This window comes from Natrix helvetica, assembly GCF_964273705.1.
Source record: "Natrix helvetica genome assembly, chromosome: 3".
Lineage (NCBI taxonomy): Eukaryota > Metazoa > Chordata > Lepidosauria > Squamata > Natricidae > Natrix > Natrix helvetica.
The window spans coordinates 126402585-126690942 of NC_138549.1; the positions used below are offsets into that span (position 1 = coordinate 126402585).

The window sequence follows — 288358 nt, forward strand, 5'->3', positions numbered from 1 at the left end:
GTGTAACTTTTGCAAAAGTGAAAGAATGATAACAAAAGATGGATCTAACCTTATTGTTCTTAGATACATTTCTGTCAATTAAATTTACATGAAAATATATTTTCCATCTTTTAAATTTTGAACTGGCCCCTTTTTATATTCCACACAGGAACCTGTAACCTTCAATAGGCGAACTCTGCTACTTTCACAACAGTTTTAGAACTAATAAGTGATTATATATTTGCCAAGTCAACCAAAAGATAATATTGATGATACTTATTTATCAGAACAAAAGAGACTATGAAGTAGAAACAACAGTTCGTTGCTTTAGCATTTATGGATAGCCAAATATTACAGCTTATTACTTAATCCCCATTTCCACAGGACACTAAAACCCAGGTACAAACCAGATATCCAGCTTCAAATCCTTCCAACTGCATTATGTATAGAATTCAAAATAAATTATCGGAGTATCGGAGTAGTTCCACCTATTCTTGTTACAGCTGATTATAGTTGGCCAACATCAGAATCTAATATATGATTAGAACTATGTAGAATTCTTTCAAATCTTGGGCTGCAAACCTACTACAAATCATGGATATGAATCATGGTTTGAGGGGCATTCTTAGTTATCAGTAATCTTTCTTGGCTCAAGATGGCTATAAGCAGTGGTGGGATTCAGCCAGTTTGCACCACTTCGGGAGAATCGGTTGTTAAGTTTCTGAGCAGTTTGGGGAACTGGTTGTTGGAAGAAATCATTAGGGCAGAGAAACAGTTGTTAAATTATTTGAATCCCACCACTGGATAATGAGAAGTTACAGCTAAGAAAAACAAAAATGAATGAAGAAAATTGTTTAGTGAGAGAGAAAGAGAAACTGAGAGAAGGCACTCTATAACCATGTTTCATCTTGAGCATTGTTCTTTCATCTAAATTAAGCCATTTGGTCTTTTTCAAATACTCTTTTAGGAATATAATTATTCTAACTGCAAATCTTTCAAAAGTTTATTGTGTGAAGATAGGTCATGCCCTTTAGATTACAGATATGCTATAGATATCCAGGTCCTTATACTACACTGAGGACACTGTTCTTTCAGCAGGTTGTTCTAGTTTCCATCTAGGTCAGGGCTGTCAAACTCATGGCCCACGGGCCGGATGCATCACGCACTGGCCACACCCATGCCCGGTTTAGCGAAGGGGGGGGAAAGTTGCAATACATCACGTGACAACAGCATAACGATGCGAGTTTGATACCCTTGATGTAGGCCTTTTAGAGAACTTGTCAGGCTGTTTTAGGGGGGGGCGGGGGGAATGCATCTTCTTTGGCATGTAATCCATTACATAGAATGCAGAGTAATTTTGTTTTTCTCTCTGTAAAATGCAGAGTGACTAAAAGTCTGAGACATTTCTACTGGCATTATATTCCTTGAGTAAAAAAATAGTTCTTTGCTATGCTTCATCCTATCACAGGTAGGATATGTCTTATTGTCTTTCTCATTCCCAAATATAATTTGGTAAATAGTTGCCTTTACTGAAAATCTTCAAGCCCTCAAGATTCTTAGATTTTCTTTGGAAAAAAAATACTTGAAATTTAAGAATGGCACTTTCTCACTGATAGAAGTCAGTTGAACATTCCCATTATCTCTTTGCCTATAAATATGGAAGTTGCAATACCAAACTGAAATCTGAAGGAAATTCACTCACACAGGTGGTGGTCTCCTATGCGAAAGCAACCCTCTTCCTTTCCCTACAACCCTCAAAAGTGGTCAGATGCATCATTAGATGGAACAGGGTAGTTACCTGGAGCAGATACTGACCCAAGGACTAGTAGCTAAATGTTGGAAGGTGCAGAGCTATGGGAATCATACAGCTCATCCTACATCCTCAAAATTGGTTGTGCACCTTGGCTGCAATAAAGGATGCTCTCCCAGGTCAATAATGAAGTAAATTGTATGTTGGGTTGAATCTACTTTTTGTTACACATCCAAGCTTTCATGTCAGTAAATCTGTCTCAATTCATTAAGTAAGCAAGTGCAAAATTCTGGCTGTTTTTTCCTGACCTACTTTTTAAAATTATTAATCATTCACATTTTGTAATTGAAATTCATATAATTAAGAACCATGTCCAGATTGCCACTAATGCAAATCCACTAAATCTGTCAGATACAAATGTCTCTGCAACCATTCAGTTCAGCTGTGATAGCAGTTACTTAGTTAAGAATCAATCATGACACTGTGTCTCCTGACTTTATTTTTCTAGTAACTATCTGGCTCTCTCTTGTGGCCATGGAAGTTCCATACAAGCTTCCCCTTCAACATCAACTTTCATTGGGAGTCAGGGGTAGGATGAGTAGAATAAGGAGGGGAAAGTCCAATCTATTTTTAAAATCAATTTACTACTATGTTCCTATGTATAACTGTGGGAACCAATCCTCCCAGAAAAGAAGCAATCCTATTTGGGACTATGATCATAATAAAATGACTTTGGTTAAGTTAATCACTTTTTTCACAAGTTTTGCTTGAATCACAGCTGGTTGATATGGTCATCTCCCCTGTTAACTTCACCTAGTCATGCTAATTGAGCTTATCTCAATGAGTATTAAGCTATTACAACCAAACTACTTGCTACATACAAAATGTGGAAAAGTAATCTGCAGAACATTTTAGAACTGAAAAAGCTAATTTGGAATGGGGCGGTTGGAAGTAGAAAACTCACATAGAAAAGTAATATTATTTTTTCTGTTTGTTAATTATATTAAATCTTTCTCTTCTTTGTGTGCAGCCATTTTAAATAATGGGCTTTAATTTGTAATTGATACATCATGCAGCTGACAAGGCACTTAAATTTATATTGTGTGATGTCATTAGTGTCAATGTAAATCATTTACATAATGATGTAATTACACCAGTGATGTGATGCAAACGACATACTTTGCATCATTTGTATAACATTGCACAAATATCATCAATCGATACAAATGATGCATTTTTAGATTTAATGGAGATTGAGAAGTAAATCCAATTCCCATAGTTAATCTACTAAATAGTTTACAGTAAATCATTCTGAGGGCAACATTTAGGAACAAATCATTTTAAGATTTGTTGTCAGAAGGGCAGTCTTCAGAAAAATTATGCATAGCTACATTCATAAGTCATATACATTTAATATGAAAATTCAACAGGATATACCTCTCAATAAGATTTGCAAATGGACCTTTCTCTCTTCCCTATAAAATGACAAAAAAAGAGAATTTGATTTATGGGGAAATATCTATAATTCAACTAAAATGTTTTGGATAAATCCATCCAGCACTATTGTTTGAATAGTATCCAATATAATGTGGCTATTAATTTTAATTTAGTCAACTTCGTGGTTTTCATATATATACCGGGGGATGAAAAATCCCATGTAGTAATTCTTAGTGTCATAGGTTGTTGGCTTATTCTGCAGAGTTAATAATGAACTCAACCCCAGGTAATATTACCTGGCTTTTTATATCTTGCTTAGAGCTTTGACACAAATTTCCCCCTCTTGGGTGACTTGTATTCTGTAATCAACGGCCCTTCCAAACCTCATCCTTTGTGACCACTGTTGAACTGAAGGAAACCCCCTTTCGTCCTCTGTTTCTCCCTTCTGATCGCAAAGGAACGTTAGACTGGTCTTTTGCATTTCTGAGTTGGTTCTATTAATTGGAAGGAGGGTTAAGAATTTGCAAGGTCGTTTCAATCTACATCTGACCTTCAGAGTAATCCTTTATACCCACACCAGAGCATGTCATTAAAATGAGGCCCTCTACCATCTCCCAGCATTCTTTTATTCTCTCCTTGTGCACATTAATTGCTCATAAGTTGATTTGATCTCCCTATTCTGCAAGAAGTAAATTGGCCTCTTATTTCACCATTTTCATCCTGTTTTCTTAATTAGGCCCTTAAAAATCTCTAGGGCCTCAGCCAGGCCGCAGGCCTCATCCTGGGAATAAATTTTGATCTCTGCCTGATAAAGAGTGAGCAAACCCTGAGATTGAACAATGTCATTCTTTCCCTCCTCCCCTTCTTACTATTCTCCTGACATGAAAAGGCTATCAGTTTTTCCTCTGTGTTAATATAGGAAATAATTCACACTTCAGGCGTTGTTCTCTATTTAGTGTTCACACTCCCCAGATAAATCAAATCAGGATGAGGTTTTTTTTTAAGTGTCTGAACACACACGCTCTCCCTCTTTCACTCTCTTTTTCTATAATAAAGTTTCCAAGATAGTCTGGGTATTTTTTTTACCCTCATCCTAGCAAATCTGTTTTGGAAGCTTGTGACTTTTTATAAGAATAAGACACAGTTCACTGAACATTTTCTGCTTTTCCCAAATGTTTATATATATGGTGTAGGAATAGCCCATAGTGACAATTCTGTGAAAACAAAAACAGAGTAATAAAAAGAGAGAGAGAATAAGTTTTAGCCTATGGATTTCAACAACTTGTCATTGTATCCCCATTAAAATAGCAATCTAGGGTAATCAATTTAATATCATACACTTCCCATATATAATTTTTTCCCAAGGAAATCTTCAATAAATAGGAAACTTAGCCCATGGTATCTTCAATTAAAAAACAAACAAACAAGGAGCCTTTCATCTCAATAGTATTCCATCAAATTAAAACTACTGAAACAATTTACGTCTTAAAACCTGATGTCTTGATTATACCTCCTATTGTCCCCAAATTAAAAAGGTGGAGTAGCAAATATTGACTGCTTCATAGATCAATGGCGGTGACATCACAGTTCTGATGAAAAGCTACTACAGCAAAAACAAAAATGTTGGGAAAATAAAGTGCAGTCATAGCACATATACCAGCCATTCTTGAATGCTTTAATCCCAATTGGAATAATTGGCCATAGGATTCCTGTTCTTCGTCTTCCCTGTTAAGAAATATTGTGATGGTGTGAGATCCATACATGGCTTCTCTGCTATGTCTCTGAACTGTTAGTGTCAGACATAAACCCAGTACATTCCCTCAGGGTTTAATTACAATACTGAGCAATTAATTAGAGGATTGTTACTGGGGGGAAAAAGTTGTTGTCATGGCTACAGCACCCAGGGCACTTCCACACCACCAGCATTTTCATTTCCCAATTTATCAGAATCACTTTGAAGGCGATCTGTTACAGTCTTCACTTAGGTGGCCTTGAAAAGCTGAGAACAAGGAGCGAGAAATCACTGTTCTGCCCTGAGTTGCTGTAGGTCCTGCAGTTACAAAGATCTCCCCAGCTCTACACAAAAGGCAAAGAGAAAGAGGAGGGAACCATATGGCACTCTGGAGAGTGGTTGCTCTTCCAGGAAAGAGAAGGGAGAAACTAACAAAACACTTGTCAATTTCATCCCTGCTCTTTTGGTCCAAAATAAGGAGAGTTGCAAAGCTGCCAATGTCAAGCCAGCATTTCCCTTCTAGGAGTCAAAGCTATAGGAGAAGGAAGAGGAGCAAGAGTTCCCTCCAGTGGGAAAACTGAAACACAATGTTTCCAAAACAAACAAACAGCCCCAAATCTAACATTGCGACAGCTACAGTTATATTGTAGTGTAGCTGTTAAGTCCTTGGAGATATATCCGCCGGCTGCAGGGTTTTGCGGAAGTAGTTCCTATTGGCTGCGACACGCCTGCCATCTGACGGGAAAATCACAGCTATCCGATTGGCTGCCTGTCTGACAGCTATGGTATAAATAGCTGTCAGACAAGCCCCCACCAGTTCTCATTGTATTGTTGTTGTTGCTTGGCTAAATAAAGAGTTGTTAAGTTCCAACCACATCGTTTCGATTATTGGCTCCAGGCTCACAACAGAGCAGTAGCTGATTCAGAAATAAATCTTATATTACTGATGAGGGTTGGCTTTCAGACTGGTGCTGATCTATCTAAAGTTTAAAAAGCCATTTGAAATTAGCCCTCTCTGCCACTCTGCTAAAAAGGCGGGAACCAAGGCCAAGAGATAACAGGACGACTAACCATATTCGGTTAACCCCCCGAGCGATAAGAGGCTGAATTGGAGCTCTGTGAATTGGCTTGTAGGACACAGAATGCCGTGATCATAGGATTTATTGGGCACTGGTTTTAGTTCATAGAATATACCTACGAATATAATTGGAAGGGATGTAAGAGAGAGGGGGAGGGGGAGAGGGAGAAAGAAAGAAAGAAAGAAAGAAAGGGAGGGAGGGAGGGAGGGAGGGAGGGAGGAAGGAAGGAAGGAAGGAAGGAAGGAAGGAAGGAAGGAAGGAAGGAAGGAAGGGGGAGAGATACACACAAGAAAGGAAGGAAGGAAGGAATGGAGGGAGAGGGAGAAAAAAAAGAGAGAGAAAGATATAAAGAGAAAGAGAAAGAAAGAAACAAAAAGAAGGAAAGGAAAAAAGAAAGAAAGAAAGAAAGAAAAAAGGAAGAAAAAAAGAAAGATAAGAAAGAAAGAAAAGAAAGAAAAGAAAGAAAAGAAAGAAAAAGGAAGTGGGAGAGAGAGATGAAAGAAAGAAAGAAAGAAAGAAAGAAAGAAAGAAAGAAAGAAAGAAAAAGGGGCAGAGGGACAAAAGGAAGGAAGGAAGGAAGGAAGGAAAGAAAGAAAGAAAGAAAGAAAGAAAGAAAGAAAGAAAGAAAGAAAGAAAGAAAGAGAAACAGGACTTATGACCACAATTGAGTCCACCCGGTCACACAACCACCAAGCCACTCCCACCCAGTCACATGACCGCTGAGCCACTCCCACAAAACAGGCCACACCTACAGAATAGGTTCTAAAAATTTTTGAAACCCACCACTGCCATTACCCAACAACAAAAATTATAAACTAAAATAAAAATAAATAAAAAGTAAATAATTATAAATATATAAATTAAAAAACAAAAAACCCTCAAAGGATAGAATTGATGGACCACAAAATCTTTTTCTGATATCAGTTTTCTGTGTTTCTAAAATCCTGAGTGATTTCCTATACCTCTGGGGAAGGTTTGTCAGCTAAATTGCATCCTTTGACCCTTAAGCGCTGGATAGCTCTGAAAAAGTAGATGTCAAGTAGAGAACTAGCTACTTGATATGCAGAAGAAAATTTCACAAAATCAAGAATTATAAAGTAGAAAGTATGAAACTGTCCTTTAACAGCAGACATTAATGGCAGATAGAATAAGTATATTAATCATCTTCCCTGCACTGATTATTGTATTGCTAAGTAAATTACAGTAATTATTTCTAAGTTGACATACTACAATAAACTAGCATTTGCAAATATTATGCCAAGCAGTTGTCTTTTTTTCTGTTGTTTGTCAATGTATACATGATCAACTTACATAGCTGTCAAACTATCCTTCATAGTAACTTTCCTAATGTCTATTGTCAAATCTCACTTACAAAGAGGATAATCAAGGTGTGTTTAATCAGTTCTATCCAGCCTTAAGAAGTGTCCTTACTCTATTCCTCATTCAATAGATACTTGAGATGTCAGTCCTGATGTACATGGAGTGTGATGTGATTACCTTCTATTCTAATAATTTTGGTGATCAGGCAAGTACATCAACTAAGGACATGAAAAGTATGTCCCATATGCAGAGGGGAGTTGATGAGAATATCCCAATGTCTTTTGCAGATAGTGGCCTCAGATGCTTTGCTCAAGTGAAAGCAAAAAATTCTTCTCCAAAAGCTCCGTATAATGTGTCTGAAGTAGGATAATTTAAACCTGAATTTGTTCAAAAATCCATGTGTTTGTTTTCTTGGCTATCCATAGTATTTGCAGGAGTCTTCTATGGCAGCGATGGCGAAACTTTTTTGGCTTGTGTGCCACAAGTGGGGGGAGCGCGGGAGAGTGGTGTGCAGGCGTGCCGCACCCATAATGCAACGCGCGATCCCCCAGTGCGCATGCGCGCACAACGCGTGCCCCCCCATTTTTACATGCTTTTTTCGCCCTCCCGAGGCTCCAGAGGCTTTATAGGAGCCTGGGGAGGGCGAAAAGAGCCTCCCCCCCGAGGCCCTCTGGAGGCTTCAGAGACTGTCTGGAGGCTTCCCTGAAGCCTTCGGAACACTTAAAACCACCCTCCGAGCAAACCGGAAGTGATTTCCGGGTTGCTCAGAGTGTGGTTTTAAGCGCTCCAAAGGCGTCAGGGAAGCCTCCGGACGGTCCCTGAAGCCTTTGGAGGGCCTCGGGGGGTCAGGGGAGGCTCTTTTCGCCCTCCCCAGGCTCCTATAAAGCCTCTGGAGCCTGGGGAAGATGAAACATAGCTTTTAAAAAGATGAACTCAGCTAGCCAGCACGCACATGCGCGCTGGCCAGCTGACAGGGCAACGCCTCGCGTGCCCTGACAAATGGGTCCATAGGTTTGCCATAGGTTTGCCATAGGTTCGCCATCACTGTTCTATGGCATCAAGTTCAAATACATCAATTCTCTTCCTATCCTCTTTCTTTAAAGTCTGCATAGCAAGGTGGTGCCGATATTTTAAATCCCAAGTCAAACAGTGTAATCTAATAGGTAATATGTTGGACCTGGATCCAGAAGATTTCAGAATCAAATCCAGCCTCAACAACAAAAGCTCACTGGATAACTTTGGGACATTCAGTCCAACCTACCTCACATTGTTATAGGTAAAAACTGGAGGAATGTGCTATAGGTGGTGCCATAAGTTCCTGAAGGAAAAGCAGCATATAAATATAATACATAATAAAGAGATAAAACTATACCAGGGAAACTTCAGGAACAGCCCTAATATCATTGCTATTTCAATGTTGTTTTTCAACCCATGGCTCACCTATTGTCTTCTAATTATGAGTTTTCCATTAGCGCCTTTCCCCTAATCTAATACACAGTCCTTTTGATATTATCAAATCAGGTGTGTATTTAAGTTATATAAAATGAACAATATTCAATGCATACCATCTTCCCTTTTTTAGGGTTAGTGTATGAAAATGATGTTTTCCTCTCGTTACAGAACTTAAAATTTAAAAAGGAATTTCTAAGTCCCACTTTTTTATTAGAGCATGGCATCAGCCAGTGTTACAATATTACAATCCAGTTATTTCTTATTTATAGGGACTCTCATTTGCCATCCAAAGCTAAGAAAGATTGATTCATGTTCTAAAAGTAGTTCTGTCCTTTCCATAATATATTTCTATATATTTCTCCAGTCTCTCAGAACTCAAAAAGGTATTAATCACATTCTTTATAGTAAATTTATATAGTAAATTGCAAAACATATGAAGCAAGTAATGACTGATCAGGTGGAATATCATTAATTTCAAAATGGAAAATGACAATGAATTCTAGAGATATTAAGAACTACTGTTTTAAATCTAAATAACTCTACTGATGTCTGTTTTTAAAGTTAGCACCAAATAATGTTATTTATGGAGAATATACTTTCTCAAGCTGTAGCTAGAGATAGCTATGTGAAGCTACAGTCATTGGTGCTTCAACTTTAACTTTTTATTCACCTTCCATATGCATTGAAAGGGTACAGTTAGTCCAGACATCATCATGATCTTATGCTGATGTTACTTTTTTTTACTTGAATACATTTCAAGGAAACCCCATATATAGTATTACAGTAATCAAGATGCAAAGTGACTAAAGCATAAATAGATCCTCTTAGAACTTCACAGACTCCCAGATCACTTCCAGGTTTTGAGTTCCTCTGCCATGTCTATTAAAAGAAATGGTCTCACACAGAACAAAATAAGAAATCAGAAAGAGGAAATGTCTAATCTGAGACCCACCTGAGTTTGAAGTCCAGGACAAACCATCCTCCTGGCCTTCTTTCTCACTGGCTCTCAGTATGAATTTCTGGACAAAATCTTGTTTCTCCAGGCAAGGGTGCATTGGTGAGCCCAAGACAATGAAAAAAACATCCATGTATAGCCTCTTGGTTTAGGCTGAAGGAAGAGTGATTATAGAGCAGAAGGTGTTTTTTTTTTTGAATAGTTCCCTCCTTAGCTATCAAACCCTTCCCCGTTTTGGTATCCTATGCATGGCAACATACTGAATATCCCCTTAATTAGAAAAGGAAGAATTGTAATATTCATCCTGTCTCAGCAGAAATCTGTATGATTTGAAAGACTTCCTACAATATTCAGAAGGTTTTGGCAAGAAGGAATGCCTAGCGGGGCCATTTAGAGCTCTAAATAGTCAAAGCTTCTGTTGCATTTAAAATAATTTATAATTATTCCTCAGGAACACCTGTATCTGTGATTATTGTAAGATAGTATAAAGTAATGCTCTTAATACACACTTTCAATCCCCACCCCCGTAATTTAACTGTCAGTATATCCAGAAGAATGCATTGTATCTTTCATGAGAATCTTCTCTTCCTCCCTCTCTCTCTCCCACAGTTAAATCACCTTACCTTTTTTAAAAAGGGTAAAATTATATCCTTGGAAATATTTGGAAGAATCTGATATGTTCAACCTGAAGAGGAAAATTAAGGGAGACATCATAGCAGTCTTCAAGTACGTATCTGAAACCTGTCTTCAGAAGATGGAACAGACTCATTCCCTATTTCTCCAGAGAGTTTGACTAGAACTAAATTTCAACTAATCATTAGTCTTATTCAGATATTACAAGTATTAATCACTGTAAGTATGTGAAAATTAAGCATTGCCCCTGCTGACATCATTCCAGCAATATTAGACACATGTACACATCCATATGTGCAATCCAGATGACAAGAATAAAACCTTTTTGTGCAGTTTGCATGTATCTTGGCTTCCACTTGAGTCAGAATAGAAGAACTTTGAACTCATACTATGCACCTAATAGGTTCACTCTTTATAAAGCCACAGAGATGGTAAAGCAATCTCAACTAATCAAAGCAAAATAGAACAATCATACAGGTGAAAAGTTTGCTCTAGCAGACAAATGTTCGAAATATGGAGTTACTCAAAAGAAGCTGATTGGCTATATATCCTCAGAGACAAGTGACCAATTCTTTCCCATTTTGTGCGAATGTGAGTGCTCATTAGTATTTAAGTAACATTTCCCCATAATATATTATTTGTCCTGAGTAGTAATACTAGTAATTTTGTTTTTTAAAAATCATTCCCCAAGTTAGTAAAAAGGGACGTGGTGGCTCAGTGGCTAAGATGCTGAGCTTGTCGATCAGAAAGGGCAGCAGTTTGGCAGTTCAAATCCCTAGCGCCGCATAATGGAGTGAGCTCCCGTTACTTGTTCCGGCTTCTGCCAACCTAGCAGTTCAAAAGCATGTAAAAATGCAAGTAGAAAAATAGGAACCATATTTGGTGGGAAGGTAACAGCATTCCATGCGTCTTCGGCATTTAGTCATGCTGGCCACATGATCACAGAGACGTCTTTGGACAGCGTTCGCTCTTCAGCTTTGTAACAGAGATGAGTACTGCCCCCTAGAGTCTGGAATGAGTAACACATATGTGCGAAGGGAACCTTTACCTTTAAGTTAGTGAAGCATTCACATATAAATCTACTAGGTGGGAGTTCATTTTTACAGAGATAACCAGATTAAATTGACCCTTTTCAAATATTTGCAATAATAGCAGCTAGAGTTTATAAAAATTAATAAATGTTCTCCACCATATTCTGAAACTATTTTGCTTTAAACAGTTCAGATTGCCTTACCATCTCTGCAGCTTTGTAAAGAGTGAACTTGTATTAGCTGCATACTTTCAGCAAACACTCTGACTTTTAATGAACACATTACCCTAACAGAGAACTCAACAGCTTTTCTGGGATTCTGAATCCTTTGCTAGAACTATTAATTGTTTAATAATTAATGCCATCAATTTGGTATCAACTCCTAGTGAATATATAGATTTTCTCATAATGATCTGCCCCTAACCTGGTCCTTCCAATGTGCACCCTTCACCAGTGTAAGTAACCTTGCTATATAGTCGTCCACTTCTGCTCTTTCATTCCACTTTTCCCAGCATTAGTTCCCCCTCCAGAGAGGTAGATCTTCATTTAATATTTTATTTTTATTGATTAAATTTATTCACTGCCCATCTCGTTTTGAAGCAATTGTGGTCTAATATGTCCAAAATAGTAAAGAAGTATACACATGCATAATATATAATTTGAGCTACATAAATCACATTTCTTTGACATATTTGGTTTCTTTCCTTATGATTATTATATAATCATATAATTATTTGCTCTTCTCCTTTCTCTTTGTGGTCATATAAAAGCAAGCAAAGAGTCTCTTCTTCGTACCATACTATAATATTACTAACGTTTAAAATATATAGTACAAGAAAACAGTTTTTTTTATTTTTCTTACTGAAAATTAGAATTTTATTTTATCTTTATCTTTATAGAACGGACTAACTTTTTCTTAGAGTTAGCCTATGACAGTTTGGATGTGATGAGTCTGCCATAAGAATTTGCTCATTTGTGTGAGTCTGGTGGGAAGAGATGGCTTGTTGAAACTCAAAATGATGCATTTAACATTTCTTGAGCTGGGTAAGTAGTGAAAATCTTTCAAATCAATTTTTCTGCTTTTGTGGTTTGGGAGATAAGATAGGGAGATCATAATAAGTTTGCAGTTGTTCCATCTATGGACATTCTGATGGATTTCTAGGAGTACTTTTTTCTATAGCACACAGAAGTAGTTGTCTCTCCAGGTGCCCTATTGACATCATGGGATCAGTGACGTGCGGTGAGGTTTATGGCTGGTGAGGCTGGTGACGTCATCAGGAAGGCGGGAATGGGACCACGTGTTCTGGAGGCTCAGGCTGCCTCAGCCTCCAGCACACGTGATCCCATTCCCCGCCTTCCTGAGCGTGCTCCACCGGCTCGCGCTCCGCAGTCCTCGAAAGCGACTGGGGAACGACGAGAACCTTCCTGCCTCTGCTGGACTTTGTGCGCTCCTCGCGACTGCATATTGCAGTCCCAGTCGCTTTCGTGGCTTCGTCATCCGGGAGCGCCGACAACATTTCTGCCTCCGCAGCTCCCGGGCGCGGCCGGGCAGATGTATATAATATTATAATATTATATAGTATATTATATACTATACTATTATTTCATGAAGAGAGGTGAGGCTCTGCCTCCCCTGCCTCCCCTAACCGCACGTCCCTGCATGGGACAGGTTACCAGAATTCCAACATGGCCAGCTTCTTTTCTAGCCTCTTGTGGCATTTTGGGGCCATGGGATTAAACCAGAAGAGTTAAGGCCTATCACAAGATCAGAGCTTATTTGAGAAGTTGCTACATCTTCACCATCTTAGTTCCCCACCTCCATGAGTACCTCTTTGTTTGGCATCTTGCTTTGCCTTTTGGGCTTTCCAGCTTTTCTTCTTTATTACTCAATATTTATCTTTTCTTTCTATGCTTGCCTCTGTCTCTGCTATTAACAACGGCTTTACATAATTAGCTAAGTCAGCAGCTCTGATGCTTGTCCTCTGCCGAACAGTTCACTAAATTGCATCCTTATTTTCCATCAGGTTCAGAGATTATAGACATAATCAATGGCTACTGGTTTGGAAAGCTATATATTACTGCCAATATCCAAGGTATTATTTCTCTAGATGTAAGGTACTAGGAGTGGGACACGGTGACTCAGTGGGTAAGACGCTGAGCTTGTCGATCAGAAAGGTCAGCAGTTTGGCAATTCAAATCCCTAGCACTGCGTAATGGGGTGAGCTCCCGTTACTTTTCCCAGCTTCTGCCAACCTTGCAGTTCAAAAGCATGTAAAAATGCAAGTAGAAAAATAGGAAACACCTATGGTGGGAAGGTTTCCGTGCACCTTTGACATTTAGTCATGCTGGCCACATGACCATGGAGATGTCTTTGGACAGCGCTGGCTCTTCGGCTTTGAAACGGAGATGAGCACCGCCCCCTAGAGTTGGGAACGACTCGCACATATGTGCGAGGGGAACCTTTACCTTTTAAGGTACCGGGGAACACAACAAATGGGACACTAAAGTAATTACATCCTTGTGAACTTCTTCACAAGTGTTTGAAACACAATGAGGGATATTAATCTAATTTAATGCAATTAGAATGTTTGTTTTACCATAATTGGAGGAAAATTGTAAATATTTGGTCTTATTTACCAGAGCTTTTTTAATATACTTATGTTAGCTGGAGAAAGATGTGGATTGTATGATGACATCATAGCCCATGTACTAAATTACCTGCAAGAGGTATAGCTTACATGACCCCATCATCATCCTTACCGCGGGATGTTGACACTAGCTATCCTTTAGTGGCATTGTATTTTAATTTGCTCCTAAAATAGATTAATCACTCATTGGAATGGGCAATTACTGAATGCTTCTCTCTGTCCCGATTTCCTGCTGCTGAAGTTGTAGTGCTTGTATTAATGGGGAACTTCTATCTACAAGCAGTGAGTGTCATTGTAGTTGCATGTTGCAGTATCCGGTTTTATGAGTAATGTGGCTACTTGTAGAGATGTCACACATTGTCTTGCAGTTCCTGCTATTCTAATGTGACAGACTGAATGCACCGTTGAACAAAAGCAATGAGGTACAGAAGCTTAACACTAGGAGCAGACAGAAAAATGCTTGAAATGTAGTTTCTTTTAGCTTTCTTTGAGGAGGGAGATTTGCATAACAATTGAAGCTTGTTGGACACAGTGATGCATCCTAGTTTTTCACCAATTGCCGAGCAATAAATAGCATTAGGCATTTCTGGGCTAATTTGTTGACCAATAGCTAGAAATTATGATTGACTATTAGTTTTCAGCCTGCACTGCAGACTTGAAGAATTAAACAAGGTCATTCCCATAGCATTCTCATTATTTAAGGAATCAAGACTTCAAGCCTGATTTCATTTTAATTGTAGGATCACAAGACTTCATTCCATTTGTCTGGAATGCCCCAGAGTTTCTATTATATTCTGTAATTGTTTTTATTTGTTGTGGTCTCTAGTCTTTGATTGAATTAAAATTCATTTGATTTTGAATTCATCCTTAAACTGATCCTTAAAATGTATTACTTAACTTTGGTATGATGCTTTCAAAAACTCCTCACAATCAATGATGCCAATAAGTGCTTCCTAAACTGGTCTGCATTTTAGATTATACTCAACTGAAAAGCTCTAGACCAAGGGTATCAAACTCATGATGTAACGGCGTCGTCACATGACAAATCGGGACTTTCCCCCCCTTCGCTAAACCCGGGATGGGCGTGGCTAGCGCATGATGCATCTGGCGCACGGCTCTAGATGGAAACATGGTAAAGAACACTTTTATAAGGCAATTAGCATTAATTAGCTTATTCCAAAAAAGTACCTATAGGCTGGCAGCCACAGCTTGATCATTTGTTTGTTTGTTTTGTTTGTTTTTATTGGATTTATATGCCGCCCTTCTCCCAAAGGACTCAGGGTGGCGTACAACATTAAAAAGCACACATCCCGAAAGTTAAAAAGAAATTAAATATATATCCAAAAAAACAAATCGAATTTATAGAACAATACATTTAAAAATGAGTTAAAATTAACAAGCCAGGCCGGCTTGCTGGAAAAGCCAACTTTTTAGGGCGCGTCGGAAGGACCGGAGGTCAAGGATTATGCAAAGCTCCGGGGGCAGCTCATTCCAGAGGGAAGGCGCTCCCAGGCTCTCCCCCTGGGGGTCTCCAGCCGACACTGTCTGGCCGACGGCACCCTGAGGAGGCCAACTCTGTGGGATTGTATTGGACGGTGGGAGGCTACTGGTGGCAGTAGGTGGTCTCGCAGGTACCCTGGGCCTAAGCCATGGAGCGCTTTAAAGGTCATAATTAATACCTTGAATCGCACCCGGAAAACAACCGGCAACCAGTGCAGGCCGCCTAAAAGGGGTGTAACATGGGATCACCTAGGTACCCCCATGACAACCCGCGCGGCCGCATTCTGGACCAGCTGAAGCCTCTGGGTGCTCCTCAAGGGCAGCCCCATGTAGAGAGCATTGCAGTAGTCCAGGCGAGAAAGGATGAGGGCATGAGTGACTGTGCACAGAGCATCCCGATCCAGGAAGGGGTGCAACTGACGTACCAGGCGAACCTGGTAAAAGCCCCCCCTGGTCACGGCTGTCAGGTGTTCTTCTAAACTAAGCCGTGTATCCAGGAGGACTCCCAGATTGCGAGCCTTCTCTGAGGGGGCTAAAATTTCTCCCCCTAACACCAAAGATGGAACAAGGTGTACAAATCGGGATGACAGAAACCACAGCCACTCAGTCTTGGAGGGATTGAGCTTGAGCCTGTTCCTCCCCATCCAGATCCGCACAGCCTCCAGGCATTGGGACATCACATCGAGGGCATCGTTTAGGTGGTTTGGGGTAGAGATGAAAAGTTGGGTATCATCAGCATATTGATGATACCATACCCCAAAACCATGGATGATCTCGCCCAGTGGTTTCACATATATGTTGAACAGGAGGGGTGAGAGAACTGACCCCTGGGGCACCCACAAGTGACGCACCCGTGGGTCGATCTCTGCCCTCCAGTCAACACAAACTGTGACCGATCCGACAGGTAGGAGGAGAACCACCGTAAAACGGTGCCCCCCACTCCCAACCCCCCGAGTCGTCGCAGTAGGATACCATGGTCGATGGTATCGAAAGCTGCTGAGAGGTCTAATAGGACCAGGACAGAGGAGCAGCCCCTGTCCCGGGTCCACCAGAGATCATCTACCAACGCGACCAATGCTGTCTCCATGCTGTACCCGGGCCTGAAACCCGACTGAAATGGAATCAGGTAGACAGCTTCATCCAGGTACTGGGGAAGTTGACGTGCTACCACACTCTCGACAAACTTTGCTACAAAGCGAAGGTTGGAGACCGGACGATAGTTGGCTAAAGAAGCTGGGTCCAGGGAAGGCTTCTTAAGGAGGGGCCTCACCACCGCCTCGTTCAAGACGGTGGGAAAGAACCCCTCTCTCAATGAAGCGTTGGTAATCGCCTGGAGCCAGCCTCGTGTCACCTCCCGGGAAGCCGAAACTAACCAAGAGGGACACGGGTCCAGCACACAAGTGGCAGCACTGAGTCTCCCCATAATCCTGTCCATGCCTTTGGGAGTCACAGGGTCAAACTCATCGCAGATTGTCTCCTCAAGATTCATCCCCGTCGGCTCGCCCGAATCTACCTAGTCAGAGTCCAAGCCTGTCCGGATCTGAGCGATTTTATCCTGCAGATACTGAACAAATACTTCAGCCCTACCCTGCAAGGGGTCTTCCCCAGTTCCTTGGTTAAGTAAGGAGCGGGTCACCCTAAACAGGGCGGCTGGGTGGTTATCATGTTTCATGTGAAATATGATATTTAGATCCATTTATTTACTCTGAGGTGGGATAACTTATAAATTAAATTAGTCAATCAATATAATATTGCAAAAGACCAAAAGACAAAAGTTTGGCCTCAAGCCTATACATTTTCCCTAGAAACAATCTGATTAAACCCAGTAGGATTTAGGTAAAGTTAAAGGTAAAGGTAAAGATTCCCCTTGCACATATGTTTTAGTCATTCCTGACTCGGGGGGAGGGGGGCTGTTCATCTCCGTTTCAAAGCCGAAGAGCCAGCGCTGTCTAAAGACATCTCTGTGGTCATATGGCCAGCATGACTAAATGCTGAAGGCGCCCTGAATGCTGTTACCTTCCCACCAAAGGTGGTTCCTATTTTTCTACTTGCATTTTTAGATGCTTTTGAATTGCTAGATTGGCAGAAGCTGGGACAAGTAACGGGAGCTCACTCAGTTACGCGGTACTAGGGATTCGAACTCCCGAACTCCCAACCTTTCTGATTTGACAAGCTCAGAGTCTTAGCCGCTGAGCCACCGCGTCCAGTAGGACTTACTTTTAAGTAAGCATAAAGTATATGGAATTACTAACCTAAATCAGTCTTCAGCTATTTTTCTTAAGATTGTATTTGGTTAATTATTGATCATTCTGATAGTTGCTTCCCCATCCCTTATATTAACTTCTGTGGGATTTGGATTAATCTTTTAAAATGTTAAAAGGGGAGAAATAGAAACTCGTATGCTAAATAACCAACCTATAATAAAGCAGTTTCAATACTTGTTTGCACGTCTTTCTTTTTGAAAGTGCAAGGAATGGCAACTACTAGTATGTCAATTTGATATGCTGTGCAGAAATTTCAGTACAGCAAAATTATACTGAAATGTGGATAAAGGAAAATTCTGAGCTTAAAACCAGATGGCAGTTAAAAACTCCTGGATGCCATGCCAACAGCACCATCTTGTGCTTTTAGTCCATAAGCACAGTTTGCTGCAAATTGTGATATTTTCATTAAACTATTTACAATGACCATAAGCTTCCTTTTCTGATGGTCACTACCGGTTCCGATTCCATTTAAAGTGCATGATGCCTGGAATTTTGTGTGTGCATGCACAAATGAGCATTTGTTTGTATTTGCTTACGCTGAACTGTATTTTCCATTTTAAGGCACATTCACACAATTTAACGTCTTTTGGGAGCTTTTAATCATAGAATTAAATAAGATTTGTGGTTCAGAAATACAGGTGTGACAGAGGGAAGCTGGACACACCTGTCCCTATTCATATACTGCACCGTCAGATACCCCTCCCTCCCCTTTCCCCTCCTCTTTCTTGAGGAGGACCTTTAATCAATTGCTGGCTTTCTGCTATTCCATCAATTATAAGGGAGGGAAACAGCAAGCATTTTGCTCAATATTGTAGGCTAGACCGAAATAAGAAAATCTGGAGGTTCTTCTTCTCCCTGAATGCTCATTTCAGGTCATTGGTTTCCAGCTGCTATTAACAGTGAGCTGAGTCAGTCTGATCAGTTGGTGGTCCTGGAAAATGGAAAGAAGGGAACTCCCAGCAAAGGTACCATTTGGAAGGTGACTGAAGATAGATTTACCAAGTTGGTTTTTTTCATTTGTTAGATTTGAAGTTTTTATCTCTGCAGCACCCACCCTGTGAGATTGGGCTAAGAGAGTGATTAGTTCAAAGTCATCTACCTTCCATGATTATGGCTGTATTTGAATTAGGATTCCCCTAAACCAGGGGTCTCAAACGGAATTTCTTCAAGGGCTGGATCAGCATGGTAGTTGTCCTCTGGGGAGTGGCGTGATGGGACAAATGGCCTCCTGCAGCATTCTGCTGGCCAAAAGGGGGGCCAGGGTGGGTGGGCAGGGGCTCCCATGCCTTAGTTTAGCCTGTAGAGGTACCATGGGTCAGTTCTTTGCTATTTCCAGGCCGGCCATGAGGGCCAGATCTAAGCATCCTGTGGGCCGGATTCGGCCTGTGGGCCTTGAGTTTGACATCCCTGCCCTAAACCAAGCCCAATTTGTAATCACTGTAACAGTTACAGGTATGAAGGACTTTCCCCCCCTTGCTTTAGTTTTTAAAATGATTCTCACTTTGCCACTTAATGTAAGAAGACCATCTTAATTATTGTCTCCTTGACTTTGACTTTGAGGAGACAAAGAAATACACATGCACAGCAATAGGATGTGATTAAATCTAAAATTGAAAATGATACATTTATCCTAAATCTGTGAACCACAATCTAATCTACCCTTCCCCTTAGGGTTTATATAATATTTAATATATAATATTAAAAATATAATATTTTTCCAATTGAAAAATACTGAAAGTAGGCTTCCGGTTCCGGCTGCTGATCGCGACAGGCAGGCTCTGCTCGCCCCGCACTCTTCTGGGGGGCTCCTCATCATCTGGGGGGCACAGGACGCCCTGTAGAGGCTCCTGCCGAAGGGGCGGCGTAGCGGGGGATCCCCTGAGTCGGTGGCGGCCGGGGGGGCCCGCATCGCCCTACGCACTGGGAGGCATGATGGGGAGACGCTGCGGCGTCTTCGTGAGGAGGCAGCTGGAAGAGCACAGGAGGGCGCGGTTGCTGTGTGGTGAGGTGGAAACTTCCCCCCGTTCCCTTGCTTGCTCGAAAAGGAAAAAAAATTGCCAGCCGTTTCTAGAGTTACTTTCAACTTGGCTTGGAGAAGCGTGACTGGAGGGAGGGGGATTCCCCCCCTCGGACAGGCGGCTTTAAACAGTTTTACTCTCTGCCCTAGAGGAGGAGGGAGGGAGCCATGCAATGAAATCACGCTCATGACAAAGGCATATTTTGGACTGTAACTTTGTAAATGAGGGGATGATCTGAAAACTTTGAAAACTTTATGTTATGCCCTTCGACTCCGGAGCTGGCAGGGCAAGATGGCATACTTCCGTCATCCCTACAGACACTGAAATTTGACTCCACCCATAGGAGCTTCAGGCATCTTGTCTTTGTCTCCGTGCCACTTAGATAAATCTCTTGTCTTATTGGACTCCGCTTCGAACAAAGGATTTTATTACTCTATTGCCAGAAGTTGAAACCAGAAAAAGCTCCCTTCTGCTTGGACTCCTTGCCTCCTATTCCTCTTGGCGGTCTTCCTTCCCAATTGTTTCCTCTCTGTATTGACTTTCTACTTTTACTCTCACCATAATGTCACCTAAAAGACCACCCCTGGGGAAGCCGGGCTTTGCTGTCTCCGCCCCGACATCCTCAGCGTCCAGTCCCAGTGGACAACAGACCTTAACTTCTTTGTTGCAGCCTAAGCCTTCTGAGACGGACTTTCAGCAGATGTTTCAACAAATCTTAAAGGGACAGGAGGACTTAAAAAGTCAACTAAAAGAGATGAATGAGCAGCTTAAGGAGAACCAAGACCGGGCGATTAAAAATTCACAGAGATTGGATCTTTTGGAGGAGGGGACAGCCGAGATGAGGGGGGAGTTGAAAGGGGTGCAGAAGGGGAACCAAGAGCTTGAGAACCACCAGATAAAAACGGAATTTGAAAGAATGTCCTTTTTCCTTAGGTTTCAAAATGTGGTTGAGGCGGATGATGAAGATTTAAGGGACATCATGACAAACCTTTTGGCTGAATATATGCAAAAAGAAAAACAACAGATGGGGTGGGACTTGGACCTGGTTTATAGAGTAAACTCAGCATATGCTAGAACACATAATGTCCCAAGGGAGGTACACATTACATTTCTTAGAAAGACCACAAGAGATGAGATTCTGAGTGCACAAAGGGGGCAAGCTTTGAAATATCAGGATAGAGAAATAACCATCTTGAAACAGATCCCTAAGAAAGTGAGAGAGAAAAGAAAAAACTATTCGCAATTAGCAAAGAAGTTATACCAGAAAGGGGTCTGGTTCAGATGGTTGATGCCTGAAGGTATGTTAATATTCTAGGAGGATACAAGAATTAGAATCAACACAACCGCAGAGGCTCAGGCCTTTATGGAAAAAAATTAAGTACTCCTAGATAAATCCGATGACCCTATACCAGACTTACAGGACACGGGAGGGGCCAGAGCCCTGCTGGCGGGGGGAGAAGGGGCAATACCAAGAAAACTCAGATCACAAAAATGAGAAAGAAAATATGCTTGATATAAATTGATTGAAATTATTATTTGAATTCATATGCTGACAAAATATTACTATTTAGCATTAAACTAACTTATGTATAAATGAAAATCATGAGCACGGGGGGACGGGACACCTCCTACATATTGTGACTGCCAAAATTTCTAACCTATTCCACTACCCCTTTCCTTTTTATTTTTTTAAAAACCAATAAAATTTTGTTTGAAAAAAATAATAATACTGAAAGTAGATCAGGATATTTGTATGGCCTTTTTCATTAGGCAAAATATGTTTTTTTCCCCAATTAGGCAGAAAGTATGTAGTTGATAAGTGTCAAAAAAATCAGAAGTACAGTATTTTTAAGCAAAAGATCCTTGCTGTAATTGGAACATTCTTCACTCAGTTTTCCAACAATAGAATGGTTCTCATATCTTTTCTCTGACCAAAATGAGCTCATTGTTCAAGTATTGCTTTTTCCTAAAATAGCAGCATTTAGGCATAACAATATACTTCTTTTCAGGGTTTATTACAAATAATACCATTTTTCTCTTCCACGTTATTTTTGTGACAACTAAAGAAAACCGAAATCATTGGAAAGTTATGTTTATGAAAGGTACCATTTTCCTGACACCATATGGGGCATTATCTTTCAGTGGTAAGAAGCAAATTTATAATAGAAGTGGTGTTAATGCATTAATAAACTCTTCCAACTCCAAAACAGGCAAATAATATATCAACTGATATTAAATAAATAAATTTAATGATTGTTTCCCCTCTGTTCCAGTCCATTACTTTAAACATTTATTTATAAAACAGTAGTAACATTTCAGAATCAGAGCACAGTGCATTTTTCTTTTCCTTTTTCTTAAAGTAATTTTTTTAACAACAACAAAAAGTATGATTAATTCTCATATAAGGATTCCCCCCTCCCAGTTCTCAAAGTGAAAAAAATATTCTCTCTGCTCCAGTTAGGATCTACACACAATATGCATGTCATCCATTTATATTAAACCCTTGTGATTTCTAACACAACAACAGTATATACTCAAAGTATATACTTCCTTATGGTGGATGCTAGCCTAGTGCTATTGAAAGAGAACATACAAATCTTTGACCTAGGTTTCAGTGTTTTGTTTCACAAATTATATCATTTATATGACTTGTACAAGGAGGAGTTACAAACAGTTTTTAATCCTGAGGAAAACAAGTGCTTTAAGGCTTTCTGAGCAACGAATCTTGGAAATCAGTGATACACACTGCACAATACATGTCTACATAATTACATAATGTATCTGCAGAAGCACCTCATAACTTCTATGTACTACTAAAGCTGTTGCGTCTGTTTGTATGTAACTTCCAATAGGGCAAAATTGGGAAATATAGGACCACAATTATTTAACCAAGGTAATTCAAATGGGTTAACTTACAGAATGCCAGGACTCATGACTACTGTTGGAATGAAATTTGGGGAACTTGTGGCTGCTTCAGTGACACTATCCTTCTGACCAGACTTGGCAGAAACTTGTAAATTGTATGGCACAAGGGAAGATGAGAGGGCTGGATCCCCACCTTCTTTCCCACTTCCCTCTAATCTCTGCACCCAATTAGCTGGTGGCAAGGACCAACAAGCAAGTGGCAATTGGCTGCTTTGGAACCCAGGCTAACCTTTGAACTTTCTTAATAGGAGTTGGCAGCAAAGGAAAGAGGAGGGAGTGATTTGGATGATGTTGGCAAGGTAAGGCTGACTGGGAGGCACTGGCAATCAACAAGGGAGCCCTCTTCCTCCCTGGAAGGAGGGGACCCTTGGGGATGTGCTGGGATGGGGATCAGAGGTGCAGGTTTCCTCTTGGTCTGCAACTCCTTTTGTTATCCCTCACCCCCAGCAAAGTGGCAGGCAATTCTGAGGGTCAGCCAAGGAGGAGGAGGAGTGATTTCCAGCTTCCCACAACAGCAGTGGAGAAACTGGCAGGAAGTTGGAAATCTCTCCTGTTTCCTCTGCTTTTCTGCCCATACTGGTCATATTGTTTCTCTGTTTAGGTAAGCAAGTAACTCTGAAAGGATGACTCAATGCATCATGAAATAGTAAAATGGAATATTTGCAGAAATCCCAAACTACTTTCAATGAGTTATTCATTTTTCTTATTCAGTTTTTTTAAAATACTGTTTGATATGAATTAGAAGTACAACAATATATCTTTTAGTACATTCCTTGTTTGAAAAAATATTCCACTACAAATTCACACACTCAGTGTTGTTTATGATGATTGAAGTGACTGAAATAGGCATTAGGTTATTACATAACACTAATTCTAATCTTCTGTTATACTGCGTAAATTAATTTACTTTCATAGGCAGTGGGTACAAGGCTCCAAGGATGTCCTACACTGTACATAAGCATGAAACGGATCCATCCAATTTGCCATGCATGTTGTAATAAAAATGGCACCGTCTATTTCCTCTCTAGCTCAAGATTACACACAAACACAGCCTCTCAGAGGATCTACAGTGAATTTATAGAATAACCATAATCCTTCCATGGGCACTTCATATAAATGTATAGCAGAATTTCTATGAGATATATTTTTAAATTCCTGATTCTGTGAGCGCACAATGGAACACAGAGATCCTGCTACTGAAAGTCTAGAATGGCATCTAGTTATCCTTTTTTAATGATTCCATGAATGATAAAATACATATATAAATGTAATACTCTACCACTGGAAGTTTTCAAGAAGAGACTGAAATGGTATAGAGTCTCCTGCTTAAACAGTGGGTTGGGCTAGAAAATCTCAACTGTCCCTTCCAACTCTGTTATTCTGATTCTGATATTTCCTTATACAATAATGAACTTCCAATTGTGCCACCGATATCATGTTGCAAAACAATCTAAAATTAAATTGGATTTAGTGACACAGGACTGAATAAGTATCTTCATATATGACTAACATCATTACTAGTCCAACCTCTGAATTGCTTCCTAAAGTCTTCCTTAATAGAAAGGTGAAGTAGTAGTCCTGTGCAGCCCTTTGTGCTATACTACAATGTTTTCATTTCTTTGGAGGCTATATAATTTTTCTGCTGCACTTATGTACTAAGCTAACTATCTAGCTCTCCATCCATCCCTAAAAGACTAAAGATATATATTTAGATGATAATGCACATGTTGGAGATACAGAGCAGGGAGTGTACAAATTCCAGAGAATAAAATAATAATAAACTGAATAGTTGGATAAAAATGCCAAATCCAGTGGATATATTTGGCTGTGTGATCAATCATCATCATCATAATAAAAAAGGCTTTTTCTTTTTAAAAAAAAAAAACACCTTGGTTTTCCTAGTATACTGTTCCATCTTGAATCAAATTATCCACTCTCTTTATTTCTATTAAATGCAGATCAACACATCCTCACTATTATGAAAGAAAAGAATTGCAACAGTTGCAATAATGACAAAAAAAAAAGTCAGTGAGAAATTTTTAACTGGAAAAAAGTATACTAAAAAGCTACAAATACCACATTCTAGGAGACAGAATACACTGAGATTGTTAGACTAGGGGTTTTTCTAGGAACAAATCCATACAGTATCTTGTTTGGGTGCAAGGATAGCATTAGCCCAATAAGGGACACCAGTGTAAGAAACCAAAAAAATATAGATCAGGATTATTTTTATTGCCAGCCAGACCTTTTATAGCTGAATCTTGCAAGTCTGAATGTGTTTCCTCTCCCTCACTTTATCTTCAGGTGAACTAATGAGGATCTTGTCTGAGATACTTTCTCAAGTTATTTTCTTGGCCCGAGCTCAAGTCCCTCTTTGTAGCAGTTCTTCCCCCCTCCTTCTCTCCAACACCTCTACATTCCTTATGGCCTCTACTAATCATTAATAATTCCAACAGTGCTAGCTCAAAGTTATATAGTAGCCCAAGATTGCATTGATGGATGGTATCTCCTGCTATTAACGTAAAGATTTGCATTTTCAAGGTAACTGGGAAGGAGGAATAATATTGGTGACTCCTAAGCTTTGGCATCCTTGGGTAGTACCTACTTTGCCTTAACCTAAAGCCATTCCTGTTCCTATAGAACACGTCCATATGTCACTTTCTGGGTTTCACTGTTCACCTGAAGGTGAAGCAACATGAAGATGATTTTAGCTACTCCATTCGGAAGATGATGTTTTCCATTCTATTTTGCTTCTGGATACTATGTGCAAGTTATATAAGATACATGATGCACACAACATCTTAGAAGTGCAACTGAAATGATCCTCCACTTGTATTTCTGTAGTCTGCCTGCCTGGGAAGGAATTCTGTTTCCAGTGACTTTTGGTCTTAAGAGACCTGGCTTCTAACATACTGTTAGTTGGATAATATGCAGCTCCTATACCAATTCCTACAACAAAATACCTTTCTCAAAGTTTAAGGTTTCAACAGCACAGGCCCAGTAGTTGCGTACTCTGGGCAATCACTCGATGTTAGCCAAGCACTACAAAAATTATTTACTATTGTCATCTAGTGGTTGATAGTTGAACCATCCATCCATAATTGCAAGAATTACAGAAATGTTCATTCAGTCAAGAGTGTGCTGAAAAAGAGGGGGGAAAGGGGGAAAATCAGCACATGGAGTAATCAGAATATCATGCATGCCAAGTGGAGGATGTTTCTCATTTGATGAAAATGGTCAGGGCTGGAATATCAGAGCCATCAATCACAGCCTTTAGAACAAACTGATGTATTTCAGCATGTATTGCTACAAATGAAAGGGCAAAGCAGCGGTATGGATGTGGCCTAGATCTCACCTGCTTTGATTTATACTGGATCTCCAGTCCTACTATCTGCTACAAGAGAAATTTATTTGAAAACAGTGGTAATCTGGGTTCTTATGCATGTATCCTTTATGTTTTACTACTGAGCTATGACTGCTCTACTTTAATTCTTTCAATAATCATATTAAGTGGACTTTAGACTTAAAGTATACATTCATCTATGTTTCTCCACAGCCCTAAATTTAGAAACAAAGTAATAGGACTTTAAATCATACAAGCTGGAAGCTTGTATGGAACAGAATAGACTAACAAACTTAATATAAATCAAATAATATCACTTGATACTTCTCAAACACAAAAATACTACCAAACTATCAGACCACCCACTCCTTCCACTGAAAAGCAAAAACCAACAAAAAGAGAAGTAAAATCTAGTTCAAATTAGGAAAACAATTTGCCCAGTCTCTTGGATGACTGGTGGCAGTAAAAGCTGTTCAAATGCCTCCAGATGCTCATACATTTCTATTCCTGTATGGCCATTAAGTTGTCAAGGATTGATAACCAAAAAAGATTCAGAAAAAGCAGTGGAGAGGCCCAAGCCAAATTTTAGGTAAAAGCTATCAAGGTCTAACAAAGTGCAAGTCATTAATTAAGGCTGTTGTATCCCAGCCTTAATTGAAACTGAAAACATTAAATAGGTTTTGTGAACGTTATTACAATCTCTTCCTTTCTCAAAGGATTAAAAATCACCATCCATCATTACTCAGAGTTAACTACTGACACCCCCCACTCCATTAAAGAGCATATTGAGTGTTCCTGTTCAATAAAAAAAGAACTCCAGTATGAAAGCACACCTGAAGAAGACATTCAGGCTGGCCTGTTGATAATAGATCAAAAGGTGGGAACAGACGCAGTCGACCTTAAGTTATTTATTAGACATTCAAATGCCAAATCTTGATTAAAGCTGCTTGTCAAAAAGGGCACAGCGCTACCTGGATGTCCAGGGTGGTTCATAATCATATTGTTTGGAAAATATTCTAACTGGCTTTGTGGGGCTGGAGTATGAAGAGCACAGGGCACAGGAGAAGTCTGCAGGAATCAGACTGACCATATTCATCGTTCAGTCATAGAAGATGAGGACAGATTGTGTTCACTTTTGGCAAATCAAGGCAGAGGAAAAAGTGAGGGATTAACGTTTCAAGAACTATGGACAAACCTTTGTGCTAAGGGTTCTCCCATTCCCACCAGAACACAAACCGTCTCTGATTCAGGATCCATTTCTTATTAGCCTCATAAGTCTTTGAGGAATTCTAAACAGATAAGTCAAATGAAGAATTTTCACTTCACAAATAAACAATATTGAATTCCTAATCTGCTTGGAGGGCTTCTGTTCACAGCATATCAGTGTCTTCCACGCTGAAGCTGCTTCTCCGACTGCTGGCCTTTGAAGCCTCTGGGGACACCGTGGAAAACAGGGGGTCAGAAGCCACAGGAAGCATAGTATCCTCCATTAGCATCAAGTCTAACTCCTTCTTGGACAAGGAGGGGAAAGAGACATTTTGGCTAGGATCCAGCGGGTCATGGAAACCTCTACAAGTGTCGTCAAAGCTCAGGCTGTGGGTAAAGTCCAGCTGATGATAAGGAGACTGAGGAGGAGGAGGAGGAGCAAAGTGAGACAGGTGCTGAGCTTCCTGTTCAGCTTGCAGTTGTGATTGTTGTAAGAGCTCTGCTGTCCCCTCCTCTCCAGAAGTTTCTTGCTTCACCATATGCTGAGCTAGTTCAGCCATGTTCGTGCCAGAAGGTGAAGCGGTTGGTAACCCATGGACTCGAGCTTGCATCTCCAGTTCCTTGAGAACAAAACACCAAAACAAAGAATTCTTACAAAAGAAAAGCATAGAATATATCATCACAGCCACCCCGACACTCTGCTCTGTTCTACTATGAATATACAACAGTGTGCAATAAATAATAACACTTATGATTCATGCTTGGGGATCTTCTACACTGGGTAGGTATAGTATGATCAATAAATAACAGTCTTTACTTCCGTATGGCAAATGCAAATTTTACAATATATACAGCTACATTATTTTCCCCATTTCTTTTTATTTTTCCAATCTAACAAAAAATTGAAAATAATTTATGTCAAGCGTCCAAGACTCAGTCTGTCAGCAGGGTAACTCTCCAAAACCAGAATGGGACACGGTCAAATTCAGTACAGAGAGTGAAGCGGAAAGATGAAAGACTTACGTTCAAAATGTCAAATCTAGGTTATGGCTGTGGAGGGAAGTCCAAAGAAAAACCCTAATGCTTCCTTATGGAAGAGACAGTTGGGCAGTAATCAAGAACGTTGCCAATTTTTCCATTTTTAAGTCTCCCTCCCTTCTGATCACATGAACTAGAGTGGAGGTGCTGGGAAGGAGCTGGGAAGAAAATTCAGAAGCCATGCTTTGTATCTCTTCCTTACTGGTTTCATTTTGCATTTGGATTTATAAATGCTCTAAGTAATCATTTAAATGTTTTCCTACACCAAGTAGAGTAAAACAAGGATAGGCAACTTCCTAAATTCAGAAACCATAACTAACTTCCCAACAAGTGAAAGCACCAAAAGTGGAATAGCTGGTATATTTATCAGCCATTTTTGGGTGTTTTTCTTAATTTTTAATGTTAACTCTAAGTGGCAAATTGTCCCATTTCCAGTCTTCCATTCAGTTTTGCAGTCTTCCACACAATCTCCACCTACTTGATGATTCAAGAGGCACAGTTTAATCGTGCAATTTCAAACTATTTGGGGTGGGTGTGGTGAAAGTAATTTGTCTTCCAGAGCATCTCAATTCTATTTCCACTGTTATTTTTGAAAACAAAGCAAAAGTGCTCCTACTTTTTAGCAGCAAAATCAGATGCTAGGGAACTGAAAATAGGGCACTTGGAACCATGGCCAAGGACTTGAAGTTCAGGATAGAAAAAGAAAATGAAAATGAAGCATTTCTATAAACTGTTTTCCCACATCTTGGATGCCACATCACCATGTGAGAACAATGTTGTATTGAAAAAAAAGCATGGTATGACTTTCACACAATCACTGAATTCCATCAGTGAACACACAGAAATGACTATTACTGTAAGAATTGGGTTTGTAGCCCATGTTTTGAATCTCTTCTATGTTTTTCCCTAGCATGACAACACGAAGCAAGATTTTCAAATAGTAAAGGTAAAGGTTCCCCTTGCACATACGTGCTAGTTGTTCCCAACTCTAGGGGGTGGTGCTCATCTCAGTTTCAAAGTCGAAGAGACAGCGCTGTCCAAAAAAGTCTCCGTGGTCATGTGGCCGGCAGGACTAAACACCAAAGGTGCACGGAACGCTGTTACCTTCCCACCAAAGGTGGTCCCTATTTTTCTACTTGCATTTTTTACATGCTTTCGAACTGCTAGGTTGGCAGAAGCTGGGACAAGTAATGGGAGCTCACTCCGCTACACGGCACTAGGGATTCGAACCGCTGAACTGCCAACCTTCTGATCAACAATCTCACCATCTTAGCCACTGAGCCACCTTGTCCCTTGATTCAAATAGTAGAATTAAGCTAATCTATTTTCAGTGAGATAATTAAAGAAAGCAGTTTCTATAAGCACATAAAAATGCCACAGGCAGTAAAAAGTACAAGATATGGGGGTTTACCTGTATACGAAGCCAAAGCTGCTTGTTAGCCATTTCCAGACGCCGAGAATGATTCTCAAGATCTCGTGATCTCTGCAAATCTTTCTGCATCCTTCTGATATAATCAACAGAGGCTTTCAGGATTGTCCCTTTGTTCCAGCGCACATCTCTGGAACAAAGCATAGGGAAAAAAAACTGTTGCCATTCCAAAAGATTACTTCCAGAGTTAGAAAAACTCTTGCTCATTATCTGTTTAATTTTTTTCGTTGAGATTTTCAAACAAATGGACATAGCGGCCAGTAATTCAAGACACTATATAGAATTTATTACACTTTCTATGGCCAAACGACTTGACTTCTCTAGATCAGATGTGCCACCTCCGCAATTGCTGGACTTTTAAGCTGCTTTATCAGCTTGGGTGGATGAAGCAATCTCTCAGAAAACAAAGCAAGACTGGTACCAAAAAATGTATCCAATTGTAATACAGTTTGTAGACGTCATATGGAACTCATAGGAACCAATAAACAATGTCATAGCATTAACATTCCCAGGAGAAATTAAGCTGTGCCAATAACCAGCCATATTGCATGTTTATATGAGTTACAGAACATATTTTTTCTCCATCAGAAGGGATGAAGCATCTACGTCTTGCATGATATGCACAAAGCAACTAGATAGCACTCATGGAAGCTAAATATATATATTTTAAAAATTGCCTGTTGCAGCTGGATATTTTGTAAAAATAATCAGTGGTGTGTACCACCTGCAAGTTTTGCCATAGCATTATTGACTACATTATTTTTCTATTTCAACATGGCTTTCTTTTTCTAGAGTGCCAGATAATTTTTAAATGTCTTTTCCAACATTACCAATTAGTACAGATTCAACTCTTCTCTGGCTATCAGGTTTTTGCTCAAAAACACTCTTTCCTCACCCAGCCTCTCCAGATGTGTTGGGATTACAACTCCAGGGTTTCCACCCGGTGTGCATTTTTGCAATCACAGTTCCTCTTTCTGGCTACAAACACTAGGGGTTGGCAAATGGCACAATCCATCCTGACCAAAGCAGGGTCATGTCACATAAATTGTGAAAAACTAATTGGTTTACTTCACTGCAGCAATCAGTTCTTTTGTTTTATACATATTTTAAAAATCTAAAAATAGCCACTGCAACTGCCTACCAAAGCTTGATGGTCTGTTTTCAAAAGTCAGTCCTGACACATAAACAAATCCCATTCAGCGGAGCACATAAAGATTATATTCAAAATTTTGAGTATAATATTACAGTGAAGAAATTAAACAAAGTTGTTTCATTCAGCTAATACATGATAGGACTTATGTATGTGCAGGACTAATGTTCTTCTAATGTAAAATTCATATGAGGTGTCATCTTGATCACATGCTATCTTTAACCAAACCCTCTTGTTGAAATCTGAATGTAGCCTGTTGTGTTAGTTTGTTTATAAGCTTTCCATAGCAAAGAGCTCTGGTGTGTGAAATATAAAGGAGCAGCTTTCACTCCTCACTCAGCCAATGGCTATTTAAGGGAGCATAACACTGGTGCTCCTTTCTGATGCTATTCTTATACCGCCTTGCTCCCTTGGTGCTATTTTGGCATTTTACAGCATTGTTACTCAGAATTCATTCTATCTAGGCTCAGTGCAAAGGCTTATACCTCACTACAAAATGGGGGCGGGGGGATTCAAATCACAGGGTGTGTAGGCATGAGGGAAAAACAAATTAGCCATATCTGTGGTTTCCTTTAAAATGGCTTTTCTGTTGCATTTTGTTTCTCTCCAACGGCAGCTATTCAGTACAGAGCTAACTGGAGTAAAACAGATTTAGAAACAGAGTATTTCAGGGATGTTTTTTTCCTGGAAGAAAGAGTAGATGCAAGGTAGAAGGTCAGCCTTCCCACTTATATTATCTCCCAGAGGTATTGACAGGGACAATAAAAAGGCAATGATTTGATTTGGATAATTTTTCATTTGAAATTTAAAGAAGTTTGGTGTGCTTTTTAAGAGGCAGAAATAAAATATAGTTTTCAACACGGCAGATATGGGAAAATAATTTCTTATCTAACTTTTCTCAAGGCAACCAGAGTTTGACTCTTGTCTCTCTTTAAGGGGGAACAGGAAAATACGAACCATTGACTAGAACTTACAGATCACTAGCTTTTGGAATCAGCATCCCTAATTCCTTAATACGATCATTAATGTTGAATCTTCGTCTTCTTTCAACTTAGAACAGAAAGAGAGAGGAAAAAAATCCTGTATGAGATATTAAACATTATAAAAAATATCAGCTTTGTTAATCAAAAAACAAGTATAAAGAGGGTAAAGTAAATAGCGAGATATTGCTTATTTTAAGAAAAATACAAAATATTTGAGCAATGGGCAACCAATGACAGAAGGAGAATAACTCTGGTTTGAAGGGCCAGGCCTATACTGATGAATATCCTTAGAAAATATTAAATTCCTCCTTTTGCATTACTCCAATTACTCCTAAATTTCTCCCTTTGCATTAACCCAATACAGGAACAACAGTTAATCCATCTGGATGCTCACACAACAAAGCAGTTCCAATACAACCTACCATTTCTGCCTTTGTTGGACAGATCTTATCTGACTATTATAATCCATTTCCTGTAGATTACCGCATTGAGCTTCCTATGAAAATACAAGGCAATACAGAAATTGCAATGGGTCCGAACCATGGTGGCTAGGCTTATATCAAATACCTCCTGATGGGACCATGAAACAGCCAATTCTGACAGGTTCTGGAGAACCCATAGTAGAAATTTTGAGAGTGGGATGGGAATGGGAATTTTGTAGTATCCTTCCCCTGCCACGCCCACAGAACCAATAGTAAAAAAAATTAAATCCCACCACTGTTTAAGATTTAGGGGTGGTAATAATAATTTGTAGTAAGAAAATTCCTACAATAGCACTAATTTCCATCAGACTTCCTAATAAAATCATGTTGTTTGTTATACATTTATTTCTTTAATTCATCCTTTCTTTTAATCTCTTATAAAATCACCTATATTTTCTTTTGTCCCGTCCCCCTCACCAATAAAATAGTCTGTAATAATGGGTTTTCTTGTATCCCAAGTTGTTCTTAAGTCTGTGCTTTTAAGTTATTCTCAAAAAAACCCTTCATTTTCTTTTTAGTCTTTGATTGTCCAGTTCTTCTGTAACAATATCTCATTAATATCCATCTAAAAATTGCATGTTTCCTTTTGAGAATAATATTCACTGGGTTGTGATTAGAAAAAGTATTTAATAGAATAGGTGGCCAGATTTTTCAAAATCCATATCATATCTATTCTTGAAAACAATAATAGTGGTACCTTTTTGAAAAATAAGTGTACAGTAATTGCATTTTTTTCTCCATATGTCAGCCAAAGTTAAATTGTCCATCAAATTGAAAGTCTTTGGTAATTTTGAGTATTTGTCTTTGTTTCTAATGTGGATTTCTAATAAGCAAATTATGGCTTATTTTAACTTTTTTCAAGTAATTAAATTTTAGCTTGGGGGAGCATTTATATTCAATGTTAAACATCTATATTCCATGATCAATCAAATAACTTAGAAAAGTCTGTGCTTGTAGCAACCACTTTTTCAACATCTGTCACATCTGTGATTTTTAATCATTTTTTTTCAGTGTTCTCCATAATTTTATTTTGAACCTCTTTGCTTTAAATTTCTTCCAAAATTCTCTTCCTCTTTGAGCAACATAGAATCAAAAGTTGAAGATCCCACTCCATTCCAACAGTCTGCTTCCTTTCTGCCTTGATTCAAGAAGTATTTAAAAATTAATATGCACACTGCATTCTGTTGTCCATCTCTATTTTCAGTCTCTTTTCTGGGTTTTATGATACAACACATTGATACGTTTTTTGATAAGCCATTGTGTTTAATGATTTATGCTGTTTCATGTATTTTCCTTTGTATTTCAGTTATCAGAGTTGATTGAACTTCTGAGTAGAATACATGTATATATGATGTTTTATGATAGACATCATTCCAAATGAGGCATTTTCTGCATATTCTAATACTGGATTCTCTTTTTAAATGATTCATGTGTAAAAACGTAGCATTAAGAATAACTTACACACTGAGATAAAAAACATTAAGTATATCCTTTTAACAATATGCAAAAATAACTGTATATTTTTATGATTAAATCATAAAAGCTAAATTACCATTTACAAACAACTTAGATTTTTGATACTACATTTAAATATAATGACAGCTTCTGAGTGATGCCAGCATTGTGCTCTTCAAGACATGTTTAACATTAAGGATCAACTCAAATCTTTAAGAAGATGTTGGATAGCTATTTGTCGGAAACGGTATAGGGTTTCCTGCCTAGGCAGGGGGTTGGACTAGAAGACCTCCAAGGTCCCTTCCAACTCTACTATTGTATTGTATTGTATTAAATCTATCTTTCAACTAATCTTCAACTATCTTTCTAATAAAAGTCATGCTTAAGGGAGGTCATTTCCACCATGTTCCCACAACATAGCATTAAATCTCAGTAATGTCAACCTCACAAAATTTTGGGATAGTCAGGCTCTGCAAATATGTATGCAAACATCTGCAAAAGATGTATCAACACCTTGTGCTAACTGATTTCTAGCTATCTATCCTGAACTCTCTGAGTTTTGAAAACAAAAATGTTTGCTAACAAAAGCCTTAACATCCTTTTAATCAAAATGTTTCATGTGTTAATCTAATTAAAGAGAAAACAAACCAAACCTTAAAAAGAAGCAAGCAGCATACTGAATCATCTGAATAACAGAACTGCAGTGCTTTTTGGTTCTAATACTCATTAGGGTGCACCCTATGTGCTCATTTGGATGCACATGAACAGATAAGGTGAAGTCCGCAGGTTCGTGTGTTTAAGTATAACAAGGATGCAGTACATGAACTCCGGTATAAAAAGAAAGAGTTTTGATATAATAGGGAGAGCGGAAGTGAATGGGGTAGGGGGAGGCCAAGTATTAGCAAAAGGAACGGAAGTACCTTGAGATATGTAATTTCTGGATATGTGCATTAAATAGTTTATCTGAATCCTGTCTATGCCAGTGTTCGGCACCAAGTGCCGAAACCGGAGCCTGTGCACATTCACACACATGCCGGAAACCAGAAGAGCAGCCGCCTAGTCCACATGTGCATCCCGGGAAGATGAGGCACAAATGAGCAACGTGTGGCTGTTCTTCCAGTTTCTGGTGCTCCCACGCACGTAACCAGCTGGCCAGCGCACCGGAACCCGGAAGAGCAATGGGCAACGGCTCACGTGCCCAGAGAGTTGGCTCTGCATGCCACTTCCGGCATGTGTGCCATAGGTTTGCCATCACAGGTCTATGCTAATTGTGCTCCTTTTTGGTCTGCTGGAAACTTTGTAAATACCAAATATTACAATCTTCTAAAGAAAAACCAAGTAGGGTTTTTGCTATAATCTTTTATTACTGGCTGGTAATATAATAAGGAACCATATCAGAGGTTAGATCACTTCCCCACATATGACCAGAAAAGAAAGAAAGGGTTCTTCATTTAATTCATGGGTAGCAATATACTACAGGGTTTTGTTTTGTTTTTACTATTTTCAACAATTTGTAATCATCTTATCCTCAAACAAGAGGGTGGTTTTTAAATCTTAATTTAATAAAACTACGTGTGACTGCATTTTTCCTGAACAAGGCAGCTATTACATGAATGTATGTATCACGTAAAAACCCCTCCCCTCCCTTGAAGGAAAACAAAACCAAAAAGGACATTTTAAGTGGGGGGAGGGGGGGAAATCTATGAATCAATCAGATAGTGAAGTAAATCAAATGATAAAATTAGTTATACGAAAGCATGGCTTTGCACGGGGTAGTAAATCAGCTCCACGTGCATTCAATGACCATTGAGTGTAGCTGATCTCTTTACATTCTCTGCATCAGAATAATAAATGGTTGATGCTTGTGCATAAAAATACTGTTTCTAAATTATTGACCACAAATTAGATCCACAAAAGGGCTACTGAGATAGAGCAGAATGCATTTCAGCCACATGGTTTTAACCAGCCTCCACTTACTTAGATTATGATTGTCCTTCTTCTGGCGTTCCTTAGCCAAAGCACGGCTCTCAGCATCTAAAGATATCACAACAAGCTGTTACGAAAAGCAGTGGGCCAACCAGGACAAGTTTCATTTTATAAACACATGCATACATGTGTATAAATAGTTTCACTGCTGACCTACAGTCTGAGGCAAAGCAAGCACTAAAAATTGCCCTGGCCATTTAGGCATATACACATTGGCCACACAACCTGCCATGTTACCTGTAAGCTCTCTCTTTTGAGCGAGATCAGCAGGGCAAGAGCTGCTGGTAATGCCCACCACGGAAGGCGTCATCTGGAGGTCACTGTTATAGACATTCATATGGCTGCTGGACAGAGGCAGCTGGAAAACAAAGGAAGGGGGCCAATTGCACATTTATTCTAAGGCAGAAAATAGAGGATAAGAAAGTATCGGCCAATAGAGGACAGGAATATCCTTTTAACACTTCACCACTCTTCCCAACCAGGCATCTCCCATTCATAATATGCAGGTGGCTCAAATATTTACAATGCATGTGTGTCATCTAACAAATGTTATGAAAATAGGTTTTATTATTTTAAAATGTTTGCATTCATAAATATTACTATTGGTCTCCTATAAAACAGTGACACCAAATTAATTATTTGGAAAGAAAGAAAGGAAGGATAGATGCAACTTTATTTCAGTTGCTCTATTCCTTCTCCAATGATCACTTCTTTGCTTAGGAATAAGGGTTTTTTTAAAGGCATACTCACAGTATTGGGCATATGAATTTCTGGATTAAGACACCCCACAGTAGTTGTCAGCTGCATGATATCTTCAATGACATCATCTATCTAAAATAGGGACAAAAAGGCTATCAGACATAATTTTTTTAAATGCATTTTGATGGCGGTTTCAAAAATGTATATAAATTTACAGACATGGAAAATGTAAGATTGATTGATTGATTTGAATAGATGACATTTGATTCCAACTGTCTCAGGGCTGCTCACCCCTAAGAACAGACCCCAAGCATATCTGATGGACTTGCTAAGTCAGGGTCCAAATCAGAGTAGATTTGTTATTGTTTGACCAACTTTATCTGACTGAGGCTTCAGCGGAATCACCCAAACTCCAAGTTCCCTCTGATAGTTTCCTGCAACAGAAGTGTGATGCAAAACACCACCTTTCATTGTGTAACCCCCCACCCATGTTACATAGAGAATCATGTGATTGAATTACAGCTGGACTTTTCCACTGCAGACTACAGGACGAGGGTAAAGAACCTGAGTGCTTCCTAACCACAGCTTTAACCCAGCCTCTTCAACAATTCCTGTATCCCCAAAGAACTTACAAACCTCTCTCTCTGGATTGGAGCTGATATTAAGCATTGCCATTGGACTGTTTGGAGTGCTGTTGCCTGCAGAAGAGGGCATGGCATGGCATGGTCTCACCCCAGGGGAGGCTGAAGGAGGCGGCTTGGGAGAAGGAGCACCAAGTAGCGGTGCAAACTTGTTCCCGTAAGTTTCAGACAGATATTCTTGGACCTTCTTGTCTCTTGACCTTTGGATATGGTATGTGGTAGGATTCTCTAAGAAGGATTGAACCTAAAAAGTATTGGAGAAATAGAAGAGCAATTACATAATTTTCAAATATATATGTCTTCAGAAAGAAACAGGCTGTGTTCATACAAAAACACCCCTCCATAAAATGAGTTATCTATAATATCAGAGCCCCAGACAAATCTGGCAGCGCCAGATTTTCATTTCTTCAAAAATTTGATTTCTGGATTGGAGTGGTTCCAAGGCAGGTGCTATGACACAAAAGGTCACTCTCTCACAGGAGACCCAGAACATGCCTCTGCTGTTGGAGCTAACAGGATGGCTAGGCACAATTGGGAACAGGTGGCCCCATAAATAGCCATGAAGAACTTTCAAGGTAACCATCAGCACCTTGAATTGCACCTGGAAGCATTTAAACATACGCAAATGCTTAATTCAAATGAAGGAACTTGCTCATTTTCCAATCTATTTTTCCAATTGATATAGCAGATATATTGGTAAGCCGTTAAGACTCACTCAATAGTGAAATGGGAGGCATATAAATTTAATAAATAAATAATAAACAGGCAAGCCAGCCAGCCATTCATTTCTTGCAACATAAACAGTTTTAACAGATATTCTATTTGCCTCCCTCATTCTCACGTAACCAAAATTTTATTCATGCGACTGTACCTTTAAGACTTCTCCTGGCACAGATGGTGGTGATTGGAAATGAACTGGTGTGTTGATGGCTGGGGTTGGAGCCATGGGCATTTGTTGCTGCTGTTGCATGTAATGCATCATTGTCTGCTGCTGCATGCGCTCCCGTTGTTCCTCCTGTTGTACTTGCTCTCGCATAAGCTGCATCCGTAAACCAATGCGAGATGCCATGGCTGATATTTGGGATGTGTCAAAGTTTGTTAGGGATACCTAAAGCCCTAAGAAGAAAACAGAAGGGTTGAGGCTCATGGATTTAGCATTAAATTCTAGCTTTCGATCACTTGCATAAGGGATTAAAACTGATCTAACAGCAGCAAACCTCTCAACATTAAGAACCTTCTATAATCAGTCTAGTAGAATAAGTGACTTACAACCTGTTATTTTGCATATCTTTATTTACATCTAGTTCAGCCTTCCCAGCTCTGGATGTGTTAGATCTCAAATTCCCAGAACTCTCAATTAGCAAGCTGAAGGACGCTATTGCTTTTGAAATTGATATAAACTACCCACAACAAATTACAATTTGTTTTCACCAATATTTCCCAAATGTTAAAATACAAAAACACTTGTTCCTTTTCTCACTTTCCTGAGCCTTCGTTGTGTCAGTTTTCAAATTAAGGAGAAAAAGGGAAAACAAAAATATGTACCGTACATATGCTTGATCATATGTATTTTGCATTCATTTGCAAGCTTGTAAACCCTCCTTAATTACTTGCTTTCATTTTAAAAGGAAAGGAGAGGGGGAAGAATTTCAGATTAAAATCAAGTAACAATCTTACTTCCCTCTATAGTAATATCTGTCATGTAGGGATTTTTTTTTAAAAAACCCTATTCATTTCTTCTTTCTGTATCATCTCTGGGCAGGTTACCAAAAGCCCTGGCATGTGACATAAGTAGAATTCAAGAGGCCCATGATAAAAGAATAAGAATATTTGGAAATTCTTTTTAAAAAGTCAAGAAAGAGAGATGACACAGAACAAGTTGCTGATTATCTCCTCCCTAATAATTTGCTTCATATTGCAGTCAGTATTTGCCTATCACAGAATAGTTAAATTTAACATTTAAAAAGTCTAGATTACTATGCTCATGTGATAAATGAGTGATAGAGGATGAGACTCAGTGGCTTAGAAAGTTCACAGAAGAGATGGTGTTTGAGATAGAAACCATTCTTTCTCATGCTTTTCTATGCATATAATGTCTATTCTATGAATATAGTTCAAACATTCATTTCTAATATTCTGGGTAAGCAGTTGGATTTCTTGCCATTCAGTATACATCTCGTGAGTTTTCTATTCATACTAACTCTTATACCTTGCACCAAGCTTTCCTGCACCAATGCTCACTAATGTTATAAGTCTCCCTTACTCTCAAACTCCATAGCCGTTCCTTGTACTGACCTGAGAAAGTGTTTGGAGAATGTCAAGTCAGGGAAGTCTGATTTAAGGTTTAGGCAATCATAATTTGTAGTAAGAAAATTCCTACAATGAATAAGCTTCCTCATGGATTTTTCAGACCTGTTCAACACTTCTAAGAATGAATGCAGCTGCTTATTTGGATTCCTAAATATGCATCCAAGAGTTTACACCCTGCTGGTGAAGCTGATGTCCTTAAAGTGCCTCAACTCTTTCACAAGCTGCCTTCTTCAGTCATGGAGTGTGAAGAGCTTACAAACCCTATCAGGGCAGATTAAGCTGTCATATTTCTTGCTGTCATAACACAGGCAATACATAGCAACTACCATGCAGATGGACAAAGGGTTTATTCACAGGCCAAACACCCTTGTTCAGAAATTGGGAGAAAAAGAAAATGGGCTTTAAACTAAATAAAACTCTCTAGAAAACTATCCCACATCACCAGGGATAGGTTCTCGCTTCTTCTACTGCCGGTTCGCTCAGGGATGTGCTTCAGGTGTGCGCATGCCCAGTAGTAAAAAAAATTGCTTCTGCACATGCGCAGAAGCAAAAAACAAGATGGCCGGACCTACGGCACCGCTGATAGAACCGGTTCAGGGGCGTGGCCGGCCGAGTTACTACCTACTCAGCCAAACCGGTCCAAACTGGTAGGAACCCACCTCTGCACGTCATTTATATAATACCTTTCAATCTTTTCCATTAACTTCTTTCTACAGCCCAATGTCTCTCAAAATAATTAAGACATGTAAAAGACCAGAATAAATACTACCTTAACCAGAGCATCTCAAGATTCTAAACCAGTCCTCAATCTTTTGTGTTGACAGATTTCAAGGGGTATAAAATGGCCAATGTTTAATCTCCTATAGTATAAATAACTCTTTGAATTCTATACTGCATACAGTATTAATCATTGTCATTAAATGGTGTTATATACATAATTGGAAAAGATGGAGAAAAGGGGCTACGCAAATAATCAAAGCAAGAGTAGCACCCGTTAAGAAAAGGCTGACGGAGATATTTTTCAGCTTAAAAAAACAATTAAGATGAGAGACGTGATAGAATGCATAACATTTTGTGTGGTATGGAAGAAAAAGCGTTTTTCTTCTCACTCATGATAACTTAATCCAGGAATGGCTCTAATTGATAGGAGATTCAGAATACTTCATTATTATGTATTTATTTATTTATTTTTACTTCATTTGATTTGAAGTCCATCCAACACCTTAACAACTCTGGATAGCTTACAATTAAAAGAGAAGGAAAAAAATAGAAGAAACCACAACCAACCAGGAAGTTAGCTCAATACCAAAAGAATCAAAATCATAGCAATTCCACAACCATCCTATCCCAAGGCTGGGAGAACAACCAAATGTTTAATAGTTTCTTGATTGTCATTGGGGTGGGAATTATATGGCTCTCCTGGAGCAATGTCATTCTAGAGGGCATCCCATCAAAAAAGGCATGCTTTCTGGGTTCTAGAAAATGTCGTTGTTTAATCAATGGGACCCAAAGCATGCCAACTCAACCGTACCTTACCTGATAAGTGGAAACATTCGGAAACAAGCAGTCCCCCAAGCAGCCAAGCCCTATGCTATGAAGCCCTTAATACCATCTTGAATTATACTCAGAAATCATCCAGTTTGGCTAATGAAATGGTAGCATAAAACAGTGCACTTCATTGCACTGAAAGGAAAGAAAAATTAATGTGCCTTCATTTTTGATGCAACACAAACTTTCATGGCTTACTGTGGTGTTCATTAGATATATATATTTACCTGGAGAAATATCTGGACCTAAAGACATCCAAAAATTCCAAGGGAGTGAAAAAAAGTAAACACCACAGCCAAAAGAACATGAAATGTAAAAATAAATCTTATTTATTTATTTATTTATTATTCATATTTATAGACCACCCCCTCTCCCAAAAGGGACTCGGGGCGGTGTACAGTCACTAAAATGTGTTGTAAAATACATACATAAAACAGTTAAATAATTAAATACGTAGGTGGAGGAGGTTGCAAGACTGTATATAGAATAATAAATATAGTACATTAAAAACTCTAATAACCCAGGAGTTAAAATATTACCCAAAATTACCCATTAAAATATATCCACCGGGAGGTAAAAACTAAGAATGTGCCAGGCCAGCTAATCGAAACAGGTGAGTCTTTAATTTTTGACGGAAGGAACAGAAGTCAGTGGTAGTTCTAATGTCGGGGGGAGGTCATTCCAGAGGGTTGGGCCCATCACAGAGAAGGTCCTACCCCTAGGCGTCGCCCGCCGGCACTGCCTAGTGGACAGCACCAGTAGTAGTCCCTCCCTGTGAGAGCGGATTGGTCGTAGGGATGTGTGCGGGAGGATACGATCCTGCAGGTAACTGGGTCCTGTGCCATGGAGCCAGATATCTACGCATACTTTACAGATATTTTTACTGGTACATAAAAAAACCCGTTTCCCTTTATTTTTATATAAAATAAAATCTCTGCAGGAGATATACAAACTGGAAATATCTTTCTTGTAAAAAATTCTGCTTGTTGCTCACACTACTATTCTTAGAATTTGTCATTCGTTTTTGTTTCAGTCTGTAAAACTATATTGTGAATCAAAATTAGCTATCAGCCATAAAAGAATAATGCTTCAATTGCTAACAGAATGAACAGTGCTTCATTCCTAAATCCAGAGTTTGGCTGAATCCCTATTGACAGATTTGTCTTTAAAATGATCAGAATTAACAATCCAGTAAATTTTCAGGAAAAATATTTGTTCCTTCCAGTAAATTTTCAGGAAAAATATTTTTTTTCCTTCCACTGCTACAATCACAATTGTTCTTTTATTGTTGTATGGTTTGTAATGGAGAGGCGTATGCAGCAACAGCCAAAAAAGCTAATACAATCTTTGGTTGTATAAACAGAGGCGAAGAATCAACATCACATGAAGTATTAGTACCACTTTATAAATTCTTAGTAAGATCTCACCTGGAATTCTACATCCAGTTTTGGTAACCACGTTACAAAAAGATGTTGAGATTTTGGAAAAAGTGCAGAGAAGAGCAACTAAGATGATTAAAGGCGTGGAGACTAAAACATATGAAGAACGGTTGTAGGAACTGGGTATGACTAGTCTAGAGAGGACTAGGGGTGACGTAATAGCAGTATTCCAATGTTTGAGGGCTGCCACAAAGAAGATGGGCGTCAACTTATTTTCTAAAGCACCAGAAAGCAAGACAAGAAACAATGGATGGAAACTAATCAAGGAGAGAAGCAACCTGGAATTAGGATAAACCTCCTAACACTGAGAACAATTAGCAAGTGGAACAGCTTGCCTTCAGAAGTTGTGTATGCTTCATCACTGGAGGTTTTTAAGAGGTTGGACTAGAAGACCTCCAAGGTCCCTTCCAGCACTATTCTAACTGACACTTCCCATGTTATTTATTATAAAAATTACAATCATCAATATTACAGATCAACAATTTACCAGGTTTTTCCCTTTAGGAAATTCCTTTATATCACAAGATCTTGATCAGAGCAAAGGGGGCTGTTTAAAAGACAAGGAGAACTGCAAAACCAAGATAAGTTTTAAATAGCTCTTCTGGCTCTGCTTGGCTTCACCCTATGTAATATTCACCAACTTCTGCTTTCACTCTGACTCACAGGATGGACAGGGAGGGGAGGGGTGGAGAAGATAGGATAGGCGGTCTGAAAACCAGTGTGGTTCAGTCATTAAGGTATGACCCAAGTCTCCCCTTAACCAAGGAAGTCACGGGGTGACTTTTGGTCAATCACCCCAATCTACCACACAGGGCTGCTATTGTGTGAATAAAATGAAGAGTCTTGTGTAAATTGTTCTTGGATTTCTTTTGGAGGAAAGGCAAGAAATAAACAAAATAAATGAATGAATAAACTAGTAGAAACAGAGAAAACAGAAGAAGTCTATGCATGATTACTCAGAAATGTTTTCAGTATTATCAAAACTTTGGTACAGAAATAAAAGAAGGAATTTTAAGATTCAACCAAAATGTAGATGGATAGATTTTAAAAGCTAGAAATTGTCATTGAAATTACAATACAATAGCAGTGTTGGAAGGGACCTTGGAGGTCTTCTAGTCCTGCCTAGGCAGGAAACCCCATACCATTTCAGACAAATGGCTATCCAACATCTTCTTAAAGACTTGCAGTGTTGGGGCATTCACAACTTCTGGAGGCAAGCTGTTCCACTGATTAATTGTTCTGTCAGGAAATTTCTCCTCAGTTCTAAGTTGCTTCTCTCCTTGATTAGTTTCTACCCATTGCTTCTTGTTCTGCTCTCAGGTGCTTTGGAGAATAATTTGACTCCCTCTTCTTTGTGGCAACCCCTGAGATATTGGAACACTGCTATCATGTCTCCCCTAGTCCTTCTAAATTGGCCTTTAAGAAGCTGTACTTTCTTTCACATAATGTTAATACTCTGAATAGGAATATTCTTGATTTCTCCTTATTCCATTGTGAATTCCTGTGAGATTCTGACATCGGTGGAAAGTTTACGTTGGGAAATTGGGAAAATTTGGCTCTTTTTTACAATTATTTTCTTGACTCTTACAATAAAAAACATGGATTTTAAAACAAAAATGGAGTAAACCAGAGAAAGTGAATAAAATATGCTTTTAGTATTTAGTATTTTGGATTCTAAGCACTGGGATGCTTATGTAGCATCTATAAACAATTCCTCAAAACAATTACAGGCAATCCTTGTTTAACAACTGCCTTGTTTAGTGTTACCAGATATAACAGTGATGAAAAAGTAACTTTGCAATCAATGCTCAGATTTACTGTTATGTCTCAGCTGTCGATCAGCACAGTTCTGGACTCGCATTGGCTGAAACACGGGGGCCGTTCTGGCGGGAGAAGCCCGCGTTCTAATTGGTTGCTGGGTTGACAGCTGCGATATAAAAGCTGCCAACCCAGAGTTATCATTGTTCTCTGTTCTGTAGTCGTCTTGTTAATAAACGCTCCTGGTTAACTCGCCTCTCGCCTCAGATCGTGATTCCTTGTTCAGGAATACACAAAACTGGCGACGAGGGTGGGATTTTAAGTTCCCATCAGTACCCTTGATAACGATTGAAATTACTGCCTCAGAATGGCGACTATGCCTACGTTCGCGCCATTCAACACAGAAAGAGAATCGTGGGAGGCATTCGTGGAGCGATTTGAGTGCTTCTTGATGGCTAACGACCTGGCTGAAGTTTCGGGAGACAGGAAAAAAGGTTATTTCCTGAGTGCCTGCGGGCCAGAAATGTTTGGGACAGCCAGAGCCCTGTCAGCCCCAATGTCGTCAATACAGTGCTGTGGGAGCTTCTTTTGACTAAATTAAAAGGCCATTACACTCCAGCCCCGTCAAAGATCACCCGAAGACATGCTTTCCTGCAATGTCTCCAAAAAGAGAGAGAATCCATTAGCCAGTATATGGCTACGCTGTGCAGAGAGGCGATTAGCTGCGGATTTCCTGTATTGGAAGACGCGCTGCTGGAGCAGTTTGTGTGTGGAATTAGGGATTTGCGCCTGCAGCGACGGTAATTAGCTCGTTCCAAAATCAACCTCCAAATAGCCGTTGATGAGGCCAAGGCTGCCGAAATGGCTGAGAAGTTGACAGTCCAGATTCAACATTACTGGCTGCTGCCTCCTCAGGACTGAAATCGGCTGCTGTCAACCAGCAAGAAAGCCCTGAGGGAGAAATAGACATGGACCCTGAAGAAATTGACCGCCTCAAAACCAGATGGCCTCAGGAGGGTTGCCTCAGCTGCGGAGGCAATCATTACCGGTCAAATTGCCAATTCAAAGATGCTGTATGCAGACGCTGTAGCAAGAAGCGTCATTTAGCCAAAGTTTGCCGCGCTTCCACGCCCACCCCAATGCCGCAGGGGACAGCTATGGAGAAAGGAAGACCGCTAGACAGACGGGAAGGCACAAGGCATCCCCCGCTGTTTCTGTGGACGACCCGCTACCAGATGCTTGGGATGTGCAATCCGCAGGAGGGGGTGCCGCAAGAGGGAAAAAAAATTTCCTTACACTTCTACTGGAAGGGTCTCCATGCAAAATGGAGATAGATACTGGTTCTGCCAAAACGACCGTCTCCTGGCACACTCTGAAACATATCTTACCTAATCTCTCTAAAGACTCGTTTTCTCATTGCAGTTGCCGATTACGAGATTACCAAGGGAACTTCATTCCCGTGCTGGGAAAGATGTTGGTGCTGGTCGAGCACAAGAAGTTTAAAGGCCGTTTATCACTCATCGTCGTTGCCAATCCCTTGGCTAGCCTGCTGAGTATTGAGTGGTTTGAGCCCTTGGGCCTGAATGTTACCGGCATTCACACTTCTACTGTCGATTATGACTTTGACAAGCTCGCAAGTGAATATGCTGATGTGTTTGATGGGACATTGGGTAATTATAAGGGCACCCCTATTACACTTAATTTAGATCCCCAGGTTTCCCTGATTAGATTGAAGGCTAGGAGGGTGCCGTTCGCTCTTAAGTCTAAAGTAGAAGCTGAATTGGATAAATTGATCCACCAAGGGATCCTGGAACCTGTCGATTATTCACAATGGGAGACCCCTATTGTCACCCCTGTGAAAGCAGACGGGTCTATTAGGATCTAGGGCTACTCAACTTTTACGCAGTTTTCCTGCCGCATAAAGCTTCTGTAGCTGAGCCCCTACACCGTCTGCTGGACGGTGCTGCGGTCTGGGGCGATAAGGAAGCTGCAGCTTTTGCTAAAGTTAAGGCTTTCCTCACGTCGTCGGCGGTCGTCGTTCAGTATAACGAGCGACTGCCCTTGACCCTCACTTGTGACGCTTCGCCCTATGGCATTGGCGCTGTTTTAGCTCACAGGTTACCAAACGGGACCGAGGCACCTATTGCCTACTTTTTGCGCACCCTATCGACTACTGAACGTAATTATGGTCAAATCGATAAGGAGGTGCTGGCGGCCGTGGCAGGAGTCAAAAGATTCCATGATTATTTGTACAGCCGCCGGTTCTTGTTGGTCACCAACCATAAACCCCTCCTGGGCATTCTGGCAAGTGAACAACAAACGCCCCAGATACTCTCACCGAGTATGTTACGCTGGTCAGAATTCCTGGCTTCCTATTCCTACCGACTAGAACACCGGCCGAGTAAAAGCCTGGGGCATGCCGACACATTAAGTTGCTGCCCCTTACCCATACCGCTCCAGGACCCTGCTCCTACAGGTCCACAGTCCTAGCCGTGGAGGACATTAACTTACCACTCAGTTCTGTAAAGCTAAAGAAAGCTGGAGTAAAATCATAAACACAGTTGCAATTTTACTTAGTGACCATTTAGCTTAACAACCAAGTTGCCAATCCCAATAGTGGTTGCTAAACGAGGACAACCTTCCTCAGCTGCAGCATAATCCCAGGAAAGGATGCGTTGCTGACAGAAGCTGCATGCACACAGCCTCTCTCTTCAGAGTATATTTTTTCCTTTGGAATCCAAAATGTTTCACAACCTTATTATGCCTCTCTGTTAATCACTACTCCAGCCACTCAAGCAATTCTTATCCAAACACACAAGAGGAATCTCCGTAGAAGAATTCTAGCTAAGTTGAAGAATAGAATTCCTATAACCTCAGTGGTTGGAGAACTAAGCTGACCTATTATCAGCTCAGCTTCAGAATATTCGAAACTACTACAAAATTAGCTTTCATTTTTGAGATGATCATAATGCTCTTTCTCCAATGGAGGAAACTGTTTTCCCCACTCTTTGTCCTGGCTCCTAGGCTTCAGGTCCTATAAAGCATTCCTATAAAATGCTGCTCGACAACTTTGCAACTCCACCTCAGTAGAACAAACTTTATCAGGAGGGATGACACTGACAAGACTTTTATCAGTTCCCCTTTTTCTTCTGCACAGGATGCAGGCTACTGGTTCTTTCTTTCATTCTGTCCTTCCTTTTGTTTAGAGTATGACCGTGGGGATTTTTGTTGATGCCAGACAAAAAAAATTGTTCCTTGTTTTTAGCATTTCAAGCCAACTGATGTGATAATAATCTCAATTACTTTCAAACTGCTTTGGCAGTTTGGGGAGGGAAAATGGTGGCAGTGTGAAAGTCTCAAAATTGCTGGTTTTGGTCTTAATCTATTACTTTCTGATTTAAAAATATCTACTAAAAATTGCCTCACTTTTGATGTGTGCCTTGAAAAATTAAACTGAACTATCAGAGAGGGAGGGAGGGAGGGAGAGAGGGAGGAAACACAAAATAAAGGGTAACCCAAAATATATCAATGCAGTGGAAAAAAGGGAAAAGATTGCCAGAAGTGGAGACTCTAGAAAGAGTGCAGAGAAGAGCAACAAAGATGATTAGGGGACTGGAGACTAAAACATATGAAGAACGGTTGCAGGAACTAGGTATGTCTAGTTTAATAGAAAGAAGGACTAGGGGAGACATGGTAGCAGTGTTCCAATATCTCAGGGGTTGCCACAAAGAAGAGGGAGTCAAACTATTCTCCAAAGCACCTGAGGGCAGAACAAGAAGCAATGGGTGGAAACTAATCAAGGAGAGAAGCAACTTAGAACTAGGGAGAAATTTTCTGACAGTTAGAACAATTAATCAGTGGAACAGCTTGTCTCCAGAAGTTGTGAATGCCCCAACACTGGAAGTCTTTAAGAAGAGATTGGATAGCCATTTGTCTGAAATGGTATAGGGTTTCCTGCCTAGGTAGGGGGTTGGACTAGAAGACCTCCAAGGTCCCTTCCAACTCTGCTATTGTATTATTGAATGTAGTGGTAAAGCTTCACATTCTTTGAAGCAGGAATATTTGCAAGGAGAGGTTTAAAATTAAGCCACCATCATGTACCTTGTCCCCGCCACCATGGTCACTCTTATTTTTACATACAAATTAATGAAATGCATCTGGAAGCCAAACCTTCTAACTTCTAACATGCATTTAAGAATGTACTAAGAACAGTAACATGGAGAATACTATTCGAAATTCATCAAATCATCCTATAGCACTATTGCAGAGCAGAACAAACTGTTAAAAGAGGTTGAAAAGATTCATTCAAGAAATAGAACATGAACGTTATTGGCAAAATTCAAGATTCTGGGCCTTTCCCACTAGAATTGTAAATATGATAAATATTGTATCGCTCATGGGGTAAGAGGGATCATGTTTATTCAGGACAAGCAAGGCCTGTTTCTTCAACTTCAGGTTCTCGGAGGCAAATTCTTCTCATTTTTTTGTCTCCTGCTCCAGCTATTAGTTGGTAGTTTTTACCTTTTACTTAGCTCTAACAGGTGGCCTATTTATTGATTTACTGATCAGAAAGCCCTGCTTGTACTTGTTCAATAGCAGAATATAGTTGCTTTATCTTCTAGTATTGCTCTCTATACACTGGGCTGAACAGGCACTTCTTGGTAAGGTGTTTCTTTAAAATTAGAAACTATTTCTGAATGTGTATTTATACATATAAATTTGCATGTGCAAGTTGCATGAAAATATTTCCTTGATTAGCAATGCAATTCCTCTTTTTTTGACACTGTATAAAAAGATGCCCTTTAAGAACATCACTTTGAGTGATTCTCAAAGTTGGCAATTCTAATCTTGAATGGAAGCTCTCTGGTGTCCAAAGAAATGCTCCATCTTTTCAGCATTTCATTACATGTAAATTCAGGCAAAATGGTCAGTGCACAGCTCCATCCCTACTCGGGTACCCTCTGGATATGTTGGGGCTGCAACTGTCATAATTTCCAAACATTACAGTATGGGTGAAAACTGTCACAACTGCCAGAGTTTTCGGGACGACTTTGATTATCTCCTTCCTCCCCCTCCCCCCTCAAAAAATAAACAAAGCAGAGTTGAACCTGAATAGCACTTGGTGGGAAATTACCCAGGAAATTCCAGAGTTATAGACCAGACTAGGAAGCAAAAAAAAAAAAAATTTCCAGAAGTGGCCAATGGCGTATAATATCCAGAATTGTACAGAACTAAATGTTTATTTTTATGAGTGAAGGCAGGTGGCTGGAAGTTATGAGAGACGCTTTCCCAACTTTTTTGCAGGTTAGACAATGGTAATATAGAACTGTTTTGGGAGGGGAAGCTGAATTTTATATTTTTAGTGCTTTCATATAAAAACAATTTCAGTGCATCCATGCAACATTTCTTTAGCAACATTACAGACATGATTTGCCACGGTCTTCTGGGTTTCTTCAACTTGCCACTGTAACCCATAAGTCTGGAATTCTCACATAGTACCCACCCAAATGCTAAACAGATCCCACTTGACTTCCTAGATCATACAGGTTTGGCTAAAAGCTTTTACCTGATGAGGCCACCATTATTTATACCAAGTTTACTCACTTGCTTTCAAAAGCCTCTTGTTCTGTTCTTCAGCGCATGAGAAACAACCCCTTTCATTCACAAATTATTATTGTGAATTCTTTCCCTTTAAACTTTAAATGTAACATTTATTTTAGGTGACCCAAGAAAATAATTCATTAAGAAAAGATATGTTCACAAGCCAGTGGATGCTGCCATGGGCTGTACAAAAAAGATAGCTCCACATAACTAGCTAATCATGGGTTGAGGCCAGGAATCTTAATAGTACTGTACATTGCTCTTCCTCAGATCATAACTATGCCAATATAGAGAGGAGATTGCATTATCCTGTTTTTTGCCATCCAGAATTCTAAACAGCTAACAGAGTAGCTGCTGTAAATAGCTACATAAAGATTATATCAACCAATGTGCAAAAATATTGCTCTGCCTATATACCACAGTTATCTACAAAATCTTTGCTTTGGACTTTCCCTTCACTAGTTGGGAAGGAAAAATGAGCCAACTCTGTTCCAGATGCTTCATTGAGTGGACTCCATAATATTAGCAGCTGTGAAGTGCATGTTGTCACTTTTTAGAATGAAAGCTGGAAATTAGATTTAAAGTGATCTTGTAGAGTCATCTTGACCAAACTGAAAACCATAAAAATATAACAATGAAGTATTTGGTAATAGAATGATTATTTCCTCTTCTTTAACGAACCAAGAGACTTAGTGACAGGGCATAAATGCAGAGTGTTCACATCATGTTGAAAAGATCCTGGCTTCTGGCACTCCAGGTGTGCTTCCTCTAGTTGGTATTCCAAACCAGAATCGCATGTTGAACAAGGAGTGTGCAAGATAGCAGTAAGAGAGGAGATAGTAGTTTATAAAGTGTCCATAGTCACCATTTAGACCAGTGTTTTTCAAACTTACAACTTTAGGACATGAACATTTCAACTCCCAGAATTCTCCAGCCAGCATGCCCACATCTTAAAGTTGCCAAGTTTGAAAAACATTGATTTATACTTTTCAAGGTAGCAATGATTTGAGTGAAATGTCAAGCAAATGATGATCAGTGCAATCTATGAACTCTATATGCCTTATATCTCAAAGCAGCTAACAAAGTAAAGATTTTGTAAAACCTTATAAATAAAAACTATGCATTAACATATCATTTATAAAGGGGAGCAGACTCATAGTCATAATATAGACTATTTATGAAATAGTACAGGTAGTCCTTGACTTATGACCACAATTAAGCCCAAAAGTTATATTGTTAAGTAAGAAATTTGTTGCGTGCTGCCTCGTTTTATGACTTTTCTTGTCACATTTGTTAACTGAATTGTTGCAGCTGTTAAGTGAGTAACACATTTGTTAAGTGAATCTGGCTTCCCCATTGATTTTGCTTGTCAGAAGGTTGCAAAAGGGGATTACGTGACTCTGGGACACTGCAACTGTCATAAATGTGAACCAATTGTCAAGCATCCGAATGCAAATCACATGACCGTGGCAATGGTCATAAGTGTGGAAAAATGTCACTTTTTTCAATGCCGTTGTAACTTCAAATGGTCACCAAAAGAACGTAGGTAGAGGACTATCTGTAACTGAATTTATTGTTCCTCCCTTCCTTCTGATTTTTTTTCTCCCATTCCCTTTTCTTTCTTTTTTTATTAGGTTCTGTTTCACCAGGTCTTTCTGGATGAAAAAGATAAACTGCTTTTGATAAATGAATAAATATGCATTTAAAAGCAATTAAATATTATTGAGAACTTCATAACCTTCTCCGAGGGTTGTAAACACAATAACCTAGATATCAGTGAAGAAGGAAATTCGGTGCCATGCTACAAATATCTTCTCCACTGAACCTGCCTAAGGCTAGGAATGGAGCAGATATCTGATTAAGATATTATTTAATAAGCAGGTTTGTTTGAAAAAACCAGTCATTCAATGTCCAGATCTGTCCACCTACCCATAGCCTTAAAAGGCAATGCTTGTGTTTTTAAATTAACTACAGAAATGAATCAATAACCAGTGTGACTCTTTTATAACTAGCATGCTCACAACAGTCATTTATAGATTACTAACTTTTATGCCAGTTGTAGTTTCTGAAAAATTTTCAGGAGGCCATATCTCTTACAGTACATTACAATTTATCAATGTTCTGCAGCTATGAAATTTATTTTTTATGTTCTTTCAAAGTACTTTACTTTACTTTATTTCGTATTTCTAGACCGCCCCCTCTCCCAAAAGGGACTCGGGGCGGTGTACAGTCAGGCTAAAACACAAATAGGATGCATATCAATAAATACATAAATACATAAATACATAAATGGAGGAGGCTATATAAAACTGTACCATCAAGTAAAGCATTAAAAGCAGTATTTAAAAACAACCCCTAAAAATACCCCAAAAAATTGAATTTAAAATAATTACCCATGAAATTCCCCAATTAAAATATCTGCCAGGAGGTAAGATAAAACTATGAGTGGGCCAGGCCGGCTAATCGAAACAGGTGAGTCTTTAGTTTTTGTCGGAAGGAGCGGAAGTCGGTGGTAGTTCTGATGTCGGGGGGAGGTCATTCCAGAGGGTTGGGCCCACCACAGAGAAGGCTCTACTCCTAGGCGCCGCCCGTTGGCATTGCTTGGTGGACGGCACCCGGAGGAATCCTTCCCTGTGAAAGCGAATTGGTCTCAGGGATGTGTGCGGTAGGATGCGATCCCGTAAATCACAACAGAAGCAGAAATGTATAAAGAAAAAAAAACGGTCCTGGAAAAGTTTTATTTAGGAAAGAGACTACATTAGTGTGTGTGCCTGTGTGTGTTTGTGTGTTGTGATATTAAATTTCACAATTTTTTTTTTGTTCTTGCCTGACATCTGAGGTCAGATTATTAAATAATGACAGAGTTTGGCAATCCCTTTGAGATTTCTGTTATTTTTATGCTTGGATAAAAATGGGACCAAGTCAGGGGTGGGTTCCTGCCAGCATTACTGCTGGTTCGGCGTGCAAAAAATTATTGCGTCTAAAAAGGCCTGTGCCTGCGCACACCGTTAGAAAAGGGGAAAAAAATTAAATTTTGCAATGAAGATTGTTCTGCACATCCGCAGAACCAAAAACCAAGATGGCGCCGTTAGAACCCGTTCGGGGGCGTGGCAGGCCAAGTTACTACCTACTTGGCTGAACCGGTCCGAACCAGTAGGAACCCACCTCTGGACCAAATGAATTATGTTAAGAATCTGTCAATACATGACAATTTACCAATTCTTGTCATAAAGTAACATATAACAGTAACATAGGAATTATAGTAACACATAAATAGTAATAGCAAGAAAAGCTTTATCATTCTTTAACAAAATCCTTGAAAATGATTCTCCTCTTTGGTAAGACTTTGGTAAGAATTGTTAGAATTAGTGGTTGTCCAGATTTGGGGAGCTCAAACATGATTGAGCTCCCCAAATCTGGACAACCACTAGTTCCTACAATCAATGATTTCACTGCAGAGAAAGATGCTAGAACTAATAGATACTCACCAATTTCAGTTGGAAGGGGCACCTGTAATAGGGCCTCTTCTGATGTCCTCAAGGATTGGGGAGGTACATATGGGATGTTGTTATCTTTCCTTCAAATCTCTCTTCAATATGGCTTCCTACAGTCACACAGGGAGAAAATCAAAGTCACTCATCTGACCATACTGAAGCATGTTTTTAAAGACATATGTCTTGTATAAAAACCTGCACGTTATATTGCTATGTATTATTATAGGGAAATTATAGTATGAATCCTTATATTGGAAGGTTCATTCTTCCTACTACAAAGCATGATAATTTAATTAATTAAATTTAATTTATTAAATTTATAGACCGCCCCCTCTCTCCAAAGGGACTGCATAATCATGGAAGTCAGCAGCATTTGACACAAGCATTAAAAAAAGTTAAAATCAATGAATACTACCATGTAGCATTAAATATTAAGAAGCAATAAACTTTGCAAGAAGACAATGAGAATGAATTTATGGGATAGACAGGACATGTAAGAAAAGATTGGGAGAGGATTTTTGTGGTTAGGGAAATCCACTGAGAAAATTCTATCTATGCTATGTATTAAAAACCTATGTCAGAATAACAGTGGTAATTCCAGGATGAATGAATCTGTAATATCTGACTTGAAAATTCATCTTTGCCAACATAATCAAAGCTAATCAAACAAGGATTAGGTAATGTTTTTCAGAGCCATCGGATGTTTGTTCCCCATATTTATTTGCTGGTAGGTTTTATTTACATAAATGCATTTCAAATTTCAAAACTTCAGTTCCTGAGTTTAACGAAACAAAAAGTAAAGGTTCCTTCAAGTTGAGCTTAATTCCTACTGACAGCATAGAAACATCCATTCAATCTTATCACCTTTGTTTTTGTTTCTACTTCTTATCTAATAGAAATAGCTCAAATGTATTGATTTGTTTTATATACCATTTCAAAACAATCCAGTTCAAACAAACAGAAACAAAACTGGGAAGTAATATTGAAGAAAACAAACAAGCTTTAGGAACTTTACCTAAAGAATTTATAGAATATAGAATATTTATGTCTGAAAAAGAAAGGATGTAGTACTAACCTATTTTCATAACTGACTGGATGTGATCTTAAGACAAAGTGCAAGTTCATTTAAGCAGTCTTTCCAATAGACATTATTTTAAATTGGACCTGAAACCATATCAGTAATTATCTATTCAGTAGGGTTGCATCATGAATCATCAATCTGGCTTCAACAAGGAGTTGAGTAGTTTCCTTCTCAAGCATATAAAATTACACGGCCATTTTAAAATAAATTTTCTCGCCACCCACAGACATACATGTGCATGCGCGCGCACACGCACACCAATATTGACCTTGTTCCCTAAATTCAACCCACAGAGACGTCTACAAAGTGTCCTGGCAAATGATATCAGAAGTCAGTATAAGAAAGTTGAATTTGCCAGTGACAGTCATCCCCAAGGTGGCCTGTGCAATTTGCATCCACAAACTGGGTCTAAAACAGAATAGCACAGAGTAAACTATTCAAAATCCAACAAGAATGCCAGAATTGGATGTTGGTACTGCCTCCAGCATCTTTCTTACATTTGGCAGTCATGATCATATCTTGAGCAGTGTAAACGTTTTAAGACAGGCTTAACTCTTGCATTTTTAATTCCCTTTTCTATTAGCATAGCAAAAAAGCCCTTTTTATTTCTTCCAACTTTGAGCAACATTTCCTTTTTTGTGCTTTAGCGTTTATAACCTTCAAGTGAATTACTTGAAAATTTTGGCCACTGCCCGTATCCTATAAATGTCTCTTAAAACTTTTATCTCAGTTGAAAGTTTCTGTTGCATTCACAAAGGTTCCCGAAGTTTGTGTGTTTGTTCATTAAATTTGTATGTTGCCAAATTGAGAAGTATAAATAACATCCTGCACGAATTGGATGGCACTAGTTGGGGTTTGGCAATGGACGCACTACAGGTATCTGCATTCAGTTGATTTGTTCAGAAGCAAAGTATTGGCCCCAGTATGCTTAATAGTTTGTACACAAACAGGATTGATACACACTTGCATGAGTCAATGCAGATCGTTTGTGGGACGATCCAAACTACTCCCACATACTGGTTGCCTTTTCTGAACTATGTACCACCCCCAGAAGTAATACAAAATAACGGCCTGTTCCAAGAATACCTGAAGATTATTAACAACTCCCAACTACTAATATTGAACGATGTAGCATGCCTGGAGCAAAACAGGTTCAGATTCAAATATCCAGCTATTTCTATTGCTAAAGTACTTGTAGAAGATGATATGACATACACAGTATGTGGAAACAGCATGGAATAGAAAATTGCCCCCCACGCAATGTCAAAGTTTGCCTTGCATCTTGAAAAAAACAGTGGGATTTGACCAGCCCCATGAGAGATGGACTACACTGAACTGAATTCACACTGGCCATGGAAGATGTGCTGATTACCTTCTATAAGTGAAGTAAAATAGCATCATCGAATTGTGACTGTGGGACCAAAAATTTCAAACTATCCAACGTATAGTGACAGAGTGCCAAAACAGAGCCTATAATGGAGACTTTACTGATTTCCTGGCCATGACCAATGAAGCAAAATTATATCTGTAATCTAGATATATGTTTATAATATTTTAGATTTTAGATTTCATATTTTATAATTTTATCTCTTGTGCTTTTTAATTGAAATGTGATGTGAATGTGCCATACAATAAATAATATGCTGCCCATCTCATTGTATAAGCGACTCTGGGCACATTCATACATACATACATACATACATACATACATACATACATACACACACACACACACACACACACACACACACACACTTCCGTCTTCTCACTGGAATGGTGTCCAGAGGAACTTCCAGTATTTTATTTTCTGGAAGTCACTAAGCCTCCACTGCTCCTTTTAACTTAATACAATAATACAATAATACAATAATACAATAGTAGAGTTGGAAGGGACCTTGGAGGTCTTCTAGTCCAACCCCCTGCCTAGGCAGGAAATCCTATACCGTTTCAGACAACTTGAGAATTTCTATCCATGAAATCTCTTCTATTATTCTCTTGCCTCCTCTTTAAGAGTTTCTTCAAGAAACTGATCAGGGTTTTTTTTCCCCCCAAAAGATAAAACAGCAAGATCACTGTGGAATTTTGGGGATCTTGCAGTCTTGGCTGAGATTATTTTCCAACATATGTTTGGATAATTTATTTTTTTATGACCCTATAATCCCTTGCTTCAGGATATGGTCGGGGACTGAATGGAGCTAAGTGTTTACTAGCCGGATGCCCTTCCTAATGTCTCCATGGAGTTTGCAGCAGATATTTTCTCTTTGCACCATGATAGAGATATATCTGTCACTGCCTAGGATTGAACTCTCAACCTTCTGAGTGGGAAGAGAGCATTTTCAGCCCTAGGCCACCATGCTGCTTATATGTCTGAATAGTTTAAAAACCCCATTATTAATATGTTTCTTTTCCCTGAAAATTCTGTAATAAGCTCCAAGGGGCATCATTTTACAACATTGTAAACTGCTGCAAGCTGACTTCATTAGGGTGGGCAGGAACAAATCTGAAAAATAAATCTTCTACCTGGCTTGGTTGTCTGTTGTATACAATCTTTAATGTTTCCCTTTGCCTGTATTCTTATGCAAGAAAACAATGGTATATCACAAAGATGCAGATGCCACCACTATTTGCTGAACATTTTCATCTATGATGCATAATTCTTGCAGTAAGAGTTAAGTTAGTAAGTTAATTCTTGCAATAAGTGCTATCTGCTATTGCTTTAAGTTGACTGCATGGTAAAGTTGCAGTTTAGCAACTAATATCCTTTATTATAAGGTTGATTTGTTGGTAGGAATTGTTGTGCTTGTTCAAGAATTAATGATTATTGATTTCAAGAAGCATCTTTGCTCAATATCATGTAATACATACAACTTACTTATACAGAACAACAAATGTACATATTACTCTTTTCAATACAGGAAGAACAATTAACTTAGCCTGTTTCAAATTAAATCAATTTTGAACTTTCTACTCTCCAAACATTGATGTGAGGAGGGGGGAAAGAAGTGACTAATGACAATACAAATATATTTATGAAGACAGACGAAAATAAACTTCTAAGAGGACTGCAACTATATATAGCATGTTCAAAATGCCTAGGGATGGGTTAGATTACAGAGCTTTTACTCTACTCAAGAAGGCAACATGGCTTATGATATTAAATCATTCTTCTGTGGGAGCTGAGAGAAAAAAAGCACAATTTCTAGTTGTTGATCTGATTGCACTTTTTATTGTTAAAGCACAATGTGACATATCTATTTCAAATAAAGAAGCATGTAGATTTTAATTCTTTGAGAAATTCAATTCAGAATTGTACATTGCTACCCTCAATAATAGTGTTACAAACTTTGTGGATGCAAAATTAGGGGTTCTGAGGGTGGGTTTTTTTTTTTTTTTGCAGGAAATAGTGGAGAAGCTCAAAAAGACTACTGCCTTCCACAAATTTCATAAATTATGACTATTTGCAAATGGCAAATACATCCTTCTCAGCAACTGTTGGAGATCCCAGATATAGATGGTAGCTTACAAAATTAGTTCAGGATTCTTGGAGGAAAAGAGTGATGCCTCACTGTTCTGAACTTAGGCAGAGCAGGAGAACCACCATTGCTCTCTTACTTGGCCTTCAAGAATGTCCATTATACTGGTTAGCTCAGATGTTCAATTAAACTAAATCTACAAGATTAACAAAATGTGGATCAACTACTTTGAGAAGCTTTTGTATTAGTTCCAGAGATTATTAATGTGTAGCTCCACTTCTTAGATCTGCTTGATCATAGCAGGGATAGGAATGATTGCCTCAAGATGAGATGATGATTATCTGTACAAGGAGTGATCCCGCAAGCAATCAGATAAGGGTAAAGAATGGGATGAGATGCCTACTCTAAGTGAGAACATATGCTTAGAGTTCTCTTCAATACACTCTTACTGTTCTAATATTCCCAGGATTCATACTAAAATTTTATCCGAGCTGCAGAGAAGCTCTTCAATTTCTAGTTGCTAATGTTGCAGTTTGTCCAAGACAAAACAGATGTTGCAGAATATCAACTCTCACCCCCGCATTTCTGATTCTGGAAGAATATTTACTTTGAGGCTGACAAGAAATGTTTTATGAATGATAAAAATCAACTTTACCATCAGATCTATTTCAAAATTCTTTGCCAGCACAAAGGTCCCAGCAGGGGTCTAGTAATTACAAAATGCTGAAGAGAAAGAAAGAAGGAAAGAAAGAAAGAAAGAAAGAAAGAAAGAAAGAAAGAAAGAAAGAAAGAAAGAAAGAAAGAAAATAAATTTTAGGGGGGAGGCAGAGAATCTTATTGTCATTGCTTTCTCTTTTTTGTTCTATATTTCCTTCTCTGAGTGCCACTAAGAAACAAGCAGAGAAAAAGCATACTGGAGGGCAGCATTCTCAAATGTATGCCAAAACCAACACACACAACACTGCTGTGGAAACCCATTGATTAAATAAATAAATGCTCTAGCTTCTCAAAGCAAGAAATGCAGTGTGAAGAAACACTAGAAAAGCCAACTACGGTACCCAGATCCCAGAATATCCAAAGAGAAACCCATTATTCTAAGCAGAGAAATGCACATTACTGGAGAAATTAACTTTCTCTTATAAGTGATCCAACTGTATAATCTCTGGTTGAATTAGAGCACTTTCAACCTTTTCTTCACCACAACCCCCTTTAAATACCTTTTGTGCCAAGGACCATGAACGCAGACTACCAAGACTTAATTCAAGATTTAAATCATAACATTTCTTCAAGCTATTACAGACCCCCTGTAATGACACCGCAGCCCCCCAGGGGTCCATGGACCACAGTTGAAATAAGAGAGTTCCAGTTCATAAAAACTTATAAAGATAAACACATACACATACACACACACACCATTAAAAGGTTATTAATATTTGGGTGGAGTCTCCTTACAGATAAAATTTGGTATTTTTTTATCTTGAAAAATCTAGGTTGGATTACTAGGAGAAATTCCCCTGTTCAGTAGGCCATCAGTCAACGAATCCTATTGGCAGTCTAAACGTCATACACAGTCAGTGAGAAGTAAGCTTCACTATGGGCCAGCAGAATGCATTCCAAACAGACAGACATAGGATTTTAGCCACATTGCATGCTTCACAGCCAATAAAACATGTGCTAAAGGTGTTTCCACAACCTTGGCTAAATTATTGAATTAAAAAGTTATTCTGCATCAATCAATCACATGGTTCTTTACCTTTAAGCAAAAGCCTGATGGTAGAACTTCACATGGAAGAAGAAGGCTATCCTGACCAATCCTTTTAAAATTCTAATAACTTCAAATATGAATTCCTAATAATTAGACTCATCAGGTTATCACTCAACTTTGAATCATTTATCTAGGAAACAACAGCAAAGAGGTTGTCTTAGCAATGGATAACGTACATTTTTGCTTCTAAACACAGCAAAAGAGACTAAAGCTTTGCAGTAGGAATATTGTGAATTATTATCAGTTTTCTAATTCTAATTCTCTAATTCAGGACAAAAAGAAAGTCGCTACAACATTGACTTAAACCAGTGGTTCTCAACCTTTTCAATGCCGCAATCCTGTAATACAGTTCCTCATGTTGTCGTGACCCCCAACCATAAAATTGGTGTCTCGGTTCCTAAGAGCATTGAAAATATGTGTTTTCCAATGGTCTTAGGTGACCCCTGTGAAAGGGTTGTTCGACCCCCAAAGGGGTCCCAAGCCACAGGTTGATAACCACTGCCTTAAACAGACTTCCTGCTTTTAACACCTGTCAGAAAATGTTCCACATTAAATAATATCTCAATAGAAAAATAAGACAAAGTTCTTGTTTCATTGAAAATATTGCTCTCCATATATTGTTAATTCATACAATCATACGAGTACTATGAATTCAGGACTCGATTAGTGATATACAGATTCTTGGTTAGCTGACTAATTCAAATGCACCACAATTTGTGATAGCAAAATAGAAGAGTTTAATTGGTTTGAAGTTCCTGACCCATACAAGTTATAGAAGACTTCAGATTTGAATGTCAACATTGACCAAATTAAATTAACCTCTAAATTTGATATTATGTTTTGGAAAAGGTATTCATATAGTCAAATGTGACCCACATGCAGTAACCAATGCTTTGGTTGTATAGCTTATTCCTGTCTGCTACTTTCCAAAATGAAGAAAACTGCTCCTATGACGAAACATTAGAATTTCACGAGTCTTGAGAGCAGTCACACGACTATCTCCTCAAGTTCATCAATAAGCAGCAAAAGGACATCTCCCAAGCTGATCTCAAACTCAATTATCATATTCATTTGACACTCATTTATCTTATTAATCAGAAGCATAGGAAGAAGAGGTGACAAAATTAAAGAAAATGAGCCTTTCCTTATTTATTTCTTCGTCAAGTAAACTTTTTAATCTGAAATTCTCAACTAGAACCCTTAATTTCCTCATTTTAGGACTTTTGTTAAAATAATTGTTTAGCAACCACAGAGACAGGAAGTTGCAACACAGCATAGCTATTTAGCTCATTATCTTGATGTGACCTAAACTTACCAATGAGCTATAAAACCACCATCTACGAATTGTGTTAGGAGTCACCAGCAAGTCTCCATAACTCCTCCTCCAAAATATCTAGCTACTTGCTAAATTTGTGCTTATAGACACACTGGATTTGATATGTCTGTGGGGAATAAAGCCAAAATAGGAAATAAAAAGGAATGAAATGAAATAAAGCCCAAAAAATGCTACCTTCATTCTCAAATGCTGCCGTACAGAAGTAGAAATAAACATTTATATTTCCCTAATGAAGATAGTAACTGTGTATTTGCTCTGTTACAGCAAGTCAGTGCAACAAAAATACCCAATTTTTTTTTATCTCGGTGGTTCCCCACATACTTTCATAGCTGCAGTTGTATTGCATTCATCATACTGAAATCAGATTTTCAAGTTTGCCTCTGTGGAATGCGAGAAACTTCCCATTTTAGAGTACAAACTCAGATTCTCACAATTCTATTAAAATTCTTTCTCCCACTTACATTCTGCCAAAGAAACATGACTCAGGTATTCAATTATATCCCTTTAATACAGGGGTGTCCAAACTTGAGAACTTTAAGACTTGTGGACTTTAATTCCCAGAATTCCCCAGCCAGCATGGCTGGCTGGGGAATTCTGGGAGTTGAAGTCCACAAGTCTTAAAGTTCTCAAGTTTGGACACCCCTGCTTTAATATTTTCTGTTTTAACAATTAAGAGCACTATACTAAATGCAAACTAATTTCACTCCTGGGGAACAATGTCCTATCCATTAGCATTGTCATACATCCCATTCCACAGGTTGGCAAAACTCCTCTAACCATGTAAAGTACAAGGATTTAAATGTAACATAAAGCAAGTCCAAAATCCTAAAGAGGTTTAGCAACATACCAGTATCAATCTGAGACAACTACTGAAAAGATGTAGAATGAGTTAATGAATACTGAATTACGAAATCATTTTGAGTTCATTTGTGCAAAAGAAGTTATTCTTTGGGACTAAACTATACAACTTTGGTTTAATTAGAGGGCTAAGTTTAAATAAGAGCATAATTTACTTTCTTTAATCCTTACTTTAATTGGCACCATTTTAAAATACATACAAGTCAGAGTCCACTTATTTCCTAATGACAGCTCAAATGCATACAATAAGTGGACAGTTACTTAGAAACTTCCTTAACAACAGGAGAAATTGTTACTTTGGGAATTTTTTGCTTCTGGGAATGAATTAAGACCCCTACTCCTGTCCATTTTTTCTTCATAGAATTCCACCTCCCTTGTTCACATTTTCCTCCCGCACCTCCAACTATGAACATCTTCTGATGTTGAAAAAACAGGGTTCTTATATTTTTAAAATCTCTACTGAATATTAATAGTCTACCCTCACCTGGATGGAATTATTTTCATTTCAGATTTTCAAAATAAAATTTGGAAACCTGGCAAAGGCACTTCAATTTAATATAGGTAGAATTCCTCTTAGCCTAATAATGTTATACATTTCATATAAAAGCAATTTAGCAAATGTGGTCAAGCTTTTAGTACCACAGATGTCCTCAGCCTATGACTGGAATTGAACCTGGAATTATCGTCATATGTCATGGTAGTTGTTAAGCAGGTCACTATGTGACTGTGCCCTATTTAATTACTTTTTTTGTGACAATCATTAACCAAATGTGGTTATTAACTGAAGCCATAGTAGTTACATAAACCCATTTTCTTCAATGGACAAAAAATAATCCATGCTGGAAACCAGAAGTAAATAGTAAAAACTGACCAAAAATGCCAAAAAAAATCACAGTCACATGACCATGGGACCCTACAAACAACCTTAAATGTGAACTGGTTGCCAAAATGAAATCACCTGAATGAAGGAAGAAGTTGCTGTTGTTGTAGCTTGTTGTGGCCCGCCAGCGGGCAGTGGGTGGGGCAGAAGAACAGCTGGAGCCTGTTCCCGATGTGTGCATGCGCAGAACTGCCAGGAGAAGGGAACAGTTATGGAACAAGGGCTAACTCAGGAGTAAAGACACAGGTGGACGGTGAATGGTCCCTCCCATAGGGAATAAAGAGGAGTGAACGGGGAGTGGAGTTTGCAGGAGACAAGTAGTTCATTTAATTAGTGTGAAGATTTGTTCGAGACCCTCAGAGACTCCTTGCCAAGTATTTTCTTGTGTAGCATTGCCTGGCAGCTGTCCAAGCCTGATAAGGTCTGTGGTTGACCCTTGAAAGACCGTCGGGACTTTGCTGGATGTGAATGAGAGGAATTCACATTAGTTTAACAAAAAGGGGTTTTGTCGGGGCAAGGATTTTGGGAAGCCTAAGTCAGAACAGAGCTCTGGAACCAGGTGATAAATAACTCTGTGGAAGTCTGTCCTAACTTTGAACGGTCACTAAGCAAACACTACCTGCATTCCAATTCATACTATCTAAAGCTCCACTGAGTTCAATGAGTCATACCGCCAGGTAAATATGTGTAGCACTGCAACATAAATATGAATGGCTTGATGTTTGATGGTATTTATACGTAAGTACCATTGTTGGAATTTGACCATTTCCTGACATATTTTCATGTGATCTTTAGTAGCTGACGAGCATTTGGAACCTTGACTGAAAAGGTCATCTCCATTTACAAACAGGCCCCTGAAAATTCAACAACTGAATTCTACTTCAAAAGGTTGCACATTTTTTTATCCAGAGAGGAAAGCAGAGTTGAGTTTAACAAGCTCAGTGGTAATATTTGCCAATCACATGACTTTGAATGATACAAAAGTGATCTCTCCTCCTATGAATGAACAAATCCCTTACACTGAACACAATAAATAATTCTGTATGGCAATACCTTGCCCTGCCTACATTTTCAGCACCCTCTGAATATCCTATTACATTCTGAAAGTGGAAAAGCAGAATAATACTAGCTGGTCAGGACATAGTGGCATGACCAAAAGAGATCCAGCAAACTGTATATTGTTATATTAATTCAAACAAACAAACACAGATCTCTCTTCCTCTGTCTTCCTAGACCTAGGAAGACTTGGATTATTATCATCTGTGAAGAACATAACCATGTGACTCTTACTTTGTAGGATTCTTCTTTGAATACTGCAAGGCTCCTTTATACAGAATGAATGTCTTTTTCACTTCCTTTGTTGAAAGGTATGCTTAACCTTAATGCCAAAGAATCATCATGATTGCAAATAATCATGTGGTTTAGGAAACTAATATATAGTGTTTAAAATAATTCACTCTTTCTAACATTTATTCCAAGTGATTTCCAACACAACTATAATAAAAATAATTGTGCAGCACATTATAAGTAAGACCCTTTCTTATAGTACCATATGTCTCGCACACATCCTCTCAAGGGCAAAGGACCACATGAGCATAATTATCCGTGACCTTCCCAAAGTTCTGATGATGGGCACCCATACAAATCTTTTAAATAAATCATTAAGAATATATAAAGAGAAGAACAGAAACAATAACTTGCTCCAGATATGGTAGAATGGCAATTCCAGAAGTCAGAACAACCATGCAGTCAAACCCCATCTGGAGGGTGGAACATTATTAAAATACATACAAATCAAACCAAAACAATCCAAGACCAAATATAATAATAACAGCACATTGGCTTGCATAAGATAGCTATTTGGCCACCATTTGTGAATAGTAATATTCTAGAAGAATTTTTACATGGGAGATAATTATTTTCCCATAAGTTGTACAAAACATCTCACATTCAGAAAGCCACTGAAGACCTCTCATAAACTGGAATCACAATCAAAGGCATATGGAAGGCTTCGTCAGGAAAGGCATTTAGTAAGGTCCCAAGCAGTACCAAAACACATTCAATTCAATTTCAATTTATTTGTGCTTCTAGACCGCCCCCTCTCCCAGAAGGGACTCGGGGCAAGTACAGATGTGGGTTTCTGTTGCTGCTACTCAAAAGATGTTTTCCTGAGAAAACCAGAAAATGTTGAAGTTCAGTTCATTCAACTAAAGAGATTGTAGGTGCCTAAAATATCAACTGCATGAAGATTTCTCAACATGGCAAGTCAATCACGTGTAAAAAATACAGCCACATAGATATTTCTCCTTTACCACATTACACTTAATCCTTTGGGGCAGTTAATTGTGTAAGATGTGCTGCTTGTCATTCAGATGCAGATATCTGCACAAAGAAACACACATGATTCCATTTAGCCACATGATTATTCACCCATAACTATGTTTGTAAGAAGTGAGTATAGGCTGCAATGGAGGCTCATCTTTTTTCCAAAGAACTTTATTATTATTTTTGTTTTAAATAGTGTTGTAAGTCATATAAAGAAAATGGGGTACCAGCCATATCTTCAAAGCTTGAAATAATTATGTACTAAACAAATTCAGACCAGAAATACAGATTTCTTTGTAAAAAGAAATCATCACTATATAGTTGATGTACATGGCTCACAAATATACTGAATCACCGATAGCAAATATTTTGGCATGCCAAGTATGTAGGAGATGAGATAGGATTGTTTTGGCACTAGCCAGAAGCCTCGTGCTCATAACCAGAAATGTTAAGAAATCTGTAAAACAGCCAGCTTAGTTTTACAAAAAATGGCGCCAAAGAGAAGTACATTTTACTAGTTATCAGATACATCTCACATTTTCTCCTTTGAGTATGAGATTCAGAGGACACTCAAGGCATGCCACTCACTGTACATATTCCAAGGACCAGCTGAAGAGACTATTTTTAGCTCTTCCCTTATTGGAAGCTTTAAATAACCGTGGAAAATACAGAAGGCTTCAGTTACTAAACTCAGAGAGCTCAGTCCTAATCAAGAAGGCATCCCCTGAAATGCCAACTTTCAGCAGATTGGAACTGGCTTCCATTAGTATCAACCACAGACAGACCAAACCCAAATTTCCCACATGGAATCAATTGTTTACTCATTCAAAGAAGGAATTGTTCATACTGCAAATGCAGGAAAACTACTAGTAATAGTAGTATGCCACAATTACAAGCTCACACTCATGAGGGTTGTGTTTGCATATACCCTGTATTATGCAGAAATCTGCAATACTTCTTAATTACACAGTGTACCAGATTGCAACAATCACTTTTTTTCCAAAGGTGAGAAAACTTGAGTTAAAACTGCATTAAAACCCCCAAAAAAGTTCAGATCAACATCTACAATTATCCTCAGAAAGCAACACTCCAGCTTTTGCATAATCCTACTTAGGGGAACAAACAGAAAACAATATCCCATAAGCACTTGCTGAGAGGCAAGACACCAAGTTGATTTCTGATGACGTTTAGGCTATTCTCAGATGCTGACAGATCTTGCTGAAGCCGCATCACAAGAAAAGAATTCCAAGACTCAGGATTTAGTCGCAGCAGGCTGGTTTCTCTGATGTGCTTAGCCAGGCTAAGCAGCTCTAAGTAGTCTCTTTTCTCCATACCACCGTGTCATTGGGACAAGCATACTTTTATGGAAAAGAAACTCTACATACTGTAGTGCAATATATTACTACATATTACTACGGAGGTATGGAGTCTTTGTCCTCAGTTTTCTTCAGAAAAATGTACTGTACTTTCCTAATGGAAAGTAGCTATTTTATAAGATCACTAGTACCTGGAAGAGGATATCTGAGCATATAGGTAGAAGCATATAGCGTTCTACCAAAAATTTGCCTCCCCAAAAAAGTTCCTGCTGTAGTGGTATGGAATTGAGCCTGTGGACTCCAACTATAGCTCAGTATACACTGGAATTTTCTCCAAACAGAAGAATTACAGACTTGTTTCAGGCTTGTAGCTAGTTTCATTTTCTCATGAGGAATATATAAGAGACTATGCCAATCCATCAATACAACAAATCTTTTATTAAAACCAAACCAATGCAATCTGTTTGCTACTTTGTTTTTAACAATTAAGCAGCTTTCCCTTTAACAGCACACGGGTTTATTTATCATTTACTTTCATTCTACTTAAAGTATTTATTGCACACCATTGAAGGGCTATTTGTAGTTCTTTACAAATACTTAAGTGAAGTAATTATTTAGCTCTTTGTTAGAGATACAAAGCTACCTAATTAAGAACGATACAGGTATAGCAGTTAAGGTATCAGCTTTAGATCATGATGAACCTCTCAGATTAATTTAGTTAACTTTCTCTTAGTCTACAACCATTACTCTGCAGGCAAATTAGGGGACAGCCATCTGTAAACCTGGAGCTGTCAGATGTAAATGTAATAAATGAACAAATTAACAAATACGGCAAGATGAATTAAAATACACTATTAACAACACAGTAGTTTTAACAGATCTGGAGGAGAGGTTGTTTGGGTTTTGTTTTACTGTTTGGCTATATTTCATTTGTAATGCTTAGTTTAAAATGCATTTTATGAATCTTCTCAGTAAAATAAATTAAAATGATAGCAATGAAAATGGGCTCACCGTAGGTGAAGTAGTCTATGTTTCTGAAACAGTACAGCTTTCAGAGCACTTTAAGTTAAAAAGAATGTTATGATTTGATCTCCAGTCTCCCTATAAAATAGCAAAACAGACAACAGTGAAATCTTAGTAGAACAGCTACTGAGCTATGGGATCAGATTAAGTGAGTGGTTTTAAACTTTCTGCCTTTCACTTGCCTGCAGCATCAAGGATATGGGGGATGATTTAGAACCAACACTAAAATTCATGTGATTGCTGGACAAGCCTGTTGAGCTTCATTGTTACCTGACATGAAAGGAGAATATGCAGTGCATTCTCACTCTCTTGCCATTAGGCTTTGCAGGACAGAGTGACAGTGGTATACTAATTCTTGGTCATGGACATTTTTTTAACTGTACCTGATTCTTCCCCCCATGAGATCATTCTAAAAGTAACTATGGAGCAACTGAGGTTATTGGAATCTTATTAAGCCCAAGAGTACACAATAGAATCCTTCCATGATGGTTCAGTCAGGTTGAGATATACAATAACTAGACATGATGACTGGTAGAAAATGACTCCCTTGGCTCAAAGAGGAGAAGAAACCTATTAATAACCTCTGCAGCAGTTCTGTAGTTTTACAGACCAGAGGATAGCTGCAAATAATAGCAAGAGTTGTACAGCTCTGCCCATAAGCAACTCAACTGTGAGAATGTTTTAGCCCAGGCATTCCAGCGATGTAGGCTGTTGTGTTGTTAACAAGTAATTGGGTCAGAGGCCAAATGTTTTCCCTTCCATGTTTCAAATACCACAGTTTGAAGAAGCTGAGATATTTAGTACAGTGAAAACATTACCACTCTGGGTAGGTGGCAGATCCTGAATGATATCTCCAAATAAAGTGGACGGGCTCATTTGAGAACATGATTTTCCACAGAAAACAATTGATGCATTGGTTAATCCTATGACGTTCTTCACATTCCTGATTACTACCTACATAGCATATGCTTATAGATTTTCATTCATTCAATGTTAATGTTTTCAGTGACAATTTTTTATTTTAAGAAACTTTAAAAAGTTTAAGAGCTTTTCAACAACAATCACAATGTATAATACAAGTTACATGAATGTTTTTAACTGAAATACTAGGGAATACTTGGGAATTGGGGTGTGTGTGTGGAGTTGGGAAGAATACTAGGAAGGGACAAAGGAATTGAAACAAAAACATTTTACATTACTGATTATAAGCCCAAACTCTGTCCCTCTATCTTTTTTTACAGTTCAAACAATCATCTTTGACTACACTGCCTGATTTTATTCTCCTACCTTTAACCGCCCAGCCGCCCTGTTTAGGGTGACCCGCTCCTTACTTAACCAAGGAACTGGGGAAGACCCCTTGCAGGGTAGGGCTGAAGAATTTGTTCAGTATCTGCAGGATAAAATCGCTCAGATCCGGACAGGCTTGGACTCTGACTGGGTAGATTTGGGTGAGCCGACGGGGATGAATCTTGAGGAAACAATCTGGGATGGGTTTGACCCCGTGACCCCCGAAGGCATGGACAGGATTATGGGGAGACTCAGTGCTGCCACTTGTGTGCTGGACCCATGTCCCTCTTGGTTAGTTTCGGCTTCCCGGGAGGTGACACGAAGCTGGCTCCAGGCGATTACCAATGCTTCATTGAGAGAGGGGTTCTTTCCCACCGCCTTGAAGGAGGAGGTGGTGAGGCCCCTCCTTAAGAAGCCTTCCCTGGACCCAGCCTCTTTAGCCAACTACCGTCCGGTCTCCAACCTTCGCTTTGTAGCGAAGGCTGTCGAGAGTGTGGTAGCACGTCAGCTTCCCCAGTACCTGGATGAAGCTGTCTACCTGGATCCGTTTCAGTCGGGTTTCAGGCCCGGGTACAGCACGGAGACGGCAGTGGTCGCGTTGGTCGATGATCTCTGGCGGGCCCGGGACAGGGGCTGCTCCTCTGTCCTGGTCCTATTAGACCTCTCGGCGGCTTTCGATACCATTGACCATGGTATCCTACTGTGACGACTCGGGGGGTTGGGAGTGCGGGGCACCGTTTTACGGTGGTTCTCCTCCTACCTATCGGATCGGTCGCAGTTTGTGTTGACTGGAGGGCACAGATCGACCCCCAGGTGCGTCACTTGTGGGGTACCCCAGGAGTTGGTTCTCTCACCCCTACTGTTCAACATATATATGAAACCGCTGGGCGAGATCATCCGTGGTTTTGGGGTACGGTATCATAAATATGCTGATGATACCCAACTTTTCATCTCTACCCCAAACCACCCAAACGATGCCCTCGACATGATGTCCCGATGCCTGGAGGCTGTGCGGATCTGGATGGGGAGGAACAGGCTCAAGCTCAATCCCTCCAAGACTGAGTGCCTATGGTTTCCGTCATCCCGATTTGTGCATCTTGTTCCATCTTTGAGGATAGGGGGAGAAATTTTAGCCCCCTCAGAGAAGGCTCGCAATCTGGGAGTCCTCCTGGATACACGGCTTAGTTTAGAAGAACATCTGACGGCAGTGACCAGGGGGGCCTTTTACCAGGTTTGCCTGGTACGTCAGTTACGCCCCTTCCTGGATCGGGATGCTCTGTGCACAATCACTCATGCCCTCGTCCTTTCTCGCCTGGACTACTGCAACGCTCTCTACATGGGGCTGCCCTTGAAGAGCACCCGGAGGCTTCAGCTGGTCCAGAATGCGGCCGCGCGGGTTATCATGGGGGTACCTAGGTGCTCCCATGTTACACCCCTTTTAGGCAGCCTGCATTGCTTACCGGTTGTCTTCCAGGTGCGATTCAATGTACTAATTATGACCTTTAAAGCGCTCCATGGCTTAGGTCCAGGGTACCTGCGAGACCACCTACTGCCACCAATAGCCTCCCACCGTCCAGTACGATCCCACAGAGTTGGCCTCCTCAGGGTGCCGTCGGCCAGACAGTGTCGGCTGGTGACCCCCAGGGGGAGAGCCTTCTCTGTGGGAGCGCCTTCCCTCTGGAATGAGCTGCCCCCGGAGCTTCACATAACCCCTGACCTCCGGTCCTTCCGACGTGCCCTAAAAAGTTGGCTTTTCCAGCAAGCCGGCCTGGCCTGTTAATTTTATTTAATTTTTAAAATGTGAGTGTTATATAAATTGGATTTGTTTTTTGGACTGTTTCTAATTTCCTTTTAACTTTTGTACTATGTGTTTTTTAATGCTGTACGCCGCCCTGAGTCCTTGGGAGAAGGGCGGCATATAAATCTAATAAATCCAATCCAATCCAATCCTTTTAAGGTGGAAATAGATGAAAATTGAAAAGTAATCCTAAAATAGATGTAACAGAGTTTAAAATTCCTGTTCCAAAATCAAAACAAAGTCCTGAGTTCATCCACTTGTGACACAGCTGTAGTCATTTCACACCATCATCTGAGCCTCTCCAGACTTTGGTTTCCTGGCAGCACCAACATGCTAACTATTCCAACTGTACATGCTGAGCAATGTTGCCAAGTGTATCATGGCACAAAAGGATTTTACAAAATATTCTTGAAATAAAAAAAAAACCAATGCCAACCTAGTTCATAGTTTTGGTCTCTCAAACATGTCATAATTTACTTATTTATATTTATATGCTATTCCAATCTGAAGACTCTAGATATTGTAGTGCAATATATTACTACATATTACTACTCTGTAGCAACAGAGTTAAAAACTGCTATAGAATCTTGAACGGCACTTAGAAAATCTGTGCATTGATAAAATCAATTACAAAAGGCCACGGGAATGATATATACTAGGCCAATACATTATAACTCCCTAGGTTTATTGAGAAATACTTGATGTATATGAAGACCAATACTTTTGAGTTATTTGTAAAAATAATAAAGACAGGATACAAAAAAATAAAATACCAGTTAAAGAACAGCCATCTGTGAATTCACATTGTTATGTATATAATAATAAGCCACAAAATAGAACACAAAGAACTAAGGGAAAAATCACAAAATACAAACATTTGCAAACAGAAGAACAATTGTGGTAAAGGAAAGCAAATTTTATGCAACCCAAAAACATCTGGAGCACACCTGAAAATCATCAGCATTGACAAAATCATTATCAGTCAATTGCAAAAGGCAGCTTTACTTGAAACAGCTTATCTCCTGCAACACCTTTAACAGTATCAAACAACTTCTGCTTATCCCAGTTCTTTGGAAAGGACTTGATAGATGGATAAACATACTATATTCTATCTAAATACTGGCTGACTATGTGATCAACTATAATAATAATAATAAATTATGCAGTGGACCAAAACACACCGGACAATATAGGTAATTCTTGATTACTGACTACCTCATTTAGCAACCATTTGCATTTATGGTGATGACAAAGTAATTTTACAAGCAGTCCTCACATTTATTACCTTCACAAGTCTCTAAAGCAGAAGGAAAGCTGAAGTAAGATCATAAATACTTAGCAACCACTTTGTTTAACAACTGAGTTACCGGTCTGAAGTGGGGCTGCTAAATGAGGAGTATCTGTACAATCAAAAGAAGTATAAAAGGAAGCAATGTAGTTAATCACCAATGATATATTAGCCTATTATTATATAAAACGAACAAAAAATTTAAAGACTTCGATTTATAGTACAAGACTAAACAATCTTATAACTAATTGCTATATCAACTGCATTGAATTGTGCAAGTTTGCTAGATGTGATTACAGTATTCACATATTCAAGGAGAAGAATGGGATATTTGTCATGCAGCTTTCCATGATAATTGGATAAAAGACAGTGTAAATAAATTCTTAGACTAAGATGAATAGAAAGGACAATGCAGAAGAATAAGGCCAACAAATTCTTTTTTTAGGGCATGTATAAGGCAGCTATTGCAGCACCTCATGGTAACATATTATATTTGGTGAAGATAAAGACTCATCTATATTTGAGATATTAGATGCTGGCATAAGTAGAAAATTAGAGACATGGTTGAAAACATTTCCCTAACTCTAACCCTAACCCTAACCCAAGCTATCTTCATATCCCTGTTTGATTCTTTTGCCCATAGTCAAAAATGTTTTTATAGAGAAAAGCTTTTGACATTTGTTATCTTGTCGAAATAAACTTAAATATGTTAATGTAACTGTTTTTTTAATATATTTAGTTTATGTTTCTTAATCATTTAACTTCATTATTTTATCCATATTTCATTGTTAGCCACTTTTGATATTTCTAATTTAGACAAAACTCTGATTCAAAGAACAATAAATAAAATAATAGATTATCCAAGATGCAATTAAAAACAAAATATAATGAGCTTTCTAGCACCAGAAGTTAAAACTATTCTACTGATACAAAAAAAAACACAATTTGTCTGCAGAAATATATGTGTTAATTGCAAACCCAGAAAATTGAATGGCAGCATCCTTAACAAAGAGATGACCTGAGACTTCACAAAGCACATGAGAATGTATGAAAGTTTTATTAGCTTCCTCTTTGGCAAAGGCTGGCACAAGTAGCAAAAGCCTTTCTATTTAATATTAAAACTACTGTAACTAAAAAAAAAATGAGGGACAGAGTGGCTCAGTGGCTAAGACGCTTAGCTTGCCAATCAGAAAGGTCAACAGTTCGAATCCCTAGTGCCGCATAATGGAGTGATCCCCCGTTACTTGTCTCAGTTTCTGCCAACCTAGCAGTTCAAAAGCATGTAAAAATGAAAATAGAAAAATAGGAACCATCTTTGGTGGGAAGATAACAGTGTTCCTTTCACCTTTGGCGTTTAGTCATGCCGGCCACATGACCATGGAGACGTCTTCAGACATCTGGCTCTTTGGCTTTGAAATGGAGATGAGCACCGCCCCCTAGAGTTGGGGACTAGCACACATGTGAGGGGAATCTTTATCTTTACCTAGATAAATAAATCAAGTCTAACAGACTAGACTACAAAGGAATGGAATGGAATGGAATGGAATGGAATAGTATAGAATAGAATAGAATAGAATAGAATAGAATAGAATAGGAGTTGGAAAGGACCTCACAGGTCTTTTAGTTCAACCCCTTGTTTAGGCAGGAAACCCTACACCATTTCAGACAAAAGGTTTAATCACTTCTTTAAAACGTCCAGTGTTGGAGCATTCACAACTTCTGGAGGCAAGTTGTTCCACTGATTAATTGTTCTAATTGTCAGGAAATTTCTCCTCAGTTCTAAGTTGCTTCTCTCCTTGATTAGTTTCCACCCATTGCTTCTTGTTCTGCCCTCAGGTGCTTTGGAGAATAGCTTGACTCCCTCTTCTTTGTGGCAACCCCTGAGATATTGGAAGACTGCTAGCATGTCACCCCTAGTCCTTCTTTTCATTAAACTAGACATACCCAGTTCCTGCAAGCGTTCTTCGTATGTTTTGGCCTCTGATTCCCTAATCATCTATGTTGCTCTTTTCTGCACTATTTCTAAAGTCTCAACATCTTTTTTACCTCCTGGCGACCAAAACTGGATGCAGTTTTTAAGCATGCGTTTATTCAGAAGTTCAACTAAAGTGACACTTTGTGCCAGCTCTTGAATAATCCTGTGTTTGGATTTTTGCATGAATGTCCATAATTTTCCTGTCTTTCTCAAATTAGGACAAAATATTTTCTGTATATAGAAGTGACTTACCCAAGTTACTCTGCTTTATCAAAAGTCACTTGTGGACTCCAATAACAGTAGTGTTAATCAGGTTGAGCACCGCATATAACTTAATATCTCTTTACTTTCTAATCAATGTGCTGTACCAATTAAGTACATGACTCCCCCTTCCACACTGAAGACTACATTTTACTACTACCTCCTTCCTTCCTTCCTTCCTTCCTTCCTTCCTTCCTTCCTTCCTTCCTTCCTTCCTTCCTTCCTTCCTTCCTGAATGCATGCATGCATGCTTTCTCTGGGGCAAATTCATCAAAGATTGCTTTAATTGTAGAAATTACAATTAAATTAGGGGGGAAAATCAGTAAAGCACAAGAACATTGATTTCAACGTACAACAGAAGCCTGCCAGATTTAATCTGTTTTTTCAAGCAACTTTTTGTACTCCTGATCACACACAAAAAAAATGTTGCTTAGTGTTTATGTGCACAGAACCTCTGATTTGCATACAGTAACGGCAGTGGTTGACCATTCCAATCATCCAACTGTAATATATCATTACTATATGTCAGAAACCTTGCAGCTAGCCTAGCCTGTAGCCTCAGGAATAGTGCTGGACTCAGAGAGTTAAATGATGGAGCCAGCTTTACTTGTTATCACTTATTGGGGGAGGTAGCATCTTGAGTGGGGAAACAGTTTCTTTTACTGTGGAGTTCTTGGTGCTCTCTGAGTTTGGTTGTTTTCCTGCAGATGTTTCATTACCCAACTAGGTAACATATTTAGTACTAGAAGGCAGTAGATATATGCACAGGCTCTTTGTTTATATTGGCTTGTCCTGTCAGTATTGGTGGGGGTGCTTTTCTCCTAGATAATTCCTTGTAATTTACTGCTTGATTGTCTGAGTTGATAGTTCCTTGATTAGAGCATTATTTCCTAATTTTTTTTCTAGTGTTAATTCCTGCTTGCCTGGGTGTCGATAGTTGGTGAGGAAGTGTTCTGGTCTTTTTGTTTCCTTTTTAGCTTTTTTATTGTCTCTCTTGAATGGTGTGCAAATGTTGCTTATCTCTAGAGACCTGTTAATGGCTGCTTTATCTGAGTGCCAAGTTTCCAGGATTTCTCTAGTATTTTTGGATTTACCTTGATCTCAGATACCTACAGTTTTGTATTTGAAGCTATATTGGATTCTGTCCATGGGATGTAAGATAAGTGAGTTTCATCATGTCTTCTGACTGCTAGTTGATGGATGTACTCTCTAGAGTTCTGCCCAGTGGTGGGTTACGACCGGTACGCCCCGGTAAAGGTGTACCAGTGCCTGACGGGAGCACCGGGTACCGTTCCGGTACGGTGCTCCGGAGGGCCCACCCGCCATCTTTACTTGTATTTGAGCTCTTCAGGGCTTCCGCGCATGGAGCAGACATTGCCTGCGTGACACTCCGCCAAGCAGCTGGAGCGTTGTGGAGGCGTCACGGAGCGTTGCAGACAATAAGAATGCATGCGCGCAAAGCGTGCATTCATGTGGTGAACGCCGGGCCCTGTTGCACCGTACCGGTTGCACGGGGATCCAGAACCCACCACTGGTTCTGCCTCTTCCAATCCTTACAGTCTACATGGGCAATTGGTACTCCTCTTTTTGCAGGTTCAGTGTTGACTTTAAGGCAGCTTCAAATATAAATCCAACTCCTTTATTATAATTCTCTTTTAAATTTACAAATACCACAAAAGTGCACAATTGAATTTTGTTACATATACAACACTGCAAGAGAAAATAATATTCCCGCTTGCATATGCCATGAAATGTATGTCCACTCATCAGATATAGCTTAGAAAATAAGGTGTTATAAGCAGCATCAGAATTTAAAAATGATTCCAGGTTTCAACCACATCCCAAGGCCAGGAAAATGAGCTGAAAATATAAGAATCTTTTATCACATAATTATAATAATCAGAAATGAATTGAAATTATCATTTCTTATAAAGTACTACTAAGTAAACTTCCTTAACATTTGCAGTGTAACATATTCCTCAACTTATAGTACTATTTTGTCTTGCATTCAGTTTCTTGAAAGACCATTCATACTAGTTCTATACCAATAATAAATTCACAAGGATACAAACCATTTTAAAAACTTACTTGGGAGAAATTAGACTCTCTGAAATTATAGACTGTCTCTTTGTTTCTCCTGGTTTATTTGGCTAGTATGCCACACCGTTCTAGGCAGAATATTTATAAATATGCAGTTCTCTACTGGGAGGGCTACCATTATATAGTTATTTCAGTGGCTGTATTAATCTCTCTTGTGTTCAGGGGCTGCAGCTGTCCTTCATTCCCAATAATAAACAAGTGAAAAGAACAGACTGTGACTTAACTTCCGAATAAGACCTCGACTGTTGTTCAAATCAAACTCACAAGCACTTCTCCTTTGCTCTTCATGACCTCTTCTCATAACTATACATTTACAAGTAACAACTGCCAATAGGTTTCTTAAAAAATAATATAAGAAGAATTATATTGACCATTACTTTAATATATTTACATCTTCTAAAAAATTTCATGAGGTTTACAGATAAATTACTATCGTGTTTCAGAGCAACTAAAGTTCATTCTCAGCTTTCTCTCCTAATATTTACATTACAATCCTTTATCAAGGAAAAGAAAGAGGGTCTTACATAGGTCAAACACTAAAATAACATTTTACTTTAATCCAGCAAATCAAGGAAAGCTTTATTTCACATAACATTCAGCTCCATAAAGTCTATGACATAATAAATTTATAGGTGCATGTCAGAGAGTGAATAAAGATAGGAACTGATCCAGACATATCTGGAGCACAGAGGTTAGTCAAAGTGACATTTATTACTATTTACAAAGGATTACAATAAAGAATCAGTGCAGTTTGTGCATATGTGAGTACAGAAGTGAAGTTCTGAGTGAAGATTATTTTTGTTGAAAAGGACTATAACTAAGCTATAATCAATTCTAAATGTATCTGGATTTAAATCTTTGTAAGACATATAACCAGATTGGCTGGCTTCATACAACAAGGTAGATTAAAAACCAATCAATGCAATGTGTGAATCCTGTCTTGTGTTAATGCCACAGCGGGGATTTATTCATTTTAATTGGGTTTGGGGTTTTAAAAGTTTTTAATACACTATATACTATATTTAATATTTATTATTCTATGTACAGTCTTGCAACCTCCTCCACCTACGTATTTAATTATTTAACTGTTTTGTATGTATTTTATAACGTATTTTAGTGACTGTACACCGCCCCGAGTCCCTTTCGGGAGAGGGGGCGGTCTATAAATATGAATAATAAATAAATAAATAAATAAGAAGCTTTCCCCAACCTTGTGCCGCTCTGAAGTACTGGACTACCATTCCCATAATCCTCTAGGACAGAGCTGCAAAACTCCTGGCCCGCGGGGCTGGATGCGTCAGTTGCTGGCCACGCCACGCCCAGTTTAGTGAAGGGGGGGGAAAAGTCCTGATATGTCACATGATGCTGCCGTGACGTGAATTTGACACCTCTGCTCTAGGAAGCCAATGGTCAGTGTAGCTGAGAATTATAGGCATATTAAAAAGTCTTTAGGTTATTACACAGAATGCGAGCACTGGAGGGATCCATTTTATTCATTGAACTGGTTTGTGCACCACACAAAGTCATAGTTTACCTAACAATGCCTTATTGAGTATGCCATAAAAAGCAGCTCAAAGAAAAACTGCCACAATGTAGTGGCTTTACAAGCACCACTTGCTCTTCTTTGCCTAGACATGCATTTGCCAAGTGCAACTGCCTTTTTTTCCTTAATTTCTGTGTTTATTAGTGATACCATAATATTCAATCAGCAATCACCATTTTCACTGGAAAACCAGCACAGCTGCAAAAGGGATGGGCTTTTTTTCAGCAACCACAGTATGAAAAACGATCCCGGGTCAAACATTTTCCTGAACCAGACAGTTAAGCAACATTGTAGTAGAGGAAGATTGATTATGATTTTTTAATTGATTTAGGAAGCTGTGCAATTCTCTAACCCAATGACTCAATCACTAGATTTTTTTTAATTAATGTGAAAAAACAAAAGTACATGGATGCACACAAGGTACATGTTTACTCTACATAATTCACAAAACTCACTTTTAGACAGAAAGTTTATTTATATGTCCTTTTCAAAATTTCGGTGGGCTTCAACTTTGCTAACCTCTGCTACCATCATCTGGTTCTTTCCTATCGATAACCTAGGCTCATTTAATAGCCTCTTTGCTCTAAGATGGCCCCTGACTTTTAAAGAATATGGAAAGAAACGTTTTCCATCAGAAAACAAAAGTCAGTATGCTGCATAAACCTTTTGTGCTGCACAAAGGAGTCATCTCAGGGAGGCCAATGACCTGTAGTTGACTCACTAAAGAAATGTTGCCCTCTCTTCCTTGTTGGAAGAAATGTCCATCCGGGTTCAGTTCCAAGTGGGAAGAAAGACACTGGAAACATGGAGGCTGCTTGGAAAGGTAGTTTAATGGTGGACAAGACCACATGGTTTGAGGTCCTGGGCAAAAAGAGCACATGATTGAGAGAGGGAGATAGATTTATACCCTCTCTTGGGCCCCACTTTGGAGCTTCCTCTTCTTGTGTAAGAAATGCATTCTGATTGTTTGTCAAACTCCCACGCCTGTTTGAATCTTGCTGGGTGATGATGTAATGAAGAGGCTTTGGGCAATTCCTATTATAGCTTAATGGCTTTGTCCTGGTTTGGATCTTGAGTGAGGGCTAATCCTATCATGTCCTGAGGACCATGTCTTTTGTGTCATAGATATGCTGGCCCAGCCTTTGTTTTGTAGATAGGTTGGCACCAAAATATCTGCTGGTGGGGGCCAGACAGCTGGGTTTGTCTTTAGAAACATGTTTCTCCTTAGGGAAAATATAATATTCTGCCTTTTTAATATTTCGTAGAATATTTCATTTTCCCAGGAGAGGGGCAGGTGCTAATTTCCTACATCCTGCTATGTCTATACCTCCATGACCACTTTTGGCTGGGCTGCCAAAGAGTCAATACCCTTTGACAAATTATTCTTTTCTTTTTCATTTGTTCAGTAACCATCCTCATGGAATACCTTCCACAAACCGTAACTTCTGCACAATCCACACCTTCCATCACACCAATCTCAGCCTCCTTCCTATCCCACATCTTCCTTCTCCCATTTGGGTATCTGTCTGTACTCCATAGCCAAGTGCCCAGGCCAAGCTGCAATTCTGTCAGCGGAATGAAGATCAGGGAAGGAGGTCTTCTCAGTTTCTTCTATCTCTCACAGCACAGTGTTGAATCCATTGCTTTTCCTCTATTACTCACGGCACCTTCTCTTACCCTCTGCACTTGCTGGAGAACAGTATCACGCCTCTCAACCACAACAGCCATTAGGCCTGGAGGGATCTGTATTTAGTTCCCATGTGGTGATAAGCTGCTGCTGCTACTGATGAGGGCCACAGTCCTGCTTTCTAGCCAGTGCAGGGGCAAAGGAAAAGCTAGGGGAAGCAAATGATCCATGCTCAGCCCATGGATGAAGAGGGACAGGCAGCAGAGAAGAGTGTCTTTCCGTGCTTTTCACTCCTCCTCTGACAGCAGCAGTGTAGAGAAATGTCATTATTGTGAGGACAGCAATCCTGCTGCTCTTGTTCCTGAGTCACAGCAAGAGGAAAGCCATGGAGACAGTGGTTCTCAAATTAAGGCTCTTGTCTCAATGATGGGAGGAAATTAAATCCACAGAGATTTGTGGTTGAGATTTTACAACATTTCCTTGCCTTTAGATGTGTATAACATGCCCTATAAGCACTTGACCCTTCTGTCTCCCCCAAATCACAGACATTCAATTTAAAGACTGTGAAAAGAATGAAGCAACAATAGGTTCAGTTGCTGATGGTGCCATGAAAGCTGTCTTCTAAGAGTATGGAGGCAGAAGAAGAGAAGGTGTGTATTCCTGCAGCTGGATAATGTAGTAGAAAATATCTCCTTCTCAATGTCTTTTCTTCAACTTATAAAATAAATTCTGTGATTCTGATGTTGGGTATAAATGAATTAAGTATTATGGAAAATATCTTAAGGCTTCTGTGTAACTTTAAACAGTCTACTATTTAACAGATACACAACAGCAGTTTAATCAGCTGAATAGAATTTGCTTGTATTCTATTGGTTGTTAGATCATAAAAAATCTGCAGTGATTCTGCAATCTAACTGACATATTAAAAATAAAATTGCTGAAAAGGTTTGTGCCCCAATTTAGTTTCTTATTAATAATGATTGCCTAACAGAAGAGGAAGGCCAAAGAAAACCTAGAGCCAATCTTAAATGGAAAGATGTAGAGATTGTGGATCAGGAACTGTGGAGTATGCTAAACCCAATGTGATTAGCACAAAACATGGGGGGGACGGACGACACAGAATATATGTATCTCGGGCGTTGAACGTGGAGTCTTCTCTGAGCTTGGTTGTTTGCTTGCAGATGTTTACATCAGGGCAAACTATTGTATATCAACAGGGATCAAACCCATACTCACCAGAACTGATGATGCTACCTAGTGAGGTAATGAATGACTGCAAGGGGGGAAAACAAGCTCAGAGAGCATCAAGGACTCTGTAATGATTTCCTAACTCCACCATTTCCAGAATATTTCTTTCTACAACAGTATTCAGCAAAAAGTGTACAAATATTTCATATATGCAAATATACATCAGAAGAACTTAGACCAAATCCCAAACACTGCAGAAATGGACATTTCCTAGAGTTTATATTCACAATGAAAAGTTGTGGTGAATACAGGAACATTTAAGAATGCACCAAAATTTAAATTAATGTGATTTATCCTAAATTTCTGGCCTTGGGATTGTAAGAAAGGGGTTGTCAAAACACAAAGGGCTGAAAACCAATGAATTTTGAGTTTCTTTCCAGAACACTGGAATAACTAGTTCCCAGAAAATAATTGCTAGAGCCATGTGTTCATTTTAGACTTATAGTTTCGTTCAGTATCATTATTTTTCTGATATAACAACAACAACAATATGAGATTTATATAACTTCATTGACTAAGTGATGCTGGAATATGTTGCAAGTGACTGGGATGAATAGCCGCAGATTTACAAAGTTTAATATAAACTGTTTTAGAATAGTGGGATGATGAGAGAAATTTGAACTAAAATTAATGGAAAGAAAATAGAGGGAAGACGTTTGAAGTAGTATAGCAATTCTGTGGTAATGTTTGGAAAAGAATACAACTTTCCTCTATCTTTGGCCATGTTTGCTACACATATTTTTTACTTAGCAGCATTAATTGCGATTCACTTCACAGACATGACTGGATTGAGTTTTGCATAGTTTGTAGGCAAGGAAAGTGCAACCAAACTGGCTGATTTTTTTTTCCTTAGTGTAATTCTCATTGCATTTTGCGGAGGTTGCATCTAGATGAGTCCCAGAACTCTGCTGTTTGAGGTTAGGAAATTTGTGGGTTACCTTACAAATGCAGAATATTTCATGTTCACAATGAGACAGCATAATATTCCCACTTAGGGATCAAGGACAGACCAAATTAGTGACCTCCTGTAACTCAGATATAGAGTCTGGCAAAAATTAAAAAGGAAACATGATTATTTGTAGGTCCAAATAGCTAGTGGCCTTGACTTTTTAAATTCCATACATTACTCTATCTTCATTTCACTCTTAACCTACCATTAATCCATAGTATAACTATAATTATATTATGATAATTTGAAATAATTAAACTCTGTAATGCATAAATGCATAGCATGTAGCTCTTTTGTTGCTTTTTTGCATGCAAGTAGTAACATATGTTGTAATCCTCCAAATGACAGGAAGGAAGGAAGGAAGGAAGGAAGGAAGGAAGGAAGGAAGGAAGGAAGGAAGGAAGGAAGGAAGGAAGGAAGGAAGGAAGGAAGGAAGGAAGGAAGGAAGGGCATAAGCGGTGCCCTGCTGGATCAGAGCCTTGGCCTATCTATTCCAGCAGTCTGTTCTCACAGAGGCCAACCAATTGCATAAAGAAGCCCATTAGTCTCTCAGCAGATGGCCTTCAGATGCAGCCATGCTGTCATCTAGGCTAATAGCTGTTAATCCACATGACTTCCATACATTTGTCCTATTCTTTTTTTAAAGAAAGCCAAGTTGGTAACCAACACCGCATCTCATGGTAGTCCATCTATTGGTGCTAGGAATGTTGAAGAATTTCCTCTTATGGACACATAGCACACTTACCCATGTCAACTCAATACCCAGCAGATGTATTTGCACAGCATGCCACACTTCATTTGTGTTAAACTTTATTAGGGCTCTTTTTGTGTGTGATTTAGCAGGTAGTATATGAAACCAGCTTGTTTGTTATGACTCAAAATAGTGTCAACCAGGTTAAGTATGCTTGTAAACATAACAAATGTATAAACAAAAAATAGCCACTTGCTTTGTGTTTTCGTGTAACATGAAGTTTAGTGTAGGAGAAATTATATATGTGAAACAGACTGATTTAGGATGAGGAAAATGTTTTCAAGCTGACAATATATTTTTCCTTTTCTACCCACTCCTCTTCTCCTGATGCTTTGAATATGATGCCTGCTTGCTTGAAGCTTGAGTATGAGACAATTTTCTTCTTTTTGCATGGGTGTTCCCAGGAAGAAATGCAAAACTGCTTTTTGTAAATACCATAGCTACTTCTATTCTTTCATTTTTGGAAGTACTTAAAGAGCATAGAATTATTGGATTGCAGTTAGATTGGTAGGTATACTGGGCTACTTGGCTGCAAGTTTCAATAATGTATGCTGAGAATCTCTGTTTTCAAATCAATTTCAGGACATATGAAAAGTCCAATTCTGTAAATTGTATAATTGTAATTGCCAATTTTACTCTTAGTAAAACTGCTTAATTTTTCCTTGATTTGATTTGAACTGTATAAGCTTGAGTCTTCTTTGGCTGTGTTAATGGTTGACCAAAGTGGGAACTAAATTCCCCCAAAATCATGCTGGTTCTTTTTGGTCTCTCAATACCTTTCAATATTATCAATCACAGGATCTTTCTGACTGAGGATAAGAGGCACTGTTTTTAGGGGTTGCCGTCCTTCCTATCAGACTGTTTTCAGTTACTTATTTACTTATTAGTGCATTATTTTGTTTAATTAATTTGTATCCTACCTTTATTTTTTTTATAAATAACTCAAGGCGAGGAACATATCCATCTTTCTCCTCCTATTTTCTTCACAAAACAACCTGAGAGTTGGATTGGATTGAGAGAGAGTAACTGGCCTAAAGTCACCCAGCTTTGCTTTCATGGCTAAGGCAGGACTTGAACTCATGATCTCCTGCATTCTAGGCTGGTGCCTTAACCACTGGACCAAACTGGCTAATGTTTATGTAATGTTTAATATTTAAGCCATTCACCTATGGTATCTCAGAAGGTAACATCTTATCTCCTATGACAGAGAGTTAGGGGAATGACTCCCTGATTACTCCCTTGAGGAAAATAGATGATTTTACACTAGAAAGAAGGGCTGAAACGTTCCCTAAGTCTTGGAAAAGAAGATGGTAAAAACCTTTGAAGAGGATTTAGGTTGTCTTCTGTAGCTATATGAAACAGTTGTGAGAATCATCTAGCTGTTGAGTGAGGGGTGAAGAGCCTGTGGATGACTTATAGCATTACTGTTTTTTTGCATGTATCTCCAAGAATGTAGGCATTTCCCTTGAACAATAGTTAAGATGAACAAACTGATGTTAAATTAAAACAAATAAATCTACTATTGGTAGGGAAGCAAAGTTCTGGCATGACTTTCAGAATTGCATTGAGAGAGAAATTATGGGAACTATCTTTGGCTTGTATTTGTGCATGGTTTCCCAAACAATAAGAATGGCAAGTAGTTCATTTGCTCAGTTATGTCTGGAGCACCAGATGTGGCTGCCCCTAAGCCAGTTATCCATGCTAAATTGCCAGAAAAGGCATAGATTTCCAGAAACCACAATGTTTGAGGGAAGTTCTAGGACATGAGCTTCCGATAAGGCTGCAGTTGAAGAATGTTCAGAAACTTAGCAAAATGATAGCAGCCAAGCTGTTAACTGATATAGAATACTGAGAGTACATTACACTGATAATAAAGTGCTCCCAGTCATTTAATAGTGAAATAAGATATGTTTTCAAAGAAGACATTCTGTAAATATGACAGCAGAGAAACATCAAAGTAGGATGTTGGTGGCTTATTCTCTATCTCACTATCTGCTGGCCTGTTACACAGGGGATTTCCCTTTTCAGTCCATCTGTTTCCCCTTCAATCATCTGAGTTGAATGTAAAAGCATACATGTAATGAGAAAATGCTTCCGCTCAGGGCCTAACCTTGTACTGTGAGATATAATATACAAATAAAAAGATTTATTGCTATCATTCTGTCCTTTTCATCACTTCCTTCTGTGACCCACAAAAATTGCAATATCTAAGGAGTTGGTTTCCATTTTTTATTCTTCACAATATGCCAGTGAGTTTTCTGTTGCTGCCATTTGCAATAGTGACAGAATAAATAAAAAATATATGTTAAGTTAAATAAGGACACATATGAACAAAACCTGTTTACTGATTGGCCAATGAATTGTTGAACAGTTCATCCTACCACTGGAGAATTTAGGGAAATGGTTCTTTTGATTTTTCCCTGCACAAAATTAGGGTAGAACAATGTAGTACATTAAACAAATCCTTACTTTTTCAACAATGTCTATGGAAATAGCATACTTTCCATACATATCAGGCATCATATAAAATATGAATTATGCTTAAGCCCTAGCTTAAATATACAGAATCATAGCTTGAAGCTCTGTCATCTGAAATCACAGAATCATAGTGTTGGAACAAACTTTCAGGACTTCCGCAAATCTCAAGTAATGGATCACCCATATCTCTAGGAAACAGAAAGTTTTCACAAATTGTTCAAACAGCCAAAAACTTCTTCCTTATTTTGAGTTTGGTAAAGCTTCCACTCATTGATTCGGAAGGCCACTATCATGTCTCTCCTTTTATTTTATTTTTTTAAGTTATGTGTGCCCTGTTCCTTTAACTGTTCTTCCGAGATTCTCATGATCTTTGCTGCTATTTTCTGCACTCTTTCTCCACTCTTCTTCAGCATTCTTCTTGAACTATGGCAACTGGAATTGGATGAACCTGTGCAACATAGAATTATCACTTCTCAATATCTCTCTATTGATAAAGCTTAAGCTTGCATTGCCTGGGAACACAGCAAGATTACACCTGCAGTATGGTGTAGTTCCTGCTTAATCTGTGTTCCATCAGGACACTAAATCCTTATCATAAGTACTGTTGCTAAGCCAAGTGTGCCATATTTCATGCATGTGCATCTGATTTTCCTTACTTTTACATTTTTCATTACTGACCTGCATATTGTAGAATAGGGCCAAATGTTAAAGTCTATCAAGATTCTTTTGAATCTTGAGTCTATCTTCTGAAGTTTTAGAACCCCCCAGGTTTTGTGTTGCCTGCAAATTCAATGAGCATCCTCTCATCCAAGACATTTATGAAAATCTTGGCATACTGGGCCCAAGACAAAAACTCAAGAACCCCACCATAGAACTCCTTCCTTCTAGATATTAAGGACCAAGTGCTGGCTACAGATGTTCAACTAACTGCATTTGTCCCATTTTACCCAGAAGGAGGTTATGGCCAGTTTTATCAAATGTCTTACCAAAGTCAAAGCTCACTGTACCTACAGAATTCCCTTGGGCTTCTAAATTACTAAATGTCCTCCCCAAAAGCAGTAAAATTTGTCTGGCATAACCTATTTGTGATTATTCTATGCTGGTTTTTATTAATCACCTTGTTCCTTAAGTGCTTACAGTTTCCGGACCAATGTCTTTCATTATTACACCAAACTGTCTCTCAATTAAAAACATGATGTATGGAAAATATAGCCATCATCTTCCTCTTTAAAATACAATACACTTGCCATTTAAAATGGTATACCTCTACAATACAGCATCATAAGGAAATGAGATGATATTTCCTCAATGGGGCAAACCAAAGGCTCTCTTGGGTTTGCCTCATTGTCCCAATTTTGATTCTACAGGTTACCTCACATGTAAGAGTTCCATAAGTTTTCCTTTTGCATATTAGCAGGAAGGTAAGTGATCTACTTTCCCATCTTCTTTCATTCTATTATAAGGAGAAGTAACCCATTTGTTAAAATCTATTGGCAGCAGTTTGTTAGTTTGACAGTTCATCAGAAATGGGCTCCCGAAATGCACTGGAAGCATTCTGTTTTATATCAATATAAATTAAAATAGGGACAGCTTTAAATGAAATGAAAAGAATTTTGAGCCTCAGGCCTGTGAGTGGTCCTCGACTTATAACAATTGCAATTGGAATTTCCGTCTGTCAGTGTAATGGAATGGGTGGATGACCTTGGGGAATGAGGAGAAGAGATGCTGCCTAGGAAACAATCAGACAAGAGTGGGGGGGGGGATTCCCAGTGGTTTAATGGCCAGAGAAAGAAACTTAGGAATGTTCTGCTCTAATTGATCAAGCAATTAAAAGTAAGGTTGGGAAATTCGTACCTTCAGACTTGCAAGATTCTGTTAATGTAGGCTTACAATAAAGTGAAATCAGCTCATCTAGCGGGGTTTCTGTCTGGTTTACCTGGGAGGACTGACCTTAAGCAAGAGAGTCATTAAGTCAGTTGCAACCAATTTTATGGCTTATGGCATACGTGTTATCTTGTTTCCCCCTTTGACTTTACTTGTCTAAAGCCAGCTGGGAAAGTTGCAAATGACAATCACATCACCACCACCACCACCACCACCACCACCACTCCAGATGATACAACTGTTGCACACACATGCCGGTTGCCAAGTGCCTGAATTTTGATCTCTTGACTGCAAGGATGTTGTGACAGGTGTAAGTGCAAAGACCAGTTGCAAGTTGCTTTTTTCAGTGCGGTCATAACTTCAAGCCATCACTAAATGAATCTACTTCTCTTCTTGCATTTTGTTCAGATTAGAAACCAAGCATGCTATTAGCCAGAAAGGTTTATCTATTTTTCATATATACATGCTTTTTATATACATGCTATTAGAATACTTCATTTGACCAAGAGTGATGAGATACACAAGGAATTTGTCTTCAGTGCAGAAGCTCTCAGTATGCATGCAAAGCAACAGGATGATGATGATGATGATGATGATGATGATGATGATGATGATGATGATGATCTGGAGGAGGGAACTGTCCTGTGTCTAGTTGTTTTGGCCCACAAAGGCTTATAGCATTGTCCCGAGAGGAGGAGTTGAAATAGTTTATTCCCAGGACTTGAGGGGTCTGCAGATATCTTATCAGTCCTCCTTCAATAGTGCAATATACAGATCTTCTACGGAAGGAGGCTTTTCATAGACAATTTCATAGACGAGCCCTGTAGGATCTAAGAAAGTATATCCTTTTGCTAATTAAAACACCCTAAAATAACTTGCTCGAAGAGAAAGCATATGTCAATTTCTCAAGATAAATATCTGCAAAACCTCCCTTGTTATCCTTAATTCTGTAAACAAGACTTTTGATAGTTTATTCAATAAACAGATGGAAAATCTGCTGAGAAACCTGAATCTTAAGAAATCGCTACTATAATATCCTGGATTTTGAACCACCTACATACACACAGAGGAGATACACTTTGAGCCATTCAAAGTCAATTTCGAAAGGCGCAGTGTCAAATTGCATAAAATCAATAAATACACACCTAATGTCAGGGGAACCTCATTACCATGTCCATTAAACAGTTCAAGGCTTTGCCTGAGAAAAAGCTTGTCTATCCAATCTAAAAAAGAGCTTAAAGTCAATTACTCTAAAACACGATGTCCATGTCTCGGTCAGCCGTTCACCTAGTAGGCTTTATGCCAAATGCACTATACAGCTGCTAGGCAACTCTGGAAAACTCAGCTAATGCCATTAAAACAACGAACAAAAATCATTAGGCTTCACCAAAGCCTGCTCAGCACTACAGATTTCCAAAGTTTTTACAATCTGGGTAGTGAGAGAAGATTGCCATTCTAGTCCTTGACCAGATATTGTACTTTAAAAGGATTCTGTAGAAAGAAATCCTGCTACAATATCAACGTTACAGGATTACAACAATCCTGGACCGCATTTTCCTTAAATTGTGCATCCTTAAATTGATTTGCTCCACTTGTGAACACAGTGATGCAATTTGTAAACCTGATTTATGGTTTAGTGAGTTGTGTGAATCTAGACAATGGAAGCATATTTTCACATGGCATATAGACCAGTTGGTTTGTACATATACTGTACATCTTCACAAAGTTCAAAAGTGAGATCAAAACCACATAGAGTCAGAAGTCTGAAGGAAATTGCTAGTTGTCAAGTACTAAAATAATAATTATCAACACTTGGTAATTTTGTTGATAGCAGAGAAATTATGGCAAGAGGGAGAATTGATTAGAAAATCAAGTTTTCCCCCCCCCCTTGAAATCATCTCATGTGTCCCACTTTGATACTAATTTATATTACAACTGATCATTAAAAATTGGATTTTTTAAAAAGAAAGTTTTAGTAAATGTAGCCAGGAATATTGTTCACATATAAATACTAATCATTCTGGGTTCTGGGAAGGAAATCAAAACATTTGAGTATCCTTTTTATTTCCAAAGAACAATTTATTTAACAAATCTACACTGCAGAATGAAACCAGTCTGGTTTTTAAGTATCGTATAACACATTAAGATAGAACTATGGACGCATGGAAAGAAAGGGGAAAATAAAATTACATTTGCACCCTCCTACAGCTTCCTGCAGATAAGAATTCCTGGATTTGGGCCATCCAGTGTCATTCGGAAAGTATCTCAATATCCATATATTGAAAGTGGAAGGCAAATATTTGCACGTACCAGGAACACACAACAGATTTTTTTTAAAACAACATCTACAGTGAAACAATGGAAAGAGTCTCACAAAATAGAAAGGATATTCTGCAATGATTATGGCACTGTGAATTTATGGAATGAAAGATACAAGTGAGGCTGCAGCAAAATATCCCAGTGTGGATACTTGATACTTTGTGGTCTTCTTTCTCTTCAGTCTATGATCCCCTGATATTACCACATCAATGATCTAGACTTTATTCTTTTCAGTTAAATCTAGTAGGTCTTACTTATCAGCTTGTATTTGGAAATCCCACAATTTATTATTTATTGTTTAGATTGTTCTTCTGTCTTTTAATGTTTGTAACCAATTTTTCATTTACTGACACATTGTAATTTTTACAGATGTTCCAGTGAATCATTTTGGTGACTGTGTTATGGTATTGTTTATAATCAGTTTGTGCAATCTTCTTACACAAGCTGAGAGTGTGATCTATTGTTTCTTCTGCCTCTTTGTACAATCTGCATTTTGAATCATTTTATTTTTCAATTCTGCCCTTGATTGCATTAGTTTGAATAGCTTGCTCTTGCGCAGCCAAAAACTGAGCCTTCCATTTCTTTTTTTAATGTTCCAAATAGTATGCCAAATGTTATTTTTATCTCTTTATTCACTTTTCCCTCAAATTGACTGTGTAATGTTTTCCTTACCACAAGGAATTTATTATTACTACTATTATTCCTTCTGGATTGTCTACTAGTCTGACAAGAGTATTCTGCCCTGTTCTTTTCTCCTCCTTTGTTTTTGCAGTCAGTACTGACAAGAAGGAAAGGTCAAACCCAAAGCCCCTGATCTATAAGGTACCAGAATGTTTAATGTTCTTAAACCTCCTTTTAACGTCTACATGAGATCACTGGGTGAGGTCATCTGTCAACTGGGGTCAAGTATCATCAGTACTGTGATGATAGCTAGCTACTGTATATATTTCAATCCCAAATTGACCAAGTGATGCTGTCGAAGTCTTGTCCCAATGCCTGGAGATTGCTGAAGTGTAAATGGGAGGAGGGGGCAGACTCAGGCTCAACCTTAGCAAGACTGCTGCTGTGTCCTGGATGAGATTGAATTTCTCCACTTGGAAATGGTGCATAATCTGGGGGTCCTCCTGAACTTTCAGCTCCTGCTCAAAAAATAATGGAAATTGTGGCCAAGAGGGGCTTTGCACAAATTCATCTTGTGTACCTTTTGAACCTATTCCTGGGATCACTCGTGGTCACTCATACTTTGTGCATGGACTTTATAATGTAGTCTCCATGATACTGCCCTAAAGACTACTTAGAAATTGCAACTGGTTCAGAATACCACAGTACAGCAATAAACAATATTCCTTTTTATATCTGTTTTGTTATGACACCTCCCCTCTGGAACAATATCCCCTCCCCAAAGGTCTGGATGGTCTCCATCCTTTGTCCTATAGATATGCCCTTAGGAACTGGCTCTTTTCCTAAACTTTAGACTTAGATGGGGAGGAGGAGGAGATCAAGGATATGATAGTGTTAAAAGAATATGGGGTTTTCCCCTCTGGGCTGATCATTTTTTGCTGATTGGGTTGTTTTCTTTCCTGTTTTTATTCTTGCACACTACACTAAATTGTTTGGAGTTGAGAAGCCTCATAAATGTATTTTAAAATGACGTAAAGTCTAATAAACACATAAAATCAACCAAATATTTTCTTCCAAAATATTCAATTCTGTTTCCCATTTTCCGCTCTCCTAGCAGACAGTCAGTATTCCTTGTCCATGGGCAAAATTCACTTCTTATTGGGCAGGCTTGCCCCTCAACCTCACTTACTGCTTAAATATTTATTTTTTTACTTCTTGAGAGCATCTGCTTCTGAAAATATGCCAATGTTTTTCTCTAGTCAGGGGGTGATATTTTGGTTATATAAAAAGCAAGGCTCACCACCAAATTCTGAAAATAGAATGTAACATTAAATTTAATATAAGTGCACATCTACAATAATTTCTTTTAAAACTATTTTAGTCCATGGCAGAGAATGTTAATCAAGATGAAAAAACTGATGCACCAAAGAAAGAGGGATTCACAAGACATAATAGTATAAGGCACAGAATGAGTCAAACTTCCAGCATGTGGTGACAACATTGTGCTGTATTTGAATAATCGTTGCATAAAATTATATTGGTGGCGCAGCGAATACTTCTGGGATGGATAATATACCCCTGGGCTTATTGCAGTAGCGCTTTAACACAAGTAATAGCAAGTTTTATTTTGGGACATCAAATTAACTCTGCCAATTACCTATCATTTAGTGAGTCAACATTTAAAGTCATCTCCTCTTGTTCTCCTTGTAATAATTAGACACTTCTTCTTTGATACCAAGATAGCATGAATAGTTGCTTTGGTCACATAAAATGTGGCTCATGAATTATGTAACCTTTATAGATTACATATAAATAAATATGCATTAAGTCAACAAAAAAGAATAGCAAGGTTGTTCAATAATATGTATTTTTAAAAAAGTCTCTATATGTTTAATATCAAGTTCTGAAATAACACCAAATAATAAATAATGAATATATTCATGCATCCATTCAAAATTCCACCAGCTGTCCCATTTTATTTCAGTTATGTAAGAAATACTATTTCTATTGGTGACAAAGAGGAAAATATCTTAATTCTAAACATTTTTTCAATACTATAATTAAATCACACTCTATCCTTAGAGTTGTTTAGCAACTCAACATTTTGTTGGTCATACCACAATATATGTATATTAAGAGAGCCACTGTGGTGTAGTGAATACAGTGCTGGATTAGGAGTGGAGATCCAGGCTCAAGTCTGTCTCATCAATGGAAATTCATTGGGTTACTTTGAGCCAATCAATCTCTCTCAGCCCAGCCTTTTACTGCTGTGGGAATAATAATTCAGGATGACTCCTATATAAGCTAGCTTGAACTCATAAAAAATATGATGTAAATCTAGCAAAGAAATACACGACAAATCAGGCTTTTCAAACCTCTGCAACTGGCCCATACCTAACTGTAATCAAAATCCCATCCCCATAAAACTCCAACCCCACATTTTTTTCAAATATTTGAAGATGTCTATCAAATTCCCTCTCATGGGTCTTCTCAAAGCTAAGAATTTTCAGTTCTTTCAATGTCTCTTCATGGGATTTGGTTCCTGTCTCCTAATCATTCTTACTGCTTGTTTCTGAACTTGTTCCAGTCTGAACATTTTTTAAAGTATGTGGTCCAGAGATGCCCAGAATACTCAAGATGGGATCTCACCAAAGTAAAATAAAATCATGGGATTATGTTCTGTAATTTGGAGACTATACTTCCCCTGATGCAACCTAAAATGTTATTTGTCCCTTCCATAATCATATTATATTGCTGGCTTATATTCAGTTTGTAAATAAATTATTCTAATATTTTTTTCCCAAAGGACTACTGTATTATCAAGCAAGATACCATGCACCATATTCTGGTAAACCTGTTTCCTAAGTGAAAAAAATGAATTTCTCCCTGTTACATTTAATTCTGCTCTTTTCTAGTTAATTGAGATTTATTTCTCACTGTTTAACTGTTGACTCTTTCTCTCAATGTTGTGCCATATGCAAAACCGACAGCTCCTTCCAGTTTGATGAGCAACCAAGAACTGATGATGAGCTATCTATAATACTTGTTATACCATATCAGTTCATGCTTCACTTGAATACACTTCCTAGCTACCTATGGGGATCTAAGTAGCACCTAAATGCAAAGCTGATGAAAGGTGTTCACTCTAGCATTTTTTCATACTATATGATTCCAAAGGTCACAAAGAAAAGGTCATATTTTTTTCACCACTTACCGTATTTTTCAGAATATAAGACGTACCTTTTTCAACCAAAAAAGTGGGTGAAAATCTGGGTTCGTCTTATACACTGAATACAGCATTTTTAGCCAACCAAAACCCCGCCCCCCTTTGCAAAAATGGCCATGCATAGCCTTTAGGAGGCTTCCAGAGTGCTCCTGAGGGCTGGGGAGGGCAAAAAATGGGCCATTTTTTGTTCGTTTCTGCACACACACACACAGCCCCAGAAGCACACTATAAGCATGCCATTTTGTTTGACAAAAAAGGAGCCATTTTCGCAAAAAAAAAAGGGCCATTTATGGGAGGCCTACAGTGTGCAATAACTTCTTTTTAATTTGCCTCTTCAAAATCTTGGTGTGTTTTATACTCCTGTGCGTCTTATATTCCAAAAAATACAGTAATCTAGACACTGTGAGTAAGAGGAAAAATAAGTCATCTTTTAGTTTTAAACCATTCAGCTTTTTCTGTAATGTGGAAAAATAACAGGGGCATCAGATGGATTTCTCTTTGGTACAACAATTGGGCAGTGTTAGCTTCATGCCAAGCTACAATTTGTTTAAACAGAGTTTACTAAAGAAACACAATGTTAAATCATGATTAAAATATTAATAATTTATGTAGTAATATAGCTTGGCTGCTTTTTGCTTAATACATTGAACAAAAATTTAAAAATACAAGAGCCATTCTCAGACTTGGCAGTTCCACCTCTCAGTTCCTGGCAAATAGATGGGGAAGAAATGAACTCCAAGATCACCACAGATAAAGACTGCAGCCAAGTGAACAGACTTCAGAAAATCCCATTCCTTAGTGAACCTTTGTTGTTGTTAGTTGCGAAGTCGTGTCCGACCCATCTGACCCCTTGGACAATGTTCCTCTAGGCCTTCCTGTCCTCTACCATCCTCTGGAGCTAAGCTCACACCTACTACTTCGGTGACTCCATCCAGCTACCTCATTCTCTGTCATCCCTTTCTTCTTTTGTCCTCAATCTTTCCCAGCATTAGGCTCTTCTCCAGTGAATCCTTCCTTCTCATTAGGTGGCAAAGTATTTGAGTTTTTCAACATACTGCAAAATGGCAGCCACTATGATAGATTCAGTAAACCATAGTTAAACCATGACTTAATTAAATGTGTGGCCCAAATTTAAAATCATTGAATTTGCATATTCCTGCCAATTATTTTCTAACACTACTGAATGTAAACTTAACTTTTCAAAATTAGTTTTATAATTGCTTTTTTTTAAACTGCCTTTGAAAAAAACTTCATCCTTGGCAAACATTTATCACTTCTAATATACACAGAGAAGCCAACACTAGAAAATTTCCCAGAACACAATGGACAAAACAGGCTGTAGGTCTTAGCTCTTAAGAGAGCTTGTTTTCATTCCCTGTTTGTAAAAGATGAAAAATATATCTAGCGAGAATAGGAACTGGAGAGATACACCTCCAGTTCCAAAAATCTATGCCATCCAGATTGAAACAGGTATATTTCCTAGATGTAAGTCTTGCCAGCTACTCAGAAAACTCTACATGGACACTCCCAAGCAGCTTTATTTTCTGAATGAAGATGCTCCAACAAGGGACAGACCAAAACAATCAAATCCCAGCTTTGCAGAGGTTTTACATCCAAGCTAGTCAGTGATGGCCATAAAGACTACTCAACTCTCTCACTTGTAAGTCACATTTCTCACAAAAGTACAGAAACTAGACCCACTATATTTCCTGTTGCATGTGTTGAGACAGATACAATTTGAGATTAGCCTCTACTAGCCATAAAATCCAAACTACTCCTCAGCAGGTGATTTTATGGCCATGGAGGTTTTATATGTGGTATATCTTGGTACCAAGCCCTAGGAATCCTCAGAACTCCGTGTTTTGTTTTAATTCTTCTCCAAAGGACATGTTACTTGCATCTGCTTATCCAGTACTGTGTGACCTGCATATATAGCATCCGTAAACAGAAAAGGAAAGCAATAGACTCAAGAAAAATCAGGCAGAGACCTGTCTTTCCAGCCCCCATACGGGTGGTGGAAGTAGCCATGCATGAAGTTAAACAAATATGGTAGAGGAAATTAAAAGCACAACCAACAGTAAAATGCGTCCACAGAGCTACCATCTGTTCAGGGGTTTTTTTCCCCCCTTATGTTCATTAAGAAAAAATGTGCAAGCCTCAAAGCAACAGGCATTAACAAAATATTCTGAGTACAGTACTTCTCAGAAATCTAAGGATTATGCAGAGCATTAAAGCACTGTAGCAGCAATAAATTACAATTTATATTAACACCAAAGCTATAAATACATTCGCACCTTCATTAAATTTACTGCCATAAGAAAGTTCATGGAAACGCTTTTAATAAATATATTGTATCAGAGCTGCATAAATACAGTAAACTAGTAGATGCCAATAAAGTTTTAAGATATTTTTTTGGTTTTTGCTACCAATGATGATGATCATATCTTTTTTGCAGCCCAGGTATGTGATTCCTAGATCTAACCTTTGATCTGCCAGGATATTTTTGATACAAGAAAGTTCTGATAGAAGTTTGCCACCCAGTCATTTTTTTTCCTCCTTTGTGACAAATTTGTAAACTCCCTTGTAAAACAAGGAGCTACATTTCCAGTACAACCACCATTGCTAGAAAGCACTAAAGCAGGAGTCTAAGAGAGAAACTTCCTTCCCACACTAGGAAAGGCTTATATTCTGTTTAATCATCGGCAGATGTGGGGAGCAGGACACATGGTAGAGCTTCTCCAGCACGAGGCAATTACACCTAAAGCAGCCCTAACTACCCAAGAGCGCCTGAGGCAGGCCGGGCGCTGGATGACGAGGCCGGCCTTTTTTTTCACACCTCTAAAGCACGTGGGAACTCCCCGAGACTTTGTCCGGACAATAATAAACGTCAATTATCGCTAACGAGGAGCCTTCCAGCACTTCTCCTCGGAAACTTCCGTTTCACAAGCCGAAGGAAATAAATTCGCCTCTTTTCGGGATTCGTCTCTTGAAGGCAGCGAACGGGACGAAGCCCAGGGGCGAACCGAGGCAGGAATCCTCCTATTCCTGCCGGCTAGAGCGAAACTACCGGAACTTGGGTAGCCCCCGCCGAAATTCCCCTCTTTCTGAAGTAACAGTTATGTAAAGCTTCCTTGGATCCCCGTAATCTCCTGGCGGCGCTGCGGAGAAGGCGAGGCGGGCCAGCCCCACCTCCAAGCCCCGCTTCCTCCTTTCTCCTATTTGAGCGCCCACCCGCCTCCGCCTCCGCCTCCTCCGCCTGGCAGCGGCTGAAGTCAACCGCTCTCGGCTTTTCCCTCCTCCTCAATTGCTCTGCGGCTCTGCCACCGGCTCGGAAGTGCAACTCTCGCCGCCTGGAGGAAGGGGGGAGGAGAACGGAGAGTGGGGGGAGGTCCAAGGAACTTTCTTGCCCGGGTTTCCTTCCCACCCATCCACCCCGACTCCCTGTCGCCACGCGTGACCCCAAGCGCTGAGTGGTAGGACTCCAAGCTCCGGCTCCACCGGCCCTCCCTGAAGTTGCTCGGGAGCCGCTCACCGGAGACGAAGCAGGGGACGCCCCGCCGAGTCCGAGGCTTTCCGCTTAGTGCGCCGGTTCGCCCGCCGTCCCCCCACTCCCCGCCGTTTCCCCCCGATTCTCGGGAACCGCTTGAGGTTATGCCCCCTACGCGGCATCCTCTTTCCCTTCGCCCTCTTGCACCTGCTGGCTTAGGAATCCCGAATGTCTTTCGGGTGAAACCAGGCGCCGGACCCACCGCTGCCGCCCCAACCAGCGGATGTGGGTGCGGGGGGGGGGGGAGGAGAGACAGCGGCGGCAAGGGTTACTGTTACTTTTGCCGGCCCCGGTTAACACCGGCTGGAGGCACTGCAAAGTGTTCAGCCTTTCTGCCCGGCCCATCTGAAATGTTTCCCACCCTTTCCTTACTCACCCTGCCGTGAAGGTCAGGAAACCGCTGAAATCTCTTAAGGGAGAAAAAGTAAGCCCGCCGCTACCGCCAAGCCGCTTCGCCAATTCACTTAAGTTTTGGTCTCGTCTGCTGGTCGGCTCCTCTTGGGCCGCTCCTCTTGGCAGCAAGTAGTCCACCTGTTGCAGAAGTTTCCTTCTACAACTTTCGCCGCCGTCCCGGGACCCCTAATAGTCAGCTCTCTGTCCCCCTCATTTACTGTCACCTTCTCGTTTCTCAACTTCCTAGGCATACCCAAAAGAGGGCAGCACTCAACCATTTCTGGCTCCGCCCCTCTTGCGTGGATCGCTGGGAATTGTAGTTCAAAGAGTTCCCGCCTTAAATTTGAGCTGTCATCGGAAAAATTCAGAGCTTTTGGAGTTCTTTTTTATTTTTATTATTATTATTGTTATTCGCCTATTCCGTTTTCTAAGCATCATCCAGGATTTCTGCTATTGGTTCTTTTCTGCATATAATGTAACACTTTTAACAATAGCATCTTGTTCGAGTTTACAAACAATGACATTGAATGGTTCCAACACTGGACTAAAATGTTGTTATGCCTTCAACCTCTTAAAATACATAATATAATTATTTAATAGGAATAACTCGCATTCTTAAAATGAGAGGGAAGATGCAGTGATTGTTTTAAAAACACAATTGTTTTTTATATTGTTTTTATTTGTTTCCTAGTACAATTTGATAGCTTATTAGTAACCTTGACTATCACTAAATGTTGTATTTTTTTTATTCTTGATGAATGTATTTTATTCTCCTTATGTACACTGAGAGCATATGCACCAAAGACAAATTTTATGTCCAATTACACTTGGCCAATGAAGAATAAAGAATTCAATTCTTTGGTCTAGTGTTGACAGATCACTGAGCTAATGGGGGGAGGCATGGCTGAGAAGCAAGAAAAAGTGTTATAAAGCTTAAAGGGGACTTCAGATTTAGGCCTTTGATTTTAGTTGAGAAGGACAGTCAGTTTACTTAGGTTTTATAAGTTACACTTATATTATTTTTTATTGTGGACAAAACTGGAAAACTGGAAATGGATTTTTGGAGGGATGGGAGAATGGAGAGTGTAAGAAAGAGAACATGAGCTACTGAAAGAAAGTTGATATTCTGAATATTAATACATAAAATGGCCAAATGTAAGAATAACTATACATATAAGTTGAATCCACAGTTATTAAAAGATTATTAATTTAAAAATGCAAACCTATACTTGTATGCTCAGAGGAATGCCCATTGATTTCAGCTGGATTACTCCCAACAAAATTAACATAAAGCTCTTAAGGGTTGGATAGTTTCAAGAAAGAGAGATTCTGAACAAATAAGGGAGGGTTGTTCTCATGATTTGCCTTTTATTAGCTTTGAACAAAACAAAAATATGAATACGGCTGTCTTAACCCAATGGATGTTATGCATTAGAGTTTATACTGTAGCATGCAAAAGTTACTATTGTGACCAGTGATGGGATTCAATTTTTTTTACTACTGGTTCTGTGGACGGACGTGGTGTGGCTTGGTGGGCGTGGCAGGGGAAGGATACTGCAAAATCCCCATTCCCTCCCCACTTCTGGGGGAATGATACTGCAAAATCCCCATTCCCTCCCCACCCCACTAACCTGCTTTCCAGCTCCGTTCTCTTGTTCAGGGCAACAAAAGAAGACCCAGCCGATCAGCTCTGCCTCAGGAGGCAGCCAATAGATAGGGACGGAGCCAGCCAGAGGTGGCATTTGCTGGTTCTCTGAACTACTCAAAATTTCCGCTACTGGTTCGCCAGAACCGGTCAGAACTGGCTGAATGCCACTTCTGATTGTGACTTGGATTGTAGAAACAGAAATCTCTACTCATTAGGGGTTGGTCCTTTATTTAATCTGAGGAATCTGGTGAAATCAATGGGGTATTAATTATGGCAAGCCTTTTATATAATGCACTCTGCTATGCTCACAGGGGAAGTTTGGTTAGTTACTTGTATACTATAAGTATAATATATAGTGCTTATGAATAGTGTCTGATACTTATCAACATCTGTTTATAGTGACATGCCATGTACTTTAATCCACATAAATAGTATTGAATCTGCAGGTGACTCATGAATTTCTTGTAAATCAGTTGCATCTTTCCTTAAAGCACTTGAATCATCCTTCCTTTACTCCAAAGGTTTGGGATTTAACATGTCTAGGTACAGATGGGTGGTCATATACTGACCTCCTTGTGAATCATGAGCCCCTTCCTCTAAGTACCTGATGATCTTGCTGTGAGCCCCTTCCACATGCAAAGGGAGAAGACAAATCAGATTTGCAAAACCCCTTTTAGCCCCATGATGTTATGAAACTTTCAGGGAACTTGGGAAACTGAGCTGATTAACTACTGGTTCATCTCCTGCTCCAACAAAAGAAAACAATAATGACTATTTTGCAGCAATTCCTTTGAATGTGTTTTGTCAAGGTTCCTAGGATTTCCCCCTTTGCAGTAGATGGAAAGGCCACATGGTGCCATGCTACGATCTGAATCCTCCTTAATGTTTGTATGGGGGAGGGGATAGTTTTATCATTACCCTTTGCCATGACCAATTCGTTTCTTTTAACAATAAATATTGCAAGGAGGAGGAGGAGGAATAATAAGGCTGGGGTGTGGCCAACAATATGGGAAGATAGAATTCAGCAAAGATGTTCGTCCAGTTGTGTGAAGATACTGTAGAGGATAAGAAGAAGGGGGCTGGTGGCTAGGCAGAAGTGTCTTTCCCTTAAGACATATCTATACATCTAGAACACGGATGTCAAACTCATTGTGTCACGTTGCCATCATTTAACATAACGTGATATTTTTTCCCTTCATGGAGCTCAGATGGGTGTGGCCCGCACATGAAGCATTCAGTCCATGGGCCGTCAGTTTGACACCCCTGATCTAGAAGAACACATGGGTGGTACACTAACTTTACTGTAAATCCATAACACTTTCCATTAACTACATGGGTGATCCTGCTTCAATCTCAACTATTAAGATTTACTCATGCAAGTCTAAACCACTAAGCCAGTGTTTATGGTATGAAATCAGAAGACTGTATCTATGAAAACCAGTGTTTCCCATATGAAATAAGTCTCCCCCACTTAACCTTAAGTGTAAATAATCTCCTTTCAACAAATGTTACTCTTAAAAGGAAACAATATCAAGAAGCCCTAGACCAAACAAATAAAATTATATCTTTTAGCGCTTCCTGATTACCAGCTTCTCTATCTGATTATTCCCTCTCTCTTTTATGTATAAGGCAGAGAAAACAGGACTGATGCTGTTTCCCAGGAACAGAAGTTTCCCAACATTACTTCCATTTCTCCCCTGATGTTGCAAATGCTGTTCATTACTCCCCTTTATTTGAAGGCTCCAGTCCCAGACATTTCAGAATAATTTTCTTCCTGGCTTCATGTATTACAGCTTGGGTAAATTTAGACCATATTCAGGGAAATATAGAGGCATAGTAATCTTATGTTCTTTTCATTTCAATAATCCAATCATCAGTTCCTCTGCATCGAGCCCAATGTTATATGGTATACAGCAATAAAATGAGGTTTCTAACAAGAATTTAGGCTGCAGCAGATAAGCAGTTATTTTTAAAATCTTTCAACAGTAAATGTGCCCATCTAACAATTAGGCAGCAAAATTAAAAATAAATGTTTTAAATAATTATTGTGTGTGTTTTTAACAAATATACTGATATTTTTCTTCATTGGACATTTCACACTTAGAGACTTGTACTCTTTTTATAGGATCATCCAGCTGTTTTGAAATGATAGAAAGTCTTTCCTCATTACTGTATTTTGATGTAACAACGGTTGGTGACCTTAGAAGATATTTTAAGTTGCTAGTGAGAAAATGCTAATGAGATAGCACTTCCTATATCATATGAGTATGCCCTATAAGAAAGGGGAAGTATATTTTTCATTTCACTAAAGTTTTTAATCTACAGATTTCCAACCCAAAATACACTGATTGACCAATTACAATTTGATTGAAAATATTTGTTCATCCATCAGCATGCTGGTATATAATTCACCCTTAAGGCCTCAATAAAGTAATAGAATAAACAAACTGATGATGTCCTGAAAAGAAAGATCTCAATTAAGCAGTCGGTTGAGTGTATGAAAATACATTTCAGTACTGCAGCTGTTCTAATAGACTCCCTATATTCTATGTGTTACAATAGAGTTTTGGACGCCATTTACAAAAATATGTCTCAATGAAATAAAAGATTAATGAATAGGTGTGGTAATGTTGTTTCTAATAAAATGTCTAAGGTACATAAAGATATCAAGGTGCCAATTACTGAAGCTTAGGAGAAATGTGCCATGTCTGCTGTACTTTGCAAGCATTGTTTAACAACATACAGAAATATACAAGGGAGGTGTCAGGCTCAAATTGGAAACCAAACTGGAACAACTTAAATAAGCTAATAAGAAAATCACAGAACTGAGAATAAGTAATATCAATTAAAGAATGCAGAAAATATTACCAAAATAATGTAATCAATTGCAAATATTCCAGAAGTATGCCTCTTTATTTTTAAAAAACCCTTTCTACTTTTGTTTCTGTTCTATTAGGTTATGTAGCACCTCTTTTGAACAAGCTATGGGATATATAGGGTAGCAATAGCAATAACATTTAGTCTTACAGTATATATCACTTATACTGTATATGCATTACAATGCAGTGAGACATGCATTACAATGCAGTGAGACAATGTACAGATCTGTAATCTTAACATTGGAGAAACAAAACAATCACTTCATAAACACATGGCACAACACAGGAGAACAACCCATCAAGACAAGATTCAGCAGTCCACCTGCATTTGAAAGACAAAAGGGCATTCTTTTGAAGACAGCACAGTCCAAATTCTGGATAGAGAGGCCACTGGTTTGAAAGAGAGGTCAAAGAGACCATCTACATTAAGATTGAACAGCCCTGTCTCAACAGGGGAGGAGGGATATGACACCACCTATCTCCTGATTACAATACAGTCCTTTCAGCAGTTCAAGAAGGATCTATGACAACTCACTACAGCTAACTCGCCATGACCAATTCGCCATGGCCATCTCATCATAGCCAACTTGCTATGACCAATTCACCTTGGGGCAACTTACCATGGCCAACTCGCCATAGAACATCTTGCTACGGGACAAGAATTACACTACTATCGAATGTCCAATAGAATGATTAAAGAAAAGATGCCAAAGGAGGGACAAAGTGAATGACAAAAATTAAAATAACTTTTAAAATTATTTTAAATAAGTAAATGGAATTGTGGAATTGTTTCACAGCGAGCTGTCCCACAGCATGGCAAGTTGGCCGAGGCAAGTTGTCCCACTCTGCCCAATTCTGCCCATTTGCACTATTCAGGTGATCCTGAGGGCACAGATAAACAAACCTTCAAGTGGCCTCAACAGTCTCAGATGGAGTGCTAATGACCAGATGATTACAAGGAGTATAAATCCTTCCATCCTCTACCATTCAGTCAAAACTGAAGAAGCTTCTTGGATGAAAAGCGAATGTCTTCAATGAAAAACAAAGTCCAGTTGCCTTTTGAAAAAGCACGTTTGGGACAAGGAAGAAAAGGTTTATATCTGAAATATTCAAACTTCTGATCCAATAAATGGGCCAAAGTCCATTAGGTGGCAGTGTTGCAAAACTTGTTTCATACTGGTAAAAAATACTTCTAGAAAAAACTTTCATTACCAAAATGCTTTATCTCAATTATTACATTTTGCAGTTAGGACATATTATTTTCCATTTTCACTTTCCCATATTTTGAACCAGCTTTTCCCATTTTTTTTCTTACTACAAAAAACAACTGTGAAAAGGATGAAATTTCATTGTGGACAAAAAACAATATAGTGTGGAAGGAAATCCAAAATATATACATTGTTAAAGAATGAATATTACAAACACAAGTTTGTCTTGGTAGAATTTATTTCTTTGTAGCAATGGATCTTACGTGAACAAACTTTATGTAAAGGGGCTAAGATTGGGTGTCAGTTGAGAAACATACAATTTGCTGTACAAATTTAGTTTGAAATATTTTGTTGGAAGCCAGAAATCAGTTCCATTAATCCAGAAAGAAAATTCGAATTCATTTAGGCTGATGGTGCCAAACCAACCCTGTTGTTTCCCATGTCAAAAATAGAATAATACTCTTTAAGGAAGACATCACCCAGGATCCATAGAGGCTGCCCAGTTGAGGAAGGCACATATGTTGGCTCAATTGCAAGTGAACAGTGGCCATTTTTCTGTAAAAGAAACAAATTGCTTTAGATTGTGCCCTTTTTGCAGAAAAGAAGGAACATCAATCATATTTTACTGCAACCTGGATTTGGATTGTGATTAAATTACACGACATAAAAACATTGTCTAACTCAAATTCTCTGTGTTATTATGCAATTGCGTAGGAGTATAATTTTCTATGGTTTGCTTGAAAGGACATGGTACAAAATCCATATTATATGTGCTTCAATATGCAGCGAATTCTTCAAGAGCAACCATCTGTATCATCTGCAAGTATTCTGACTGAATTATAGAAGGAGTAATACAGATCTGATAGCTCCAAATTAAGGGACATATTTTCATTATAAATAAAGTAGCATCAGCATAATGCTATTTCTACATGACATTACTATTGAGGTATGGAACATCAATTCATCTTAAAATGAATTGGTTTCCTATGCACATAGAATTTAGAAAAGCATACTTACATTGGAGACATAAGCAGAAGGAGGAAGTGGGAACTGGGAACCATTAATGAAAAAGGTAATGGTAGGCATATTCCAGACATTGTTGCAGTCCACGATATACTGTGAAAAAACAAATGTAAGGGAAGGTTAAATTGAGGCAATAAAGGAGGTTGGCCAGGTTACAGCAGCATTATAAGCCTTTATCTCTTTTCTTTAGTCTGTCAAACTTGCCGTTCAGCTGTGCAAAATGTCTTTGGGTCAATAAAATGATATTCAGATTATTTATGGCCACTAGAGTGACAGAAAAAAATTATTATTTTTGCATTCTTTTGAGTAGGCTTAAATTTTATACTTCTGAGCTTACTTACAAACTGCTAGCAAAACTTTTTTTTTTTGCAATTTAAAAAATTGTATTCTATATTGTTGTAGCTCAACCATGTTCAAGTGTGCACAAAAAGGTATGTTGTAAGGAATAGAATGCAACACCCCAACCCCCTATTATTTTGGAGTAAATACCCCAAAATGCATATAAATGTTCACGTAGATGTTTTAAATGAACCTAAAACAAGTTCATATCCTGTTGTGGAAATCAGCCAAAACAAACATAAGAATAAGAAAATGAGGAACTGCATGAAATCAAAATTAATAGATTTCTCTATTCGTAATAGTAACAGTTCCCTGAACGATCACAAAATTTGTTCAAGATTCTTTCCTCTACTTACTGAACCATCGTTAGCAGCATTTACAGCCTGAAGGAAATCCGTTAAATATTGTTGTGGGATAGTTAGCAAAAATGTTCCCGTGTCTACAATGCCCTGGCAGCCTTCACTGCACCAGCCAGTAGCCTTGTTGCCAATAGAAAATCTATAGAAACAATAAGAAGACAGAATATTACTAAAACTGTTGCAAACAACTAAAGCAGACTACAATTGGTAAAATAAATAAAAGCCTATGGATTCTTAATCTACACATAGCTCAGGTGGGTCAGGAAGAAAAAATATCACTTACTCTTCTATACCGATCTGCCACTGAACCTGTTCAGTCACAGGGGCCCAGGTAATTTTCCCAGTGTACATTTGGGGGTCAATGCCTCCCAATATAAGTTCTCCTCCATACTGAACAGTTGGTTGGCTGAGAGGAAAGAGAAAAAATGGGCAAAAGAAAGAGTTTTAGATATAGCTTCTCATCTGCTTGTGGTCTTTTTGTATAGAGTAAATAACCCTAGGACAGTGGTGAAATTTAAATTTTTTTACTACCGGTTCTGTGGGCATGGCTTGGTAGCGGGGTCCAGTGACTGTGTGGGCATGGTCAATTCAATGTCACTCATTAGTAAATGCTGCATTTAACATTGAATGTAAAATAGAGACAATCTGAATGTTTCTCCCTCCATTCGTAGCAGAGCTGCTGCATAATATAATATATAATTAGAGGTGCAAATGAGGGTACAAGTCTTCTTCTTATACTCATAGTGCGACTAAAGTAATCCTTACTACATGTGGTGGAATCAACAGCTGAAATGAGGGAGGTCCCAATAGGAGGAGTTAAGAGATACACTCTACACCTTCGACTCTAAGGGGGGGGGGAGTGTATGAGATTAAACATGTAGGATTAAATCAGGCTTTCCCAAGAAAAGGTGGGGATCTCTGTAGAACTGGTGAATCAACAATAAACAAACTTCTTGACTTAAACCTTAGAACCTGTTCTGGTTGCTTGCACTTAACAACATAAGTTTTTAAATCAGCAATGATTTAATTCAAAAATAATTTTAGACCTCTTTCTTATCCTGATGCTTCCCCTCTCTTTCAATATCATTCATTGCTGGAATGTTGAACTTGATTATATTTGTGATGATGGGATTGAGCCATGGAATACAAGCAAATTGCTGTATTCCAGGTAACTCATTCTGGAAGAAAACCATAATTATACTTACTGGTACATGCTATGGCACAAATATAATGCGGTTAATCTTACCGTGAGAAGTAAAAGCTAAAAATGGGTTCAGAAATCTGGTTTTGACTCATCATCTGGCGCAAGAGTGTGTATGATCCCACGGTATTTGGAGTAGGATTGGTCAAACCCAAAATCCCATCAAAGTCACTATAGTAGAAGGGATAGTTGGGTTCCTCCACACTCAATCCAAACTGTTGGTTTTGAACTACAATATTCTGGATCTGAGAGAGAAGATTGAAAAATGGATTTCACTTGTAGTTCATAGCATTGAAACAACTCTGAACTTTCTCTTGAAATTTGCATATCTTTATCATAAAGATAATGATTCTGTGATTCTATAATAAAGATATACAGTATGGTGAGCATAATGTCTTAGTCAAGCTCGATTTCTGGTGACTTCAATATCATTTTCTTTGCAATAGCATGGGAATAGCTTGCCACTGTCCAGCAAGGGCAGTGGTGGCTTGCTAAAAGTTGAGGTTATCCATATGTGAAAACAGAATTGTCTGTGGGAAGTGATAAAAGAATCAAGATGTTGTGTTTTTGTTGCTGATCACAAATACGAATGGAGCAGGGCTTTGCTTGCTGCAGTTCTGTTATATCGCCTTTTTTTCTTACTCCCCTGCAGATGCTGATAAGAGATACCCTGATTATATGATAAAGATGTGGTAGAATCTCATTAATATTCTACCACATAATTAGTCATTGTCCCAAATGCATTCTATCATCTTTAGCAAATATGCTAGCTATGCCCACCAATGGTGTCAGGTATCTGATTGCCATAATTCATCCCTACAAGATTTCAAGGTTATTTTATTTTATTGACATTATACCCAAAAAAACATAGAGCTGGTGAGAACTACAAGACCAGACTTTTTGTAATAGCACCCTCTCCCTGGAAACTTTGCTAGTCCCTTCCTTGCATCCATTTTAGAAATAGTGATGGTTAATCTAATGTTGGACCCTCAGTGTTAGATTAATATGTTATTTTAATCAGAACACTGTTTCTATAGCTTTTATTATGATACCAATTTACTTCCATTATGTTTATTCTCTTTAGACATGGTCATTTTAATGCTTATTTTATGCATTGGCCCCCTAAATAAATGTAAATGTAAATAATAAGAGCTAATTCTAATGAATTAATCAGTGTTGCATAGTTAAGGAATCAATTACTAACAACTTGGTTAAAATCCACTCACCCGCACAGTATCATAACCTAGCATTATACTCAAGTTACCAGATCCATATCTCAGGATGTAAGTTTGTTCATTATTGCTGTAATAAGTAGATGACAGTCTTGGGTTAAAGGCATTGTGGTTTTCTACAAAAAAACCAAGAACAAATAGAGTAGAAGCTTTGCTCTATGTGTAGTGAAAAATCTTTTTCTTTATACTTAAATCACAACAGATCTACACTCTACTTCACTACTAGCCCACACTTTTTCATTCTCTCATGTTGTAGGAAAAGTCCACATCAAAAAAATTGCCCACACTGAAATGGTAGGGTGGTAGAAAGAGTTTGAAAGAGGCATTTTTCCAAAAAGACATGGTTAAGAAACAACCTTATTAGTACAGGTCAAGATGTCCTCTTTTGTAGACCCAAATCAAAGCAAAACTATGGGCAACATGACAACGTTCAGCATTTTAAAATAATCCCCCAAGGTATTAGGAAGTGCACTTCCAGTGAAAAACCTTTATGTGTGGAGCTGATCATGGCTCTGGTCATTTTGGGCCAATCACACACTTAGAATTTTGATTGTTTTTCCCTCATAATCTTGTCATTTTTGCCCTGGCAAATGAAATATGCAGTTATGAAATGGAAAATCCAATACTGTACTGTAGCTACCAACTATTTTTTTTAAAAGATAAGGGTGCAGGTAAGACCATAATCAGGTAAACTTGTTTAATTCCTACCGCCTCAAATCACCTAAAATGGTGGGGGGAAAGAGCCTAAATTTTCAGCTCCGGTCCCTTCAGTGAGCCACTTACTGACTAGAAGGCTGAGTTGGGGTCTGCAACAGAGGTGGTATTCAGCCAATTCTGGCATGGTTTGGAGAACCAGTGGTGGAAATTTTGAGTAGTTCGGAGAACCGGCAAATAGGCTAGCCCCACTCCCATTGCCTTCCAGACGATCTTCTTTTGTTGCCCTGAACAGGAGAACAGAGCTGGAAAGCAGGTTAGTGGGGTGGGGAGGGAAAGGGGATTTTGCAGTAACCTTCCCCTGCCATGCCCACAAATTCACACCCACAAAGCTACACCCACAGAACTGGTAGTAAAAAATTTTGAATCCCACCACTGATCTGCAACCCAGAAAGGGTTCCTTAACCAATCGACAAGGTATAAATGGTTTAAAATAAGGGGAAATATATTTGGTTTTTGATAAAAAATAAATATTTTCTCTAGAAGCAGACATTCAAAACATTCAGCAAGGGAGTGGACTACTCACCACAGGCCTTTGTTGTGCAATATGTAGAAGGTACCCACAGAACACCAGAGCCAGTATCCAAAAGAACAAGAAAATCTTGTGGTGGAGTCCCAATGGTTATTTTTCCAAAGTAAAAAGACTGTCAAACGAAAATATTTGTGAGACAGGTTTCACAAAAACTTTGGAATACTGGTAACTACCATAAATAAGTAAGGGACTACTGCTCCCTGGCAGTACCTGCCGGTCTTTGAGATCAAATAGGAGAGACATCCTCCAGTCCCTTCTCTGAAATGTTCCCATCTAGTGGGACCTCAAAAGTACCTCTGTGACTACAATAACCTGTTTTGGGCTACAAACATTCAGATGACTACAAAATGACAGCAAAAAGGCACAGTGCAGTGTTTTTGGTTGTCTAACAGTCTCCGGATCTTGGCAGCCCTAGGAAACAGGGTTCTTTTTCCTATTCTCACATTGCCCATTCTCCATGAAAAAGAGAAAAAACATTTTAAAATCTGAAGGGTTGTTTATCTTTTTAGTGAGTATGAAATGGACAAATAAACCAAATTTTGGTTATGTCTTCATTGAAGAGTGTACACTGTACTGTATGATGCTTTAAACCAAGTTTTCTTGTTACTATCAAACATAGTGTTTGGATCCAACGTGAGGTAAAGGTAAAGATTTTCCCTACACATATGTTTTAGTCCAGTGGTTCTCAACCTTCCCAATGCCGCAACCCTTAATTCAGTTCTTCATGTTGTGGTGACCCCCAACTATAAAATTGGTGTCTCGGTTCCTAAGACCATCGAAAATATGTGTTTTCTGATGGTCTTAGGCAACCCCTGTTTTTAGGGTCGTTCGACCCCCAAAGGGGTCCCGACCCACAGATTGAGAACCACTGTGCTAGTCATTCCCGACTCTAGGCAGTGGTGCTCATCTCCATTTCAAAGCCAAAGAGCCATCTTCGTGGTCATGTGGCCGGCATGACTAAACGCTGAAGTCGCATGGAACACTGTTACCTTCCCACCAAAGGTGGTTCCTATTTTTCTACTTGCATTTTTATGTGCTTTCGAATTGCTAGGTTGGCAGAAGCTGGGACAAGTGATGGGAGCTCACTCAATTCTGCGGCACTAGGGATTCAAACCACCAAACTGCCGACCTTTCCGATCAACAAGCTCAGCATCTTAACCGCTGAGCCACCGTGTCCCTAATGTGACTTACTCAAAAGTAAATAGTTTTATTTTTCCAGTTGTAGACTTATCACACTTCTTTCAGAGTAAGTTATGCACGTACTGCTTGCCTGGTTGCTGTCTTTTATTCAATTGGAGTAAAACAATAAAGAGAAATTGCAACCCTAACCCAGAATGCTCATCAGTCATAGTAAAAAAAACTATCCCAAATACATATTACATTAAGTTACTCTTTAACACGACAGGCATATCTGGGTATTATTGTCAGAAACAGTGGTACAATCACATGTTTGTGATTGGCATGTGTCACATAAAAATGCAGAGAATTATTTTTGCTGAATAATAATCAGAAAAAATAATGTCCAGCAAAAAAATATTAATCTGAAAAATATGTTGCTGAATAATCAGGTAACATAAAAAAATGACTTAAATAAATAAATGGATTGAGTTCTTTCCTGAACTCAGGCATTAGCAATCAATTTATAATTTCTCATAGGAGAAAGGAAAGATGAAATAATTAAGTGATACTTCATTATACATAAATAACATCCTATTGATTGGTTCTGAGAAGAGCTATCACAATGTGCCAATAATAAATTTGAATGCTAGAGTTACAAAGTCAGATGAAGGAAAGGAAAATACAGATTTCTGTGGTTTAAATACTCACGTCCAAATAATTGGTCATTGGTTCATATGTAGCACTGAATTTATTAAACTGATATTTTAATCCAGGATCAATGTGGTATTTTTCCAAAAATTCTTCCAACACTCCCTTCTCTCTCATATTTTCACGAATGGATTTTCCTTTCTTCAGAATGATTCTACATACCAAGAAAGATAGCCAGAATATTCGTCACTATCACAACTATCTACTTTTAATATTTTTGTTACAATAATATCCCATCAAACAAGTACTACACAAACAAGTGATTAAGTGAAGAAGCAGGAATACTAAACCTTGCCATGGAATGATAAAAACATAATTTTGCCATTATTTTTTGACTAAAAGCGATGTGCTTTAGATTGTTTCAATTCTATTCTCATTTAATGTATGGTCTTAGCTGAGAGACTCACCTATGAAAACCTTCTGACAGGTGGACATAAACTAATGCCAGGATCAACCACTTCATGATACTTTGCTTCTTGGGGAATTATCTCAGGGAATCCAAAAATTTTGCCAACAGCTAGGCTACTGAGACTCCACTTTTATATCCAAGGCAACTGTTCTCGGCTATTTAATCTCTTTGTTCTTATGCCCCTTATCTCTCTCTTTAATCTTACTAAGCCAATGCCAACATACCTTTTCTTACGGATAATAGGAATTAATTTTCCACTGTTTGAATTACTTTCAATTGAATTTTTGCCCTTGATGTTAAATAAAAGACAAATAGAATTTGGCTTCACAAAGCATTACCTACTAGCAAAAATAATACATGGTAATCAGTGGTGGGTTTCAAAATTTTTTAGAACCTCTTCCTGTAGGTGTAGCCTGCTTTGTGGTAGTGGCTTGCCGGCCATGTGACTGGATGGGTGTGGCCAACTTGTAAAATGTGGTGAAACTCACTTAACAACGCTCTTGCTCAGCAACCAAAATGTTGGCTCAGGAACTCTGGCATTGAAGTGTGCAAGTCTTAAGCTGTCAAATTACAAGACCCTTGCACCCCTAATACTTTAGAAAAAAAACCCAGGGGTGTTCAAACTTGACAGCTTTAAGACTTGTGGACTTCAACTCCCAGAATTCCTTCTCTTGCTCTTTATCTTGATGATGTGCGGATGGGCAGGGGGAGGGCGCTGGAACCGGTTCTAACTGGCACTGTAGATTTGTGGAACATCTTCTATAGAAGAGGTTAGAACTGGCAGGAACCCACCCCTGATGGTAATATATCAAAATGGAAAAACTATAATCATTTCCTTGGAAGCTACTCCCATTGTTTTAAGAACTAATGGAAAATGAATGAATAATCCCAGTTGCTCTAGTAAGGTTGGATAATATTACTTTTGATTGAATTATGTTTTAGAATTCTCAGCTTATGTTTGCTAATTTTTTTGTTGAACCTTGGAAAACTGCATGGTGGTTCTGTCCTGCATGAAAGTTGATATTCCAGAACATGACTGTGTCAATTCATCCTTCCATTCCCAGTTGTGAACATAAAAGAACCCCAGATTCTTAACTGGAGCAATGTGCCAGAAATGTTTCCAATTCACATTTTCTGCTAGTCCTTCATATACTTTATAAAAACATTTTTCACATTTCATTTATCTGTGAGAAACATAAGCTGAACTACTATTCTAGATTTCCACATTTTTCTTTAGCAATCATAGATTAGTATACTACACAATGACTTCCACTGAGCCCATGGTGAGCTGACATCCCACTGAATTACAAGATTGTATTTGCAAGGACATCATTCCTGGGTGCAGGATCCAGTCCAGGAAAAGCTCTCCAAAGGAAGGAGAGATTGTTGAGATGATTCACATTTCCAGATAACCAATTTTCTTGAGTAGACTACAAAAATTGTCATTCTGTGGCAGGGGTGGGTTCCTACCAGTGTTGCTACCGGTTTTGCTTCGCATGTGCACAGACCAGATGTGCACTTGGCGTGCATGCACACTTCACCGTAAATTGTTCTGCACATGCGCAAAGAACATGAAAAACTACTAAAAAACATGCCAGCAATGGTGCCTGGGGAACTGGTTCAGGGGCGTGGCCAGCCTGGGTTGCTGCAGGTTCTGCGACCGAGGCCAAATTACCACTACCGGTTCACCCAAACTGATGTGAACCGATAGAAACCCACCTCTATTCTGTGGGTAGCTTATGAGCAGTTGGGAGATAGGATGCTACCAAACTCATCCCTGCAACACAGCCTTTGACGGACATACAATACAATACAATACAATACAATACAATACAATACAATACAATACAATACAATACAATACAATACAATACAATAGCAGAGTTGGAAGGGACCTTGGAAGTCTTCTAGTCCAACCCCCTGCCTAAGCAGGAAACCCTATACCATTCCAGAAAAATGGCTATCAAACATCTTCTTAAAGACTTCCAGTGTTGGGGCATTCACAACTTCTGGAGGCAAGCTGTTCCACTGATTAATTGTTCTAACTGTCAGGAAATTTATCCTCAGTTCTAAGTTGCTTCTCTTCTTGATTTGTTTACACCCATTGCTTCTTGTTCTACCCTCAGGTGCCTTGGAGAATAGTTTGACTCTCTCTTCTTTGTGGCAACCCCTGAGATATTGGAACACTGCTATCATGCCTCCCCTAGTCCTTCTTTCTCTTAAGCTAAACATACCCAGTTCCTGCAACCGTTCTTCATATGTTTTAGTCTCCAGTCCCCTAATCATCTTTGTTGCTCTTCTCTGCACTCTTTCTAGAGTCTCCACATCTTTTCTACATCATGGTGACCACTCTACCAAGCCTCATTTCCTAATCACTCTTTGGATTTCTTTTTATTATTGTTGTTGTTGTTGTTCTATTGGAGAGACAAAGACTTTCAGATCAGCAAGATTTTTCTGTATTCATTGGATGAGTCCCCTTCGCCCTTAGAAGAAGATGGTACAAATTTGATTTTAAGAATCTTTGAAACAGATACATTTTTCGATTAAACAGCAAAAGAATGCCCAGAATATGGATTTCAGAAAGTTAATTAAAAATTAAATGTTAATAAGGTAATAAAAGCAGGATACAAATCTAATGAATGTGATAAAATAAATATGGGTTTAAGGATCCAGACTGATTTGGAATTACAGTTTGATACGGTAGAATAAGAAAATAGTGTTTGTTTTTGACATTTTCTGATAAGAAAAAAATGGAGCAGAATTCCATAACAGAAATTACTGTGCTTTCTATTGCCTATCTTTTTGGAGGGGGAAAATAGATAAACTGCTTTATAAAATGGACCGATCCTGTTGTAAGTAATCAATTTATACATCAAGGACAAGCTGGGTAAATGTGTTATTTACTTTTGTTGTTGTGCAATTGCTAAGTCATGTCTGATTCTTCACAATTCCATGGGTCACTGTCTCCCGAAATTTGCCAAAATTCATGTTCATTGAGCCAATGACACTCTCATGCCATCTAATCCTTTGCCGTCCCCTTTTCCTTTTGTCTTAAATCTTTGCCAACGTCAGTGTCTTTTCCAATGAGATTTCCATTCTCATTAGGTGGCCAAAGTATTTGAGCTTCAGTCCTTCTAAAGAACAGTGAAGCTATGCTAAAGTTTTCAATTACAGAAACAGATGAACAGAAAACTAGTTCTGGAGTTCCCAAAGGTGCTTTTTCAGGAGGCAACTGGACTTTCTTGTTTTTCTTTGAAGACATTTCGCTTCTCATCCAAGAAACTTCTTCAGCTCTCACAGCAGCTTCTTGGACGAGAAGCAAAACGTCTTCAGAGAAAAACAAGAAAGTCCAGTTGCCTCCTGAAAAAGCACCTTTGGGACAACCATGACCTGGATGACTGAGAATCTCTACAGACTTTTAGCTCTGGAGTTCTTTCTGAAGGGATTAAAAAGTAAGAGCCTTAAACATTCAGGGAAGATTTATAAAGTCAGTTTATTTACATAATTATATGATTTCTATTTTTTTAATATTCTGGGGAAATTATTTTCTTACCACCTTTCTTTATGAGCATGGTCTCACTCTCAGTTCTACAATAGCTGTTGTTCAAAAAGATCTACTGGGAAAATAATTCAATGCGTATCAAGAATATCCAGGAACACATCATTTTTAAATAGAACAAATTGTAATATGGAAATTAAATCCATCTTTGATATTCTCTGTTACCAGTCTGTCAATCTGACTATTCATATAATATCAGAGATAGAAACAATAGTTCAATTGGAGTGTCATAGGGGGGAAAACCCATCACTGATATAATGAAAAGGAAAAGGATGTTCCAGTGACATCAATCTCTGAATGCATGCAATGGTTATTCAATTCATTTTTCTGAAAGCTAACAACCAGTGGCTGATTAGGAAATATGGGAACTGTTGTTTAACACATCTGGACAGTGTCAGCTTGGAGAATCTTACCTCATGAATGAGATGTTAAATTATACCTTATATTTGTTGAGTTCAACAACTAATTAATGAGTTCATTGATTTCCTAAATCACAAAAATCATCTTTTTTTAAAAGGTTATGAATCTGTATTTTTTAATCTTCACAAACATTTGTTATTAGTTAATAAGAAATGCCAGTTCGGATTCAGTAGCATTTCAGAGCAGGATGAACCATTTATTTCTTCAGGAATTACTCCAACATGCCTTTTCTCTTCACATTTTCTTGAAAGGTTCCTCCTTCCTCCTTCCTTCCCTCCTTCCTCCAGCATCTCTTTTTCTTTCTGGGGGTGGGGGAGTATCCTAGAGGGATTTTCTTTCTTTTGCACAGAATACAAAAAAACCCCTTCAGGATCAGCTAGAAGCATATATTCCTTATCCTTTCTGTGCTACTCTTGCCTCCTTTTTGATCACCTCTACATTGTCACTGAAAATTGCTAATGTCAAAACTTGCTAGTTGCTATTAAAACAAGGAACTGTATGAAATAGAAAAAAATACATTCACAAAGCCTTATGCTTTAATTTTGACATAAGATTAAAAAAATAAGATTATAACTTTGCCATGAAATTATCCTCAGTTGGCCAACCTTGATAGATCCTTAGTCCTATCGCAATTGATAGAAACACACACACCCTCCACTTCCTCTGATAGATGGAGATAAATCAATGTCAGAATCACCCACTTCATGATGTACAGGGTCTTCATCAATATGATCCAGAAATTGCATGCAGAGTTATTACTGTTGTGTCCCTAGCTTTCTCTTCCCAATAGCTGCCCTCTCTTGAATTTTTTTGTTTACTTTTGGTTACCTATATGATTATTCATACCAAAAATCTACATTTGTTTTGTTGTGTTGGATAGAAGGGCAATTTTTAAATTAGATTCAAATGTATGTGCCCTAAGCTTTTAAAAAAACAAAACAAAAGAAGTTGAGTGATTTTAAAAGTTTTGTTAAGAAAATAACAAAGAAAATCTGTGATAAGTTATCAATTAGCCATAATATAATCAGCTCCCTTGAAAGCTGTTCTCAAATGTTTCAGAAGTAATAAAGGACAAATTAGCTGCTGTGACAAGTACTTAGCAAGTTCAGTTTCTGTTTGAGTTCAACAATTATCAAAAATAAGTAAGTCAAAGCCAGATAACCTTGGGAACTATGCTAATTGATAAAGAGTTGGATCCAAGCATAAGTAGAACTATTGAAATCTTAATTTACTAAATCCCATTAATTTGAGATCATTAATTCATTCACTAATGCACTGTTTATAAATAACCTTTTCATTAAAACAAATTTCAAGGCATTTTATTGTAAATGTTTGATATTAAATTGTGTTAAGTTCAACCCTAGTCTTTCTGGTTGATCCATGTTTGAAAGACGAGATATCTTATTCATACAGACAGGAGGTTGAACAACTAGCCTTGTGGTGCAACCAGAATAGAGGTGGTATTCAGCCAGTTCTGACCGGTTCTGGAGAATTAGTAGCGGAAATTTTGAGTAGTTCAGAGAACTGGCAAATAGGCTGGCCCCGCCCCCACTGCCTCCCAGTCTCCCAGCTGACCTTCTTTTGTTACCTTGAACAGGAGAATGGAGCTGTAAAGCAGGTTAGTGGGGTGGGGAGGGAATGGGGATTTTGCAGTATCCTTCACCTGCCACGCCCACAAAGCCACACCATGCCCACAAAGCCCACTCACAGAACCGATAGTAAAAAAAAATTGAACCCCACCACTGAACCAGAACAATCTTGAACTAAATACACACAAAACTGTAGAAATGGTGGTGGATTTCAGAAGAAAATCTCCTATGCTACCACCTCTTAGATAACACAGTGTCAACAGTAGAGTCCTTCAAGTTACTAGGTTCTATCATATCTCAAGACTTAAAATGGACACCTAACATCAAAAACATCATCAAAAAAGCACAACAGAGAATGTTTTTTCTGCGCCAACTCAGAAAGTTCAAACTGCCCAAAGAGCTGCTGATTCAGTTCTACAGAGGAATTATTGAGTCTGTCATCTGCACGTCTACAGCTGTCTAGTTTGACTCTGCAACCAAACAAGACAAACACAGACTTCAATAGATAATTAGAACTGCGGAAAAAACAATTGCTACCAACCTGCCTTCCATTGAGATATAATGTACGAGTCAAAAAGAGGGCTGTGAAAATATCCAAAGACCCCTCACATCCTGGACATAAATTGTTTCAATTTCTACCCTTAAAACGACGCTATAGGGCACTGCACACCAGAACAACTAAACACAAGGACAGTTTTTCCCCCGAATGCCATTACTCTACTTAACAACTAATTCCCACGACACTGTCAAATAATTTACTAAGACTGTATTACTATTATTTTTGTCTTCCTTACTATATCTATCTCTTCCAACTTATGACTATAACCATATTGCTTGTATCTTTCAATTTATATTGTTTTTAATTGTTTCCTAATACAATGTGATCGCTTATTAGTAACCTTGACTATCACTAAGTGTTGTATCTTTTTATTCTTGATGAATGTATTGCAGTGACGTGCGGTGAAGTTTATGGCTAGTGAGGCAGCAATTTTTTTAGACTTGTGGACTTCAACTCCCAGAATTCCACAGCCAGGCATGCTCAGTTCCGATTTAAAGCAACAGCTTTAAACTTATTTAAATAGGTTTTCTTCCTTCTTTTTCTTTTTCTTTTACCTTCCCCTCCTTCCTCCCACTCTCCCCCCTCCCCCCTCTCAAACACACAAACACACACACACACACACACACACACACACAGAAGTTAGATTATAGTGTTTAATTCCATGTAGCTGATTTCTAGGGCAAAGGAGGAGTTATTTTTGCCCTGTCCAATGACATTTTCTTTGATAAAAGGGACGGAAAGATGGTCTTTGGGTTCCCTCCTTGAATGAGAGAATCCGTTTTAGTCAAAACGTTCAAATGTAATAAAATGATCTTCCTGTCTCGATCTATTTCATTGGAAAAGATGCCCGCCTGAGGAAAGAGCCTTTCACGTCTCTGAAAGCCAGCCCAGGGTGGGATCTCTCCAGGATGGGCGCAAGACCGATCCATGTTCACCAGCAAAGGGCAAAACTCTCTTCCATGGCCTCATTTCCCACCCGAAGCTTCCCTGTTTCTTCTCCATTCTTTTGCTTTCCGCAAAAACAGGGACGCGCTTTGGGAAGGTGGGAGCCCAGAGGAGCCCACCGGAGCCCGCACCGCCCGCTCTGGAAGCCAAACTGCCGGCCAGGACTTCCCAGCTCAGCTGCTTCCCGGGCAGGTGGCGCCTGCCAGACGGGATGACAGGAGCTGTGAGGGATGCACGGGCTCCAGGGGCTCTGAGCGTCCACCTGCCTGAGCTGTGCCAGGGGTGAAAGAAAGCGCTTTAGGCAGTGGGGTGTCAGGGGAGAGGATAGAATCTCTCCTCCTCTCGCCCGACACCTCACTGACTAAAGTGCTTTCTTTCGCCCGTGGAAGAGCTCAGGCGGGCGAAAGGAAGCGCTTTAGTCAGCGGGGTGTGGGCGAGAGGAGGAGAGAATGCCTGAGCATTCTCTCCTCTCCCCGGACACCCGATTAAAACGCTTTCTTTCACCCGCGGAAGAGTTCAGGCGTGCGAAAGAAAGCGCTTTAGACAGCGGGGTGTGGGCGAGAGGAGGAGAGAATGCCTGAGCATTCTCTCCTCTCTCCGGACACCCGACTAAAACGCTTTCTTTTGCCCGCGGAAGAGCTAAGGCGGGCAAAAGAAAGCGCTTTAGTCAGCGGGGTGTGGGGGAGAGGAGGAGAGAATGCCTGAGCATTCTATCCTCTCCCCTGACACCCCACTGACTAAAGCGCTTTCTTTCCCTCGCGGCAGAGCTCAGAGCTTTAGAGGCTTTTTTAAACAGGCAGTCATTCACGGTGAGCTAGCTAACCTCACTTCAGCACTCGCCTTTTCCCGTTTACATTTTTTTTCCTTTTCATGATTGACAGTGGTGAGGCTCTGCCTCCCCTGCCTCCCCTGACTGCATGTCACTGAATTATATTGTATTCTCCTTATGTACATTGAGAGTATATACACCAAAGACAAATTCCTTGTGTGTCCAATCACACTTCGCCAATAAAGAATTCTATCTTTTATTTAATGTGTTCATTAGTACATGATGAGAAAGAGAGAGGGAAATTATAAAGTCACACTTTAATTCTTTAAGTATTTTTAATATGTATTTATGTATTTTAAATACTTCTAACTTTAGAACCTGTTCAGTGTTGATTTCAATGTACAAGTTTAAGAAACTGTTAGAAGATACCTGTCCAATTGCCATATATTTCATTTAGAGATCTGTGAAAGCATGCTGTCATATTTGCTGCAATGTGCATACTGTAAACTTTATTCTGTGAATTGGAATCCTGCTTTATTAAGGTCTTTAATTGTATGAGAAAGTTTTGGGATACTGTACTCATAATTAAATAATGTAATAAATATTACTTTAAATAATAGCGCTACAAATAATAAGATAGTTCCACTGAGCCATTGGGAGTTAATATTGACCACTTTGAGGAACTCTATCTACACTTTACAACATAGTTCTCTATTACTATCTAATATACATTGACGTTTTCTTCTTAAACATCATGTTCTTCTACTTATCTATTTTTTCTTCTCTGTTGTTACATTTAACAGCCATCAGGTGGCGATCTTGCTCCTTTTGAAGTAGTTCTTTTCCCCATTCCTTTCTCTGGAGGTCCATTCCTTCTGCTGTCTTTTTTTTCTCCCTTTGCTTCTGAACTTCTCTGTTTGCCTCTCCTTCTATATTTATAGCTGGGTCAAGGTTGTTGTTTATTGGCAATTCTGACCTGCAAACCCTGGGGGAAAGGCTCAAATGGGAGGGAAAGAAAGAAAGTGCTTGCAATGTCTACAATAGACTGTCTCTGAGTTGTGGGTGCTCTGTCACCAGATGGGCCATTGAACTAAAAAAAATCTCTAGGTCCCCTTTAAATGTGAATATGTTCAAAATCCAAATGTCAAAATATTGAATTTGCTCCTTAAAATGCTGAAATGTCAAAGTTCTGCATCTGAGGCTGTTTTTAAATTAAAAAATGTTTGTTCAAATACTGTTGTTAATGTGCAATAAAGCAAGAAAGACTAATTTGAATTGGAAATCTTTTCCCGATTTCTTCTTCTGACGTTTCTGTTCAGTCCAGCCCTGCTAGAGTGGAGCAGTCGATTTCATATGCTCCGCCGCTGGAAGGAAACATGCAGACAACTGGAGAAGAGACTTCATCAAGTATACCAGTGGCAGGAAAAGATTCAAACTTCCCCAAATAAAAAGGCAACTCCCTTTTTAGAGAAACAGAATCAGCAATTTGTAGATCAAACAATCTACCAAGGGAGGTATATTGTCTCCAACATGCAAAGATGAAAGAGGTGACAGAGAGGCTTACCAAAATAAGCAAACCCACAGATTATAATCCCTTTCCCCTCTTTCACATTAGGACAAACACCCTGAAAATAATAGCAAGGGAGTATGAAGCAGCTAAACAGGAAAGCTATACTCGTAGATTATTCAAGCCCTTAACCACCAGTGTGCATCTCTACATCATATGGCCTGCTATGGATCCTGTCAGTCAAAGAACTCTGATTGTTGGGATCCAGAAGAGACTTCTGTGCCCTAAAACCCACTTCCTGGAACATGGTACCTCCCAGGGTGAGATTTGTCCCCACCTCCTATCCTTCAGCAAGAGGTTGAAGACCTGACTCTGTCAAATGGCCTGGGGATCCAATGAAGGAATACTGTTATGTCCACGCAGGCACGAGCAGAGGCTTTTCCTACTGCCATGCAATTGCAGGATGTATTTTAAAGTTATTGGTTAATTGGCTGAAAGCTTCCCTTAAAAGGAGCTGTCGGTCATAAACTGGATGTTGGTTTATAATCTGCTCCTATCTTGAATAAACAGCATTGTTGGAATGTGGCTCCTCGTCTGTTCCCCACGCACAACATTGCATTGGCGACGAAGGTGGGGATTCCTGGGCTCAGAGCCAATACTGAGAACGGCTAATTGAGAGGCCACAGAAATTAAGAGGCACATGTGAATGGTGACTGTTTCATTTTGGAAAGATAATAGCTAACCCACCACAGTTTGCACCATTTGATCCTGAAACACAGACGTGGGATCCTTACTTAATGCTTTTTGACTGTATATTAGAAGATAATGACTATACAAATATCACAGATAATTGCAAATGAGCACTTTTTTTGAGCATCTGTGGAAAAGAAATGTTTGAGACAGCAAGGGCCCTCATTGCGCCCCAACACCTTCAGACGGTTCCTTGGAACATATTATAGGGTAAACTGCAGGAACATTATGCCTCCTGACCATCTTGAATTGTTAGGAGACATGCTTTTTACCATAGGGACCAGGTGGAGGGTGAGTCTATCAGCTGTTATATGGTGGCCCTCCAGAAGGCAACTATCTACTGCAAATTTAGCAACTTACACGATGCCCTTCAAGACAGATTGGTCTGTGGGGTTCGGGATGTTCGGTTACAGAGACGATTACTGGCAAAACGAACATTAACACTACAAACAGCAGTAGAGGAGGTGGAAGCCACTGAATCATTGAATAGATTGACCAAAGAGATACAGAAGTCAGGCAGCCCCCAGGCGGCTAGAAGGAAGGCAACTGTCCATCGGGGAGAGACAGAATTGCAGGGGGACACTGAGGATGAGGAAGATAATCACACTGACATCCATCAGTTGAGGGCAGCCAACAAGGATCACAGAGTGACCGAGGATCGGAGGCTGTCCTCCTCATGCATAGGTTGTGGCAGAAACCATTCGAGAGCTACATGTCGCCATAAAAATACCAATAGCAATCAAACCGGGTTTCTGGGAAGTAGTAAAATTACATTACCATCCGTATTGCAGGATCACCCTGCCAGATGGAAGTGGATACAGGGTCGGCAACAAAAATTGTATCCTGGCAGACCCCACAAAGATTGTTGCCACACAGAGCTGAGCGGAAGCTTACGCAAAGCTTTATCCGTTTGAGAAATTATCAGGGAAATAGCATCCTTATCAAAGGAAGTGGAACATTCCACGTAGAATATAAAGATTTCTCTGTGCCACTTAAATTGGTTGTCGTAGAAGGCTCACTGCCTAACCTCCTGGGACTGGATTGGTTTGTGGCCTTGGGGTTAGGCATTACTGGGGTTCACAAAATCCTGGGAGAGACCATCAGAGAGTTGAGTAACGAGTTTGCCGATGTGTTTGATGGGAAGTTGGGAGAATATAGGGGTACCCTAAAGTGGCACCAATAAGAATGAAACCAAGAAGGGTGCCATTTGCATTAAAGCCAAGGTTGACGAACAACTGAATAAATTGATTCAACAAGGCATACTGGAGCTGGTAGACCACGCCAAGTGGGAAACTCTGATCGTGACGCTAGTGAAACCAGATGGGTCGGTCCGGATTTTTGCTGATTATAAATGTACTTTGAAAAGGGCTCTTCAACAGAATGCATATCCGCTACCAGTGGTGCAGCATTTGTTACATTCGTTGGGGGAAGGTAAGATTTTTGCAAAGTTAAATCTGGCCCAAGCTAACCAACAGCTCCCTGTGGACGATGCCACTGCAGAAGCCCAAACTATTATAACGCATCGGGCGCATTCTGTTGTCATTGCCTTCAGTTTGGGGTAAGTGTGGCCCCAGGTTTGTTCCAAAGCCTGATGGAACAGTTGTTACACGGCATCCCTGGGGTTTCCCCTACTTTGATGATGTGCTCATATCTGCTGCCAGTAAACCTGAACTATTTGAATGACTGCAACTAGTGTTACAAAGATTCCAAGAGGCTGGGCTAAAGGTAGAGGAAGAAAAGTGTAAAGTAGCATTAAATCAAATCGAGTTTCTGGGTTACTTGGTTGATGTGTCTGGATTGCACCCTACCAAAGAGAAAGTACAAGCAATACATTCTGCGCCAACACCAAAGAATAAGATGGAACTCCAGGCCTTCTTGGGACTTCTCAATTTCTATAATGTGTTTTTGCGACAGAAGGCATCTGTGGCCAAGCCACTACACCAGCTGTTAGGAAAAAAGGCTCTGTGGGTTTGGGGACACAGAGAAGCGGCCACATTTGTGGGGGTGAAAAAATTAATTTCCTCGAACAGTGTCCTAGTCCAATATAATGAACACCTGCCATTAGTCCTGATGTGCGATGCATCCCCATTTGGAGTTGCGGGAATTTTAAGTCATCGCCTTCCAGACAATCATGAACCTCCAATAGCATTCTTTTCTAGGACGCTATCATCAGCTGAGAGGAACTATAACCAACTTGTTAAAGAGGCATTGGCTGCAGTTGCAGGTATTAAGAGATTCCATGAATATGTTTATGGAAGGAAATTTGATTTAGTACCAGATCATAAACCACCGCTGGGACTAATTGCAGGGGACCGGCAAACATCACAGGTCCTGTCCCCAAGGATGACGCACTGGACAGAGTTTTTAGCAGCATATAAGTATAGACTTATACATCAACATGGCACGGAACTGGGCCATGCTGATGGCCTAAGCCATTGTCCGCTACCAAATCTAGTGGAGGATCCAGCTCCAGGAGCATCGGTATTGCTGATAGAGACTATGCCATCAAAACTGGTTACAGCTGCGGAAGTAGCAAACCAGTCAAGAAAAATCAAATGGTAATGCAAGTGTTAAACTGGGTGTGGAGGGGATGGCCTAAAGAGACAGAAAGTGTAGAGTTTAAGCCATTCCGTGCAAGGCAGTATGAACTTTCTGTGCAAAAGGGTTGTCAGTTCTGGGGGGACCGGGTAGTGATGCCTTCAAGGCTAAGGAAATCACTGCTCATGAAGGCCACCCTGGGATCGTAAGGATGAAGGCATTGGCTCATAGCTATCTGTAGTGGCCAAATATAGATAGATACATCACGGAGTAGGTAGCATTGTGCCAAACATGCCAGGAATTGACCGGCATCTCCTGCAGCACCACCACGGGACTTGGAAACACTGAAAGGCCCCTGGTCTCCTCACATTGATTTTGCAGGGCCAATAAATGGAATGTCTTTTCTAATTTCTAAGTCGATGCCTATTCCAAATGGCTGGAGGTGGCCATGTTGAGGTCAGCTACGATGGATGCTGTTATCAGAGTATTAAACAAAATGTTTGCAACAAAGGGGTTGCCGGACATGTTGGTATTGGACAATGGGCCTCAATTTATGGCAACTGCATTCAAGGTATTCCTAGCAAATCAAGGAATACGTCATGCCTTTGTTGCGCCATTTCACCGTGCAAGTAGTGGACTGGCGGAACGAATGGTGTGAACGACAAAAGAGGCGTTGACTCGGATGGGCCTCGGGGATTATCAGGAGAAACTTAATAAGTATTTGTTCAACCAACACATCACTCCCTGTAGGAGCCCAGCCAAATTACTTATGGGTCGCCGCCAGTGATCAAACATAGAATACATCCAGATCATTCGATAGAAACCCTTTCAGACTGGGAAAATATAATCAGAACATTTGGGCAAGGTGACCGAGTATATGCCTGAAATAATACCAGTCAACCTCTATGGGTGCCGGTACATATCACAGAAGTCATGGGTCCCTCTTCATATTGGGTGGAGCTCGAGGATGGATGACAGTGGCGCTGATATATTGACCAGCTTCGGAGTCGTGCAGTGGGGACAGTTGCTAAGGAACTGGGGAGGGGATCCAGAAGAGCAAGAGGGACGACAATGCAGGGAAATGGTATTGGAAGGGCTGAGTCCAGTGCAGAATGAAGCACCTGTTATTGAGGGTCCACTGCCATGGACTCCACCTTGCTCTTCTTCATCTCCAGCTGAGGGATATGCCCAGTGCCGGATGTATTTTAAAGTTATTGGTTAATTCGCTGAGATTAAAAGGAGCTGTCAGCCGGAAACTGGATGTTGGTTTATAGTCTGCTCTTATCTTGAATAAACAACATTTTTGGAATGTGGCTCCTTGTCTGTTCCCCACACACAACATTGCATACTGAAAGTGGCTACTAGATTGATAGCAAACCCACCTCTCCTCCCCAGTATTCCCTGCTTTCTCCCTCCCATTTTTTAAATCTTATATTACTGTGTTTTCATTGTTTATTTGATTGTTTCACTTTTTTGCTACCGTTAGGCTTACACTTCTTTTCATTTTTTTTTGTTTTTACTGTTGTAAGCTACCTAGCATAGCCCTGCAGCAAGATAGGCAGCAAATAAATTTATCAAATAAATAAATATGCCCAAAGATAGCTTCAAATAGAAGAGAAAAGGCAACTCCAAGTCAGCATCTTTTAAAAGTTTAGAAGACACCTCCACTCATGGTTTTCATTTTTATAAAGTTAGGCTTAAAAGTCTTTTCATTCTTCCATTTGTTTTCTTCCCACCACACTTTGAGTAATAAGTCATATGGAGTTTATCAGCCATACATCTATATATTCAGACGCATTGCTCACTGTTTTTCTTCTAACTCTCGGTGAACTGCATTAAGTGGAGGGAAAACTAAATTACGTTTATGGAGGTTTCTGCAAAAAATGAGATATTCCTTCTCATTGTGTACATTTTAGAGATGATCCCACTTACGTTAGTACTCATGAAAAGGTGTTGATGTGGAATATTCTCCACACTGTAGACTCTTCAGTATTATAATCTATCATTGCATAATTTCATAGCAGCAATCAGTGCTCTAATGTGACATATAAAAGGATGTGAAAAGGGTTGCATGAAAACCACAATGTACAGCCATTTTCTTAAAATCATAGATCAATAAAGGAAGCTGTAATTTTCTAGCAAAATTGATGACATGCTGTTGCTTGTCTTGGTGTATGCTCAGTATGTACTCTCCTGATTTGATCCCCACAAAAAACTAGCCTATAGGTTTTCCTTCTTTCTTATTGAATTTAAAGGAATTATTAGGACCAATATTTAATTTTATTTCTATATTTAAAAAGGAACTCTTTGGTTGCAGTTTTGTCTATTCAAGGCAACTACACAAAGAATGTAATTATAAGATGATGTAAGAATATTAAAAATATTAATAAGATATTATATAGTCTTTCTTTAGCTCCTGGAATAGGGATAGATTTAAAAAATAATAAATATAAGAATTCTGTTGTTCAAAGAAAACATTGAGATGCCATATTTCTTCCAACTATCTCTCCTGTACCATGTTGTCAAGTTGGCCAAGTAAAAATTCACTCATAAGACTGTCCTTTGCATCATCATTCTTTATTTGCTTCCAGTTAATTTGGGAAGGAAACCAATTTTGACTTATAATCACTTTTAGTGGAAGATTTTTGCATATGTAAAGCCCTGGAAAAGACTCTTGGATATGTTTATGCTGCTGTTGCAAAGCCAACTCGGTTGTTGCCAAAGTCGTACACAGAGTAGTAGGACATGAGGAAGACATCACCAAGAATCCACAGAGGCTGCCCATTCTGGGATGGCAAGTAAGTAGGCATGATGCCAATCTGGCAATAGTCACTAGAACGCTGTTGAGAAAAAGACATATACTGCATTAAAACATTTGGGCTAAGACAAAATATCAGAAATAACCCAAAGCAGTTAACTTGAGAAAGCAAAGTTTAACTCTCAGTATTCCAACTCTCTATAGTTGTAATCACCTATAACTGCCAAGATTTTTAATCCTTTACCTTTACCTTTATTTCGATTTTTATACCGCCCCCTCTCCCCAAAGGGACTCGGGGCGGTGTACAGTCAAATGAAATAGATAAAATGGACTATCCACTATTCTGCAAACTTCATTTTAAAGAATATGTTTTTAGGCCTGCTCAGTTCTTTATTACTCAATTCCCTACAAGAAAAGTATGATCTAAAGTTCAATATATGGACCACCAGGAGACAAACTGTTGGCCTCAATTACCCAAACCTCCCAAATATTTATTTTTAAATGCCCCAATGCTTTACACCATTCTACACCTTCTGGTGCCCCATATCTTTTTTATATACCATAGTATCTTGCCAACTTTTTTAGCTCCTTTCTTCAGCTTTCCCATGAAGGCTTCTCAAAGTCATGTTCTCTGCTTTTCCATAGGACAGCAAGGAGAATAAAATGTCATGAAGAGATTCAACTGTGCTATGCCTTTCTCTAGAGCAGTTGTAAATGACTGATACATGGTAATTTCAGATACCTAAGACCAACATGGAAACAGCTATTGAAAAGAATGACCTACCTGAAGGACATAGGCAGATGGGCTCAGGGGGAAATAAACTCCATTGATGACAAATGTGATGGTCGGCAAGTTCTGAATGTTATTGCAGCTAACCACAAACTATAGAATAGGAAAGAAAATATAGAGAAAATGTACAAAAACCATAATTTCAATATTCTAAGGGATAAACTAGACAGTAAATAAGTAAGTAGATTACACAACATCCTGATCCCCTTCTGATTTTGATTTAGCCTTAAGAAAAAAACCAACTCTTCCCTATACTGGCAGATGGATGGGAGCTGAACCTCCCCTAGCATCTTCTTTGGTTTGGTTTGACAAAAGCTAAACTAAGAACTAGTAACCATATATGGTAGGTCTTGCCAGATAGCTGTACAGTTTCCTTCCTCCCATCCCACCTCACAATTCTCATTGCCTAGATAAATGAAATGAGTATTAAGGGAGTCTGTTTTTGCATCATCATATATTGGATTCATTTGGGAAATATTTTCATACCCACAATAAGAATATCCCAGGCCTCTTGCTGATATTTAGGATTGCCAGTTGCACTCAATATTCCCTGTCCCTGCATATAGCAGCTTTCCCCTACCTGGCCATAGTTGTTTTGCTGGGCTCCAATGTGCTGCATCAGGGAGTCAAAGAACTGCCCAGGAACAGTGAGGAAGGATGTTCCGGTATCCACAATCGCCTGGCACCCCTGGCTGCACCAGTTGGTGACCTGGTTGTCGACCATGAATCTAGAGAAAGAAAGTCCAGAAATATTTGCTGTCATATTGTTCTTCCACAATTGTTCAACAGATATTAAGTGGCATCACCAAAACAGGAGCAGCTGTGGTTATTTTTGTATAAACTCAGATTGTTCTTTTACCCTGGTTTTTTTCTTGCCCTGAGTCATGGGGGGAAGGGGGTTGCTTCCAAAGAGGAAAAAAAAGATTACCCTGTTTTCCCAAAAATAAGACCTGGCCAGATAATAAGTCCAATCTAGCTTTTGAGCACATTTGCTAAAATAAGCCCTCCTCTGAAAATAAGTCCTTCTCGAAAATATTGCAACACAACATCAGCCATGAAGTGACCATGCTTTTTGCCTCCTCCACCTCAAAAATAATAAGAGTTACCCATAAATAAGCCCAAGTGTTTATTTGAGGGGTCAGAAGAAAATAAGTCCCTGTCTTATTTTCGGGAAAACAAAGTAGTGTCCCAGAAATAAAAGCAAGCTGGAAAGGCGTATTTTTAGAATACAAAATTAATGACTGCTGACCAGCAGCTACTAGTAGAATCAGAGATGCATTGGTGTAGGAAGCCAGAGGTTCTTCTGCTGACTGCCAGCAGACTGCAATTTGAAAGTTCAAATCTCACCAGGCTCAAGGTTGACTCAGTCTTCCATCCTTCCAAGGTTGGTAAAATGAGGACCCAGATTATTGGGGGCAATATGCTGACTCTGTAAACTGCTTAGAGAGAGCTGTATAGCGCTGTGAAGCAATATATAAGCCTAAGTACTATTGCTATTACGTTCAATTGGATACCTCTCTATTTAATACTTTCGCCTTCTGTCATATCAAAAACTACCAATTGCAACATTCTGAGTGGTTCTGGGGCCCCACTGGTGTCCTTTGACATAGCGATTTCAAAATCCCATCTCCAAGGAATTATTCCTCATATAAGACTTAAGATTCTGTTGGTTTTCCATCAGGCTCTTCGATAAACATTACTTCTAAAAACAACCTTACCTATCAACTGCAATTTGCCAGTACATGGCTTGGGTGACTGGACTCCAGTTAATATGACCAGTGTAGAGACTGGAATCAGTTCCTCCGAATATAAGTGAACCACCGTCCTCCGTGCTTGGCTTCCTAATAAGATCAATGGAGAAAGTCAGAAAGACAGTCTTATTGAGATATATTGCTGGTTCATACCAAAGTTTCCTTTTTTAGCTGACTAACGGACCTGCGTGTGAGGGGCTTTTCACTGCGACATCGATCTGGCCATGCCCACCTCATCCACGCTCACCCTGCCCCCCCCAGGTCAAATACAACCCTGATGTGGCCGTCAATGATATTGAGTTTGACACCCCTGGCTTTGTGCCAAGAAACAGTATCATGCAACCCCAGAAACAGAAGTGTCTGTTTAGATAATCCATTCTCACTATCTGGAGTAGAATTCAGTTTAAATCAGGTTTACATTGGTTTAAACCAGTCATGAATGGTCGCTCACTATGATCTCCTTTAACAAATCTGTTGTAGAGGAGCCCAGCACCTCTCTGGGTATTTGGTTAACTATCAAACTGCTCTTATAGTTAAGAAATGTTTCAAAATACTAATCTGGAATCTGACTCTGATATCTTAAAACTATTGTCCAGGATGACAGTTAATAGGTCTTTTCATTTCTCTGTATCCACCCTGAAAAGTGCTAAAGAGAAATGTGAGATCATCCGGCAAATCAGGAGCTACACAGAGTAAAGGACAAGTATGATAAGGTAAAAAATAATACTTTCTGTCTTATATCAGTAATTTCAAGAACCATTTTTAAAACTCTAAAGCAGGGGTCTCCAATCTTGGCAACATTAAGACTTGTAGACTTCAACTCTGGAACTTGAAGTCCACAAGTCTTAAAGTTGCCAAAGTTGGAGACCCCTGTTCTAAAGAACTCCTAAATCACCCTGAGAATAATGTAGACAAAGTAGACTCTATTTTAATCGGGGGGGGGGGAATTATCAAGCAACTGGAGGAGCATTTTTTTCATAATTTTAAAAGAAAGGCTTGAGCAGCATTTCAAGGCTAGGACTCAGTAATTCTTTAGAGCGGCTGAGACTTTAATGATCACTACCAAAAGTTTCTGTGTTCAAATCTCTATCCTGCCATAAACTGATAGGACGTTTTTTAGAATAACCATTCTTCCTCAGTGCTACCTAGTATTGGTACTACATAGCAATGTAAAGTTGATATATTCAAAAACTTCCCTCTCTCTGTCTACCTTTTAAATTAATATGAAGAAGTGCTTTTGTGGATCTGAAATGTGTAATCCAAAGAGAATCTACTATAAATATCTTACAGAAACCTCCACTGGATAGCTTTCTAAAACAGATATGTAATGTGAGAAACCAAAGGTCAAAAAGACCCTGTGATCTTAAGTTGTCCATCTCCCCATAGAAAGGTATAGACGACAATTGAGAAACAATCATTGTAGTAAACCGAAACAGCCACATTAAAACAAGAAAGGTAGAAAAGACTTCATACTCACCGACTCAGGTAAAAGCTGAAAAGAGGAGAATCAAGTAGATTCTCCTGCATCATTCTTTGTATTACAGTAGTGGCACCACCAGAAGAAAGGTCAGGATAGGCCAAGCCCAGGATGCCATCATATTTCGAATAGAGGAAAGCAGTGCCAGGCTCAGTTTCACTTAGGCCAAATTCTTGATTGGTAATAGAAATGCCTTGGATCTACAAAGGAACAGGATGAGTCAAAAGATAGGAAAAGTATACAGCACAATAGCCTAACCGAAGTCCAGAAAATTGAAATTATTGATAGCTAAGCTATTTTGTTGTAATAGAGGAATAATTCACTGGGCAGAGTATTAGAGGATGGGAAACCTGTCTAACATCGTGGTCAATTGATCATGAAATATATTAAAAAGATTTTCAAAATGTTAGCCTTTTTGATATAAATGGATAGATTCAACAAGAGAACCCTCATTCAAGTTTTCTTATATTTTCAAATGTTCAACACATAAATATGCAATCAACTGGAAGAGCTAATGTCATGAGAAGGGTGTTCGCAATGAACCAAAATAGATACTTGGATGTAGAAAAGAGAGAAGACAAGTTATTTGGGGCTCTCAGAGCAAGAGGCTAACACTGGTTGAATTCCTATTCTGTACCAGCTCCTAGTATTTTCCCCTCTCACAACAGTGAAGGTGTTGTGTTGCCCAGTCCTCTATCCAATGATCTTTGGAAAAGATTGGAAGGTGCTTTTGATATTCCCTTTGTGCCATCCACATCAACCAGCTAGCAGCTCTCCCTTCTTCGCCCATCAAAGTCTCGGCAGCAATATAAGGAAATTATCTAAACCCCATGATACTTCAGCAGAAGGTAAGACCAGTGGAAATGCCCCAATCTCTCTCTACATCTATGACATTTAAGTATTTGCAGGCTTGAATGTTTTCAAGATTCAGTTCATTACTAACTATCATTATCATTTTGATTTCAGTCACTGACCAATAATGTCCTTGTGCTAGGAATATAAAGTCAAACAAATACTTTACCGTTACAGTATCATAGCCAAGGACCCCAGTGAGACTACCACTTCCATACTGTATAGCAAAAGTTTGTCCTTTGCTGGAATAAGTAGAAGACTGACTGGGATTAAATAATGGATGGTTTCCTGGTAATGGAAATGAGAGTGGGGAGAGAAAATTTTACTTTTGAATCCACAACAAAACCAGGTTTAAATAACAGCATAATAGGTGTGGAGGACAAAAAGAATGCATATTTTTATTCTTAAATGAATGAGAAAGAATACTCACTGCAAGGGTCGCTCTGGCAATAGACGGATGGCACCCAGAGATTGGATGACCCAGTGTCAAAGAGAACCATGAATTTCTGGGGTGGAGTTCCAATAGTGATCTCTCCATAATAGAACATCTAGAAAAAGGAAACATGGTCATCATTCAGGGCTTCCACACTTGAATGTTGATAATGTAAGGACTTAGCACATCCAACAGAACATTCTGTACACACTTAAAACATATTGTTCAATATGTTTTAGGAATATTGATAGCTAAAAATGTAGAAGAAATAAAGATTTCAGAAACATGGCTTTAGAATTCCAACTGATTCTTAATAGGTTTTTTTTTAAGTAGATACTGTATAGCCACATAAGTACACTTGCAATTTAATTAGGGTTTCATACCTGCTTCATGGTTAATTGGGTACATGTAAGTGTGTTTGATGTTAGTTACCCCGATTTCCAAATTATAACACAATTGCAATTGGAACCAGGCCTATGATTTTCTCAACTAATGTAAACTCTTCCTGTCTAGTTTTCATCTTGACATAATTAGAATAGAATAATAGAGTTGGAAGGGACCTTGGAGGCCTTCTAGTCCAACCCCCTGCCCAGACAGGAAACCCTATACCATTTCAGACAAATGGTTATCCAACATCTTCTTAAAGACTTCCAGTATTGGAGCATTCACAACTTCTGGAAGCAAGTTGTTCCACTGATTAATTGTTCTAACTGTCAGAAAATTTCCCCTCGGTTCAAAGTTGCTTCTCTCCTTGATTAGTTTCCACCCATTGCATCTTGTTCTACCCTCAGGTTCTTTGGAAAATAGTTTGACTCCCTCTTCTTTGTGGCAACCCCTGAGATATTGGAACACTGCTATCATGTCTCCCTTAATCCATCTTTTCATTAAACTAGACATACCAAGTTCCTGCAACCATTCTTCATATGTTTTAGCCTACAGTCCCCTAATCTGCTCTTCTCTGCACTCTTTCTAGAGTCTCCACATCTTTTTTACATCGTGGCGACCAGAACTGAATGCAGTATTCCAAGTGTGGCCTTACCAAGGCATTATAAAGTGGTATTAACACTTCACGTGATCTTGATTTTATCCCTCTGTTTATGCAGCCTAGAACTGTGTTGGCTTTTTTGGCAGCTGCTGCACACTGCTGGCTCATATTTAAATGGTTGTCCACTAGGATTCCAAGATCCCTCTCACAGATACTACTATTGAGCAATGTACCACATATACTGTACTTGTGCATTTTGTTTTTCTTGCCTAAATGTAGAGCCTTACTCTTTTCACCATTGAATTTCATTTTGTTAGATAGTGCCCAATGTTCAGGTTTGTCAAGATCCTTCTGTATCTTAAGTCTATCTTCTGGAGTGTTGGCTATTCCTGCCAGGTTGATGTCATCTGCAAATTTAATGAGTTCCCCCTTTATCCCCTCATCCAGCTCATTGATGAAGATGTTGAAGAGTACTGGACCTAAAACAGAGCCTTGGGGTACTCCACTGCATACTTCCCTCCATGTAGATGCAGTTCCATTGAGGACTACACGTTGAGTGCAGTTGGTCAGCTAGTTACGAATCCATTTGGTGGTGATACAGTCTAACCCACATTTTTCTACTTTATCTAGTAGTAGGTTATGGTCTACTTTATCAAATGAAATTGTGATAATTTGCCTTTAATTAACCAGATACTCACATCTATGAAGTTAGCAAGGGGCTCATCAACAACATCAAAGCTATTGAAATATTTTCTGGCTGGATCATAATACTTGTGTAGAAGTGGTCCATTGACACCTTTTTCCTGCATCACTTCCCGCATGGACTTGAATTTTTTTAAGGGGACTCTGTGTGAGATAAGCAATTATGCAGAGAATCAAACTGGCAGCTCTAGACACTTCTCATATTGAGTTTTTTTCATTGAGATTTTGTAGGTGATCTAAGAGTTTACCTGGACAGAACTCAGTATCATTTAATTAGTAATGTTAACTTCTGTTTGATTCTGTCAGGGGTTAAATCTTTTCTTCATTGAGCAGGAAATCAAACTGAAGAACTCAAATGCCCCCCTTTCAACTCTATTGTTCTACAATAGGATTACAAATTTGAATAATAACACAATGTTATCTAATGTTGTCTATTCTATCAAGGAGCTGCAGTGGCACAGTGGTTTGAATGCAGTACTGCAAGCTACTTCTGCTGACTGCCAGCTGATTGCATTTTGGCAGTCTCAGCCTTCCATCTCTCTGAAGAAAAATGAGGACCCAGATTGTTGGAGGCAATATACTCTCTGTAAAACGCTTAGAGAGGGCTGTAAAGCACTGTGAAGCAGTATATAAGTCTAAGTGCTATTGCTATCAAGTGCTGGAAGCCAAGGCTGTATCTGCATAATTCCAGTTGACTAAATGCCTCCCTCCCAAAAAGGAATCTGATTCAATATTTTTGCAGAGAGAAGATGGAATGGGATGAATTATCTGCATAATGCAACACAAAAATGTATTACATCATTTCCACATAGGAAACAGAGGTGTTATTTATCATAAAAACTACGCAGGATGATTGTTACTCCTAATTTTAACAATGCATCTGGGGGTCTCCTAGGAGTTGTAATGACTTATCCTAGTGTATACATCTTTAACTGTAGTCCTACATCCCTAGGAAAAGGCTACCTAATGTCTACTTTTGAGCCAAAGCATAAAGTGAATCCAGTTAATCTTCAGCACATAAGAATAGTTTCTGAATTTGGGGATGCAATTCTTCTGCAAAAATCCTATGAAAAAATAAACGCACTGTACAGCAAGATAGCATACAAAGTGTAAATGCATACATTGTTCTAGAAACTATGCCCAAAAGCATTATGATTTCTGAATATTTTAGGAAAATGACATCCATCTGATACAGAAATGCAGTGAGCATAAAAGCATAAACATAATATATACTGGATCAGACCCCTGACTCATTTAGTCCAGCAGTAGCCAATCAACTGCTGAAGAAAGTCCATGAGTTTCCCACCAGATGGTCTCCAAAGGCAGGTACATCAAGTGCAATGTCTACTGTCCCCATGACTTCCACAAATCAATCCAAACCTTTTTTGGAGCTAGGTATGCAGACATCATTTAAGAAAGAAAACAATTAGGAGAGACAGAGAGAGAGAGAAACAAACAGATTTTTTTGAATTAAGAGAGCAACTGAAGCTGAAAGGCAATTGAAGCTATTATATAATTATGCTATACTCACTTGAAAATAGCCTCACTGAGGTGAAGGCACACTAAAGCAAGAATTAGCCACTTCATGGCCCTCTTTTCCTAAAAGCAGTTGCAAACTTGATTTTTTTTAGCTCCTGCAAGGACTTGGAACACTGGGTAAGAATGGCTATGTGAGGTTCCTTTCTTTTATACCCTGAGTTGAGGCATATTTTCATGAACATAATCCACAAAGTCATATGGGAGTCCTTATCAATGGATCATAATACTTCATACCAAGATTCTTCTCAAAAGCATGTAGAAATTTATCTTATGTAAACCTATTTAATCAGCAAAATAAATACTGTTTTCATAATATTCTAAAGGCAGAGATTGGTACTACTTCTTATCATCATATCTTCAGTTCTCTTAATTAAAATATTTCGACTTGTGACAACAATTTTGATGTGTGTTTTGAAAGATAGGCTGAAGGAAACTTTTTGTTTATAGGTCTGAATTTAAAATGGAAAAGTACATGGTCACACTGAAGTCAGATATGTAATCTATATTGTTTCCATCCAAGGCTTATCTACATCATATCAGCAGCCCAACAATTCCATGTTGTAATATTCTAAATGGAAAGGTTACATTTATTTCAGAGAAGATCCATTCTGAAATGCAACTGGAATAAGCAAGCAGAATTCGTACTCTATTTTCGGGAAATCCCGAATAATCTAAAACCCAGCATCACAATGGCAATTATCCATGGTACAGTAATTTTTACAAATGAAGAAAATATAGTAATTTTTACTATTTACTAAAAATATTAATGGTATTTTTATCATTTAAAAAAGCATTCACATTCCTTTAAATGTGAAACCTTCAAACCACACACACTAGTGAACTCACTGTGTTAGTAGCATCCCTTCCTTGTCATCCTTGGCAGCTGAAATACGGAAATGCTAAATATATTAGTTGGTCATCCCTGGATTCAGTCTCCCATAACAAAGCAAAAGGAGTGTGAGTAGAACATTATACTATAATGCAGTTGATAGTGGGGGAGGGGAGAAGACACCCAGGAAGTTTTCCTCTTCTAAATCAGATTATGTAAACATCTAATTGATAACATAATGTTGTTTATATGGATTGTCAACACTTCTTCTCATCTCAGGAAGAGATCATCCATTGTCTGTTATTACCTGAAGCCTTTAACTCCTGATGAAAGCCAGTGAGTTTAGGATCATTTGACTACAGATTCATCCATTTCTCAACTTTGCCCTTCTCTTATCTCTGACCATACTATCTCATTTTCTGCAATAAGGATGCCATGTCAATCATGTCATGCAGGGGAGTTCACTGGAGAAAGCAATTATGTTTGAAAGAGTTAGTGGTAAAACCAGGCAATCAAAGAAGACAGTGGCTGGACACTATCAAAGTGACACCAATCAGAGCATAGAAAAACTCAAAGAAATTGTGCAAGATCAGAGGATGTGGGGAGGCCAGGCCAGTTGGTGGCCCACCAAAAGAAATAACATGAATCCTAAGAACCTTCACTTAAGCAGTGGTGTGAAACAAGAGCTATTTTTTTGGCTGTCACCTCTGTTCTAACTTCTGATTTCAGACCTAAGAAAGCTTGTTTTCTGTAACTTGTGACAGACCCAGTCGGATTACATCAGTGCCTCCAGACCCAAAGGTGCTTTTTCAAAAGACAACTGGACTTTCAAGGACTTTCAAGAAAGTCCAGTTGCCTCTTGAAGAAGCATCTTCAGTACAACCTTTGGGACAACCATGACCTGGATGACTGGGAATCTCCATAGACAGTGCCTCCAGAGAACAGAGAGTTGAGGACTGGATTAATGACTTCAAGTTCAGATGGTTTGGGAAGTGAACCTAGGGGGTGCAGCAATTGCTTTCATTCTTAGGTGAAAAACTGGGGTGTGGTGAATCTGTCTTATCCTGCACATTGAAAGTAGAACTTGTCTTCTTTTGGCTATCCAGGTGAGAGTGGAATGTCCAGGGGACGATGTTGAGTGGGTTCCTTATATCACAGCTGCTAAATGCTAGGTAGAAGCACTCAAGTTCTGGAGTTTGTTAGCCAAAGGGTCCTTAGTGAAATTGTTGTTAATCCCTTTGACATGGGCAGAAAGGAAAACAAGTGACTGGACACTGCTAGGGGGAAGAGAGCAGCAGGAACACCAGGGCAAAGGGAGATACATCAAGAATGAGAATTCATGAGAATTCTGGAGGGAAATTGGTATCATTCCTGAAGTGTTTCCTGGCCCAGTTGAAAACTTAATTTCAGCTTCATTTGAGTATGTCACGATGTTAAAAAGTTTGCTAGGCCTGAACTGCCTAAACTGACACTCAAGAGTTAAACTAAGAAAGCTTTATTGCGCAGGTCATAAAACAAAATGTTATCTGAAAGTGATTTATTGCGCACGCGTTACACATTCCAAAAAAAATTTCTTCTTTGTTCGGCTGCCAGCTTGGCAGACGTAGCTTTTCATTATCAAAATGTAACCATTAGTTATTTCTGTTTTATTTTATTATTAAAGTTTGTTTATTAATTAGAATATACTTGTCAAAGACTTTTATTTTATTTTTTAATATCTCAAAAGATATGCGGAAGGGAATCAGCCACGGTCCATTGATCTCAGATTTCCCCAGGGCATTTTTCCCCTGACAACTTGGTAGCAGAGGATGGTTTCGATCCATCGACCTCCCCCACTCCCAAAATGTCTGAGGACGCCATCTTGTCTTCAAAACAACAGCCTAAGACACACCCCACAGAGTTCATTGGTCAATTAGAACAAAGAGACATGTACACGTCACCGAGGTCACGTGGTCCCTTTGAGTCAACTGAACTTCCGCATACGTATAGAAAGGTGAGGCAGCCAAAAAGTGAAGCTGCACTGCCATCTGCTGGCGGAGAAAAATTATTACAGCAAAAGATGAAGCAGTTGGACCAGATTTTTAGAGATCTGTCTATGAGTTTTACAGAAGCCCAAACTTTGCCCCCAAAGGTTAAGTCTTCAACACCCCCTGGCGGTGTTGAATCCTCCCTAGATGGAAAAAGGCAAAGTCAAAGGCGAATTCGAGGAAGCCAATTTGATGTTGCCACGCAAAGGCCAATGATGCAACCCCAGCATCCCCTGGTTCAACAACCAGATTTGCAACCAGAGCAACAAATTGTTCTTCAGCAGGTATTCACAGTCACCCCCTTGACTGGTGAGTCCAAATTAAAGGAGTCAGGAGAGAATTATAAAGCCTGGGTCAGTGAAATTGCGCTCTTGCTTCGAAGAGAAGGCACACATTCCATGGTTTTTAATCCTCCCCCTCAGCCCTGGACGCCTGCAATGAGAGACCTCAAAAACAGAGCAATCACGACTTTACTCATGTCAATGGAAATTGAGATCCAAGGTATCTTTCCACCTGATGCAACTGCCCAAGAAATATGGGCTATTTTGGAAGATTGCTACAGGCCCATTTCAATTGAATCTTCATGTTTGCTCATGTCTGAGTTCCATGGTTCGAAGTTGAAACCTGGTGAACGAATTGGTGGACATTTGACCAAACTGAAAAGAATGAGAAGTGAATTGAGACAAAATGGCCATGTAATCGATGATATCCAAATGATTAGCATCATCATTAACTCATTGAATTATGAATGGAAAGATGCTGTTGCAAAGATTAACTACGTGCCTATTGCTCAACGCACAGTTAACCACGTTTGCAGACTTTTAGTGGAAGACGAAGCTATCAGGTTAGCTACACCACATCTGCAACGGCCTCCAGCATCAAAGGCTCCAGCCAGACGTCCCTTCCGAGGAAGAGGCTACGCTCCAAGGATGCCAAAATGCTACACCTGCAACCGTGTGGGACATGACACCCGGGATTGTCCCCAACGAGTTCCAGCTCCCGCCACGTACCAGCCCAGAGGAACAGATTCCAGAGGCAGAGGTAGAGGCGGAAGACAAGGCCGTCGTGGTCCAAGGCGTGATTCACAAGCTCCACTTCTGACACTGGCCATAACCAACGTTCCACAACCTGATCCAAAGTTCCACAGACGTCTTTTGTGGACTTTAGATAGTGGAGCAGCTGTGCACGTTACCCACAGAAGGGAACTTTTCACAGAGATGGGCAAACCAGAGCCCGAGTATCGAGAACTGTATTCCTTCACCAACCACACTTGCAAGGTCATGGGAAAAGGAACTGTTTACATTGAAGAGCTCGATACACACATCCCTGATGTTTATTACATACCTTCAGCAACCAGTAATTTGCTTAGTCAAAGTCACTTGTCTAGAGATTTAAAGTTCCAGGTTCACCACCTCGAAAAAGCAAGTTACTTAGTTAAAGATGGTGATATTATTGCTGAAACTATGCTGATTGGTGGTGTTTATTACTTAAAGCCAAAGCCTAAAGGGCAAGCACAGGCAAGTATGCAAACTCCAAAAAGGCACAACGCAGACCCAGAGAGAGTTGTCCCAGAGAGAGAAAACGTTACTGTGCCAAAGGCTCCTAAAGCCAACAAACAAAGAAAACAGAAACAGATTGCTCAGAGCAAGCCTGAGGGTCCTCATGAAACTGTTAATGTTGAGAATTCACTAACTGGTAAACCTTTACATTCCAGGTGTATTCACAAGTGGCACAGAAGATTGGGGCATGCCAGTTTCCGTGTTCTTAGAAAGATGCCAGAGTTCGCAAAAGGTTTGGATCTAAAGGGGTGTAAGGTGTTTTTGGATTGTGCGGTTTGCAAAAAGGCTAAATCCAAGGCGGCTCCAATTCCAAAACACGCTACACGCCAGTCAACACGCATTTTTGATTTGGTACACACTGACATAGTGGGTCCTTTCCCACCAACACTTGGTGGCAGAAAGTATTTTTTAACAATTGTAGATAATCATTCTAGATATGGATTTGTATATCCTATGAGAGAGAAATCTGAGACCTTTCAGATCTTTAAAGACTTTGCAGCGTTTGTTTCTACACAATACCAAGTTCTCATCGCCAGAATCCAGAGTGACCGTGGTGCAGAATTCATGTCTCAGCGTTTCCAGGACTGGATGCATAAGAATGGAATTCTTCATCAGACATCTGCTCCATATACACCGGCTCATAACGGAGTCGTAGAAAGAAGACAAGGGGTTCTACAAACCATGATGCGTTGTCTTCTAGAAGATGCCAATCTCAGTAATGCATACTGGGGTGAAGCAATCAAATATGCAAATTACATTGTCAACCGTACTTGGAGCAGTGTAATCAATCAAACTCCTTTCTACATGCTGTATGGCTACAAGCCTGATCTCAAGAACCTCCACATTTTTGGTTCATATGCTATGGTGAACACTCCCTTAAGTCAAAGAAGAAAGGGAGGTACAGTAGCAAAGAGACTGAGATTTATGGGTATTGATGATAATTCAAAATGGTACAAATTCATTGATACTAAACATGTGATTGTCATTTCACAATCTGCTAATTTTGAGGAAGACATTGACTGGTCCAGGATTCATTCCAATGATCCTGAAGTTTATTTTCCTAGAGATGGTGTTCCAGATGCCACGCAGCCTGATGACAATTCGCAGGCAGATATTCCTTCTACCAGCTCTTCACAACCTGATGTTCTGTCTTCGCAAGCCGCGGATGCTGATGCTAGCGATGAACGTGAGGACGAGGATGATGATGATAAAGAAGAAGAAGACTGGTCTGTTGCTCCTAGACGCTCCAAGAGGGCCACAAAAGGAATCCCTCCACAACGTTATTCATGGCAACTGACAAAGTCACCATTACCTTTGATTTGCAACGTTACTCTTCCTCCAGAGACATTCACACAAATCAAACAGCTTCCTGATTCAGAACAAGACAAGTGGTATGATGCAATGCAGGATGAAATGGACAGTTTAAAGAAACTTAATGTATTCACACCTGAAAAACCTCCAGCAAACAAGAAAGTCATTGGCACCCGATGGGTCTACAGAATCAAGAAGAAACCAAATGGTGAGTCTTTATACAAAGCCAGACTTGTAGCTCAGGGTTTCGCTCAACGTTATCCTGAGGACTACACAAACACTTACTCACCAACAGTCAGAACTGAAAGTGTAAAAATTGCTTTAACCACTGCAACTATTCTTGGTTTAGAAGTTTTCCAATTTGATGTGGACACAGCTTATCTACATGCAGACCTAGATGAAGAGATCTACGTGAGAAGCCCTCCAGGATTCCGAAAGCAAGAAGGGGATACCTGGTTCCTGAACAAAAGTCTTTATGGTCTGAAACAGTCAGGTTTAATGTGGTATTTATGTCTTACTGACAAACTAAATTCAATGGGCTTTATTAAGTCCGAAACTGATGAATGCGTGTTCACAAAAAGATCTAACAATGCATATGAGATAATTCTTGTTTATGTTGATGATATTGTTTATATTGGTCCAAATAAGAAAATGAGTGAGATTTTTGCCAAAAGTTTGCAGAGATACTTCACACTAAAATCTTTAGGACACATTAGCACTTATTTAGGTGTTCAAATTGAAAAGACACAGAAGGGGTTTAGTCTTTCACAAGAAGAGAAAATTGACCACATTCTACATCATTGCAACATGAAAGATGCTAGCACAACAAAGACACCCATGCAAACAGATTTTCACAACTTAACACATGAACCAAGTCCTGAGTTCGAGGATCAAACACTTTATCGTTCAGTCATTGGTTCACTATTATACATTAGTAGTTGGACCAGACCTGACATCGCACTTAGTGTTAATCTTTTATCACGACACGTAGGTAAGGCAACACAATTTCATTGGTCATGCATTAAGAAGTTATTGAAATACCTAAAACACACTAAACACATGAAGTTATTGCTAGAACCAACACACGCTGATCAACCAAAGTTGATTTGTTTTTCTGATTCCGACTGGGCGAGCGACAAGAAGTCACGCAAAAGCACTTCTGGTTACATGATGTTCCTAAATGGTTGTCCTGTTTACTGGCAAGTGAGAAAACAGAGTTTTGTTTCATGTTCATCTACTGAAGCTGAATATGCTTGTGTTTCAGATGCTTGTAATTCTCTAACGTGGTTTGATGCTTTGATCACAGATATCTGGACACGTCCGATTCGACCAATCACCGTGATGGAAGATAATGTATCTGTTGTCTATATTTCTGAGTCACATTTCACAGGTTCTAGGTCCAGACACATTGACATTCGTTATCAAAACACAAAGCAATTAGTTAAGCAAGGTTTTGTTAAATTGCAATATGTTTCTACACATGATCAGATCGCAGACATGCTTAACAAACCACTTGCCGCAAATCAACACGAGTATCTGCGAAAGAAGATATGCCTTAATTGATGATTTGATGACGTCAGCCCAGACTAGCAAAAGAAGGGGTGTCACGATGTTAAAAAGTTTGCTAGGCCTGAACTGCCTAAACTGACACTCAAGAGTTAAACTAAGAAAGCTTTATTGCGCAGGTCATAAAACAAAATGTTATCTGAAAGTGATTTATTGCGCACGCGTTACACATTCCAAAATTTTTTTCTTCTTTGTTCGGCTGCCAGCTTGGCAGACGTAGCTTTTCATTATCAAAATGTAACCATTAGTTATTTCTGTTTTATTTTATTATTAAAGTTTGTTTATTAATTAGAATATACTTGTCAAAGACTTTTATTTTATTTTTTAATATCTCAAAAGATATGCGGAAGGGAATCAGCCACGGTCCATTGATCTCAGATTTCCCCAGGGCATTTTTCCCCTGACAGAGTAGGTGACGATGGCCTTGGATCAAATTGTTCCTATGCAGATTCTGTTTGTGAATCCCAGGTAACTCCCTGGTTTTCTTCTTAGGATTTGTCTTGTGGCAAAAACAGGTTTTTGGCTCCATTTTTATCACATCCATATATAGCAAGCTAGCAATCATATTTTGGGAGACCATGTCCCTTTTTTGGTGGGGTTCTTTGAGTTCCTTCTATCCCCAGACTATTTAATCTTTTCTGCATGCAATCCCCCCCCACTCCCCACTTTTATGGCTTTCTCATATTTCCCCAAGGTCAGTTCTACATTCCTTTATACCAGTGGTTCTCAACCTCTCAGACCCTTTTGGGAGTCGAACTACCCTTTCACAGGGGTCGCCTAAGACCATGGGAAAACACATATTTTCAAAAAAAAATACGGAAAACATAAAAGAATTTTATGCTTGGGGGTCACCACAACATGAGGAACTGTATTAAAGGGTCACGGCATTAGGAAGGTTGAGACCCACTGCTTTATACTATATTCATGTTTAAATGTAAATAAATGGTCATGACAAACTGCCTTTGAAAGGAAAGGCTTCAAGGAATAATTTTTGGTTGCCAAATAGGTGGGACAATGTAATATAAATTTAGGAATGGTTGGTGAACCTGGAAATCCCAAAACATTTCAATGGAAAAGAGTGACAGCCTACTTCCATAATGCTGATCAAAAAATTGCAATTGGTGAGAGGACTTCTGGTCTCCGAAGGTGACGGACGTTGGTCCACTGTTCGCTTCTCCAGTGGGCTCCTTTCAGGAGCACAGGGGGTCTTGGAGGGATCACCTGCCGTAGGGCAGCTTGCTGGAACCCCCTGGATAGGTGGCAGCCACGGGGGGGGGGTCTCCAGTTTTGCCTTAGGAGCCAGGGAGCGTAGGTGGTGCATAACAGCATCTTCGCTGAATGGATTCCGGAAGGAAAGAGTTAACTACATGCAGCGGCTGAAGTGCTAGAGGTGAGAAATTCGCTCCAATCTCCTTAATTGCTTTCAACTGACGAGTAGCGGTTTTTTTTACAAGTTGTGGATTCAATCTGTTTGAAGTAGGAAGATTGGAGGGGGGTTGTTTTTTTTCTTCTTCTACCCCTCTCAGGCAAAGCGGCATTTGGACTGTCTCTCAATCTCGGAATGGAGATAGAGAGCAAAAATTGAATTAGCCACTTGAACTAACTATGTGAAAAGATTTATATCATAATTGCAAGAGCTGATTGCTGAGTTATTTTGAAAGTTTTATGGAAGTTTTTAATGTTCTGCTCCTGGGGAGGAGGCAAGATGACCTTCTTCCTCCTTCTTCTTCGCACTTATAAATGAAGTCTGCCTTTTGAAACTACCTTTGAAGAAAGTCTGGCTTTATATTATCCCCCCTGAAGGACTCTTGGAGCCTCTCCTATTACGTGGTCTTTCTCGATTTGGACTATTTGATTTCCTTTTTTTTTTTCTGAGTGACTTCCTGGCTTGGAACTGTGACAGAGGGTTAATCTTCACTTTTGGATTTACCTGTCTTCTCGGACTCATTCGGCTGTGCGCTTCACAGACGCCATTTCTTTTGCAAAAGATCTTTACTCTTTCTGAATTTAGACAATGGGGCCCAAAAAACCACCTACAGGCAAAGCAGCCTCAGCACCAACTTCTACTGTATACAGTCCAACGATTCAACAGACAAAAATTTCATCATTTTTACAAGAAAAGACTGGAGAAAGTTCAAAGGATTTATCTATTACTCAAATGTTTCAAGCTATTATGCAGGGTCAAAATGAGTTGAAAAAGGAGGTAGCAGATTTTAGAGATGAGCTTAAAAATGTGCAGCAACAAATAACAGAAAATAAACAGAGAATTTGGGTGCTAGAGGAGGGCGCGGCTGGGTTGGGGGAGGAGGTTAAGGCAGTCCAGAAAGGGAATATAGAATTGGAAAATTTTATGGTAAAGATAGAACTTGAAAGAATGTCCTTCTTTCTCAGATTCCAGAACCTACCGGAGACAGAAGATGAAGATCTTAAGGATATTATGAGTACAATTTTAGCAGAATATATTAAAAGAGATAAAGAACAGTTGTGGTGGGATATGGATCTGGTTTATAGGATTAATTCAGCATATGCCAGAACACATAATGTTCCAAGGGAAGTACATGTTAAATTTCTTAGGAAGACCACGAGGGATGAGATTCTGGGGGCTCAGAGGGGGGGGGAACCACTAAAATATAAAGATAAAGAAATTGCCATTCTTAAGCAAATTCCAAAAAAAATAAGAGATAAGAGGAGGAAGTATTCCTCCTTATCAAAGAAATTATATAATAAGGGAATTTGGTTTAGATGGTTATTGCCAGAAGGAATGCTGATCTTCTGGGAGGGAAACAGAATTAGAATTAATACAGTCATGGAGGCAGAGGCCTTCATTAAAAAACATAGTGCCTCCTAGAGGACGGAAATATATGAAGTAGTGAAAAAGGCGACAAAACACAAGACATGAAGGAGGAAGGGGCTGCGGCTCCTCCTGGGGACAAGGGGAAGGGAACAATAACGGAAAGACTCAGGTCACAAAAATAAATATATCTGGAATATCATTTTAATTGTTGATTTATTAGAAAGTGGCAAAAGAGATGATTGAACACATGGTTGATACAATGTATAGTAAGATGCTGTTTCTGCTTATCTTTTATCTTTTTTGTTTCTTCTGTAAAAAGTTGTGAGAATTGGAGAGATTCCTATCTCTGGTACGATGGAGCTGCCCTCCCCCCCCCAAAAAAAAATTTTTTTTGTATATCCACCTACCCTTTTCCCCTAAAAACTTTAAAAACCAATAAAATTATTTTGGGGAAAAAATTGCAATGGGTGAAGACACTAGGAATAATTGACTTAAGTGTATATTTGCATATTGTAGCGCTTCTAAGAAGGTTTTCATTTGTTTGTCATCTCCAAACAAAAGAAATATTGGCCCACCTTTTCAGCAGACTGGAGCTCTGAAAACCTGAAACAGGACACTAAGGCCTAAAGATTATCCACTTCTGAATAAAGTGAATGTGCAATCATACCACTTTTCTAGAAAGTAGTCATGCTCCTAATTATACTATATTACCTCAAGAGATCTTTTGCTCTCTAAACCACTTTCTCTTTGGAAACTATATGTTCCCCACTTCTGTAGGTAGGACAAAAGCTGTTTGTGTCCCAGTTAAGCTCTGCCTTATTTCTGAAAATTTTCACAATAGACTGTGTCTTGGAGTTGTGGGTGCTCTATCACGGGATGGGCCATTGAACTAAAAAAAGTCTCTAAGATCCCATTTAAATGTGAATATGTTTAAAATTCAAATATCAAAGTATTGAATTTGCTCCTTAAAATGCTGAAATGTCAAAGGTTTTTTTGTAAAAAGATGGTTGTTCAGATACTGTTGTTAATGTGTACTAAAGCAAGAAAGACGAATTGGAATTGGAAATCTTTTCCCGATTTCTGTTCTGATGTTTCTTGAATAACAAGTTCTGCATTTTTTCCATGCTATGTTTTTAGCTGATCTGAAATCCGACTGCAGTTATAATCAGTGGAGCCTCCTGAAATGTCATGAATAACCTGTACTGAATATCAAATTTACTGTGTTATTTTTTTAATCTAAAACCTTTTGGGTGACTAAGTTGTCAGCTAGGCGTGTCAGGATATCCCAGTATCCCAGTTTGATATCCCAGTAATCTTGGGAATCGGGTACTAATAGATCCTTCAATGTTATACTTTACTAATTGCCTTTCAGCTTCCCTTATCAATTGCAATAAGATGCATTAGTATCCAGGAAATCTTTTGTATACTACCATCTGTATATTTTTAACTCACTAAATTAAGCAACTTTACTGTGAATATGTTTTTAATCTTAGTTTTTAATAGGTTGCAACTGCAATCTTTTCAATTTGCAATGTGCCATATATGTTCATAGAGGACCCAAAATACCTGTACCAAATGTAAACTAATTAGAATAATGGAAGAAAAAATGAAGGATCTAGTCTCCAGAGGAAAGTCTAACTACACTGAGACTCAACAGAGAAAATGAAGAACTCCCAGTAAAGACAGAAGTCTAGGTCCAAACTGAATGCAGTAAACAGTGATGGGGAACCTTTTAGACACTGAGTGCCCAAACTGTGCATGTGTGCATGCCCAAACTGAAAGGTGCACGAGCCTGCATGCACCAACATGCCGCACACATTTATCAACATGCATGCATGCACTGACATGCACACACATGTGTGAACATGCACATGTGCTGGCATGCATGCTGACATGTGCTGACATGTTCATGCACAGACATGCATACATTTGCAGCAGAGACCCAAAGACCAGCTGGCCAGTGGGAGGCAGACATCCCAATACCAGTAGCGCAGCAAGAGGTAAGATCTTTTCCTTTCGTGAGCTTCTGTTTCGTCATTTGCAGGGAAACAGAAGCTCATGAAAGAAATGCCATGGAGATCTGATTGGGGGCGACGCGTGCCAGCACAGAGGGGAACGTGTGCCACCTCTGGCATGCATGCTATAGATTTTCCATCATGAATAGTAATGAAGAAACAACTATCAGGAAAAATAAACTCCCTAATGATAGTCCAATGGCAGCATGTCACTCACAGGATGAAAAAAGAATCAAGAAGGCTGTCCTTGCTGTCCAGTCCAGCCCTGCTGTAATGGAGCAGTTGATTTTGTATGCTCCCTCGCCCCCTGAAGAAAAAATGCAGACAACCGGAAAAGAGACTTCATCAAATATTCCAGTGATAGGTAATAAAAAAGGTGTGTGTTGGTAATAGGTGACTCACTTCTTAGAGGAACAGAATCAGCAACTCTACATCAGCAACAGAATCAGCAACTCTACATCAGCATCTTTTTAACATTTAGAAGACCCCTCCAGTAATGGTAAGGCAGGACATAAAGTGAGATTTGGACATAAGAGTGAGATGGGTCAGGGTCAGGTTAGATGATCTTTAGTCATTTTTATCTTTGCGCTTTGCAAGGTGCAAAAAAGCATCTTTGAGACAGGAAGCTTGAACTCAGGAAACTTAAATGTCAAACCACAACACCTGCTGTAAGTAGGTCGAGTCAGTTGGAGGTCTCGCTTAAGAGTCAGACATAGGGCTTAACCACCAGTGACGTGTGGTGAGGTTTATGGCTGGTGAGGCTGGTGACGTCATCAGGAAGGTGGGGAATGGGACCACGTGTGCTGGAGGCTGAGGCTGCCTCAGCCTCCAGCACACGTGATCCCATTCCCCGCCTTCCTGAGCGCGCTCCGCCAGCTCGTGCTCCGCGATCTCCAACAGCAGCTGCTTTTCAGTGCTTTTCTGTGCGTCTGGCGTTTAGGACATCTACCTAAACACCAGACGCACTGAAAAGCAGCTGCTGTTGGGGATCACGGAGCGCGAGCTGGCGGAGCGCGCTCAGGAAGGTGATCCCATTCCCCGCCTTCCTGAGCGTGCTCCGCTGGCTCACGCTCCGCGATCTCCAACAGCAGCTGCTTTTCAGTGCTTTTCTGTGAGTCTGGCGTTTAAGACATCTACCTAAACGCCAGACGCACAGAAAAGCAGCTGCTGTTGTTGGGGATCGCTGAGCGCGAGCGGACGGACGGAGGTAACCAGAGTGGCGCCGAGGGGTCCGGGCGGACGAAAGAGTGAGCGAGCGAGCGATGGAGGATCAGGCAGCCTGATCCTTGGTCGCTCGTCCGCCGGACTGCCTTGGCGCCACTCTGGCTACCTCTGTCCATCCGAGCATGGCAGCCGCGGCAACGTCATCAAGCCCCTGCCACTTCTGGACGTCGATTGCAGTCGCGAGGAGCGCGCAAAGTACAGCGGAGGCAGGAAGGTTATTGGAGCTTCAGAGAACCCTCCTGCCTCCGCCAGTTGCCCAGCTGGCACTGCCCCGCGCGCGCTCCTCCTCCTCCCTCCTCTTCCTCTTATATATATGAAACTCCCTCGTGGACACTCGTGGATATTATTATTTTATATATTATTATTTCATGATGAGAGGTGAGGCTCTGCCTCCCCTGCCTCCCCTGACCGCACGTCCCTGTTAACCACATATGTCAGAATGAAACTAGTATTTCCTGCATGTTTCTCTGCCTAGCAATAAGGAGCCCAGCCAATAGAAGTGATTTAGCACATTTCCTTGTTAGCTGATTTGAGGAAGTTATAAGAATATGCTTCTCCCTAAGAACCTTGCTCAGACATCAAATGTGGGTTTACACTGTCTGAGCCTTTTGGCCAAAATAAAGCTTTTCTTGATCTCGCAGTCCAAATCTCCTGATTTTCTGCAACATTTATGGCGAACCTTAGCCAGGAGATTGAGGAGCGATATTTCGTTGAGGACGGCGTGGACCAACCAATGCCCAATTGAGGCCGTCTAGTCCTACCTTCAGGTGCCAACAGAGAGTTTCTCTGGGAGGAGACTCACGACCCCCCTGGGCACTTGGTGGAGACCGACCGATCTAAGAAATACCACGAGATCAAGACAAGCTCATAAATAACGCCAGCTGAGAAAAGGAGACACCTGCAGGCAAGTATTGTGGGAATTGTAGACCCACTCATTTGAGCGTGGAAGAGGGGGCCCAATCACCCCCCTGAGCCCAGGATAGTGTCCCTTCCTAATGGAACCAGAACCGGCTCTAAAATTGTGTGGGTGTTTAAGTCATCGCAGTTCCTGAAGGCGACCATGATACTCCGGCACCCCAGGTCGGTGACAGTGTCTTAGAAATAGAACATGGGTGGTGAAGGATGTATGATGTATAAAAGGATGGGAAAAGGGTTGCATGAAAACCACAATGTACAGCCATTTTCTTTAAATGATAGATCAATAAAGGAAGCTATAATTTTCCAGCAAAATTGATGACATGCTGATGCTTGTCTTGGTATATGCTCAGTATGTACTCTCCTGATTTGATCCCCACAAAAATCTAGCCTATAGGTTTTCCTTCTTTCTTATTGAATTTAAAGGAATTATTAGGACCAATATTTAATTTTATTTCTATATTTAAAAAGGAACTCTTTGGTTGCAGTTATGTCTTTTCAAGGCAACTACACAAAGAATGTTATTATAAGATGATGTAAGAATATTAAAAGTATTTAGAGTTTTATATAATAGGGATAGATTTAAAAAATAATAAATAGAAGAATTCTGTTGTTCAAAGAAAACATTGAGATGCCATATTTCTTCCAACTATCTCTCCTGTACCATGCTGTCAAGTTGGCCAAGTAAAAAATTCACTCATAAGACTGTCCTTTGCATCATCATTCTTTATTTGCTTCCAGTTAATTTGGGAAGGAAACCAGTTTTGACTTATAATCACTTTTAGTGGAAGATTTTTGCATATGTAAAGCCCTGGAAAAGACTCTTGGATATGTTTATGCTGCTGTTGCAAAGCCAACCCGGTTGTTGCCCAAGTCGTACACAGAGTAGTAGGACCTGAGGAAGACATCACCAAGAATCCACAGAGGCTGCCCATTCTGGGATGGCAAGTAAGTAGGCATCATGCCAATCTGGCAATAGTCACTAGAACGCTGTTGAGGAAAAGACATAGACTGAATTAAAACATTTGGGCTAAGACAAAATATCAGAAATAACCCAAGGCAGTTAACTTGAGAAAGCAAAGTTTAACTTTCAGTATTCCAACTCTCTACAGTTGTAATCACAAAACTATCCACTATTCTGCAAACTTCATTTTAAAAAATATGTTTTTAGGCCTGCTCAGTTCATTATTACTCAATTCCCAAAAGAAAAGTATGATCTAAAGTTCAATATATGGACCACCAGGAGACAAACTGTTGGCCTCAATTACCCAAGCCTCCCAAATATTTATTTTTAAATGCCCCAATGCTTTACACCATTCTACACCTTCTGGTGCCCCATATCTTTTTTATATACCATAGTATCTTGCCAACTTTTTAGCTCCACTCTTCAGCTTTCCCATGAAGGCTTCTCAAAGTCATGTTCTCTGCTTTTCCATAGGACAGCAAGGAGAATAAAATGTCATGAAGAGATCCAGCTGTGCTATGCCTTTCTCTAGAGCAGTTGTAAATGATTGATACACAGTAATTTCAGATACCTAAGACCAACATGAAAACAGCTATTGAAAAGAATGACCTACCTGAAGGATATAGGCAGATGGACTCAGGGGGAAATAAGCTCCATTGATGACAAATGTGATGGTCGGCAAGTTCTGAATGTTATTGCAGCTAACCACAAACTATGGAATTGGAAAGAAAATATAGATAAAATGCACAAAAGCCATAATTTCAATATTCTGAGGGATAAACAAGAGAGTAAATAAGTAAGTAGATTACACAACATCCTGATCCCCTTATTTTGATTTACTTTCTTATACAAGCACACTGGCTTAATTCAATATCGAGATGCATTAGAAGGGAAAACACTATTTCTTGCTTTAGCCTTCTTAAGAAAAAGCCAACTCTTCCCTATACTGGCAGATGGATGGGAGTTGAACCTCCACTAGCATCTTCTTTGGTTTGGTTTGACAAAAGCTAAACTAAGAACTAGCAACCATATATGGTAGGTTTTGCCAAATAGCTGTACATTTTCTGGCAACCTCCTTCCTCCCATCCCACCTCATAATTCCCATTGCCTGGATAAATGAAATGAGTATTAAGGGAGTCCGTTTTTGCATCATCATATATTGGATTCATTTGGGAAATATTTTCATACCCACAATAAGAGTATCCCAGGCCTCTTGCTGATATTCCCTGTCCCTGCATATAGCAGCTTTCCCCTACCTGGCCATAGTTGTTTTGCTGGGCTCCAATGTGCTGCATCAGGGAGTCAAAGAACTGCCCAGGAACAGTGAGTAGGGATGTTCCGGTATCCACAATCGCCTGGCACCCCTGGCTGCACCAGTTGGTGACCTGGTTGTCAACCATGAATCTAGAGAAAGAAAGTCCAGAGATATTTGCTGTCAAATTGTTCTTCCACACTTAGTCAACAGTGACATCACCTAAACAGGAGCAGCTGTGGTTATTTTTGTATAAACTCAGATTGTTTTCTTGCCCTGGTTTTTTTCTTGCCATGAGTCATGGTTTTTTTATTATTATTTTTGTTTCCAAAGAAGGAAAAAAGGATTACCCTATTTCCCTGAAAATAAGACCTCCCCAGATAATAAGCCCAATCGGGCTTTTGAGTGCAAATGCTAAAATATACCCTCCCAAAAATAAGCCCTCCCTGAAAAAATTGCAATATAGCAGCAGCCATGAGGTGACTTTGCTTGCCACCTCCTGCAGCTCAAAAATAATAAGACCTCCCCAAAAATAAGGCCAAGTGCTTATTTGGGGGGTCAGAAGAAAATAAAATCCTGTCTAATTTTCGGGGAAACACGGTATTGTCCCAGAAATAAAAGCAAGCAGGAAAGGCGTATTTGTAGAGTACAAAATTAATAACTTCTGACCAGCTGCTACTAGTACAATCAGAGATGCATTGGTATAGGAAGACAGAGACTATTCTGCTGACTGCCAGAAGACTGCAATTTGACAGTTCAAATCTCAGCAGGTTCAAGGTTGACTCAGCCTTCCATCCTTCCAAGGTGGGTAAAGTGAGGACCCAGATTGTTGGGGGCAATATGCTGACTCTGCAAAAGGCTTAGAGAAGGCTGTAAAGTACTGTGAAGCAATATATAAGCCTAAGTGCTATTGCTATTACGTTTAATTCGATACCTCTCCATTTAATACTTTCGCCTTCTGTCATATCAAAAACTACCAATTGCAACATTCTGAGTGGTTCTGGGGCCCCACTGGTGTCCTTTGATGTAGAGATTTCAAAATCCCATCTCCAATGAATTATTCCTCATATAAGACTTAAGATTCTGTTGGTTTCCCATCAGGCTCTTCGGCAAATATGAAAACAGCCTTACCCATCAACTGCAATTTGCCAGTACATGGCTTGGGTGACTGGACTCCAGTTAATCTGACCAGTGTAGAGACTGGAATCAATTCCTCCGAATATAAGTGAACCACCTTCCTGTACACTTGGCTGCCTAATGAAATCAATGGAGAAAGTCACAAGGATAATCTTATTGAGATATATTGCTAGTTCATACCAATGTTTCCTTTTTAGCTGATTGAAGGACCTATGTGTGAGGGGCTTTTCACTGTGAAATAATATTCTCCTTGAAGAGCTGCCTTGTTCAAGGGTGTCAAACTCAAGGCCCATGCGACAGATCCAGCCCATGGGACACTTAGATCTGGCCTGCGGGGCTATCCTGGAAACAGCGAAAGACTGCCCCACAGTGCCACTGCCAGCCAGAACAGGCTCCTGAACTCCATTTTGGCTGGCAGAGTGTTGCAGGAGGCCATCACATATGAAAACAAAGCTCAAGAGGCCATTTTGATTGGCAGGGCGCTCAAGCCACCACAGGCACTCCCAACACAAGTGACATCAACCTAGCCACACCCACCTCATTCAAGCTCACCCCGGCCACCCAAGGTCAAATACAACCCTGATGTGGCCTTCAATGAAATCTAGTTTGACACCCCTGGCCTAGTGCCAAGGGACAGTATCATGCAACACCAGAAGCAGAAGTAGCCATTTAGGTAACCCATTCTCACTATCTGGAGTGGAATTCAGTTTAAACTAAGTTTTTTCAAACTTGGCCATTTTTGTGGGGTAGACTTCCCAGAATTCCTCAGCTAGCATGCTGGAAACTAAAGTCACCCACCTTACAGTTGCCAAGTGTTGAAAAACATTGTTTTAAACCATTCATGAATTGTCTCCTTTAACAAATCTGTTGTAGAGAAGCCCAGCACCTCTCTGGGTATTTGGTTAACTATCAAACTGCTCTTATAGTTAGGAAATGTTTCAAAATACTAATCTGGAATCTGGTTCTGATATCTTAAAACTATTGTCCAGGATGACAGTTAATAGGTCTTTTCATTTCTCTGTATCCACCCTGAAAGGTGCAATCCAAAGAGAATCTACTATAAATATCTTACAGAAACCTCCACTGGATAGCTTTCTAAAACAAATATGTAATGTGAGAAACCAAAGGTCAAAAAGACCCTGTGATCTTAAGTTGTCCATCTCCCCATAGAAAGGTATAGACGACAATTGAGAAACAATCATTGTAGTAAACTGAAACAGCCAAATTAAAACAAGAAAGGTAGAAAAGACTTCATACTCACTGACTCAGGTAAAAGCTGAAAACAGGAGCATCAAGTAGATTCTCCTGCATCATTCCCTGCATTACAGTAGTGGCACCACCAGAAGAAAGGTCAGGATAGGCCAATCCCAGGATGCCATCAAATTTTGCATAGAGGAAAGCAGTGCCAGGCTCAGTTTCACTCAGGGCAAATTCTTGATTGGTAATAGAAATGCCTTGGATCTACAAAGGAACAGGATGAGTCAAAAGATAGGAAAAGTATACAGCACAATAGCCTAACCGAAGTCCAGAAAATTGAAATTATGGATAGCTAAGCTATTTTGTTGTAATAGAGGAATAATTCACTGGGCAGAGTATTAGAGAATGGGGAACCTGTCTAACATCGTGGTCAATTGATCATGAAATATATTAAAAAGATTTTCAAAATGTTAGCCTTTTTGATATAAATGGATAGATTCAACAAGAGAACCCTCATTCATGTTTTCTTATATTTTCAAATGTTCAACACATAAATATGCAATCAACTGGAAGAGCTAATGTCATGAGAAGGGTGTTTGCAATGAATAGGAGCACCAAAATAGAGATTTGGATGTGGAAAAGAGAGAAGGCAAGTTATTTGGGGGTCTCAGAGCAGGGGGCTGGTTGAACTCCTATTCTGTATCAGCTCCTAGTATTTTCCCCTCTCACAACAGTGAAGGTGTTGTGTTGCCCAGTCCTCTATCCAATGATCTTTGGAAAAGATTGGAAGGTGCTTTTGATACTCCCTTTGTGCCATCCACATCAACCAGCTAATAACTCTCCCTTCTTCGCCCATCAAAGCCTTGGCAGCAATATAAGGACATTAGCTAAACCCCATGATCCTTCAGCAGAAGGTAAGGCCAGTGGAAATGCCCCAATCTCTCTCTACATCTATGAGATTTAGGTATTTACAGGCTTGAATGTTTTCAAGATTCAGTTCATTACTAAATATCATCATCATTTTGATTTCAGTCACTGACCAATAATGTCCATTGTATAATATCAATAATATTGCCTTGTGCTAGGAATATAAAGTCAAACAAATACTTTCCACTTGGAGATAACTGCTACTTACCGTTACAGTATCATAGCCAAAGAACCCAGTGAGACTACCACTTCCATACTGTATAGCAAAAGTTTGTCCTTTGCTGGAATAAGTAGAAGACTGACTGGGATTAAATAATGGATGATTTCCTGGTAATGGAAATGAGAGTGTGGGAGAGAAAGTTTTACTTTGGAATCCATAACAAAACCAGGTTTAAATAACAGCATAATAGGTGTGGAGGACAAAAAGAATGCATATTTTTATTCTTAAATGAATGAGAAAGAATACTCACTGCAAGGGTCGCTTTGGCAATAGACGGATGGCACCCAGAGATTGGATGACCCAGTGTCAAAGAGAACCATGAATTTCTGGGGTGGAGTTCCAATAGTGATCTCTCCATAATAGGACATCTAGAAAAAGGAAACATGGTCATTATTCAGGGCTTCCACACTTGAATGTTGATAATGTAAGGACTTAGCACATCCAACAGAACATTCAGTACACACTTAAAACATATTGTTCCAATATGTTTTAGGAATATCGATAGGTAAAAATGTAGAAGAAATAAAGATTTCAGAAACATGGCCTTAGAATTCCAACTGATTCTTAATAGGTTTTTTTTAAGTAGGTACTGTATATCCACATAAGTACACTTGCAATTTAATTAGGGTTTCATACCTGCTTCATTGTTAGTTGGGTACATGTAAGTGTATTTGATATTAGTTACCCAGATTTCCAAATTATAACACAATTGCAATTGGAACCAGGCCTATGATTTTCTCAACTAATGTAAACTCTTCCTGACTAGTTTTCAACTTATTTATTTATTTTATTTATTTCTTGGATTTCTAAACCACCCCCTCTCCCAAAAAGGGACTCGGGGTGGTGTACAGTCAGATAAAATGCAGATAAAATACATGAATAACAATATAAATAGTATAAAAACAATTAAATACTAAACATTTAGATGGAGGAGAAGAGACTGTACAAGAAATAAATATGCTATGGAAACCCTAAAAAACATCCCCAATTAAAATACCCAAACCCAGTTAAAATATATCCCCGGGAGACAAAACTAAGAGGGTGCCAGGCCAGCTGATTGAAACAGGTGAGTTTTTAATTTTTGACGGAAGGAGCGGAGGTCGGTGGTGGTTCTGATGTCGGGGGGGAGGTCATTCCAGAGGGTTGGGCCCATCACAGAGAAGGACCTACTCCTAGGTGTCGCCCGCTGGCATTGCCTAGCGGACGGCACCAGGAGGAGTCCCTCCCTGTGTGAGCGGATTGGTCGTAGGGACGTGTGTGGTAGGATGCGATCCTGCAGATAACTAGGTCCTATGCCATGGAGCGCTTTAAAGATGGTAATCAATACCTTGAAACGCACCCGAAAGGCCACAGGGAGCCAGTGCAGCTCGCGCAGGAGGGGTGTTATGTGGGAGTATCGTGTACTCCCCATGATGACCCGCGCGGCTGCGTTCTGAACTAGCTGCAGTCTCCGGATGCGTCCCAAGGGAAGCCCCATGTAGAGGGCATTGCAGTAGTCCAGGCGAGACGTCACCAGCGCATGAGTGACCGTGCGCAGGGCACTCCGGTCCAGTAGGGGGCGCAATTGGCGCACCAGGCGGACCTGGTGGAACGCCCCCCTTGCCACGGCTGCCACATGGTCCTCCATTGACAGCCGGGCATCAAGGAGGACGCCCAAATTGCACCCCCGTTCCACAGGGGACAGTTGTTCGCCCCCTATGGCCTGCGAAGGTGTCAGCTGGCTGAACCGAGGTGCCGGTAGCCACAGCCACAGCCACTCAGTCTTGGAGGGGTTGAGTTTAAGCCTGTTGACTTGACATAATTGTGATAGTTTGCCTTTAACTAACCAGATACTCACATCCATGAAGTTAGCAAGGGGCTCTTCATCAATGGCAAAGCTATTGAAATATTTTCTGGCTGGATCATAATACTTGTGTAGAAGTGGTCCATCGACACCTTTTTCCTGCATCACTTCCCGCATGGACTTGAATTTTTTTAAGGGGACTCTGTGTGAGATAAGCAATTAAGCAGAGAATCAAACTGGCAGCTCTAGACACTTCTCATATTGAGTTTTTTTCATTGAGATTTTGTAGGTAATCTAAGAGTTTACCTGGACAGAACTCAGTATCATTTAATTAGTAATGTTAACTTCTGTTTGATTCTGTCAGGGGTTAAATCTTTTCTTCATTGAGCAGGAAATCAAACTGAAGAACTCCAATGTCCCCCTTTCAACTCTATTGTTCTACAATAGGATTACAAATTTGAATAATAACACAATGTTATCTAATGTTGTCTATTCTATCAAGGAGCTGCAGTGGCGCAGTGGTTTGAATGCAGTACTGCAAGCTACTTCTGCTGACTGCCAGCTGACTGCATTTTGGCAGTCTCAGCCTTCCATCTCTCCGAAGTAAAATGAGGACCCAGACTGTTGGAGGCAATATACTGACTCTATAAAACATTTAGAGAGTGCTGTAAAGCACTGTGAAGCAGTATAGAGATTGCTTCCGGTTTCCGAAGGCGACCGACACTGGGCATCTGCTGTTCACTTCTCTGGTAGGCTCCTTTTAAGAGCACAGGCGGTCTCAGAGGGACCACCTGCTGTAGGGCTGCTTGCTGGAACCCCCAGAACCCACAGCTTCCCTGTGAAAGGGGGAGCCAAGATGGCCTGCTTCCATCTTCTTCTTCGCACTTATAAATGAAATTTGCCTTTTGAAACCACCTTTGAAGAAATTCCTGGCTTTATATTACTACTCCCCCCTGAAGGGCTCCTGGAGCTCCTCCTGTTATGTGGTCGTTCTGGATTTGGATTATTTGATTTTCTTTTTTTTTTTTTTTTGGCTTGGAACTGTGATTGAGGATTAACTTTCACTCTTTGAACTTGCCTGTCTTCTCGGACTCACCCAGCTGCATGCCATTTCTTCTGCAAAAGACTCACAGTCATCTCTGAACTCAGATAAATGGGGCCCAGAAAACCACCTTCAGGCAAGGCAGCCTCAGCACCTACCTCCTCTACATCCAGCCCAATGACTCACAGGCAAAAATTCCATCATTTTTACAACAAGAAGGGACTGGAGAGAGTTCAAAAGATTTATCTGTTATCCAAATGTTCCAGGCTCTTATGAAGGGACAAAATGAATTGAAAAAAGAGGTGGCAGATTTTAAAGAAGAGCTCAGAGGTGTACAGCAGCAAACAACAGAAAATAAACAAAGAATCAGTGTGTGGGAGGGTGCGGTCGGGCTGGGGGAGGAGGTTAAGGCAGTTCAGAAGGGGAATAGAAAATTGGAAAATTTTATGGTAAAGATAGAACTTGAAAGAATGTCCTTCTTTCTCAGATTCCAGAACCTACCAGAGACAGAAGTTGAAGATCTTAAGGATATTATGAATACAATCTTAGCAGAATATATTAAGAGAGATAAAGAACAGTTGTGGTGGGATATGGATCTGGTTTACAGGATCAACTCAGCATATGCCAGAACACATAATGTTCCAAGGGAAGTACATGTTAAAATTCTTAGGAACCATGAGGGATGAGGTGCTAGGGGCCCAAAGGGGGGGGGGACCACTAGAATACAAAGACAAAGAAATTACCATTCTTAAGCAAATTCCGGGTGGAAAAAGAGATAGAAGGAAGTATTCCTCCTTATCAAAGAAATTATATAATAAAGGAATTTGGTTTAGATGGTTATTGCCAGAAGGAATGTTGATCTTCTGGGAGGGAAACAGAATTAGAATTAATACAGTTGTGGAGGTAGAGGCCTTCATTAAAAAACATAGTGCCCTCCTAGAAGATGAAAATATAAAAGGTAGTGAAAAAGGTGACAATACACAAGATATGAAGGAGGTAGGGGATGCGGCTCCGCCTGAAGACAGGGTGTGAGGGAGCAATATCGAAAAGACTCAGGTCACAAAAATAAATGTATTTGAAATGTCATTGTAATTGTTGATATATTAGAAAGTGGCAAAAGAGATGATTGAACACATGGTTGATACAATGTATAACAAGACGCTGTTTCTGCTTATCTTTTATCTTTTGTTTTTTCTTTTCTGTAAAAGTTGTTAGATTTGGAGAGATTTCTACCTCTAGCACGATGGAGCTGCCAACATTTTTGTATATCCACTTACCCTTTCCCATAAATGTTTAAAAATCAATAAAATTCTTTTGTAAAAAAAGCACTGTGAAGCAGTATATACGTCTAAGTACTATTGCTATCAAGTGCTGTAAGCCAAGGCTGTACCTGCATAAATCCATTTGACTAAATGCCCCCCCTCCCAAAAAGGAATCTGATTCAATATTTTTGCAGAGAGAAGATGGAATGGGATGAATTATCTGCATAATGCAACATAAAAAATGTATTACATCATTCTGAAAATATCCCCATAGGGAACAGAGGTGTTATCTATCATAAAAGCTACGCAGAACAGTTGTTATTCCTAATTTTAACAATGCATCTGAGGGTCTGCTAGGAGTTGTAATGACTTATCCTATTATATACATCTTTAACTGTAGTCCTACATCCCTAAGAAAATGCTACCTAATCGTCTACTTTTGAGCCAAAACATAAAGTGAATCCAGTTAATCTTTAGCACAGAAGAGCGGTTTTGGAATTTGGGGATGCAGTTCTTCTGCAAAAATCCTATGAAAAATAAAAGTACTGTATAGCAAGATAGTAGTGTGCATTTACAAAAGTGTAAATGCACACATTGTTCTAGAAACTATGCCCAAAAGGCATTGTAATTTCTGAATACTTTAGGAAAAGGACATCCATCTGATACAGAAATGCAGTGAGCTTAAAAGCATAAACATAATATATACTGGATCAAACCCCTGACTCATTTAATCCAGCAGTGGCCAATCAAGAAAGTCTATGAGTTTCCCATCAGATGGTTTCCAAAGGCAGGTACATCAAGTGCAATGTCTACTGTCCCCAGGAGTTCCACAGATCAATCCAAACCATTTTTGGAGCTAGGTATACAGACGTCATTTAAGAAAGAAAACAATTAGGAGAGACAGAGAGGGAGAAACAAACAGATTTTTTGAATTAAGAGAGCAACTGAAGCTGAAAGGTAATTGAAGCTATTATATAACTTTGCTATACTCACTTGAAAATAGCCTCACTGAGGTGAAGGCACACTAAAGCAAGAATTAGCCACTTCATGGCCCTCTTTTCCTAAAAGCAGTTGCAAACTTGATTTTTTTTAGCTCCTGCAAGGACTTGGAACACTGGGTAAGAATGGCTATGCGAGGTTCCTTTCTTTTATACCCTGAGTTGGGGCATTTTTTTCATGAACATAATCCACAAAGTCATATGGGAGTCCTTATCAATGGATCGTAATACTTCACACCAAGATTCTTCTCAAAAACATGTAGAAATTTATCTCATATTTTATCAGTAAAGTAAATACTGTTTACATAATGTTCTAAAGGCAGAGATTGGTACTACTTCTTATCCTCATGTCTTTAGTTCTCATAATTAAAATATTTCCACTTGTACTTGTGACAACAATTTTGATGTGTGTTTGGAAAGATAGAGAGAAGAAAGCTTTTTGCTTATAGGTCTGAATTTAAAATGGAAAAGTACATGGTCACACTGAAGTCAGATATGTAATCTATATTATTTCCATCCAAGACTTATCTACATCATATCAGCAGCCCAACAATTCCATGTTGTAATATTCTAAATGGAAAAGTTACATTTATTTCAGGGAAGATCCATTCTGAAATGCAACTGGAATAAGCAAGCAGAATTCATACTCTATTTTGGGGAATTCCTGAATAATCTAAAACCCAGCATCACAATGGCAATTATCCATGGTACAGTAATTTTTTACAAATAAAGAAAATATAGTAATTTTTACTATTTATTAAAATATTAGTGGTATTTTTATCATTAAAAAAGCATTCACATTCCTTTAAATGTGAAACCTTCAAACCACACACACTAGTGAACTCACTGTGTTAGTAGCATCCCTTCCTTGTCATCCTTGGCAGTTGAAATAAGGAAATGCAAAATATGTTGGTTGGTCATCCCTGGATTCAGTCTCCCATAACAAAGCCATAGGAGTGTGAGTAGAACATTCTACTATAATGCAGTTGATAGTGGGGGTGGTGAGAAGACACCCAGGAAGTTTTCCTCTTCTAAATCAGATTATGTAAACATCTAATTTATAACATAATGTTGTTTATATGGATTGTCAACACTTCTTCTCATCTCAGGAAGAGATCATCCATTGTCTGTTATTACCTGAAGCCTTTAACTACTGATGAAAGCCACTGAGTTTAGGATCATTTGACTACAGATTCATCCATTTCTCAGCTTTGCCCTTCTCTTATCTCTGACCATACTATCTCATTTTCTGCAATAAGGATGTCATGTCAATCATGTCATGCAGGGGAGTTCACTGGAGAAAGCAATTATGTTTGGAAGAGTTAGTGGTAAAAGGAAACCAGGCAATCAAAGAAGACAGTGGCTGGACACTATCAAAGTGACACCAACCAGAGCATAGAAAAACTCAAAGAAATTGTGCAAGATCAGAGGATGTGGGGAGGCCAGGCCATTTGGTGGCCCACCAAAAGAAATAACATGAATCCTAAGAACCTTCACTTAAGCAGTGGTATGGAACAGGAGCTATTTTTTTGGCTGTCACCTCTGTTCTAACTTCTGATTTCAGACCTAAGAAAGCTTGTTTTCTGTAACTTGTGACAGACTCAGTCGGATTACATCAGTGCCTCCAGACCCAAAGGTGCTTTTTCAAAAGACAACTGGATTTTCAAGGACTTTCGAGTAAGTCCAGTTGCCTCTTGAAGAAGCATCTTCAGTGCAACCTTTGGGACCTTTCAGTACAACCTAGGACTATTAATGACTTCAAGTTCAGATGGTTTGGGAAGTGAACCTAGGGGGAGCAGCAATTGCTTTCATTCTTGGGTGAAAAACTGGGGTGAGGTGAATCTGTCTTATCCTGCACATTGAAAGTGGAACTTGTTTTCCTTTGGCTATCCAGGTGAGAGTGGGATGTCCAGGGGACGATGTTGAGTAGGTTCCTTAAATCACAGCTGCTAAATGCTAGGTAGAAGCACTCAAGTTCTAGAGTTTGTTAGCCAAAGCGTCCTTAGTGAAATTGTTGTTAATCCCTTTGACATGGGCAGAAAGGAAAACAAGTGACTGGACACTGCTAGGGAGAAAAGAGCAGAAGGAACACCAGGGCTAAGGGAGATATGAATGAGAATTCAGTAGAATTCTGGAGGGAACTTGATATCATTCCTGAAGTGTTTCCTGGCCCAACTGAAAACTTAATTTCAGCTTCATTTGAGTAGGTGACAATGGCCTTGGATCAAATTGTTCATATGCAGATTCTCTGTTTGTGAATCCCAGGTACCTCCCTAATTTTCTTCTTAGGATTGTGGCAAAAACATGTTTGTGTCTCCACGCTTATCAAATCCATAAATAGCCAGATAGCAACTACATTTTTGATGTGGGTTCTTTGAGTTTCTTTCTCACACTTCCTTCTATCCCCAGATATTTAATCTTTTCTGCAAGCAATCCCCCCCCACTCCCCTCTTTTATGGCTTTCTCATATTTCCCCAAGGTCAGTTCTACATTCCTTTATACTTTGTTCAGGTTTAAATGTAAATAAATGGTCCTGACAAACTGCCTTTGAAAGGAAAGGCTTCAAGTAATATTTTTGGATGCCAAATAGGTGGGGCAATGGAACATGAATTTAGGAATGGTTGGTGAACCTGGGAAGTCCCAAAACATTTCAAGTGAAGACAATGACAGCCTACTTCCATAATGCTGATCAAAAAATTGCAGTGGGTGAAGACACTAGAACAGTGTTTCTCAAACTTGGCGACTTTAAGTCCTGTGGACTTCAACTCCCAGAATTCCCCAGCCAGCTATGCTGGCTGGGGGATTCTGGGAGTTGAAGTCCACAGGACTTAAAGTCGCCAAGTTTGAGAAACACTGCACTAGAATAATTGACTTAAGTGTATATTTACATATTGTAGCGCTTCTAAGAAGCTTTTCATTTGTTTCTCACCTCCAAATGAAGGCAATCTCAGCCTGTCTTTTCAGCGGTTGATGACTGAAGCCCTGAAAACCTGAAACAGGACACTAAGGCCTAAAGATTATCTACCTCTGAATAAAGTGAATGTGTAGAAAATTCTAGAAAGTAGTCATGCTCCTAATTGTACTATATTACCTTGAGAGACCTTTTGTTCTTTAAACCTCTTTTTCAGGAAACTATATGTTCGCCTCTTCTGTAGATAAGACAAAAGCTGTTTGTGGCCCAGTTAAGTTCTGCCTTATTTCTGAAAATTTACTTGTCAGTTTTAGTACATGATTAGTTTTTAATTCAGCTACTTGATAAAAAAAAGTCGGTTCCCATCGTATACTTAAGTTTTATTAACCTTCATGAAAATTAAAATCTTATCGTGGTGGATAACCAATCACATTTTGACCATGTAAAGTCAGCCAAAAGCAGGGACCAAGTGATCCGCCAAAAGCAGTGACTGATAAGCAACTAGAAGTACCCAATTCATCTCGATAGAATGTGGCCTTCAATTCACCAATAAATGTCATGTAGCAAATCAAATGCCCTTTACAATTTTAATTATATAAAAGAAGGCATTGAACAACTTTTTGCTTAGCAGAGATTTGTTACACTGGACAAACAGTGGGAAGAGGCCCTACAAAGTTCTTAGTTATGGAATATAAAATAGAACTTAAATGGGAAAGCTGTCATGTATGCTTTGATTTTATTGACACTTGCAAGATTTTCAGTATAACCAATGGAACAGTCACTATTTTCTTAAACTTATAAATTGGAATAGGCTATTTAGGCCATCTGGTCTAATCCCCTTCAGATTAAAGTATCCCTGTTTAGCCTTAAATGCATTCAGTGAAGAGGAACTCATTATAATACAATACAATAGTAGAGTTGGAAGGGACCTTGGAGGTCTTCTAGTCCAACCCCCTGCCTAGGCAGGAAACCCTATACCGTTCCAGACAAATGGCTATCCAACATCTTCTTAAAGACTTCCAGTGTTGGGGCATTCACAACTTCTGGAGGCAGGCTGTTCCACTGATTAATTGTTCTAACTGTCAGGAAGTTTCTCCTCAGTTCTAAGTTGCTTCTCTCCTTGATTAGTTTACACCCATTGCTTCTTGTTCTGTCCTCAGGTGCCTTGGAGAATAGCTTGACTCCCTCTTCTTTGTGGCAACCCCTGAGATATTGGAACACTGCTATCATGTCTCCCCTAGTCCTTTTTTCTCTTAAGCTAGACATACCTAGTTCCTGCAACCGTTCTTCATATGTTTTAGTCTCCAGTCCCCTAATCATCTTTGTTGCTCTTTTCTGCACTCTTTCTAGAGTCTCCACATCTTTTTTACATCGTGGCGACCAGAACTGAATGCAGTATTCCAAGTGTGGCCTTACCAAGGCATTATAAAGTGGTATTAACACTTCACGTGATCTTGATTCTATCTCTCTGTTGATGCAGCCTAGAACTGTGTTGGCTTTTTTGGCAGCTGCTGCACACTGCTGGCTCATATTTAAATGGTTGTCCACTAGAACTCCAAGATCCCTCTCACAGTTACTACTATTGAGCACGGTACCACCTATACTGTACCTTATCTTTCACAACTTTTACTACTGAGGAGTGTTCTTTTTCTAGCAAATGAAATTTGTCTTCCTGTGTTTTAAAACTTGCCTTCTTGTGTCTTAAATCATATATTATGTGGAATCTGAAACAATACAGAATAAATTTAAATCGTCTTCTGGCTAACATCATTTCAAGAATGCCTTAGTATCCTCTTTCAGTCTTCTTTCCCAAGGCCAAACATTCTCAACTCCTTCAGTCTCTCTATTTACGACCTAAAGGTTTATCCAAAATGCCCTGTTGCTTTGCCACCAAAAGGGCTAGGCATTCATTTCTGGAGGGCTCAAACAGATGGCACATTTTTCTGCTCTGCTTTAAAAGCATACCTTTCCCCGTTATGTCATTCCGAGTGCTCTTATTCATCTCAGGTAGCACACTTGTTGCAAATTCACCCAGCAATTCCTTTGCTACTTTGAAGAAGTCGTCAAAGGTTACTATATAGTCGGTGACAGGCTTTTAAAACTGCCTTTTACCCTCAATGCTATAACACTACAATAAGTAGAGTTCTTGCTTTCAAAATAGGAGGTTGTTGGTTTGAATCCTGGCAGAAATGTAGATTGAAAAACAAAATCTCCTGTTGCTCCTTTAACACCTCTCCCCCACCCTCCAAAAAATCCCTCCAAACTCTAGCAGTGTATTTTGTTTCTTTTATTTTTCTTTCACCCGAGACATATCTTTTCGTCAGAGAAAAAAACGTGTTAGTCTATGGTCACAAGAATCAGAAATCTAGTAACACCTTTTCTGACTAACAGATTTTATTAAAAGATTTCATGAGCTTTGGTTTATTTCATCAAAGCGGCAGAGTGGCTAGGCTGATGGAGGATTTAAATTGGAGTGACATGGAAAGAAAAGAGGGTGGAAGGAAGGGAAAGATAGATTGGTTATGCACATGCAGTTTGCACATGTCACAGATTACCAGTCGCTTACTAATTAATAATATATTAAATATCCATCGTATTTCTCGAAACCTGCCTGAAATGTTTTGATATATGTTCAACAATTTTTTTTTCTGTAATGATGCTGTTAAAGTCATGCTCTTTCGAAACATTCACTCTGAAGTCTGCTATGAAGTATTCAGAAGGATGAAATGCTCTGATATTACTTTCTCCTTGATTTGAGTCATGATATTAAACTTATGTTCATTCGTTCTTTTGTGCAAAGTTTGTCCCATGTGTCCTATATAGAATCCAGTAGGGCACTGATGACTGATGACAGCATAGATCACGTGAAGGTGCATCTAATATGTGTCACTGTCTATAATTGTTGGACCCATAATGATTTCACCCTCAGCTTCCAAACAATTGAAAAACGAAGGGCTATTTTGGAACTTGGGGAAAAAATATTTAGGCGCTAGAGGAGATGAGAAGTGGTGCACCACTATTGAAGTTTTGTTTTGCTTTTGTGTTTTTAACACACAAAGAAAATAATGAAAAAAATAGTAATATTTTATTATTGGGTTTCTAACCTTCCATTTACAAGGCAGCAGTTATGCTTTATGGTAAGGATAAATCTCAAAGGCATTTGAAAGAAAAAGTGCAATGAGGTAAATTTTTTAAAAGCAAGATGGGCCTACATATTTGTGCATTTTGACAGTTTAATGTTGCATATATAAATCCAATATAAATTTATACGTATTTAACTTACAAAGGCATGAAAAGAAAAGTAACTGCTTTCCTGGAACATGAGGAGGGCACAGCATCAGGGGAAAAATCCAACGGGAGGGTTTGGTAGTGTACAATTTGAACTGAATACATTGCAAGCTGTTGCTAAATTATCTGGGTCAAGATAGGAATTTTTGAACAGGCTCAGAATCAAGCTAGCTTCAGCAGAGTTCAAGAGCAACATACAGTAACCGGTAAGCACAGATGCACTCTTTCTTTCCAAGTGCTTAATCATCTTTGCTACCCTTCACTATTATATTTTCCTGAATCCTTCTTAAAATAAGGCACACAGATGTGGATATAATTTTCAAGGTATCTCCTGACCACTGCAGGATAAAGTTGAATTGAATAATCTGAAAACTCTACTTCTATTAACGAAATCTAAATGTGTATTTGTATTTGTCTTTCTTTTTGATGCTATATCACAGTTCTTATAGTCTTCTACCAGAAGTGGCCAATGCTATACAGTTGTCCTAAAAGAGCCTTCCTGTTTCCACGATGAACACAGAAAAACCCTTAAACATTGTTTCTTGATTTTGGTCCAGTGTTCTGTTATAGAAATGTCCCTTAGTGTGAACTTTTACAAGTAAGATTAGCCCCTTCCTGTTGTTAATGTTTCAGAAGATGACAAAGATGAAGACTTGTGGGGCATATATGATGATAAAATTTTGCCATCGTTGTTTTATTGTTGTTATGATTGTTATTATTGCTTTGGACTATTTGATCATGTGTTAAATTATTGTAACTATGCTTAGATTTAAATATTTTGAGTTTAGGTAAGATGGATATTTTAATTGCATTTATATTGTGAATGTTTCATAGATCATTTATCAACTGTCATTGGCAGATTTTGCAGTATGGAAATGATAACCAGCTGCAGTTCTAAGGTTGTTTTCATACGTACTAAAGACAAGTCAGCCATCTTCATCCTATCCTATCAAGGCACACATTTAACTGGGTGTATTACTTAGAATACTACAGGAAACTTTCTTAACATTAGTTGAAATAAGATATTTTACTGAGCAATTGGTATTCCAGTTATTTTCTCCTCTATTTGTTATGTTATATGCTTTTTAAAATTTCCAAATTTGAAAAAGTTACTAAAATTGTAAAATAACTAAATAAATACACCCATAGAAGGCATTTTTGTATTTCATCAACCGCAGATTCTGAGCTCTAGCTTTTCTAGCAGTATCTTTATTGAACTGAGCTTCCACTTCAGTATGTATGTACAGTTTTCATCCTGGTGACATATCCTTTTTGTATCTCCCACATGAATTCTTCTTTTGAAATGGAGGGAGGAGCCAATGTTCTTCTTCCTCCTTCATTAAAATTGTTGGCAAAGTTGTTTTTGACGTTTTTTTCCCCCCAGGAACTTTTAACTATCTTGATCTCCTTGTTTACACTAGCTTCACCTGCTGTAAAATCCCATTTGCCTCTGCCCAGATTTTTAATTTATTAAAATGTGCCTTTTTCTCCAAAACAAAATTCAGTTACATTCAGAATAAATTGCAGTATGTCACCTTCCTTCAGTGCTCTTACTATCACCACTTTCTCACCCACATTTTCTTCTTTGGTTTCTTTCTCTTTTTTCCCTATCGATCCAGAAGCTGTCAGCAATATTGTCAAATCCATTCAGTTGGCTTTCCAACTTTATGGAGATGTTTTAACACACAGTGCAATTTCATCTTCCTCTCTGTTGCTTCTCTTGAAAGAATTACCTTTCTTACCAAATGCAGTTGTATGGAGTTCTAAGACAATTCTTTTCATTTCCCTCTTGGAGCCTAACATTTATTTTATGGTCATTTCTGAGCTGTGCTAGTTTGCCATTATCTAACTCTGCAACAGCCAAATAACCTAGTAATTCTTTTCTGATACTTTTAAGCATTCTCATCCAATCCCCTCCATACGCACCCATTTACATCTTGCATATTTTTGGATTTATCTAATATACTAAACAACAAATATTTTCTTTAACGGTTTAGAAATATTTTTTACAGAATATATCTTTTACTTTAATACTAGTATATGCAGTTTTTCTTTTGCAGCTCATATATTTGTCTGGACCTGTCTCGTTGTTGCTGTTATTATTTTCTTTTCCTGCCTTCTTTTCTGCATTTTATCCTTCCTTTTCCCTGCTCATTAAAAAGTAAACAGAAATGTTTTGTTTGCAGCAGCCATGCTGCCATATAACTTACATTATCTTATTATGACAGCTTGGGTTCAATTGAAAAATAGCTTATATAACCAGCAGACATGCCTGCTCTTAGATTCTCCCCTTTCTACCCCAACAAGACTTTGTGTCATTAACAAGTACAAGGTAATGGTATTTTCTCCCCATGAATTCACTTCAATGCTGATACAGTTGAGCTTTTGTAATTACCTTCAAGTTTCTATGTATTTATTTACCACCCCAGTCTTGAGACTCTAGGTGGCTATTGGTATTCAAGGAACTGTTACTAAACTAAATACAGAATTAAACTAGAAAGTCTAATTTCTGGGATTTAGGGATATGGGATTTAAGTAACTCCTTACTTGGCCCTTCTCTCTTTAGAAGTGTCTGGCTGCAAAGAGAGCTTTAAGAAATCTTATATAGGCAAACACCTATAAATGAGAGCTGGGGACTAGTTTAGAGACTAGATGAGAAACTTCAGCAACCTGAATTAATTTGACAAGCCAGAAGTTCTCCATTCCTGTTTCAGAACCAATTTAAATCAGGAAGCAGGAGGGCAGGCTTAGGAATCAAGGAGCTCAGTGCTAATGCACTGAGCTCCATTAGCCAGTCAAAGAACTCATTTGGAACTAACAAGAGCTCAGCTATTCAGATCTTAATCAAGATTACTAATGAAGCTTACACAATTAAAAATATATTAAGGTAGCACTAGGTGGTTCCACAAGGCTCATTTTGTATAATCAACATTGTCTGATTAGAGACACTGTGTAAACTAATGAAGTTTACAGAGTTAAGGAATATTTCATTGTGATTCCACAAAATTCAGTTTTCTCCCAGGTTGATTAATGTCTACATGAAGCTGCTGGGGAAATCATCTGTAAACCTGTATTTACATCTGTATCATCAATACCAACAAATAGTAATTGTTTGAAGATTGCAAAGTTCTTGTCCTACCAAGCTTTTGATTATTAATGCTACTTAGGCTGCCTGGTTAGTTTAAGGCTCGATGATTGTTCATTTATTATTATGTTTGGTGACAGTCAATCAGATGTTTAGGCTTAATTTTATCCACCAGTCAAGTCCTTCCCAAGGACCTGGGACAGGCAAAGGTTGTTCGATGGTTTAATAGGAATTGTTGCAGAATGTAAGCTTTCAAGTGAAGTGCTTTTTGGAATTGACTGACGGTGATATCAATGCTGATGGTGTTTGAATGGTCCTCCAGATGTTTTAAGATTGCACCCCAGGTATCTGTTACTAATCTTTGCTTTCTTTTGCCACAGTGATTCTACTTCTATTTGCAGGTCTTTCTATTTTGTGATTTTCTCCGGCTCTTTCTATTCTGCTGTCTCCAGAAACTGCGATGTTCACCATCAAGACTTCTGTCTTTCTTACCAACAATTAAGTCTGATGTGATACCAGGCAGGTGCTTGCATGTTTAACCAGGGGTGGGCTGCTACAGGTTCACCCGGGTTCAGGAGAACAAGTAGCTAACGTTATAGCCAGTTTGAAGAACCTCCAAACCCCACCCGACTGACCCCCACCCACCACACCCTGCTCGTTACTCCACCACGCCCCTCCCAGGAGTCTCCACATTTTGGATGTGAGGTAAGTGCAGGGCCACACGGAGGTTCGGGGAAAGGGGAAACTGGGCCTCACGGAAGGCCTCTGGAACCCAGGGAAGTTTTTGCCCTCCCAGAGGCTCGAGGAAAGCCTCAGGAGCCTGGAAAAGACTAAAACAGCCCCGCTGTGGTGCAGGAGGCCAAATAGACCCCGCCCACCATGGCCCCACCCACCCAGCAACCGAGCAGAGAACTCATTGCTGAAATTTTTGAAGCCCATCCCTGTGTTTAATTCTAAAGGCTCAGAGCACCTTAGTTTCTTCATTATTTATTATTCTTGCACTTATTTACATCCTCAAGTTTTTGTAAAGTGGTTGATCAATCTATGCATGTATGAACACAATATTGTTTTCTTAAAGTCTGGAATCTATTTAGAGGGACCAGAACAGACAAGTGTTGTACTTCAAACTTCAGAGACGCTCTGCCAAATTCCTTTCCTTTTTTTTCCTTGATCAAAATAAAATAGAATACCTTTATAGCATGATTTTTGATAGTCACTTCCATGCATCAGATAAGTACGCCTAGAGTGTTATCATTAAACAACAGGATAGTAATTGATTCTCACACCTTATCTGATGGGTTTCTAAAAATTGCAAATTGTTGTAACTGAAGTTAAAAAGCCCATACCTTAGAATAATAGTTTGCCAGAATAAAAGGACTGATTTTTGGTCTTTATAAACTTTTAGCCATTGTCTCCTTCATTGCAATGAACCCACACTCTCTAGGACAGTAATGGCTAACCATTTTCTCTTCATGTGCCGACATCACACACAAGACCACACCCATAATGCAATGTGCCTGGCCCCCTACGCATGTGTGCATGACCCCCCCCATGCTCCCCTGGCCTTTCCGAGCATGCATGCAACCCCCCAGGCTCCTTCCATACATGTGTGACCCCCCCTCACTCCCCCATGTATGTGTGACCCCCCCCTCATGCTCCATTTTGTGTCTCACAGGCCTCCCTTAGGCCTCCTGGGACCAAAAATGGGCTGGGGGTGGCACCGCATCCCCCTCATGCTCCCCCCACCCCGCATGTGATGTGACCCCCCTCCACATGCATGCACACCTCCCACATGCGCAGCAAAGACCAAGAAATCAGCTGGCTGACGGGAGGCATGCAGTGGAGCTGAGCTGGGCAACGGTTGACATGCCCGCAGAGAGGGCTCCATGTGCCACCTATGGCATGCATGCTATTGGTTCACCATTACGGCTCTGGGACTATTATTATCTACTTCTTAGTATGGAAAAAATCTCCCATGAGAAGTTTCTATTTCTTTTTATATTATTGGGGGGGGGGGGGAGAGCCCTGGCCACTATTTTATAAATAGTGAATAAAGCGCCAACTTTATGGCTGGCAAAATGTTCTATGGTTTTATCTTGGCATCTCCCAAGTACCTTAATTGATTTATCAGAATTTCCATCAAAATCATGGTAGCTACACATTATGAGAGCTGAAGCTCAAGACATCTGGAGGATCTTACATTGAAGATTAATATATGTATTATACAGAAAATCCAGGATTGCCAAGCAAACAAAATTGTCAGAGATCAGAGTACCTTGGTAATGATAAAGTTTTTGTTTACAAGTTACCAAATAAGCCACACTTTCCAAAAGATAAGCATCAGAATTGATTTATTTAAGATACATTCTTTGTGCACATTAACATAAGATATTAGTGCTCCTCAGTCACATGGCACTGCTAATGCTCTTCACTTTGAAGGCTACACAGGATAAGATACAAATAGGAATTAACAGAGATACACAGCAGAAACCACTGAATAAAAATCACAAAGCAACTTCTATGGCCAGAACAACTGAGCATTCCCAAACCCTTGTTTTTCTGCCAGGAGGGAAACAATCAGCAAAATCATCAGTACAAATAACAATGAAGAAAACTGCACAATGTAAGACTTTGAGATCTACCTAGCTATAGCCAGGCTGTTCAAAATGAATTACAAGGGGGGGGGATCTACCCACTGAAAGTTGTTGTCTCACAATCCCACACTCAAATTTGGTTACTTTTTAATATTAATTCAAGAACAGGACCATTTGCAACATTTCAAGTATTTCATAAATCTGTGGACTTAAAGTTCCAGGAAAATAAAACTAATGTCATAAAGTGGTTACATTTTACTATATAGAGTTGTCTCTTCCCTACCTCCCCTTAATGGGAAAACGGGGGCAGATTCAAATTCTTCTATCACTAGGCAAAGAGGCAACAGTTCCCTGCTTGTATAAAATCTAAAATGCTTGAAAAGATGAACTCTCATGGAAGAACTTCAAACTATGAAAGCTTTTAAAGAAATGTTAAAACATAAATGAAACCTGTTATCCTGTGTATAACAAGATTCCCCCAAGACCAATAAGAAGATACGGATAACCATTATGAGACGCTAAGGAATTGGGGAATTGGGTTAGAGGTAATGCCCTCTCACACTAAACACAATAGCAACTAATATGGGATTCCATTTGACGTACAAAGTAAGTTCAGTACAGTACTAAGGTTTCTTGGATATATGATACTCAAACCTTAATCTTCATAATGCCCTTGAGAGATGAGTAGGTATTCCATTACCATTATTACATTCAGTGAGTTTACAGTACCTGCTCTAAACTTTAAAAGCTGCTGGATGGACTGTAGCTGTAAATAGGCATATACCCATTGACAAAAGGGGCTATGAAATACATAATGATCTATTTTACTTTAACTATCCAAGAGAATTAAGTACCCCATTTTGACACTAAGTCTAAAGAAAATTAGGCTACCACAGTCCCTTGACTGCAAACTATATTGAATGTGCTGATCCTAAAAGATGACTAATATGGAAATGTTACGGATGCAATAAAACATGACTCTACTTTAAATTCACAGATTATTTTTTCTCTAGAAAGGTTCAATATGTAGCTACTACTGGTAGCTACTGCAACAACAGAGTAGCTAAGCTTAGAAATGTGCTAGATTTTTGACTGTGATGGTTGTTAATGGCTTGGAATTTTCATGAGGGGAAAAAAAGGGTGATATCCAAATTAGTTTGGAAGTAGTGGTTGTTTTGAATAGCAATTTATTATGGAACTTGCTGGATTATTCTTTCCAATTGCACAATTAAAAGCAGATAAATAACTTTATGAATTGCTGAGCACAATATATTCAGAGATAGGAAAGCATCATGTTTATCAACTCTCCAACTCCGTGAGGCTTGTGACTATTGCCAGAAAAGTCATTTTTTACTTTTGCTTGCTTGGACAGTGTTAAATATAATGCTACACACCTAGCAGGTGAGAATAAGAGCAAACTTCTATTGAGAATATCAGAAATTGTTTTTGTGCACATCCTCACCCCAAGGAATTCAGTGTCCTGAAATTCACTGCCAGCATTTTAGCAATTGCACCAATGGGAAAGGTAAAAAAAAAATGTAGCCAGACAATGCACTTACTCCCTCACTCAAACTTCACACTGTTTCTGTTGACATACAAAAATAAGATCAGCTACAAGGACAGCAGCTACAAAACTGCCTCTTTATGTATTTTAAGACTGATAAAAAGGCACTGTAGTGCCGTAGTTCCTTAACCCAAGCAGGAAGAATGGAAAACTCAGGAACCAGGATGACGCAAGAATTCCCATTAAAGGAAAATTTCCCACCTCTCAGCTCTATCACTTCAGTTTCAGCATCTGCAGCACTTCCTCCTGCCCTGCTGCTGAGCTCAGAATTAATCAGCTCTGTTTCCCCCAGTAATGTCAAGGTGCGATCATGTGGGTGCAGAGCTGATGAAGAAACAGCGCACGCACCCCTGCAAAGGAGACACTGGATTGCTGAACAATTATTTATCTATTTGTTTACCACTATTAGAATATGCTGCCTTGTTCTTACAACTCTAGGCAGCTGTCAACAAACACAATAAAACACCTATAAAATGCTCAAAAAACCCAAGCCATTAAAACGAATAAATACTATTAACAAAAGTATTAATTAAAAAAAATGTTACTACCGTTAGACAGATTTGAACAAATGCCACAAAGAGCTAGCTGCCTGTTGGGTCACTAGCCAAACACCATTTGAAACCAAAAAGATCCATCAGGTGCTTGCAGTGGACCAATTCAATCAGCCTGTTGCCCTGAAGGTTGATAGGGGCGATCAGTCTGACTCTATGAGAGGTACACCAACTGCATTTCTGCTTTTCACCTGCCTATTAAGAATCTCTACCAGTTGGGACTTTTCTATCCTTCACAAAGGCTTGGCAAAAGCACCATTCTTGGCACATTAGAAAATGCTCCTTAAAAGTATCTGAAAGATAACAGGAATAAATAGGAATAAAATAAGGTGCAGTGCATTGAACATATTTAACAATTAAATGAGGAATGGATGTAAACTGCAAAAAGACATTAGCAGGCAACCAGCTTCATATGTTTCATTGCATCTCATTCAATGGAAAGATCCACATAACACAGTAAGTTACTGTTTAAATATGGCTTAGTAACTAAGCCGAAACTGGTTCAATTGATAGAGTACACTAAGCCATAAACCTGATTTAAAAACCAAAATGGCTATATCCAAACACTAAGCCAAAGTCAAACAGTGAAACCATATAGTGGCTCAATTAGATAAAACACTTATTTTTTGGCACTGATTTAATTGTACCATGGTAAACACATTTCTTAGCACTTAAAACTAAACCATACTTCTAGGGCATCAGGGTACAAAAGTGTAATTTTAGCTGACTCTGAGACAATAGCAACCGGAAAGTATTCCAAGACCTTCATTTTTATTAAATATCTCTCAGAGTAAACATAATACTTGAACGAGAGCTCCCTATTTTAGCCCATGTCCTCCTTTCTAATCAATGTTTTTAATTAATTTACCCTTTAAGTTCCAGTACACCTAAAAAGTAGACCATTTTTCCCCATCTTAACTGAATATTTAAGATAGATCAATAGACTACCTATACATAGCTTTGTGATCACTACTGAGTGGTGACAAAAAGCTGCTCGAATCCTCTGGACTCCAGCTTTCCCATCACCAGTTATATAGAAGCCTTCATTTGATGTTCTAGAATGAACTACATGTGGATTTGTGAAATAAAACTGGTGACAAGGCAAATGATGACACTGAATTCTGCATACTGAAACTCCCCATAATGGCTCAAGAGCAAGTCTGGTGTAGTGGTTAAGGCTAGAAAATAGAAATCTAGTCTTCCCTTAGGCATAAATGCCAGCTGGGTGATTTGGGGCCAGTTATTCCCTCTCAGTCCAATCCACCTCACAGGTGTGTTGTGTGGAAAATTAGAGGACCTTGAGTTATATATAAAAATTGAAGAATAAAAATTTGATGATGATGATGATGATGATGATGATGATGATGATGATGATGATGTATTTGGACTGAGTTGATCTAAAGTACAAACAGAGGACAGAGAAACTTTTCTATTAATTCTAATAGATTTTGATTAGACACTGGAACACCACAAAGGTCGACGGTCATAAAAGACCAGCTACTTTTAACGTCTACTAATAAAATTACAACTATTATGCACAACAATTAAAAAGGCAGTGCTGAATAAGCAAAATGAATTTATAGTAACTGGTTAAAATCAGAAATAGCCCAATTTATACAGCAAGAATACAAAATCACTCATCAAATCAATGCCTTCATGATGATCCTAACTATATGACAACGGGCCACAGTGAGGAAATCTTGATGTCTACCCAAATCGGTCTATTTTCCCCTTACAGCTATGAATTTTAGAACATGGTCATAAGACTGCAGTGAAAAAATGCTGAAATTTGGCATTTTTATACCTGCTTGTGATGCTGAAACCATATAGAATAGCAGCCACTTTCAAAACTTTCCAGGTCACATCCTGTATATACAGTTATCATATAAAAGTCAATCCTAAATCTAAATGCATTAATTGACAAACTCCTCTGTGACATGAAATATATGTAACAGAAGTAAGATTAATTCTCTATGAAACCATTTCTTCTCTTGTTCCTTTAATGTATTTTCTCTCTCTTTTAGTTATGAGTCTACAGTAGAACTGCAGAGGAACAGTAGAACAGAAACTGAAAGATACAGGACATGCTGGAGCATAATATGCATCATTTAAGTCACTATGATCTATGTTAGTAGGAAATACCTCATATTTCAGATGAGAAATTCTCACTCCTGCTTAAAGGTGGGATATTCTACATGCAAAGCATGTGTTTCATGACTATATGGTGAGCAATAATTAACAATAATAAACATGATTTCAAGCAGTTTTTAAATCTTCTTCCGCAATATGTTTTTTGGGTAAGGTTTTAATGGTGTGCATCCATATGTAAAAGTTAGAATTAATATTTATCCAAATTATAAATACTTTAGATCGGTTTTGTTCAGCTTATCACTTGAAATACTAGTATTAATTTGGACTCCTTGATGGAATTACAAGAGAAATTCAAAACAAAACAGGTAAACACTCTATTTTCCAAAAATAAATAAGTAACAAAATGCATTTTGAAAAACTGTATTAGATAAGGACAGTTCTTAATAGATTGAGAAAGTAAAGCAAAGAAATGATAACTTTCTACTAAACCCTAATCCCCAATTCTATAATGCTTGTTTTGCATACAGTGAATTTTAAAAATGGCTTCAGTGGAACAGATTTTCAGAATAAACTGACTGAACAAATCACAGTTATTCTTGGAAGGGCCATCTGTGAGAAGACCAAAAGCTGCACAAAATAAATTATGGCCACGAGATGTATGTATTGTAGGTTTATTACTATCCCTAACATAAATGTGAAAGTCCCAAATAAGTCAAAATTTGCTTGTCCTTAAGGTTGCTCAAAATGTTCCAGTTCCGCCCTCCCCTCACGCAAAAAAATATATATCAATTATATGCAAATAATGGCTCGGATTTCACTGACATATTAAAGTATATCTGGGACAATATTAGAGTGTTGGATTTGAGGCAATAAAGTAAAATGGAGGAAGGAAAGTTTTATGTGATTCTAGCAAACTATTGTAGTACCATAACATCAGAATATTAACTTCTTAGAGACTATCCCAAATTGTTAGGCAAACAGCAACAGTTAAAAACATTCACCAAAGATTTGTTAGGGAAATTTATAGTTCCACGTTTTTTCCTAACTGAGGGTGAAGAGAGGTATATTATGAGATACACCACCAGTCAGAAATTGGAGCTGGGAAGGTCAGCTTCGGCAGCACGTTGAGTCACTCCTGGGACCACATGGATTCAGAACCATTCTTGCATGGATTACTTTCTCTGACAGTCTGATTCTCCTCCTCTGTTCTGCCTTTTGGTGGCTAGCCTTGTATTTGTTTTTAAAAAATGATACAACTCCCCCCTCCCCTCTTAGAGCTTCTCTGATTCTCATGGAGAAAAGAATTAATTGCAAAGCAATTCAGTGTTACATTTACTGGGCACTTTAACTTGAATAAATAAATAAACAGACAAACAAATACCAGCATCTCTGAAAAAATAAGTTAATGCAAAATTTGAAAATAAATATATTTTGTGTATGTTCAAAAATAAAAATTAAACAGAGTTTCCTTAGCCTTCACACTCCGACTGTACCATTACCTACCCTGCCATCAGCCCCGTCAAGTAATCAAGCACATGGCAGGGCTTCAGAAAGTACATGGTAGAGGAATAGGAGGCTCGGAAGAGGCACAGATAGGCTACGTTTCCTAAATTAGCTTGATGAAACTATTCCAGTGACTCACACTGAGTAACAGGGGGGCACAATGGGGAAATGGCAGTTATGAAACATGATTTGTTGAAGAGCAGATACAAAAGCCACAATGAGGTGCTTGGGTTGAATGTTCTTCTTACAGAGGCAGCTCAGTGCTGTTATGTCGTGTTTTCCTGGAAGTCCCATCATCCTTAGGCAGTGCTCTCTGTAAGCTGGACATGGCTGCTGTCTTTTTATGGTCAATGACCGCATAGGAATTGGTCCTGTGGGCTGGATGGGCAACCGCACATGGGACATGGGGGACTGGTATGCTTTGGCGCCCTTTACAAGGATCATCTTGCAGTTCTACCTGGATATAATTGAGCTGCCTAGGCTGCTCCAAATAGGGCCGGCAGAAGTCGAAATTGAAGACGCTCGGGGTACAACTGCGGTGCCGTTGCAAGCAACCTCCCCTACGCATGCCTCCATGTAGGGCAACCCTTTCTGAGTTCATGTAATTTCGTAAAGGGTCATCTTCTTCAATTTCTGGATAACCAGTGGAGGAAGGTGTCATTGCATCGCCATAGTCCTCTTCATCCTGGCCCTGTCTTAGGGGCTGGCACTCCCACACAGGAGGCAACGATGGTAGATTCTCATAGTGCAGTAGGGTGGCCCGGCGATGGGAGCAACTGGCAGGATTCAGGTCCTCACGAGGAATTTTCAAGCGCCCGCTACCCTGATGAAGTAAGGTTCCACGAGAAGGCAGCAGACCATTGAGGTTTTCATAAACACACTTGGGGGCGAGGCACTCGTCTTTGTAATCGTTGTTGTTGTTGTTGTGAGGGGTGCAGAAGTGCCTTGAGCACTCCCAGTGGGGTCGACAGTAGCCATCACATTTCATCCTGTGCCTATAACCCAGGTTCGGGCCCAAAACAAACTTCACTTCTCCTGGCTGAAGGTAAACCTGGGGATTCCGGTCCTCCAGGGAGCAGCTATGGTTGGAATGAGCAATCGCAGGATGAACTTCAGGTAAGGAGTGCATACAATGGTGACCCCTTATATCATCTTCACCACTGGCTGTGTTTACATAGGTGTGGGACTGCCAAAAATATATATATATATATATTAGCAAGTGCTGAGAATAAATGTTGTCTAGGAATCCTGCATTATTTATTCTGAATCATTGGATTAATAAGTATCTGTACAGCATTTAAAAATGCATAAACAGGGTGTTATTTAACAGCAACAATATGAAAAAGAAATATAGTCCCATCTTCACCTGGGATTCTGTTATAATCCTAAACATGTTCCCTGGCTGAAAATACTTTTCATTACCTTATGATAATACCTTAGCATTATCAGATCACACCTGTCCTATCACACAATATTGTTACCTAGTCAAATCTTGTACAAGTAGCCCTTGACTTAAAACCATTTTGTTTAGTGACCATTCAAAATTAGAAAGGCACAGAAGAAAGTGACTTATGTCATTATTCACACTTACAACCATTGCTGCATGTGGTCACATGATCAAAATTCAGATGCTTGGCAACTGGGATGTATTTACGATGGCTGCAGTGTCCCAGGGTCATGTGATCACTTTTGCGACCTTCTGACAAGCAAAGTCAATCCAGATTCACTTAACAGCCATGTTCCTAATTTAACAATTGCAGTGATTCGCTTAAAAACCACGCCAAGAAAGGTTGTAAAATGGGGCAAGATTCACTTAACAACTGTCTCACTTAGCAGTGGAAGTTTGGGGCTCAATTGTGACGTTAGGACAAGGACTAGCTGTATGCAGTGGGGGGAGGGGGATACAATCACCCCAATTCTTGTTTAATCAAGAAAACAATGTACAGTGTTATAAAAGACCCATTCTAGCTTTTTTGTATTTGAGGGTGGATGGAGGTAAAATGATCAATACCCTGTGCAATGAGAAGATATTATTATTATTGTGACTTTCTCATAACTGGGAATGAATACATCTTCTCAATAAGCGTTTTTTTCCTGAAAATCAAAGTTAGAAACTTAGTGCTGCATAAGTGAAAAAATAACAGATGCCTATTTTCCCATAACAACATTAATTGGCATAGTTAGAATTAATTGGGACAGTTAGTATTAATTGCTGCAGTGTTCTAGTTCATATGCAATACTTACTTGCCCATCAGGGATAATAAGAGCATGTGTACCATCCTCCCCAATGGAAGAATGCCTTAGACTACTCATGGGTGCATGGCAGGCTGCAGGGCAAGATGAAGGCTCCATAGGGAAGTTGTGGAACCCATTAGGAAAGCCTGGGACTATATATTCAAAAAAATATATGAAGAAATGGGAGGACAATTAGCTTTACACAAAATTGTATACACATTTACCAAAGATACCTCAACTACTTTGCTAATAGGCTAATGGACCCCAAATTGTATGATGAAGTTCTCTACTGTAATGAGGCAAAACAATTATAAAAACTAAGCTAAAGGCCCTATCTCAAATTGAAGTAAAAAATAAATCAAAGGTCAAGATAACCAAATCAAACAATAATCTTCCTACTTCTCATGCATACTTTTTAACAGTAGTTTTGGCGATATTTTACTGGAAACTTAAACATATCTGATCATGGTGTTTGGTTGCCTTAGAAATAAAGCAACAAGCTCACATAAAACTTAAAACTTTACAATAAGCAAAAGACATGAATGAAGAGTAGAGCTGATTTTATGAGGCCAGATGATTAAGTAATTAACAATATCTACCTGGAGATGAAACAGGTTGATATAACTGTTGCAAATGTGCTGGGCCTTACAAGTAGCCCCAGTTCAGAGAAAATTTATATGGAAACAAGGCATGACTCTCTTGCATAAATTAGAAATGCCCAATACTATAAACATATTACATCTGCATTATAAAAGTGGATTGACATTATGGCTTCAACTGTGAGTTGGCAATGGAAAGAATGAGCAACTCAACACTGACTCAAAACAGGGCCAAAAATCTATAATGTTTTATATAAAATAGGGTATAAATGTTTGGCACATACTTAAAGAATGGTTTCACCTCATACAAATATTCAAATTCCTATCAAAACAAAACATTCTAACCAAGAAGAAATGTCTGTGGAGATTCTCAGTCATCCAGGTCATATTTATCTCAAACGTGTGTTTTTCTTCAAAAGGCAACTGGGCTGTTTTTTCCTTGAGGAAGATGTTTCACTTCTCATCCAAGAAGCTTCATCAGTTCTGATGGCAGGGGGACGGAAGGTTCCACAACCAATTGCACCCTGATTCAGGTGGCCCTGAGGGCACACATAAACTCTCAAGTGGCCTCAACAGCTCTCAGAGAGTGCTAACGAACAGATGACTGCAAAGAAATACAATCCTTCCATCCCCCACCATCCTATCAGAATGTATCCTTCCATCCCCACACCATCAGAACTTATGAAACTTCTTAGATGAAAAGCAAAAGGTGTTTCCTCTTCTTCCACAAGGAAAAAAGAGTCCAGTTGTCTTTTGAAGAAAAAAGAACCTTTGAGACACCAAGAGGAAATGGTCCAGAGCAGGGATGTCAAACTCAATTTCATTGAGGGCCACATCAGGGCTGTGGTTGACCTCAGGGGGCCAGGTGGGCGTGGGCGACTGGGTGGGTGTGGCTGACTAGATGTAGCCAGCTTGATGCCACTCCCTAAGCTGCTGGCATGTTTCCTCTTTGCACTGGGAAGACTGTGCCGAAGCCATGCTGCCCCAATGTTTCCTCTTTGCATTGGGTAGACCAAGCCAAAGAGACGCAGGCCAGCCCCTAACATTTTCCAGGACGGCTCTGCGGCCTGGATCTGACATCGTGGGCTGGATATGGCCCCACAGGCCTTGAGTTTGACACCCCCGGTCTAGAGTAAAGCTTAACATAGGCCTCATTCCCCTATCTCTTCCGGTTTGTAAGAGGGTCTCACTATCGGATGTCTGGGGAGTCCGGGGTAGTTCCAGTTCAGCTGCATTCCTTGTAATGACAACAGGTTCCTCCACCACACTGATACTATTGCACTGCATCAGATCCTGGAGCAAATTAAATATCTCTTCAGCTCTTGAGCACTTGAATGCAAAAATTCCTAGGTGAAGAAGAGAAAGTCTATTTTAATGCCAGCATGTTCATACTATCTAAAACAAGAAATGCATATTAAATAAACATAAAGTGGTGTTAACGAAATGCACCATTACTCCAGCTATACACCTCTATTCTAAACATTAGCAGATTACTAAATACAATGAAAGCAACATGATTGCATGGACATTTGGACAAATCCAAAGGATAGGATTAAGATGTAACATGTGATTAATGCACACTGAAAGTAAAGGTCACACCTGAGATTACACCTTAATTTAGGAGCCTCTTAGAAATATATTGACTACTTACCAACTTAATTTATATCTTTGGACATGACGCCAAGTCTTCAAAATTATAAATATTACTGTACCGATAAAATACTAACTGTATAATTAGTTACACTAATAAAATTACTATTAAGGGAAGCAACAAAAAAATGAATCAAAGGTGACATTTTCATGATACACTTATAGAAAGAAATTGACTCTTTAGAGAAGAGCTTCAGGATTATTGAAATTTCAAGCCCACCATTTGTAGGAAGCTGGGGAGAAGAAATCATGATCTCTGAAACTCCCTGAGCTCCAACTATTTAGGACTTCAAAATCAAAACAGAGATATCTGGTTATTGAACAAGTCTCTCAGTCAGGCAGCTATCCTCAGCCACTGGGTTATACATAAAATGGAATTATGGTTTCATTTGTGCAACATTCTGGCCAAGAATAAAAGTGTTCTATAATTTGAATGCATTTCAACATACCCATAAATATACATAGTCAGAACATAACTTAGAACTGCTGACCATGAAATAGTACATTCACATTACTGCTTATTGTTGTTATGTTTTGAAATAATTATAAAGATTAAGAATTGAAATTGAATTTCTTCTACAGTTCCATTTCTACTGTTATTCACTTGCACTTTCCATATTCCAGTGAAAGCACAAAATTACTATTATTGTTACAAGTATTACTTGGTGTCAACTCTGCTGCCCATGAAAAATTTGAGGAAAACATTATCTGGACCTTATTTGGGCAAAGTAACCCTGCAACAGCATGAGTCTGCACAAAGAATCTAAGAAGCTGTTTCCATTTAAATTTGCCAGCTCAATGTTGAGGTTAGACCCTTTTTTGCAAATCATTAGTGATTAACAGGATTGTACTGGTACATGCCTGGGAAGCTCAATAACTAGCTTTTGTATTAAACTGCAACACCTGCCCACCACCCATAAATACTTTCATCAACTGACTCTCTATTCTGAACTAACCAATCAGATACCGGCATGCACAGACATGAACCAAAAATCCATAGCAACAAGGACAAGAACATGGCAACAACAGCTGCAATTCTGAATAAAATATTCTAACACACACACACACACACACACACACACACACACACGTCAATAGATGCTACACATTTTCTGTCTTATCTTCCTGATATGAAGAATGATCATTCAAGTGAAATAAGCTTTAAAATCCAACCATGAGAGAAAAGAATGTGAAAGGAATCAAAGAACATTCATATAATACAAGGGAAATAATGAATCTTATGACCATTGAATATCAAACCTGCTTTTGGCTCAAAGCCTTTAGGATTTTTTTTCTATTTCATCTGTAACATAAAGATCACACTGCTGGCACAAACTAATGCCAGTGGTGAACAAACCATGGGTTATAAATAGGCAGCCAGCTAGGTACTATTCCTACCAAAGTCAAAATATCACATTATGGGTAGTCCTCAACTTATGACCATCTGTTCAACAACTATGTTACAGTGGCGCTGAAAAAATGGTATTTATGCCTGTCCCTGAAATTATGGCTATGGCAGCATCCCTGCGGTCACACAATCAAAACCGGTCACTTGATAGCCTGCCCACACATACAATCGCAGGGACTCTTCACCTCCTTCCCCTGCCTACTTCCCCTTCTTTGCTCTTTGGGCCCCTGAGCTCCATAGCTCTGCAAGGCAGCTGCTGGCCACACAAGGCTTCCTTTCTGAGGTCACATGTGACAGTTTCCTCAGACCTGGGGGAGGAAGTCCTCATGTGGCCAGCAGCTGCCTTGCAAAGGGCCAGGCAAACTTCATCAGAATTGGGAGCAAGATACAGAAGGTCAATTGGGAATGGTGAAGTACAGGGTACTAAGGGCCTCAGAATGCAGGGGGCAAGAATGGCTGGGGCTGGTTTAGGCTGGGGCTTCTTGCAGCCATAGAAATACGGTGTGCAAAGTAACCCCTGAGCAGCATCACAACAAGCATCCCCCTCCCAATCGTGCACTTTTAGGGTGTCTTGCTGCTTTACAAGGCAGAGAGCAGAGGGCCAAAAGGGCAGAATTGGGGGGAAAAGGCAGCTAGGGGGAGTTGAATGGAAGACTTACTTTGGATGAGGGTTGGGGCTGGGAGAAGCCAAGCTGGGAATGGCTTGGATTGGGGTAGGCCCTTGTCTAACAAGTGGAGGTTGTTAATAATGACAATAGGGAGTACTAGGACTGCCATTGGAAAGAAATGGGGCCACACATTGAGGCTGCATCAATTAGAGCTTGAGCTTTACAACTGCATCTCTAGAGAAATAAATTCTGGTCCTAACTGCCATCTTAACTTGAGGACTATCTACACATGTGAAATGATGCATAGGATAGATAATGCAAAGATGACATTATAATGTTGTAGGAGAAAGCTGATGCCACATCGTTCCACAAGATGCAGAGGTGCCTGGATTTAATAACAAAATAAACAAGAAAATATAAAATGATCTTGCTAAATCAGCTCAGAGGTCTAGCTAGTGCTTTAATCCCAACCCTGCTAGATTTAGATTGGAATTTTAATCTGGATTAGATATACTTCTGTTTTTAAAAATGTTACTATTCATAATATAATCTAAGTATTCTTAATGTAACAAAGAGTTAAATGATCTCAGAGCTATTCCCAACTTTGCACATCTCACCACAGACAAAACAATATGGATCTAAATGACTATCAGAGAGTATTGGCCAGAATATTCCTTCAATGCTGTTAATGTGAGAGGCGCTAGAAACCTGAATACAAGATATTTAGACTTTCCATTAATATATGGTTGGCCTTCATGAAGCAGAACGCTGGACTAAATAAGGCTTTTAAAAAATGTTCTCTCACTAATATTTATATGAAAACAAAAATGTGAATTTCCTTAAAGTGTCATATTAGAACATTGTTTCTATTTCTGAAGCAGATTTATAACATCCTATGAGGAGAGAACCTAGATGCTATCCCAAGTTAACAGCTCTCCTGCTACTTGGGGAGAAATGTACGTACCCTGTCCAGTCAGGCAGCGACGTCCACTTTCAAAGGAGAAGAGGTTGGAATCATAGCCATAGCGACGCAAACAAAGGTATGGCCACCGAACAGCGTCGCGCTTATGAGTGTGCAAAACAAGCTCCCTCTGTGTCAATTCCATAATCCCTGAGCCCAGCTCATTGCCCTCATCATCAACATTTGTCACCTGTAGAAACCAAAGCCAATTGTCAGGAGCTACTAGTATAAACACTAAACACTATATAAATACACAGTGGATTTATAAACTAGTAGTGTGGCTTATTCAGGAAGATACATCAGCCCAACTACGTCTCCTTGAGGCAGTCATTTTTTCTTAATTCAGTGGTGAAATGCTTTAGAGCTATGTTTTTCAGCGCTGGCCATTTGAAGATGTGTGGACTTGAGCTCCCAGAATTGCCTAGTCAATTGACTCAGAGTGGAAGTCCAGACATCTTAAAAGGAAGTACTTCCTTACCAGAAAAATATTTCAGGCGGCTACACCTAGAGTCAACGCTAGTCCGTCAACAAGATCTCAGTTATTCAGGAAATTGCTCCCTCTGGTGACATAAGGAGTGTTTTCTTAGTCTTAGCATATAGTAATACTAAGAATGCATTTATTAATCATTGTGCTTCTACTTTGGGAATGCTATCTAAGATGCGCTGAATAATATTACTGTCTAGTACCAATCATCAAGTAATTGACCCAAGTTAAATGATTCATCTCGAAAGAATTTCCAAATTCAGATTTGTGCAATGCCTTGTTCAACCATACATAAAAGGACAGAAAATTGTCAATATTTCGAATCTCTAGGCTGAATGTTAAGCAAAGGAGGACAACATTTATTTATTTTATTGAAATATACAGAGAAGATAAACTTTCTCAGCTAAAGGAACCTTGGAGGTCTTCTAGTCCAACCCCCTGCCTAGGCAGGAAACCCTATACCATTTCAGACAAATAGCTATCCAACATCTTCTTAAAGACTTCCAGTGTTGGGGCATTCATATATATATATATATATATATATATATATATATATATATATATATATATATATATATATATATATATATATATATATATGTTCTGAGGTTTTCGCGGGTGTTTGTATGTATGTCTTTGGTTGTTCGGGTTTTCTCCCGCGTAGAATTGGAAGTATCTTCACGACGTTTCGATGAAGTCTCATTCATCATCTTCAGGCTGCTGCTTCCGGCTTGGTGCTTCTGGGTTGGTGCTTCCAGGAGCAAATATATATATATATATCCGTAAAAAAACATTTCTCATTCCGACTTCAGTCTTGAGATTAAAATTTTGTTTGGGTTAATTCACAGTGATCAATACTAGTAGAAAAACACATTATAAAAGACAAAAAACATATCACTTACCTTAAACTTGGTAGGGTGGTTATCTGGAACCCTGTCTCGGCATGGGCTACTGCAGCACGTTCCCATGGTGTCAAAACAACGGGCAGACCTTGGAACTTAAGGGAAACCAGAATACTGAAGACCAAAATGTAAACCACATCTTTCTAACAAAATATTTTCAATGTTTCAGAAACTCAGTGGCAGATGGAGAAAAAAGTCAAAGGTATACACCATACATTTGTGCAGTGCTTCAGATTTAATAGGAAATAGGTCCATGGACATGGTGGCTCAGTGGCTAAGACACTGGGCTTGTCGATCAGAAGGTAGGCAGTTCAGCAGTTCAAATGCCTAGTGCCTAGTGCAATGGAGTGAGCTCCCATTACTTGTCCCAGCTTCTGCCAACCTAACAGTTCGAAAGCATGTAAAAATGCAAGTAGAAAAATAGGAACCACCTTTGGTGGGAAGGTAACAGCATTCCATGCACATTCGGCATTTAGTCATACCGGCCACATGACCATGGAGATATCTTCGGACAGTGCTCGCTTTGAAACGAAGATGAGCACACACACACCAGAGTCGGGAAAAACTAGCAGATATCTGCCAGGGGAACTTTTATCTTTACCTTTTAGGTGCATGATGGCAATCATGTATCATCTGTGAGCAACTTTTTAAACTAGTATTTGTGCTGCGTGCGAGTGTGTCCTGGGCCTGTACTCTTCTGCAAAGAATGTTAATTGATGTTACAAGTATGTAACAAGTGACTTGATTTCTTTATTTATAATCCCAGACCAGTCAACAAGTGTAATTATTTTTAAGTTATATTAGATCATGTTCAGGCAGCACTGTGGAAACATGGTAAAACCAATGTCTTCAAATCCACACTATCAAAAACCCATAATAGGGAACAATTATTATCTGTTGTATTAGAATTACAAACCAAAAAACATTTGTTATCATCCCATAAGGACAGGATTTCAGACAAACCATCATGCTCCTGCTTAAACCTTACCTATCCATGGCTGTCATCAGTTTTTTAAGGGGAGGATTCCCACATTCTTCACATAATCCTATGCTGGGTGTCATGGCAACTAAGATGCCAAGAAGTCATTTATGGTTTCATAGAAACTATGTCAACTTTCACCTATGAAGAAGAGAGAAAAATAAAAACACTTGAAATGACTAAGCCCCCAAAATCATCAACCTGTATATGACAGTCTCTTTTTGTACTCATATACTGTAGGTCAAGTATCATGAACAAATCTTTTTAAATTTCTTTACCCTCTGGCAGAAATATAGTAGAAAGTTTGCTGTTCATTTATGTCAGAAAGAGAATTTAGAAATCTATTTTAAACTGAAAGCTTCAATTCATAAAAGTTTAATTGAAATATTATTTTATAGCCTTCTAGGACAATTTGGTATTCATATATACATACACACACACACACACATGTATATATATATATATCATCAAGAAAACAAGCTAATGACAAGCATCCTTGAAAGGCATCTTGCTTACTAGTACTATATACATTGGTGTCCAAAACGTAGATCCAGATGTCTAAGACATGCAGTCATTGTACATGAATTTAAATGTGAAGGCTTAAACAGGCATATCTGAAATTGTTTGTCTTGTAACACATATATGGAACAGTATAGGGTTTCCTGCCTAGGCAGGGGGTTGGACTAGAAGTTCTCCAAGGTCCCTTCCAACTCTGCTATTGTATTGTATTGTTATGTGATCACATCCAAGGAATCAGTGCAGGGATTCCTTCAGAGAAATAGAGAAATTGGTGCAGAAAATGATTGCTCAAGACAGGAATTTTGACAACATCTGCTTAAAAGGATATTGATTATATTTGAGTGATAGAAAATGTCCACTTTCCAGATTGTTATAGGATTTGGTAATAAAACTAATGAACAATGGAGTTGTACTGAGCTTGTAAAAAAACTAAATGAGAGGATTAACAGAGACTATCTTCAAGAGCTAACAATAGTTCTTTAGCTATTTATCAACTTTCATTGTTTTAAAACATTCTGAATTCCAGATATTCCTAGAGTAAACTCTCTCTCTCCCTGGCAGTGAATGAAAAATCCTACTTCTCATGCACAAAGATTAATTTTAACCATTTTAATTAATCAAAGAGTTACTAGAAATCTAACATACTTCAGTTCTCAGGAAGTTCACCTGTCTTCCATGTTGTATTTGGCTGTTTTGCTGGCTGTTTCCAGCTTGGCTGTTCATCACACTTAGTTTCTGCAGGCCCGAAGTGCCAAACATTCTGTAATTAATCAACAAACACTAATTTACAGAAAAAAACCTTGCAGTTGCAGCCTAATATAGTTTACAGGCATAACCTATACAAAACAAACTTTGTTCATTATTAATGCAGAATGAAAAAAGAATCGTACATACAAAGGTTATTTCAATGTATTAGCAATTTTTGCTGAACAGGAATAGTTCATTCATTTTGTTATGCTGCTGCAGAATAACCATAAAAAATAACCAAGAGCTATTCAAATGATTTTTTATTTAAGCTTTTAAGGTATTTTTACACAAAATGTGTAGTACTACTAAATTTCCTAAAGTGGTCCTGCTGACTGTTTCTTCTCACAAAAAACAGTACAGAAAGCTGCAACTATAGCAATAACTATTAACCTAGGCAACAGGAAGTCTCTCCATCACGATACAATTCCCGATTCCCTGATATACAATTAAAGAATAGCTTGCCCCAAAGCTCTAAATTAAATTAAATTAAAATAAATGCAATTTATTATTTCTGTAAGGAGCATCAAGACTCAACCAATTCTAAAATAAATTATGACTGTTACCAATAATAATGTTTATCATTATTTTGAGAAATTTTCTTGCTTGAAGCAATGAATATTACTATAACAAATGAACAGGCAAAAAGCCAATCAGGACTAATGAAATCCATATTACGATTTCAATATATACTATGCATTCCATGGATTTTAACTTGCTTGTATGAGCAATAATGCATAGTGAAGGCATGAATTAAGGGGGAAAGCTGAATAATAAAATAAGCAAACAGGCCTCAAGCAGAAGATTACAAAACATTTAACCAACACTGATGATTTTTTGTTCTGAGGATGCACCACAAATATTGTTTTTGCCTTCAAATACTTCAACCCAATACAATAAGAATTACTGCAAACCACTGCAGACTTTCTTCTTTTCCTTACATGCATTTAATTATGGTCGTATATCAAATAAAAAAGCAAAAGCACAAGTTCTTAACTACCGTTTGTGCCGAAATTTCAAACTATGATATTTCTGGAACTAAGATAGTACAGATGCCAGTGCAAAATCATAGCTGATATAGGAAAGGGAAGAAGTCATTCAAAATATAAAGATGAAAACATGCAGTATTTATAATGTTAGATATTATTTGCAAACTTTTGTTTTCAGAGAACTAGCATGTTGTCTTTCAATTTAGGAAACCTTACTGTTGCTTACTAATATTTGATAAACATTGAGTTTTTCTTCATTTGCATCTAACTGTAGCATAAACATATTCCAGAAACCTTTTTTCTGTCATTGCCTTTATCTGATTTCAACACCTGAAGCAACCTTGAGTTGTCCTTAGTTGTACTGATGTTAAAATAGTTTCCTCTTTATCCCAACGTACTGTAGGTTTTGTTGAAGATACAATTGGTACTCTCAGGTAATCCCTTGGGGGGCAGTAGTTTAGACCGACCCCACTGACTCATTGAGACTAGTACAAATATAGCCCTGGGCTATACTGTCTTCCATTCCACTTCGGACAGGAGAGTCAGGTACTTTCAAATCAGACTCTTCTCTTATACTTGACAGATCTTTGAGCAGTAGTGGTGACTGTCAGTAAAGCAGGAGAAAAAGAGCAACTTTCCTCATGCTTTGTCTGTTACTGTCTGATCAGCTTTTGAGCACAGGTTCAGTGCTCTTCTGGAATAGCACTAAGCCAATGCCTAAAATGAGTCCATTTACCAACTGACATCAGCTGATAGCCAGACTCCCTTTAAGCCCCTTCCACAAAACACCTGTGCAAAACCACAGCAAGTTCTGCCAGATGGCTAAGTCTGCACCAAGCTCACATTAAGCACAGCAGCATTTGTTGCTATCATGACTGTAACAGGATAGGAATGGCCACAGAGCAAAGCCAATTTTATTGTGCTATAGTTTTCTGCCAGCTCATGGACTCCTGGGTAGCCCTTTAATCCAAGCATCAGAAAGACTCTTCTGAAACATGCTAGACAACATCAGCATCCTCCATTATTATCTATATTATTACATACCTAAAGCTGAAGCAATTTCACTTAGGACATCTTCTTTTTTCTATCTAATTTCATATATTGTTGCTCTAGAATAATTTCCATTCACTGGGATTAAAACCAAGATGTTAGGGACTACATCATGCTCAAAATGGTTGAAAGATATTAGGTTTAGGAAAGATGCTCAGTTCTAAACAATTCCTATTCTTTCTATTACCGGCCAACAAAACCCTACACCTAAGGGAAAGATACAAACACTACATAAAACATGAGCAAATCTACCAACTTTCTATAAATGGCAAATGCAAAAAATGCAAAATATTCAAATTAGTGTCTTTTTGGATCAAATAAAGCTCTCTCGCACAAAAAGGGCTACACTGCAGTTCTGCACAATATGATTCTTAAGGCATCTACTACTACTAGGAAGACAGAAGCCTACAGAGAATTAAAGCTAATCAGAAAGCATACAACTTATGTTCACTTACTGGCACATGAACAAAATTAGATTTGCCAATTGTGCGTGTGACAGCACTGTCATCTAGTAGTAACGGCTATCTAATGAAGCCAATCTCCGAATAAACAATTTTAGCCTTTGGTGCCACCAAAATCCCTTGCTTTTTACTGCAAATGCATTCAAACGGCTACTTCTCCAAAACTATTGCCAGAAAAGGAAAAACCACGACTAAAGAGCTATGGCTCTCCCATCCACCACCACCCCGGAGGGATTGCAGATTAAAATATAAGAAAATGATTTTTCAAGATATACAATAGGAAGGGGACGAAACTGTTGGAATCGGATGGGTAACAAGAGGATAACAACGGCAATAAATACGAGGGTGCAAAGGAACTGGGAGAAAACCTCCGTCCTTGGCCGGGGAAAAGGGTGGGAGCCGGTTGCGCTTGCAAGCGCCGGCGCCACGGGAAGACCGCCAGGAGGAGAAGGAAGAGGCCGGGGGACGGCGAAAGCACCGTCGGGTAAGATAAACTGGCCGCCGTGACTTGGGAAGGCAGCGCGGGTTTGGGCAGGGGAAAGCCAGAGAGGTCAATACTTGCGGCACCGTCCAGGCGCGGCGCGGGATAGAAGTGACGGAAGCCGCTGCCGCCGCGTCCCTTTGCCCAAGTCCAGCCCGGGTCGGAGACCGCCGGGAGCAGCGAGGAGCACACGAGACAGCCTAGAGCGTCGCTCACCGTCAGGAGGACTCGGCTTTCGACGGGCGAGGAGCGTGAGTGGCGGCGGACCACAACCACAGACTTTGTGATTGGTAGATAGTCCACCCCGTGGTCGAGCGAGGGGGCTTTCAATGCCTTTTTCCCCCACCTCATTATAAGCGGCCGAAGGGGAGGGGTGTAATTTTAGATTTTAACGGGGTTCCGATTGGGCAGCAGCGGATCCGCCAGCCTCCCCTCGCCTCCAGTAGATGGGAACGAAGAGGGGAAATCGTGTTCGTTCTAATTTTCATGCCTTTGAAAGGATTTGGAAAAAGTCGAGCAGTTAAAAACATCGCCACGCCAACACTAGTTCAGTCCACTCCACGGTCACCCCACGGTTGCAAAATGAAGCGTGGGCCACAATTTGCTAACCGCTTCCATCAGGGTGGTTAACCTTTTCCGGGCTGGAGTTTGACTTGTGCCCCACTTGCGGGTCGCAGAGAAGCTACCCTGCATCTGCTGGGTTTCTGCAGGTGGCGGGACGTATGGTTGAATAGGATAGAACAGAGTTGGAGGGGACCTTGGAGGTCTTCTAGTCCAACCCCCTGCCTACACAGGAAACCCTACACCACTTCAGACAAATTATCCAACCTCTTCTTAAAAACTTAGTGTTGGAAGTTGGTTGTTGGTTGGTTATTCGTCAAACGCTGGTGGCTTTTCTAATACGCCGCTTAGCCTGGGCGCAGCTGCAAATATTATTCTAGAGAAAATGCCGCAACCTCAACTCCCACCACCCCAAAGTCGGGGTTTAGCTCAGAGGTCTTCAAACTTGGCAACTCTGGAAGTTGAAGTCCAAAAGTCTTCAAGTTGCCAAGTTTGGAGACCCCTGGTTTAGCTGAATGCTTCACATTTTTGCACATAAGATGCGTTCTTCCTGGTGTAGGTGCAAAAAAAAAAAAAAAACCCCGCACGGGATTAGACGTGGCTGTTCACGTCATGCCCACTAGGTGGAGCTACACGCATCTGGCTTGGCCCGCTATTGTTTGAGCCAGTGGGTCCCGGGGATCGGGTTGGTTCCGAAAAAAGAGCCTATCCCCACTACTGCATGCAGAAAGCGAGGTTGTCAATGTCTATAACTAGAGAGTATAGGCAATGGACAGAATTTTGGGAGTTGTAGGCCAGAACCTCAGCAATGCTCTCTGGGTTGCCTCCCTCTAGGCCAGCGGGTTGTATATCTCATATCCCCGCTGCAGGGATTTCAGTGTGGTGTCACCAGCAGAATGACTCAGAATTCAAGAATTTGATGCTATAATAGACCAAAGTACTGTAGTGGAAGTGGACCAATTTGTCCCATCTAAGCCAGCATTATCCAATCCAAAGAATGGGGGCAACTATCTGCCTGCTCTCTTCAAGTATCTTCTCTTTCATCTGCTTTCAGAGTGACCTGTGCATATCTATGTGTAGGTTTGAAAGACTGTACACTCACTTGTATTTAGTTTTCCTTTCTGAGGCCAGAGAAGGTCTTTTCCTTTCCCCTTTCATACATGGATACTGAGACCTTGCATGACAATCCTCAGAAGATGGGTTGGGTTCTCTCCATATATTATTGGTTGGAGGGCAGAGCATCTGGGTTAACTACAAATAGAGCTACAAATAAACACACTCTTGCATTTAGCATCTAATGGCCATCACATTTCAGTGACTATATGAAGATATGTAAAACACAGATCATCCTATCATAATGATCTTTTGAATTCCAAACTAGTTTTTCTGGGGTCACACCCTGGTATCTTATCATCAAGGAATAAGGTTAAATCCTAAACAATCCTGTTCTTGGCTTTAGATCAAAGAACATCTCCAGAGCATGTAATATAACATTTATGAGGTTAAGTTGTTATATACATTTGTACTGTCTCACATTTTCTTGTGTTGAAAACTTTCCATTTAAGCATCCTAGACAGACTGCCTAGGAAAGATACACTTCTGCTTAAATTCCAAAGCACTATCAAATGACTAGTTAGTAGGATCTCTGGCCGAAATGTTGTGTCCTACCTCAGAAGTTGATTGGGCAAGCAACATCAGGGAGGGGTAGAATGAGGCCCTGCCTACACCAAGCTGGTCCTTCCTGCTACCTCTAAAAAACAACCCCAAATTATTATTATTTTTTAAACAAAATTTTATTGGTTTTTTAAAAAATAGTCAAGGAAAGGGGTAATGGATAAAGTTACAAATTTTGACAGTTACATTATGCAGGAAATGGCCCCCTCCCCCATTCTCATAACTTTCATTTATCAATACATTAGATTGTTACTACTTAATGATATTTTGTCAGCATATAAACTTTTATCTTCAAATAATTTCAATCATTTTATATCAAACAGATTTTCTAGTTCATTTTTGTGATCTGAGTTTTCTAAATGTTGCCTCTTCTCTCCCGTCCAGCAGAGCTCCAGCACCTCCCGTGTCCTGTATGTCCGGTGTAGTGTCATCAGGTTTATCTAGGAGGGCTATATTTTTTTCCATGAAAGCCTCAGCCTCCATAATTGTGTTAATTCTAACTCTCGTCTCCTCCCAGAAAATTAACATACCTTCTGGCAAAAGCCATCTAAACCACACCCCTTTCTGGTATAATTTCTTCGCTAACAGCGAATAGTTTTTTCTTTTATCTCTAACTTTCTTTAGGATCTGTTTCAGAATGGCTATTTCTCTATCCTTGTATTTTAATGCTTGCCCCCTTTGTGCACTCAGAATCTCGTCTCTTGTGTTCTTTCTGAGAAATTTGATGTGTACCTCCCTTGGAACGTTGTGTGTTCTGGCATATGCTGAATTTACTCTATAAACCAGGTCCATGTCCCACCCCATCTGTTGTCTGTCTTTTTTAGTATATTCAGCCAATAAATTTGTCATAATATCCCTCAAATCTTCATCATCAGCCTCAATTACTTTTTGAAATCTAAGGAAAAAAGACATCCGTTCAAATTCCGTTTTTATCTGGTGGTTCTCAAGTTCTTGTTTTCCTTTCTGCACCCCCTTCACCTCTCTCCTCATCTCAGCCGTCCCCTCCTCCAAATGTTCCAGTCTCTGTGAGTTTTGGATCGCACGTTCTTGATTCTCTTTGAGCTGCTCATTCATTTCCTTCAATTGATTTTTTAAGTCCTCCTGCCCCTTTAAGAGTTGTTGAAACATCTGTTGAAAGTCCACCTCAGGGGGCTTAGGCTGGAACAAAGAAGTTGGTGTCTGTTGTCCGCTGGGGCTGGACGTCGAAGATGCCGGGGCGGAGCCAACAAAACCCGGTTTCCCCGGTGGTGGTCTTTTAGGTGGCATTGTAGTAAACAAAACTCAGAGATGGCAATGTCAGTACAGAGAAGGAACAATTGGGAAGGTGGATAGCCAAGAGAGATCGCGAGGCAGGGGGTCTAGGCAGATAAGGACCATTTCTCAGTTCTAAGTCCGGGCAATAAAGCAATAAAATCCTTTGTTCCAAGTCCAGGGTAAAGTGTAACACGAGATTTCTCTGAGTGTCACGGAGACAAAGACAAAATGCCAGCAATTTCTGTGGGTGGAGTCAAATTTCAAAGTACATGAAGACGACGGAAGTGTGCCATCTTGCCCTGCCAGCTCCAGGATCAGAAGACAACAAGCCAAAAGTTTTCAAAGTTCAAAGGAAACAGATCATCACCTCATTTCACAATTGCAGTAGAAGAAATCTGTTGTTTGCTATGAGGGTGATTCCATTCCAAGGCTCCCACCCCTCCTCCTCCTCTGGGGGCAGAGAGCAAAACAGTTTAAAGCCGCTTGTCCAAGGGGGGGGGGAAATCCCCCTCCCTCCAATCACACTTCCCAGGAGCAGATTGAGAGTTTTTCTAAAAGGCTGACAGTCTTGTTTTCCTTCACTCATAAAAGGGAATGGGGGGGGGGGGAATCTCCATCTCACCGCATTGCAACTGCGTCCTTCAAATCTTGAGTTTTCTTCCAGCTGCCTCAACGCGAAGACACCACAGTGCCTCCCCTCTTGCCTCCCAATGCCTAGGGCGATGCGGGGAGCCCCCCCGGCCGCCGCCAACACAGGGGGTCGCCCGCTATGCCGCCCCTTCGGCAGGAGCCCCTCCAGGGCATCCTGTGCCCCCCCGATCAGAGGGGAGCCCACCAGGAGTGCGCGGGGCGAGCAAAGCTTGCCCGTCACGTACCGCAGCCGGAAGCAGAAGCAACCCCAAATTATTTTGAAGGAAAGTATTGTAATTCTTGATAGTAAAAGACAGCATTAAAGAATGCATTCCTCAGAAAAGAAGAGAGGTTGTCAGCAAGAACCTATTGGGCTTTAACTCCCAGATACACATATGAAGTCAGTAGATTGGAAGAGATCATTATACTGTATTTGCAAATATCAGTGGCATTTTCTATGTTGCAAGAAAGTCTCATTAAGACTCCAAGTTAAAACACCTGTCCCTAGCAAAAACCGGATGGCTCATATCAATATAATTTTAACTCTGTGTGGTGACAAAAAGATTCTTGGAAGCTTCATCAGGATTCATAGCATAATACATCCAGTTCCAACCAAAACATTTGTCAAATAATTGACACAAATTCTTCCAACACAGATGGAGCGCCACATGAACACAACACAAACAATGCTATTCTGCCAATTGCTACATTGGGCTGTCACTTAAATCAATTTGTACAGGCAAAATATTTATTTTTCCTTTTAAAGGGGAGGGGGAGCTCCACATCCTTGAATTCTATTAAAATGAGGTGTGCCCTTGTTTTCCTGCTCCATGTGTGCTTTCAGCATTACTGTAATTAAAGTTATAAGTAATACACAGTGTTTCACTCACACGCGCCAGAAAGTAGCTAGGCAGATTATACAAAACCATATCTGAGGCTAACTCTACAGAGACTTTTCTAATGCTCTACATGTACCAAAGGTTACAGATAAATGTGGAGGCCTTTTAAAATAAATAATTCAGATCTCATCATAACCCAAGAATTAATTTTTTTTTCTCTAAAGTAAGTATCATGTCTCATTTTAGCCCAAACTCACTCACTACACAGAATATGCTTATTATTTTCTTAAATGTTAGTTTGAAATAAACTCTTTCCAAGTAGCAAGTGCAAGTTAGCTAGACAATTCCCAGTAAGAACTTTTTTATAGCTAGAGACCAGGCATCCTGACATGACAGAAAAACACACACATTAAAAAACACCCTTAGATTTGTCATTCCAAGACATTCTGTATAAACGTTTGAATTATATAGTTTGGTATCATGACACTCTCAGCTTAATCTTCACAGTATAGTGATGTTGAACTTATAAAGAAAGAATTTAGAACTTGGTAATATAAATCATAAAAGATAAAACATCTTAATTTCCATATTTATGCACTCAGTAGTAAATAGGATTCTCCAGTTAGTAATCTTCTGGAGCTGGTAAGCTTATTGTAAATTTTACAATAAGCCAGTCCGGCTTTCGACCCGGTCACAGCACGGAGACGGCCTTGGTCGCGTTGGTAGATGATCTATGGAGGGCCAGAGATAGGGGTTGTTCCTCTATACAGGTCCTATTAGATCTATCAGCGGCTTTCGATACCATCGACCATGGTATCTTATTGCACCGGCTGGAAGAGATGGGCGTGGGGGGCACCGTTTTGCGGTGGTTCCGCTCCTATCTCTCCGACCGGACGCAGTGTGTGTTGGCAGGGGAGCAGAGGTCGACCCTGAGGCCACTCACTTGTGGGGTGCCTCAGGGTTCGGTCCTTTCGCCCCTCCTGTTCAACACATACATGAAGCCGCTGGGTGAGATCATCCGTGGTTTTGGGGTTGGATACCATCTGTACGCTGATGATACACAGCTGTACATTTCTACCCCAAACCACCCCAATGAGGCCGTCGAAATGTTGTCCCGGTGTTTGGAAGCCGTGCGGGTCTGGATGGGGGACAACAGACTTAAACTCAACCCTTCCAAGACTGAGTGGCTGTGGCTACCGGCGCCCCGATTTAACCAGTTGACGCCATCACTGGCCATAGGGGGCGAATTATTGCCCCCCGTGGAAGGGGCGCGCAATCTGGGCGTCCTCCTTAATGCCCGGCTGTCGATGGATGACCATCTGACGGCCGTGGCGAGGGGGGCGTTCCACCAGGTTCGCCTGGTGCATCAATTGCGCCCCCTATTGGATCGGGACGCCCTACGCACAGTCACTCATGCGCTGGTGACGTCTCGCCTGGACTACTGCAATGCTCTCTACATGGGGCTCCCATTGAGATGCACCTGAAGACTACAGCTAGTTCAGAATGCGGCTGCGCGGGTTATCATGGGAGGATCTAGATACTCCATATAACACCATTCCTGCGCGAGCTGCACTGGCTGCCTGTGGTTTTTCGGGTGCGTTTCAAGGTGTTGGTTACTATCTTCAAAGCGCTCCATGGCATGGGACCTAGTTACCTGCGGGACCGCATCTCACCTCATACATCTCTACGAACTATCCGCTCTCACAGGGAGGGACTCCTCCAGGTGCCATCCGCCAAGCAGTGCCAGCGGGTGACGTCTAGGAGTAGAGCCTTCTCTGTGATGGGCCCAACCCTCTGGAATGACCTCCCTCCCGATATTAGAACTACTAATGACCTCCGCTCCTTCCGACAGAAGCTCAAGACTCACCTGTTCCGACTAGCTGGCTTAGCCGATTGACAGTTCCATCTTCCACCTCCTGGCAAACATTTTATTGGGGAATTTTTTAAGGGAATTTTAACTGTATTTGTATTTTAACTAAGAATTGTACAGTATATTTTTTACCTCCTCCGTCTACGTCTATGTCTACGTCTATGTCTATGTTCATGTCTATGTATTTGTATATGGTTTTAACATGACTGTACACCGCCCCGAGTCCTACTTAGGAAAGGGTGCGGTCTAGAAATAAAAGTTTATTATTATTATTATTACAAACGTTCTGTGGGCATTCAACATACAAATAAGCAAAGTTATTCCTAGTCACCAACTCCTTTAGACAATCCTTTCAAACTTACCTTTGTCTTCTTTCTAGGTGATGTGCATACTTCCAAACAAAGCAAGGTGCTGCAACTACTTTCTGGCGTTATACACGAAAAATGTCTGCAGGCAAGCAGCATCACAATTTCCCACATTTTTAGAAACAATTAAAATGTGTTTTTAAAAAATGACAGATGGGACATGAAGCCTGGCAGGCATCAAACAAATTGTTCATTGGCACATTGGTGCCTGCAGACATTATGTTCCCTTAACCTGACTTTGTGCAACAAGAATATCTTCTAATATGTGGTCAGAAAAGGGATGTTTTAAACTTCCCCGCTAAATACATCAACAACCCAATTTTGTCCAAAGATATAAATGCCTAGAAACATTAAGTAGATACAGACACATCCAATAGTAATAAGAGTAGTTGCTTATTGTTGAGTAATGTGTTCTGTTTGAATGAATGTAAAATACATACTTTTAGTCTAATAGTAATATTTAGTTAATACATATAATGCAATTTACTGCTTGTGTGAAGGAAAAGAATAAAAAGAAAGAAAACTTATCTACAACAAGTACAACAGCCCTACTCAAATGTAAAATATATTGAGAGAAAGAGGTCTACCAACAGCAAGAGCAAAGTCCATAATTGAGATAATGCCGAGTCTCCAGCAGCACATAATATTTAAACAAAGTAGTTGTTAGTGGGCAAGGCTCTATTAAGAACTTTTCCTTAGAATGCTGCCATGGCATCAGGGGTGGGTTCTGGCCAGCTTTACTGCCCTTTTGCTCATCTGAGTGCTCTGGGCGCGCACTGTATGTGCAGTTCAATTAAAATTGTTCTGCGCATGCAAGGAACTCATAAACAATATGGCAGCGGTGACCAGGGAACCAGTTAGGGGCATAGCAGTTCTGCCGGTTCCAGCAACCCAGGGCTGCCGGTTCCAGCAACCCAGGCCGCCATACCACTACCGGTTCAGATGAGTCGGTCCGAACCGGTAGGAACCCACCTCTGCATTACATCCTTAAAACGAGAAGTGATTCTACTGGCAATAAACTCCTCAGCATGTTAGTTTCTGACCTTTTATGTAATGACATACCTTCATTAAAGTTGACAGATCATTTAGATTTCTAGTCCTGACTGTCCAAGTGAGGCCACCAAGATTCTATCCCAGTGTTTGAAAGCTGTGGGGGTCAGAATAGGGCCCTACAGTTCCCAGAACTGGATATTATATTGTTGAATTTGGGAGGAGTTGCACTACCTCGCTCAGATTCCATGTGCAATGTGGGGCCTACTGGTCATATACTTCCTGTTTGAAGAGCAGGTGGAAATTGTAACCAATGCAGCCTTTGCACAGCATCTTCTTGTGTTCCAAGAAGACATGGTTGTATTTTCTTTTGACCCCTGATAGAAGCACTTGGCCTTATTTTTAGGGAGGTCTTATTATTTTTGAGGCGGCGAGTGTGGTCACCTCATGTCTGCTACTGTGTTGCAATATTTTCAGGGAGGGCTTATTTTTGGGGAGGGCTTATTATAGTGCATGCGCTCAAAAACCCAATTGGGTTTATTATCCGGGGAGGTCTTATTTGAGGGGAAATAGGGTTTATGCATGTGTATGCATGTGTGTGTGTGTATGTATGTATGTATGTATGTATGTATGTATGTATGTATGTATATGTATATGTGTGTGTATATATATGGGTGTGTATTTAACAACGGGATTATAAAAGAGCATAATATCTTTCAGTTGGCAATATGAATAGCTGCTCATTGAATAGCTTATTAACAATAAGATTGCTAGCAAACATGAGATAGGAGAGTTTGAAAGTGATTCAAAGGATAAAAGGCTCTTGCAAATAATAGAAATCTTCAAAGCATAGCAGGCATTTGTGTTTCAGATATACATTACTACTTCAAACTAAAATGAAATGGTTTTTATAGCTTCAGAAAAAAAAGAAGGGAATGACATCCATTATCTAGTTACATTCACAGTTGCTGCATAGTTAGCTTGTTATGATGTATGTATCAGTGGTGGGTTTCAAAATTTTTTAGAACCTCTTCTGTAGGTGTGGCCTGCTTTGTGGGAGTGGCTTGCTGGCCATGTGACCGGGTGGGAGTGACTTGCCAGCCATGTGACTGGGTGGGCATGGCCAACTTGTAAAATGTGGTGAAACTCACTTAACAACGCTCTTGCTTAACAACCAAAATGTTGGCTCAGAAACTCTGGCATTTGAAGCACACAAGTTTTAAAGCTGTCAAGTTACAAGACCCTTGCACCCTAACCCTTTAGGAAACACCCAGGGGTGTTCAAACTTGGCAGCTTTATGACTTGTGGACTTCAACTCCCAGAATTCCTCCTCTCGCTCTTCATCTTGATGATGCGCAGACAGGCAGGGGGAGGGAGCTGGAACCGGTTCTAAACGGCACTGTAGATTTGTGGAACCTCTTCTATAGAAGGTTAGAACTGGCAGGAATCCACCCCTGGTATGTATGTATGTATCAGCAAAATCAAGGATTGACCTTTTCTGCTAAATATGGAAGTAAGTCACTGCAAAGTCATATTATGGGATGTTCCAGAGGTTTACTATGGCATGCAAATATGCTTTTTAGATGACATCATTTAGAAAATTAAAACAATATGTCTACATATCTAAGTACCAGGAAAATGTCATATTGCATGTTGCCCTAACTAATGCAGAGCACTTTCAGAACAGGATCCCAGTACCAAATCTACATTCACAGTAGTACCAGTGACAATACTATTATACTATCAGGCATACAGTGGCTGGTTTGGCAGCTAAACATAATTGGAAATTGGAAAGAGAGCTCAGTGGAAAAAGAGTATGAATCTAAACAAAGAGTTCAGAGTATTCCAACTTCTGGAGGAGGTATAATGAATTGAAGACGATTCTGAAAGGGCAGACAATCACATGGCAAAGACCAAGGAATTGAAGAGTAGACCCAAGACGATGAGAGATTGCCCTCATGTGCTCTGGGCAGCTACTCCTCATGAGGAGATAGCAGGACAGTGATTTTATATGGGTTCGAGCACTGTAAGATGACAAGATTAGCCATCTTGTTTGCAACTGTTACAACTTTAATAGACTTTTATGTATATACATACACATATTTATAAGACATAAATGGTATATGTGGTAACTTGCTCAACAGTAGTAACTGTGAGAGGGATTTTGGAGTTCTAGTGGACAATCATTTAAATATGAGCCAGCAGTGTGCTTCAGCTGCCAAAACCAACACAGTTCTAGACTGCATAAACAGAGGGATAGAATCAAGATCACGTGAAGTGTTAATACCACTTTATGATGCCTTGGTAAAGCCACACTTGGAATACTGCGTTTAGTTTTGGTCGCCACAATATAATAAAGATGTTGAGGCTCTAGAAAGAGTGCAAAGAAGAGCAACAAAGATGATTAGGGGACTGGAGGCTAAAACATATGAAGAACAGTTGCAGGAACTGGGTATGTTTAGCTTAACAGAAAGAAGGACTAGGGGAGACATGATAGCATTGTTCCAATATCTCAGGGGTTGCCACAAAGAAGAGGGAGTCAAACTATTCTCCAAGGCACCTGAGCGTAGGACAAGAAGCAATGGGTGGAAACTAATCAAGGAGAGAAGCAACTTAGAACTGAGGAGAAATTTCCTGACAGTTAGAACAATTAATCAGTGGAGCAACTTGCCTCCAGAAGTTGTGAATGCCCCAACACTGGAAGTTTTAAAGAAGAGATTGGATAACCATTTGTCTGAAATGGTATAGGGTTTCCTGACTAGGTAGGGGGTTGGACTAGAAGACCTGCGAATTCCCTTCCAATTCTGTTCTTCTATTCTTCTTCTATTCTGTTCTAAAATAAGAGCACATGCATACACATAAACATACAGGAAGAGTTTGTAAAAACATGGGAGAGATGCCAGGAACCCTACCCCACTAATACATTTCAGCCCAGGAGCTAAACTACAAAACCTTAATCAGTGTGATGAAAGGAAAATGCCAGCTTCATTATTGGGGAAGGAGTAGTTTCATACTCTGAATGAATGAGCCTGAACAGCTGGAATGCTGGGAGAAAAGGGCTTTTGAAGATGCAGGAAAAGAAAGGATAAGAGAAATAGTAAGCTTAAACTGATTACAGAGAGAAAGTAAAAGGCAAGAAGAAACTGCTGCTGGACTTCATACCAACCCTTCAAGAAATCTGGCTTTAAAAGAGCTCACTTCCATGGCAGAGGTATGAGGAACATCAAGCAAGAAGCAATGGAACTAGTTACTTAAAAGAAAAGATTCCCTAAACCTTTTCACAGCTGATTTTCTCAGCTTTGACTGGCATTTCCAACATTCCTATTGTTGCTGTCACAATGACTTATCTCTTTAGTTGGAAATTATAGTTGAACATTACAGTTTGATTTAATAGTTTAACAAACTGAAGTTTTCAAAGAAGTCAATACTTGCTTTCAAACTCTGACCCTAATAGTTTAAAGAGACAATTGTGGATAAATTAATGAGTTCTCATACTCCTTTGGTGTGTCCAGAGACTCCCAACGCTTGTTCTCTGTATAAAGGTGTCAGTCTCACAATCAGCACACCTGGAAAGGCAATGGTAATATCTGGATGCCCTTCAAAGCTGTTGTGTTCTTTGGGAGCCTTGTACATATGAGCAGAAGTCCAGGACTTCATGGACTTTGAAGAAACAGTATAGGAAAAGTATTTATGCTTTTTAACTTTGGTATTGCAGAAAATTCTTGAGAATACAATGGATGGGCAACAGAACAAACAAATGTACCATTGAATAAATTAACTCCGGATTCTCACTCAAGGCACAAATGAACAAACACAAATTACCCTACTTTGGACACATCCTGGGAAGACCTAACTCTCTCACTTTAGTGCTAGGAAAGATGAAAGGAAAGAGAAGAGTATGATCATCAGCAAGATAGATGGATTTAGTTACAGTGCTGATTGACTACCCCATTAATAGACCAGATTAGGCAGTGATCCTTATAGAGAAAATCTATGTATGTACGTAATTGCTAAGTGAAAACACCAACTAGATAGCACATAATTGAATAACATCACGACATCAGATTTAGCCGGATTAGGGTGTGCATTCATAGATTTACTTGCAAATAACTAATATCCCAAGAAAGGAAAATGGTTGAATTCATACACAAGGCCAACATACCAATATGCAAACTTTCGTGTTCTCCAGAATTCTTCAATGAGTTGTGAAATCTCTGAAACTTGACACAATATACAGTATAATATGACTATCTTAATTCAGTATAGTAAAAATATTTCCACAGAACCAGTTTGTTGCAGTGGTTAAGGTATCAGGCTAGAAACTAGGAGACCGTGAATTCTATCTCACCTTAGGCACAAAGCCCACTGGGTGACCTTGGAGCACCAGTCTCTTCTTAGCCCTAGGAAGGAGGTAATGGCAAACAAAACAACCTTGTTAAGAAAACTGTAGAAACCGATTGTGGATCTTTCTTTATGGCCAACATACTCACACTTGCTTCTATTAAGAAAGTGAAAATATATGCTAAATTTTTGTACCATCAGGTATTTGCTTTTTCTTTTATTGGTTGCATAAAAGTAGTTATTTTTAAATAAAATGTGCACTTCTGTTAATACGTATCAGAATTTGCTTTTAGCAGGTCTGTGTGATGCCAAGATATAGCAAATGTTATATGATGGTATATCTAATTAGGTAAAAATCACGAGGATAAAAGAAAACACTACATGCACTTAGAAATATACATATTAGAGTTAGTTAGTGAATTTCAATTTAAAAAGTATTTATTTGGCAGAACAATAAGTGCATAGTAACTTCTGCAATCTGGATTCTATAAATATTAGGTCTCTTTGTGAAGATCAGAATCAAGTCTGCATAACTGAACTTATTTAACCTCACAATATTCAGGTGTTCTTACCTGAGAACACTTACAGTGAGCTTTCCAGGAATGCCTCAATCTCCATTGATTCCTTATTAGATGAAGATCTCCTTCCAACATTCATACAAATGCCTACAATAGAGAAGCCCTTGTACCAATGATTACACATCTACTTTATTTGAGCCCACAGCTTGAAATATCATGGCACTTTTGTCAAGTAGAAGCAACATTGTTTTTCTCATGCAAACTTTCTTATTGACTAAAGCAGTAGATGGGTCAAAAAATCAAGACCATAGCTACTATCATATAATTAAAGCTCTGTTATTTTTGCTAAAAAAAAAACAGGGACAGGAGTACTTTCCAGAAAGCAGTGGTAGATTGAAGATAGAACACAAATACACACATACATACATAGTACAGATTTTGGATCCTTGTTTACGGCCAAGATGATTCCATTTGCTTTACTGGTTGTTGGTTGTCTTCTGAATGCAATTCAAATTGTTGGTTGTCACTTTGCTGGACCAGGTTATTTATGAGACTACTTTCTTCTGAATTCATCAGCCTGTCCAATCAGATCAGACAAGATTACCTCCCTTCAGGTCATGTCTCTTCAAGAGTACCATCTGACAAGACTTAAGAAATGATTATAAGTAGTCCTTGATTTACGACCACAACTGAGCCCAAAATTTCTGTCACTCAGTGAGACATTTGTTAAGTGAATTTTGCCCTGTTTTACAGCCTTCCTTGCTTCAGTTGTTAAGTGAATCACTGCAGTTGATAGAAGTTAGCCACCCAGTTGTTAAGTGAATCTGCCTTCCCTTTTGATTTTGCTTGTCAGGTGGTCACAAAAGGGGATCGCAAGACTTTGGGCACAGCAAGGTCATAAGAATGAACCAATTGCCAAGCTCCTGAATTTTGATCGTCTGATCATGGGGAATGCTCATAACTCTGAAAAACTGTCATACTATGTGTTGTTGTAACTTTAAATGGTCACTAAATGAATTTGTAAATCGAGGATTAGCGGTACTTTCAATCCCACTGTATAGAAATCCTATGTACCTTTTTCTCTTAGGTTTCAGGAAAGCATTTGAGACTTGACTTTTCTAACTAGCCCTGGAAGGAGGCATATTATGAACATTGGCCATACATTTTTGATATTTTAATGCTTTTTTAAAGAAGGGTTATTTTAATGACTTTTTTAAAAAGTCATTTTTTCAGAGATTTGGGGATGGATAGCATACAAATAAAGAAATCCACCACTAACTGAACCCAATTTTGCCTCGCAGTGCACCCTAAAACCACTGCGTTACATAAGTCTGTTAGTTACACAACAGGCTTAAGCTAAAATGCCATTGGTCGGTTTTAGGTCTGGGTTGCGTGAACTTGCAGCCTTATTGTTGCATAAACCCATTTCATATCCTAGAGAGAGATTAACGAGCCAAGCATCTGTTAAAATGGAGCCCACAAAAGCACATGCCGGAATAGCTTCCGTGCCATTCCCAGGCTAATTACTTAGCAGTTCGTGCACAGCCTGGCCCCAAAACCATCCCTGCGACCGCATGCCTGGCTTCATTCGTGATTTATTATACGGCACCGGCTGGATGACATTAAACGTTAAAACGTCCGTCACGTGGAAATGGTCTTATTCTTTAAAATGGCTTGAGCCTCCCTACGGCCCCTCCGCGGTTTCCATAACAGCTCGAGATAACAAAAGGGCGGGAAAGGGTCAGTCAACGCCAGAGCCTTCCCTGCAGGGTTAACCTTCACCTCCCCGCAGCGCCGCGGCTCTCTCCCCTCCCCGCCTTCTGTTTTGCTTCCCTTTCATTGGCTGCCTGGAGTCTTAAGGCAAGAAAGCGCTCTAATTAGGACCCGGGCGGACACGGATCCCGTTTCCTGGGCAAAGCAGACGGGAGCGAGAAGGCAAAGTCCAAGCGACGACCGTCGCCGCCAGCCTCAACGGAGCGGATTTGGTTTGGCTTTTCTTCTCGGCCAGACAGAGCCAGGAGTTTTGCACTCCAGGCAGGTGGAGGACGAGGAGGAGGAGGAAGAAGCGGGGGAGACAGCCCTGGGCAGAGGCGGAAGGAGCGCGCCTCATTGGCTGAAAAGTTTCTCGTTAGGCGAAGGAAAGTTGGCCGCGGAATTCCTGACCGTTCCGCCGCGGGCAGAGCCGGACTCGGTGGGGAGAAAAAGAAAAGCAGGAGACCAACCGCAGGTAAGTGATCTCGGGTGGCTTTTCAACGAAGGACGAGGGGGGCTCCTCCCAACCCCAAATTTGAGGGCCGTGGGAAAGCTGTGGGTCCCGGTGCTGTTTCCGTGCAGCAAGAGGAGGGGAAATAAACATCACATTTCCCCTTGCAGTCATCTTAACCCGCGCGTACTTCGTTGTGCAGGAATAGGGTACATAATTAGTTGTGTTCAAACCAGCGCCGACGTTGTTGACTTGGCGGAATCTGAATCGCTTCAGTCTTGTGGATACGGAAGAAAAGCACAGAGAGTGAGATAATCCTTTAAAAAAAATCTGCCAGTAGTTCTTAAGGTCTATAAACTATCATCTCTTGCTTTGACTTTATAGTTGCAGTCCCCGGTTAGGATAAAACGGCACTTTCGCGTAGATACAATAACCTGTTAAAAACGGAAGCTGTTCTTTAGGTAACCTGGCATAGGATTGATTACAGGCAGCCTTAGTCCATTGGAAATCTTTCATAGATTAAAATAGGGATGGGACATTGCATTAAGAACCTTTCTGACTTTTGAGTTGAGAGTGTGTTTGTTTTAGATGTTTGCTAAATAAATGCTGAAATTGGAATCGGTTAATGATAATTTGGATGAGAGGCAAAATATTTTTAATGGTACATCCTCTGAATAAATAAAAACGTAAAACAATGCTTCTTTTTCATGTTCCACCGCATTTCTTCTATGAATCTGCAAAACGGTGCACACATTAACTGGGCTGTATTTGTTTCATCATCTGAACAATTAGGAACCTGCTTCTATGTTTATTAGTGAGATGAGTGGTGCCTAAATTTGATAAATAAAAATAAATTTTATCATATGTAATTCTCTATAGAGAGCATATTTACAATTAAAGGCTGGTTAATTGGTAACTTCAAATTATTAGTGCTCTAAGCATTACCTAGGTCATTAATTATGTGAAACATATGTTAGGTTATCAGATCTGGACTGCAAAAGCCAGACAATTGCTAAACAATTGCAACAATTAGAATTTTCTATATCTGCTTGCTGGTGTGTGGAATTTCCTAGATTTTTTCAGCCCACAGCTGGTATCCCTAGTATATTTGATTTTTCATAGGAATATTTGTGCTTTGTGAAATTTGCCTACAGCAAGAACACTTTAAAAGAGTGCTGGTGAAAGTCTTTTCATGTTCTAGCGACTGCATTTTCTCTTTCATACACTTATGGTTCAAATACTTCATATCAAAGAAGGAACAGTATTGACAAGTTGTGCTTTTCTATGGCTATGAGGTATGGCAAGATCTGTGGTATCAGTGCTAAGCAAAGATAATGAACAGCACAACTTTTGTTATGAATATTGTGCCCTGCTCGATACGCAGATTGTATTGAAATACACATGATATACTTTCAATCAGAATAGAACTGGTAGGGACCTTGGAGGTTTTCTAGTCCAACCTCTGCTAAAGCAGCAGATCCTATGCCCATGATGGCAAACCTATGGCAGACGTGCCAGAGGTTGCATGCACAAGTCTTAAAGTTCCCAAGTTTGGACACCCCTGTTCTAAGCCCTCATCTAAGTCATTTATGAAGATACTGAAGGGTACTACTGGGTCTAAGATGGAACCTTGTGGGTACCCCACTGTTTACTTCTCTCCATGTAGATCAGGGATGTCAAACTGAAGATCTGGGGGCCGCATATGGCCCCCGGGTTGCTTAGATTTGGCTCGCAGGGCCGCCCTGGAAACAGCAACGGTCCATCCTGTGGTGCCTCTGCCAGTGAAAATGGAGCTTGGGAGGGCTGTGCTCAGCCCACCTGGGCTCTGTTTTCGCCCATGACAGCCTCCTGCAGCCCCCTGCCAGCGAAAATGGAGCTTGGGGAGGCTGTGTACCAGCGAAAGCAGAGCCTCAACAAGTAACATCGAGCTGGCCATGCCCATCCTGGGTATACCCACTCCAGGCAAGCCCACTCCTGGTTCCCCAGATCAAACACAACCCTGATGCGGCCCTCAATGAAATCGAGTTTGACATCCCTGATGTAAATGTAGTACCATTAAGAACGATTCATTGAATACAGTTTGTCAGCCAGTTACAAATCCATTTGTCTAGATAGATGTTGTCTATCCTACATTTTTCTAGCTTACGAAGAAGTAGGTTGTGAGCTTTGTCGAATGCCTTGCTGAAATCTAAGTATACTATGTCCACAGCATTTCTCAGGGCTACTAATTTATTCACTTTGTCAAAGAATGAAATAAGATTAGTTTGGCATAATCTTTTTTTAACAAATCCATGCTGGCTTTTAGTTACAACTTTATTGTAGGTGTTCTATATCTAGATGTTTGCAGATTTGTTTTTTTTATTATTATTATCTTTTCCAGTATCTTCCCAGGTATTGATGTCAGGCTGATTGTTCTGTAGTTTCCTGGGTGGTTCCCCCCCCTTTTTTTTTTTGAAGATGGGAACCACATCAGCTCTTTTCCACTCCTCGAGTAATTCCCTGGTGTTTCAGGATTTTTGAAAAATATCTTATCTCTTGATGTACTTGCTTTCTTCTATAGGGAGGTTTTAACAAGAGAAAGATGAGATTCTTAGCTCACGTTTTCTGAATCTGTCCTCTAAGTCAACTTTTAATAGTACTGTATATTCAAACACTGCCGTTAATTAGTAGCAGATGTACAATGCTTGACTATTGGTTGTTAACAGAATTAGAATCCAAAGATAATTCCCAGCCTTCTTCATGTTACATACTTCAGATACAGAATTACAAGTCCACCTGCTTCTGCAACCTGTTTGTTTGTTTATTAAATTTATTTGCTGCCTATCTCGCCCTGGGGTTATTCTAGGCAGTTTACAACAGTAAAAATGTAAAATTACAAAAATGTCAACATAACAATAGTAAAACAATGAAACAAAGTAAATGCTGAAAATTTAGTAATATGATTAAAAGATGGGCAGGGAGGGAGAAGGATACTTGGTGGGAGATTATGTCCTGCTATTCAAGGAATAATTTAAAAATTGATATTCCTTGTTTTGTAACTGTGAGCTCCCCAAAGACATAATCTTGCTTTCTTTTTGTTAGCAGTGGAGTTGAAAAAAAATCCACTTGAAATGGAAAGGAATCGAAAGCCTTTTATTAGCAGGACTTACATCTTCTCTCTTTCATCAAAATAATTTCATCTGATCTATTGCCTAAGTAAGTATTCTCCCCCCCCCAAAAAAAAATAAATGTTAGAAAATGGTCAGAGGTTATTCTCACAAAACAGCTATGAGTATAGAAAGCTCCCTGAAGGTATAATTATTTTCATAGTTGCAACTTCATAATCTCATGAAAATGTAGATTCCCTCTCCTCCCCTGCCTCATGGCTCCACTTTCATTCCTAGGTAGCAGATGAGCTGCCAGATGTTGTAGTTTGTTGTGTAAAAAATTTCAACAGCCCTTGTTTGATGTAGATTCCTGTTTCCTTCTACTACATCTCTCTACTTTTATTTTTAATTGCAGACATCATTGTTTCTGATTTATACAAATATGTTCCATGTGCCTTGGGAAAAGTTCGTTCCTCTTTGAAGAGGTACAGTTTGGCATGAGATAAGACTATCTCAATACCACACCTAGGCTAATTGCAGCTGTAACTGTGTGGATCTTTTTGGAATGATGCATGAGAAATGGGAAAATACAACACTGCTGGTCCTAAGTCAGATGCAGGTTATGCCGGATATTAACTTTACTTTCCACATTGTCAAGACAGAAGCTTAATCTTAGGTTCATGGTCCCACAAGAATAAAGTTGAAAGCAGCTGTTTCAGCTCTAAAGTACCCTTGTTTCATTTAAATGTTTATGTTGCAAGTGACAGTGGGCATAGCATAAAGCCTCCAGGGCATGCTGTTACAAATACTTTCTACAGTTCACCTTTTCTTGTTTCCTTTGACCCAGCAAATAACAACTCTTATATGGATTTTAAGTAATCCACAATGAATAAGGACAATCCACTCTAATAGTATCTCCAGTAATACAGCAGTTTACTGAGCCATCCATGGTTACACAAATGAGGACAGTGGCTTCAGTAATAGCCAGAGGTGTAGAAAAATGCTGCAGACATTCCTGCTTCCTCTGAGGGTCTTCTTGCCATGTTTAAGCTGAGGTCTTTTCCACCCATGGGTTAGTATCTATCTGACCTTGGGCCTGCTTCCTGCACCCTTACTACAGGACTTCTACAGGGCTGTAACATCTAATTCAAGTGTGGTTCACAGTTCAACACTGTGCACTTCTGGAACTGTGGTATGGACAGATTCCCTAGTGGCAGACATGTTTGCCTCATTCTCCCTCCCAGATTTCCCATCTCATGCTGGGAGTCAAGCCATTATGGAGAGCTTTTGTCTCTACCCCTTCTTTTTCTTTTGACTGCTAAAGAAAGCAGATTAGGAAATGAGAACAGGACCCTGGCTGGAACACTGACTTTTCCATTTCCCTACTGTCTAAATGCCTAGCCTTTATTCTTTTGATATCTATACCATCTTCCCTTCACAGTTGTCCCCATTTTACCAATTTCCTGCAACAATTGTGTTTGGGATACATTGGGCAGAGAGAGAGTGACTGACCCTGTGAATTTTATTTTTTTTAAAGTTTTTTTATTTTCAAAACAAACACAACATACCCTCCTTTACATAGTGTAGAAAGTGTATCAGTTGGTTGCAAAAAGGCTTACGTGCATCTCTTCCACAGTTAACAAACATAATTCATATTAACTCAAGTATTTTAACTCAGATATTTATACATGTTACCATCATCATACCTCCATTTTCGTTTGACTATAATTGTTTAAATGTCCTTCATCATAAAATATACCAAGATTTAATACATAACCACATACTGGCATTTCATTTACTATTTCTAAAATCCTCCAATGACATTGAATCCTTATGTCCTATTCAAGCTAAACATCCAAAATATTTAATAACAAAGTTTTCTAATCCTTCTTTCCAAATCATTGTTTACAATTTACATCCAATTTCCTTATGTTGTACCCATACCTATATGTACGTTGTGATCATTATCCCTCCTTTATTTAACTATATCCTGTATCATAACATTTTCCCCCTAATATTCAAACACTTAACTATATCTAACTTAGTTCTTTTTTATTAATCTTGATATATAATCCAAAAGAATTTCTAATCTTCCTTTCATGGGTACCATTCAATATTCATATCCCATTATTGCTTATCATTACACTACACATTGTATACATTATCATTATCAATTATTTATTTAACTATATCTATTATCACTAAATTTCACCAAGTTTAACTAATTTTAAATTATACTCTTCCATCTATCAACCTGTATCTTTCCAGTAGCAAAACAGTCTCATATCTTCTGCCATTTGTGGTGTCAATCCTCTAATCATCTCCTTAATCAACTTTGTATGGATTCCTCTTAGTAACTCTTTGCTTATAAAATCTCTCATGTAATTTCGATGCCCTTCTTCTGTTTCCTTGATCAGCTTATCTTTGATTGTCGGTGGTGTTATCAAAGCTATTGCTAATAAGATTTCTCTCTTTAAATCCATAAATTCTTTTGTTTTTTCTTCTTCTGTATCTTGCCATCTGGGGTAGGTTTCCCCTCCATTTAATTTCTCTTTCAGTATTACACTCTTTCCATTTTCAGAAACAAACCAATCACCATAAATATCAGCAATTTTAATTTCTTTATATTCATTTTTTGGATTTTAACCGCCACTTTTTCCATTTGATGAACATCTTCAACTTCTCCATCACATTTTGCTGTTAGATGCACTAAGTCTTCCGACTTCTTCTCTATCCTCTCATGTGTGTTTGATAATTTCTGTATTTCTGAGTATATCTTTTGCAGACTTAAAACTTCTTTCTGCTGTTGAAATTGTGCCATTATCTCCAGCTAACAAACACTGCTGCTCTAGCTTAGAAGGTTTTAACAAAGATTAAGTATTGAGTCACAATAATCATTTCATTTTCACCTTTCTCTGGTTAAAAATATACTTCAAAGGAACATCAGTGTGCTTTTCTTCTTATCACTCTCTATAAGCAAGCAGTGGGACCTTGAAATGCCAAGCCAGGATAATCAGTGAAAGAAAATAAAAGTGTTTCGTTTCCAATACACAAATGTCCAGCCTCCGAGTAACACTGTTATTGTTGCAATGTTGCAATTTTCTTTTTGTACCTTTTTTGTATTTCAAGTTTTTAAAAAGTCTGATTCTTAAATGAGTTAGAAAAGCACCCACAGTAATGAAAGAGGAGAATTTTAGTCCATAGGTTACAAAGAATAATAAAAGAAAAAAGAATAGAAGAAAATTTAATCCATTCGTTTTAAAAGGCTTGCATAAATTCCATCTGTGAAGATAGCATTTAAAAAATAGATAACCCACTGTCCAAAACCATTCCAAATTTAATTCCGCTGCTTATTTCTTCTGGTCTCCAATTTAAATTTATTTTAGGTTTTTTATAGGCAGTCACTTTTAAAATGGTAAAAATTCCTCAGCAGCTGGAAACACTTTCTCTTTCCATATCCTTCCATTTTGGAGCCGCCCCGACTTCATCAGCCAAATGGCTGGATTTTTTGTCACCGGCTTGAAGAACTTCTCTTGGATCAATCAGGGACTTTGCGATGTCCCTGAGATCAGCAAGACATATTCTTCCTATTCACCGTCTCTGTGGGACAGTTTAGGTCCGTTTGGACCACCCAGTGGCAAAAGTATCGACTGCGATCTTAGAGCATTGAGATTGTCGTCACGACTTCGGCTCCTCCCCTCTCCTGACTCTGTGAATTTTCAAAGCTGAGTCTAGGTCTCCCCAGTCCTATGCATCTTGGCATTCTTTGTTCCTCATTCATAGAAACCCTAGGAAGCAGAAACCTTCACGTTGGCGCAAAGTGTAGCAGACAGACAGTGGGGTGAGGCTAGTGGCTCTATAGTAGTGGTGGGTTTCAAAAATTTTTAGAACCTCTTCTGTAGGTGTGGCCTGTTTTGTGGGAGTGGCTTGCCAGCCATGTGATGGTGGGCGTGGCCAACTTGTAAAATGTGGTGAAATTCACTTAACAACGCTCTTGCTTAGCAACCAAAATGTTGGCTCAGGAACTCTGGCATTTGAAGCACGCAAGTCTTAAAGCTGTCAAGTTACAAGACCCTTGCACCCCTAACCCTTTAGAAAAAAAACCCAGGGGTGTTCAAACTTGACAGCTTTAAGACTTGTGGACTTCAACTCCCAGAATTCCTCCTCCAGTCATATTGGCTCAGGAACTCTGGCATTGAAGTTTTCAAGTCTTAAAGCTGTTGAGTTACAAGACCCTTGCACCCCTAACCCTTTAGGAAAAAAAAACACCAGGGGTGTTCAAACTTGATAGCTTTAAGACTTGTGGACTTCACCTCCCAGAATTCCTCCTCTCGCTCTTCATCTTGATGATGTGCGGACGGGCGGGGGGAGGGAGCTGGAACTGGTTCTAAACGGCACTGTAGATTTGTGGAACCTCTTCTATAGAAGAGGTGAGAACTGGCAGGAACCCACCCCTGCTCTGTAGGAATGTCATCGTTTGGGGCCTGTCTTCTGATGGGATGTGGGGGCGGGGTACTGTAGAAGAGGCAGTGGGGAACTACTTAAAATTGCTGAGAAAACTGCATGGATGCATTCACCAGGAGCCAACTTGACTTGAGGGCTCAGTTACCATGTTTCCCTGAAAATAAGACAGGGTCTTATTTCCCCCCCCCCCCCCCGAAATAACTGCTTGGCCTTATTTTCAGGGAAGTCTTTTTTTTTTTTTTTTTTTTTTTGAGGTGCAGGAGGTGGCGAGCATGGTCACCTCATGTCTGCTGCTGTGTTGCAATATTTTCGGGGAGGGCTTATTTTCAGGAGAGGGCTTATTTTAGCACATGCGTGCAAAAGCCTGATTGGGCTTATTATCCATGGAGGTCTTATTTTGGGGGAAACAGAGTAGTGATTGGAAGAACAGTGACTTTTATCTCAACTGCTGTATTCCAGAGAAAAGAAATTCCATAATTCTATATTGATAGCTAAGAATTACGGGAGATGAAGCCTCGGCATATTTAGAGAATAACTAAACTGAGGAGAACTTTCTATATTGTAAAGAATTCATCCTTTATATCTGATGTGGAGGCACAAAAAGCCAGCTCTCTTCAGGAGCAATTAATTTGGAAAGGGAGTCAGGCCAGAACAATATATCATGGAGGGAACCAGCCATTAGTTTTGGGGTGGGGTTTTTTAAATGTCTTACTAATCTAAATAGTTTCCTTTTCATAATGTTTGCATGTGCAGGGTTTTGAGAAAGCTTGTTTTTAATGAGAGCAGCCATACAGTAGCTAATTTGACAGGGCTGCTGACAGAGTCTTTAATGAAGACAGTAATATGAACGGGATTGTGGCTTCTCATCTGGTAGAAACCATTTTTTGTGTTATTCAATCAACACTTCTGGCTTGAGTCATCTGATGGGGTGGTTACCTGCGCTGATGAAATAATTTATGATATAATTGGCTTCCTGAAAACATGCATTTTTCAGTGCTATAGGTGAGGGTCATGAGGTCCTCTTGCCTGGAAATTTCCAGTAAAGATGTTCTAGGGCAGCGATGGCGAACCTTTTTTGGCTCGTATGCCATAAGTGGGGGGAGCGCAGGGGGGTCATGTGCGGGCATGCTGCACCCATAATGCAATGCCCGAACCCCCCAGTGCGCATGCGCACACTACAGGTGCGACCCCCCATTTTTGCATGCTTTTTTCACCCTCCCCAGGCTCCAGAGGCTTTATAGGCGCCTGGGGAGGGCGAAAACAGCCTCCCTCGCACCTCCGGAAGCCCTCCAGAAGCTTCAGGGACCTTCAGGACGCTTCCCTGAAGCCTCCGGAGCAGTCAAAACGACTCTCCGAGCAAACCGGAAGAGTGACTTCCTGTTTGCTCGGAGGGTCGTTTTGAGCGCTCCAAAGGCTTCAGGGACCTTCAGGACGCTTCCCTGAAGCCTCCAGAACAGTCAAAACAAACCTCCGAGCAAACCGGAAGTCTGTTCCCGAACGTCCGGTTTGCCCGTAGGGCTGTTTTTTTGTGCTCCGGAGGCTTCAGGAAAGCTCATGAAGCCTCCGGAGGGCCTCCCGGGGGGGGAGGCTCTTTTCGCCCTCCCCAGGCTCCTATAAAGCCTCTGGAGCCTGGGGAGGGCGAAAAATGGCTTTTAAAAAGGGTGAACTCAGCTGGCCAGCATGCACATTCGTGCTGGCCAGCTGACAGGGCAGCGCCTTGTGTGCCCTGACAAATGGCTCCGTGTGCCAGCTGTGGTACGTGTGCCATAGGCTCGCCATCAATGTTCTAGGGAAACCACAAATAGATTACTGGGTACTACTCTCCAGATCATTGCTTATAAATTGTTGTTTAAATTACATGTTGGCTTTTGAACCTAAATCTACTGGTGAAAATTAAGGCCAGGGTACTACTGCGAGTAGCCTACCTGCCATGTGAAAGTGAAGGCTCGCCATAGAGATCCTACAACAACTTGTGTGAAAAGTTTCCATACTATGCAGTATGGGATTTTTGACACTCTTGCAACAATTCATTTGGGAAACTGTTACATTACAAATGTTGTTTTAAAAGCAAGACATCTGAAAACTGATTCAAGTCATTTGCGTCCAAGTAAGTCTTTTAGTTTCATAGAAATAGTTTTCCTCAGCATTTGGAGTTTATCAAAGTCTCTTCTATAAAGATTTTGTTTGTAGAGAAAAATACAATAGATTAGATCCAGCTTAAGTAGAATTGGAAATACACACAGTGCAATGTAAATTCGTCTTAACCATGGTTTGTTGAATAGATTACAATTGATTAGGGTTTTGAAAGGTACAAGTTATGATTTGTACAAATTGTTATGGATTCTCAAGAACCTAGTTAAGTTTTATTGTTTTCTTTCGATTGTGCTAATATGCAAATAAACAACATCAATTATTACGAAATTTAATTAGAATAGTGCTAATATGCATTCACCATAGTGAGGGGAGGAGTATCCAGGATGGGTTGACCTTGTCCTCTCATTGATTGGGCTGAGTCAGATAAGCTCTTTGGGCCACGCCCTGGTCACTAGGTACCATCTAGTTATCGACTCAGCCTCTCAACGGGTGGTTGTGATCATCCCAAGCTCCTGGAAAATTTTAAAGAAAGGATTGTACTCACTGTTAACTTGATTGCATTCGCTGCCTCCCTGCCTGAGTGACTAACTGGCTCTTGGCTGATTCCCTGGCCAGGAAAAGAGAGAGAGCGCATGCACAGCAAGCCCTTCAGGGCAACGCGCAGCCCAGATCATAAAGAGAGACCTAGGGCAGTAATCGAGACTATGGGCGAGGGGACGCTCCCCTGGAAGCCCCGGGAAGGCAGTCATGTTGGAGAGGCTCAGCTGGCGCCGGAGTGTTCTGCTGCTCCCCCCAGGGGGTCGAGCGGCGAACCGCGGTGTTTTTAAACACAGCGGAGCACCCGCGCCTGCCTGTGAGTGCCAGAGAGAGGTAGCGGCCCGCAGGAGCTTGCAAAGCTCGGAAGAGAGAGGAGGAAGTGAGAGAGAGAGAGCTCTCCAGCGGCAGCGGAAGCCGCGCGGCAGCCCCAAAGGCACAAGCCGCTCCCACATATTCCTAGGGAGAGGAAATTTTTGAATTTGGAGATGGCAGCCATTTTGGAACCACATGATCAAAGATGGCGGCGCCCAGCAGCACAGAGGATGCCGCCCAGCAGCCAGCAGCCCCACCGGAGCAGCAGAGGAGCAGCTAACCAGGTTAGAGACTGCTAAGGGAAGAGGATGAGGCAAGGCAAGGGCAAAGAGAAAGCACGTCTCCCTCAGCCAGGGATCGCTGGAGCACCCGGACCCTCAGTGGCTTCAGTTGACCGCTTTGCGCTTGAGCAGAGCATCCTGAGGGAAGGCCACTTCTCCCCCAGGGTGATACAGACTATTCAGGCGGCTCACAGACCTTTCACGGAGTGCATTTATGGAGCTACATGGCGTGCCTTTTCAACATGGTGCAGCTCCAGGGGCCACGATCCGGTTCGAGCCACGATCCCGCAGATTCTGGACTTTCTTCAGGCAGGCCTGGACAGAGGGTTAACTCGCAACATGATTAGGAGACAGATCTCGGTCATCTCATCAGTACTTCTGTGCGGTAGGTCTCAGACCTGGACTCACCACCCCATGGTCAGGCGATTCCTCAAGGGGGCATCCAATCTTAAGCCACCTACGGTACACAGGTACCCTCCTGGGACTTGCATAAGGTGTTGGACTCTCTGAGAGGCCCTCCTTTCGAATCCTTGCGAACTGTGTCTCTTAAGTTTTTGACTCTTAAAGTGGCTTTCTGGTGGCCATCACCTCAGCCAGGCGGATATCCGAACTACAGGCCAGGGAGGATCTCTGAGTGTTCCACCAGGACAAGGTGGTATTAAGGTTGGACCCCTCCTTCATCCCTAAACTGTGCTCCTGCTTCCATCGCTCACAGGAATTGATATTGCCCAATTTCTGCCTGGACCCCTCTCACCCGTTAGAGAGGAAGTGGCACACCCTAGACGTAAGGAGGGCTCTGAGGATTTACCTCAGAAGAACCCAGCCGAACAGGAAGTCTGAAGCCCTGTTTGTCTCTTTCCAGCCGGAATCCCTGGGGAACAAGGTGACATCCACCCCCATAGGCAGGTGGTTACAAACCTGTGTTGTTACCGCCTACCAAGCACGGCGTCTGCAAACACCGAGCTCTATTACAGCGCATTCCACACGAAGTGCGGCCACCTCAACGGCCTGGGCCACCCAGGCCTCATTGACTGAGATCTGTAGGGCAGCTACGGGGTCTTGCCCCTCACCATTCGTGAGGAACTACAAACTGGGCTCCTTTGCCTCTGCAGAGGCTTCATTCGGGCGTAGGGTGTTGCAGGCTGTGCACAGGGCGGAGGTGACGCCTCACCAGGCATAAGGTTTGTGCGAGCTCTTAACATGGGTAACCCTCCTTAGGGACATGTAGGCTTTGGTACGTCCCATCCTGGATACTCCTCCCCTCACTATGGAGAAAGGGCGTTGGTACTTACCTGATACGCCTCTTCTCATAGTGGGGGAGGAGTATCCAGCCCCTCCCTGATATGGTTATGTAACATGAGCGTTATGTTTGATGGTTGAGCTGTTCTGTTGAAGAAATAAATAAAGGTTGAAACTAAGATAAAGTCTGGAGTGGATGACACAGCGAGTCGGATAAGGTTTTTCGCCGATAACTGGGTGGTACCTGGTGACCAGAGCGTGGCCCAAAGAGCTTATCTGACTCAGCCCAATCAATGAGAGGACAAGGTCAACCCATCCTGGATACTCCTCCCCCACTATGAGAAGAGGCGTATCAGGTAAGTACCAACGCCCTTTTTGATCATATGTATAGTATGGAGTTTCACCTAGTCCTCCTGAATCCACACTAAATAGGAGTTTTCTGGTGTTGGATTTGTCTCACTTGCATGACCTGTTTCATCTGTTTTATATGATAGTGAGTCTGTGCCAGCTAGATATCACTAATAAAGTTGAACTTAATTCAATCTGTATTCAATTAATTTGTACAGGCCCTAAATAAACATTTTTTCCTGCCCACCCTTCTGCTGTTAACACAATTATTATTTTTTCACATGGCCATTTGTTCTTGGAAACCTTGCTAGTCTTCTCCTCCACTGCTTATCTATCCTAGTTATCTATATTAGTCCTGCATTTGGGAGGAAAGGTATTGGAATCTGGTCAAATCAGCTATAGGTAAGTCTCGAGTTATGATAGTTCACTTAGTGACCATTTGAAATTACGACATTCACACACACACACACACACACACACACACACACACACATTTACGACACACTCCTGAACTTACGAATGTTGCAACACCACAGCAGTTGTACACACTTACGAACAACCACAGAGGCACTACAACATTTACCCTGCCTATTCCCCACCCCCACCCTCTTTGCCAGGTCTCCACAGAAACTGGGCCTGTGGAGAGTCACTTATTTTGTAACCATCTAGCCAGACATCAGTTCCTTTGCCTGCTTCCAAGCATTCGCAGAGAACAGAGCTCTAAAGTAGCGTGAGATCACGTGAGATCAGCAGTGTGAGATCTCACACTACCGATCTTGCATGATCTCTCACTACAGTACTTTAGGTCTCTGTTCTTTGGGAACTGAAGCTTTGGCAAAAAGGCTTTGCAAACGGAGAGGCCTTCACTCCGTTTCCAAAGCCTTTTGCCACGGATCTGCTACAGGCCTCCATTTGTACAGAACAGCAGCCTAAAGTACTGCAGTGCAAGATCACGTGAGATCAGTAGCGCAAGAACACGGTCCCCAGAAGCTTCCAGTCTCTGCATGAAAAGTGTTTGCAAGCAGATGGGAGGCTTGAAGCAATGCAGTTTCACTGCCCCAAAGTCTCGTTGGCTTGCAAATGCCTTTTGTGCCAAGAGTGCAAGCAGTCAAAGAAACCACAGCAGAAAGGCTGGAGAGGAGACAGTTTGCTAGGTCTTCACAAGGTAAATTACCTGGCACCGCAGGTTGTGGGGGGAGCAATTGTGGGGACTCCAGGGAGGGAGCATGAGCTGTCTCAATGGGTCAGAGGAAGCCTTGGGTGGGTCTGAAATAGGTGGCCTGTTCCATTTCTAGCCCCCCACCCCTGGCCTTCCCCACCTGGAGATACCTCCACTTAATGACCAGTGCATTCGATTAGCGAATGTGTGGGCAAAAGGGAGTGATCACATTTGTTTGATGTGATTCACTCCAACGAATCCTTGGGTTACAAATGTAAGCATTAAATTTGTAACTCAAGGATTACCTGTATTATTTTTATTTTCCTTCCTGCTCACCAGTTCATTTGCTGAGTTAATTATTGATTCAGATGCAAACTAAACAACTTGAGCTCTCTTTGCTAATTATATTTAAGAAGACTGCACTGTACCAAAAATGAGGCATGCTTTCTGAAGCACTTGAAAAGAATTAGTCAGTATTAAAGTCTATAATTGTTTGCTGATCTTTACAGTTTCCAGTTGCCTTGCCTTCTTTCTGCTGAAAATGTTTATTTGTGCAATTGCCATTTTGTATTGAGGCACCAATAATATCAAACAATGTGTGTTGAAAATCAGAAATCAGGGAAGAGAAAGTTGGCTTTGGGGGCAGCTGTTTGCAATCTAATGGCAGTGTATAAAGTAAAGGTAAAGGTTCCCCCTCACATGCGTGCTACTCGTTTCTAGCTCTAAGGGGTGGTGCTCATCTCCGTTTCAAAGCCAAGGAGCCAGCGCTGTCCAAAGATGTCTCTGTGGTCATGTGGCCGGCATGACTAAACACTGAAGACACATGGAACGCTGTTACCTACTCACCAAAGTGGTCTCTATTTTCCTACTTGCATTTTGTACATGCTTTGGAACTGCTAGGTTGGCAGAAGCTGGGACATGTAACGGGAGCTCACTCTGTTATGTGACATTAGGGATTTGAACCGCTGAACTGCCAACCTTCTGATCAACAAGCTCAATGTCTTAGCCAATGAACCACCCTTTTAATGGCAGTGAATAGAAGTGTTCATTCCTTCTCTCAATCTAAAATGTAAGTAGTTGAAGCTAGAGTAATTTATGCTATATTTGACTTGACTATATGTCAAAGTAGTTCTATTCTGAAGTGAATTTCAGAAATTGTGAAATGTCCCAAATGAATCGGGTAGAACTTGTATCCTTGCTCTCTGTTTACCGGTTGGACAGAAAAGCTTTTTATAACTACCTGCTGAAACAACATCTGACCGTATCACTTCTTTGCCACTAAAGCTATAACCACTGATGGTTCCTGATAAGAGTCAAGACGTTGCATCTTCATTCTTCCTCAGTCTCCTTCAAGGCCACCTCTCCCTCTTTTTCTCTGCTCACTTTGGTGTTAGGAAAGAAAAATTAACTAGAGAGAGCTGGTCTCTGGGAAGGTATCCAAGTTGTCACAGAAGTTGAACTGAGCCATCAAACTGCCATCAAAACCCCTTTTGTTTGGAAACGGACAAGAGGAAGGAAGTCAGCAAGCAAGAGCTGGAAAAGGGCGTTATAAAATCAGCTTGTTTCTTTCCATAACCATTAACCAGGGAAGTTACCCAGTATGTGAACCCCCTGCCCAAGCATCTGGGAATGATTCACACTGCAGCCTTATGAAGACGTGAAGGGAAAAATCGATGTCCACAGTCGGAGTAGATAAAGACTGAGTCTAATACCAGAACCAAAGGAATATCTTTGAAAATAAACCGTTTGAACAGTATCTTCATCCTTGCCATGTAAATATATGGCTGCATGAATGGAAAATGTTTTTGGAAAATGGACTTGACTCATAACTTTCTTAGGAAGTTGGACTCATTACATCAACTCAGTTTGAATGAAGTCTGGGATAGTGTTGATAGGTTTGCCGCACACCCAAGTGCCAGCTTATGTATCAGTAACTGTATAACAGTTTGCACACAATGGCAGCGGGTTTGCTGCTAATCTGGGCACATGCCAAGCCTATTAATTCAACTAGTCACTGCACGAACAGCCCAAGTATGTTGAATGAAATGTCTGTTGTGCTTTTTAAAGCTGTGAAGCCTAGCAACATTTTTTTTAAAAAAAAGTTACAAGAAACAGCATTAGATGACATAATTATATTTAAACTCAGTAAAGTAGCAAAAATAAAAGGCTGACATTTTGAAAGGTTTACCTAAAACCTTTCAAATCTCCGCAATGTTTTCAGAAGAGTCAGGAAGGAAATGAAGCTCAGGGCAAGTCTAAAAGGCCATTGTCAGGCTGTCTCACAGACAGGATGTGTGAGTCCTCAATTGTGTAGTGGCAAAGTTGGGCATATGCCAGGGTCCCAAGACTAGAAAAGGGTTCCCCTAAAAACAGTGACACCACTTTTGCTTTCTGCAAGCTATTTTAAGAAGATGCAGTGAATGTTCTGCTTTTTATAGTTTGTAAGAGTGTGTGTGTTGTGTTATAACTAACAAATCCATAGTTAAGACTCCCCAAATCCTGAAATTAAAATTCAAGGAACATGCAAGATGGTAGTTTCTGGATTCATTTGTGTTGGTTATTTTTAGATGTTAATTATATACTTGCACAATCAATCCACTTTTTAAATTATGTAGTAATATCTACCTTATAACTAGTATCTGATAAGGATTCCCCTCCTGGATTGGACTGAGTTGAAGTTGAAGTACCAGTTTAGAGAGGACTATAACAATGCAGCCATAGGGTTTGGACAGGTCCAGGGAATATGGGATGGTATCAGCAGAACCATTGGATTATGATTTTGTCCATTTCTCACATGGGCATTTACTGGGGTCTCATTCACAGCATAGTTTCTGAGAGATCCCCACTAAGGCATTGCTACTTTCACTGAAACAAAAGATGATTCACTTTTGAATGTGAATGCTTTATTTGAATGATGCAGTGGCGCAGTGCTACAAGGGCTTTAATTCCATGGTCCTTTCTGGTTTTGTGCAACAAGGGAAAGATAGGCCCAAATCTGATCTGTTGCCTCCCAAACAGAACCCAGAGTCATCTGAAAGTTGGTTTTTGGAGGCCGGAGGAATCGTCAATCACACTCTGTATTCCATGCATTACACAGCGATAACAAATAAAGTAGAGTCAGAATAGGGATCAGAAATGGGGACAGCAAAATAGCAGTTTTCTGCCAACTGAAGCTTGGGTAGGTAGCTCTGTAACTCACCAGCGGAGAAATACCCATATAGATGTTCATTCCTTGAGTGGCAATAGTTGCTACTTAATTCTAAATGCAGGTACATTTATTTGCATATATAGTAGTGTGTGGCTCACAAGGTTATTAACTGAAGCAGTGCCCTTCACTACTGAAACCACAAAGCCTCTATTTTTTTTTCAGCTAGCTTGACAAGATGTCTGTCCATTATGGTTTGTTTCATTCCAGAATCTGTAGAAATGTGGAATGTATGTTTAATAAGAGGCGTATAGAGAACATTTTCTCAGAAAATAGGTAAAGCATTGTTGTAAATAACACTCTTAATGTTGCTAGCTCTAGCTGATGAAACATTTGGGCTTTTGTTTTGTTTTTGCTCACCAAAAAGTTTTGCCCCCTCAGTAAGTTTCAAGCACCGGTCAATTATGTCCACCTATTTCAGGGGTGTCCAAACTTGGGAACTTTAAGACTTGTGGACTTCAACTCCCAGAATTCCCCAGCCAGCATGGCTGGCTGGGGAATTCTGGGAGTTGAAGTCCACAAGTCTTAAAGTTCCCAAGTTTGGACACCCCTGACCTATTTCAATGAATGTGCTCTTCTTCCTGCCAAATGGGTTAGGGTGATCAATTAATAGTTGATAGTTACCGCTATCTATGTATTTACACCACAATCACAAGGTTATCACACTAGTTGATTCTGTTTATGGCTGGGAAAAACTTTTTGAATATGAGGTTTTAATACTAGTGGTAGGCATAAAAGGAACAAAAACCAAAATGTATATTAATAGCCATGACTTTTAAGTGTGTATTATGTCAACCATTTATAAAATAGTCATGGCCTCAAGAAGGAGGGAAAAAACAAATGCTCTTCCAGTTAACAAGCACCTGTAGGCAATTTGTAACAAATTAAGGATTATGTGAAATCATCTACTAGTCTTTAAAAAAGCATATGTCTGGTATGGTTCCTTGTTTATTTGCATATCTTTGCCACTGTCTTTCATCCAAGCTTTATGTGACTCACAATGAAAAATAAAGGCAGTTTGAGTGAATAAATAATATTTATATGTTTGTCTAGATCAGGTGGTAAGGAAAAATGTGGTTTCAATGCATTTTAGTAATATTAGAAGGACTGTAGAAGCAGGAAAATGAGAAAAGTGGGACAAAGTATCTCTATAAAATACATAAGATTAGAAAGACATGTTTTGTTTGTAAGAATGAACTCTCACATAATATATCTTTTCCCAAATACAAGTATCAAGAGCAAGGTTGAATCTTATCAATGGGAAGGCTATTCTATAATTGTGAATTGTTATATTAAATAAATGATCAGTGGGTTTCAAAGAGCAATTTATTCCGTTCAAATCACTTGTGATCAATGAAATATTCCTTATTTCTTGCTTAGAGGGGACTCTGCCACTCCTTAATCCTGGTACCAAGAAGGCCTTCTGGAGAGAAACCATACATCTAACGTGGTTGTGAGAAGATAGGATTCTGTAAGTATAATGGATCCAAATATTTATTATTTATTTATTTATTTATTTGAACTTATTAGTCGCCCCCTCTCCCCACAGGGACTCGGGGCGACGTACAAAAGCAACAGTCAGAACAGTGTCATACAGAGGAGGTAAAAATAAATAAATAAATTACAATACTCAGAAAGGTTAAAACCCCAATAACATTAAAAATTTAAAGAACTAAAATTAACAATTAAAAATGACCAAGGGGTGGAAAAGTTGTTGAGTTATGCCAGGCCGGCTAGCCAAAACAGGTGGGTCTTCAGTTTACTGCGGAAGGAGCGGAGATCGGTTGTTGTCCTAATGTCTGGGGGGAGGTCGTTCCAAAGGGTAGGGCCTGCCACAGAGAAGGACCTACTCCTGGGCACTGCCCTCTGACAATCTCTAGAGGACGGCACCCGGAGGAGACCCTCTCTGTGTGAGTGAATGGGCCGCAGGGATGTATGGGGCAGGACACGATCCCGCAGATAACTAGGCCCTGTGCCATGGAGCGCTTTGAAGATGGTAACTAACACCTTGAAGCGCACCCGGTAGGCCACAGGAAGCCAGTGCAGCTCGCGCAAGAGAGGTGTTATATGGGAGAACCTCGATCTCCCCATAATTACCCGCGCGGCTGTAATTGCAAATACAAGGGGGATAAATTCAATTTAACCAGTAATTAAAATATTGTGATCCAGACCTAACACTCCTGTCTCCAGAAATCCAGGCTCACAAAATAAAGTTAGGAATTGGAAAGATTGCACTTAGATACCGTGTTTCCCCGAAAATACAACCTGTCCTGAAACTAAACCCTTGTGACATTTTTCGCGTGCGCAAAAATATAAGCCCACCCTCGAAAATAAACCCTCTGGACAATCCCCCCCCCGACCAGGCAGAGCACCGCTCGCCGACCTAGCGGTATCCCGAAGGCACCAAGCCACGGGAATGAGGTGGGGGCAAAGGCGCTTGCGTTGCTTGGTGCTTTCGGGGTACCGCTAGGTCAGTCAGCGGCGCTGTGCCCAGCTGAAGAGGGGGGGGGTTGCTGGGCAGCTGCTCTCTTGCGAGCGGGCTCCCGAAGAGCCGGGCACAGCCTCAGGGTCGAATGGCTGCGTTGCGCTGTCGCAGCAGCAACGCAGCAGCCATGAGGTGACCAAGCTTATGAGCAGCCGCCCGGCAACCCCCCTTTCCAGCCGGGTACAGCGCCGCTGACCGACCTAGCAGTACCTGGAAGGCACCAAGCAACGCGAGCGCCTGTTCGCCGCCCTCCGCCTCCTGTGGCTCGGTGCCTTCGGAATGCCCCTAGGTGAGTGAATGGGGCTCTGCATGGCTGGAGGGGAGTTGCGTAACGGCTTTTCCTCTCCCCGCTCGCGTGAAGGGCATCTGTGCTGCTGGCGCCGTCTGCCGCTTGGGGTTTTTTTTCAAAGCACGGAGGATGGATGCCGCTCTGGAAGTACGCTCTATGGTTGTACAATCTGCAGCCCACAACCATAGAGCGTACTTCCAGAGCGGCATCCATCGTCCGTGCTTTGAAAAAAAAAAAACAAGCGGCGGACGGCGCCAGCAGCACAGATGCCCTTCGCGCGAGCGGGGAGCGGAAAAGCTGCTGCGCAACTCCCCTCTCCACCCATGCAGAGCCCCATTCACTCACCTAGGGGCATTCCGAAGGCACCAAGCCGCGGGAGGCGGAGGGCGGCGAACAGGCGCTCGCGTTGCTTGGTGCCTTCCGGGTACTGCTAGGTCGGTCAGCGGCACTATACACGGCTGGAAAGGGGGGTTGCCGGGCGGCTGCTCATAAGCTTGGTCACCTCATGGCTGCTGCATTGCTGCTGCGACAGCGCAACGCAGCCATTTGACCCTGAGGCTGTGCCCGGCTCTTCGGGAACCCAGTCACAAGGGAGCAGCCGCCCGGCAACCCAAAAATAATAAGCCCTCCTCTTTAATAAGCCCAAGGCCATATTTCGTGGGTCAAAAAAATATAAGACCCTGGCGTATTTTCGGGGAAACACGGTATTTAGAATGAGGTTATTTCCAGAGGTATAAATTGGGATATATCCCAGTACTATATGGAAGAATTATGCTATGGTTTTCGCTTTAATACAAATGTGCATCTTTGGAATGGAAGAAAAAAGCTCTCACAAAAAAGCTGACATAGCTATTCACAAAATAGCCATATCGGACAGGAATTTGGTGTAAGCGTTCCTTGCCATTTCAGCTAACTTCATAGGATGCTACTTATTTTTTCCTTGTCTTTTGTTAGAGCAGGAAAACATAACCTCAAATAAAAATTTGGCTATATCAACCATTTTTAAAACAACTTTCTAACAACACTTATGGGACCTAGAAGCATTTGGGAAATAAACTTATGCTGGAGCGTTGTGCTTTATTTTGTGTCATGTCCATTTCCCATTTACAGTTACCATAGTATTTAAGTAAATTCAGTGGAGTAGCGACCTTGATAAATTCTAATCTAAGGGCATATTGGCTGCCATTTTGGAGACCAAAAGTTACATCAGAACTTCAGGAATATAGCATTCTTAGGCAAATGCTAAAGCCACCATACCCCAATTTAGCTAATCATTGACTCTTGGGTTAGGTCTTTCTGTATATGTCGTCCTCAGTACGGTGCTTGCATTTTTCACCCTAACTTGAGTGCATTATAGGAATACCAGGTATAATGGGCAGCCAATTGGTGCTATTGTCATTGAAAGAGAGTAGTCCATCAGCATTCCATCAGGCTTGAAGCTATTGCTGATGAACTGGATAAAAATATACACTGAGAAAATTCAAATAGTTGGCTGATAGGGGGTTGGGGAGAGTGATAGGTACATTCCAGTAACAAGAGTACTGAACTTCAAATACTGAAATTCAAATGCAAAAACAGTCAAAGACTAGTGCTACTTCAAAATGTTAATACATTGATTCTTCTGATTATGGCACCAGCATTTGGAGAAAACATCAGCTTTGCAAAAGTTAAAAATTGTAACAGGTTTTTTTGTGAATATAAGGCATTTAATATAAAGAATGTAGTAGGGCAGAATGAAACCTGTACCCCTTAGCCATATGTGAATGAGCAATTAGTCATATTCAAAATGATTAACTGTATAATCTATGTCTATAGAACATGACTATTCTTGTTCTTTTAACAAGAACTCTTAATTTGATTAACTAATATATGTAGGGCCAAAGGAAAATCTCCCACAGTATTCCTTTTGGTTTAAAAGGCTACATGACTGCAAGTCTCACTCCCTCCCCCCCTCAAAAAAATTGCAATGATCCTGTGAAATACTTGCTTCAATTAATATTTGCTTCTGTTACTCCTCTGCCTCACAGATATAATAAAAAATCTTAGTAATTCATGTTAAATATATATCAGTAATCTTGTAGAAGTGAGGCATTGGTAGCCAAAGTCTATCTCATCTGAGAAGTGTCATGTTGGGAAAGAGTATTTAAGAACGGTTGCTGGAACTGGGTGTCTCTAGTCTGGTGAAAAGAAGGACTAGAGGTGACATGATATCACTGTTCCAATATCTCAAGAGCTGCCACAAAGAAGAGGGAGTCAAGCTGTTCTCCAAAGCACCTGAGGGCAGGACAAGGAGCAATGGGTGGAAACTAATCAAGGAGAGAAGCAACTTAGAACTGAAGAGAAATTTCCTGACAGTTAGAGCAATTAATCAGTGGAACAACTTGCCTCCAGAAGTTGTGAATGCTCCAACACTGGAAGTTTTTAAGAAGAGATTGGATAACCATTTGTCTGAAGTGGTGTAGGGTTTCCTGCCTAAGCAGGGGGTTGGACTAGAAGATCTCCAAGGTCCCTTCCAACTCTGTTATTATTATTCTAAGACTGTAAGGGAAAGGGAAATAATTGGTTGGTTTTTATTTTTTCAGCACTTCCTTTCTGCGGATGTCCCAGCCAAGCCACATTTGGTCCCAGAGAGAGAGGTCTCCATGTAGTAGAATTGTAACTTCTCTACCACCTGCTTCATCTTCAGACAGTGATTCTGGCTGCGCCCTGGAAGATTATCCAGGTCCAACCACTGAATTTCCTCCATCAGAGCCAGTAAGACACTTTCAGGTCTACATCTCTCTGTGATATATTATTTTTGGTATGAGGTAAAATTTCCCTCAGGTCTAGCTCCTTGATGACTACCGTGTTTCCCCGAAAATACGACATGTCCTGAAACTAAGGCCATGCCAGATTTTTGCAGTGGGCAAAAATATAAACCCTCCCCCGAAAATAAGCCCTAGTGAAGGGGTGGGTTTAGCCAGAACAGGGGACAGCCCTTCCCCAGTCACCTCAGGGCTTCTTGGCCCCTTAATCGGATCAGCTGGGCCACTCCATTCACAAAACAGCTGATTTGCGGGTGCCACTCAGGCCTCTGCCTCAAGCAAACTCCGGTCGCTTTTACAGCCAATTGCGGCTGCAAAAGAAGCCGGAGGCCAAGCAACACAACCTAAATGCCTCATGCCCTCCTTGCCTAATGATGTCACAGCTCGCAATTTCGTTCACGGAACAGGAAAAGAAGGCATGGAAATCAATACACCTGGGACATCGGAAGAAGCCATGCGAGGAGATGCTGCTGCCGAAGTGCAGGAAATCCCCCCCCCCACCTGCAGATCATCCTTTCAAAGAGGAGTTTCACCAGGATGAAGGCGATACAAACGCCGCCTTCAGCCACCTCTTCATCCTGGTGAAACTTCTCTTTGAAAGGACGATCTGCAGGTTGGGGAGGGGGGGGGGAGATTTCCCGCACTTCGGCAGCAGCGTCTCCTCGCAGGGCTTCTTCCGATGTCCCAAGAGTATGGATTTTAATGCCTACAAGCAGTTGCTTCTCATCTACATATTCACATTGAAGGCTCGAAATGGGGCGTTTTTGCAAATGGTTTGAAAATGGGGAGGGAGATATTCCTGCCTCTCTCCCTGTTCTGAAGGTCAATACAGACTGAGAACAGGATAAGAAATGAAATCCACCCTCCCTATTTTCAAGAGGTTTGAAAAACGCCACATTCCAAGCCTTCACATTATCCAGGATTGCAGGATTGAAGGCATGTGGGAGGGAGGATTTTGTCTTATCCTGTTTTCAGAACAGGGGGAGAGTCAGGAGTATCCTCCTCCATATTTTCAAACGGTTTGCAAAAACGTTCCATTTCGAGCCTTCAGCATATTCCAGGATTGCAGGATTGAAGGCTCGGAATGAGGCATTTTTGCAAACGGCTTGAAAATGGGGAGGGGAGATTTTGCTTCTTCTTGCCCTGTTCTGAAGCTCAGCACAGACTCAGAACAGGATAAGAGGGCTTCCGGTTCCGGTGGCTACGGCGACAGGCAAGCCTTTGCCTGCTCCCGCTCTCCCGGTGGGCTTCCCCCGCTTCTGGGGGGGCACAGGACGCCCCGAAGAGGCATCCTGCCGAGGGAACGGCTCGCGGAGGGTCCTGGCGGCGGCTGGCGGGGGCTTCTCCACTTCGTTCTAGGCATCGGGGAGCAGTTTTGGAGGGCGCGCGTGCGTCTCGCCCCATGCCGATCGGAGAACGCACTCTTGAACGAAGCAGCAGCAGTATGGTGAGAGGCTTCCTTCCTTCATTCCCCCTCTTTTGAATTGATGGACTTTTCAGCACTTTTAAAAAGTTAAACTTTCGGATACTTGTTAGAGGTGCGGCTAGAGGGAGGGGGATTTCCCCCCCTCCCTTGGACAAGCGGCTTGAGAAGATTTTGCTTTCTCCCCCAGGGGAAGGAGGAGGGGGGAGAGCCAACTAATGATGCCTCACCCCCATAAAAGTGATTTTCATTGGACTTAGCTCCAGAACCTATGGGTGAGCTGAGAACTTTTTGAACTTTTAAAATTTTATTATGCCTCTGAGCCCAAAGCTGGCAGGGCAAGATGGCACACTTCCGTTGTCTTCATGAACTGTGAAACCTGACTCCACCTTTAAAATTCAGGCTTCCGGTCTTTGTCTCCGAGTCACCCAGAGGAATCTCTTGTGGATTGTTATTTTCTGAACTCTTTGGAGAAAAAACTTTCATCTATCGCTAGAGTGAAAAGAAACTCCCACCTGTTTGGATCCTCTGCCTTCTGAATTCGCCTGCCTGCTCTACTTTTCCAGCTGCCCAGTTTCTACTCTGACTGATCTCCTTGCTTCATGAACCATGTCTCCAAAAAGACCACCTCCTGGAAAGCCTGGCTTTGCTACTTCTGCACCAACGTCTGCAACGTCTAGTCCAGCTACACAGTCAAAGATAACAGAACTGATGCAACCCAAGACCACAGAGATAGACTTTCAACAAATGCTTCAACAAATCTTACAGGGCCATGAGGAAATTAAGAAACAGTTAAGGGAAATGAAAGATGAAATTAAAGAGAATCAAGCTCAAATCTTTAAGAATTCACAGAGACTGGACCTTGTGGAGGGTGGGGTGGCGGAGGCGAAGGGGGGGGTAGAGGCTTTACAGAAGGGGAACAAAGAACTTGACATTCAACAAATGAAAACAGAGTTTGAGAGAATGTCCTTTTATCTTAGATTTCAAAATGTAATAGAAGCAGAGGGGGAAAATATAAGGGACATTATGACTAACATTTTAGCTGAATACATACACAAAGATAAACAGCAGATGGAATGGGAGATAGACCTAGCCTATAGAGTGAATTCAGCATATGCCAGAACACATAATGTACCCAGGGAGGTTCATATTAAATTCCTTAGGAAAACCACAAGAGATGAAATTCTGGGTGTACAAAGGGGGCAAACACTGACATACCACGACAGGGAGATAACCATTCTGAAGCAGATTCCCAAAAAAATTAGGGAAAAAAGAAAAAGCTATTCGCAACTGGCGAATAAATTATACCAGAAGGGGGTGTGGTTTAGATGGTTGATGCCTGAAGGTATGCTGATATTCTGGGAGGAGACAAGAATCAGAATCAACACACCCATAGAGGCACAGGCCTTTATGGAAAAAAATAAAGCGAACCTAGAAAAAACAGAAGACACTACAACGGTCATACAGGACACGGGAGGGGCCGGAGCTCTGCCAGCGGGGGGCGAAGGGGCAACACCAAGAAAGCTCAGATCACAAAAATAAATAAGAAAACCACAATGTTATAAACAGACCGAAAGTAATAATGAATTCATGACTAGACTATATATTATAACTATATAAACTGATTGAAAATTATTTTTTCTAGAATTAATATGCTGATTTTTTATGACTATGTATTAAGGTTTGATATTTAGATGTAACCTAGGAGTTTGGAGGGAGGGGGCGTCTGCCATACTTGCAACTGCCAAAATTTGTAATCATTCCACTTACCCTTTTCCGCATAAATGTTTTAAAAAAACCAATAAAACTTTTTGAAAAAAAAAAAAAAGAACAGGATAAGAGGCAAAATCCCCCCCCCCTTTCCTGGCAATCGTTCTTTCCTTGGGATCTCAGCACAGACGCACATCCCCCAAATGCTCTATCCAAAGCCTTCTCTGCGTCTGTGCAGAGCTCCCAAGGAAAGAATGGTGTGTATGTGTGTGTGAGAAAGAGATCCCTAACCCCCCCACCCTCCCAAGACAGCCACATCCCTCCACTAACCTGCTTTCTGCTCCATTCTCCACTGCCACAAAGTAGTTTTGTGGGACTACTTCCAACTTTGCGAGATCTTTTTTTTTTTTTCGAGAACTTGGAAGGTATTTTCTGGTATTTTTTTTACCATAGACACACAGTCTACTTTTCTTGTCCTGCACTTGGAGTGGAGAATGGAGCTGGAAAGCAAGTTAGTGAAGGGATGTGGCTGCCTTGGAGGGGGAGTGTGTCTGTGTGTTCATTTGGCCAGGAAGAGCCCCCCCCCCCGGCGACGCCAGAGCAGCGCAGTCAGCTGTTCCGCGGCCAGCAAGCAGGGCAGGCAAAGGCCAGGATGCAAGGAGAACTTGGGTCATTGTGGCCGCAGGCAAGCAGATGGTGGGATGGAGAGGGTGGGGCTGGTATGCTTGCTGCTTCCTGCACCTGAAAAATAATAAGCCCTCCCCCTCTAATAAGCCCAAGGCCATATTTCGTGGGTCAAAAAAATATAAGACCCTGTCTTATTTTCGGGGAAACACTGTATATGCAGAAGATCATTTTTGTCTTCTTCAAACAATATGGTTGGTCACTGCCTTATTCTAGGATGTTTCCCCCTCCCTCTCAATTTCACAGACAAGCTTAAAGTTATTTTATCAAGCTTAGAGAAGATGACCTGTAAACAGAGGATAGTGCAGAAAACTCTTTTTCCCCAAATTCATTTCCATCTCATTTACTTTTACAGGTATTACAAAGCAGTAGCTCTTTTTCATCAGCTGTGGTACCTGCTGCTATTCACAATCAGCTCCGTATCAAAATTCTCCTCTACCAACTACCTCCACAAGACTGCGATGTAAGCTTCTTAAAGGGTTTGCCGGGCCTTTTTTTACTTGTGCATCACATGATTGAAGAGTCCTGCTAATACTATTTTCTTCTGCCCCTTGTTTGCACTGAAAAAAGTATTCTTTTCAAATTCTAGTCATGCAGTTCTACGATTTTTCTAAAAAAAAACAGCAATAGGAGAAGCATTCTTTCTCTTTCTTTATATGGTAACAAGGAGAAAAGGTAACCAAACAAATGTTTTAAACAGGCCGGAGTCACTTAGGTGAGATGGATGGTATAGAAATTTAATAAATAATAAAAATGCACTAACTTGGTGATTCAAATGCCTGTGGGGGAAAGGGGGGGGACGAATGATAAAATGTGCACAGTAACAAAATTTTATTCTTCATGTTCTTACATGCAATGCAAAGTTGCATCGCATATCATGACACGGTTTGTCATTTTGACATCACTGTGATTGAGAAGATATGTTTGTACGGCCCCTATGGCCCCTGGTGCCAGAGTCCCACTGTTATATGGATCACCAAACTTACTTGCAACTAATGTTCTCATCAAGGTCTTCTAGGATAGTGGTCCCCAACCTTTGGGGCACCAGGGACTGGTTTTGTGAAGAGAGGTTTTTCCGTGGAACCGACGGGCCATGGTTTCATGTGTTACTTGCATTCTGCGGATGGGGCTTCGCTTATTTGTTTGGCCCGGTTTCTGGCATGCTGTGGACTGGTGTCGGTCAAAATGTCAAAATTAGCACTCAAATATTAAAGATATCACTAAATTGGGACACACTGCCCAGCAGAGGTGGATTGCTCCCAGTGACTTGCGGTGAGGTTTATGACTGGTGAGGCACTGACACAGTGCTGGGTTTCAAATATTTTTAGACTTGTGGACTTCAACTCCCAGAATTCCACAGCCAGGCATGCTCAGTTCCAATTTAAAGCGACAACATTTGTTTTTCTCCTTTGCTCCTTCTTTCTTTTTCTTTTTCTTCTCCTTCCCCTCCTTCCTCCCCCTCTCCCTTCCTCCCCCTCTCTCAAACACACACACACACACACACACACAGAAGTTGGATTGGACTATCTCTCCTACCCCTTCCCTCTCTCACTCACTCTCAAACAAACCCCACACACACACACAAAAGTTGGATTGGATATCTTTTCCAGTGGCTTGAAATCAGCTCCTCTGCCATCCCCCCCCATTCCCCTGCTGCCTTTCCCAAACACCTCCACCATTGCAAATGCAGCCTGCTGTCTGGGTGGGAAATGCCTGGAACACAATAAAGCCCACCCACCACCTCCTGCTGGCAGGCTGGGGTGAGAGGAGAGGCAGAGAAGCTGGAGGGGAGCCGAGCCGAGCCTTCCAAAAGAAAGAGGCTGGGGGGAAGTATGTGTACTACAGCATGGCTCTTTGCCTGGCTTCCTGCCTCCTCCTGTGGTCTCCTCAGTGCTCGCTTGTGCTCTCCCTCCCCAAGTGTAGTTTGATTGCAGGTGGAGCCACGTTGCCTTTTCAAACTTGTAATCAGTGAAGCTGGGCTAGATTTTTATATAGTTTTATCCAGCTGTGTGTGTGAGAGAGAGAAATGAATGGGGGCCTGGGGAGGAAGTCACTACACTTGGGGAGGGAGAGCACCAGTGAGGTTAAGCAGAGTCATCCATGGTGAGGCAGCAACTAGCTCAGCTTTTTCCTTTTCCTTTTTTTTTTCATGATGAGAGTGGTGAGGCTGTGCCTCACTTGCCTCACCTGACTGCACGTCACCGGTTGCTCCCAGTTCGGCCCAGTTTGGCCAAACCGGTAATGGAATTCAGGCCTGGGTCACAGAACTGGCAGTGACCCAGGCCTGCCATGCCCCTAAACCGGTTCCCTCGCCGCCACTGGGCTGCCGCCATTTTGGTTTTTAGTGACTGCATGGGCAGTTCACTGTAAATTGTTCTGCACAAACATAAAGAACAATTTACATTGAACAGCGTGTATAGGTTGCGAACCGGTAGTAAAACTGGCAGCCACTCACCCCTGCTGCTTTTAAAAAAATTTCCTTCCAAATAATGTGTATTGGACAAAAATAGGATTTAGAGAAAAGCCAAGCTGTAATCCTTTATCTATTCACTTAGGAATTCGTCACATTTGACATAGTAGGATCTCTTCTGAGTAGATACGCATAAAATTCCAGAATCATGTTAGAGAAAAACAGTGTGTAGAGAAATGAGCTGCCAACTAAATATAGCATTGGAATTTATTCTTAACATGTACATGATATGGTCTTGACTAATAAGATAACTACATTCAGCAAGATCTTCATTTAAACATTTACAAGCCATTTTTTTTAACCAAGCTGACCAAAGACATCGAATAAAGTGCAAATGTGAAAATAAAATTATGTTATTATAAGAAGATTCTCAATCATCTATGTCAGCGATGGCGAACCTTTTTTGGCTCGCGTGCCACAAGTGGGGGAAGCGCCGGGGGGTCGTGTGCCGGTGTGCCGCACCCATAATACAACGCGCGATCCCCCAGTGCGCATGCGCGCAAAACACCCCCCCCCCATTTTTACATGCTTTTTTCGCCCTCCCCAGGCTCCAGAGGCTTTATAGGAGCCTGGGGAGGGCGAAAAAAGCCTCCCCACCCCCCCAGAGGCCCTCCAGAGGCTTCAGGGACCGTCCGGACGGTCCCTGAAGCCTTCGGAACGCTTAAAACCACCCTCCGAGCAACTCGGAAGTCACTTCCGGTTTGCTTGGAGGGTGGTTTTAAGCGCTCCGAAGGCTTCAGGGAAGCCTCCGGATGGTCCCTGAAGCCTCCGGGGGGGGGGCGGGGGAGGCTCTTTTCGCCCTCCCCAGGCTCCTATAAAGCCTCTGGAGCCTGGGGAAGGCGAAAAATAGCTTTTAAAAAAGTGAACTTAGCTGGCCAGTGTGCACATGCGTGCTGGCCAGCTGACAGGGCAGCGCCTTGTGTGCCTTGACAAATGACCCCCCCGTGCCAGCTGTGGCACGTGTGCCATAGGTTCGCCATCACGGATCTAGGGAAACCACAAATAGATTACTGGGTACTACTCTCCAGATCATTGCTTATAAATTGTTGTTTAAATTACATGTTGGCTTTTGAACCTAAATCTACTAGGTTCGCCATCACTGATCTATGTCATGGTTGTTCCAAAGGTGCTTTCCAAAAGACAACTGGACTTTCGTGGGGTTTTTTTCCTTCAAAACATTTCGCTTCTCATCTAAGAAGCTAAATGAGAAGCAAGATGTTTTCAAGGAAAAAAAACACAAGAAAGTCTGAAAAGAATCTTTTACAATAAAACTTCAAAAATATTTGCTAGTTGATCAACATGTGTCTGTTTTGTTCCTGCATCTCAAATATACATTTTTACCTAGATGCTTCTTTTGAATCTTGGCATCACTTTTGCTTTTTTTTTTAATTTAAGGAGAGATATTGTCCCTTCATTGGTGAAGAGGAAAGAAAGCAACTCCGTACCTTTGCTGCATGGCGGCGGCAGGAATCGCTGGGACAGGGAGTTTTACGTCATCTGCCTCTTACAGCTCAAGAGTACTTATGTAGAAATGTGAGCTATTCTTACCATGATATTGGACATGTTATGAAGTTGTCTGGGCTGATCTCTATGTTGCCCCTATTTAGTGTGATCTTTGCAGTTACGCTAACTTTGGATATGGTAACAGGTGCAGGTGGAAGTTGTAGGTGTCATGCCTGCAAGCCATCTTCTTTTTGGACTTCAGGCCTGCCACACTTTCTACTGTGGGAAACTGGGAAGGAGGGTTATGTGGAGTTGGGTGATATGTAGCCATAATAACATTCTTCTAAGAAAGTCAAGGTCATCCTTTGTCTCTGCACCTGGGTGGAACTGGATGGGTGGACTCTGTCTTCATGGCAGTGGAAGATTGGACTATGTGATGAAATTGTGTGTGTTGGGGCAGGATCTTGAACTTTCAACTGGATGGAAAAACCTGGAAGCTTTCAGATTCGATTTTCCCAGATGTGCCAACATGACATCTCTAATAAAGTGGAACTTTGAGGAAAGTCAAGCCTCAGAGTTTTATTTCGTTGGGAGTATTTTTTGGAACGCTGACAGTAGGTCCTTATGTCGGAGAAGGTATATTTGAAAAAGATTAGGCAGTGTTTACTGAAATCTTAGAAGTGCAACAAATGACTATATAATATTTGTACTGGTTGGAGGAATACAAAGTAGTTGCCGCCTCTTATGAAAACCAATATATATTAGAAAAAGCAGCAAACACTATAGAACTATACGCAGAAAAAACAGCTAGGCAAACAAGTGCAATTCGCTAACATTGCATTATGCATGTTCCTTTCACTCACAATTTAAATTGCCTGGGTAAAATAATTTGATTTTAATTGTTGAATTAAAGCATGCATAGCAGTCTTAATAGTTTACAGAAGGAAGAAAGTTATAATTAAGGCTCTTAGATAAGAACATTCTTTCTGCTTGATTTTTAGTGTGGTAAGAATATAATCAAAGGAGACCAAGGTGTATTTGCCTCTAAGCTGGGCGAACAGTCCTGGTGGCATCCTACCTGCTTTGTCTGCCACGTTTGCCAGCAACCACTCATAGATCTAATTTACTTCCATCGAGATGAGAAGATTTTTTGTGGCCGGCACCATGCAGAATTTTTCCGCCCTCGCTGTGCTTCATGTGATCAGGTAGGTATGTTTGTGCTCTTGTAACTAAATCAACTGATATATCTAGCCTGGCCATTTCCAAATCCAGATTGATAGACTGGAGCTAGAATCCTATTACCCATTCAAAATATAATGGGATTTTTAGTCTCCCCACCCTCCAATCATAACTGGAGAGATTTTATTTTGGATGAGATTTAACCATGTATCTCTCTTATCCCCTATAGAAATTCCTACATTTACTCCCCTTCAATTTTTTGTAATTGGCAATAGGGAAGATAATTAGGTACATTGTATAGGACCGTGATGGCAAACCTATGGCATGTGGGCCAAGAAGATGTTCTGGTTTCGGGGGCATGCATGTGCGCCGCCCATCTGGTCTTTGTGTGTGCATGCACACCAGAAACCAGATGATCATTTTCTCGGCATGTGCACGCTCCTATTTCGGCACTTGGCACCAAAAAGGTTCACCAACACTGGTATAGGAAGATAAAACACTTAGAATAAGCAGATGCCAATATGTTACTAGTGGTCTTTCAGAATTCTTTACTGTGCTAGGCAGTGATAATTGTCATAGAAACATCAAAATAAAACAGGCAAAAGTAAACAAAGTGTACATTTTTAACATGGTTTCAAGCCTGATAACTTCTGAGAAATTTAAAGAATAGATTATGACCTATTTGATATACATCAAGAGAACATTATCAGTTGGATAAATATGGTATATTTTTTAAGCAGAAAGCTTGATTTATAACAGTGATGGCGAACCTTTTGTGGCTCGCGTGCCAAAAGCAGGGGGAGCGCGGGGGTGTCGTGTGCGGGCGTGCCATACCCATAATGCTATGTGCGCGACTCCAGTGTGCATGCGTGCACGACCAGTGCTCCCCCCCCCATTTTTGGTGTGCTTTTTTCACCCTCCCCAGGCTCCAGAGGCTTTATAGGAGCCTGGAGAGGGTGAAAACAGCCCTCCCCAGAGGCTTCAGGAGCTTCCCTGAAGCCTCCAGAGTGCAAAAAAACGGAAGTTCAGGAATGGACTTGCGGTTTGCTCTTAGGGCGGTCTTAGCCCTCCGGAGCTTTTAGGGGCCTTCAGGAGGCTTCCCTGAAGGCTCCGGAGGGCAAAAAACGACCCTATGAGCAACCGGGAAGAGACTTCTGGTTTGCTTGTAGGGTCATTTTTTGCCCTCCTGAGCCTTCAGGGAAGCCTCCTGAAGGCTCCGGAGGGCTAAAACTGGCCCTACGAGCAAACTGGAAATACATTCCCGAATTTCTAGTTTGCCTGTAGGGTCGGTTTTTCGCACTACGGAGGGGTGGGGAGGCTGTTTTCGCCCTTCCCAGGCTCCTATAAAGCCTCTGAAGCTTACGGAGGGCAAAAAATGGCCTCAAAAGAAGGCTGAAGTCAGCTGGCCAGCGCAGTCATATGCACTGGCCAGCTGACAGGGCAACGCCTTGCGTGCCTGGACAAATGGCTCCGTGTGGCACACGTGCCATAGGTTCGCCATCACAGATTTATAGGATAGGGCCACTGCAAATGGTTGAGTAAATAATAGCCGTGTAGCCTGTGCTCTTACCTTAGGAACAAAATTGATCTTGGTACTCTGTGTACTTCATCTTAATATTTAGTTCATAGCAATATGAGTCTTCATCTCTTTATGTCTCTTCAGCTGATCTTCACCTCCGAGTGCGTGGAGGCAGAAGGCATGCGCTGGCATGAAGAACACTTTTGCTGTCTCGAGTGTGACTTGCCCCTGCGCATTCAGCAATATGTGATGAAAGGTGGACAACCCTGCTGTTGTGCTTGCTTTGAGAGTCTTTATGCAGATATCTGTCAAGCCTGTGGGGAGATTGTTGGTAGGTCCAGAATCCTTCTGTCGACTCGTGAAGGAAAGCATGAATCTGCCTCAGATCATCACTCCATCTAGATCAGTGCTGCCTATTAAGGAGGGAGTCTGGCATGTTCTTGCAAGCAAAGCATGTGCACAGAGTTGACGGCCCTTCCCGTTTTTCAAAAGTATCAACTTGCCCAAAGATTACCTGAATGTTACTCAAAGGTTACTTGGGACTACGTGATTATAAAGACACACCTGGGCATCTACTGGAGAAGATAATGGGAGGGGGAAGTGACATGATCAAGATGCAACATGACACAAAACTTGCTATTTACAGATTTGCACCAGCTACCATATGCAAGTACATAAGAGTATAATTCATCTTAATGCTATCACCATGGCATTCGTGCCCATGACTCAAAGTTTTGTCTGGTAGATAGTTTAATTATTATCTATTTGGTGTTCATAGTGTTATGAGAAAAATGCTCACTTAAAAGGAGAACCAAAGCATTTGAAAGTAGAACAAAGCATACTTTATTGGAAATTACTTGTAATGATCATTGGGCTCCCTGCCAACAAACCGAGGAGAGATTCTGCAGTAACCCTACTCCAGATTATATCAGTATTGAGATGAGATAAATACATTGATGCAATTATACAACATCTTTTCCTGTGGAATGTTTTGAAACATTTTTAGATTGACCTTACTATTACTTTGGACACTTCTAATATTCTTCATGAGATTATCAATGTGTACCATAAACACCAGTGCTTAAATGATTATCTCTTGTGATTTACCTCTCAGTGTCTGTTCCATTAGCTGTCTCCATTTTAAGGTCATATCACTAGGTGTTAGGTTCTAAACTCAAATTATTGCTACCAAACTTCACAAAAAGCTAAACCTTTACAAAAGAAATTGACAACAAGCTTTAATATGCCCTTTATCACGACAGGTACATTTTATGTCTAATTTAATAATCAGGCTAACTTCTTACAGTTCTTATTGTTGCAAATATAAAAATCTGTTACACTTTACTACGACTAGATCTTCCATTCTGCTATTTGCAGCTGAAGGTGTTACCTTCATTAACAGCTGCTAGGATCAGGTCATATTCTAGGCAAAAGCAATAAGAGTAGTAGTAATCTAAACAGAATTACATGTATATTGTAAGTATCTTAAATAATGCGATAGTTGCAATGCTAAACATGTATTTTGTGTTACTTTGTTGGATGAAATGAAAAGCTCAGTACCAACTCACATCACTTAGGAGTTTTCAAATAATGTAATAGGTGTCAAGCATATAACTTTAGATTCATTTTACCTCGGAATAATATGGTTAACTGCCTATGATGACTGCCTAAATTATAATTAATTAGCTTTTTCTGAGTTTGACAGATGCTGATACTGGGGTTCATTCAATGGATTTTGTGGCTGTTAGCCATTGGTTTGTGGCTGGAATGGATTTTGTGGCTGTTAGCCATTGGTTTGTGGCTGGAATCCTATATTTGCTGTCTAGGAATAAGTTCCATTGAAATTTTCAGGGAGTGGTTGTTACTGAGTGAGATAGTATTACAGTAGGAATTTAATCTGTTTTCAAAGCCACAAAATTCTGGAAGTTGTGGTTCAATAACAGCTGGAAGGCCAGAGGTTTCTCTCCCAAGATATGAACCAAGAAAAGTAAAAAGCAAAACAGTAATATAGAATCAATATCACCAGTGCTGGAAGGGACACGGTGGCTTAGTGGCTAAGACACTGAGCTTGTCGATCAGAAAGGTCGGAGGTTTGACTCCCTAATGTCGCGTAATGGAGTGAGCTCCCGTTACTTGTCCCAGCTTCTGCCAAACTAGCAGTTCAAAAGCATGTAAAAATGCAAATAAAAAAATAGGGACATTTTTGGGAAGGTAATGGCGTTCCGTGCGCCTCCAGCATTTAGTCGTGCGGCCACATGACCATGGAGACATCTTTGGAAAGCGCTGGCTCTTCAGCTTTGAAATGGAGATGAGCACTGCCCCCTAGATTCGGGAATGACTAGCACATATGTGCGACGGGAACCTTTACCTTTTTATCACTAGTGCTGCTATATAGCTTTGTGAAGTTTGTGAACAAGGTTCACAATGTTAAAACTTAATTTAGCGTGCAATGCCGCTTCATATTTATAAAAAATTCTAATTTAATAATACTCTTGTGTTGTCTTGTATACACATTTTGAAACTTGAATTTTTCTTCTATCTTTTAAAAGTCTGCAACTTAACAGACAGATTGTTCTTAACCAAGTTAGGGCATAGTTTTCCAGAAACAGTGCAGGAAATAAAATGCTTGTTGATTACTTTCTTCTCACAGGTGTCAACAGTAAACAGATTGTACTACAAGGTCAACACTGGCACAGCAAAGACTCGTGTTTCTGTTGCAACCTTTGCCGTAAAGCACTGCTGAGTCAGCCCATCACCATTCACAATGGTCTTCTCTTCTGCTCTGAAGCCTGTAGTTTGGAAAAGGAATCAGCTTTGTCTTCCAGTAGCTCGGATTCCTCTGACTCTGCTTTCATCTCTGCTCCATCCCCAGACGTCACCCCAATTTCAAGAGCTAGAAACAGCAGCCTTGACTGCTCCTCCAAAACTGCGAGAACTCAAAGAGATGGCCGTGAGGAAAGGGCAGGTGCAGTTGGTAAGGCTCTTGTGTATCATCCTCTAGAATTTGGGGAGAACAGATCAGTGGTGGGTTCTGGCCGGTACGGGCATACCGGTGGCAGCTGGGAGCAGCGGCCACCATACCGGAATGGTGTTTTGGTGGGCCCACTTGCCCGCCCACGTTCCTTACCTGCTTTTAAGCCAACCGAGTCATTTGTACACGTGTGTGCAGCATATGGCGCCTGCGTGACCTCGGCAAAGCAGCTGAGCATTGCAGGGTGGTGGGTATGCATGTGTGTGCAGCACGCGTGCCCGAGGTGGACACCCGGCCCCGTCGCAGCATACTGGTTGTGACAGGATCCGGAACCCACCACTGGAACAGATGCTATTGGATCCTTCCCAAATGAAGCTTTTCTCTTATTTGAATCTCTCTTGCAGTTTTGTAGGTAATATATCCTCAATATACTTCCACTTATCTTCCAACTAACCGCTATCATCACTGCACATTTGAAGGCAATCTCTGCCAGTGTGCTGTAGGAAGAAAGCAGCTGACAACTAGAGCTTCAGAAACAGCCAACTAATCATTGGCTTGATGGTAGCTTCCAATACAGACAACAATAGCAATAGTAGTAAAAATGGTACATTTGGATGAAAATGACATAAAATAGGGAAATTCTTGAAATTAATGGAAGCTAACACTGGGTGTAATTGATTACATACCGGTATCTTAGATGTAAAAAAAGCTGATTTTAATGAATTCAGAACAGCAATAAATAACGAGAAACTGGGAAAGATAAGTAAGAATTGATAGAACACAAGTTTTTAAAAGCATAATTGCAAAGAATTCCAATGAGGAAAAAATGTAGATAGCAGAAAAAGCCAATATAATTTCCCCAAAAGCTTAAGGAAGATCTGAAAAAGTTCAAAAGGACGCTCATTAGGAGAGAAGGAAGAGGCTTGCAAACATGAAAGACTACATGTAGACATGTAGATGAGAAAACCATAATTAAAGATGCTAAGAACAATCAGTTATGTTTAAAAGAAGTAGTGTTCCAGTTGTTCCATGAATAGCACATAAAACTAACAGAAGACCAACAAAAAGGGCAGAACTAATTGACTCCTATTTTCAGTCAGTCTCTTCTTCAGCCAATTATGAAGAGCTGTTTGGAGAAACAGATTTCCAGTTGTAGCTTGATAAAAAAATATAAGGAATTGCCTACTGAATTTGAATGAATTCAACTGGAATACAAAGGCAATTTGCTGATGGTCTGGTCAACATAAATGGTGGTTTATATATGATTATACATTCACTTTGAGAAATCCTGCAGAACTAGTTTAGCAAACGTGGCTACAGAAAAGCAGTTATCTCTATCTTCAAAAACTGAAGAAAGAATAATCTAGGGAACTATAGACCAGGCAAAATTTTAGGACAGATTATACCAGGGGTGTCCAAACTTGGGAACTTTAAGACTTGTGGACTTCAACTCCCAGAATTCCCCAGCCAGCCATGCTGGCTGGGGAATTCTGGAAGTTGAAGTCCACAAGTCTTAAAGTTCCCAAGTTTGGACATCCCTGGATTATACAGTCACATTAGTAGATTCTAACTGAATGGTAATCAACATTTAAGACCAGTTTAAACTAGAGAGAAGAAGAAAGGGTGAGTTTTCCTTTGACTGTGTTTCAAACACAGGCTTTAAATTGGATTCCTGAAATGAGCAGGACTCCAACTTAAATGACTCCAACTCATTGAATCTCTGAAATGGCTTCAAAGAATAACTGGAACCTTTAGCTGAGTTATGAAATGGAAAACCGTAATGTTTGATTTTGATTCTGTGTGGTACATGAGTTTAGGTGCTGTAGTTTCTAAGGCATGATTTGTGTCTTTGCAAATTCTGTGAATCAAGCTTTTATAGTTTATACATCAAACCAGGGTAAAAAAATAAGCTATAATTTAAAGTAATGTGTGAACAAGCCTGTATGGAAATGTCAACCTCTTGCTAAATCATTGATACCAGCAAGTGGTTATTGGAATGCTTTCTAGGAATTATTCAATAATCAGGATCATCCCCACTTCTCATAAATGCTAACTTTTAATTCCTTTTGCAGTGACTGAAAGGCTTCACTCATGTGGGAATTCCTCAGTGTATGCCGAGTTTGATGGCCAGGAGGAATCAGTATCTTTCAGAAATAGAACTATCACCCCACAGCTTCATGTATTTGAGTCATTGACTGTTTCACCTCAAGAGGATGTACGAATCTCCATCTCTCATCCCATGGACACAGCTTGGAGCACCACAGTTGCGAGGGGTAATCGCAACATGAAAACATATTTTCAAGAAACATCTCGACCACAAGTAGACTTCCACTTCAAAAGCAGGCACTCTGTAGCCTCACAGGCATCTCTATTAATTATGGATTTTCCAGACAGAATATACGAATGCAGCACTGAGGAACAGGAAGTTACTGTGGAAGATGATGATTCCAAGTACCTCACTTGCTCATCCTCATCCTCTTCTGACTCTGAGCCAGAAGGTTTCTTCTTTGGGAAGCCAATTCCAAAGCCTGGTTCCAGAAATGGAGCTTTTGCCAATATGGAGCAGGAAACACTTGGGAAGGGAATGGGGTGGGCTGCCAGAGCAAGAGCCAATAGCAAACACTGTAGTATATCCTAGCAGACAGGCAATGATCAGCCACCCGAACAGAGTGAAGCAAAGGGGAAGAGACGGTAACGAAAGCAGATCACATTCTTCAATGTATAGATTAAAATTAGTATCAGAAACCTGGTCAAAGATGCACAAATGCATGCATAAATATCCCATTCTCTTCCTGCTGCAAGGCTTAATAATTCTAAGGTCCAAAAAGCAGATTAAAAAGTCAGCATTTGTTTTAGAATTTTGGATGCCACAGAGAATTATTTCTAATGAGTCAGCACATTTTTATTAAAATCAAATGAAGATAGCTGCCATCTTGGCTTTAAGAGCTCTAAACCACTTTTACTTGGCTCACTCAAGAGTTTAAAATTCCTACATTTTCTTCATTCCATAAGATAGATGCTGAAGAAAGAGAAATGCTACCTGCTTCTCAGACTATGTATTACTGTATTTAATGATGATATTGGGTGAAAAGCTACGGTATTCAACCTTGGCTCTGCCAAGTACCAGGAGTATTTCAGGTTGACAAGATGATTACTCCAAGTTTGCTCTGAAGAAACTAACCACTTTCACCTGTCAAGAAACAGGTTTGATCTTATACTTATTTTCTGTACTTAAGAAGATGTTTTTCCAAAACATTCTGCTACAGGACTTATTTTCATGTTGACTCAGATTTCCTATCTCAGCATCGCATACAGCCTCATTTGAATGTCTGCAGCTGACTCCCACACGCCATCAAGACTGTAATTAAACACACACTTGTGGTTGGAACATTTAAGTCACTGTAACAAACGGGGGCCTCCTAGAGCAGCAGTTCTGATTGGATGTTGCTTACTACATCTTATTACACAGATTTGTATGTTTTGGAAGTTAAAACAATGAAATAAAATACAATTTCTCAAATGAGATTTTTGAGGTTAATATCATACAATGCAATTAGTGGGTTAGGAATTGAAGCAACTGTCTATAGAGATTTTAATGTCTTCAAATCAATGACAGGCTAAGCGAGTTCAAAGAAAAGTGGGTGGAGTAAGTGGTTTGGAGATGTGATTCACTTTTGGTGGAGCATACAGAGAGTTCAACTATAGACAGGAAAGATAGAAAAATAACATCAGATGTGGCATTGAGGCTTCTTGTCGGACCATAGGAGGAGAAATGTATTAAGGGCAGGGGTGAAATTCAGCAGGTTCTTGAGAACCGGTAACGGAAATTTTGAGTAGTCCGGAGAACTGGCAAATACCACCCAGAGTGGTGTGGGAATGGAGATTTTGCAGTATCTTTCCCCTAGAGTGGGGTGGGAATAGAAATTTTGCAGTATCCTTTCCCTGCCATGCCCACCAAGCCATGCCCACAGAACTGGTAGTAAAATAAATTGAATTTCACCATTGATTAAGAGTGATTGTTACAACAATGAAAGCACAATGTTTACATTCATACACATCACATACATATCATGCTACTAAAAGGGGGGGCTTTTACATAGTTACACTTTGCTTGGGAAAGATTAATATGAGAAGATGATGTTCTTAACTGAAAAAGAAGAGGCAGAAATTAAGAAAATAACCCCTGCCCTTAATACACCCCTGCCCTTTCCTTTGGAAGTTTGGGCTCAGGTGTAGTCTCTAATGCATTGGAAGCTAGTGCAGCTTCTTGGAATAAAAAAAAAGCAAGAAGTGTTTTCCTCTGATTCAACTGTTGATAGCCATTTTTATACTTCTCTTGTGGAATTAAGTCAATTAAATCAAAACCAAATTCTCATTTTAGGATTTGAAAAGTCATGAGTCAAAAAGAAGGAATCTTGTTTTCCTTCAATTTTGCTAGGCCGAAGGAAGAGAACAGGATGGTCATTTTGTAGCATAATGATCAATGTTTTAATTCATTTTAATAAAATGCTTTCTTAAAATGAAGGCTTGATAAATTTGAATACAAAGTTGAGATAGATTCAATCTTTTTATGTCACATTCAGAAAATTAACTTCTGCATAAATACTATACATAGCCTATTTGGTGATTTTTTTATAGCTATTTATAAAACTTCTCCCCTTGGACAGGATCTGCAATATAAATGTTAATTGGAGGATGGAAAGCATTAACAGAATTATTATGGTAATGTTTCTGAAAGCTCATATATCAAATCTTGAAGCATCTTCATTGGGTTTTAATAGAAATAGAAAACATTTTTCCAGTTCTTTTGCCAAATTAGAAATTATCCTTTCAATTGTGGACTATCTTTTTCGCAACATGTTGACAAATCTATTGTTGATGAGACATAAACACTATGAAATAATATTCCGTAGGCCAAAGCTTTCCTCACCTCTCCTGTAGTCATTTGCGTGGCCAATTATTTCAACAGTGAGTTAGATGGCAAATCAAGAGTGCAGACAACTATTCCACCAAAAAAGGATCAGGAACGGATTTCTCCTTGAGCTAAATTATGGTCAGTATATGATCAGTTTTTAATACTGCTTCAAACTAGCTAGATAAGAAGAGATTTTAAGGGAAGGTGGAGAACAATTGTTATGGGTTAGACAGTAGGCAGTGAGGTCTGCTCCTACTAGTGGTGCTATTATTGGATACTGCCTGCCCATCAGAGAAGTGCTAAGCTGAACACAGACCTAATGTCAGGCCCAGGCGACAAGCCAGTCAGTCAAGTTTTTTGTTGCAGTCAATGGATTTACAGCCATCTCCATCAAAATGCAGACATGACCCAGCTGCACTTGATTGTGCAAGATGGTGTTTGTTGAACTGAAAAGCAGACCCTGTTTCTGTGGGAATAACGGTAGGAACATGATGATAAGATGAGTTAGACAGCAAGTATTACTTACATTGGATCTTGCTAAGAAGCTGAATATGGATTCAATACTATTCCATTTTTGGAGGTTGTCCTATTGTCCCTATAAATGTATCATGCATACATTTATTTTTGCCATATTTCCTTGTGTGAAGGGTCCCTTAGCTGATCTGTCAAAATCAGGGCAGGGAACTATGGTAAGCCATTCAATTTTCTTCCAGAAATAAGATACAGAAATTTTCTACCCCTCAGCCATGTTGCTAATCCAACATATCTTGAAAATGCAAGATTGCAGGAGGTCATTTGTACCACATGAAATTAAAAAAAGAAGGAACATACTTTTATGTATTCTAGTGCAAATAATGAGACATGATCTAAATGGGGCATTGGTTCTTACCTGATACGCCCCTTTCTCTGGGCAGGTGGAGACAGCGGTCATGCATGGGTTAACTCAGTCAGTAACCAATAGAACTGAGTCTACCAAAGTGATGTCATCGCCTCTGAGGAGCATGTTCCCGCTTTTCTTGACGAAGGAGATAAGTAGACTGCTGTGCGCTGAACAATCGCTTTCTGTCCTGTGACTTCACAACGTGCTCCCTAGATCTCCCTTGCCAAGTAGGGCAGGACCCAAATGGGTGGGGATGACCGCTGTCTCCACCTGCCCAGAGAAGGGGCGTATCAGGTAAGAACCAACGCCCCATTCTCCAAAGTTGGGGAGACAGCGGTCATGCATGGTACGTACCAAAGCTGGCGTGTCCCCGGGAGGGAATGAGACTGGCCTAGGAGCTGGAAGAAGGAAGAACTTGCTGAAGGACCCGCCTTCCAAAGGCCGCATCCAACGACGCATACCAATCCACCTTATAATGTTGTATAAATGAATTAGGAGTAGACCAGGTAGCCACCTTGCAGATCTCTTCCACCGAGGCCTGCCACACCCACACTGCTGACGTAGCAGCACTGCGCATGGAATGAGCCGTAATGTTGGATGGAGGCATGAGGCGATGTGTGATGTCTTTGCAATGGCAGACCTGATCCATCGGCCAATCATAGATGGAGAAGCTTTCAGCCCTTTGTTGGTAGGGTGGAAAGATACAAAGAGGGCTTCGCTGCATCTGAAGACTGCCGTCATGGTGATGTAGATCTTAGGAGCATGCCTGACGTCTAGTTTGTGCCATTTGCGCTCCAGAATGTGAGATGGAGCAGGACAGAAATTTGGAAGAGTGATATCCAGAGAGCGATGAAATGCTGAATTCACTTTCGGGACAAAGGTGGGGTCGATGTGAAGGACCACACAGTCTGGGTGGAACACACATACAAGTCAGCATGGATGGAAAGAGCCGCCAGTTCTGAAACCCTCTGCGCATATGTTATGGCCACCAGCAAGGACGTTTTAAGCATGAGGTGATGCAAGGAGACTGACCTGAGAGGTTCGAAGGGTGGGTCAGTGAGAAAGTCAAGGACTTTGGTCAGATCCCATGAGGGAAATCGGTGTATGACAGGAGGACAGAGATTAGAAGCCCCCTTAAGGAACTGTGGACGTGCGGGGAAAGTCCCTTATCAAGCCCCTGTTGCAAGAACTCCAATAGGCGAACTGAAGCCTTCAGAGGGTCCTCTCTTCGAGACAGGCACCAAGCAACGAAGGTCTGCCACATAGATTTGTAGATTCTATTAGTGGCTGGGCGGTGGGAAGCCTGAATAGTTTGAATTACCGTCTCGGAAAGGTTAGCCGCCCTCAAGACCGCTCGCTCAGCCTCCAAGCGGTTAGGCGGAGTCAGCGCAGGTTGGGATGGTGAATGGAGCCCTGATGTAGGAGGGACGGTATCATTGGGATAAGCAACTGAGGTTCCATGGAAAGATTGACCAGGTCTGCTTACCATGGTCGACGCGGCCAGTGGGGAGCGATTAGAATGAGCTCGGCCTCCTCTATCATTTTCCAAATCACCCTCTGTATCAGGGGGGAGGGAAGGCGTACAGGTGACCGCGAGGCCACCTGCACCATAGAGCGTCTGTCCCTTCCGCGCCTGGTGTTGTATAGCGAGACAGGTACCTGGACAGGTACCTTTGTTGGATGCCGTTGCGAACAGATCTAGAGTCGGAGTCCCGTACTTGGATGACAGCTGGTGGAAAATGTGACGATTCAGGCTCCACTCTGCCGGATCGATCGTTGTGCGGCTCAACCAGTCTGCCCTAGTGTTGTCGGACCCCGAGATGTGTTCGGCGTGGAGAGAGAGAAGGTTGGCTTCCGCCCAGGTTCCTAGGCGAAAGGCAGACTCCATGAGAGATACCGCTCTCCTCCCCCCTTTGCGGTTGACATGCACCTTGGCTGTAGTGTTGTCTGTCTGAATTAGCACGTGTGTTTCGAAGAGAGGTTTAGAAATGAAGGAGGGCCAGATGGATGGCCCTCAACTCTAGCCAATTCATACTGTGGGATAAGTCGGAATCGGACCAGAGACCCTGAGCTACCTGATCCTCCAGGTGAGCTCCTCAACCTGTCAAACTCGCGTCCGTCGTAACTACAAGATGCGGAGGTTCCCTGAAGAGGGAGCCTTGAGCTATGCCCGGGGAGATCCACCAGTCCAGAGATTGCAGAACCTCTGGAGTCAAGCTGACTTTCACTAGGGAACAGCTGCTATTGGTCTTCTGGAATTGCAGAAGAAACCACTGAAGACAGCGGCTGTGAAGCCATGCCCAAGGGACAATGGAGAAGCAGGAGACCATCTTCCCCAGCAGTTGAGACAGCTGGAGAAGAGGGACCCACTGTCTCCTTTGCACCTCCTTGGCTAAATCCCTGAGATTGCTCTGGCGTTCCTGAGACAGGAAGACCTTCCCCTGAGACGAATCGATGAGGGCTCCCAAGTGCACCAGGCGAGAGGTGGGAACGAAGTGACTCTTCTCCCAATTGATGGAGAATCCCACCTCCTGCAGCACTTGTAGGGTGTCCTGGAGATCCCAGAGGGCCTGGTTGCGTGACCTGGACAACAAAAGAATGTCGTCCAGGTAACAAAAGATCCAGATGGCCTGGCATGCAGGTGGGCTACTACGACCGACAGAAGTTTCATGAAAACACTCGGGGCCAACGACAGCTCAAAAGAAGGGCCCGATATTGGAAGTGGTGGCCTGCATGGACAAAGCGGAGGAACCGTCTGTGTCGCCTGTGAATGGGCACGTGGAGGTAAGCCTCCGTGAGGTCCACGTGTTAGGAGATAGGAAATCGTGTCTGCACACACTCTCCAGAATTGATAGGAGAGAGTGCATTTTGAATCTCCTGTATCTGATGAATCGATTTAAAAATTTGAGATCGAGGATTGCTCTCCAGCCCCCCGAAGACTTTGGCATGATAAAAAGACAAGAATAAAAACCATGTCCCACCTGGCCTGGAGGCACAGGTTGAATGGCCTGAATGTGGAGATGATGAACGGCCTGCTCTACTAGAAGCCTTCCTTGAGGGTCCCTGGAGATCGGGCACGTGACAAAGTGGTTCGGAGGGCTGGAGCACAAGTCGAGGAGAAGGCCGAATCTGATTGTGGACCTGACCCACCCGTCATTGGTGATGTTGTCCCAACGATGTGTAAAGGCCGCCAGAGGCCCCCCTATTGGGAGATCCTCCAGGCAGTCACTTCTGCCTCTTAAAGGAACGATTGGAATTGTCCCTGAAACACTTTCTGGGCTGGAATCTCTGGTTGTTTCTGCCTGATCTGTTAGAGAACGAGGGGCCCTGTCTGGGTGGGGCCTGCTATTGCGGACAGGAGTTGGAGGCACCCACATCCTGGCCACGAAAGGGCTGCCTGCAATAAAAGGACTGGTTCCGACCCTCCTGCATTTTTGTGGCTGGTTGTAGAACCTTCTGCTTATCCTTGGACTCTACCAGTAGGGGCTCTAATGGGGGACCAAAGAGAAGGGAGGAAGAATAGGGAGAGGCAGCAAGCCTCCACTTGGCCCGTGCTTCTGCCTGCCACTGCTTCAGCCAAAGAAGCCGGCAGGTGGAGATGAAGGATTCAATAGCTTTGGATGCAAAACAGGCCGTGTCCAAGGAGGCATCTGCTGTGTATTCTAGGGCCGCTTTAATTTTGTTAATGTCCCTGCGAGCCCTAGAATCTCAGGCTGGAAGGCGAGCTTGAAGTTGTCTCAGCCATAACAGAGAGGAGCGACTAAAGAAAGAAGCAGAGGTACCCGCTCTAACGGCCCAAGCTGAGGCCTGGTGACCCATGACCAGAGTTTGTTCTATCCTCTTGTCTTCAGTGCGTAGAGCCTCCTCAGGAGGCTGAGGCAGGAGAGGAAAGGCCAATTATAGGTAAGTCAATAGAAGGTACCGCCAAAGCCTTGGCGAACTCAGGAGCAACATACAGGCGCTTGTCCGAGGTATTGGGGAGAGGACCTGTACCTGGTGACGCCCATTAATTCTGGACAACGTGTATGAAGAGTCTGGGCGACAGAATCTCCTCCTTTTCCACTGTAGGCTGGATGAATGAAGAGAGGATCAGTGATGTCATTCTTGTCTGCCTCCGTACCCTGAGCCGTCTTGGGAGAAGGAATGCCTGCAATCTTTTTGGCCTTAAAAAGGAGAGATCGAAAGACAGCAGGTTTAAATAAACCAACAAAGGCAGGTGGGTTGGGAGGAAGACCCTCGTCTTCTGAGAGATCTGAATCTCTTGCAGGGCATTCCTCTTCCCTGGCCAAGGAGACTGGAGGCAGTTGAGGCTCAGGATTAGGAGAGGTGGCCTTGGCCTGTACTCACGGCTCTTGAAGAAGCTTAAAATGGCCGCCAGATGTTTTTCACGCCCAAAGATGGCCACTGAGGTTAGAGTCTATTGGTCGACGCCACGAGGTAGCCAAGGCCGCGAAGTGCGCGTGGGCGTCAGAGGCCCTGCGGCAAGGCTGCGGAACCAAGGGCAAAGCCGCGGTGGTCTAGCGGCAGCGTGGAGGAACGATGGTGAGGTGCAGCGGCGGCGCTTCTCAGCGGCAGTGGCAGCTTTTCGCGGCTTTTGGAGGCTCCCTGTGGCGTCAGACGGCTTCTGGCAGCGGCTGTTAGCGGCATTGGGGGCAAGGGAGAGCCAGGGGAAGGCAGCAGAGGTGGCAGTGCTGAGCGGAGCCTCCAACGGCTATTGCAAAACCGCGCTGCTAGCCAGGGAGCCTTAGAAGCCCATAGGCAAGTTCGGAGGCAAAAGCCTCCAAGAAGCCCAGGCAATGTCTCTCCAGCAGCCCAGGAGCTATTGAGACTCCTGCCTCCAAAGGTCCAGTAGAAGCTTATTTTCTGTCCTTCCAATTTAGACGAAATTTTGTTCTTTGAGTAAAAGCCAATTAAATCCAATTGGAATAGTCAATTATTAAATACTAGTTGAGGAGAAAGCGATTAGCACAGCCAGTTCCAATCGAACTGAGTCTAAAAAAGCAGGAAGCATGCTCCTCAGAGGCGATGACATCACTTTGGTAGACTCAGTTCTATTGGTTACTGACTGAGTTAACCCATGCATGACCGCTGTCCCCACCAACTTTGGAGAATAATAGCCCTTTTATTTGATCTACATAAAATCTTAAAACCCTGTGATGGACCTTTATTTACTGCCCAAAGCTCGACATAGAGATATATTGAAAATATGCTGAGAGAAAGCTAAAGAAAAACTGAGTGGGTCTTCATCTTATTTGAATGCTTAATTGGGTAACCTCAACCAGAGGTTTAAGAAATATATGTCTGAATAGGGACACCACCTTGAAGGCAAACTCAATAAAGGCAGCTCTGAGATATCCGTTGTCTCAAAATAATTTTATTCTTTCTTTAAAAATACTACTTCATAGATTTGAAAAAAAGCAAATGCTATTTTCATCAGGCTTTTTGAGTATTACTGGACCATCAGAGACCATCTTGCTTCTGTACAAAGACCAACATCCAAAACTGCTCAACAGTATTTTTAATAAGCTAAAGTAAGAACTTCTTCCCCATTACCAAGAACATGTGATGCTTCCATGTAACTCAAAGTACAAATCTAGTAGATTCTACTCCCATTCCAGTTACCACCTGTCCTGAGTTACCTGAGCCATTCAGAATTTATTAGGCGTCACACTCATCTTTTTACCCCTTTTGCCTCCCTCCTCCCAATTTTCTCTTCCAAAGTCCTTGGATTGATTTTACAATAATACTTTCAAGTCTTCTAGCTGTCACTTCTGCATCCTGTAGCTGCTCTACTGTCAAAAGGAGGCCATCGTTTATCCTGGGCTTGAAGAACAGAAAGCTGCCTCCCATTAATTGTCTTCAGGTATATTAGGTAGATTTGCCAGTGTGATGTCTTCTCAGCTGGCTTCAGTTAAGCTGTCAATGTAGTTCCTTAGCAGACATTCATAGTAGTCTCCAATCTTTCTCAGGTTAGCTCGTAGTGCTGAGCTCATTGCTTCTATCATGCAGGGTTCCTTTTCCACCAGCATGATGGCTACTACTCCAAAGTTGAGAAGGACCTGCAGGTAGGCCTAAAGTGAAAGACCAAGTTCCATCAGGCCAATGAACAAGCAATGTATTTTAAGACCACACTACTGAAAGCCCTTCAAGTAAGGAGAGCCTTCTCTGTGGGAGCGCCTTCCCTCTGGAATGAGCTGCTCCCGGAGCTTCGCATAATCCCCAACCTCCGGTCCTTCCGACGCGCCCTAAAAAGTTGGCTTTTCCAGCAAGCCGGCCTGGCCTGTTAATTTTAACTCATTTTTTAAATGTATTGTTCCATAAATTCGATTTGTTTTTTTGGATATATATTTAATTTCTTTTTAACTTTTGGGGTGTGTGCTTTTTAATGTTGTACGCCGCCCTGAGTCCTTTGGGAGAAGGGCGGCATATAAATCCAATAAAAACAAAACAAAAACAAACAATACCCTGTCTATAATTATTAGGGCTGTGGCAATGATCAGAAGTGCATAAAGCGGGGGGGGGGGGGGGGACACACACCCAATAATATATAAAAGTAAATATGTATCATTTGTTTTTAAAAGGTTCAAAGTAGAGAATGCACGAAACATCCATGTTTGCATTTTTTTTCCTGGAATAAACTGGATGCGATATCCATGTGGATAGTAGCAGTATTATTTCAAATGATTAGAATTCAGATGAATCTGCTGAACCACAATGAATAGGTAAAGTTCCCTTTGTGTCACAGCCCCATCCACATTTGGAACATCACTGAGCTCAACTATGGATGTAACACTGAAAATGTACACTGATTGGGTAGAGAAGATAAATTCTTTGAAACAAAGGTGGTCAACTAGATACTGAAAAACAAAGTTATTCCTTTAAAGCATGTGTGGCAAAGCTCGGCCTTTTGAAAAACCTCTTCTAGCAGTCACAGTTCATGGCAAATTGTGGAAATGTTGATGGTCATTGTTCAGCTACTTCTGGAATATTAAAGGCAGGTGTATTGAGTAAGAAAGATGACCTTGAATGAAACATGCAATATCACTTGCATGTTTTCATCAGGGTCATCTTCCTTTCATACTCACTATAAACAAACCATGAATTCTCAGAATCTAATTTACAAATTAAATTTACGTTTATAACGTGTGCTTATGTTCCCATTCTTTGTTATGGTCTCAGCTACAAATGGCTTGAAAATAAATAAACAAATACAAAGAAGCCCAATCCTTAAGTAGGCAGATGAAATGCACAAGCTAAGTCCTCTGTCTTTTTTCTTTCCTTTCTACCATTTGTTTTTGTTATCTTCATCAGTCACGTTTAGGAACCAGTGGGGGAAGAAGCTCAGCTTCTCCTTACCTGTTCAAGCTCTTCTTTTTTTGCCAGCACTGCTGCAGATCGGTCTTTAGGAGTCCAGGATGGGACTGAAGAATTCGTTTCTTCTTCAGCATTAAGGTGGCAAGGAGAGCTTGTTTTCTCCTTTTTGGTTGATGACTGAATCAATAAATTTCCCAATGAGATATATAGTTAACAAGGCTAACAACAGCCTCCCCAATTTAAAGAAACTCCTGCTGCAAAACATTGCGTAAAAGTAGACTGTATAAAATATACATATTTTGAATACTTAGGAAAAAGGAAGTCTATAATAAGGAAGTATAATAATTTGAGGGGTCCTTAACCTGCAGATCAACAAGTAAGCAATACTCCAATGAAGAAACTGCCAAAGAGCCATCAGTAAACAGTCCAACCACAAAGAATCCCTAAGACCACCCCTACCCCCACAAACAGGCAAAGAGACCAGAATATAAACTGACAGCAAACAGCACTCCTTACTAGCTCTGATGATGTTACCTAGTTAGGATAATGAAAACAGGAGAACAAGCAAGCTAAGGGAGCACCAAGGACCCCTCATTTCAACTATGAGCCTCAAATATTCTCCTTTGTTGATGTAATAATTTTGCTGCAAAGTAGATCAAACTTTCCAGTACAAGCAGTCCTTGAGTTATGATTGCCCATTAGGGTTGAAAGTCAGGACAAACATTAAATGAACTGCCTCAAGTAATGACCAGCCATCTCTGCTCTTTCTAATGCATTTGTTAAATGAACCGACAGTTCTTTTAAGAGCAGGAAGAGTGTGCCTGGGGAGGGAGAGATCCTGGAAGGCCTAGTGCAGGCTGAAATCCATTTGCCTTGGGCTTCCCAAGGCTTCCCCCATCTCAAGATACCCCCGTGCTCTGCTACCCATCTCTCAAGTGGCTCTCACACATGCCCACCGAACAGCTGTTTTGCCAGCAAGAAACAATGGGGAAGGAAAACACTGGGCTCTCCTGCCTTTCTTGGTTCTGCCACTGCCCTTCGTTCTGCCAAGTTGCCCCTGCCTTTCTGGTGCAAAAAAAGGACCAGTTCCCTAGCCTTTGAGAGCTTGCTGGGGGTTGGAGAAACGAAGCTCAGATCTGAGCTGAGCTTCGTTTCTCCAGCCCAGCACAAGAATTCTGTTCCATGCATGGAGAGGAAATCCTTTCACTGACGGCAGCAGCTTGAAACCTTCCCTGCTGGCTTCCCCACTGATTTTCTGGGGAATTCAATAGAGAACATTGTTAAATGGAGATCACATGATTGTGGGGCGCTTGACAACCGATTGTAAGTGTGAACGGTTGCCAAGCACCCGGATCACAATCATGTGACTGAGGGAGGGAGCAGCACGATGTTTTATGAGAACTAGAAATGCTTTATGGACTGTAATGGATCCTTTCTGAGCTGTTTTAAATTTGAATAGTTATTAAATGACCAGTTGTAAGTCAAGGACTTATATTGTGAGAAACTAGATGTAAATTAAAAGGAATTTTTGGATGTTAACTTCCACTGACAATTGTGCAAATGAACTAATTTATGTCAGTTGCATGATGAGAATGATGTACAAATACTTAATCTCATCATTCCTGTGATGACGTTATAACACGTGACAACATTCTCCTTTACTCCCCACAGATGTCTATGCATACATATGAATGTTCAGAAAATCAAAAGCATTTATATAATTAAAATATGGCTTATTTCACCTAGCATCTGGAAAGATGTGTTATAAATTACCTTCAAAGCCTTCCTTCTGGTCCTTGATGTTGCTCTTTTTTCCTTTTCAATTAACGGTATCTTAGGTTCCACCACTTGTCTGCTCTCTCTTATTTCCTTTTCATTCTACCATCCCAGGAGGAGAAAAGATTGTGTCAGGATCCAAAAGGGAAGTACTAAGATAATACCAGAAAGTCACTTGTCTTTTTTAAAAAAAAATGGAGCAGTGTATTTTTTATAGACATTTATTACCCAAGTGAAGATAAGTAAATAAAATTTAAAAGATATTTAGCTGTATGAAAATACTTCACAGTATCCAGATTTGAATATTACTGCAGCTTGTGGGGGGATTTCAAACATGCAGCAGACATAAGGAGCCCTAAGCTTTCTGAGCTAGAAGAGTTTCTTGGTTAAGGAAGAATAGTAAAAAAGAAGAAGCAGCAGCACAAAACAAATGAAGATAAACATAAACGTTTCGAAGGAAGATGTCAGGCCTTGGGCTGCCATTCAGGGGGGAACCCGTCCATTGCCACCCCCATTCAGCCATGCTTACACACCAGCAACACTGCCACATTGATGGTGACTCTCTGATGTCGCCGGAGCTTGTAGCTGCATGTGGCTCTGCAAGGCTTCCCTCACTACTCTGCAGAGTAACTCTTCTACTTGGGTGCAACTGCCTCCTCAGAAGTATTCTACTCGGGTGCAAATGCCTACTCGGACATAACTCTTCTGTTCGGATGTGGCTAACCAGGAAGGAGGCTATGATGACACTGAGTGGGGGTGTGGCTGATCGTGTGGTGATGGTGGTTGGGTGTCATCTGGGTGGAGCTGGGTGGGATAATGGTATCTATATGAGTGATGGTGTTAACTTGGTTAGAACTGACTTGGATTTGCTTACCTTTGCATCATTGTCATTTAATGCTGGTTATCACGTAATATTAGATAGAAAGTTTTTCACCAAACAGACTCTGTTTGTATTCAACGTGAATGCCGGAACGTGACAGAAAGTCAGTTCTCTACCATCAATACTTCACTTCGCATAATTCCTGTTTGGTCTGAATGATGTCTGAAGGAGCCGAGGCAGCAGCAGTGGTCCTACCTGAGGCCACTGCTTTGGTCGTTCCAACACAGGAGGAGGAAACAGAGGTAACTGTAAGACGTTAAGGAGAGGCCCGTGATAGACCAGGCCTCTGCCACTGGGGCTATTCCTACATCTCAACCGGTGGTGCCAGTGAATGATTGGTGGAAGCATATGGGGTTAACAACCAGCTCAGAACTACCTGTGCCTTCTCCCCAGGGGGGGTTACCTCACTCGGTGGAGAGAAAGGAGGGTGATTGAAGATGAAGAGGGAGATTGGAGCTACTCCACTGACTTAAGGTAGCCAGACGATGGATTGTCTGAGGGAGTAGTTTGGGGAGGCCAGCTTCCGTGACAGCGGTTCTTGTTATCAAGAGAACAGAGGGGATGGCCGGTCAGGTAGCAGGAATACATCACGGCCCCCTTCCCAGCCTATCCCTCGCTTCCATCTAGCCATCCGGTCACGGTAGAACTAAAGCTGCCTCCCCGGTTGGGGAAAACCCATCCGGTGTTTCACAGCAGTTTACTCAAACCGGTGACCACCACTGGGCTACGTAACGTCTCCGGTGCAGGTTGGTGAATGAAATAGAACAGATAGAGGATTCCCATCATCATCATGGCACTTTACAGTATTTAGTAGTTTGGAAGGGATACACAGAAGAATAAAAAGACACATAACTGCTTATAAGAAATGTTTAGAAAGTAATACTTCTGCCCAAAAAGATGTTATAAAGGTGTTCAGATTTTTGCACCTACACGTTCTCTTTTCTAAGCAACTGCACATAAATAGCAAGTTTGCATGTAGATTAGCAGGAAAATATGATATTAACTAGGTACCATATGGAAATTAGTCAGCATATGTTCACCTACAGATTTACTGAAACAACCAATTTAACCTTATTATTTGCATACAAGTGTAAGGAATATGTGAAGAAAGGCGGCTATATACACTTTGGGGTCATGTAATTGTCTTAATATGTGAGTGAAGAATGAATAGACATTTATAGCAAGTGGTTGAAAGGAACCAATTGCCACGGGCAGACTAAACAGCACTTGTACAGTACAGATACTGTACAAATCCTACAGCTGCACAGCAGAATCACTCTGCCCTGTTTGTTAATCAAACAAACTATAGTTGCAACAATACAGTCTAAAGCAGGGGTGTCCAAACTTGGCAACTTTAAGACTTGTGGACTTCAACTCCCAGAATTCCCCAGCCAGCTCTGCTGGCTGGGGAATTCTGGGAGTTGAAGTCCACAAGTCTTAAAGTTGCCAAGTTTGGACACCCCTGGTCTAAAGACTTCTGGATAGCACTGGGATGCAGGTGATTCCACTGGGAGATACGTTTAGTTAATAACAGCAAAATATAACAATATTAAGCCTAATGTTTATCTATACTAATTATCCAGTACATAATGGATAATTAAATATCCAGTTTCCCAGAATGATTTTTATGGTGAGATAATTTCCTGGAAGGATAAATGAATAACAATTTACAAACATAATGAATGAATGTAGGGAAAAAAACATGCATACTTAATATTAAATGTATTACTAATCCATACAGCAGACACATGAAAATTGGTAACAGAACTCAAATGTCAACAGACAAATCAAAATGTAAACAATGTGATTGTTATCAAATACATTTCCAGGAGATTCATGAATGTAGACTCTTTGATAGATAGTGGAATATTAATTGCAGCCTAGTAGCTTTTTCCTACACCAGAGTCTCCTACCAACTTTGCCTCTCCTAGGGCCAAGAGAGAAGAAAATGAGAAAAAGTGGGCTGGAGACCTCAAAATTAATATAATCTCTATATGAATTCCTAAAGAAGACAATCTGAATTTCATTTCATCGTTAACGGAAGAAATGGGAATACACTTTCATCTTTGCATCATCTCTTCTGGTATGATATAATTTACAAGTTTCTCCTCACCCTCATCTAGCCTGGTCAGTAGAATAAAACCATATTCTCTTACCGCAATAGACCCCTTGGGAGAAAGGTGGTATGGCATGCCATACACATTTCTTATTTCTGTGAAATAAAAACAAAATCAGAAACAGATTATTATTTTCTTCATAGAGATGCTTGGTTTTCTGTTCCAAGACCGAAACAATACAAATGCAAACAATGAAGGAGAAAACAATATCAGAGTGATATAAAATAAAAAATAAAATAAAATACTGGTATAGAACCAGGTTGGTCTAGTGGTTAAGGCACTGGGCTAGAAGACAAGGAGACTGTGAATTCAAATCCCACCTTAGCCATGAAAGTCAGCTGGGTGACTTTGGGTCAGTCATGCTCTCTCAGCCCAATCCAACTCAGAGGGCTGTTATTGTGAGGAAAATAGGAGGAGGAAGGTGTGAATTAAGTTTGCCACCTTATTTGAAAAAAAAATAAAGGCACGGTATAAAATTAAATTAAAGTCATATATACTTCCATATAATTTCCAAAAAGATATTCAACAGGGCCCAACCAACTATTAGCTTTGTTCTTAATTTACAAAGTTATTTTACAAAATATTCATATTCTCATGGAAGGAAGCATTTCTTCATAAAAGAAATTCAGCCAATCTATTTAATTCATTACAAGATGTAGTTTATTCCTGCCAACATTGAAAGGCACTTCAATAAACTGATAGCACATGCCTTTCAATTTGCTTGATAATTTTTGGGCTTCCCATAGGCATCTCATTGGCCACTTTTTTTAACTTAATACTAAGCTCCACCTTGGTTTTCCTTTTGGAGATCACATTATCAAGAAAAAAAGCAATTATAACCTCTGGTTGAAGTTTAGAGAAAAAGCTAACCCACAATAATTTAAGTAACTATCCTAAAGGTACTAAAACACAGTCCCTTCAAGGAGAACAGAATAGGTCACATTCTGAGCTATTTCTGACATAAAATCCTCAGGAAAAGCAAACCTTTGGAAACATTGAGGTGTTCTATTTTACAAGTTAAGTAAGAAGGAGAGCAACATCTGTGACACAAACTCTCTTGGGATGGACTGCAGCTCTGTTGATAGTGGTTATAGCAATGGCAGCAACTTCTTCCCAACTTTTTCTCTTTGCACCTGAAGTGGGAGAAAAGGACTCACTTGAGCGGCAGAAACCTTCTGCCTCAATTCAGCCTCAGGATTCTGCCTCAACTAATATATCACATTTAAAACTCAACATACTGGTTAAAAATGTAAGATTAAGTCTTACTCTCACAAACTAAAAACATATATGTTTACTGGTTAAAGAAATATGCCACCTGAATGAAGTACTAATGGCTCAATGGGGAGGACAAATTGCAGTGAATATGCAGCAATGAAGTAAAAAAAAGATAGAAAGTCTGAGGGAAAAGCTGGTGCTTATGTAGAAATGTCTGCATCTCAGACTGATGCCCACTAGAACATTCTTTAAGAGCTGAATATATCCACCTATTATTTCTTTTTTGTTATGAGAATTCCTGTTTTTTCAAGGTCCTTTTCTTAATTTGTCCTATCCATGTGGCCCTACCTTTTTTTACTTGCCCGATTCCTAAAAAAAATACACACAATTAGTTATCCAAAGTACCTATCCAGCTTCTGAGATTTTGAATTTCGTTTCCTTTTTGAAGGAGACTTTGAACTACGCTTTCGCTTGTGTACTGATTTCACACGATGTTCTTGCACGAGAGAGGTTTTTGGGCTACATCCCCGTTTCTGAGAAGACTGTTCTTGTCTGTAAGGAGATTTTGATCTACGCTTTTTTCTTTGAGGAGAGTCTTCTTGTTTGTGGGAAGATCCTGAACTATGTTCTCGGCTACAGGATAATTTTGAACTTCTATCCTGTCTTTCAGTGGACGGGTCTCGCTTGCCAGAAGATCTTGAGCTACGCTCTTGCCTCACGCAGGATCTTGGACTTTGGCAACGTAAGTCTCTTGAGGATTTATTTGTACTGGAATGCTTGGAATTGATGCTGTGATGAATCTTTGGAGAACTAGACTTGGATTTTGCCAGGCTTTCAATATTATGCTTTTCATTAGAAGAAATAGAAGTAGAGACCTGAAAAGAGAATGAAACCACCCAATAAGGAATCAAGAGGAATCCATCTTTTTCAATTTCAAACTCAGAACCACTCATAAAAATTCAAAACGTCATTAATACTAAACTTTGGGCTAAAATGTTAATCTCAGTTTCCTGGCCAATGAATGCTATCTAGTTCCACTATATAATTGTGACATGTTACGTTGCCCCCCAATATCTCAAGTTTAACTTTATCCACAGAACACAACAATGTTCACTTTTTCTATTCTGAAACATACTAAGATCATCCTCTAATGTTTCCAAATAACAGACTATGTGAACTATAGGACTTGTGTGTATATATCTAGAAGGGACCAAGTTGGAGATGCTTTAAAGTGTCAATGTAGGTCTTTGTTTTTCTTGGAAGCAACTTTTTCTCCTCCTCTCTATAACCCTCATTCACTCTTCAACTCATGTCCCACACCTAGTCTCCGTCCCCATCTTACTAACAATTATTTTCATTATGACCAGAATCAACTTACCGAGTCTTTGTAACGTTCAGACACTTTGAGATACTGGTCAGCTTGGTTCACACTCCAGGGTGGCTCCTGATAATCTTCAGGTGCCCATGCTGTCTGGTTTTTAGCCTGTTGTTGTGGAGAAAATAGGAAGAATTGGGTTAGGTATGTTCACTGCCTTGAGTTATTTGTATTTCGCGAGGAATGAATGAATGATTGAATGAATGAATGAATGAAAGGGAGCAGCTTTCCAAGTGTACGACTAGAGATAATTGAAATAAAACACATGTATTAGAACAACAAAAGGAAGTGGAGGACACACAGAATAATCTTTTATAGCATGCTGCCTTCCATATATAGTTAAACTTCAACTAATTCCCAAGGAATTAGCTTTCCTGGGGACTTTCTAACATAAAAGTAACTGAACAACTAACATTTGTATAGTCACACATACATTCAAAATTGGACCTGCCTATATTTTCAAAGAAAAAAAAATGCAAATGTTCCCATTCTTACCAATCCAATAACGTTTCTTCTCACTAGCACAGGTACAGAGCGAATATCATTGAGGATACTTGGAAGGCTGGAAGAATCAAGAGCTGGAGCAACAACATTAGCTTGAGAATCATCTGTATCCTTCTCCTTGGCTGAAGTTTCAGTCTACAACAGTTTAAAACAAAATCAAGATTACGATACTTTGGGAAGCAGATTTTTAGACATAACAGGAATTGGACAACCAAAATCCCTGTAGTCACAAGTAATTTCCAGATTCCAAATTGAACTTACTTATATTTCCAAGGAATAGAATATAATAGAATTCTTTATTGGCCAAGTGTGATTGACACACAAGGAATTTGTCTTTGGTGCATATGAAAATATATGCAGAGGGCTTTCCTGTTCTTACCAGTCCAGTATCTTTTCCTCTCACTAGCACAGGTACACAGCAAATATCATTGAGGGTACTTGGAAGACTGGAAGAATCAAGAGCTCGAGCAACAACATTAGCTTGAGAGTCATCTGTATCATTCTCCTTGGCTGAAGTTTCAGTCTACATCAATTTTAAACAAAATGGAGATTAAAACATTTTGGGGAGCAGATTTTCAGACATAAGAGGAATTGAACAACCAACATTCCGGTGGTCACAAATAAATTCAAGATTCAAAATTGGACATGCCTATATTTTCAAGAAAATATATACGAAGATTTTTCCCATTCTTACCAATTCATTATCTTTTTCTGTGACTAGCACAGGCTCAGAGTGAACATCAACAGGGGTACTTGGAAGGCTGGAAGAAGCAAGAGCTGGAGCAACAGCATAAGCTTGAGAGTTATCTGTATCGGTCTGCTTGGCTGAAGTTTCAATCTATGTCAATTTAAAACAAAATCAAACATTTTGGGAAGCAGATTTTTAGTCATAAGTGGAAGTGAGCAACCAAAATTCCCATAGTCACAAATAAATTCCAGATTTCAAATTGAATGTATTTATATTTCCAAGGAAAATGTATACAAAGAGTTTCCCCATTCTTACCAATTCATTATCTTTTTCTTTGACTAGCACAGGCTCACAGTGAATATCAACGGGGGTACTTGGAAGGCTGGAAGAATCAAGAGCCGGAGCAACATTAGCTTGAGAGTCATCTGTATCATTCTCCTTGGCTGAAGTTTCAGTCTACAACAGTTTAAAACAAAATCAAGATTAGAATATTTTGGGAAGCAGATTTTTAGATGTAAGTAGAACTGAACAACCAACATTCCCGTAGTCACAAATAAATTCCAGATTCCGAATTGAACAGACTTATATTTCCAAGGAAAATATATGCACAGGGCTTTCCCGTTCTTACCAGTCCAGTATCATTTCCTCTCACTAGCACAGGCTCACAGTGAACATCAATGGGGGTACTTGGAAGGCTGGAAGAATCAAGAGCTGGAGCAACAGCATAAGCTTGAGAGTTATCTGTATCGGTCTGCTTGGCTGAAGTTTCAATCTACGTATGTCAATTTAAAACAAAATCAAACATTTTGGGAAGCAGATTTTTAATCGTAAGTGGAAGCGAGCAACCAAAATTCCCATAGTCACAAATAAATTCCAGATTTCAAATTGAATGTATTTATATTTCCAAGGAAAATGTATACAAAGAGTTTCCCCATTCTTACCAATTCATTATCTTTTTCTTTGACTAGCACAGGCTCACAGTGAATATCAATCGGGGTACTTGGAAGGCTGGAAGAATCAAGAGCCGGAGCAACATTAGCTTGAGAGTCATCTGTATCATTCTGCTTGGCTGAAGTTTTAATCTACGACAATTTAAAACAAAATCAAGATTAGAATATTTTGGGAAGCAGATTTTTAGATGTAAGTAGAACTGAACAACCAACATTCCCGTAGTCACAAATAAATTCCAGATTCCGAATTGAACAGACTTATATTTCCAAGGAAAATATATGCACAGGGCTTTCCCGTTCTTACCAGTCCAGTATCATTTCCTCTCACTAGCACAGGCTCACAGTGAATATCAATGGGGGTACTTGGAAGGCTGGAAGAATCAAGAGCTGGAGCAACAGCATAAGCTTGAGAGTCATCTGTATCATTCTGCTTGGCTGAAGTTTCAATCTACAACAATTTAAAACAGAAGTGGAATTAGAATATTTTGGGAAGCAGAATGAATGGATCTGTTACTACACACACCTGGATCATCAGTTTGTTCATTTTGAGGATCATTGTTCATCCCCTTTAAGAATTTGCTTCTTTGTATGTCCTTTCAATTCCTGAATACTTTCAATCTCAACTACATACATTTCTTCTCTAGAGTGAAGTAACTGGTTCAGGTGCATTCTGCAGAGGCCAACTGAAATGCAAAGCTGTGTTACAGGTATGACTTTCATAATGAAATAATCGGCTGGTCTACAAACTAACTGCTTGAGTCTTCTCTGATCAAATAACTTCTGCGTTTGTCAAAACAATATGCTGCTTTCATGATGAAAAATATGGATCAGGCGGGAAGGGGCAACAGGTTTAAATAGTAGAAGTACCACTTAATTTAGTGATATATTAATAAATCAGTTATACACAGCATCTAATAAATAATTTTTCTACGTTAGTTTTACAAGATACATCATAAGCCTCTTGTCTAAGGAAGACGTGGATGACTTACACCAACCAGAGACATACTTTTCAATAAAATCAGACTCCAGGATGCAATTTGCATCAATCTTTTGAGAAGCAGTGAGGATATACCGGTATGTTAAAACAGAGTTTCTCAATCTTGGCAAGTTGAAGATAGATACGACTTCAACTCCTAGAATTCCCCTGCCAGCAAAGTAAGGGAATTGAAGTCCACCCATTTTCAAGTGGCCAAGGTTGAGACACACTGTTTTAAAATACAAAATATTTTACTGGTTTTTAACTAGTATACTTCACAGATTAAAATATATTTTATAACTGGTAAAATAACAACTTAATAATAAGCCAAAGGTGATCTTCTGGATGTTGTCTAACCCATATAAATCCTATTCAATGTAAACAAAGACAAGGAAATACCTGCATTAAAGATTATGAGTACAAGTGAGATAAGAGTAACGCAAGAGCATTAATATGATATAGTGCCCTTGCTGACCTTAATGGGGACACTAAACAGATATAGTGCCCTTGCTGACCTTAATGGGGACACTAAAGAGATAGGTCAAGGCAGTTGTGATAATGATGACTCAAATAAGCAGGGGATCGTGGTCCAAAACGAAGAACTTTCTTCGGAAAGGCGAAAAGGGGAACCAGGTATCACACATCAGTCGCAGAAGAAGATCAAGGTATGTAAAAAGAGAAGTCACCTTCTGGTTGGTGATTCAATCGTAAGAGATGTTAATTTAGGAGAGGATAAGGAGGTTTTAAAAGAGGTCAGGTATCTGCCAGGTGCTACTGCCAGCAGAGACAAGAGGCGTATTCTTAAGATAGTCAAGAATGCAAGTAAGGACTGTGACGTTGATGCTATTATACATCTTGGCACTAATGATCTATCCCAGAAAGATGTACTTTCTGTGCAGAATGATTTCCAGAACTTGGGGTATGAACTTAATAGTATAGGTTGTAGGCTTATCTTTTCAGAGGTTTTACCTGTATATAAGGAACAAAAAGGGAAGGGCCAGCGTGTAGCAGAGTTTAATGTTTGGCTAAAGGAGTGGTGTAAAAGGGAAGGCTTTGGTTTTATTAGTCATGAAGCCTGTAGCTGGTCCAATGAAAAACTGTACAAAAGAGATGGGTTGCACCCATCCAAGAAAGGAACTGAGTTACTTGGCATTAAATTCACAGATTTTCTTGATAAACATTTAAACTGAAGAGCGGGGACAGAGAATTAATAGATACAGAACATCTCTGTCCCCAGCAAACTAAAATTCATAGGGTTATAAATGCATGTAACATAGATGTGTGTGTGGGTAAGATTATCACTCCTGCTGTCAAGCAAAACCAAGCATGTAATAGTGATTGTCATACCATGTGCATGAATCACACAAGTGGCAAGAAAATAGGGGCAGTCAGGCATAATACAGGTTATGTAGACAGTAAACACAAGGTCAATCAAAATGGACTCAAATGTCTATATACCAATGCACAGAGTATGAGGAATAAACAGGGAGAATTAGAAATTCAAGTAAAAGAGGGCAGATATGATATTATTGCCATTACAGAAACTTGGTGGGATGAAACTGACAAATGGAACATACAGCTAGAAGGATTTAAATTATTTAAAAGAAATAGACCAAATAAAAGAGGAGGTGGAGTTGCACTATATATAAGAAATAACTATGTCTCTACAGAAATAGAGCACAACAATAATGAGAACTATCTTGAATGCATTTGGGTCTATATTAAAGGTTGTGGGGGAAATGACATTGCCATAGGTCTATACTACAGGCCACCCAACCAAGCAGAGGAAGAAGATGAACTTTTTGCTAGTCAGCTAACTAAGGTATGTAGGAAGCACACCACAATAGTAATGGGAGATTTTAACTACCCTGACATCAACTGGGAAACAAACTCTGCACCAAGTGGAAGATCCAACAGGTTCCTAACAAACCTAGCAGACAACTTTGTTTTCCAAAAAGTAGAGAAGGAAACAAGGGGATCAGCCATACTGGACTTAATTCTCACTAACAGAGAGGAAATGATAGAAGGTGTTGAAGCCATAGGAACCCTGGGGGCAAGTGACCATGCAATATTGGAATTCAACATTATCCAAACACAAGTAGTAGAACAAAGTCAAACTAGAGTCTTGGACTTTAAGAAAGCTAATTTCAATAAACTTAGAGAGAGCTTGGGAAAAATTCCATGGATGAGAATCCTCGAGGGGAAAACAACTCAAGAAGCTTGGGAAATTTTGAAAAATGAGATTAGAAAAGCCCAGTCTAACACAATACCAATGAAGAAGAAAAACAACAGCTCCCAAAAGAAACCAGCATGGCTGCATAAACAACTATCTGACAAACTGAAAGACAAAAAAAGTAAGTATAAAAAGTGGAAGGAGGGGGACATAACTAAGGCAGAATATCAGCAAATAGCCCGAGCCTGTAAAGATGAAGTGAGGAAAGCTAAGGCTCACAATGAAGAAAGGCTTGCCACAAAAGTAAAAATTAACAAAAAAAGCTTCTTCCAACATGTTAAAAACAAGAAAAAAGTTAAGGAAACAATTGGTCCATTGCTAGGAGAAAGTGGCAAGAAGGTGACAAGCAACAGGGAGAAAGCAGAACTATTTAACTCATGTTTTGCATCTGCCTTTACACAAAGGGATAAAACAGTCCAACCTATCAAAAGCAGCACCACAAAATTAGGAACACAAATTGAAATAGGGAAGAAAATGGTAAGTGAGCACCTGTCTACCCTAGATGAGTTCAAATCACCAGGACCGGATGGATTACACCCCAGAGTTCTGAAGGAACTAGCAGACGAGATCTCAGAACCACTGAATTATATCTTTCAGAGATCCTGGAACACCGGGGAACTACCAGAGGACTGGAAAAGAGCTGATGTGGTTCCCATCTTCAAAAAAGGGAAAAAATTAGATCCAGGAAACTACAGACCTATCAGCCTAACCTCAATACCAGGAAAGATTCTGGAAAAAATAATCAAGCAACGAATTTGCGAACACCTAGAAGCAAACAAAGTAATAGCCAAAAGCCAACATGGATTTGTCAAAAACAGATCATGCCAGACTAATCTTATTGCATTCTTTGATAATGTGACAAAATTAGTGGACCAGAGGAATGCCGTTGATATAGTTTACTTGGACTTCAGTAAGGCTTTTGATAAGGTAGACCATAACCTACTACTAGATAAAGTAGAAGAATGTGGGTTAGACAGCATCACCACCAGATGGATTGGTAACTGGCTGACCAACCGCACTCAACGTGTAGTTCTCAATGGAACTGCATCTACATGGAGGGAAGTATGCAGTGGAGTACCCCAAGGCTCTGTTTTAGGCCCAGTACTCTTCAACATCTTCATCAATGATTTGGATGAGGGAATAAATGGGGAACTCATCAAATTTGCAGATGATACCAAGCTGGCAGGAACACTCCAGAAGATAGGCTTAAGATACAGAAGGATCTTGACAAACTTGAACATTGGGCACTATCTAATAAAATGAAATTCAATGGTGAAAAGAGTAAGGTTCTACATTTAGGCAACAAAAACGGAATGCACAGGTACAGTATAGGTGATACCTTACTCAGTAGTAGTAACTGTGAAAGGGATCTTGGAGTCCTAGTGGACAACCATTTAAATATGAGCCAGCAGTGTGCAGCAGCTGCCAAAAAAGCCAACACAGTTCTAGGCTGCATCAACAGAGGGATAGAATCAAGATCACGTGAAGTGTTAATACCACTTTATAATGCCTTGGTAAGGCCACACTTGGAATACTGCATTCAGTTCTGGTCGCCACGATGTAAAAAAGATGTGGAGACTCTAGAAAGAGTGCAGAGAAGAGCAACAAAGATGATTAGGGGCCTGGAGTCTAAAACATATGAAGAACGGTTGCAGGAACTGGGTATGTTTAGCTTAAGAGAAAGAAGGACTAGGGGAGACATGATAGCATTATTCCAATATCTCAGAGGTTGCCACAAAGAAGAGGGAGTCAAACTATTCTCCAAAGCACCTGAGGGTAGAACAAGAAGCAATGGGTGGAAACTAATCAAGGAGAGAAGCAATTTAGAACTGAGGAGGAATTTCCTGACAGTGAGAACAATTAATCAGTGGAACAGCTTGCCTCCAGAAGTTGTGAATGCCCCAACACTGGAAGTCTTTAAGAAGATGTTGGATAGCTATTTGTCTGAAACGGTATAGGGTTTCCTGCCTAGGCAGGGGGTTGGACTAGAAGACCTCCAAGGTCCCTTCCAACTCTACTATTGTATTGTATTGTATTATTTTAAGGGAATCTTAATTTTCTGTCCCCAAGTTGGAAGGCACGAAGATAAAATTTCAACAACTTGAGTGCAGAATGAATGCTGTTCTTGCTGGGTTGTCTTCATCAGTCTGAAAGCTTCTATTTATGTTGCACTTTACCTGCGGTAATTCCCTAAACTCTTTAATTAAGCACATCTGGACAGCGTAGGATTGTAGAAGAGCTAGAGGTAATCCTCAACTTACAACCATATGAATTTACAGCAGCACTGAAAAAAGTGACTTAGGACTGCTTTTCACACTTATGATTGTTGCAGCAACCCTATAGCCATGTGGTCAAATTCAAACACTTTGCAACTGGCATGTATTTATGACATTTGCCCTGTCCTGTGTCAGGTGATCCCAGTTTGTGACCTTCCCACTGGCTTTAAACAAGCAAAGTTAATGGAGTAAGCCAGACCTGCTTAACAACTGGAGCGATTCATTTAACAACGGTGGCAAAAAGATTGTGAAATGGGCGCAATGCACTTAATGGATGTCTTGCTTAGCAATGAAAATATTGGGCTCAACTGTAGTGGTAAGTCGAGAACTACCTGCAGTCTCAAAACCAAGATATTTGACATCATGTTTAATTTGCCAGTTACACAGATATTGAAAGATGAATGAGAAGTCAAGCATATTTTATATCAACTCTTGCCCAAATCTGTGCAAAAGATTATTCTCTGAGTTTGAAAACCTAAACTGGCTCAAAACAGTAACTGTGAGAGGGACCTTGGAGTTTTAGTGGACGATCACTTAAACATGAGCCAGCAGTGTGCAGCAGCAGCCAAAAAAGCTAATACAATCCTTGGATGTACAAACAGAGGCCTATACTCAAAATCATGTGAAGTATTAGTGCCACTTTATAAAGTCTTGGTAAGACCACATCTGGAATATTGCATCCAGTTTTGGTCACCACATTACAAAAAAGATGTTGAGAACTTTGAAAACAGTGCAAAGAAGAGCAACTAAGATGATTAAAGGCCTGGAGGCTAAAACATATGAGGAACCGTTGAAGGATTTGGGTTTTGCTAGTCTAGAAAAAGGAAGGTCTGGGGGGGGGGGGATATGATAGCAGTATCCCAGTATTTGAGAGGCTGCCACAAAGAAAAGAGGGTCAAATTATTTTCCAAACCACCAGAGGGTAGGACAAGAAACTAATCAAGGAAAGAAGCAACCTGGACTTGAGGAGAAACTTCCTAACAGCGAGGACAATTAGCCAATGGAACAGCTTGCCTTCGGACCTTGTGGGTGCTTCATCACTGGAGACTTTTAAGACGAGACTGGACACTCACTTGTCTGAAATGGTATAGGGTTTCCTGTTTGGGCAGGGGGTTGGACTAGAAACCTCCAAGGTCCCTTCCAGCTCTATTCTGATTCAACAAATACAGTATTCATTGGTATAGTTCAAGGAGGAGACATCACTTAGAAATCTAGGTAGAAGTGATGCAGAAACACAACAGCAGCAGAATGCAATTTCTTATTCATGTTTAAAATTAATATTTATGCAGCAAGAAGTAAACAATAATTTAATACCAGCTCAATGTCTTCGCTTCTCTCAGACTGATCGTCATTAGCATTCTCTGACAGGAATGGTATTTCTACAGCTGTGGGTGAAAAAACATGGCTGGAATCTTGTGCAGACTGACTGGCTTGCTGCTGCAGGGAAAAGAAAGATTGAAGTTTGAGAATTGGGAAGAATCAGGTACTGGCCAAAGAGAAAACAAGGGACAATCCCTCAATGACACATGCAACCACAACAAAAAGATTTTGTAAATAATGTATTTTCCACTATTCCTCAATATCAATTATAAAAAAGATAGAAAAATGTTTTTAATCATTTAAATAATTGATTCATTAATAAATGCAAGTGATAGGTATTTACTATTACCCATATTAAAAATTAGCTCAAATATCCACAGAAACCTCACAAAGCTTCAACCGATTTTGCTTTAAAATGGATCTGGCAAATGTGTTTTTCAGTATGCCTAGAGCAATTTGTTGTTTAAACTTGTCCATCGAAGTTAGCTGTTCATTAGAAATCTGTATTAAGACTGCCCACCCATGGAGTATTTCTAATCATGGCAACCTGTACTCTTACAAGGGAACAAACAAAATAACCAGCCTCACAAACACAGACCAATGAAAAACAAAAAGTGCAAACTTATGGAAGTACTCCTAGATTTTTTGGCAAATACAGTATTTTTCAGAGTATAAGATGCACCGGAGTATAAGACGCATCAAGGTTTTGAAGAGGCAATTTTTTTTAAAAAAAAGTAAGTAGGTAGATAGATAGAGAGGGAGAGAAAGAGAGAGAAATACAGTAGGTAGGTAGGGAGAGTAGTTAGGTAGGTAGGTAAAGGGATAGAGAGAGAGAGAGAAATACGGTAGGTAGGGAGAGAGAGAGTAGGTAGGTAGGTAGAGGGATAAAGAGAGAAAGAGAGAGAGAGAGAGAGAGAGAGAAAGAGAAAGAGAGAGAAAGAGAGAGAAATACAGTGGATAGGTAGGTAGGTAGAGAGTAGGTAGGTAGGTAGGTAGAGGGATAGAGAGAGAGAAAGAGAGAAATACAGTAGGTAGGTAGGTAGGGAGAGAGAGAGAGAAATACAATAGATAGGTAGGGAGAGAGAAAGATTAGATAGGTAGGTAGAGGTTTCCAGGTGTATTTAGCCATGTGCTGGAGAAGGAAATCGCTGACAATCTGCAGCACCTAAGACTTTCTTTCTGCTGGCACAGCACTTGATCAATGTAATTCTCATCTATCAGTTAAAGAGCTTTCCAAAAGGAAAAAAACCTTTTTGCACTCTGCAAACCTCCCAAAAACGGCCCGTTTTTTAAAAAAAAGGCATGAATAGCCTTGTGGGGGGCTTGCAGATTGCTGGGGCGGGGCAAAAACGAGCAAAAATGCCCCCTTTTTTGCAAAAACAGGTCCGTTTTTTGTCAAACAAATTGCATGCATAGCCTTATGGAGGCTTATAGAGTGCTGCTTTGGGGGTGGGGGGCAAAAAAGGCCCGTTTTTTGCTCATTTCTGCCCTCCCCAGTTCCCAGGAGCTCTCTGAAAGCCTCCATAAAGGTATGCATGGCCATTTTGGTAAAGGGGCAGGGCTTCAGGAGGCAAAAAAAATGCTGCATTCAATGTATAAGACGTACCCAGATTTTCAGCCTCTTTTTTTTTTTTTAGGAAAAAAAGGTGCGTCTTATACTCCGAAAAATACGGTAAGTAACTGAATGTAAACATCTTTGACAACAAAGAAAAGTTATGTTACTTATTTAGACTAACATGTTATGAAAAAACAATTCCTTAGCAAAATAAAGGAAGCCTTCATACCAATACAGAATCTTTCTCCTCAATGTTTTGAAAGACGTGTGCGGTACAAGATGATGCTTTATCTTCTGTGCATACTCCAGGAGGCAAAATAAAGACCATCTGGCTGAGAAGATCTTCAGTGGCCTCACAATCTTTTAGTTTATCCTGAAGTTGGTTTTTTTTTTTTTAAAGGAAAAAAAATAAGAACAGTTTAACCCTTTTTGCCTTTTAATACCAACTCACGAGGCACTCCTGGATGTGGAACTCTTGCTTGAACTGTAGCTAGAAGTTGTGGTTAAGGGAACCACAGCGTTAGCTGTTATGACCCCACTTGGATCAGAATGCTCTACTCTATATGGAGCTAAAGTGTTGGATGTTTCTTTAAAGCCCTAAATGTCACAGAATCAGGATAGAATGATTTGTCAGAATACAAGCAGTCTGTTTATTATGCATGATCAGAAGCAAGTGGGCTGAAAGATGTCTCCTTTAATGAGATTCATAGGGTTTGGGTGAGTCAGTAGGTCTTCCTTTGTGGCAGTCCTCACCTTGAGGAACACAAGGAGTCACTGATTTATGACCAGTTATTTAGTGACCATTCGAAGTTATGACACCTCCCTCCCCAGAAGGGACTGACAACCCAGTTTCAAAGTTCTGAAATTGCAGAACTTCCTCCTGCGATCAGATGACCACGTATTGGCACTTGGTTCACATTTATGGCCGTATGCTGTGACTCATAGTCATGTGACTACAATTTACAACAGTTTTGCTAAAAACTGGTATGTACTTCTGATTTCTGGCAAAAATCAGTCCAGAGTGAACAATGGATTCGCTAAATGACTGCCACAAAAAAGGTTGTAAAATTTATTTATTTATTTATTTATTAATTCAATTTATAGGCCGCACCCTCTCCACCAAGGGACTCGGGGCGGCGTACAACTCAATATACAAATAAATGCCAAGGAGGAGATAATCAAAAACATTGTACAATTCATAAATAAATAAATAATCATAAGTTAAAAACAACACAATAAAATTTAAAACGATTAAAATACCCAAAAAATCAGTTAATTTAAATTTAAAATTGTCCAGGGGGGATTAGAAAATGTAGTTGTAATTTAAGCCAGGCCAGCTAGTTGGAACAGGTGGGTCTTAAATTTCGTGTGGAAGGAGCGGAGATCGGTAGTTGTCCTAATGTCGGGGGGAAGGTCATTCCAGAGGGCTGGGCCCATCACAGAGAAGGCCCTTCCCCTCGGCACCGCCCTCTGGCATTGCTTAGTGGACGGCACCTGGAGGAGTCCCTCTCTGTGAGAGCGAATTGGTCGCAGGGATGTATGGGGCAGGATACGATCCCGCAAATAACTAGGTCCCCTGCCATGGAGCACTTTAAAGATGGTGATCAACACCTTGAAACGCACCCGGAAGGCTACAGGAAGCCAGTGCAGCTCGCGCAGGAGAGGTGTCACATGGGAGTACCTTGTACTCCCCATAACTGCCTGCGCGGCCGCATTCTGGACCAACTGCAGTCTCCGGGTGCATCTCAAGGGAAGCCCCATGTAGAGAGCATTACAGTAATCCAGACGGGACGTCACCAGTGCATGAGTGACTGTGCGAAGGGCATCCCGGTCCAATAGGGGGTGCAATTGGCGCACCAGGCGAACCTGGTGGAATGCCCCCCTTGCCACGGCTGCCACATGGTCATCCATAGACAGCCGGGCATCTAGGAGGACGCACAAATTGCGCGCCCGCTCCACGGGGGCTAGTTGCTCGCCCCCGATGGCCAGCGATGGAATCAGCTGGTTGAACCGGGGGGCCGGTAGCCACAGCCACTCCATCTTGGAGGGGTTGAGTTTAAGTCTGTTGTCTCCCATCCAGACCCGTACGGCTTCCAAACACCGGGACATCACGTCAACGGCCTCGTTGGGGTGGTTCGGGATGGAGATGTACAGCTGCGTGTCATCAGCGTACAGATGGTATCCCACCCCAAAACCACGGATGATCTCACCCAGCGGTTTCATGTATGTGTTGAACAGGAGGGGCGAGAGGACCGGCCCCTGTGGCACCCCACAAGTGAGCGACCTTAGGGTCGACCTCTGCTCCCCTGCCAACACACATTGCGTCCGGTCAGAGAGGTAGGAGCAGAACCACCGTAAAACGGTGCCTCTTACCCCCAACCCCTCCAGCCGGCGCAATAGGATACCATGGTCGATGGTATCGAAAGCCGCTGAGAGGTCTAATAGAACCAGGATAGAGGAACAACCCCTATCCCTGGCTCTCCAGAGATCATCTACCAACGTGACCAAGGCCGTCTCTGTGCTGTGCCCGGGTCGGAAACCGGACTGGCGCGGGTCTAGATAATCAGTTTCCTCCAGGTGACGTGGGAACTGTATAGCAACCACACTCTCTACAACCTTTGCTAGAAAGGGAAGGTTGGAGAACAGGATGATAATTTGCTAGCTCAGTTGGGTCCAGAGAAGGCTTCTTGAGTAAGGGCCTCACAACCGCCTCTTTCAAGGCGGCTGGTAGGAACCCCTCGCTCAATGAAGCGTTCACTAGTCCCAAGAGCCAGCCTCGTGTAACCTCCCAGGATGCCAGTACAAGCCAGGAGGGACATGGGTCCAATAAACATGTGGTGGCTCGCAGTCGCCCACGCAACCTGTCTAAATTATCGGTGGCAACTGAGTCAAACTCCTCCCAGAATGGTCTCTCAAGACTGGCCTCGGACGTCTCCCCTGGATCACTGAAGGAGACCCACTCCCTCCGTATCTGAGCGATTTTATCCTGCAGATATTCCCCAAATTCCTCTGCCCTACCCTGCAAGGGGGCTTCCCACGGCCTCTGTGACAGAAGGGAGCGGGTCACCCGAAACAGGGCGGCAGGGCAGTTGTCTGCGGATGCAATGAGAGCGGCACAATATCGATGTTTGGCCACTCTCAATGCCACAAGGTATGTCCTTAAATAGGTTCTTACCTGTGTTCGGTCAGATTCGGAGCGAGAGGATCTCCATCTGTTCTCTAGGCGTCTCTTGTGGCGTTTTATCACCCTCAGCTCCTCAGTAAACCAAGGGGCCAGGGTGGATCTTTGCCACAGGAGAGGCCGCAAAGGCGCAACCCGGTCTACGGCCCCGGCGGCCGCACTATTCCATGCGGCTACCAGGTCCTCCGTCCGGGAACGGGTCAGGTCGACAGGAAGTGGCCCAAGCTCCGTCTGGAACCTATCCGGATCCATCAGGCGCCTGGGGCGGAACCATCTAGGACATTCCGGTTCCGCCTCCCCGTGGTGGGGGGTAGTGCCTGGGAAGTCAAGCCAGAGAAGTGAGTGATCTGACCATGACAGGGGTGTGATGACTAAGTCCCCTATTCCCAGATCACTCGTCCACTGGCCAGAGACAAAAACAAGATCCAGTGTGTGGCCTCCCTCGTGCATGGGGCCCTGAATTAATTGAGTCAGGTCCATGGCTGTCATGGAAGCCATGAACTCCCGAACCACCTTGGATGCTTCTCCCATCGATGGCAAGTTGAAATCCCCCATAACTAACAGTTTGGGGGTCTCGACTGCCATCTCTGCGATCAGCTCGAGGAGTTCGGGCAGGGCCGCTGATGTATAGCGAGGAGCCAAGTATACAATCAGCAGGCCCAACTGTCTGCCTGGGCCCCATCTCACGCCCAGAGACTCACACCCGGATGTCTGTGGCACAGTGAACTCTCTCGGTTCCAGACTCTCCCGTATGATCACCGCTACCCCACCACCCCTACCCTGGGCCCGTGGCTGATGGAATACACGGTAGCCCGGTGGGCACATTTCCACGAGGGGTAGACCTCCCTCATGGCCCAACCAGGTCTCCGTTATTCCTGCGAGGTCTGGCTCCCCCTCTGAAATCAGATCTTTTATGAGGGGGGCCTTGTTGACAACCGACCTCGCATTACACAGCATCAGCCTCAGGCCCTGGCTCTGTAGATCCTGACCACCTAGTATGCGGGGGTTGGTGCAAGTGACCGGGCGTGTCCAGCGACCACGGTCTCCCAACCGACTGCAAGCTTTTTGTCTGTCCTCGCACCCACCCCTCCCTACGACCGTTGGTATAACAAGGCCCTCTGTAGGAATGTTATTTCCCCCCCTCCCCCGCTCCGCTCGCTCCCCTCCTGACCACACCTGTTCGCCTGGCACTAATCCCATTCCTGGTCTGTTTAACCCTCCCCTCCCCTTTAGAGCCCCTTAAAACTGTTAAAAAACTTTTTATTAAAAAACCCCCTGAGCTTCCGTTTCCTCCACCTCTCTGGTTTAACAAACCCGTCATCAAGGTGGGCCCTTGAAAGGGCAGAGGGCCAGATCTGCGAGAGGGGGGACTCTCGCAGCAGCAGCAGATCTAACCTCGAATAAATCTTGTTACACACAGGGCCGCATACGTTTTTGGGTGCTGTGGTTGTTGTTCTGGTTTTATAGGCCGGGATTCCCTAAAAAAGGGGGGGTAGTTGTCCATCCAAAGGTGGAAAGGATGGGTGGTGAGTTCACCAGCTGGTCTGCGAATGGAGCTGAGGTGCAGTTCATAATGGGCGGTAATGGTAAAGCCCAAAGTCAGAGTGGTAAAGTTGGTAAAGTTGGTAGCTGAAAATAAGCGTGCGGAAGAAGCAAGAGGCAAGTTCTCCGGAAAGCAAAGCAAAAAACGGCGGGGTGAGAGTCAAAACCTTCGGCGTATGGCCACTCGCTTCTCCAGCGTCTCCCCTTCCACAGCCTGCCTTCGTCGCGAGTGGCCCTCCGCCTACTCGGCGACCCAAAGCCGTGTTCCGAGGCCCGCAGGACTGTTTTAATCTCCTCCACAGTCCTCCAAAGCTCTCCACAGTTCTCCTAAAGATCTTCCAGCGCCGTCCTGCGCCTCGGGCCTCATCCTCCCTCTCGCGGCCCACCCCGCTGGTCTGGTGCTTATGGCGGCCGAGGAGTTCGGCGCTCGGCGTCTCCAACCGCCCCTGCCCCCGCCACCTCCATACCGTCGCCATTTGGCCGCTCGGGTTGTTAGGGTCGCCCCCATCGCCGCTCCTGTCCTCATTGATCCTCCGCTCGCTCTATTTCTCTCCGTTCCCCACCACCTCGCTCAGAGACGTTCAAAAACGCTCGGAAAACACCAGCTCCGAACGCCTGCTCCGAACAGTGATCCCAGGTCCATCTCCAGCTGGGTGTTTTCCTACTCCCATCCGGCTATCCGACCACCCCGGTGTACCAACCTGGATCCAGGATGACGCCAGGGGTGGTTGCCAACAGACTCCCCCGACCCTCGAGGTAGAAACAGGGTCGGCAGCATCCCTACTTCCCAAAAAGCCCCCCGGATCCTGCGGAGCTTAGAGGCAAGCCGCCATTCCCCCAGGAAGCTCCTCCTCCAATATCCGGTCACATGGTGACCTGCTTTATGACCATCGGGACTTGCAATCAGAATTGCCAAGCTCAATTACATTTGTAACTTGAGGACTACCTGCACTCTCCTCTCCAGAAATGTCCTACCTTGCTGCAATCCTGTAAGTAAGTGGGTGAGTGTCTTACATTTATACTACTTACGATTCAGAATTATATATATTTATATTTAGTTATCAAGATTGTAGGTATGTATTTTATCTATAAGAGTTCCCTTGAAATGTTGCCTTTCTAGGTAATTTCTAGGATAAGATTAGGGGAGGGAAAGAGGGGAGAAGAAACAATTTGTAGGATAGAGATTGGCATGCAAGAACAGTTGGCCTCCTCCCTCCTTCCTAGTGTGGGGTACAATATAAGAAGCTGTAATTTTCCATAATATAGACTAGTATATAGCTTATTAAAAACATATTATACAATTTATATAAGGTTTATTCGTTGTTCAAATTGCCTAAAGTTAGTATCTTAACATATAGCCACACTACAGCCATGTTTACATTTTCTTACTGATAATTGCATGCCTGCCTCCCTCTCTCCTTCTCTCCACCAGAATGGCAGGAGAGTTTAATATATTGTAGCGTTTTTAGCTGCTCTTAAGTCTCCATAAACAAAGAGAATAGCCAGGTCTGACCTTGGGAAGGCTAAGAATGCATTTAATCCAAACTTGCTTTGACGTCTCTCTCAAATGTTTCTTTTACTTGAGTGATGCTCTTTTTTTATGGCTATGTTATAATTCTTGTGAAGCAAGGTAACTGATAAGGGAGTATCAAAGAAGTAAGAGATGAGAGGAGTGAATGTTTAGCAAGGTTGGGTGACAATAAGAGCTTACCAAACTTTAAACATAACAGATTCTAGGGCAGCGCAGAAAGCATGTGACCAGACTGGGGCTATCAACTTGGCCTGGAAATGAATAATGTGGCATAAGCTGACAAGGGTAGGATGATTATAAAAGTATGCTTTTTCATTACTTGGGTGTTGTCATTTGCCTGTGTATATTGAGGACTGTGTATATTGCCTGAAGCTTTTGCAAAAGCTTCAATAAAATTCTTTTGTATTCCAACAACTTTGAGTGAGTTTTACTCCTCACACTAGTGTTACCATTAGCATTAACTTTTAATTTAATAGCTAATAGCTAATTTAACTTTTACTAGGGTTTCCTGATACTATAATTCCATCACCAGCCATACTGCAGTTTTCCTAATTCTTTAAACCAAATGTCTAAACCCAAAGGTAAAAATACCAAATAAGTTTGAATGGGATCAAATGGCAAGTAATCAATCAAGATTACTCATTAATCTGAATGATTAATCATTCAGCTAACGAAGGTATGTAGGAAGCACACCACAATAGTAATGGGAGAGTTTAACTACCCTGACATCAACTGGGGAACAAACTCTGCACCAAGTGGAAGATCCAACAGGTTCCTAACAAACCTAGCAGACAACTTTGTTTTCCAAAAAGTAGAGAAGGGAACAAGGGGATCAGCCATATTGGACTTAATTCTCACTAACAGAGAGGAAATGATAGAAGGTGTTGAAGCCATAGGAACCCTTTTCCATTTTCTATGGAAATTACATTATTGACCAGTCACTAATATGCTAAAAGTGTTCAAAAAATTGAAACTGATCAACTTTACATATATTTGAATATGAATTATGGTTTGAACTGAATCCCCTTCCCCTCCCTCCCCATCTCTCCTCCTTCATCATATTCATCTTATGCTATGCTTATTCCTGGAAATCCTAGCAGCTTATAATATGCACAGAAGTGTATGCAGTAACTAACCTCTAGTTACACAGACAAGAAGAATCAGGGTGGGCCAGTTTTAAAAGGCAGCACTGATTAGCTACTTGTTTTCAAGTCCAGTTCAAGATACAAGAACTTACTTTTAAAGAACTGAACAATTTTGAACCTAAATGCCTTAAGGAATATCTCTCCCTATATTTTTATACATCCAATTAAAATCTACTTTGGCAAGGAATTTAAAATGTGAAGTCCACACATCTTAAATTGCCAAGGTTGAGAAAAACATTGTTTAAGGACAAAGTATAGAAGTTAGCATTGCCAACATATTTTTATGGTTTGGAAGCTCATCATCTTATTATATAAATATTCTATTTTTTTCCTATTATTACCTTGGATGGGACATCTTTTTTCACTGAAGTTGCAGTATTTTCCTTGTCCTGTTTAAATTTCTTGACATCTTCTGCCTGTTCTTTTACTTTCTCAAATGTTTTCTTTGGCTGCAACAGAAGAGTCTCACATGATGGACATTTATTATATATAGACATTCTCTTTTTATTGTTCTGGCACCTAATGACCAGATAGGTTATTTAGGATTCAAGACAATAAACACAGTCATAGAACAAAGTGCTTGAAAGTTGATTAAAAAGAATGTATACCCATATGTCCTTCCTGCTAACAGGAACTGTAAAAAGGATCCTTTCTCATACCAGCTGGAACACTGCACCTCCCAGGTAGTTAGTTCTACAATGGAGTTCCCATCGCATCCTAGCTGCTCTTGGCTTACATATGTTTTCGTAAGTGAGGGAGATTAATCTGATTGCCTGCCCAGAACAATGTGTTTTTTCTTGGTATCTATCAACTCATCCTTCCTTTTGACGTCATGCATTTGTTCATAATAATAAGGACAAGATAAACAGCATAAAGTCTAGGACATAAAATGCATGTCAACTTTGAAGCTGGCCTGATTGAGGCAACTGGGTGTATGTATCAAGGTCAGTGCAAGGTAAAGCTGCTAGTAGGCGTGCAAAAGAAATACAGAGTGCAAAGGCAAATGGGTGATATAGGATAATATAGAGTTTATATAAGGTTATCAGAGAAAAAGTAGATCACACCACTATGTGCCTCCACACCATTACTTTCTCGTAAACACTACAACTATACAGGTAGTCTTTGGCTTATGACCCCAATTGGCATTAGAATTGCCATTACTAAACCAGGAGGTTAAGTGAAGCTCACCTGATTTTATTATCTTTTTTGCCCTGGTTGTTAAATGAATCACTACAATTAAGTGAATTACATGATCGTTAAACAAATCCTGTTTTCCCTCATTGACTTTGCTTGTTGGAAGCCAGCTGGGAAGGTCGCAAGTGGCAACCACCTGACCCGTTAAGGATATAACTGTCAGATTGAGTTTCTTGGGGGGATTCTCGCCACCAGTGTGGAAGCTGCAAAAAATTTTCTGTACACCCTTTTACCCTTCCCTATATATTTTAAAACCAATAAAAATTTTGCAATAAAAAAAGGATATAACTGTCATAAATCCTTGCCAGTTGCCAAGTGCTCAAATTTTGATCACTTGTCTATAGGGATGCTGAAATGTCATATGTACAAGAACCAATCATAGGTCGTTTTTTTTCAGCATCATTGTAACTTCCAACAGTCACTAAATGAATGGTTGTATGTATTATAACCACAACTGAGTCCAACATTTCCATTGTTAAGACAAGTTATTAAAAATATGTTGTCCATTTTACCACCTTTCTTGCCCCAGTTGTTAAGTGAATCACTGCAGTTTTTAAGTTAGTAATATGATTGTTAAATGAATCTGGCTTCCCCATTGACTTTGCTTGTCAGAAGGTTGCAAAAGGTGATCACATGACCCGCAAACATCATGAATACATGCTAGTTGCCAAGTGTCTGAATTCTGATCATGTGACCACAGGGATACTGCAACAATTGTAAGAGTGAGAAACAGGTGAGAAAAGGTAGTAAGCACAAAGACTGATCTAAGTCACCTTTTTCAGTGCCATTGTAACTTTGACCGTCACTAAACAAATGGTTGTAAGCCAAGGACTACCTGTAATCTCTTTTGCTTAGGCCTTTATGTCTAGCATCCTTAAGTGAAATAGTTGTTTGGCTTTGCTTGTAATTTCCAAACATTAAGACACATAATTATTTGAGGCACAGAAACAGGGAAGTAGTTAAGAAAGCAATAGTAACTGCTCTAAACAATTATTTAATGATCACAAGCTGCCATTATAATACTGTATGTATCTTTAAGCGGCATTTGTCTTTGTTTGTATCTTTTTGAGTGCTCCTCACTAAGACACCAGCACTGTATTTTCCTTCATGTAAGAGCAAAAGATTGCTTGTTTTTCAACTGGCATACAACGGTGTCCACGACAAACTTCACTACATCAAAATGAGGTGCAAATACTGCAATTATATAACGGCATAATGAGACTTGAGATATGTACATACCATATTTTTCCGAGTATAAGATGCACTCCCCCCCCCCAAAGAGGGTGAGGGATGATTTTCATGGGGGCAAAAGAGGGACTTGGCACCGAAGGCTCCACTCTCGTCTTCCTATCTATAGCCGTAGGCATTGAAAGCCTGGCTTTCTCACAGCAAGGCCCGATAGAGACGTAGCACTTCAGTCCTCCTGGACGCTGCCATCTCATAAACACGCTGGCGGGCTTCCCAGCAAGCCCCCTCCGGCTTTGCTGCCTTGGTCTGTTTGCTGCAAGGACGCTTGCCAGATGAATGCCGATGGATGCTAATAGGCAGAGGCAAAAAATTTTTTTCTTGTTTTCCTCTCCAAAAATTAAGGTGTGTCTTATACTCCGAAAAATATGGCAAATCATGGCAAAAGTATGGTATTATCATGCATATCTCAGTATTTGCTCCCCTTTCCTCCCCAGATATCCATGAACGTACATACAGTATGAGAAATTGTCTGGATATATTTGATGTAAAAATACACACTGTTCCTGAAGAAGAATTATTATTTATTTCTTACCGGCACATTGTTTAAGAAGCGAGAACTTGATGGGTTTTGAAAATTACCTCTTCCTGCAGAAAGAGAAACAGTTAAATGAAATTAGGAAGTTTCCAATGAATTCTGTGAAGTAAGAGAGAAACATTTGGAAAAGCTTTGTTTGACAGTATTTTTCTTTTCAGAGTACCTGAAAGAATACTGAGGTCTCAGTCATGCACATGTATATGGTTGTGCTGAAAGTTAAATATAGTAGAGGAGAGGAAGCATCCAAAGAGTTAAAAGAAACAGATTTAAATTTTGCTGGTTTTTTTGGCTACTATACTGGAACCATGAAAAGGAAAGTTCCTCCCTTAAAACATAAGTGCCGCTTTCCTGAACAGGAGATTGTTGGCACTTTTTAAAAATTGAATCCTGGATTGAGAAATCATGGAAATAATAATGGACAGTCCATTAGAGCATGTGCTGTAACACCTACTGGTTTTAAGGCAGTATCTGCTATATATTTGGTAAATAGATTTCTATAAAGATCAATTTATATTTTCATTTATCCTCTTTGACATTGTCTACAGATTGTTTATTTTCATTACATTCTTATCCATGGTTAAATGAGCCATGGTTGACTCGGTAGATAGATAGATAGATAGATAGATAGATAGATAGATAGGTAGGTAGGTAGGTAGGTAGGTAGGTAGGTAGGTAGGTATAAATAAATGATATATTTTGTTAGTGATTATACTTATTCATAAGCTACATTTTTCTGTAGCATTTGGAGGCTTCCTCCTCTTTCATTCTCTTTTGCTTGGAGTTCGTACCAGTCTTTTAACTCACAAACCTTTTGATGAGGTCTTTTTAAATCTTCTAGAAGGACGACCACGGTAAGGACGCCTACGGTAGGAACCTTGGGTGTAGCTATCAAAACCGACATCGTAGGGCCTGCAGAAGTACAAACAAACATAGGCCTCATTCTACAGTACTTGCCTTCATTTCTTTTAAAAATGCAGGTAGCCCTTGACTTATAACCAGTCACTTAGCAACCGTTTGAAATTATGACAGTTCTGCCAAGAGCAACTTATAAACCAGTTTCAAAGTTATGACCACTGAAGTTTTTCCGCAGTTGTTCACTCATATGACTGACGTCAGGGACACTTCCCCCATCTATCTCACCCACCCATCCCACCGGATTCCTGCAGGCCTTGGTCTGTTGCCAACGAAGCACTCAAGGGAGGCCAAAGTTGCGTAGCAGATGGTAACGGCACACAAAGGACAGTTGCAGCTCATAGGACTCAGCATACCTCTCATCCAGCCACCCAAGGGCTTCCCTCTGTCCCTCAGGTTCCCCACAGGCCTCAGGCTGCTCCCAACCCAAGGGAGTCTAAAGCCAGGGTGCAGACTCTTCTGAAACACAGTTGCAGCTCATAAACTTCAGCCTACTTTCCATCCTTCCAAATACTTCCAGGACTCGGCCTGCTGCTCAGCTAGCTCCATGGACCAGCAGCAACTTATCTTTCTGTTTTTTACAGAGGTGCCCAGCTGATGTGATGCAAGGCCCAGCTTTATCACAGATGCTGCCTGTCTCATGGTAACTTTGTGCTATTCTGCAAGCAGGTACTTTGGTTGTCAGCCTGTAGGGGACTCCTTTTTTTAGGGAGTCTCCAGTTTGTGGAGTTTCTGAAGCCTTTGAACTACAGGGTCTTCTCGGTGTAGATTACTGCGTTCACAGTTCCTCTCAGATTAATTATGAAAAATCCTTACAATCTCTCTTTTACCATTTTCATAATTTGTTCCCAAACTTTTACTGCTATTCCCAATTACATATGCTAAAAACTAGAAGTAAAAACTAGAAGTTCAGAAATGTTTACTAAATGTCTTTTTTCTGGAAGACTCACTAAATGATGCCTTTCAACTTGACACATAATGGTTCTTATACACGATCGATGGTATTCTTTCTATAGGGTAGAGATTATGTTTCTTGAACTATACCACATTGCTCAGTTTCTGTCTGGGTGTTTGAGCAACATGGTATATGCAGTACAATACAGTGAGCCACGTGCAGATCTGTACATTGGGGAAACAAAACAACCACTTCATAAACGCATGGCTCAACATAGGAGAACAAACACATCAGGACTAGATTCAGCAGTCCATCTGCATTTTAAAAGACAAAAGCCACTCTTTTGAAAACAACAAAGTCCATATTTTGGACAGAGAGAAATGCTAGTTTAAAAGAGAGGTTAAAGGGGCCATCAATGTCAAAATTGAACAGCCTTCTCTCAACAGAGGAGGAGGGATACGACATCATTTATCTCCAGTCTACAAGACAGTCGTTTCAATAGTTCCAAGGTGGCTCCACACACATTTGCACCACTCAGGTGACCCTGATGACACAGATAAACTTCCAGGTGACCTTAATGTCCTTCTAAAAGAATGCAAATTACCAGCTGTCTGCAAGGAGTATAAATCCCTCCATTCCCCACCATCCAGTCAGAGTTGAAGAAGCTTCTTGGATGAGAAGCAAAATGACTTCAAAGAAAAACCAGAAAGTCCAATTGCTTCTTGAAAAAGCACCTTTGGGACAACCATGACCTGGATGACTACGAATCTCCATAGACACTCTCTAGTGCAGCGATGGCGAACCTTTTTTGACTCGCTTGCCATAAGCGGGGGAGCGCAGGGGGGTCGTGCACAGGCGTGCTGCGCCCATAATGCAACGTGCAACCCACCCAGTGCACATGAGGTGCTCCCCCCCATTTTGTGCATGCTTTGTCGCCCTCCCTAGACTCCAGAGGCTTTAGAGGAGCCTGGGGAGGGCGAAAACAGCCTCCCCCTGCCGGAAGCCCTCCGGAGGCTTCAGGTACCTTAAGGAGGCTTTCCTGAAGCCCCCGGAGGACTAAAAATGACCCTACGAGCAAACCAGAAGTGACTTCCGGTTTGCTCGTAGGGTCGGTTTAAGTCCTCCAGAGGCTTCAGGGACCTTCAGGTGGCTTCCCTGAAGCCTCTGGAGGACTAAACGGCCCTACGAGCAAACTGGAAGTCTGTTCCCGAACTTCTGGTTTGCCCATAGGGCTGGGTTTTTGCGCTCTGGAGGCTTCAGGGAAGCTCCTGAAGCCTCAGGAGGGCCTCTGGGGAGGCGTGGGAGGCTCTTTTCTCCCTCCCCAGGCTCCTATAAAGCTTCTGGAGCCTGGGGAGGGTGAAAAATGGCTTTAAAAAAGGCTGAACTCAGCTGGCCAGCACACGCATGCGCACTGGCCAGCTGACAGGGCAACACCTCGCGTGCCCTGACAAATGGCTCCATGTGCCACCTGTGGCACACGTGCCACAGGTTTGCCATCCTGGCTCTAGTGAAAAACTATTTGCCAATGCTTGTTAAATAAATAGTGCTATGTGGCTTTTATTTATTTATGCTTTACTGCTTTTTATTCTGCTATTTTTAAGAAATTGAAAGTAGCTTCATGCTTTTTTTAAAACAACCAACAATAACCAAAACTACCTAGAAAAGATGTAATTAAATAATGTAAGCTGAAGAAGTAACATACCCCTCTTGCTCTGGATGGTGTTGGTTCCACCATGGAGGGGGTCCCTCTGGAAACTGATTCTGTGGCATGTCCCAAGTATCCAGCCAAAAGTTTTCATTTGGCATATGCTGGGTAATTAAAAAATAAGTATTATTCACAATCGTGATTAATCTAGAAATCTTTTATACAGGTAACAAAAGTCATATTATTGAGAAAATGGCAGATTATTATTTCTGGTTGTCCAACAAAGTAGCAGTTTCAGCTTGACAGTATTATTGCACAATGCAAATATTCAATAAGCAATGCTTATGGCTCAGGCGTAGTCTATTAAATTAACTGCTTTGAAATGCTAAACTCCTAAAATCATATTGCTACTTGAGGGCCATAAATTACAATATTAACTAGAAGTAAACAACCTCTGAGGGAGTGATGTATAAATTGAAGAGAAATTGGTGGGTTGAGAGCTTTTTAAAAAATTAGGCAAGCCTGTATTTCTTACCTAAAATAGTTTCTGGCTACCAGTAGACCTTAAATTTCTAATATTTCCTCTCCAAATCATTGCTAAAAGATGCCATATTGTAATAAGGAATCTTATTTCTTCATTTAGGAAAAATTACAAACTAAACATCAGTATGAAGTCATAGTGTAAGTGATAAACTTTTGTAACACAAAAGGGAAGGAACTGTACTAGCAGCAAGAACAGGTTCTCAGAAAAGTGTTTATTGGGCTGAAACAAACGATTATGACACATGGTTTATATAGTAATATGTGAGATATGCTCAATATGCTTGTCTGGATATGTTTGCATAATTTAATGAACAATTTATATTTTAATTAACTTCCAACAAGATACAGTGCCATTAGCAATTTAAGCATGGCATCAACATCAATGTTAGCATTGTATAATTTTATTAAAATTACTCATAATATTCCCTACTGCAGTGTCATATTGAATGGCTTTGAAAGGGTTAACATTTTAGAATACATAATGTCAGAAAATAAGGGTAGAAAACAAAACCAACATCAACAAAACAGCTCAAGAAATAATTTTTTGGACATTCACATCTTATCACTGGCATATCAAACGCCTGCAAACAGGAAAACAGATCCTTGTAAAATGAGGATGCTGACTGGAAAGACAAACATCTTACAATGACAGCTTTGAATTGTGTAGGGCAATTTTGCCAAACAACTGGCAAACTGAAAAAGATGTGAAACAAAACATTCCAGTGGAGATTCTCTATCAGATAGAGTGCTCTGAGCTAGACACACATCACCAATTCTAGTTGTAAGAGTCAAATGTGTGAGCAGAGGAATGAGCATGAGGGAAAGTGAGAGCACAAATGTTTCATTCCATTGAAGTTTTGTAATCTCTGGAGGCTCATAACTGACTAAAAGATCATGCCATCAATTTTGGGATGACTTTTAGTGACCAAACAGATTTTCTCCATCATAATCTGCCTCTAACCTAGTCTTTCAATTTTTCCAACAGTGCATTTGTCATTACTATACTGTACTGGGGAAGGAGACACTAAGACAGGTAATTTTCTTTAGTTCTCCGTAATGTTGTCTTCCAATAATAATATCCCATTAAGTCATCATCTACAAGGAGGGTTTATTTTTTGATCACTGAGTCTCATTTCTCATATCTTCTCTGCAACTTCATGGCAGTGATATAAGTCACTGGTCTTGGAATGGAATCATTCTGATATCTTTTTCTTTGTGTTAGATTTTTTCATTTCATTCATTAGTTATGTAATAAACAGTCACTGGGCTACGTTACTGAAGGCTGATTTCTGTTCAAGACATACACATTGTTTGGTCAGATTCTGCATTTTTGCAAAACCAAGGAAAACCTGCCTAAAAAACTTTGGTAATTCCGAATTGATATAGGGAATGGCTTTCTTCTCCACTTATCACAGCACTAGACAAGTAAAAAAAAATCTTAACCCTAGAAAACTCTA

At 40.4% G+C, this 288358-nt stretch overlaps 7 protein-coding genes across 16 annotated transcripts in view; 1 reads left to right on the forward strand and 6 right to left on the reverse strand.

The window, feature by feature from the left end:
• Positions 1-22024: 22024 nt before the first annotated feature.
• Positions 22025-97466, reverse strand: TFEB (transcription factor EB). 3 transcript variants are annotated; one of them, XM_081946678.1, is made up of 11 exons: positions 96620-97466; positions 67330-67419; positions 53279-53394; positions 38006-38250; positions 37130-37378; positions 36545-36625; positions 36032-36152; positions 35786-35842; positions 31863-31938; positions 29721-29868; positions 22025-27891 (listed from the first exon to the last, which is right to left on the reverse strand). In XM_081946678.1, the coding sequence occupies exons 4-11, from the start codon at positions 38201-38203 to the stop codon at positions 27436-27438; spliced, it is 1386 nt and encodes a 461-aa protein (XP_081802804.1). In that variant the 5' UTR covers positions 38204-38250; positions 53279-53394; positions 67330-67419; positions 96620-97466; the 3' UTR covers positions 22025-27435. The 3 variants fall into 3 exon arrangements, with proteins under 3 accessions (XP_081802804.1, XP_081802803.1, XP_081802805.1); XM_081946677.1 differs by lacking the exon at positions 67330-67419; XM_081946679.1 differs by lacking the exons at positions 67330-67419; positions 96620-97466 and adding an exon at positions 95533-95845.
• A 6587-nt stretch (positions 97467-104053) lies between these two features.
• Positions 104054-110061, reverse strand: LOC309390092 (pepsin B-like; the record flags this gene model as incomplete). The annotated part of the gene is made up of 7 exons (XM_081949171.1): positions 104054-104231; positions 104376-104498; positions 105339-105538; positions 106520-106641; positions 107766-107883; positions 109599-109752; positions 110006-110061. The coding sequence occupies 7 exons, from the start codon at positions 110059-110061 to the stop codon at positions 104054-104056; spliced, it is 951 nt and encodes a 316-aa protein (XP_081805297.1).
• A 15253-nt stretch (positions 110062-125314) lies between these two features.
• Positions 125315-133985, reverse strand: LOC309389594 (gastricsin-like). Its single transcript, XM_081948146.1, has 9 exons — positions 133923-133985; positions 132388-132535; positions 130702-130819; positions 130441-130559; positions 129420-129619; positions 127910-128032; positions 126772-126919; positions 126186-126284; positions 125315-125483 (listed from the first exon to the last, which is right to left on the reverse strand). Exons 1-9 carry the CDS (start codon positions 133976-133978, stop codon positions 125328-125330), a joined length of 1167 nt encoding a protein of 388 aa, XP_081804272.1. The 5' UTR covers positions 133979-133985; the 3' UTR covers positions 125315-125327.
• A 15019-nt stretch (positions 133986-149004) lies between these two features.
• LOC309389292 (gastricsin-like) lies at positions 149005-159003 on the reverse strand (the record flags this gene model as incomplete). The annotated part of the gene is made up of 9 exons (XM_081947480.1): positions 149005-149160; positions 149748-149846; positions 150391-150538; positions 151518-151640; positions 152785-152984; positions 153856-153974; positions 154118-154235; positions 155705-155852; positions 158948-159003. 9 exons carry the CDS (start codon positions 159001-159003, stop codon positions 149005-149007), a joined length of 1167 nt encoding a protein of 388 aa, XP_081803606.1.
• Positions 159004-170582: 11579 nt separating this feature from the next.
• On the reverse strand, positions 170583-190888 carry FRS3 (fibroblast growth factor receptor substrate 3). Of its 6 annotated transcripts, none has more exons than XM_081947477.1 (9): positions 190687-190709; positions 189662-189705; positions 187530-187644; positions 186375-186506; positions 185387-185481; positions 184004-184190; positions 180564-180719; positions 178784-178926; positions 170583-177725 (listed from the first exon to the last, which is right to left on the reverse strand). In XM_081947477.1, exons 5-9 carry the CDS (start codon positions 185450-185452, stop codon positions 176784-176786), a joined length of 1494 nt encoding a protein of 497 aa, XP_081803603.1. In that variant the 5' UTR covers positions 185453-185481; positions 186375-186506; positions 187530-187644; positions 189662-189705; positions 190687-190709; the 3' UTR covers positions 170583-176783. The 6 variants fall into 6 exon arrangements, with proteins under 6 accessions (XP_081803603.1, XP_081803602.1, XP_081803604.1 ...); XM_081947476.1 differs by having other exon boundaries at positions 189662-189745; positions 190687-190700; XM_081947478.1 differs by lacking the exons at positions 189662-189705; positions 190687-190709 and adding an exon at positions 190826-190888.
• A 14566-nt stretch (positions 190889-205454) lies between these two features.
• On the forward strand, positions 205455-245076 carry PRICKLE4 (prickle planar cell polarity protein 4). 3 transcript variants are annotated; one of them, XM_081945988.1, is made up of 10 exons: positions 205455-205878; positions 206057-206160; positions 223960-224050; positions 227936-228107; positions 232330-232437; positions 235840-235977; positions 236889-237092; positions 238730-238916; positions 241236-241559; positions 243629-245076. In XM_081945988.1, exons 4-10 carry the CDS (start codon positions 227952-227954, stop codon positions 244192-244194), a joined length of 1683 nt encoding a protein of 560 aa, XP_081802114.1. In that variant the 5' UTR covers positions 205455-205878; positions 206057-206160; positions 223960-224050; positions 227936-227951; the 3' UTR covers positions 244195-245076. The 3 variants fall into 3 exon arrangements, with proteins under 3 accessions (XP_081802114.1, XP_081802112.1, XP_081802113.1); XM_081945986.1 differs by lacking the exon at positions 206057-206160 and having other exon boundaries at positions 205456-205878; XM_081945987.1 differs by lacking the exon at positions 206057-206160 and having other exon boundaries at positions 205456-205877; positions 223954-224050.
• A 7638-nt stretch (positions 245077-252714) lies between these two features.
• The window catches only part of LOC309389439 (uncharacterized protein), a 43932-nt gene continuing 8288 nt past the window's right edge, over positions 252715-288358 (reverse strand). The window contains exons 3-22 of the mRNA XM_081947804.1: positions 286416-286522; positions 283715-283815; positions 282904-282956; positions 280271-280378; positions 272760-272903; positions 270970-271092; positions 264475-264618; positions 264162-264302; positions 263849-263992; positions 263536-263676; positions 263227-263370; positions 262912-263055; positions 262524-262667; positions 262032-262136; positions 261059-261528; positions 260423-260571; positions 259478-259533; positions 256439-256543; positions 254708-254842; positions 252715-253422 (exon numbers count right to left, since the gene is read on the reverse strand). Of these exons, the coding sequence (XP_081803930.1) occupies positions 253249-253422; positions 254708-254842; positions 256439-256543; positions 259478-259533; positions 260423-260571; positions 261059-261528; positions 262032-262136; positions 262524-262667; positions 262912-263055; positions 263227-263370; positions 263536-263676; positions 263849-263992; positions 264162-264302; positions 264475-264618; positions 270970-271092; positions 272760-272903; positions 280271-280378; positions 282904-282956; positions 283715-283815; positions 286416-286522 (2832 nt within the window). The 3' untranslated portion in view covers positions 252715-253248. The remainder of the gene's footprint in view (positions 253423-254707; positions 254843-256438; positions 256544-259477; positions 259534-260422; positions 260572-261058; positions 261529-262031; positions 262137-262523; positions 262668-262911; positions 263056-263226; positions 263371-263535; positions 263677-263848; positions 263993-264161; positions 264303-264474; positions 264619-270969; positions 271093-272759; positions 272904-280270; positions 280379-282903; positions 282957-283714; positions 283816-286415; positions 286523-288358) is intronic.

What these genes read in the sequence shown, in the direction of transcription:
- TFEB (XM_081946677.1), bottom strand. Translation starts at nt 38,203, where the DNA reads ATGGCATCTCGCATTGGTTTACGGATGCAGCTTATGCGAGAGCAAGTA. An exon ending in GAAGGACAATCATAATCTAA is followed by an intron (nt 31,939 to 35,785) that starts GTAAGTGGAGGC and finishes TTCTGTTCTAAG; the next exon opens with TTGAAAGAAGACGAAGATTC. An exon ending in ATTCCAAAAGCTAGTGATCT is followed by an intron (nt 29,869 to 31,862) that starts GTAAGTTCTAGT and finishes GCTTTGTTCCAG; the next exon opens with AGATGTGCGCTGGAACAAAG.
- LOC309389594 (XM_081948146.1), bottom strand. Translation starts at nt 133,978, where the DNA reads ATGAAGTGGCTAATTCTTGCTTTAGTGTGCCTTCACCTCAGTGAGGCT. An exon ending in TTCAGCTTTTACCTGAGTCG is followed by an intron (nt 128,033 to 129,419) that starts GTGAGTATGAAG and finishes TGATCTTATTAG; the next exon opens with GAAGCCAAGCACGGAGGACG. An exon ending in AGCAAAACAACTATGGCCAG is followed by an intron (nt 126,285 to 126,771) that starts GTAGGGGAAAGC and finishes CCTATTCTATAG; the next exon opens with TTTGTGGTTAGCTGCAATAA.
- FRS3 (XM_081947478.1), bottom strand. Translation starts at nt 185,452, where the DNA reads ATGGGAACGTGCTGCAGTAGCCCATGCCGAGACAGGGTTCCAGATAAC. An exon ending in TCGCTGCCTGACTGGACAGG is followed by an intron (nt 180,720 to 184,003) that starts GTACGTACATTT and finishes TTCTTCACCTAG; the next exon opens with GAATTTTTGCATTCAAGTGC. An exon ending in GACTCCCCAGACATCCGATA is followed by an intron (nt 178,927 to 180,563) that starts GTGAGACCCTCT and finishes TTGAATATATAG; the next exon opens with TCCCAGGCTTTCCTAATGGG.
- PRICKLE4 (XM_081945988.1), top strand. Translation starts at nt 227,952, where the DNA reads ATGTCCCAGCCAAGCCACATTTGGTCCCAGAGAGAGAGGTCTCCATGT. An exon ending in AATTTCCTCCATCAGAGCCA is followed by an intron (nt 228,108 to 232,329) that starts GTAAGACACTTT and finishes TTACTTTTACAG; the next exon opens with GTATTACAAAGCAGTAGCTC. An exon ending in AGCCTGTGGGGAGATTGTTG is followed by an intron (nt 238,917 to 241,235) that starts GTAGGTCCAGAA and finishes TTCTTCTCACAG; the next exon opens with GTGTCAACAGTAAACAGATT.